Below are 227,695 nucleotides of genomic sequence, written 5' to 3'. Positions count from 1 at the left end.
AAGGGGCTTGGCTGTGTGGGGATGTGTGTGATGGGAGCAGAATGGAGCAGCCATGCAGGCTGTTGGGATGGAGGGGCCACGCCCGCATTTCCATGGGGTCCGTCGCTGTTTGTGCCACTAGACCTGAACCTCTGTCTCTACAGTAGTAACGCATCATTCACGTCCCAGCAGGCCAAGTCCTCAGGAAAATGGGGCCAAAAAGTAGAAAACCATGACCGTAGAAGGTAACGGCACATGACTGAGCTTTCTGGGTGGTGCGTCCTTGTGATAAAAACAGTCCTGAGCTGAACACCAGAATGAAAACGAACCGTCCTCCGTGCTGAAGGCGGAAGAGGTGTGCTTGGCTCTCCGCAGTGCCTGCCTGTTTGGGCGGTGATTACTGCAGGTCACACGTGCTGTACAGGAGGAGGGCAGTGAACTCTGGAGCCAGGCTGGCCGGGTGCAAGTCCCAGCTCCATAGCCAGCTCTGTGATCTGGGACAATTCACCTATGTCCTCTGCCTCTCGGTTTCCTCCTCTGTAAAAGGGGGGTAATAGTCGCATCTATCTGAAAGGGCTATGTGAGAATTAAACGACCTTGTAAATGTAAGGGGCTGAGAACAGTATCTGCTCTTGGTGAGCAGAAGGATGACCAAGGAGGTGACCAGCAAAATACCCCTTTCGAAGCCTCAATACTGTTCCATAGTGAGCAAAGACACAGCTCCTCTATGGACGAAGCCATTAATAGTCGATCCTGGCAGGCAGAGTGCAGATTCCTTCGAATCAGAAATTTGAACTCTGGCCAGCGACTGCTGTACTGATTGAGTAAATCTTAGGATTTGTTGTTAATGGTAAAGTCTACAAAAACAGAAACAGTCTGAAGGAGTTTGAGAGGGTGTGGGCTCAGCTGCAATCTCTCCTCCCAAGGCCGTTGGTTAACATCATCTCCAGCCCTGTGGAAAGACAGCAGCAGTGAAGAAAATGTCGGGCAAACATTTGGTGTGTTTGTACCCTTCTCCCAGAAATCCTAAATGCTTTGCATGTTTCAGCTAATAATTCATTGAAATGGATTATGCTGACCATTTTATAACCTACTTCACTGCTCTCCTGTCTAAATCCATCCCTTTGTGACACATTTTTTACACTTGGCTCATTTTTTCAATTGTGTTTGCTGTCTTACTGCCATGTAAAGGATAAACGTGCATGTCTATGTTGATTGGACTGAGACAGCTAATGCTAAATATGTCTCTGTTCCTTGAGGGTTGACTTGTGATGGTGTCATTTAAGTCTCTTACTTTTTCCCCTTGAGTCAGCAAAATATTCCATGTTACTTTGAGCAAAACTTGCTCACTAGTGTTATGGAGGGTATAAAAGCAAATGGAATAAGTTTCCTGCCTTCAGGAGGATTGAAATCTCAAAGTCGGTATGACAGCATGGATGGGAGTCAGCTCAGTTTGCAGCTTTTAAAACATGTTGGAATCTTTCCTCTGCCACTTTTAATGGTGAGACCCTGAGCAAATCCTTTCCACAAGCATCAGGCTCCCCATCTATGACATGGAAGTAAAAATAGCAATCTTGACAAAATTGTGATGACTACAGACGTGTACCTAACCTCTTATTTACCGCCTCCCGATAGAAGATATTGTAACTCATCCCATTTGAGAGCAGGTGGTGATCACCCCATCCTGTGAGATTCAAGTATAATAATTATCTGGAATCCCCCATCTGCAGGCGAGGAAGACCCAGCAGCCCTCACAATGTCTTCTGGAAACTGGATTTTGTTTGAAGGGTGAACTGACTCCAAGTTTCTTCTGTTTTCACGTATTGTCCTTCCTACGTGTCTCCTGGGGTTTTTCCCTACCTCCCAATCTACATTAACCTGGTAACAGCCAGCTATGTTTTCTAGAATTCCCCTAAATGGACTCATGCCAAATACTGAATACAGTAGATTGGGAGGGTTCATTAAATCACGATAGAGCATCCTAAAGAAGGAAAGTAGACACCTTTGTTCTTAAAGGGTCTTCAGCCATCCCACCCTGGAGAAGGTTGCTGATTGCCTCTTCTCCTCGGGCAGTCTTGTTACTATGCATCACTTTTTTTTTTTTTTTTTTTTTCCTGAGATGAAGTCTCTGTCACTCAGGCTGGAGTGCAGTGTCATCATCTTGTCTCACTGCAACCTCCATCTCCTGGGTTCAAGTGATTCTCCTGCCTCAGCCTTCCGAGTAGCTGGACTACAGGTATGTGCCACCACACCCAGCTAATTTTTGTATTTTTGGTAGAGACAGGGTTTCACAATATTGGTCAGACTGGTCTTGAACTCTCGACTTCGTGATCCATCCACGTTGGCTTCCCAAAGTGCTAGGATTACAGGCGTGAGTCACCGCACCCGGCCTGCATCACTTTTTATGCCTCGTCTTCATCCTTACAGCTTCTCCTTCCTAGGGGCCTCAACTCCCAACCCTGGAGTAAGGGTCACAACTGTCCATCTTCATGCAACACAGCTTAGTTCCCCTTCTTCTCCTCCCCACCATGCCCTATGGGCTGCTTTTCTACAACCAGAATGGAGACCCAGGGAGATCTGCTAAACTAAGACAGTTCTCACCCCTGGGAGAAAAATCTACTTCCCAGTTCTCAGTCCTGCTAAACTATTGTTAAGATAAAGAAGGACCATGATAAATCCTATTGGCTAAGAGAAGAAGATTCTCCAGGTTGCCATAGGACAAGAGAGGAAGTGACAGAATCTGCAGCCATTTGGTCGAATATGTGATATGTGAGTCATTCTGAGGAATACGTTAAAATTCTGTAGTCAGATCTTGGAAAATGATATTGCCAGTAGAGGGAAGAATGTAACAAAAAACCCAGGCAGAAAACAAACAAGTGTGTGTGGAGAAGAACAATAATGTGATGTGAATGAAGGGTTCGGTGTCATGAGTGAGAAATGGCTGACCGAAAGTAGGGAGATGCAGAGAGGAAGATACCACGGGAAGACTGAACATCACATTAAGTGATTTAGGTGATTCTGCCCGCAGTGCAAATATTTTGGGCTCTCAAGTGAAGTCATCAAAAGGTTTACGTCTGTAATGGAGGATTGGTCTAGATAGCCTCTCAGATCCCACTCGGCTTTGAGATCCTTGATTCCGGGTCACACCTGCGGGTCTGGAGGGCAGTTCTTCAGGGTCATGAAGGAAGGATTCCAGGAGGCTGGAACATGAAGGACATTCAGGTGACCACATCAAGAGATCAAGTGGGGTAACAAGAGCCTGAACTAGAAGGAATGCAGTGCAAATATGAAGAAGAGGAAATGGGAAACTGACTAGAAACGATAAGTAGAGAAAAAGGGAAACGTGTGATTCCAAGGTTTAGAACAGTATTTGTAAGTTACAGTCCCACAACTTCTTGCAGAAACAGTATCTAAGAGAGTCATTTTAAAAAGAATAGCAAACTTCCAAGTTCCACGGAAAGACATCAGCATCTCTGTGGAGTGAATTGGGGAAAGAGAATGAAGAAGTCTGTTCAACTTTTAGATATACAAAATGTGAATTGAATTGCATGAGTGACACCAACAATGTGAAGATATTTAACAGGAGCTCTTTTTTCCCTTTTTGGCCTGTAGTAGTTAATCCTTCTATCATCATTATCGTCCTTTCTCTAATTTAATGTCTTTGAACCTTTCTTCAAAAATCCACTATGTATAGGTAACATGTTTGTGAGATTATTACTAGACCCTCTAGGAGGTTTCATTAACCCAGTTTTGATAGTTCAGGTAAGTCCTCCACCATTTTTTTTCCAAGTTGTCTTAGCTCTTTTGGGTTCTTTAAATTTCCAGACACATTTTGGAATCTGCTAGTTCATTTCTACTGAAAAAAAATAAAATAAAATCATGCTGGGATTTTGATTGGAATTGCATTAAACCTCTGCTCCACAAGGGCAGAACTGACATCTTAACAATATTGAGCCTGCTGATCCATGAACACAGTATATCACTTCATTTATTTAGTTCTTTAATTTATCTCAGCATCACTGCCTGCTTTACAGTGCATAGATCTTACACATCTTTTGTCAGATTTAGTCTTAATATTACTTTGTAAATTTCCATTTCCAATTATTTCTTTGCCAGTGTATAAAGAGATAAATACTGCTTATGGAAAGTTTGCAAGATACAAGCTAAACCCAAACTCACTTATTAGTAAGTAATTTATTATTAGTAGTTTTAGTGGCTTTTTGTGATTTCAGGAGATTTTCCACACGGGTGATCACGTCACCTGCAGATACAGATAGTTTTAAATCTTATTTTCTAATAAGGGTGCATTTTATGTGTTTTAACTTGCCTTATTGCACTGACTAGACTCCAAAAAAATGCTGAAAAGCAGTGAGAAAAAAGTCATCAGGTGGGATGGTAAATACAGCCCTTGTTCTTCCATTTTGACCTGAAGCACCCAGTGTGATCATTTTCTCATTTGATTTTTGTGAGGACTTTTTGTTTCCTTTTTTTCCTTTATTTTTTTTTAAAAATACACTTTATCTTTTAGGCAGTTTCACGTTCACAGAAAAATTGAGGGAAAGGTGCAGAGAGACCTTCTATATGCCTTCCCTTCCCCCACGTGCACAGCCTCCCCAACTAACAACACTCCTGCCCAGAAGGAGCATTTGTAATAATTGAAGAACCTACGTTGACATATTGTCACCCAGAGTCCACAGTTTACATGAGGGCTCCGTCTTGGTGCTTGTTCTATGGGTTTGAACAAATATGTCATGACATGTATCCACCATGATAGCATCGTACAGAGCAGTTGCACTAAAATCCTAAAAATCTCCGTGTTTCACCTCCTCATCTCTCCCTCTTCCCAACACCTGGGAAGCACGGACATTTTCACTCCATAGTCTGGCCTTTTTCGGGATGTCCTTTAGTTGGAAGCTTACAGTATTTAGTCTTTTCCGAGGGGCCTCTTTTGTGTAGCCGTGCATGTTTAAAGTTCCTACGTGTCTTTTCATGGCTTGACAGCTCACTTCCCTTCAGTGCTAAAGAATATTCCATTGTTTGGATATATCACAGGTTATTTATCCACTCACCTAGTGAAGAACATTTTGGTTTCTTCGTTGCCTCCAAGTTTGAGCAATTATGAATAAAGCTGGAATAAAATGAGCAATTATGATTAAAGCTTCTATAAATGTCCATGTGCAGGTTTTTCTGTGAACACAAGTTTTCAACTCCTTTGGATAAATACCTAAGAGTGCAATTGCTGGAGCACATGTTAAGAGGATATCTCGTGCCCATCAATGATACACTGGATACACAAAATGTGGCACGTATATACCACGGAATACTATGCAACCATAAAAAAGAATGGGTTCCTGTCCTTTACAGGGACATGGATGAAGCTGGAAGCCATCATTCTCAGCAAACTAAAAGGAACAGAAAACCAAACACCACATGCTCTCACTCATAAGTGGCAGTTGAACAATGAGATCACATGGACACGGGGAGGGGAACGACACACACGGGGGCCTGTTGGGGGGTGGGGGCAAGAGGAGGGAGGGCATTAGGACAAATACTTCATGCATGCAGGGCTTAAAACCTAGATGATGGGTTGACAGGTGCAGCAAACCCCCATGGCACATGTATACCTATGTAACACACCTGCATATGTATCTAAGAACTTAAAGTAAAATGTAAAAATAAAAAATAGGGAGTATAGTTTGGTAAGACAATGTGATAATTTTACAAACACAAAACATGTCATACCCACTTCCCCACCTCCCTCAAGTGCTTTCAACAGCATCCTGTTGCTGTTATTAAGAGAATAAAGCATCTACCATCATCTCCCAGCCCCTGCCTGCCTGCCTTCATTCTTGTCTTGTGCCACTTTCTCCCGTGTTTACTTCCTTGCACGTGCCTGTTTCCTGCTGCAAGAGGCATTCTGCACGCACCCCCATCTCTGTTTAGACCGTGGTGTCCCTACACTCCACCCCCCTCAACAAGCAACCTCTACTTCTCTCCAGACTGCAAGGGGATCATACCTTCCAGAATGCATCGGTTTTCTACCTCTCATCCCAAGATACGCCAGATTCTTTTACAGCATAAATTTAGAGAACCCCGCTTCCCTTTCTTTGGTGCGCTTTCCTCAATTCTTCATCAGAAACCCATTAGACTGATTGTCATATTAGTGCCCATTCTCCCCATCAGGCCGCAAGTTCGTGTGAGCAGGGGCCGCAGTCATGTTGGTGAACCACGGTATTCTCAGTGACTATCCATGTGCTTAGAAAGCATTTGCTGAATGGGTAAATGGGTCTGCAGTTCCAACCAAAGCTAGAAGCTTGACTTTGGAAGAATGAAAGTAGATAACATCTCCAAAGCAGACCCCATAGCATGAAAAAAGAAAGGAAGAACGGAGGCAGAGCTGAAGGATGAATATTGGCACAGGAGTAGGTGAGACTTTGATGTAGTTTGAACTACATCAAAATCTTAAGAGTAGCCATTTCAGGATGACAAGAGAACAATATATTGTTTTTGTTCTTTCTTTTCAACATTTGCAAAGTTTTTTGCCTTGAGTATAGTCACTTTTGCAATCAGAGGTTACAGTGCTTGATGGAATGAGGCCATGAAGCACACACACCACCGAGTTTCACAGAGCAATCTGTGAGGAAGGATGGAGACACAGGAAAGGTTCATTTTAAAGCAATGCAGGTGTTTTCTTTATAAAGGCAAAAGACATTTTTTAAAGTGTTTGCATCATACGCAAGTCTGCTAAATTTGGTCAAGAAACAGAGAAAACAGTAACAGAAGAACACTTTAGCCCACAAGGAGACCAGCACACCCAGCTCGAGACCACTCCAGATGAGGAGTGGAGAGTGGTTTCCTCACAGCTGACCCACAGGATCGGGTAACACAAGCAGAAGGGAAACATGGGGACCACAGAGACATCAGACTGTGGACTTCATAGCAAGAGACAGCAACACAAACTAGCGGAGTAATTAAAAACTATGGTAAAAAGAGGTCCACATTCTATTTTAACCTGAAATCAGTGGCACGGGGACCACCACACCACCCTGCAGTTGCCTCCTCCCTCCCCCACACACAGCAGCCTCCTGGGACAACATCCTACTTCCAACTTGCAGTTGCCTCCCGTCCCACCCCCCCACAGTGGCCCCCTACGACAACATCGTACTTCCACCCTGCAGCTGCCTCCCATCCCCAACACACAGCAGCCTCCTGGGACAACTTCCTACTTGCCGGCCACAGCCTGGAGCCCCCAAAGCATGGAGGGGCTTAGCGAGCCACACAGCATTCCCCCTTCACACCTGGGAAGTCAGCCCCTCACTGAAGTGGGTCCTGTGCCCACCAGCTGTGCACCATCAGAGGTGTGAGGTTCTGGACCTGGTCACCCACTGTGCAGAGAGGCGTGAGGTCATGGACCTAGTCACCCGTTGTGCACGATCAGAGGTGTGCAAGGTTCCAGACCTGGTCACCCACTATGCACAATCAGAGGTGTGAGGTGATGGACCCGGTCACCCGCTGGGTATGAATAGAGGTGTGGGTGGTTAGTGACCTGGTCACCAGCTCTGCACAATCAGAGCCATGCGAAGTTGCAGACCTGGTCACCAGCTGCACCCAATCAGAAGCTTTTGAGGTTAGGGACCTGGTCACCTGCTGTGCACAGAAGTGTGAGGTTATGGACCTCGTCACCCGCTGTGCATGATCAGAGGTGGGCCAGGTTAGGGACCATGTGCGTGGTGATGGACCTGATCAGCAGCCAAGACACCTGCCGTTTCCAGTGTCATCCCGGCTTCTTTCAAAACTGGAAAAGTCTTCAGATATTTCCCAAAAGCTTGTCCATCTTTGAAAACGATATGCGTGTGCACAGGTGATACCGATGACTGAAGATTGAAGGTTAGAGCATTCCAGCCCCATGCCCATGTCCCATCCCATCTGCGAAAACTTGAGCACAAACATCTCCCTCTCTGAAGCTCCCTGAACCCTGTGGCAGGCCTGAGACTCAGGTCCAGTGTCCTGTCAGTTACACTGAACAAAATGTAATTCAACACTGGCCATGGGCCCTGTGCTTTAAAAACCACATATAAATCTCCCAAAGAACTACAATCTATGAAAGCTTTCATGGCTAGTATTTTAGGAAGACTGATCAGTCTTGACCTAAATCAAAGCCGACACTGCCCAAATGCACTCTAACCCCAGCTTCGTGCACAGGCAGCCATCGCCTGGCCGTCAGGGTGACCAGCAGCCTGGGCACAGACAGGACCAGCGCCGGTCCCTCCCTGCACCTTAAGGGGGCTTCTGAGCTGCTGTCCATGATCAGTGATGGTGACGCCCAGAGCAGCTTTCCGGGAAAGCAGTAAACCTTTCAGGTCCTCACCTCACGAGGATGGCCATGTATAAATCAACCGCCTTTGTTACTGCCCTGCCATTCTCAAAGAGGAGATGGGTTAAACTTCTTTATCCACACGCCCAACACAAGGCACACCTGCCCCAGCACGAGGCTCATCTACTTAATCCCGGGAAACTCACACAACCCACAATCAGAGGCCGCGCACAATCCGAGACTGAGCACAATCAGAGACCACACACAATCAGAGGCTGCACAGAGACCACACACAGAGACCCACACAATCAGAGGCCACAAAGAGGCCAGAGGCCACAATCAGAGACTATACACAATCACAGGATGTGCACAATCAGAGGCCATGCACAGTCTCTGCAACCTCATCAGAAACTGTTTCTGACCATTCACCTGAGGCCACCAAGTTTAAATGAGAGGCCCAGGTTTTAAAAGACAGCAGGAGTTCTCTGAAGGCAAACTCCGTGCATTCCACCATCAGCACCATTTGTGCCTGTCACGGTCAGGAAGAACCACAACCACGTCTCGGTGCCCTTGCAGTGCAGGGCGCTGCGTTTCTCCCCCTTTCCAAACCCGCGGCGGCTCCTGGCGACCCAGCGCCTCTGCTCAGCCACACGCCCCCAAGGCCTTCCTCCCTCACCCCACAGGGGAGCTCCCGCAGCCGGGCTATCTGGCTCATCACTCCGATTCAGTCACTTACACCCTCATTCCAGGCTGAAAATCTCTTCTGAAAATATCCAAATCTTACCCACGTCAGGCTCCATCTTTTCCCCAGAGCTCCTCATCCCCTCCAGAGCAGCAGCCCTGGTGCCCGTGCAGCCGGGGCCTGTGGGCAGATCCGTGGGCTCAGAATGCCCAGCCCCTCAGCCCCTCTGTGTGTCCCCTTACTCCCTGCTCCCTGGCGTTAATGCCCTCCGTCTTCGATTTCCTGATAGGCAAAAGGGGGTTAATTCTAAGAGTGCTAACCGAACTGGATCACTTAACACCATGTCGGGCCCAGAATACCCCTTGATCAATGACAGGTATTGCTGCGCTCTTACCATTGCGCTGGGTCCAGGTTTCCTGTGAGCCCTTTAGGCTCTTTGCCGTAAAGGCCACTCAATGGTCCTGTGCAAGCCTGTCTGTGGCAGATGGACAGGTGAGTGGCCGATGCACACGTGTGATGCTGAATGGGATCGTGCAAAGCTGGCCCAGCGTATTGTGGTCAACGTAAGAAAAAAGTCGCCCATGCTTGCTTGCTGCTGCCCTGCGGTGTCCAGAAGGAGCCGCTTAAAGGCAACTGCGCCGCACCTATCTTCTTGGAAGGAGACGGCAAGACCAGACTGGCTGGAGCTGGGAAGTTGTGCGCTACAGATCAGGGCTGCGTAACCCAGGGAAGGCATCACTCGAAACACGTGCTGGAGGGCAGCCAATCCGACCCGACCGTCCACCTCCAGGGTCAGCCATGGGGCTCCACTTGATGTGTCATCCTGATCACCCCTCACAGAGCAAATGAGCCTTTGACTTCAGCCTGTCCTAGGTACAACACTGACTCCCACCTCCCACGTCCTGAACCAGCCTGTTCCGGGGATTGCTGTGGAGGTAGAGGAGCAGGCCCAAGACATCTAGTGGCATTTCCTGGCAAGGACACTCACCATGCTCGACCATAAAACTCGGGTCAACTGGTTTTTCGGAGGGACTGTAATTTACTTGTGGCACGCATGGATACTGATTGACCCAGGGAGGGGCACGGAGGAGGCTGAAGGAAAACCCATGGTGACTGCGCCAGGCATTCCCGCACACACCGACATCTTCAGACTGGGGCGGCGTCCTAGTCTTACAATCAAACCGAAAGCCCAGAGAAACTAGGGACCTTGTCCAAGACCAGCAACAGGTATGTGGGCAGCTGGGATTCAACTAAGTCCTTTCCTGGATCCATCCGCGCTGCTCCCTGCCCCCACTCCCACCACCCCGCCATGGCCCCCGATAGACACAGCAGGTCTGAACATCAGGCACCCCGCACGCAGAGTACGGAGCAGAGCCGGCTTCCGCAGTGGGATCTCACACACATCCCACTCCCCTTCTTGCCGAATGCCTCGGGACTCTGTGCGGTCAAGTCTGCAGATGTGGCCTCACTCTGCGCTAGGAGATCTGGGTGGCCGGCAACGTTTTGCAGAGTGCTCCTCCAGACGGGGCTCGTCGGCTGATCCATGAGACACAGGACACCCGAGAGAAGGGCCGACAAACCCCACAAAGTCGCTCCCAACATGGAGAGGACAGGACCACAGCGGGGCTCTCGCAGTCCACGCTTTGGACAGGTCTTGCTGCAAACTGTGGTGCTCGTCAGGCGCGAGGAAGTTTCCCAGGGCAGGAGCTCTAAGTGACACAGCAAAAGCGACACAGGCGATGCAGCAGGATGTACTTCAGCTCAGGGCTCAGGAACCACGGGGTGCAGCGTGGCCTGCAGCAAACCAGACACATCAGAAGCCAATGTCCCACCTTTTACATTCAGTGACATTGAACGGAGGGAGTTATATGTAGCAATCATCTTCCTGGGGGACCCGTACAGCACGCATGACCACCGACACTGACCACGAGTCCTTCCTAGGTCCTGGGGGCTACCCCACTTTACACGCACGGTTCCATGCACAAATCTACGCGTGGCAGTTGTTAGGCCCAGCTTAGAGATGAGGAAAACGCTGCTGGAAAAGCTAAGTGAGAAAATCAGACTTCAGCACACCTGCCATCTCCAAGACCACTACTACTGTATGTGCTAGGGTCTCAAGGGTTGGGTGTGTGGCATTTTAAGGGACTAATTGTAGGTGGTTTTCTTCTCTCCTACACCTGTTTAGCCTGAACGTGCACGTACATGCTCTGCTGCAGGTGCACTGCCGTATGTAGACCAGCAATGCTCTTTCCTGCCTCGGGTTCTCGTCACTGCCTTCCGGAAAATCTCACCTGCTTTACAGCCAAGCCAGGTAGGCCTGGTCAGCCGCACAGTGAAACTCCTGCAGTGTCAGAGCTAAGTGCTGGCTGAGACTTTAACGGCGAAGACAGTGGAGTAATGGGGATAAACTGAGCAAAACTGTATTGTAACGCAGATGAACGTCTAGAAGCAAAAGAAACTGACACCCCTGAGAGCAGGCGACTGTCTCTTACTATGATGTTAATAGCAGCTTGCTGTTTCCAGTGTCTCCGTGTGCCAGGGTTTCCAGTCAGCGTTTGTGTTTATCTGCTCTTGGGCTACCTGATCAAACCTCTGCAGAGATCAGGGATATCTAAATTGACCCAGTATCTGCAGGCTGGCTGCTCAGAGGCCGTGGTGTGGAACGGCCAGGACATCGCTTAGTCATACGGGGCACAAGCATGTCACTTGCCACTCCTGTCTTTCTGTTTCATCAAACCCTCTTTTCTCCTGAATATTGACCATAGCAAAGTCATTAGCCTTTGAGATGCATTTGAAACATCAACTTGCTTTGTTCAAGAGGTTTAAGACACACGTAAGTCTTTCTTGCCATGCTCAACACACACAGCCGGCCGTTTCTGAAGTCAGTGTTTCTGGAACAAAAGCCTCGGCCTGCCCCAGTGAACATTCACAATGAGCACACTGTCGCAAGGCTGCTTGGCCAACCAGCAGGGGGCAGGAGAGAGCTGCAGGGGCCACGTGGGGTCCCTGCAAAGGCGCCTCACTCCCTCAAATCAAGAGCGGTGCCTCCTGCCAATCCAGCGGCTTCCTCCAAGGGGAAGAGGCCTCTTCAGCTGCTACTGCACTGATTTCAGACGGCTCAGCCAATGGGGCAACAGATTCAACAGAGTTCTATGTTGTTTAAGGAAAACTTCTGTTACCAGGCAACCTTAGTACCATATTCAACGTAAAATAACCAACAACATTGTTTCCAAAACAACATGCTACTAGTGCCTAATCCTTCAATGCTGCTTAAACACGGAAAAGTATGAGGAAAAAAGAGCATGGCACTTACTTCTTAAAAAATAACACCTCTTCCAGGTTATTTTTACCCCTATCATAAAGACTTAGAACTGTGGATTCCCTACAGGAACGTGGAGTGGGGGTGGATCCCCACGCTGACCCAGCCTCACCCCAGGTCAGTCTTCCCCCCCACCACGGGGTTCACACCTCTCCAGGCCCTGTCACCTCATCAAGGAAAGGTGGCGTCTCTGAGCTCTCTTCGCAGGAAGCACCCGAACGGGAGCTAGAGACACAGACACACCCACAACTGCTTTGAAATCCTGAACATATTTAAGGACTTCATTATTAGCTTTTTAAAACTGTAAGAACAAAGTGACCCTGGTTTTAACCTCTCTGCCACAATAACACCATGTCCATCTGTCTTTTACTGTTTGTTCCTTCTCCAGCAGCCGCTGCCTGGCTGGCCGACTGCAGAAGAACAGCCTCTGGTACCCCTGGGAAGCCCTCGGTAAAAGCGTGAACACCACGATCACGTCTCAGGACGCCGCACATGTTAGGGTCGCCCACAGACCGCCATTCCCAGTGCCTAGAAGGCACTGAACAGGCCTCCTGCTCTTTGTAAATGTCAACTTTCCTAAGCTAAGTTGTGTTGAAAATTTTTAACTGCAGTCCACACGTACTTCTTTGTGTCTTGTTTTTATCCTAGAGGAATATTTTTATGGAAAATTAAGCTTGCAAGGTTGAAGGATTTTCTGAAAGTCGACTCCTAATCCTGGAAGAAAAAAAAAAATGGGCCAAATGTGGTGCTCATGCCTGTAATCCCAGCAGTTTCGGAGGTTGAGGCCAGGAGATTGCTTGAGCCCAGGAGCTCGAGACCAGCCTGGAAAATATGGCAAAACCCTGTCTCTACTAAAAATACTACTACTACTACTAATAATAATAATAAATAATAAAGCTGGGCGTGGTGACGTGTGTCCAGTCACAGCTACTCAGGAAGCTGAAGTGGGAGGATCACCTGAGCCCAGGAGGTGAAGGCTGCAGTCAGCCAAGATTTGCATCACTGCACTCCAGCTTGGGCGACAGAGTGAGACACCGTCTCAAAAAAACAAAAAGCAAAAACAACTGTAAAATCATTATAGAAGGGAGCTGGCCAGGCACAGTGGCTCACACCTGTAATCCCAGCAATTTGGGAGGTCGAGGTGGGCAGATCACCTGAGGTCAGGAGTTTGAGACCAGCCTGGACACTATGGCAAAACCCCATCTCTAATAAAAATACAAAAATTAGTGGGGCATGGTGGTGGGTACCTGTAATCCCAACTACTGGGGAGGCTGAGGCAGGAGAATCACTTCAACCCCGGAGGCGGAAGTTGCAGTGGGCCGAGATTGCATCACTGCACTCCAGCCTGGGCAACAAGAGCGAGAGTCCATTTCAAAAAATAAAAATAAAAAGGAAGGGAGCTAATGTTTTTCATTTAAGGGAAGGGAGAAGAACATCCAGTATTTATACCTCTCAAGCACACATCTCCAGTGGTGTCCTAAAGTATTCAAGATACACATTCCTACAAATATAGCTCAAAACTACTCACCAAGTTACATGCTAAAAGCACATGCATTGTAAGAATGCTACATTATATTTTTTGAGCATCTGTATCCAATATTTTAGCATACTGGCAGTTTTCCCTTCAGGTGCTGTATGCCTAAATTATTACATGTTTAGTCATTCATTTTAGAATTTATCACTTGCTTTAGGCAATAAACATAAGCTACTAAATTAATGACTTGGGGGAAAAGTTACTAAGTTAACTTGGAAGTTAAACTTTGCAAACTGAATTTGTTGGACCTCATTCAAGCTAGATGATCAGTTTTTTAAATTGTTTCCTGTGTGTTTCCCTCGAGGATAGAAATAGCTTCACTCTCATCCACTGTGCACACTGCAGCCCGCGCCTCTCGTCCACTGCGCCACACTGCAGCCTGCAATTCACCCTGTGCCAGGCTTTCCACACCGTACCTGAAAGTCACTAAGTATAACCAAGAAGGAAATGAAAAGCAGATAAATGACCTCCACCCCCACATCCAGCATGCAAATGTTAAACATTCATCAAAGTAAAACCAAAAACCCATGTTAGCTCACGATTGTAACTGGTAGAGTTATGTGCATGGCAATTTTAAAAGTCTAGTTAAGTAAAAACCTAATTGAGACTCTCAAGAAAGACATCTGCAAAGATTGACAGTGAGGAGAGGACTTCACTCTGCATCCAGCCTGTTCTGGAAGCCACGGCCAAATGCCAGGTTGTATAGATCCGAAAAGCAGGAAAAAACAAGTGTTGAAAGGTGTACAGTCTCAGCAATGTACAAATTCGATGTAGGATGCTCAGAAACCTTGAATTTCCAATCAGGAAACAGCAACATGAGCAAGTTTCCCAGCAGTGCCCACTTTCTACCTACGGCACGTGTAACAGTTACGCTGGCCACCTCCGGGGGGACAGAGGCTTCCTGGTCACATTCGCTCTGGCAGCCACACAGCTGGCCCTGCCAAACACCTGTCTAATACTGAGGAACCACTCTCTCCCTGGGCTTTGCTCACTCTAGCCAGGAGAGCATATTTACAGAGTACTTTACTGAGTCCTCGTTCAATGCGTCAAGCTTGTTGAAGGCAGGGCAACCCCATTCCTGGCCCAATTAAGTGAACTGAGCAGAGGAAATGCCTCCAGTTGGACGGCACTCAGTCACAACAGCAGTGGCCACTGTTCACAGGGCGCTGGCTTCGTGCCGAGAACAGTTACAAGCGTCTTCTCTCTGTCCGAGGAATGTGCACTGCAACCCTGTGGGGCCGTTTGCAACGTCCACCAGAGTTCTGAGGCAGCCAAGTCCAGGCTGTCCGTGGGCCTTGCCACGTGGCCGTCCACGTCCCCTGCAGATCAGACCTCACTGCAGGGACCACGGGTTCCAGGGCTGCCTTGAGGCACATGCTCCCTTCACCACCTCCTCCTGGCCCCTGACATCAACCCTCACCACTGCTGCCAACACTTGATTTTCTCATGGCTCCTGAGGGGCCTGTTCTGCCCTTCCCTGCTCCCTGCGTCCGGCTTGGAGGGTACCCACATCAACGCCAACGCTCACGTAATCACCAACCTTTCCACGGGGCTTGATGCCTAGGAGTCTCAATATCAGAAAGTCAGATTCCTGTGCTTGTTGGAGAATTTCTTCCCATTGTACAAGTGAAGGAGATAAAATTCTAGGTGCCTGCAATAACCTCATTTCCACAACGAAGCAACTTCAGTAGTAGCACAAAAAAAAAAAAAAAAGCTTTTTTTTTTTTAAACTTCTTTTATACAAGCTAAATACAATTTAGTTTTTACATCCACGTTCTCATCAGCTCCCACCTGGTGAGCAGGCAAATAGTAATTTTCAAAGAAACAAATTGTTGCATAATTTTAACACTTAGCATTATCACTATTAAGCAAGAATTATCCCAAAAATACATGATGATCTTGTTCTCACGTTCAAAAATTGATTGTCACACAGTGAAATAACACTTAATGCAAAGGAAAGTTTCTTTTCAGGTATCTGTTCTGGAAAAGAAAAAAGATTTCTGGCAAAGAGATAAACATTAATTATGTAACAATCCAAAATGCCTCTGGGAAAAATGATGTCATCCAATTAGTTCTTTGAAGTGTTACAAATGCAGCTGAGTTTTAATAGTAATTTCTCCATAATTATCAAAAGAGTCTTTAAAAATCTTAGTGCTGAAATAACTATAAATGGATATAATACGCAAAGCAGAAGAGTTAACATTTGGGGTAGATTTTGGCCCATATTTTTAACATATGCATAGTTATTCACCTAGTTGAAGCTTATCCCTCTCCTCCTAGGCTCTTCAAGACTGATTTTCAAACATAGACTGGCTTTTGGTACATGAAGGCAGCTTTAAAAGATGTCAGGATCAGGCCGGGCACAGTGGCTCAAGCCTGTAATCCCAGTATTTTAGGAGGGCAAGGTGGGCCGATCATTTGAGGCAAGGAGTTCGAGACCAGCCTGACCAATATGGCAAAACCCAGCCTATATTAAACATTTTTGTAATTAGCCAAGCGTGGTGGCACACACCTATAATCCCAGCTACTTGGGAGGCTGAGGCAGGGAGAACTGCTTGAAGCCAGGAGGCGGAGGTTGCAGTGAGCCAAGATCGCACCACTGCACTCCAGCTTGGGCGACAAAGAGAGACGGTCTCAAACTAGAACTTAGCCCTCAGGAAAAGCATTGAGCACCCCCCACCCAAACCAACCCAAGGAATCACATGGCGATGGTTATCATCTGATTTCGACAAATAAAGTTCTGTTCTCCCCTCTGAACACAATGGTAAACACCTGCCATCAGCCCACAGAAACTCCCAGGACCCAGTAACACTGGACTAGCAAGATCAATGGGCCACGTATGCAGGGTTCAGCAGCAGAAAGTCATGGCACCGAGAATGGTGTGTGCTCAAACCAGATTCCTTGCTGTCGGGGTAAAGGGGCTTCCCGGGAAAATCTAGTCCAGTGGGATGGTTTCCACGTCCACCATGAGGAGGAAATGGGGGGTTTCCTGAGGGCACTGACAGGACCTGGGTCTCTGCCCCTTTGTCCTCTGTCCTGTTATGGGATGAGGGTGGGCTGAAGGCAGGTTTCCCCTACATCTTCCGGGAAGGAGAGATGGAGCTGACACGTGGACGACGCTTTTTCCAAAACATTCCCATGTTTATAACCTGTTATCAACCTGTTTTCCCTGGAGATCAGTGAAGCAGCATCATTGACTCTCTTCCATTAGGGACAACCCGGTGTTACGGGAGGCAGGAGACGACATGCGAGCTGGTCTGGGTCAGTCACTTGTGTCTGGTCCCCAGCGTGCTCATCTATCAAATGGGCGGCCCCACAGACCAGTGACTTTGAACCAGAGTTCCATGGAGGTTGCCCAAGGACAGGGAGGGGGAAGAGGGGGAAGAGGGGGAAGAGGAGGGAGGAGGAAAGGGAGGAAGGAAGGAAGAAGGGGAGGAAGGAAGGAAGAAGGGGAGAGGAAGGAAGGAAGAAGGGGAGAGGAAGGAAGGAAGAAGGGGAGAGGAAGGAAGGAAGAAGGGGAGAGGAAGGAAGGAAGAAGGGGAGAGGTAGGAAGGAAGAAGGGGAGAGGAAGGAAGGAAGAAGGGGAGAGGAAGGAAGAAAGAAGGGGAGAGGAAGGAAGGAAGAAGGGAAGGGGAAGGAAGAAGGGGAGGGGGCGGAAGAGGAGTGTGGAGGGAGGAGTGTGGAGGGAGGAGTGTGGAGGGAGGAGTGTGGAGGGAGGAGTGTGGAGGGAGCAGTGTGGAAGGAGGAGCAGAAGGGGGGTTCTCTGAGGAGGAGGGCCAAGTTTTTGAGGTGTCTTGGAGTCAGAGGTGGCAGTGGCTTGGGCTCTAGGCCCTCTGTTGCATAGTTTTAGGCTTTAACTATTTATATTTGTGGACTCTTTAAAAGATTTAATTTGAAGGAAACCGGAGTTGGGGATACCTTGCTTCTAAAACACAATTTCTCAAGCCTGAGACTAAGTGCTAGGCATTGCTCATTCTGTTACAATCATTTCCTCCTATTTAAAATCAGCCACACACCCCCAATCTCCCTTCAGGGCAAACACCTTTTCCGAGGATCTCAAACAGCAGAGCGAGCGGCCCGTGACCCCAGCCGTGGGCACGAGGAGCGAAGAGGAGACGTGTGGAGAGGGCTGCTGATGACATGAGAGGTAGAGGCCCGGCACCTCCCTGCAGGGGTTGTGCTCCTCCAGGCCTAAAGGACATCCTCGCCTCTGGGGTGAACAAGCAGCACAAACTATCAACACTTATTCCAAAAGAACAGGAAGAAAATTCAAACGAAGTTAATACAGTTACCCCAACACAACACTGCAGCAGCCCAGAAACAGGAGGGCCATTGAGCCTGAGGTGGGCGGTTCCAATAGCAGGACAGCGACGTTGGCATTAGGGCTTTTCGGCAAAGAAAAAAAAAAAAAAAAAGACACAAAAGGTAACATGGGCCACCCATTATTTCCTGCCAGTGGAAAGACACCCACAGGCCCCCAGATGCCAACGGCCCCTTGGGAACGAGCTCACGCAGCACTTCAGGTCTTCGCACGAGCAGGCACGTGGTGTCCTCAGTACCCCCGCCTGTGACACACACACCACACTTGACTCCCATACCTGAGGGTCCAGGGGAATGGCGGGAAGTTCTCGGGGGACCGGGCATCCTGTGAGGGCGCTGCATGACTATGTACCTCAGAGGGGTCCCCGGGCAGCTGCTCTCTCTCTCCAAAGGATGAACTGGATCCTGACCACACCCAGATTGTGCTGGCCTCCAAGCCGAGCGCCAACATCTCACATCCAAAGGGATGCACAGATGTCTGCTGCACGTGGAGCCCAAGTCCCTCGCAGAGCTCAGGACGAACCCAGTGTCCAGGCCTGGGGCCATCACCAGCCAGGAGAGGTGTCCGGGGCAATTCCCAGCGATGGCCACAAGAAGAAACAACTCAGGACAAAGCCAGTGTCCAGGCCCAGGGCCGTCACCAGCCAGGAGAGGCGTCCGGGGCATTTCCCAGCGATGGCCATGGGAAGTAACAACTCAGGCCCATCAGGGCTTCCTCACTATGCGGGTGTTAGAAGTAGAGACAGAGGTCCAGGTCTAGTGGCACAAACAGCGACGGATCCATGGAAATGCGGGCGTGGCCCCTCCATCCCAACAGCCTGCATGGCTGCTCCATTCTGCTCCCATCACACACATCCCCACACAGCCAAGCCCCTTCTCCTTTCCCCCACTGGATTCACCAAATCAAACCTCGCTGTCCTTGGCAAATGTACCATTAATTTCCTTTCTGCCCAGTAAAAAAGCACACTTCCAGTTAACATGACACCCCCGCTACGATAGAACAGCCTTAATTCACACATGACGCAGAGGAACAGAGGGAGGAGGGGTCGAGGACCATCCTGGAATCGGCAGCTGTTTTCTGGGGGAAAGCCTCCGTCCCCCCTGAGCCCGACACTTGTGCCACACTATCCCCATGGTGTCTGAAAGCTCCATGAAGACAGGCTCACTCTGACCCCTTCACACCCACAACGCCAAAGAGGAGCAGGTGTTCAGGAAAAGTCTCCTGCTAGTGCTGAAGACAGGAATGATTCCTCGTGGTGCCCAGAATGTCAGGAGAAAAGGCACCATGTGGACACCTTCCAGGTCTGCTCAGTCTCTGCACAATCACAGACTTGAGACCTGGAGGGCAGACACCTGGCACTGCTGACCACCCCAAGGTCATGGCCTCTGCCCCTTCTCTGCTGCCCATCAGTTCCAAGCTTCTGGCAACACCGCCTGCTGCCCCCACTGCCTCATCGACTCTTCGTGAAAAGCAAATGTTGCCAGGATAGCGTATGAGTACATTTGCCAGGAAAGCAGCTCCGATTGACGCTGAAACCCCCTTCTCACACCCCTGGCAGCTCCCTTGCCCCCGATGTGCACATGCTTGCAGCTCTGACCTTGCTCAGTGTCCACACAGGCTCTGTTCACTGGAGAGCCAAAGGCAGACTCAATGTTGAGTCAGAAATACACAAAGAGGGTGAAGATTACAAACTGCCTGCCCCCCAAAACACAGGTTGAAATCCTCACCCTCAATGTGATGCTGTCAGGAGGTCTTTGGGAGGTGATGAGTTCCCGAGGCTGGAGACCCTTGAATGGGATTTGTGCCTCAGAAAGGGGCCCAGCAAATCCCTCACCCTCCCATTGTGTCAGGGCCAGAGAGCAGGTGTGTGCCAACCAGGAAGGAGCCCACACCAGAATCCACCCGTGCGGCACCCTGATCCTGCCTTGCAGCCGCTAGAACTGTGAGAAACAAATTCCTGTTGTTCATAAGCCGCTCAGTCAATGGTGTTTCGTTACAGCAGCCTGAGCTGCCTGAGATGACGATGCTCACCGCCCTACAGAAACGGCTACTCCCCTCTCCCAGAAAGAGGGGTTTAATTAAAATCCCTGTCTCTCCTCGCGGCCACCACAGATCTCACTCCCCCACCCCAAAAGCCAGCAGTTGCTAGGATTAAAGGAAACAGAGGATTGTTTTAGACCAGCCCCTCCATATCGATCTGAAGCCTATAACTTTGCCCACTTCCACGGTGGCCGTGTCACTGCAGTGCCCATGTCAGCTCTGTGTCTGCACTGGGTCCCAGGCTGTGCACAGACTCTTCTAGCTGCCCATCCAGCACAGCCATTTCCCCTTCTGCTTTGGAGGCTGTCCTTCGATATCGAACTCCCACCTTTCTGCAACCCAAGGCCTTCTGATCCAGACATTCGGGGTGAGCTCAGCCATGTACTGGAGTCCTTGACTCAGGTAACCCAGGCCCAAGGCGTTGGCACCCACGATCTACTGGCTGTGGGGTCTGCACAGCCACTAGCTGTCCCAGCCACTCCAGGGCCTGGGAGGGGAGGCAGAGGAACCTGTGAAGCTGCCAACAGCCATACGGGGACAGGGGCCCCTGGGATGAGGAGGATGCCATGGAAGGAAATTCAGAGAAAGAAAGAGCCCCAAGGCTGGACGGGTCATGCCCAAAGCCTACACTGCTGAATTTTCCAGGTTTCTGAACTCAATCGCTGACCCACACAGCACATGTTTCCTGAGTGCTGACCCCGCATGCCATTGGATACGGCAATAAAGTAGGACCCCCACCCACCCCTTCCCCGACACATACACAGGCCTGGGCACCCAGTTGGCACCGTGAGCCAGGGAAGGGGGCCATTTCAGACGGACAGTGGGTGCAGCCTTGCCAAAGCCCAGCAGTCACCTGCACTGCCACAGCCAGGCTGAGTCCAGATCAGCCGCACAGAAACCTGACCCTCTCAAGGGCATGCCTGAGCTCATTAGGGACAGACACCGTCTCCTGCTGATCTCCAACACTTTCTCTGCATGTCTAGTTACAAACGGACGACGCAGTCTCGGAAGCACAGCTGTGACTCTGGAGACAGATCCCAGACCTCCCCCTGCTCCTCTCCGTGGTGCCATTGATGGGGAGGGGCCGGCATGGCCGCATACCCACAGCCACCATGCCACGGAGACACGGGCCTTCGACGGTTACTTCTGCCAAGGAACCCTGCTGCGTCTTGGAGCACACCATGGTGGGCGGGAAGCTCCACCCGGAGAAACAGCGATGCTTCTCCCCAGAGCCAACGGAGGGCACTCCCCGCCCTGCATGCAGCAGATTACTTACATTCTGGAAAACATCTGAGTTAGTGGGGAACAGTAAAATGAAAAGGTCACGCTAGAAAGTTTAGAAGGTTGTGTGGAGTCTCAGGAGGTCCAAAGATTTCTGAACCAAGACTGCTGTGGGCAACGAGCTTACAGGGAAAGTTTCCACACGGGCCTTCAACAAGCAACGCTCAGCAGGGAGGAGCCACGTTCTGGGCAGAACCTCAGAACAAGAACATCGCACACCACAAAGTCACATCAGAGCCAACAGCAACTGAAATACAGCGCTCTCCTAAGATGTGTGCGTCACCTGCAGAAAGTCACCACACATTAAGATGGGGGAAGAAAAGGATAAGGTTAGAAACAAATTTGAAATTATTTCTGCATACATAAAATTTCTACATCCACTGGCTTTCTTTCTGGGAGTAACAACTTTTACATGAGATGCACATCCCCGTTGGAAGGAGTTTGGGTTTTCCGTGGGCAGAGTCAAGGGCTCTCCAAGAAATGTGAACCTTTTCTCACTCACTGAGCCGCGTGCCCTGAGGCCGTCCTGGCCTGTCTGAGCACCTCCCTGGCTCTGCCTCCAGCCAGCTCCTTCCAGCACTCACCCCGCTGCTCCCAGAGCCTGCACTGGCCCAGGATCTCCTCTTCTGCTGCTGTCAATCTTCCACTTTAGGGTAAATAAGTTGGAAACTAGAAAGTTATAAGACCCCTTAGCTTTTTAAAAATTTGTCTTCTCAGAAAACAATACTAATTCTACTTCCATGGTTTAATATGTTGCCCCCATCTGCATGTTCATGGATATGTGTTTTTATATATTTTTAAATCAGTACTTATAAAAGCATGCACTGTTGCTACATTCAGTTCAATTACATTTGATGTAAGAAGTTTTAATTTCAGTGAATTCAGGCACTCAAAATTTAAGCCCTCTGACATCTATTAATCAAATGGGAAAATGACAGGTAGATATTACAAAAATCAAGAGAAGTGTTTAATGTAAATCCTGCACTTTCAAATATTTCCACAAATGTAATGTATACATTAGTACATAACCTTGAGCATTTTCACAACTCTTTGCACTCAAATTCCATTCTTAACTTTTATAGATAAATCGACATCCATATGTGATTTTAAGCAGCTCAAACATCAGCTCTTAAAAACAATCAGAAATGTTGCGGGCAAATCCCACCGAGCAGCAAATAACGGAACTGTACCCAACAACCCAGGTACCTCCCCTGAGGCATCTGGAACTTGAGCATTACAAGCAGCCTTTGGTTTCTGAGGCACCCGAGAGTGGGGACTCCCAACTCCCCAAGTCTAAGAAGGCCTCAGCGTTAAGGAAAACTGGTCAAAAAGTCATCCCTGCCGGCTCCCTGCACCACGGGCTCCTCCCTGCCCGCCCTCAGCCACGTGCTTACAAGATCTCACTTCCTCTCTGTCCCGCAAAGCCTGACTCCTGATTCCAGCCCTGCCGCTTACTGGGATGTGGCCATGGACGTCAACTGCACCTGTAAGGGGAGAAGCTGGTCAGGATACAGGATCCTGGCCATCCTGGCAGTGCTCAAGCTGATACTGTAACTTGGTAGTGAGTTACTTAATGCAAAGGTTTAACTTTGAAAAATTTAGATACGTGTATTCTAAAAGGGAAATTCTGAACGTAGAACACAGGCCACACCCTCACACTGATGTTGTCTGGCCAGCACTTTTTTGTTTGCCTTTTCAATAGACGTTTTTAAAAGCAGTTTTCGGTTCATAGCAAAATCAAGAGGAAAGTACAGAGAGTCCTCACATATCCTTTCCCAGCACAGGCACAGCCTCCATCATTCTCCTGCCCTCACCAGACCAGCATGTCTGTACGACCGACAGACCCGCATCAACACGGCACCACCACCCACAGTCCACAGCTCACACGAGGACTCGGCCTGCTGCTGCTCACTCTGTGGGTTTCACAGACGTGGAACGGCATGGATCCCCCATGAAAGCCCCACCTGGAGTTGCTGCCCCACCCTACACACCCCCTATGCTCCTCCCATTCATCTCTCCCCTCCCCAACCCCTGACAGCCGCTGATTGTTTTAGTTTCCACAGCTTTGCCTTTTCCAGACTGTCCTGTGGTTGGACTCAGACAGCAGGCAGCCTTTCCAGATTGGAGTCTCACTTAGCAACATGCGTTTATGATCCTTCTGTGTCTTTTCATGGCTTAGGGGTCCAGTTCTTTTTAGTGCTGAATAATATCCCAGTATCTGACATACCACAGTTTATCCATTCACCTACTGAAGGGCATCTTGGTTGCTTTCTGGTTTTGGCAATTATAAAGCTGCTGTCAATGTCTGTGTGCACATTTCCGCATGGAAGTAAACTTTCAGCTCCTCCGAGTAAACGTCCAGGACTGTGACTGCTTCTGTGGTCGGAGAGCTTAGTTCCACGGAAAACCGCCATGCTGCCTCCCACAGGAGCTGCCCCACTTCCCCCAGCGATGAGTGAGGGTCCTGATGCCCACACACCCACCAGCACGTGGTGGTGTCGGAGTTCAGGTTTTGGCCAGGCCGATGGGTGCACAGTGACGCCTCGCCCTATGACATAAGACGCGGGCCATCTTTCCACGTGTAGATTTGCCATCTGTGTATCTTCTTTGTTGGGGTATCTGTCCAGGTCTTTGGTCCATTTTTAATCAGGTTGTTCATTTTCTTGTTGAGTTTTGAGAGTTCCTTGCACGGTTTGGATAACAGCCTTTCTCAGATGAGTCTTTTACAGATGCGTTCTCCCCGTCTGTGGCCTCCCCTCTCATGCTCCTGAGACACTGTTTTTTATTTTAAAAAACACTTCAGACAGAAGATGGACCTCCCAGCCCACCACGGTTCTCAGTTTGGCTGTGGTCACCAGCCTCCCAGCCATGGTTCCCACCTTTTCACGATCTGCTGGTCCTATGGGCATCAACCCATACCAAGTCCCTAACATATCTCCAATGATTGCAACGTCAAAGCCGGCAGTTTGCAGGTAGGAAGGAGCTGATGGAGGCCGGAGCAGAATGTGAAGGCCAGCGGATTCATCCCTCGGGGACCGGCAGGCCTCTCAGATATCTCCCTGGGTCACCTCCCAAATGAAGTACCTGCTTTGGCCGCGAGCAGGAAGCAGGACCTGGCCCAGATCTCAGCATATTTGACCTGGCACGGCATTTACAGGTGAGCCTCCATAACCGGAAACTCGACTCTCTGGGGAGAATGCATTTTCATTATCAAGGCTTTTAGGCTTTTAATTAAGAAACCAAAGAGCAGTGACTGGAGTGAGGATGCAGGGACTCTGGGTGACCCACACGCTCGTTTCCACCTGGCACGAAGGACCCTGGAGTGAGGGTGCAGTGCCTGCTCTGAGTCACCAGCACACTCATCATTTCTACATAAAGAACCCTGTGAGCCTGTCCCAGGACTTTTTAGCCTAGACCTAAAAATTCACAGCTCAGGAAACCTTCATCATTTTAGGAACCTGAGGGGTGGGCCAGGGGGATCTCACAGAGTGTGGTGCTGTCTATGGGGTCAGCAAAGTACAGCTGGGGCTTCCCGCAAGCACTTCAGGGAGGCCGTGCACTGGCCCGAGGCTGGTTCCGCCTCCTATCCTCGGTTCACATGCCCAACCGTGAGGGGAGCCCCCCGCTTCAGGAGCGGTCCCTGGCTCCAGGCCCTAACGTCCATGTCCAGGCCCCTGGTAGGGCAGCTTCTACCCCAGGGAGGCTGGGACTGGAGACAGCCTGGAGCTCTAGGCAATCCTGGCAACCACATGTTTCCCGAAGTGGCTGCAGATAAACTCCTGCTTCCAAAACCTGGCACGGGCTGTGTGAGGCCTGGAACGCGGGAGGCGCGTTTCCAGGGTCCCTGCTCACATACAAAAGCAAGGCTAAGAGCAGATAAATTATTTAATTACCCTCTCATGGTTATCAAGTCAAGTCATAGTCTCTTAGACTTATGTGTGACTAGAAGTATACACATTATGGAAGTGTATATAAATGTGAATACAGATATGCTTATTTTCCTTTTATATACCTTACATATATGTGTATACGTGCATATGTATAAAAGATGGAAGAAAAAACCATACTTAAGATTTCAAATCTCAGTCACAAAGATCTCAGAAGCAAATTATTATTCTTTAACAAAGATGTAACATTTTACATTCTTACAAACAAAACGTTCTCTATTAGCATTTTATTTTAAAAACTAAGAATGCATTGCACTCTCTCAGTTTCAATTTTTAACTCAGCTCACAAAGGTCCCTGTACAAAGACCTCAGTGCCACCGCAAGGATGGCGGTGGTCACACCTGTGTCCATTTATCCTCTCTACATCTAGCTCCTCTCCCTGAGGCAACAGCACCTCCGAAGTCACAGCCTGGCCTCCCATCTCTCCCCCGTCCCGGGCTTTTTGGCATGTTGCTCTGCTGCACACACCTCAGCAAATACTGCTGATTAGCCAGAATCGCCCAGAAATCTCTTAACCTTGATTCTGGCTGCTTTTGTAATTTGTAATATCTGTACTTCTGGTGTGATTTGAGAAACAACAAATTTTAAAATTAGAGAAGATGTAGTTTTTATTCTCTCCTTTCTACTTTCAACCTTGAAAATTCAAGTAGCAGCAAGGGTTTGTTGAAAGTAACTTCCACCAAATAGAACCTATTACAAAGGTACTACAGAGTGTCAAATAACCACATAGATGTAAAATAGAGATGCAGACACAGATATAAAATCCAATGGTTAAACCAAATTGAGAAATGCTTGCCAGTTTGATAGGACTTCTAAAACTTGACATAAATGTTGGCTGAGGGATACAAGATGTTATGAGATGAGTGAGATGCTTGGCCTAGAACCACAGGCTCTCTCCTCTTTACAGCAGAAAATCCATAAGGAAGTCAAATCTGAAAGAACCAGGTACCATTGAATAGCATACTCAGCCATCCTTCCCCATTCCTGGGCCCAGCTGCGGTGAGTGCAGCCAGTCGTTCACCAACATCCATCATCCATCCTCCAGGCCATGGCTACACTTTACTCCCAGGCTCCCTGTCATTATGTAGATTAGGTAAATCAGGGACACTCTCACCTTAAGCCTCCCCTGCCAGCATGGCAATCGCCCAGTCCCAACCACAGCAAGGACAGCCATGTCCCTGGGAACGCAGAGCAGGGGTCGGGAAGAAACCTGGATCTCTGAATACCTCATGGAGCAGTCACCAGCCTGGAACATCCTCCCTGATGGCTTTGCAAGAGAGAAGAACTCCTTGGTTCCTCAAGCTACAATACTGCAGAGTCTCAGGTCACAGCATCCTTATCTACCCTCGTCAGGAACCGTTCATGCTCATCAAGACATGAGAACAAAACTGCAGTGGCACAGTCACACTCGACACAGACCACCTGCTGCTCACATTCATCGTATTAACACCAAAAGGCCACCTTGGTGGATATCCTGGATGTGGACACTTGGCGGCTTTTTGCTGGAGACGCGCTTTGTGCATTTATCGCACGACCATCTTGGCCTCAGGAGGGACTGTGCAGATGGCAGCTGTGCACGTCACAGGGAGTCTCACTTGCTGGACTCTCAGCCAGCTCCCACTATCAGTGCCCGCAGAGTCCTCTCCTCCGGGAGCACGTGCTTGGACGCCACAGTGGCCTGTGGATCCACACAACAGCACTGTGTGCCCCAGGAGCTTAGAAAGTACCACTGCATCAATGCCTCCACAGGTGAGGCCGGGGGCAGAAGCCAACCTCAAGCAGTTACGGTCCTCCGTGGGGCTGGCGTCCAGGCAGGAAGGCGGCTCAGCGGCTCTCCTCTCACTGTGAAACTTCCTAGGTCCCCAGATGAACAGAACCCTAAAAAACACGCAACAAACAACGGGAACGAGAACACGACCAGCAGCTTCTGAGATGAGCAAGCTGGGCTGATCATGAGACACCTGACGGGGACGGTGCCAGAGCCCCTCCCGGTAACCTGTGAGGACAGCGCTGCCAGCATCTCCCTAAAACCAGCCCAAGTCAAGTTAGACTTGAGGCTTTCCAGGAGTGGGTAGATCCCTTCAATCCCACAGTCTGAACCTTCCAGGCCGTGTCTCATGGCCCTCATCTCACATATGGGAACGCGGACGCTGCACCATAAACGCAGCCCCAAGCCCTCGTTCCTTCTTCAACACCACACACCAGTACAGTGAACACTTAGGATCTGGGCATTCACGTAAAATACTGCTTAACTAAAACTTCTGATTTAGAATATGTTTAATTCCTACTCACAGAGCTGAAAGTGTATTGTCATAGAAGGCGGTAGCTGTAACTAAGCATGAGAGAAGAAGGGTTCAGAGTGGTGCCAGGTATTAAATATTCCTCTAAATCTATTCACCAGGTTGCCATGCTATTGTCACCTGCTTCATTTTCTGTCCTTAAAAGACATAATAGTTACTTTTCAAAATAGACAACCTGTTTTACTGATGCTTAGCTATAAAGTAGCGAGCTATGTATCCAAAAGGGAGATATGGGAAAACAGAAAATGTCCACAAGCGATCGGGTGGGGAGGGGCGCAGTTGCAGCAGCACCTGGCTCTGTTGCGTTGTGAGCCAGCCACGTGGGCTGGACAGCTCACTTAGCCACTGAAATTATATCATCTAAGATTTTGTTGCAGTTACTTTGACAAATTCTCCCTCCTGCTATGAAGAGTAAGGTTTGAGGGTTTTTTTTTGTGTTTTTTTTTTTTTGACTTGGAGTCTCGCTATGTCACCCAGGCCGGAGTGCAGTATTACAATCATGGCTCATCGCGGCCTTGACCTTCTGGCTCAAGCAATCCTCCCGCCTCAGCCTTCCAAGCAGCTGGGACCCAAAGGCGAGTTTGATTTCTTTGCTAACGAATTCCTAATTCACCTCGCAGTGGGCCTGTCAAGGCCATATGCCCGGACATCCACCTTGCCGACCGTCCATGTGGTCTCTAAGGTGGATGCACTCCGGTTGCCTGGGCTCTGCACGCGATACTGAGTCTCCAAGTCTGCCGCTGTATAAGGGACTGACAGCCCCAAGCGTCTCGACGCGCCACCTTGAGCCGGGCTTTATTCCACAGGGCGACTCTGCTTCCCGTGATGAGATGCAGCACGTGAGCACAGATCAAAGGGTATCAGCAACTAACCCATTCCCCTGGTACTAAGCAGAGGACCAAGAGTTTAGTTCCTTACTTATTTACTACGGGCTTGATTCAAAGCAGCTTTCTGGGATCCTGGGGAGAAACATCTCCAACTGGTGAGAATTCTGGCTTTAGTAACAGAAGAATCACCTAATGCCCATTTTGTAACTGCTGTTCCCATCAGAACTTGAGGCCAAAGCAAAAAATAAAAGGGGGAGGCTAAGATCGTGACACCCCAGTTTGCACAAGGCCAACCAGCCTGCTTGAGGGGGTGAAAGGAGTAGGATTTTTGAACTGCTGAGTTTTAAAAACATGGCTGTAGGCTGGGCGCACTGGCTCACGTCTATAAGCCCAGCACTTTGGGAGGCTGAGGTGGGAGGATTGCTTGAGGCCAGGAGTTCAAGACTGGCTTGAGTAACACAGCAATACCCTATATCTCTTGAAAAAGAAAAAAAAAAGGTTATTAAAATAGTAATAAAAAGTTTAATGCAATAAATTACTATATCAACATGGCACCCCCAGCTGTCAGACGACGTACAATCTCTGTGGCTATGATGAGATCTGGAGAGAAATGTAACTGGCATCATAGGGAAGGTCAACCCCAAAGCCCCACGGCACTACTCCTGTACAGTATGTTAACCAGCATGAAGACTCCTCCACAATCAGAAGCCTGGTTTAGAGGAACGCTGTCCACGGGACCTGGGTGGACTCCAGAGGCTGGCTGACCAGACAACCCCCCCACCGGGACCCTGCCGGCAGCCCCAACTGGACAGAATGACCTCGTGAATGTCCTTTCCCGCCACAAGCTGCAGACCCTGAGCCAGTCCTGGCTGTGACTGAGGCTGCGCATAAACGTCTGCGCTCAACAGCTCACCTTTGTACATGACACGCCCAGTCCACCTCATTTCAAATGTTACGCTCGCCCCAAGGCGAACATGGATGTTACAGGTTAACTCACTGCATGTGTGCTAGACTTTCCCTGTAAGTGTTCAGACATTGCACGAACCGGATGAACAAACCCCACTTTCCCTGTAAACGTTCAGACATTCCTTGAGCCCGATGAACACACACAGCCAACAAACCCCGGAACGTGTAATGCCGCGGCCTCCTCTCCTCCTGAGGGGCGTGTGCTTACAGCTCCCCCAAGACCACATTTCCCAAAGCACAGAGTGTTACTCTGAAAATAAAACCTCCTTTTTCCTTCCTCTGTACATCTCGTGGTCGTGTTAACAACTATTGCTACAAATGCAGAGAAATGGGGTATCATCCGTGCTGGTCACCGAATTCCTAGCACCAAAGCTTCAGGGCCCCCCAGTCTGAAGGAAGCTTCTATCGCCCTAAAGCCAACTCTGGAGACGAAGGCCAAGCTGGGGAAAGGCTGTGTCACCGCAAATCCACACCACGGGGCCCTCTGCAGTTGTGTGTAACGAACTCTTGGCCTGTCCTGGGGTTTGGGGAAATCAGGATGCAAGCAGATACCGTACGCTCTGCCATGGGACTGTGAAGTCTGCGGAACCTCAGAGGAACACGGAGACAAACGGTGGCACGATTCTCACAGGCCGAGCCTCGATGGGCGCCCGTGTCAAGAACACAGACACGCCGGGAGGGGCAGCCGATGCAGGCAACGCCTGCAACTCCAGCAAGCAACAGCGTCTGAGTGTGGGGGTCTCTGGCCAGGCTCCACCACAACTGCCATATTCTGTGACAATATTTTAAAAATAGGTTTTAACTAGTTATAACTCTAACTTGTTTTACACATAAACAGAACACAGGGTACCAACAGGCTCCAAAATACTTTGCCTAGAACCAAGTCTAGAATGCAGATGGATGCTGCTCCGAGTGTGAGGAGTCCCCCTGTAGTGCCATAAATCCTAGATCTAGGTGACTAAGTGCTCTTCCTAAACCAGACGGCACCATGAGGCTCTGAGGGCACCCTCTGTCCCCAGGCCAGTCCATCAGCCCCTGCAGAAGCTTCTAGAGTAAGAGCCTGTGGATTTGTATTGGACGGATGTAAACCAGGCAAAGTCACAGGGGCTCGTCCTGGAAGCCTATCCATTTACCCACTCATGCCGTGGAGAGCCCTGCCCCCAACTCCACACCCGCAATCACGCTCAACCACAAGAACTGGCTTCTAAGCCCTCAAGCTACTCCCTCTCGACCCCGGACAGACGCTTCTCAAACCATGAGACCCAGAGTAGTCTTAACAGGTGGTCCCAGCAGAACTGGCCACTGCATTAATTGATATTTTGTGTGTGGGGGGGTGGTTGTTCTTCCGCCACTCAGGCACAGTGCACCATAAGTACAGTGGTGCTATCATGGTTCACTGCAGCCTCAACCTGCCAGGCTTGGGTCATCCTCCAGGCTTAGCTTCCCGAGTAGCTGGGACCACAGGTGTACATCACCTGTCCTATTTAATTTTTTGTAGAGTCAGGGTCTTGCTATGTTGCCCAGGCTGGTCTGGAATTCCTGGGCTCAAAAGTGAACTGCCCAACTCAGCCTCCCAAGGTGCTGGGATGACAGGTGTGAGCCACTATGCCCAGCCTAGAATTGGTTTTTCTTAAACCTGAGTTTGACACATGAACCCCACTTACATAGATATCAGCACACTCTCACAGCTCGAGAGTTTTCCTGAATCTCGATTCTGTCCGTTCAAGGTCAATATCTAAGAAAGGGTCAGAACTGACCCTCCCTCCGTGAAGCCTAAGAGCAAATGCAGCAGCATCTCAGTGTATGAGGAGACAAAGTAAGAAGGGTGGAAAATACACACTGAAATTCTAGTGCTAGAATCATAATCACCAACACTTTAAGAGGGAATCTGCTTTCCAAAATATGTAGCTGCTGGATTAACTTCAAAGTCACCAGATTCCACAGGCAGTAGCTCACAGGGGCACAGCTTTCTAAGGCCGCACAGCCCGGGACAGCGTAACAGCCTCAGGGCAAAGCAAACTAAACAAAGGCTTGGTTCTCTCAAGGACGAAGGTGCTCAAGTCCTTCCAAATAGATTCTTCTTCTAAGTAAGTTAGATGCCTCCTACAACACTGTTTAGAGTGCCAGTGTATTCAGAAACATGAAGTTGAAAATACATCTCAGGACCCCAAAATCACTAAGGTAAAGGGACGTCAAGGTGAGGAAGAGCTTAGACCAAACCTGCCTCCCATGCTCTTCCTAACAGAGACAGCTACTGGGGGTGGGGGGAAAAGCCACGTACCTCCCTCACAACCGATCCACAAGGAAATTCCTCATGGACAGAGGACAGAACTCAAAGTCACCATCTGCACACGGAGATAAATGCGGATCTGACTGCTTCCTCTGGAAAGATGCACCAGAAATGCATTTGTCTGATCTACCTGTGACCTGGAAATCCCTCCCCGCTTCGAGCCGTCCATCCTTCCTAGACTGAACCAACGTACGTCTCACATGTATTGATGTCTCACGTCTCCCTAAAATGTGTAAGACCAAGTTGTGCCCCAAACACCTTGGACACATGTCCAGGACCTCCTGAGGCTGCCGCAGTGTGTCCTCAACCCCTCCTAAGGCTGTGTCTATAACCTTGGGAAAATGAACTCTCTATGGATCGAGGACTGTCGCAGAGATCCTTCTGGTTTACAGGAAGCATTCTCTCCTGCGAGTATATCAATGAAATCATGTGGAATTACAAAATGCCACTTTAGTAAAAGCCAAAGGAATTAGGGTTCTATGTGCTTCAAAAAAAAAAAAAAGTAACGTTCTATTTGTCAATGGACCATGAAGCCCACACCCCCTTTTGCAGTGAAGATGTCAAATGGGACGAGAGGCCCCTCCTGAGGATGCTACCCTCTGACCCCACTTCCCAGAGTCCAGTTTCCTGCTGCTCAGGGAACAGCAACCCCAGCTTCACGGGGCTCAGGCCTCCAAACCCAACTCCCACCCATGCTGGAGAATCACCCCAGGGACTAGCTAAGTGGCAGGTGCAACTCTCACCTCACCCCCTTAAAGGGGAAAAGGCACCTTCCCGCTCCTCTTCCTGCTGGTGGGAACAGGGGCAGGAGCTGGAGGATCAGGAGTCGGGCGGCAGAACGGAAGCAGCCTGGGTCCCTGCTAGTCAGAGTTGGCAAATGCCAACCATCCCCGACATTCACTTTGCAAATAAATCCTTCTCTTTTGTCAGGTCCCTGGTTATAAGTTTGCACCCATAACTTAAAAAGAAAAAAAAAAACTCAGATAAAAAATCGGTGTTTGGCTGACAATATTTCAATTATCTTGGGGCCTTGGGTCAAATGATGGCAAAACAGGAAACTGAACGCTGTTATTCAGGAAACTACCTTCCAGCGCCGTCTACCCTCCCAGGCTGTCACCTTATGGTTGTTTGTCTGCTAGATGATTAACAAAACTGTTCTGAAAACCTAGGTGTACAGAACAGACAAGAAGTCAGCTTGGGTTGAGGGGAAGCAGGATAAGACCCCCTTCCCCGCAGGATGGTGGAAGAGAAGGAACCTTCAGCACCTGGGTTTTCAGGATGCTGGATCTCTGAGAGCATCTCTCACAGCTCAAGTACAGCCAGACCCTCCTCTGACACAGCCTGTTCAGGCGAAGGTGGGCACCTGCCCTAGAGACCCACAGCCCTGTGCGGGGCTCAGCTGGAGCTGAACTTGCCTCCCTTGGTAAGAGTCAGGGCCAGGGGTGGGGAGAGGAGAGAAGCAGCAGGCCTGAGGGCCACTGTGGAAACTCCATGCCACGGTAACTCTCGTCTGATGTGCTCCGGCCAAAGCCACGCTTCTCGGAGGGAGTTTCCCTTCACACATCCGGAAATCATCAACATCTAGTCTCCCCACAGAACAAATCCTTCCCTAGGAGGCAGACGCTTGGCTGTAACACGGGGTAATGAGGGGCGCGCCTTCGTGCCCACTCTGTAGTGTTTCCTGTTACCTATTTTACCTTAAGCTACAAATGATTCCCGTTTACACGGGACACAGTGACACAGACAGCAAAACACATGAGATTCAGTGTGATCCCACACCCGTCACTGCTGACCTCAAGTGCTTTGTTCGTTTTGCTTCTAGAGTTTGTATTCTCTCCCAGGGTTCCAGGCCTGTGGATTCAACCAACCATAGATCAACATATTTTTTAATGTATTTGTACTAAGCATTCAGACTTTATTATTCATTAAACAACTACTCGCATGGAATGTCCATGGTATAGCTGTTACGAGCAACCCTGACATGACTATCTGCAGGAGGATGTGCATATGTCATATGCAAACACGATGCCATTTTATTGCAGGGACCTCAACGCCCAAAGACCTTGGATTCCATAGGCAGTCCTGCAGCCCACCCCCATGGGCACTGTGGAATGGCTATAATAGAAAATATGGAGGTTTTAAACAGTTATGTACTAAATCTAATCTTTTGTTAAGAAATTAATGTGTATCACTTGTATTATTTGGAAGTCCTTCCTGGCCCAGAGACTTGACATGTTCTTATCTTTTTGTCCACGGATCTAGCCATTCCAGTAAGCTTGTTGAACACAAATCAATTTTACAATTAAATTCTTACAAGAATCACACTCAATCTGTAAGCTGCTTTGGTTTTTAAAGTGAAATAACCAATAGTTTTGCCAACCTGCTATATCATAGAATAACAGGATAAAGCAGCCCCATGGCATGCAAAAACATGGGGTTTCAAAGCTAACCAGTATAAAACACGTTACAAACCCCTAAATATGAAAACGTTTTACACCAAAACAGATATTCCAGAAAAAAACAAGATGTTCAAAAAAGCCCTTTGCAGAAAAGCACTTTCCCCTTCATTTTTCACACGGTTTCCTGAAGCTTGTGTTTGGTGATGACCATGAACCAGAAGTAGCGTCCGCTGCAACTACTGTTACGGCAACACAGAATATTAAGGGGGGGAAAAAAAAAAAAAAAAGGCCGGGCGCGGTGGCTCAAGCCTGTAATCCCAGCACTTTGGGAGGCCAAGACGGGCGGATCACGAGGTCAGGAGATCGAGACCATCCTGGCTAACACGGTGAAACCCCATCTCTACTAAAAAATACAAAAAAAAAACCAAAAAAACCTAACCGGGCGAGGTGGCGGGCGCCTGTAGTCCCAGCTACTTGGGAGGCTGAGGCAGGAGAATGGCGTAAACCCAGGAGGTGGAGCTTGCAGTGAGCTGAGATCCGGCCACTGCACCCCAGCCTGGGCGACAGAGCGAGACTCCCTCTCAAAAAAAAAAAAAAAAAGGACACAGCATATTTCCTATTGATGAGAACAGGTAGAGTGTTATAAAATGAGTGTGTCCTAAAGTCAACAATGTTCAAATTCTAGGTCTCCCACAGACACTAGACGGTAACCGCCAAAGCTTATGTACCTGGCAACGTTCAAGGAGACCAAGTTCAGAGCTGTCACAATGCAGCACCATCCTCACGCGATTATCTCAGGCAGGTTTGAGGGCAAGTGCCCCCGTCACAGTGGGAAAGCTGCCCAGCCCAGCACTTCCTGAGATCACAGACCTTCGCCTTCCCACGTCTTCAATAGCTCCTTTACACCGGGAACCACACAACAAAACCTAAAACACTTCCTCAAATCTCAAGACAGTCTTTAGAGCTCTTTTCCTTGCCCCTTCTCTTACTGAAAAAGCTTATTTTGTAAGCAACCTGTAGTGCTTACCAGAGCTGGGGCGGGAGGAGAGCTAGTGTTTGGTGGACCGAGTTTCAAGCGTGGGGAGACCAGAAAGTTCTGGAGATGGATGGCGGTGATCGCAGCACGACAGTGTGAACACACTTAATGCCACAAAACCATACACTTAAAAATAGAGTGCTGTGTAACTTTACCACAATCAAAAAACTGAGAAAAGTCATCTATAATTACTGTCTCCAATATCTTCCATCCTGTAAGTTACATTTGCTTTCGGCAATCCTCAGAGCAATCATGAAAAACTAATACCCTGTCGTCTCTGAAACGCAAAGTCGTTCAAGGGCTTTGGTTATAGGAAAGTAGCTGGAAAGCAAAGCGTCCGTTAGGCACAGCAGCCGTGATAGGACAAACACACGGTAGGAAGGTGGTGGTCATGCTACACACAGATGGGAAGGGTGTGGGGAGCCACAACACCTGATTCTTGGGAGGCACCTGGGCAGGAGCTGAGAATGTACCAAACACGTTCGATCATGCAACATTCACGGACCCCGAGTCCAGCCACCACCGCTGACATCCACTGTGGCTGGGGTGTCCTCCCAGCCTGTGATGGCTCGCTCCTTCGGTTAACTGCCTTGAATCTACTGGTTCCTCTCCTCATGGGCCTCTTTCCTGTCATCTTCCTGTCATTTTTCTGTCAGCAAACACATTTCCTGTCATTTTCCTGAACTGACATGACATTTCCTGTCATTTTCCTGAACTGACATGACATTTCCTGTCATTTTCCTGAACTGACATGTCATTTCCTGTCATTTTCCTGTCAGCAAGCACATGCGTCCAGCCTGACCTTGCTGATGTGCTCCAGCGGCCCTGGACTCGAGCCGCACTGTTCCATCAGTGTGGCATTCGCGAGTTACCTCCTGGGAAATGCCAGGTGATGGTAACATCAACCAGGAGGCACAGCTGAGAAGCAGAACGCATGGTGCAGTGCCCAGAACGTCACGTCCTTGAACAGACGCTCCGTATCTTCTCCTCTCCTGCCAGAGCTTCACTGTAGGAAGGCGGCCATTCCTCCAGTGCTGCTACTTCCAACACCGGGGAAAGCAAGCTTCAGAAATGAACGGTGTCAAAGAGGGAGGACCCACCAGCAGGGCTATCGGCAGCCAGACAACCGCAGCCCCAGCATTCCCCAGCCACCATGACTGACAGCCCAGGCTCCAGAAATGCACGGCTTCAACCTTAGGAGTAAAAACCCTCCCAATCCAACTATTATTTTCAACAATGGGATTGAGGAACGAGGTGTTCTAACCCTGCCTCTCTCGACAGCACAGATCATCAGATCCCAGTTCTTATAGGATTGGGGAGTGGGGTGGGGTGGGGTGGTTCCTAACCCTGCCCGCCTTCATAGAAAAGAACTTGGATATGATGACCTGTGCTAGATTAGCACTTTGCTTCTGCCACATGCAGTCATCCTCAGCACCAGGAAAAGTCAGAATCGTTGAGTGATGACACCAATACCAACACACGCCGTTCTGCGGCTCTGGTAACTGGCTGCACAGATACAACCCGATAGTGGTGAGGTCTAAAGACATCACCAGTCTTCCCAAGGATTGTGTTCCTGAATATTTTGCGTTTGGAATAACGGTCTTCTTTGCCAGGGCTGAGCCATGCTTCCCTCTCGCCTGTCCTCTGCCTTCACCAGCTTCGTGTGCGCTTCCGGACAAGTGTTTGTGCAGGTGCTATCACTTATTTCCACAGCGAGAATATACAGAGACACCACACAGAAGTGGGCAACCCCGTTAGGAGCTGTGCAGGGAGATCTAACTCATCCCATGTGCCAAATTCCTGTTGCCATGGAAATTAAAACTAACTAAACTAACGTTGCTATGATCTCATCTCTTACTGTACCACTAAAGATCATCCGGGTAAGAGGAATGTGCCTCTGCATAGCATTCAGCTCACATTTACATGTCGGTTTTTCCTGAATATGGTTATGTGAGATAGAAATCAGTAAGATGGGGTGTAACATACAGTATAGGATCGTTGTGTCTCCTAGCCTCAAACACTTCAAGATCCTCAGAAAATGAAGTTTAACTCTGGGGACGTGAGTTACATAGTAACTTGTTTTGGATACTATCATATCAACACCAAATAACTTCTTGAATTCCTTTTTAAATTGAAAAGCAATTTACAAAGCACAAAAGCCCCAATATTAAAGAATACAATTCAGTCTTTTTAGCATATTCTAAAAGCTGCACATCAACCACTAGTATGTAATTCCGGGACTTTTTCACCACAGGCCAAAGAAACCTTGAACCCATTAAGAGTCAGCACCTGGCTCCTTCCTTCTACCAGCCCCTGGCAATCACCAGCCAACTTCCTTTTCTCTGGATTTGCCCATTCTGGACACCTGTTGTGAGGAGAATCGTACAGTGCATGACCTTTGGTGTGACCTTCGGTGCTGACATCTTTCACGTCTAAGGTGAGTGGAATCTCAGTGAGTGACCGGTTGACAGACACCTGGACTGTTTCTACTACTATGAATAATGCTGCTGTGAAGATTCAGGCATGACATACTTTTTGGAAAAATGTTTTCAGTTTTCTTGAGCATATGGCTAGGAGTGAAATTGCTGGGTCGTACGGTGATTTCATGCTTTTCTGAGGAACTGTCAGACTTTTCCAAATCAACTGCACCATTTTACTTCCCCTCCCACTAGCAATATATCAAGATTTCAGTTTTCCCCAATTCACCAACATGTCACTGTCCAATACTGGGGTTTTAACCACCCATCACGGTGGTTGTGAAGTGTTATTTCACGGTGGTTTTGATTTCCATTTCTAAGATGACGAATTCTGCTAAACATCTCATGTGCTTTTTAAGGCATTTATATGTCTTTCTTTGGAGAATGTCTATTCAAATCCTTTGTCCATTTTTAAATTGGATTTTTATTAAGAGTTTTTGAATATATTCTTGATATCAGGTCCTTATCGTGATAATGTATCCTGTTCTGTGGGTTGTCTTTTTACTTTAATAGTATCCTCTGAATTGAACATTTTTAATTTTGATACCGTCTTTTTCCCTTCAGTTGCTTGTTATAGCTCTAGACGTCTCAGCCAAGGAAACATTGCCTAATCCAACCTAACAGTTTCTCCAGGATTCTCCCCTAAAGGTGTTATGAGCTGAACTGTCCCCCTCCCCCAAGATTCCATGTTAAAGTCACAACCCCAGAAACCCAAAATGTCACTGTATTTACATACAGGGCCTTTAACTTGGCAATTTAGGTCCCATAAGATCTTAAAAGTAGGCCCTGATCCAGTATGACTGGTGTTCTTTTAAGAGAATTTAGACACAGTCCTCAGTGCTGCATACACGTAAGAGAAACCTGTGAGGACACAGAGAAGAAGCTGTCTACACAGCATGGGGTGAGGCCCCAGAGAATCCAACCCTGCCCTCACCTTGATCCCAGGCTTCCAGTCTCCAGAAAAAAGGAAATAAGATGCTATTGTCTAAGTCGCACGGTCTGTGGTGTCCGTTATGGTACCCAGCAGACTGACAGAATGGGTCTCAGTCAGCTCCTTACATTGGAACCATGTTGAGCTTTGCATGTAGGGTGAGGAAGGGTCCAGTCCATCCTTTTCTATGTGGATACCCCAGTTGTCCCAGCACCATTGAGTTGTGAAAGGAAAAAAGTAAAGCAACCCTTGCTGTCCTCTCTCCATCAACAGATTAGAAGATACACTGAAGAATCATGGACAATTTTGTCGGTTTAAGCCAGTGGTTTTCAAACTTTTTGGTCTCAGGAACCCTTTGCACTTTATTAAAGAGCACAAAAAAGTTTTCTCATCAGGCCGGGAGTGGTGGCTGCTCATGCCTGTAATCCCAGCACTTTGGGAGGCAGAGACAGGTGGATCACTTGAGGTCAGGAGTTCGAGACCAGCCTGGCCAACATGGTGAAACACCGTCTCTACTAAAATACAAAAATTAGCCTGGCATGGTGCTGAACACCTGTAGTACCAGCTACTAGGGAGGCTGAGGCAGGAGAATCGCTTGAACTCAGGAGGCAGAGGTTGAAGTGAGCTGAGGTCACACCACCGCACTCCGGCCTGCGTGGCAGAGCAAGACTCCGTCTCAAAAAAAAAAAAAAAAGAACATAATTTAGTTTCTTTTACAAGGATAAAGTCATTACATCTTAACACACTCTTAAAGAAGAAACCATTTTCCAAAATAAGCAGCAGCGTGGCAACAGTTTGTGCTACTGTGAAAACACCTAACATCTCTGCACCTCAGACAGCAGGATTCTCATGCCTGCATCTGCGTTCAGTGGGCTGCAGAGCCATGGCTGAAGTTTATGAAGAAAGTCCGACCCCATACTGATATACAATTAGGAAGCAGTATTTTCATTGTGTTTTCAGATCATTTTAGGTATTCTCTGCTGCCAAATGTAACAAGTGGCACTTCCGTACAGGCTGTCTGCAACACAGAGTCTGTGCTCTGGTCGACGGGCCTTTCTGCCCCAATTCCTTCTAAGTCGACTGGTCCGTCTTGCACTTGAATGGCTTTTACCAGCACACGATTTTGTAATCACACATTGGTTAGAAAATACTGGTTCAGAGTTATGAGCGGCTTCCACATTTCATTATATGTCCAAAAAAAAAAAAAAAAAAAACAAAACCCCACATCAGTATCACCATTGATCACATGAGAAAGTGGTGGACACAAGGTTTTTATGTTTTAATATTCGCTGGAAAGCTCAAATGTCTATCATTGGGAAAAATGTAAGGTACTTTCCTTGAGATGAAAGTCATTTTGTTCATTTTTCAGGCCACACCTGCAAATACCTCCATCTGAAGTGGCATCTTTTGTAAGTCATTCTTTATATAAAGGCGGCCGTTAGTGGAACAAGTGGTTCTGCAGGTTCATAGTTCAGAGGCACCAGTGCTCTCCCAAGAGATAACCATAAAATCCGCAGAAGACGCACCTGTGCGCACTTCCTGTTTCTCACTCAGAACATTCCAGAAGGAACCCTGAATCCCAATGCCACAGCGGGACTGAAGTTTGCTCTCACCCACACAATAAACCCAGGGAGCTCCCCCAGCCCCCACCCCGAGGCCACAGCCTTGGTCCTCTATCTGGTCTAGGGGGGCTCCTGCAGCTCCAGCCTAACAGGGAACAGAAGGCACCCACATGTCACAAAGCCCTCCCAAGGCCCGTCGAGCACTTCTGCTTATGTGCCAGCCAAGTGCGTTTGACAATTCTACAGCCAGCTGTACGGCAGGTAGCGAGGTACCCAGCAAATACTCAGGGCTCACGTTACTAAGGAAGGTGCACAGCGAGGTACCCAGCAAGTACTCAAGGCTCACGTTATGGAGGAGGAAACCAGGCAGATAGTGAGGTACCCAGCAGGGTTAACGTTACCCAGGAGGAAAGGAGGGTAGAGACAAGGGGGCTGGAACAGTCTGTCATAACCTTTAGCATTTACAAGGCTCGCTGAAGATTATCTGATTTGATCGTCACAACAGCTCACAAGATAGGCAGAGGCAAGACTATTTTCACTTCATAAAAAGAGATCCCGAGAACTGATGATGACCACGTGCTCTTCCCACAGGCTCCCAGAAATCCTCCTCAAATCATCTCTCAGTTGTATACATGTGATAATATCTCAGTCACGTCCCCTCTCTGCAGGGGAATTTTACTGCCGCCCTGCTGTTCCTTCGCACCCCTGCCCTCTCCTGCATTTCAGCCATGCCCACCATCCATGGGGAGTCTGCACCACCCCACCCCCGCTGCTGCTGATGGCTTGGGTCACGCTTACCTTTCATTTCCACCTACAGGGACCTGTTCTTCCTTCAAATGTAGCTCAAACTCACTCATTGTGTGAAGCCTTTCTGTCATGTGTAAAATCAGTCTGTGGAACGCTTCATTTAGGAGGTGCTTATGTTGCCTCATTGGCTGTGATCAGGACCAAATTCTGAGCAAACCAGGTGGTCCCCTCTCCCCATCTCTGCTCCAGTGCACTTAAAACAAGGATTCCTGGAAGCATCTTTTTAGTCCAATTCATGCATGAGTCTGCCCCACACACTGCAGAAAAGCCCTGGTGGTCGGTGGTCAGGGCTCAGGGCCCCCCAGGTAGGTAAGGAGAGCTTAGTGCCCTCTCTGGAGTTGTCGCTCAGAGACCCACGGCTGGAAGGGAAGAAACTTGCATCCTGTGAAACATCTAGGCCCCGAGACCCACTCAGGAGTGGAAAACGGGGAAGGAGCCTTGAACAGACCCTCGGGAGGGCAGACAGTGGGAGCCACGGAGGCCACCAGGAAGGAGGGAGGCAGGCAGTGAGGCCACAGGTGATGTGGCCGGGAGGGAGGTGTTGTGACCAGAGGTGAGGTGGTGGGCGGATGACACGGCGTGGTGTGGGGAGGAGATGTGGCCAGGGCAATGTGGCCAGGGAAGAAGACACAGCTGGAAGGAAGCGACAAGAGGGGTCTCCAGGCCCCAGACTGTGCCTGATTTATAGATGACATTTTACTTAAGATGTTATATCTAACTTTAAAGAAAAGTAGCAATTTCGACCCTTGTGTACATTTAAAGCACGGTACAAATTGAGCACATTTCCCAAACCAAAGAACAGGGCATTGAAGAAAAAATTCATTTAAGATCAGAAATAAAGAGATCCTACAGCTCTTCCAGTCCAATCCCCACCCTAACGTGAATGGGGGGAAAAGGAAGTAGATTCTAGTCAGTCAGCATTAAAGGCAAAACCGATCCACTTTACTTTCTAGACAGAAAACAAGAAGCTCATCAAGGAATCCCTACAAACAGTAGCTTTAGTAGTTCCCGAAATGCAAAATTCACCTACAAAGTAAATCATCTGCTAAGTGTGTATAGAGTAATTTTTTTCATTATTGCCTTCCTCATCTGCAGGGGCTTTTTTAGACCTTGTTTCCCCTTAATTGCCTCCAACACCCAGGAAATTTAAACCCCACAAGTAAACTGTGTCTCGATTCATGCCCAGCGTCCTTTGGAGCAGACAGTCCGTTGCTCTAAGACGTTCTTGTCACCTAAGCACCGAGTACAGCCTGAGAACGCACAACACGCACTCACACAAACTCAGACAGTCAACAGGTGAGATACGGCACATGAGGAGGAAGACAAGATAAATGAGCTTCACTGACACCCCAGATCCGACAAGAAATGACACACGCAGCCTGCTCTGGTGCAGGTGACTCCTGGAAAACAGCCAAGGACAGCATTTGGAGAAGCAGCACCGCAGGCCAGGAGGGTCTGGGGGCTTAAGAAGGGAGGGGCGCCCCGACCAGGTACTGGGGGATTCAGAAGGGAGGGGCTCCCCGACCAGGTGGCTGGGGGATTCAGAAGGGAGGGGTGCCCCGACCAGGTGCTGGGGCTTCAGAGGGGATTGGTGCCCCGATCACTTCCTGGGGGCTTCAGAGGCAAGGGGTACCCTGACCACGTGCTGGGACTTCAGACGAGAAGGCACCCCGACCGGGTCCTGGGGGCAGCAGGACAAGCCCAGGGTTCCGTCGTCACTTTTCACTCCCTACTCCCGAATCTCGCCCTGAAGTTGCAGCCAGTCCAGGTATTCATTTACCCATAAAATTAAGTATCTGTGAGTAACACAAGTCACTAATCCACACAGATCTGAGTCTACAGATACCTCCCAGAGACGCCACCATCCCTTCTGGTAGAAGAGCAGCCCAGCGGCCCACGCTGCTAGGAAGGGAGACTGTCTCCAGCCTGACGCTGCAGAGTCCTCAACACAAAGTCTACCTTCTGGAACCATGCCGTCTCCTACAGAGGCAACTAGGGGCATGTAGGGTTTTTTAAAATCTTTTTTTTTTCTTAAGACAGAGTCTCCCTCTGTCACCCAGGCTGGAGTGCAGTGGCTCGATCTCGGCTTGCTGCAACCTCTGCCTCTCGAGTTCAAGTGATTCTTCTGCCTCGGCCTCCCGAGTAGCTGGAATTATAGGCGCCTGTCACCGCGCCAGACTATTTTATTTGTATTTTTAAGTACAGATGGGATTTCACCTTGTTGGCCAGGCTGGTCTTGAACACCTGACCTCACATGATCCACCCGCCTCGACCTCCCAAACTGCTGGGAATACACGCATGAGCCACGGTGCCCGGGCCATATAGCTATTTAAATTTGACTAAAATTAAATAAAATTAGAAGTTCTCATTTACACTTCAAGCATTCAGTTACCCACAGGCGGCCACTGACCAGAGGCTGGTAGAGATGTCACACTCCACACTGCAGAAGGATCTAGGGATGAAATGGCTCTAAGATCATCTCAGAATCTTTATGTTGAAGCTACTGAAGTTTTACTCTGATTATTATAGACATCAGCATTCTCCCACTTAAAAATGTCAGTGCTATTGCAATGATCAGATCTGTGACTTCCCATCAGCTCTTCTCTTCCTGGATAGATAACTGTAGAGCATCTGCACTCTGCCTCCACACTAAGGGGTAGTAGAAGGCTCCGTGTAAAATCAGGGGGAGAAAAAAAAATGAATCCCTAGTCCGCCTCCCCCCCTACGATTTTGTGAAACTCCTCTTAATATGCAGAATAACTGCCAGAGTTGCAATAAAGAAGCATCCCTTGACCAGGAAGCAGCAGGGAAGCAAGAGGAGGGAGATGCAAAGACCCTCCGTTCCCTCTGGGACCCCAGGCCCAGCCAGGACTGAGAAGGGCCGCACAGCCCGGCAGACCCGCACACCTGATGCGAACCATACACACGGCTTCCTTGGGCCTCGGTCCCCTGCTCTGCCCTCACTGGCCACTGTGGCTCTGGGTAGAGGCAGCTCCCTGAGCCCCAACACCCACAGCCAGTCCCCTCCTTGCAGGTCTCAGCTGTGCTCTCACTGCCTCCCTGACGCTTCTCATCATCCGCGTACCGTGTCCACTCTACCCCACAGCCCTTGCTACCGCCCACCCCACCACGGAGCCAAGCACACAGCAGGTGCCCAAGACGCCCCAGTGGGCGGGCATGCCAGCGTAGGGCTTGGAGTTCCAAGGGCCTCGCCCCGCATAACACCACAAACGCCACGGAGGCTGTGGAAGGGGTCCAGGTTTCAGGCCTGTACTCAGCTTCTCCTGGCCCCCGAGGCCAAGAACCTAGCAAGGGAGCGCAGCCAGAAGCAGGGTCCCAAACCCCCTTCATGCTCCTCAAGAGGAAGGGGGCTTCGGGGCACAACCCCACGAGCGTCTTCCTCCTGCCAGGCTGCCTTTCACAGCCCCGACACCTTCACAGCAGGGAAACCCACTCCTGTGAGGAGAAAACCACCACGTACAACAGGAGCCACGTCCCCCGCAGCGTCTGCTGAGCCCAATAGCGACAGCAGCAGCCGGGCCCCCACTCAGCACACACCGACTCCGAACCCGCCACGCACACCACAAGGCCGACCATCTTGAAGCTCAGCTTCCACTCGTCAGGGCCCTCTTCCAGGAGAGCTCGGCATGTCTATCTTCCCTGGGATCACAGAAAGGAGTGGGACCCAACCCCGAGTGTGCACAAAGTTAAGCTCCCACTAGCTGTGCAGACAACCTCCCTAGCCCTGGACTGAGAAGGGGCCAAGCGCAAACAGCCATATTTTGCCCGCACAGGTACGGAATTCAGTCAGCTCTCTCAATGAAGTCGTGACAGGTCAACTCCAGGCTCCTCAGTGCTCTGGGGTTCACCTCGGGCCACTGCACCTTTGAAACGTGGCTGTGGACTCCTCTAGGGTGCTCACTTTCACGGCCCATTTCATTCAGACACTGCAGGCCCCTACTGTGATGTCAATACCCAGGACACCCCTGCTGGCATCCTCTGAGATGCTGCTGCAGCTGCTGTGATCTGAGAACAGCCCTGCACAGGCATCAAAGGGAGGACTTCTCAAGTCTCCTCCAGGGGCAGTGACTACAGCTTTGAAAGACGTTGCACTGAATCCTGGGTGAGCCTGGCTTGGTCCGCAATCTAATCCGGGTTGCTGGGGAGACACACTCTGTTGTAATTGACAGAGGCTGTGGGTGGCAGCTCTACCAAGACTGATAATTGCAACTAGTCTGAGATTTACTATCCATACTTTCTATTTGATGTTTCAAAGGAAAGCATCGAGAAGTTCCAGTAGCAAGGAATTTTCTACAATCTATCACATTAAGATACAGCAGAAATGTAGCTAAAATGTTCATAGGGTCTATGCAGAGGAAGAGATGGGTCTATTTCAGGAAAAGTGCTTGCTGGCTTTTTAGAAACATAGTGAAATCCCTGACAAGTAAAAGGTTGTTTATACTTTTTCTTTGGAACAGAGGGAAAGTTCTTTCTTATTATTTGAATACATTAGCTATATTTAAGTGTTCTGGTAGACTGAGTATTAAATATTCAAAAGGAAGTAATTCTGTTCGGTCTATTTCATTCTTTAAATGTAGCTTTCAAAAACTGACAAATACCTGGCCGGGTGCAGTGGCTCACGCCTGTAATCCCAGCACTTTGGGAGGCCGAGGCTGGTGGATCACGAGGTCAGGAGATTGAGACCATCCTGGCTAACACGGTGAAGCCCTGACTCTACTAAAAACGCAAAAAATTAGCCTGGTGTGTTGGCGGACACCTGTGGCCCCAGCTACTCGAGAGACTGAGGCAGGAGAATGGCGTGAACCTGGGAGGTGGAGCTTGCACTGAGCCGAGATCACACCACTGCACTCCAGCCTGGGCGACAGAGCAAGACTCCATCTCAAAAAAGAAAAAATAAATAAAAAGTGGAAAACACCCCATATCTGCCCTGGCTCCGGCTATCTCCATGGAGTGGACAGAGGTTGAGAAAAGCTCACTGTGGAGGCATAGAAGGCCAGGCCAGGCCGGGCCGGGCCGGGCCTTTGCTCAGCAGATGAGTAAGAGGGTCAGCCACCCTAGTGAAGAAGCCCATGTTTGCTATGTTACTGATGATACCCACATAAATTTCTATTTGCCTCCCACACAGACCTGGGATCTATGTTTGAGCAAGCGACTCATACCAACAGTCCCTCCATGCCATCATTTCCCTGACCTCCCCCAGAAAAGCCAGGCCAGGCAGCGTCCCCACACGGGCACTGGGGCCCAGGAAGATCCTGGTCCTGCCCCTCTTCTCTCTCGTCCCTGCAGCACCCTGGCTTGCTGTGGAAGCCCAGCAGTGCTGGCTGAACCCACGTTCACCTGGGGCATTCAGGAGAAGCCTCTGTGCAGAAATCAACTGGGAAGTAGGATTGTGTGTGCTGGCAGGTCACTCGAATGGATTTGCAGAACTCAGTTTTCAACACAGGTGCGCCACCAAGTCCCTCAAGCCCTTTGTGAGCCTAGAGCCACAGAGCCATTTGCAGCATTCTCACAATCTCTAACAACCCTGCACAAAGGCCCTGTTTTTCCAAAGGACCATATAATTTTCCGTGTAGACAAAGTTTGACATAATGAAATAAAGTGAAGTCACCACTTCTATTTTCTATTAATCCATTCATTCAAACAAGTATCTCTTGAGTATGTGCATCGAATACTGTGGAATTAGGATTTAGTCCATGCCTTCAAGAAATATACATCACAGAAGAAAAGGTATAGCTTGTAACTAACAGTGCTGATCAGGCAAGAAATAAACATCATAGAAGGAAAGGTAGAGCTTGTAACTAACATCATAGAAGGAAAGGTGTAGCTTATAACTAACAGTGGTGAACAGGACAGAATTTCACAGGCTCATCAGGAGCCACCGAGGAGGAAGCCATGATTCACATCCACCTGCAGTAGATAAATGTTTCCCGGATAAAGTAACTTTTCTACAGTGATATCTGCTCCTTATTGTTTAATCCTGCTCGATAGGGTATTAAATTACCACTTTATGTGCTGCTTATATAAAATACATCATTGTCAGGGGAGGTTATAAAATAATACTTCACACAAGCTTGGGCTGTGAATGGTGTGAGGCAATGAGACGATGTGTTCTCGTGTTCTCGAGACGCAGAAGGGTCAAGACCCTGCTTCCCTTCTCCTCCCCACCGCCCTGTTCCCAGATGAGGGGTGGAGGCAATGCCGCCGGGCAGTCCTAGAGCTGGCTCCAGGGCCAGGACAGCACGCCCAGACTCTCTGTGCCCCATGTGATAAATACAGACTATGGGGCAATCACCAATTTACCTGGCAGTGGGGAGAGTCCTTCGTCAAAAGCCTGTGCTTCCAGGAGCCAGGACAAAGCAGGAGCCCCTAGGAAAACAGTTCCGGGTGCTCCTGAAACCTGGGCAGAGTCACAGTCTGGCAGGAAGCACCAGTGATGCAGGTGTGCCCAAGACTGGGAGGATGGCCAGATGCCTGGAGACCAGACCGGCCTGCAGGAGATGACCACCTCTCTCTGGTTCATTAGAGACAGACAGTCTGGGCTTCACTTTTGTATGTGGAGTCTCACAGTACAGAAATATCACAAAGGGATTAGACTTCGTATACCCCAATTTTTTTAATTAAAAAAACACAATTATTTCAACTAATTCTAAATCCAACAAAGAAAAATAAATAAGTATATAAACGCATACCTCCAAAATGTAAACCACAATCTCTTTACCCATAGGAGACCCAAAATTTAGTTTACCTTTTCTTCAGTATTATCACTTTTTTTTTAAGCCATTACTGAGGTGTCTCCTCACCGCCCCATGAGGAGGTTCATGGGCTCTTCAGGGCTCTTTGCTGTTTCATCGTTTTTTAGATTTAAGGGCAGGATCATTTTCCCACACTTGCTTGCTTCCCTGATCACCAATTTTTCACAAGGACATCATTGTGCCTCAGAAAACCTAGTAACTGAACTTCATTAAAAGTGAAAACAATAAGGACGTGTTGGCTGCTATGACAGCATCCTCAGTCACCGAATCTCCCTGGGGGACCCGACACACCCCCAATCTCCTTGGAACTCCAGCATGCCGGTATCGCTGTGGCGGACAGGACTGACCTACCCTGGGGGGGCATGAAAGCAGAGAGAAGAGAAAGCAGGTGACTCATTTAGGAAACTTCGGTGATTCTCTCGAGTCACGTTTCTCAAGGTGTCAGGGGAGAGCCACATGCAGGGAACCTCCTTGGCCTGGCAGGTGGCAGACTCCTGGGACCCTCCTCAGACACGTTAATCAGAGAATCTAAAGGCGGGTAGACTCTGAAAAGTATCTGTAAAGGAAGGACTTAGCTCTGCTGTGACCCCACTACACATGGGGTCACGCAGGATGCTGCTTCCGGCGTCCAGTCTCCATTTCACTCTCCTGGGAGGAACACCCGTCAAGTCACAGAGCACGGTCTTCAGCGAACACCTTCCTGCGCGACCTCCACTGTCGCCCAGCCCTGCAGGAGTAGCCGCCGAGTAGGGGAAACAAGTCTTTGCTCCTGACCCGGCCACCTTGACGCTGGGCATAAGACCAGCACTGCTACGTCTCTGGGGAAAGGAGCGGCCCTGGGCAGGAATGCACTTGGCAGCCCCGGGGAGTGGCCAGGTGTGGACGACCAGGCCTCTGCCCGCAGACACGTCAGCACGGCATCCTGGAGCAGAACTTCCAGCCCAGCTGAGCCTACAGATGGCTGCAGCCCTGGACAGCATCTTCACAGTGACCCGGGGGACTGGGCCAGAGCCGCTCAGCAGGGCTGCCCTGAATTTCCAACCTGAAAAAGCTGCACAGTCGTACGTGTATGTTGCCTTAAGCCCCTAGGTTTTGGGGTCACTTGTCACACAGCGACAGACAGTGGATGTGCACGGACTCCCAAGGCCACGATGGCCTCTGCCGGCCTCACCCGGGCTGTCTCATCTGTTCCCGTGACATCACGTTTCTCAGAGCCAAAGGCTGCCAGGGCCCCCTCTTTTCTTCACGACGTCGTTACAAGCTCACGATACAAACTGAAAATACCCAATATGTAAAATACAACGTATGACGCAATACAGGGTGAACGCGCAGGCACATACACAGGAGAAACAGGCGCATGCGCGAAACAGGTGTATGAACACAGGAACAGGTGTACACGCATGAAAGAGGTGAACGTGTGAAGGTGTACACGCGTCAAACACGTGTGCATATACACATGAAAGCACCAGACATGAAGGGCTGTCTTTGGGAGCCTGGTTTTTAGACATCTCCCTCACCCTTTTACATCTGCACGATCACAAACACAGCACACCACAGTACTGAGGGGGAAGCCCCAGCTTCTCATGGGGGCACATGAGGCTTTTTATTTATGCCACAGGTTGCATCACTACATCCTAGAACTGCAAGGCCCCCCACTGCCAGGACTGAGTCAGGTCCACCCTGTGCTCCAAGGACCAGGCCGCCTGCCAGCCCATACGGACCTGCCCCTCAGATGGTGCAGCTGCTTCTAAAACAGAGGCTCAGCCCCACCCAGAGACCTGCAGTACCTGTTATTAAATCAAGACTTGGCTGTGGGTAAACGTGAAGATTTTTATTAAACATGACTCTGGAACATTCAAAGGACCATAACTGAATGCTCCTTTCACAGCCACGGCGTGTCCAGACGCTCATGGAGAAGGCCACGGCGTGGGAACCCACGGAGCCCCGACAAAGCAGACTCGGAGCTGAGTGGCGCAGTTAGCACCGATTTTGTTTGACACTTGCCTTTTATATTCAGATTAAAATAAAAAACAAGACGCAAAAGTAGCTCACATTCTATTTCAATTCTCTATTTTTGTAGTAACTGGGCCCCTTTCCCTCTGCTTTCCCAGCCAAGCGATAAATAGGCCCAGCTGGGATTTGTCAAAGTCTAGACCTCTGTTGTAGAGTAAGTGAGGAGGGTAGGGAGGGGAGCAGGAGTGGTGAGGAGGATTGGGGGACAGGGAGGGACAGAGGAAAGGAGAGAGAGAGAGAAACCCCCGAGGACTGGAGGCAGGAGGGATGCTCCCTGGCAGCCTCAGGTTCCCCATTCCAAGGTAACTGAGCTGGCATCACGCACGCGGTACCGTCATATGACTTGGCTGACACACGCCAGAATGACAACAAAATGCTTGAGGAGAAGACTAAGCACCAGCATCTTCAGATTAAGGTAGTGTCCCGGTTTCACGCTTGCCTTGTATGACATTGTATAAATTGTAAAGATAACACATTTTCTTACCAGCCACGCTGTTCCCCAAATACTAACTATAACAAAGATCAGACAGCATCTGAGTACTGAGCGTGTGTTAAGCCCGGTGAGGTAGGCATCATTTACTTTGCTAGAGAAAGAAACAGGCTCTGAGAGAAACTTCCTGAGGCCAGGCAGCTGTCTCCAAACCCACCTCGTGCCTCCTGACCCTGAAGGTGGAGGACCCAAGTCATTCACGTCAATAATTTACCTACATGCATGTCCGATTGAGATTCAGCCCCCAGATCTAATCATCTCTATGCAGGAATGTGTCAGGAAGGTATACAATTCTATGAGTTCGACCTGGGGGAACAAAGGCAGGCACCCTCGACACAGATGTAGGGCGGAGGTGGGCGCCCAGCGCAGGAGCATGTCCAGCCCTGCCCAGTCACACAGCCACCCTGCCATGCCAGTGCAGGAGCCGCCACCGCGTCTCGGGGAAAAGCAGCTTCTCCTGCACAGGAATCTACCCCTGAAAGTGTGTTCCTGAGAAGGTGTGGACCAACATCTCAGAAATTAGACACCGTGTAACACGCTTATCTATACAGGCTGCCTATGTCAGGGAATCACCAATAATTCCCATCTCGCCATCAATTATTTCTGGTAAATACTGGTTATTCTAAGTTAACTGAGGCAACACAAGAACAATATAATGGAAATGTCAGAGTCAATCAGCTCCACCTGCTGAAGAGCTGGGACTAATGATGAAACCTAAGGAATCCTGGAGAACGCAGCAGGATCCCAGACCCCGCGGACCACCCCAGCCTCCTTCCACAGGAGAGTTAGTCGTGGGGCCAAGGAACGGCTTTCCAAGGAATCTCAGAGGATCTCAAGGTCTTGAAAGTTTAATGGGAATTGAATATTTGCATCTGAGTCACACGAGCACATTAAAAGTAAAATTTCCTCTTTCCACTAGAATTATGAGCTTGCGGCGGCGACACTGGCTGTATCTCATGCTCGTGAGATGTTTGGGCACAGCCGTGCATCTCTGGTGAATCATTTATAATAATATGAAAGAAGTGCTTGGGCCCTCGATCCAGGACCACAGACCCCACCAACGAGGGTCTAAACAGGACAAGCCTCGGCCTGGAGAGGCTGGTGTCCGTGGGGGCTGGGAGGAGCACCAAGGAAACTCAGGGGCAAGCCCCACCCAAGCTCGGCATGTCCTACCCCACGCAGTCGGCATCAGCCACAGGGATCTTTTGTTCTTTTTTGTTCAGGAAGGAACATATTAAAAAGCCCGGGGCCCAGGGCCTGGACTCCTCAAAGCTCTCCACAGAGCCGGGTTAATTGGCACCTTCCGTCATGTTAAAATCAACTATATATGGCTGCTGAGGGCATCTCAGAGCAGGTGCAACGCTGAGCTTTCTTGCTGTCTGGGGAAAGCAGGAATTCCAGGCCTCTGCCTTCCTACCTCCCCAGAGGCTCTAGCCCAGATGAGCTCAACTTCTCCCAGGTGAGGAGCACAGAAAAGCTTCCCACATGCCCCTCAGGTCACACACGAGCGGTGCAGACCCTTGCACCTTGGCACGAGCCCTCCCAGAGGCAGAAGCCCAGCCCTGTGGCCCCGGCCTGGCAGGAGGCAGCTGCTGGGGCCCCTGCTCAGGGTTCAGCACAGCGAGGTCCAGCCACAGCAGGTGAGACATCCACCATCCGGCCATTCATCTTTAACCTAAAACAGACACAGGAATTTGGCAAGGGGTTCCTTCCCCTGACAAACCCATCCTTCCTGTTCTCATCTCTCCCTCCTGCCCCAGTACTGCGCCCAAGGCCACCCAGCACTGCGCCCAAGGCCTGACTCCCAGTTTCACAGGGAATCCAAGACAATTAAGATTTTGAGAAACTGGGAGCTACACAGAAAATGAGGCGGTAAAGCCAGTGTCCACTGATCCTCCCCTCCCCACAGCGGAGAACAGTCCTCGGGATAAAACCCACGGGGCAGGGAAGACGCGATCAAGGTGGGCAGGACAGAGGAGCCACAAAGCAGGTGGTTCGGAGAACAAGGCCACGTGAACACAAAGCTAAAGTGCTCAGCGGCTGGAAGACAAAACACAGGAGACAGAAACACTGACCATTTACAAAGAAAAGAAAAAAAAAGCCTCACTCTTAAGAGTCTATCAAGATTTAAGTTCTCAAGTCACAATGTATCAGCACAGACTTCTCATAATGCCTGAAACTTGGCACAGTAAACACGTGAATCAGTTCTCCCAAGTCCAACGTTTTCTTTGATGAGCCTCTTGAGTCTCAGGCTGGTTTCAAAGTAAGCCCTTCTCTGTTTGTTGATGACTTAATAATTAACATACTTGAAAACACATTGACTTCCAAATTAATCTGCTAATAAAATATTAATTACTACACTGGCTGTCATCCACAGAAAAAAACACAATCACTTTCTGGTTTTAAAAACATTAGAATTCGAAGCCCCTTTGGCCATCTGAACAGCCCCTGCTTTTGACAAGGGCATTCCAAAGGTAATCTGAAAAACTAGTCCAGGCCATGATCGCTGGGGGGTCGGACTTGCCTCATCACCCCACCTCCCTTCTGGAATTAGACAGAACTTAGACGCTTAGTCTGATGGGAAACATTTACAATCTATTCTCTCCAAAGCTACCTGGAGGATTTCCTCCACATGACAAAGCCTTGGTCTCCACAACCCCTTATCTGACAACTCTCTTAACCAACTGTCAATCAGGAAATTTTCGAATCTACCTATGACCTGGACACCCCTGCTTCCAGTTGTCCCACCTTTCCAGACCAAACCCATGTACATCTTACATTTATTTGATTGATTGTCTTATGCCTCCCTAAAAGCTATAAAACCAGGCTGGGCTCTGACCACCTCGGGAATACGTTCTTAGGATCTCCTGAGGGCAGTATCAAGGGCCATGGTAACTCATTTGGCTCAGAATAAATCTCCAAATGCTTCACAGAGTTTGACTCTTTGCTGACACGGTACCTTTCATGGGTATTCATCTGGGGGACTCACAATCAACCGGAGGCATCAGTTGCCCACTGTGCAGAAGTCTCTGCAGGACTGAGCCTCTGGCACGGGGACTCCAACCCCTGAAGCAGCAGCTGTCTCACGTCCCACGGCCTGATAGACCTGCACCTCCCGGGCTTCTCATTTCAGAGTCTCAGCAACAAATCTACCAGACGTGATCAACATCACAGAATATTCCTCGGGGCTTTTGGCTGTTGTCTCTCCCCAAGTTTACTCTAGAACCAGAATGGCAACACTGGGAACAGGATGGTTCTCAGTCACCGACCCTCCTGGTAAATACACTGTCTCCAAGGCCCTTTCCCGCCAGTCACAGCTTCCTTCATGTCAGGCTCGAAGGCCACCTCCCCAAGAAGGAAATCTCTTCAATCCAGCAATCACAGCTCCTGTTCCCATCTAGAGCTTGTCTGCCAGGAAGGGAAGACTCCTCATTCCAGAGACAGCAGGTGCCACAAACTCAGGGTATTAGCCATTGCGAAGGCAAACACTCATGAAATTAATAGACTTTTTCCTCCTTGGATACTGACGTTTTCTCTTCTGGAGGTCAGCCAAGGCCATCTGCACGAGTCACGAGCGTGATGGCTCCAGCCCCTCCTTCAGTGTCAGGAGTGTGGCTCCACTCTGAGACCCTCCTGCATCAGCCAGGCCATGCACCTGTTCCCACGACTGCTGTCAGCGGACTACAGCGATTCTAAGATAGTCAGCAAGCTGACGTTCCGAGGGAAGCATTTTAAAGAAAAATGTGTAAGTTTTATTGCATGAAATCAGCTACATCTTTTGCTACTCCAGAGGCTTGTTTTGCTTTCCTCAAGGTTCTCTACAATGATCCTGACAGTCAAGGTTCCCAGTTACAGGCAGAGGGTTGGGCAGGCCGCGTCTGATGTGTAACACACACAGAGGATCCACGTCAAAGGATTTTCCCTGTTCACCAACATCATCAGGACAAACTTTAAACAGTAATAATCTGCCTGTCTGGAAAACTGAGCTCACTTGAGGACTAATGCAACAAATGTATTTGACAAAGTTGCAGGTGGACGTTTTAGTGAATGAGTCACTATTTCAAGGAGGATAAAGGCTCACTATTCAAAGGCATGTTTTTGTCAAGTTTTCTAATTTCAGCTTCATGCATTTAAATCATGAAGTGAGACTTGTACCTGATACGTTACAGAATCTCTACAAAATAGACAAAATTCCAATTCTGTACCTTCACTCTCATTCTTTTCCATATGTGTACAGATGGTCGTAATTTAAGTTGGCATTCCAACAGGATTTCTAAATTAAACTGTTTTCTACTTTAAACACTACGTGTTAAACATTACACGTGCCATTGTTCAACATTTATAGCAGGGTCTGTATGGCCCATTTTAAAGATTTCTTCCTCACTAAAAACAAGCGTTTAAACAATAAATGGTTTACTCTAAAATATTCTAGAGACAGAGATACATTTGGAGAGTGGACACACTTAACACAGAAGTCCGCAACATCAAACAGGCACAACCAGCAGTGAGGGTGGAAAGGGCGCCATGTGAGTGCCCCTAAAAACACACACAAGCCTGGCTGCTTGAAAGGAATGAATATAGCTCAACACTCCTATGTGAACATTGATGTGTCTACTGCCTTACAGAATCCTCCTAGCTGAGCTGCAGGAATCTTCTTTGGAACCTTTTCTCACCTACACTGCCTACAGGTGCCCACTGGGCTCCCTGGGCAGTATCATGTTTTTGTTTAGAATATCACACTATTTGGAGGCCTGTTTAATCCCAAGTCAGAGCCTTATCATAACTCAGACACCATCCCTCAGGGCTTGTGGGCTAACTTCGGCTAATGCAGGCTGCTCCACAGTGCCCTGCAGATGGGCTTGGTGCATCCACACGATTTTAGGATTTGGGGCTGCCGTTTTCTGCAGTCACAGATGCGGACTTACATATTCATCATGACTGAAGGCAGCACGCATTTTTATGTTCCTTCTGTAATGGTAATAATCATGGCAACATTTCCTCGATCCTTAGAAAAGCCTCCTAACAGCAGTTGCATTCCACCCCCTTCCTTAAAATTAATAGAATTTACCAAACTAGGTGAAATCAGTGTTCATGAGAAAGTGAGAAATCAGTGTTCACACAATGGAATAGTAGCTGGGCATAGAGTGTACGTCAACATCCCAAACTAAGCACCCATCACAGTTATTCCCAACTCGCAGGAAAGCTAGAAAATTTAGAAGGCTTAAAACATAATTATAAATGGAAATAACAAGAAATCAAAGTTTTTGAGGAGCAATTGTTAGCCAAGCAAGGAAAGCCATTAACCAGTGCTGATTACATTGCATTTGATTACAGCAGCCAAAGACGTGTCCAGAGGAAGAGACTTTTAAACATTAGTCTTTCGGTAAGAATGGTTGCTTAACAAGTTCAGACTACTGGGGTACACCAATTATCAATTAAAAAGCAAGGCAAACTAGTGTGAGTCATTTTCCTTAATCCTTAATGCGTCAAAAATTACCACATTGGCCAAGCTGGTCTCCAACTCCTGACCTCAGGGGATCTGCCCGCCCCGGCCTCCCAAAGTGCTGGGATTACAGGCGTGAGCCACCACGCCTGGCTGAGAACTGTTTGACAGAGGCTGAGGGGAGGCTCCTGTCCCTTCCTGGGACATCCACGTCCCACCCAGTTTCCCATATCGACTATGACACTTGAAGCATCACAGCAAGGGCAGCTGCATCCCCGCAGTTCTCTGCACTCATGCCACAGCTGCGTGAGCAGCCGCAGCCCTGGAGCTGCCACTCAGCCTTATCGTGCTGGCACAAGCACATCAGAAACTACCAAGCCCCCAAGAGGGAGGATTGGGGACCCAGGGGAGTGAACCAGGAGGGAGGAATGTGGCCCAGGAGAGTAGGGAGGAGTGGGGGCCCTGGGGAGTGAACTATGAGAGAGGCGTGGGGGCTCAGGGGAGTGAACAAGGAGGGAGGCGTGGGGGCCCAGGGCAGTGAACCAGGAGGGAGGAGGGTAGAGTTCGGCCCAAGGAGTGAACCAGGAGGGAGAAGTGTGGTCCAGGGGAGTGAGTCAGGAGGGAGGAGGGAGGAAAGCGGTCCAGGGAATGAAGCAGAAGGCTCTGGGGGTAGCAAGTTCACACACCACAAATACCTCCCAATCCATCCGCGTGCAGGGAGGGGATGGAAACCACACAGGACCTGCAGCACTTTCTCCTCGCAGATGAGGAGTGAGGATACCGACTCATGCACAAAATCAGAGCTAAATTTCTACCACGGTGGGGAGACGCTTCATAGACCCAAATGGGTACAAAAAGAAACCAATCATACAAGATCAGTGGATGGAATGGGATCAGAAATTTAAGCCTGTAACGAGTTTTCAGAAAAAACTTCACTTTATCTGCAAGATGACTGCAGCTCTGCTTGATCATTTCTGCAAATGTCTAACTCGCGATGAGCCATCTCAGAGCCGTTCAAGAGGAGTAACAAAATCAAAACGCCACGGCATCCTCCGTATTTTAGATAGCCTGCAACAGTATGGAAATGAGCAGCGGTGCCAGAGCTTTCAAGTTTGTTTGAAGTAAATTCCAGCATCAGGGCAGCATCTTCCTGGCTGAAGCAATGAGGTAGGCTCCTGCTCACCGCATGGGAGACCAGCTTTCAGCTAAGCTGCTGTTAAGGGTCTGCAAACCATGATCCCCGACCGAGCCTTGGCCAGGGATTTTTACACGTTGAAGTTTTCACAAAAGAAATATATGCAGAGACTTCTGTGGCCCTCAAAGCATAACACGTTGCCTACTCTGCCCTTTACAGGAGCTTCTAGCTTTGCTGTCAGTTACAAAGTGTTTCTATAAAATAATGTCACTGATTCTCAAGCATGCCAGCAAAAGTCACACTTCTCAACAATCCTCAATGGAGATGCACCATCCTGTGTTTCACACAGATTTTAGATTTTTAAAAGCCAAAATCAGGGAGGTAATTCAGCTAAGTATTATAGTAACACAATTTGAGATACTTAATGATGTGTGACAACAGAATACTTGGCATTCCTGTGAGGCAATAAACTAGCTCAAACACAAAATAACAAATCAAAGCATGTTTTGGCCTCTCAATCAGTGAAATTGGAAATAACATTCAGTTAAATGACACTAAAAAAAAAAAAAAAAAAAAAGCACAAACAAAACAAATACTACTACACCATCACTCCTTAAATTTATTTAACTACTGCTGCCAAATAAAATGGAGAGACTTCTTACTGCAGGGTAATAATCGGCCATTGTCATCATGAAATAGACCGCTGTGCAGGCTCAGGCCCTCCAGCCCACAAAGGCAGGGGGAGGGAGGAGAAACGATGGCCAGAAACAAAGGGACAGGGCAACCATGACCTAGTCAGCAATTGTACCCTCCCACCTTTCTTCTGGACTTACAATTTTGGAGCCATCTGGGTTTACCTTCCTATGTCCATAAGTCAGCCAGTTCTCGAAGCCAGAAATCTACAATGCTTCTGGCAGCCAAGTCCTCTCGGCCTTCCCCCCATGTTTTAGGGCCTCATCAGCTCACCCCTGGATAGTATCAATGGCCTCGGAGCTCCAGTCAACCTTGCACTCCACAGACTCAAGTATGCCAAGAGCCACTCCAGGCTGCCACTGCCATGACCAAAGGCTTTCAGAGACAGTCGCCAGCACTGCACAAATCCATGTGGCTTCACCAGGCGCAAAGCGGCTCCAGCATTCCATCCAGTCTGTCGCTGCTACCATAGCTGTGAGTCTAGGATGTGTCAGGAAGGGAAGGAAGACACCATGTACATCATCTCATTTAAGCTTCAGTGTCACAAGGTGGATTTTGTCGTGCCCGTTTTATGGATCAGGAAAGTTTTAAGGAGGGCAAGCACAGGGCCCTGCTGACACAAGAGCAAGACCCGCAGAGGCCTGGGCATGACCCCCGCCCCACGCTCCCTGGGTCCTGATATCCACTCCTCCCCCGTGGGAGCCTGATCCTGGGTCTGCCTGAATTGCTACCATTCCTAAGACACGACTCACGTCTGCCCACACCTCCTCCTTTATCTGTTTCCCGCAGCCCAGAGGCGTGTGTGCTCTTCCATCCAGACAGACATCACACTTCAGCACCTGCATCTGACATCACTTCAGCCAAAAGCTTCTCTCAAACCTCCCCACACACCTGCCGGTCACACAGGTCTGCACCCATCACCTTTCTCACACGAATTCTCACATATTCCTGTGTAGCACCATCCAACTGATGATAGTCTGAGAGGAGGAAGCTTTGTAGATAAGTCCACGTTCTACTTTGCTCCCAGCCCTCCGTCTTGCGTCTTGCATGAGGCAACCGATTAACAGCAATTTCATTTCAGCACAACATTTCCATTTGAAGAAACGCAGAGCATAGGGCTCTGGTCATAATTAAAAGCTTGTTTCATTTGTCATTTGAAATTCCATGTACTGCTGCAACAGCAGCACCCCCTCCTCGCCAGGCTCTGCCCTAAGGACATCTTTCTTCCAGCGCTCGATTCCCATCAGAACCCTGGCAGTGAGAGCCCCGCAGGTTTCCCAGCGCCTCGGGCTGCGGCTTCCACGCTGGGCCGGCACTGACAGGACCGGAATGGTGCCCCCAACAACTACAGGATCAGAAGCTGGTCGACTGCTCTGTAGGATGGAGACATGTTAGTAATCCCCGACATTTCCACTGACAGGCTGCTCAGGTAAACTGGGAAAAATCCACAAACTAGAAAGAATCCATGGGGAGGAGCACTTCTCTCTCCAACCTGGCAGCAAACGGTGGCTGTGCAGACGATCTCTTCAGGAAAACTATCGACTGTATCTCAGGTCAACAACAGCCCCGCTGAGGGCCAAAAAATCAGCTCCCCCTGGCCCTCACTTCCTAAGGGTCAATCCTCCCAGGCCACCTCTCCTGGAAGATCAGCTCTGACGCACCCACGACGGTCAGGAACCGGCTCTGGGACACATTTCCCAGGCTCCTGCCCACCGCCCTCTCTCTTCTTCCTCCTCCATCTCCCTCTTCACTCCCATCCGCCCTCCCCCTTTCGCTTCCCTTCTCTCCTTTCCTCTCCCTCCCTCATTTCCTTTCAGCCCTCACCTTCCTCACTGCACTTCCCTATGCAACTCAGCGGACGCATTCTCAGGTCAGTAGAGTTTTCTTTCACTCTGTTTTTATTGCAATGATCATTCTTAATGAACAGAAACCTGTTTCGGACCATGTGGATGCCACCTCCTGACCAACTGCTGCCCCGCGGCTCCGTGTCCACTCAGTGACCTCACGTCGCAGGTGCCCAGCAGTATGGCTGTGACCAGGGGTAGCAACATGGGACATGACAGAGGTATCCCAGCCAAGAGGCCCTGCAAAGCCTCCCCAGCAAACCGGAGCAAGGCCCAGGGCGGTAGGCAGAGCGCCGTGCTCACGATGTAGGCAGTTCAGCTTCCGCAAACTGTCCATCGACTGCAAATTACTTTGTTTCCATGGTTACAAAAGAACCATAAGCATTCTGAAATATGTTCTTGGTTTCATGTTTGCGAAATCTAAGCAACATTATAAGAAACATCACTGAATTCTGCCCGAGGCTCTAGGGGTGTTTTCCTCTCTGAAAGGAGCCCCTTCCAGGACTTGGGATTGAGTGACAGCCTTCAAAATCACGGTTATCCTGGTGGTAACAGGGAACTCCTCAGCCCGCCGGGAGCTGGGGCCCTCGACAGCCCCCCCACGGTTCCAGACGCCAGTGTTCTAAGAATCACACATGTGCAGATAGCAAAGCTTGCTGCACACACGCCAGGTGCTAACAAGCCCCAAACATCTCACTCATACTTGCTAACCACATCGCTTCTCTCAGCCTCCACGGCGTTTCACACTCTGCCTTTATATAGAGATGAACCATGCGTCCTGAGCGCTACAAAGATTCAACTCCTTCCGGGCAGAGGGGTGCATCTTTCCATCACGGGGTCCTCACTCCAGCTGGCACAGGATTTGCAGAGTGGGCGAGTCTAATGTTGATGACACTTTCTCAATATTCCCTTCACACCCCTCCAAAAACAAGAGTGCTGCCAGCTTCTTACCGACGTTGTAATGAGCAAAATATTTTTCTCTTATTTGTCACTTTTTAACGTTATACTAGTGAAGAATGTGACTCTGCATGTACACTGTAAGCACCCACACCGTGAACATTCTGCTCTCCTGTGACTGTATTCACAGGTCACAAGGACAAAACTTCTCCATAGTAGCCAGAATATATATATATATGTATATATATATATATTTCATATATAAATATATATATATATATTTTAACATGACTTCCACTCATCTTAAAGTCACAGATGTGGCTTTTCCTTCATAAAAAGATCCAAATGATACACAAGCCAGGTTTAATAAACACATTGGTCCAGGTGGGAAAATGACCCCTCAGTCTCCCTCCCCTCAAAGACCAGGGCAGCCAGGAAACTGCGCTCTCCAGTAAATGACAGCCGGCAGGATTCCCTAAATAAGCAGCCGGAAGATTCCCATCTCACAGAGAGCGCCTTTCAAGACTCAAGATGTCCCCGCTCCCTGAATGTCTTACAAAGAACAGACTACCCAACTGAGGACTGAGGCAGTAAAGAAACATGTTTTCGGCCGGGTGCGGCGGCTCACGCTTGCAATCCCAGCACTTTGGGAGGACGAGGCAGGTGGATCACAAGGTCAGGAGATCGAGACCATTCTGGCTAACACGGTGAAACCCCCTTCTCTACCAAAAATAAAAAAATTAGCCAGGCATGGTAGCGGGCACCTGTAGTCCCACGTACTCGGGAGGCTGAGGCAGGAGAATGGCGTGAAGCTGGGAGGTGGAGTTTGCAGTGAGCCGAGATCGTGCCACTGCACTCCAGCCTGGGCGACAGAGCAAGACTCTGTCTCAAAAAATTAAAATAAATAAAATTTAAAATGTTTTCAGCAAATAGCATCATCGACCCACAAATGAGAGGTACCGTTTTCATTCTAGGAGGGAAACACTACAAAGTACGTACATTTTAGCCCCGTAAGTGAATTCTTTGGGCGTTCCTGTGTCCGCTATCAAATGCAACACATCACCCCAAAAGGCAAAGTTCTATAAGTCACATCCAAAGAGGGGAAAAATCATTCTAAGTTTTAGCAATCCAGTAAGAACCTGATCCAGAGAAGCCTACTTGTTCCAGACTCTAAGCAGCAATATATTGCTACAATGTAATGAAAACAAAGGGATGATTAAGAAAATTTCAATGCTAATAAAAGACAAAAACGTAATTGGATTTATTCTACTCTAGACAGAGCAGCCGGGCAGTTCACCCATACGTTATGAACGTTGCTGTTTATCGGCCAGGGTCCAAACTCTGTCAACAAGGCTTGACAGTAAGGGCGTGATCTCCACTCACTGCAAGGTCCACCTCCCAGGCTCAAGCGACTCTCTTCAGCCTCTGGAGTAGCCAGGACTACAGGTGTGCAGTCATCACGCCCAACTAATTTGTGTGTTTTCAGTAGACACGGGATTTCACCAGGTTGCCCAGGCCGGTTCCCTGGGTCTCAAGCTCCCAGGCTCAAGCAATCCACCCGCCTCGGCCTCCCAAAGGGCTGGGATTACAGACGTGAGCCATCACGCCCGGCCCTTTTTCGTTTTCTTTTCTTTTTAAGTGACTAATGTGCTTCACAGTCTTGTAGGCATTAAAAAAAAAAAAAAAAGAACAAGCAAATTCTGTAAGGGAAAGAAACCATTAACACTTTTTACACTTCTCAAAACTCAAAACTGAAATGCTAAGAATAAATGTATTTTATTCACAGAAGCAGCATTCTTAAAGTTCTGTAAAAGTGATACCATGGACACCACCACATCACAGATGAGCGTGGCAGGACTGCTCAGGTTCAGAACACATTCTCAACAGTCCTCTTGCCCCTTTCCTCAATGGGAACACTTTATTCTATCTTTTATTCAAATTAAGTATCTTGCAAGGGAGTTGAAGAAAACTGCATAGCAGATTTTAAAACTTCAATGCTTTTCTCAATGTTCGCCACATTCTAATGCATTTTACTGACTACACGGCCAATAAGCCTAAAGCTTTTTGCATCGGTAAAGACAATGCTCCTTGTAGCAATAGGCTTTTTCTTTTCTATAGAAAGATCTATAACTTAAGCTAGTAAACTGGGCATTTCACAAAGATTTTGCACAATTCCTAGCACAGATTTTAGCAAAATAAAACCATTATCTTTCCGCAATTAAATAAGCAAGCATAGGAAACTGCAGTTAAAATAACCATTCCATTATTTTATATAAACACAAATGAGAGAGTAGAGTATGCTTTGAAAAACAGTATTTCCATGTGCCAACGATGAAGCAGAAGACAGTTCCTCAGCCTCATATGACATTTGACAACCGAAGTACTCTGGCCCAAGCCCAGCCCGCTTAAATGAAAATGAAGTAAACGTGTGAGTGACCATGGTGGGGCACTCTGATAGCCACAGTCCAGGAAAGAACAGCTAACATCTTTCTTCTTCATGGGAAAACCGAAACATACTCGAGAGACCTTGATTCTTTAAAACACAGTCTGCCCCAGTACTAACCTTAAGCTCCCAACGATCAAGATTGCTATAACCACAGAGGTGTTTTTCCAGGCCCTCGAAAATCACCGACATGGTACATACACAACGTTTTCAAGCACTCAATGCAGCCAATTTGTTAAATGTGCTGTGATACCGGAGGTCTTGTGCAGGACCAGAAGCGTCGCAGCCTGGTTACCTGTCCTGGTGTTCAATGCTTTGCATGTGCAAAACCTGCTGTTACAATTTACTGGGCTTAATGTGATTCCGTTCGTCACAGAAGAGAGCTATGATATTTACTTAATTCCACGCACAAATTCTCAGGTTCACGTTCCACGAGTGACTGCTCTGTCCACGAGACAGCTGAGGGAAGACCCAGGAAAGGCCTGGGAGATGCCAGGTGCTCACAAACTGGTATCCGTCTGCTGGTTCTGGCTTAAAGGAAAACAGACATAGAAGAAACTAAAAGGGCTCACTACACCTAATATCACAATGTTCTCAACTTTACCTTAGCCAAAAATAAAAGCGGAAAAGTAGAACTACTCCAGGGCATGATTCCAGGGCTAATCTGAAACATGAAATATTCAGAAGACAAAGCTCATTGTGAGTGCAAGTAATATACACATAAAACACTGGTTTCACAAAACCCAGTCTTTGCGATTGCTTTAATAAAAAGTAAAATTCTCATGAGGATCGCATACATTAACTGATTTTCAAATGAAGGGACTGGTAAACTTCAGGGCATATGATTTCTGTCACACACAAGGGGAGCAGTGAGAGAGAAGAGCTAGGATCAAGTGTGCTGAAGCTGTCCTAGGACTGAAATTCAGTTTCTGCCAAAACAAAAACACAGGAGGCTGTCAACTTCGATAGCAAGCTCTGCTTGAGAGCGTCAAGATGCTAAAGTTGCAAAGGAGCTTCTCCCTGTATGGGCACGTGTGATCCTTGCGAAAACATAGCTCAGCATTATCAAAAATCAGGAAAGAACACAAGCCTTCCAGACATGAAATCCAAGAGCAGAAGGGAGCAGAGTGCAAGCTTGCTCGGCAGAACTGTTCCCGGACAACAGCACAGACGACGTCACAGGGAGGGCAGGGCAAGCAACAGCAGCTTCCGTCTCGCCGCAAGCAGGGCCTGAGCCAGGGGAGCAGTCTCCTCCAACCTGACAAGGAGGCGCGAGGAGCCACAGAGAAGTCAATTCAGGGCCCTTTTCAGAAAGGGGCAACAATGAGAAAATCTGGTCTCACCCACCCCCCACCTGCCACGGTAACAGCTAAACTCGCACGTGCGTCTGTCACGTTCCCCAACCCCTCTTGCAGGTGCTCTTCCTGCACCCGGGTGCCTGTCTCCGTGCTGCTCCTGAGGCCACACCTGTTGTCATCCAGTAGTGACCGGGATTTCACCTTTGTCCGGGAGAAGCAAACGCAGACTTCACACACTCTTGTACAGGTTTGCTGGCCGAGAATCTAACTGCACTGTCCGATTCCAGATGTGCTGGTACCAAGGAGAACGTTCGATGCCCGGCATTTATAAACGGTATCAGTGGGTTCTCCTGGGACTCCCAGGCGGCCGCATGAGGGATGGAGCTGTTGCCCTGCTACCCCGAGCCAAAGAAAGGCTGAGAGGCACACACCACAGGCCACATCACACTCGAGCACCGACTCTTGACCGTTGCTCATTCGTGTGTTAAGAGTTCAGGGAGCCGGGCGCGGTGGCTCAAGCCTGTAATCCCAGCACTTTGGGAGGCCGAGACGGGTGGATCACGAGGTCAGGAGATCGAGACCATCCTGGCTAACACAGGTGAAACCCCGTCTCTACTAAAAAAATACAAAAAACTAGCCGGGTGAGTTGGCGGGCGCCTGTAGTCCCAGCTACTCGGGAGGCTGAGGCAGGAGAATGGCGTAAACCCGGGAGGCGGAGCTTGCAGTGAGCTGAGATCCGGCCACTGCACTCCAGCCTGGGCGACACAGCGAGACTCCGTCTCAAAAAAAAAAAAAAAAAAGTTCAGGGTACAGGCGACAGACAGGCCTGATCTCAGCCATGGGACAACAGTGACTGCCCACAAGTCCCGTATCTAAGCCCCGACTTGCCCATCCATCCTTCCTTCAGGAACAATGCCCACCTCACAGTGCTGCCATGAACGCTAAGTCAGCACGTACATACACAACCAAATTCATTGCAATTGTGCTTTCTACAACAAGTTAATACAACCAGGCGCTATCATTGAGACTGAATAACCAATATTAGAACAGAAGATCAGGCCAGGGATGGTGGCTCAGACCTGTAATCCTATCACTTTGGGAAGCTGAGGTGGGTGGATCACTTGAGGTCAGGAGTTGCAGACCAGCTTGGTCAACATGACAAAACCCCATCTCTACTAAAAATAAATTATCCAGACATGGTGGCACACACCCTGTAACCCCAGCTACTAGGGAGGCTGAGGCATAAGAATCACTTGAACCTGGGAAATAGAGGTTGCAGTGAACGGACATCATACTACTGTGCTCCACACTTCCAGCCTGGGTGACAGACCAAGATTCTAGTAAAAAAATAAAAGGTCAAGATGAAAACTGATTGCCAAGGTCCATGTTCCATATACTTCAAACATAAAGTTCATTCGCTGGTACTTGATCAAGTTGTTGATTTCTTCATTACAATCTTGTATATCCTTCTAACACGGCTCAAAATGTTTACATTTGAGCACACCTCGAGTATAACAAAAAATAAAGTGCCTATATTTCATAAATGAGCAAGTTCCAGTAAGACTGCATCCTGCTCTAGTTAATCCTTTGACAACGTAAAACTGAGACTTCCTGACACAGCACTGACACATGGTACAAGAATAATGACCTCCAATTAAATCGCTAGATTTACATAAATATAGTTTATCACTAATTCACCAGCGATTAGCAAGATTTTAAAGGAAGAAAAAGTATCGGGACTGTAACTAGGAATAAAGGCAAAAATAAATACGAGAAATTAGTCACGTTTAAATCAATACCCTTTCTGTGGGGCCGTAATAAAGTATACACAACAGGTGTGTAAGCTGTCATGCTAAGCTGTCACCAAGCTCTCTATGAAGGTGGTAAGAGCGTCCCAAGTCACAGAGCCTCATATTCCTATTTAAACGCTACACAGCCAACACCACCCTCGGCACGCAGTGAGAACTCCGAAAGCTCAGAGGAACGCATGATGGGATGAAGGGCCCCAGCCCTGCCATCACCCTGCTGCTTATTAAAAATATAAAACAAAGCCCTGCCTTCAAGGTGCTCAGATCTAACTAGTACAAAGTTTACTTTTGACGAGTTAACTACGAATGATGAAGACTCTCAACAGCTGTGCGAAACGTAAGGCAAACTCATAAGAGGAACTTCGCTGAGACTAAACCCAGAGATGGTTTTTTAACCACAGAAGAGGAAAGAACTGAAGAACCTTACAGAAAGTTGACAGCAATTTCTATTTCTCTATGGTAGAACCTGGAATTTACCTTTGAGACAGACTATCCTTCTGTTCTGAAAAATCAGGTTATTCTTGCAATCCTCCATCAGGAGTGAAATTCCCAAAGGCATGGAAAACCAAGTACTAATTTTAAACCCCCCCCCAAAAAAACTACCTACGATCTTAGATGTGAGATTTAGTATTCTCAAATTTCAAATTTGGAAATATTTTGCACAAAGTCCTTATTTTCCCTGTTTACTTGAAAGCTCTCTCTTCTTTTGTCCTAAACATCTTCTTTCTCATCCTTCCAAACAGTATCTGAAGATGAACTTACATATCATTTTCAATGTTAACAAAGAAGATACTACATTTGTCATGAACTGTTTATATTCACAACTCTAGGAGGGATTTTGCTACATCGTGAGGAATAACACGAGGCAGTAAATACGCCACGAGTAAAGTACAGTAGAAAGTGGACACATTTCCTGATGAGTGCCGATTTCTCATTGAGCTGCTGACAAAGTTATAATACAGAAAGCTAGACAGCTGCTGTGTTAGTTCTACCTCACTTAAGTGACCGAGTCATTGTTGTTTCGGTTCCCTTTCTCGTCTTGGGATGAGACACACCTCACAGAGCTGTTTATGATTTCAGGAACACACACATCAATGAAGTGACTATTCCTAAATCGTTGCAAAGGATATAGCAACCTGCCAAATTTCAACTAGATTGCAACAAACAACTGTTTTCATCCTACACTCTCTGGTGCCAGCGAGATGGTGTGTTCTTGGATCCCTGCGGGAGCCCTATTCCTGGTGCCATAGAGCACACACACATTTACATCCACATAGTGTACGTATATGGTACACTGTAACACGTGTACCTGCATAGAGCGTACACACATCCGAATACGTGGAGTGTACATAAGTGCACTACCTGCGTAGAGTGCACACACATCCAGATCCATGTGGTATCCATGCATAGAGTGTACACACATCCAAATATAGTGTACAAACAAGTTCACTACGTGTGTAAAAGCATAGAGCATACACACATCCATATAGCAAATGTACATAGGTATGCTAACACGTATGCGCATGCATAGCACGTACACCCATCTGTATGCATACAGCGTACACAGGTATACTATAACCTGTATGTACATGCATATGGCATACACATGCACATCCGTATGTACATAGGTATGCTATTTGCTATATGTATACACGTGCGTATAGCATACACTCTTTTTTTTTTTTTTTTTTTTTTTTTTTTTGAGACGGAGTCTCGCTCTGTCACCCAGGCTGGAGTGCGGTGGCCGGATCTCAGCTCACTGCAAGCTCCGCCTCCCGGGTTCACGCCATTCTCCTGCCTCAGCCTCCCGAGTAGCTGGGACTACAGGCGCCCGCCACCTCGCCCGGCTAGTTTTTTGTATTTTTTTAGTAGAGACGGGGTTTCACCGTGTTAGCCAGGATGGTCTCGATCTCCTGACCTCGTGATCCACCCCTCTCGGCCTCCCAAAGTGCTGGGATTACAGGCGTGAGCCACCGCGCCCGTCCAATAGTATACACTCTTATCCAATGTACGTAGGTGCACTACAGCATGCATACACATGCGCAGTGTACACATATGCACATGTATACAACGTACATCAGTACACTAACCTATAAAGCGTATACACATATGCAACAGTGTACATACATATGCAGCATGTATATGTATTAGTGTGTACATATCCAGAAGTTTATTCAGTGTGCATAGTGTACATGCATGCTTGTGTGCACATATGTATATATACTCTGCAGAAATAATGTGCACATACCCACATGATGTACGTACACAGGCATGTATATGGCATTAAATACATGCATGTATGTACACATGCAGAACAGATAGGTGTCCAAGTGCGCATATAACCATAGTGACCATAGATACACATACACATGTACATGCATGCCTACAGCATGCACGTGTGTAGGACACAAATGTAGTGTACATACCTATACATTGTAAATACATGCACAGTGGAAATACACGTAGTATGCGTACACCACATACACACATGTACATTTATAGAGTACACATATACCGAGACCCAGAACGGGTCATGAGTATTAATACTGCAGAAACGCTTCCAGTTCTACCTAAGTGAATTTTTTTTCAAACTATAATAGAACTCATACAAAAAGGGTTTTAAGGAAATGAATAAAGCTAGTGACAAAAATCAGTGGGAAGGGCACAACCACTTTCCCTCAGAGTTCTGGGCCTGACTGTGGAAGTTCAGAGGTTTCCTAATGCAGTACACGTCAGAACTGACTCACGATAAAGCGCTCCTTAAAAATTAAAGATGTGTCCTCATGTTTTGGCCTTTGAGACAAAGCCTCTTAGTTAATCGAGTTCTGACTGAATTTGACTCACAGTACTCTGGCAGATTCTTCATTTTCTGGTGAGACAGACGAATGTCCCAGGGTGAGGGCAATGCCAGCCCTTTCAGGGTCAGCTTTTCGAGGAGCGATGTCTGGCAGAACACAATCCAACACCATAGTAGGATCCCCCACCCAGCCACTTAGACACTTTCGGGGACTTACTCTGCTTGTTTCCCTTTCTTGAATTCAGCTGGGGGGGAAAAAACCCAAAAAAATCAAAACCAAAAACAAACAGCCCATGTGTTTGTGTGTCTGAAAAGTGAATACATCCACATCCAACTTTCTAAATGAGACACGGCAGGTATGATGGTCACTGAACAGTGGCCACTGTTGACAAAATACAAAGTCTTCTGCAAACATGAACGAGTTTCTAGGAATACAAAAGTCAAGGGAATTTACTTCACATATTAAAGCTGTCAAGGGTGCTCACCAAAAATGTACTTAGAGGTTTTCCTTTTAAGTTATTTTTGAAGATTTTTAAGTTGCAATACTTAAAAAGCCTCTGGGAAAAGAAAGGATACAGGTATCTGGAAGATTTATACTAAATGATTTTCATGTCTTTTTGATAAAGTTAAATAAGGTCAGCCTTGAAGTAATGGCTTCCACTACTCTGAGGCTGTGGATGGAATCCACGCCACCAGACAATTGAATAAACAGCAAGGCTGCACACACAGGACACAGGCAGTGAGCCAGCCTGACTAGTTGTCAGCTTCTGGGTCAGTTCTAGCCAGTTCTGCCCAGGCCCCACTGGAGATGAAAACCTGCCCTTTAGAAGCCCTTCAAAGCCCACCTTTCAAAATCTAACCCTCTTCAACTGAGGCCCAAGTCCAAAAATCTACTGACATCTTAGCACCTGTTAGGCCAGCTGTCGCCTAGCCTTTTTGGCACCAGGGATGGGTTTCATGGAAGACAATTTTTCTGGGGGGTGGTTTTAAATTGCAACTGTTCCACCTCAGGTCAGGCATCGGATCCTCATAAGGAGCACCTCCGAGATCCCTCACATGCAGTTTACGATAGGGTCCCAGCGCCTAGGAGAACACACAGGTTATGAGAGTGTCCCAGCGCCTAGGAGAACACACAGCTTAAGATAGGGTCCCAGAACCCAGGAGAACATGCGGCTTACGAGAGGGTCCCCGCGCCTAGGAGAACAGGTATTAAATGAGTTGGCAAAGCCAAAATCCACCGGATCTACCCCTCCAAAACAAACATACACCACTGCCCAATATTGATGTGAGCCAAAAACATGGAAGTCCTGAGGGCCCACACTGACCACAGCCAGATGCCACTTCTGAAAGAACCAAGCACGTGCCTAAAGATCACCCGTGATGACCCAGGAGAGCAGCTTTGAGCAGAGACAAAGGTGAAGGAGAGGCACATGGGCCAGGGTGCTGGGTGTGCCCGTCTTTGTGACCTCACTGAGATTGCTGACCTCTGGCCCTTGGTGTCCGTCCTATGGAGGAGGTAGGCCCCCAAAATCCCTGCCTCCCTTCAGCACTGACTGAGGCGGTCCTGAAGTCTCCCCAGGGCTGAGACTGCTTCTAATTCCTGTTAGCTGCACACCCACATAAAAAACTAAAAACAAAATATCAAGTATGCAGACAGGAAAAGAAAAATATGTGAATCTTCCCTTATTCAACAGGCATTTAAAGAGTAACTGGAAAATTGTGATAGTCTTTAAACAACCACCAGCTATCACGTCGTGTTGAAATGTTTTAGCTAATCAGGAACCTGTGTGTTCAGGAAATCAGTTGACAGGTCCCAAATAACCTCGGAGCTTATGACCTGACCCCCACTCACGCGCATCACCTCTCCAGAGGAACGTGTCCTGGACACCTTTCAAATGGTGAGGAAGAGGAAGAAAGGTAGCTTTCCCTCAACCCCACAAAACAAGCTCGACCCCGAGGAGCCCGGAGAACAGCAACGTTTGTTTAGATGCTTTCCCACTGACCTTGTCAGAGCAAACGTTCCCATCCCACACCGCCCGGTGTTTAACTCTCCCTGGGATACCAGCAGCTGCCAACCCTCAACAAGCTGGAAACAGAGGCCAAGCTGACAGGAGGCCTCTCTCCATTCCCTACTGAATTCGCTCAGGACACGGATGTTCCCAAACACATACGGCCCCGAGTATTCCACACTTGGAGAACATTCAAACAACAGACGCTGCGAAGACGTTCCCCTAAAGAGAAACTCAGTTTCTAACTTCCCTTAGGGAAAAATATGAGACCCAGAACTTTCCAGAAAATCAAGTGTGGGAGGAAGCCACTCACCTCTGGCACTTCTTAAACCTGCCTTCCCGCGGGTGCTCAGGGATGTCCCCGCGACAGCCCCGTCCACCCAGGACGGCAGCAGGTCTCAGGCAGCCAGCACCTGGGCAGCTGGCGAAGCAACCCCAGGGTGAAAACGCCATCCCAGGCATCACTTCCCGGAGCCCCTCAGCAAGAAAAACAGAGGTGGGACAGAACCGAGGGCTGATTCGAGGCTGGGGAGCCACAGACCCGCACAGCTCAATCATCGGACATGCTCTTCTGTGGACAGAGCCCAGGGAGAGGCCAGCAGAGACCCTCGTGCCGGCTCCACGGGCCAGCGTCCTCCAGGGCTGCAAGTTTGTGATCACAGCTTCAGAATTTGGTTCCAGAATCTTCCGGAATCAAACACGCACCAAACTGTAAAGCTGCCAGGACAGCAGGGCCCAGGAGCAGGCTCAGGGGAGGACCACGTAGAAACCCCACACACAGCATACACGTGTGCATGTTTACTCCACACATGCCACCCCTTCACCCAATACTATGCACGCAAACGCATGTATGCACTCCATACACACCCTCAAATACACTCACTAAATATGATGCGCGTACACACTCCACACACACTGACAAATACATGCAACACACATGAACATGCTCACTGCAGCCACACCTGCTAAATACACTCACCACACACGCACAAACGTGACACACCTGCACACTCATTCCAGACATCACACCCCTCACCAAGTACACAGGTACACACACCCCCAAGTCGAGAACCTGCAGACTCCACAAGCTTTGGTTTCCCCCACTGTTTCTCTCATCACATGAGATCCACACACAGGTGTCATTTACTGACATCTAACACCCGGGGAGGCCCTTAGACAGAACTGCAGTCACAATTCGGCTTCATTCAGGCATTCATCACCAGCCTCCTGAAGCCACCTTCTGTCCCCACGGGGAGGGGGGCCGAGACCGGAGACGTCACTGGGCTTACAGATCCCCAGGCTGGCAACCCAACGAAATGAGGAGGGCTTGGCCACGGCCCTGGAGGGAGATGGGTACTGGGCTCAGGTATGCGGAACATGAGTCCTCATTTCCATACCGTGTCACCTACGACTGCGTCAGGTGAAAGCCAGTGGTTTGGCATTCCTGGGATAGACAGTCCTGGAATTACAAGCAAAACTTTTTATTCCTCCCCTCTGAACACATGAGGTCCATGGTCCCCTCACATCTAACACTGGCAATCAGAATCGGTGACTCCTTGTCCACCTGAGGACCACCCAAGAGGATCCACACACCTGCTACAACAGCAGCACAGCACCTGGTCTGCAGGGGAGCAAAACAAATCCCCCCTTTATGAATAACACTGGATTACCCCGACACTGGCAGCCTGCAGTGTGTATATCGTCAAGCCCCCACATCTGCGCCACCTGCAAGAGGAAAACAAGCCCTTAGTCCAGGGCTCTCAGGACAGCCTGTGAGGAGGATGCTGGCACCCTTCTCATCTCCCAGTGGAGAGGAGAGAAGGCCAGGGTCAGGACTGGTGTATCAGGAGGGTTGGGGTTCAAACCCCATCTGCCTCACAGAGCAGCCCTTACCGTTCAAGTGACTTCTATCATCAGCCTTAAAATGTACCACAGTTACCAGCAATTCTGAGTGCTGTTCCTTGGGACGTCATAAGCAAACATTTTGTTAGAAAGATTTTGCCAAATCTGCTTTCAAAATCCTATGCTATGAAATGACTAATGAAAATTTGAGCTATGAAATAAAGCACATAGTTAAATGAATCCCAAAATGACTATCACGAAGGAAGCTTTAACTTGAAGTGAAAAATATCCTCTAAATGACATCAGCCAGAATTATCTTCAATCATTACTGATCCCATAACGCTTCAGGAATTACACAGCATCATCTCAGATATGAGCTTAAAACCATTAGCTGAATGCACATTTCAGCACAACCAAAGTTCTGCTATAATAAGCAGCACAGGTGTCTCTGGAGAGGATTTTAATTGGGACTACAAACGATGTACACGATCGTGGTAAGAGGTTTCATGCTGGCTGTTCTCCAAGGTGCGACACAGAGAAACACCACTAACCTCAAAGACACCTGCTGCTTTGTAATGAGATGAGAGATGATGTGGACAGACTACTGTAAATATTTGAAAAGGAGAAACAATGCAAGGAAAGAATCGTATCAGTTTCCCTTTACATTCTTAGAAAAAAACGATTTTTCTTTTGGGATAATTTAAAAACAAAATGACATTTCTGGATTTTTTTTTTTTTTTTTTTTTTTTTTTTTTTTACTTTTCTTTCTGAGACTGGGTCTCGGCTCTGTTGCCAAGATTGGAGTAGAGTGGAGCAATAGCAGCTCACTGTAGCCTTAAGTGATCTTCCCACCTCAGCCTCCAGAGTAGCAGGCACCACAGGCACGCACCACCACACTCAGCTAACTTTTCTGTTATACAGATGGGGGTCTTACTATGTTGTCCAGGCTGGTCTTGAACCCCTTGGCCTCAAGTGATCCTCCTGCCTTGACCTCCCAAAGATGTAGCCTAAGCGACCATGTCTTATCGGAAAATAGACATTAGAGCAAATGCATTTCTGTAAGATTTTCTACCTCTTTTCACTGGGGAAAAAGGTAACTTGCCTCCAAGGGTCGGAGACAAAGCTGTTACTGCAGACAAGAGCGCTGTGCATCCCGGGAACCGCTACACCACGAGGCATGGCCGTGCACCCTGGATGCAGGAGTAACACACGAGGCTAGCACAGGCAGATGCTGGCCCTCTCCAGAAGTAGGCCTATCCCTTCCTCCTCTCCTCAGCCCCCTCTCCCTTCAGGCCTCAGTGGCTGCTGACAGGAGAGAGGCCACAACTAGAGGAGGCTCTCAACTCCACCAGGGACAGGAGCCCCGGACGCTGGGGACTCTACTGCTGCCCTCTGCGCCCACCTCCTTCTGGTCCAGCCTTCTCAGGAGCCAGGCGTGGCCACTTTGACCCTCTTTCCCTTCTGTGGCTCCTACAAAAACCAGTTCAGCGAGCCCAGGCTGCCTCACACTCCAGGGACACCCGGCACAGGCCCCCTCCATGACCTTATCCAAGCTCCTGGGGCCAGAAGGGTCTTGCAATATTTCACTTTCCAGTTGAGCATCCTCAGCCTGAAATCCAAAGTGCTCCGAAGAGCATTTCCTTCGAGTGTCATGAGGAAGCTCGGAATGTTTCAGGTTTTGGAGCATTTTGGAGTAGGGACTCTCAGCCTTAATTTGAACCTCTTCAAGGAAGCCACATACTGAAGCCCCCGATGTCCACCCTACACAATCCCAGCACACCATCTGAAGTCCTCCGCAACAGATTTTCTTTCTTCAAAAATAACCACAAGTCACAAACTCACACGCAATCACAGAAGGGGGTTGTGGACACCCGCACAGATGATGAAATTTAACTGTCACATTTTCACCTGAATAATTTAAAGTCATTCCTCAAAACACACCTGTTTTACTGATTGCATTTTAAGGTGAACACACACAAATCATTTCAGGGAAACAAACGTCACTTTGGGCTGCGTGTGGTTTCTTGACTCCCATGAATAACTCCGTTCACCCTCACTTCTGGATAAGGAAGACGATGCAAAGAAAACTGTTAAAACAAAGACATGAAAACAAGTTTAAGAAGGGTTTGAAAGGTTCCTCCTGTCCCCCTGGAGGGGAGATGAGGACACTTGGAAAGCTCACGGGGGACAGGAGCACAGCCTCCTCGGTGTGCCATGGACGCCGCCTCGCCAAGGGGAGAGGATGATGCCTGGAAGACTCACAGGGGTGGGAGCACAGCCTCCTCAGTGCTTTCTACACTCAGCAGCTTCAGAAATTCCTGCAGAAGCAGAACACATCATGAGAACTGAGACTGGAACACCCCAAAGAAAGGGGACGAGGGGTCAAAAAAAAGCATTCGATCATTACCAAGGAGCGCGGGCATGAAGCCGCTTCAAAGACCGTGTGAGAAGTCACTCATAGGCGTTTCAGAAAATAAGGGTAGCGCGAGATTGCTGGATCAGCTCAAACAGGCTGCCGTCCCTCAGGCCATGAAGTCCCTGAGATGAGCCTCTCACTGAGCAGAAGTCACTCGCATCTCTGCCAGAGAAAGTACTACAAGCTGACACAAAGCCTCATGAAATCTGGGCTTCAGCCGGTCGACGATAGTGAGTCTGACATGGTACATCCCTCCAGATGGTTAAAGACCCCAGGGGTTCATCGGACAACCTCAAAGGGCTGTGTCTGTCCAGCCCCTTTTCCAAGTTCTGGATGATTTTTCCTAATGTACTATAAGCAGCATGTTCCAGTAGAGACGTCATTAACTGACTCTGGGTCCTCTTAATTTTGAAATTACAAACACACTTGGCCAGGCACGGTGGCTCATGCCTGTGATCTCAGTACTTTGGGAGGCTGAGGCAGCTGGACTCCTTAAGTCCAGGAGTTGTGGAATGACCTGAAACACAGCTGCAAATTCTGGCAGGGCCTCCCCTGGCTTGATTTGTGGTGAGTGCAGGACCGCTCTGAAGGATAGGACCCCAGGCACCTTCCGAGACTAGACCTTACAGTACAACTTCCCTTCGCTGGACGGAACACTGACCTTGGAGCCTGGGACACCCTGGGGCAGTGCCACCACCCTGAGGCCGCCATGGCACAAGCAGGCCCTACTATCATGAAGCCTGGGACACCCTGGGGCAGTACCAACCCGAGGCCACTGTGACACAAGGGGGCCCTGGTGCCACTGAGAGGCTGCACAGCAGGTCCAAGCCCAGGCCAGGAGTGAAGAGGCTCCACATCCTTTCGATCCCTCCAGCTGAGTCCACAGATGTCTTCGAGCAGAAATGCATCACCCTCAATGTCCACGGGTAAGTTTTTTGACACAGAATCTGGAAGAATAAAAGATGGTTCTGGGCTGGTTGGTTGCCGGCTCGGATCTCTCCTCTTTCCACACAAAACCTGGCTCACACCAAGCAGCATCTAAGTCCTGGAAGATCTGCTAAACACAAGTGCAGTTACAAAGCGGAGAAACTGGAGGGGGCTGGGCTGGGCTGTGCTCCAGTGGCACCAGCGTTTCTCAGGAAGACCCCGGGCATTACAGGGTCCAGGGCAAGGGCTTCCTGGGATCCAGGACATGGAACAAGAACCCATTTCCCGGTCCTGTTGAATATGAATCGTCTAAGGGCCGATTCCCTCGGAGGACTGAGCACCGCCCCACAACACCTTGGTATGGGTATGTTATTACATATGTTGGTATGGGTATGTTATTACCCATACCAAGGTAATAACAAGCCCGTTACCAGCAGGAGGCTGGTGATGAAGACATGAGGACCAGATGAGCACGAGGGATCCTGACAGATCATCCCTGGCACCGAGCAAGGGGCGGACAGTACCCACTGTTCCTGATGCATCAGCCCTGGCACTGAGCGAGGGATGGCAGCACGGCCTGTGCCCCTGCAGATGCAGAGGGATGTGAGGGCGGCGCAGGCTGGGCTTGGAGGCTAACTCAACCACCTGCGCTTGCACTTCCGTTCCTCATGGCAGGGAGGTGAGGCACAGGCAGCATTAGGGCTCACCTTGGCCCCGGGCTGCACTTTTTTCTGCTTATGAGTCGTGCTCGCTTTACATGGACAGACATAGCTATAATAATGGTTCCCTGATTATTTCGCTGCCTACATAAAGGGCTTTCAGAATTCACTTCCATCCTTAGGAAAGGCGGCCAACACCAGGCTGTCTCCCTTAAGATGCCACGTCTCATATGGGGAAAAAAAAATCAAGAGAAATCAAATAAAGGCCATAAAATACATCAGTTTCAACACTAAAATTTAATAGTACGCTTTAAATTGAAGATGAGTTAAGTCACATTTCCAAACCTCTGAAAGCACGGTTACTGGGAGGGAATGGTTTGCAACACACATACGCAGCTCTGTAGAAGTGCCCAGGCCGGATGAAGGCTCAAACATCAGTGCGAGGAGAAAGTCTGAACAAACTCTCTCCTGCCCTGCTGCTGTCCTCTTCCAAAACACACTGTTTATCTGTCAGTTTAGAACAAGGCCTAGGGAGGTGGGAGGCAGGCCTGGGAGGGTCACCTAGCATCCAAGCTCCTCACTCACACAACCGCACCAGGCTGAGCTGAGCAGTACACACAAACACGACTAATTCTCCCCAAAAAGACGGAAGGCAGCACACTGCCACGCCAGGCACCCTGCAGACGAGAAGATTGAGGGGAGCCAGAGGTACCATTAATCTTGCTTGCATGGTGGAGGGAGAGGAATAATGCCACTCACTTGAGTGTTGCACAATTCTTTCTAGCACTGAGTGGCAGAAAACAAAAATTATAGATGCTTCCTCAGATAAACGTTTCTGAATAACTGAACATAAATTACGTTCAGGAAATAGCATTATGAATGCCTCAAGTGCTTCTGTTTTCAATAATCCCAGAGTAATTCTATAAACCCGGGAATCAGTCTCACCCAACTCCAGGATCACGGCCCAGGTGACGTGGGCACACACATATCCTGAAGCTCCAATGCTCAACTAAAGTGGCGCGAGTGAAAATGATCCTGGGTATAATTTACACGGACACAGGAAGGTGGCTGAGCCCCAAACCCCGAAACCAGGAAGACCAGTGTCCTTCAGGGGCCTCACCTCTGTCCTTTCGCAGCCTCTGGGAACCACCACTCTGCTCTCTACTGACACAAACGCCCCTCCCAAGGTACAACACCAGGAAGATCATCATTCAAAACTGAGGAACGTGGCAGAACAAAGCTGTCAGGAGATTTTAATCACCAACACCACTTGTTACATGACCCAAAGATGATTAAAATCCCAGGCCCTTCAAGACTGAATGCTATCTATACTTAAATGCATTTCATCACCATATTGGGGGGTTATTCCTTTGTTTTGCTGCAAATATATCCAACTGCTGTAAAAGGAAAAGGCAATTTGTTAACGAAGCTTCTTGGAGTGTCTCAACAGGCCTCGAGGTAGCATAAAAGGCAGGACTTCCTGGCAGAAATGCTCAGCTCTGAGGTCAGGTGGAGTTCTTGAGCACCAACCAAGGCAAAATAAGGTCGAAGACCACACCACACTTTCCTCAATCACATCTTCATTCCACCTTTCCTTCTATTTCTCACGACTTCGCTGGGAGAAATTGTGCTGAAAGAAAATGGAAACACAGACATACACAGGAGACCCTACAGATGCTGAAAATGGGTGCAGCCATCACAGTCCGAATGTCCTTTCAGGGCCATCTGCCCTGGCTGGGATCCAAGTATCCAAGTGCAGGATTGTATGTCAGACCCGTGAAGCCAGGATTACAGCCACTGAATGGCAGTTTTGCATCCCACGGAAACCGGCCTTGCTAGGGGCTTCCTCGGGGACCACCGACCTCACGCCACCACCCGTCAACTACTTCACCTAACCTACATCATGGCAGAGGCCTCTCCAGGCAGACCAGCCCTGCCCAAGTCCTGCTTCATGGCAAACCCTCCAGACAAACGTCCTTGGCCTCCTCCAGGAGGCTGTGCTCGGAAGGTGCCCTCATTCACTTCTGTGGCTCTGAGACATTTAACTAGAGCCCAACACATTTCTTCCTGTTCACATAGTATTGAGTTAACAGATTTTTATGGTAAACTTTCACTGGGAAAAATACCATTTCAGGAGCCCCAGTGACCACAATGAAAATGTTTTTACCTTCCCTTACGTGACATCGGCAACGCCAGGTCCAGGAAACGATCTGGATCTCAGATAATGGCATATCCACTCATAGTAAGTCTTGATCTTGTTTCACAAGCTATCAAATGCTGCCCTGAAGCAGGAAAATCCCCACAACGTGGCAGGGAGGGGCGACCAGCGTGAGTTCTAAGGCCAGACCACCCGGGTCTGCTGACAGCGTGGTGAGGGGCAAACAGTGCAGGGTCTAAGGCCAGACCGCCCGGGTCCCGCTGACAGTGTGGCTTCAGGAGTTTCCTAAACCCTCTGCTCTCCAAGTTTCATGTCAGAAAAATGCAGTGATAACCGTGTCCACCTTGGTTAAATATATATATATACACACACACATATATACACACATACACACACACATATATATACATACATACACACACACACACGCACATATATATACTCCAAAACTACAGCCCTATAAAGGTCATTAATCCTAGTTATCCTCAAGGCATTGAGCGATCAATAATGAGCCATCCCCCTGCTGCTGACCTGCCTCAGCCCCACCCTCTGGAAACCCCGCATCCACACCAGCCACACAGGATGAGGCCGAGGAAGGAGCAGGACTGTGTCTTGGGAACTTAAACTCTGGAAGCTGAGTTAAATCAGTGCCGCACCAATCTTGTCACCAACTGTCTTGTTAAATTGGGAGATTCCATCTCTGGGGATCTTGAAGGAACCTGAGGCTCTACATTGAGTGAGGTGAGCACTCGTGCTGCAATGAGCCGGCAGGGAAAGCAACCGAATCTGGGGTCGTAGCTGCCTGAGGCTTGGGTCCCACCGGGAAAGTGGCACCAGGGCCCTCAGGACAATGGCGGAGGTCCCAGGAGGCAAGTCCTGGCGCAGAGACTCATGGACCCAAAGATTGCTCCAGGGCCAGGAGGAGCTGCTGCGCTGACAGCCATGAGGCAGGCAGCCTTCGAGCTCCTCCAGCTGCCATCCTGCAGGCAGGGAGGACAGTGCCCAGACCACCCCGGGGCTCCCCCAGCCTGCCAGACTAGTACTCTTACTCTGACAAGAGTCCCCATGTTCCAAGCTAGGTTGAAACAGTGCCTCAGGCCTCGGGGCACATGCACCCCCGTGCAGGGCGACTCCTACCCAACACCTGGGGATGGCTATTCCCACACATCCCCAACTCACAGCAAAACTTAAAAATGAAAGTCGGAAGATACAGCCAGGAAACCAATGCTCAAGAAGCAACTCCAGGGTGACTCTTCCTAGAGCTATTGCTACTGAACATCTTTAAAAACATTCCAGGGTGACTTCCTAGAGCAATTGCTGTTGAAAATCTTTAAAATTCTTCATTTCAAAATTAGCTTTTATTACACTGTCTTCCCTATTCTACCAAGACTCTAGAAAACAAAACCATTACAATTTCCAATTCTATCTTATAGCAAGTTAGAAATACACATGCTTCCTCAAAGGATTCTACGTGTTTCCTTGGCAATATCCTTTCCATGCCCCATGCTACTGCCCCCAACAGGGAAGGCTTTTCCAACCCAACCCAACCGCTCTGAGACAGTCCCCTAAAGAATCGTCTACAAACTCTTGAGACAGGCTTGCCCTGACAAATCATCTGCAAACTCCATCTTCCATTAAAAACAGTACCGAAAATGAGCATATTACCACTTTTTAAAAATTACTGTAAAGTGGACAGTGTTCAGTTCTGTGAATTTCGGCACAAATATTCCCATAATCGTCATCACACAAGCAGAACAGTCCAACAGCCCCAAACCCACTCACGGGGCCTCATAAGCATACCCTCCCATTCTCAGCAACCACCCTCTCCGTGTCCTCCCATCCCCCGGGTCTGTCTTTTGCGAGTGTTGTCGCAAAACACTGGCAAAATCACGATTTCCTGGGCATCGTGCTTGGAGGTGCACCTGGGGTGTCCTGTGATCAAGAGCCAGGCCCCGGGGCTGCTGGCTATTTATTATTCCACATATGGCTGTGGCACATTGTAACCTGTTTTGGGCAACTATAGACAGCGCTATTAACATCTGGGCACAGTTTTTCTTAAACATCAGATTCTGTTTCTCTAGGGTAAATACCCAGGATTGGGGTCACTGGGACCCACGTTTGTGTGAGTTCAGTTTTGTAAGAAATCGCCAAGCTGTCTGCACCGTGCTGAACCCCAGCATCGCACAGGAGTCCCGACTGCCGGTCCTCACCAGCACCTGGGGCTGTCGGAAGACCTTAGTCAGGCGCTCCAGCAGGGGTGTGAACAAATTCACTGCAGCTTCGGTGCACATCTCGGTGCAACCAGTCACGCTGAAGGTCATTTCAGATGCTTTCGGGCCATCCTCCCGTCCTTCTCAGCGAAGCATCTGTTCAGGTCCCTTCCGCTTTTAAGTCAGGTGGTTTGTTCTCTGTCATGAGCCGTGGGAGTCCTGTGCATTCTGGATACGAGTCCTTTGCCGGCTGCATGGTTCATAGACATCTTCTCCCCATCTATCGAAAATGTGTCTCTTCAATTCCCTAGGGGTGTCTTTTATATTAGAAGTTTAATTTTGATGAGTCTTACCTACTTTTTTCTTCCTTGATTATGGATCATGGTATGGCTAAGAGCTCTCACCCTAGGTCTCCACAATTTCCCTTTCTTCTGCAGGTTTTGTAGTTTGGTATTTTACATTCAGGGCTATGGTCTACCTTAATTTTCATACAGGAATTTCTCCCTGTTTTCACTCTTTTGCATACGGCTGTCCCATAATTCCAGCACCATTTGTTGTCAAGACTCAAATTCCACTGAACTGCTTTTGTGTCTTTGGATCTGTTCTGGACTCCACTCTGTCAGCTGACCCGTGTGTCCATCCTGAGTATAATTTATGACTTTAGTGGCTGTCTCTGTGAAAAAAAGTAACTCTGTCTGGAAGCAAAAACCACATTAGAAATGCTCTAAATAAGATTCTTCCTGTTGTCAGGAGAGCAAAGCCACTGCCCTAAGCAGAGGTGAGGCCTCAACAGCTCCCAGGCACAACCTTAACACACAATGGGGAAGGGAATTCATTTCAAGGGCCACAACGTGAGACCAGCATAGCCATGAAAACTGCAATAATTTCACAACAGAATGAAATTCATAAAGAACTGCTGAGAAGTGTGTGATAAGTTACATAAATCACTGTTCCTTAAATTCTGATGGTTGACTAGAACAGAAATAGCTTCACGGTGCAGTTCAAACAGAAAAAGGTAGGTAGGGGTGGTTTCCACACCACACAGGGCCTGCAGGAAAGGGACACTCTTCCTCTAAACCGGAGATCTCGGGAGTGATGTGATAAGCCATGGTGAGAGTCACAGAACTGTGCAAGCCGGAGTCGTGGCCTTTGCCCCACCACGGAGCCTGTGTCCATGAACGACAAGGCTCAAATGTCAGGCCGGGGCAACCGAGGCAGTTATCAGGGGACAAGAAAACGAGCGCACGGTGGAGGCAAAGGTCTGAAATCGCGCGGCAACTTCGAGTCAAGTGGGACAAACTGACTCAAAATACAGGTTTCAAAAACCACCACAGAGAGCTGCTCCTCGGCTCTGGAAAGGCTAAGTGACTAATGCCCACACTGAGCATCTGCTCCCAGAGACGACCCTGGTGACCTAAGGCCCAGCTCCTCCGAACCCGCGCCAAACCTCAGTGAGGAACTTTATTGGTATCTTACAGCACATTGACATGTTCCCTTAAAATCTGGTATTTCATCAAAAATGCAGGCTCATCATCAACAATGCATGACTCATACACATTTCGATTAAACAAGATAATTTACACCCTGACTATGCCAGGTAAGAGGTTTACTACAATCTTTAAACAGAGCCAGAGGCTACAGTCTGCTCCTACACAACACCATGTCTCTACAAGTTCGATGGGTTTTTACTTTCCATGTCTTCACTTGCCTAGTGCTAGAAAGCAGATTAAAAACAGAAGGAACCCAGAAACACTATTGAATGAGACTCAAATATCTTGCAGTCATCATCGTGATGAGATGCTTATTAAACAGAAATGTTCTCCCCTGTAGAAAGCAGCACACATCAACACGCACTGATAACTGTCGCCAGCATTCCAGATCATCTTCCCTTCCATGGCCACAGTGCAGGGCAATAGACCACGCACACCTGCAGACCTACGGAAAGCGGGGTGACACGGCCGATTCTTGTAGCGAGCAGGCCAGGGTGCACTCAAAGTGCATCTCTTTCCAGAGGTCTGCCATGGAAAGTTACACATTTATTCCAAGAGTTAATGGCACTGCACCGAACATTTCTGTAAGATTCTCTAAGCAAGCTTTTCCTTCTGCCTAAAATGTCCTGACACAAACTGAAAAAGCTCTTGGAGCTGCCAAAGACTTCAGTATCCCCTTAACTATTGTCATGCACATCCATGTGAAGAGACCACCAAACAGGCTTTGTGAGCGCAACATGGCTGTTCATTTCACCAGGGTGCAGGCGGGCTAAGTCCAAAGAGTCAGCGAAGAGAGGTAAGTGTGGGGCCGTTTTATAGGATTTGGATAGGTAAAGGAATATTACAGTCAAATGGGGGTTGTTCTCTGGCGGGCAGGAGTGGGGGTCACAAGGTGCTCAGTGGGGGAGCTTTTTGAGCCAGGATGAGCCTGGAAAAAGAATTTCACACACACACACACAAATCATCGCTTAAGGCAAGGACTGGCCATTTTCACTTATTTCTGGTAGAATGTTATCAGTTAAGTCCAGGCAGGGCATTTGCACTTTTGTGATTCTTCAGTTACTTCAGGCCATCTGGGCGTATATACGTTCAAGTCACAGGGGATGCGATGGCTTGGCTTGGGCTCAGACGCCTGACAACTATAGTCTTTACTTTTAAGGTGTGGGGTAAGACCATATAATCCCCAACTAGGCTCCTGATGCTGTTTGTGGCATCCAGCAACAGCACGTTCCATTCCTGGATTACATTTGACTCAAGAGTCCACAGTGAGAACGATTTCTGGTGAATGAAACACCAGGCAGGAGGGTGATTCCGCTGGGCAGCTCTTCACACACAACCCAGGAGCTGAGGGGAGAGGAAGAGGCCCACAGGCGTCCACCGTGCTCATGCCCCCTTCGACTGCCCCCCACTCCTAGAGACCCGGACCCAAGGGAAATCTGACCTGAAAATGGGCAAAACCTCACTTTGGCAGGGGGACAGGGACTCGGGGCCACAACTTGACCTCAGAGCAACACAAGTGCAGACACAGCACCCCACGACACCCTCCCCACCCAAATTCAAGGAGGAAAACCAACGCCCCGCCCCCTTGTAGAAACCCCCAGCTGCTGGAGCAGACGCCTGACGGCGTGTGCAACCTCTCCCGTCCCACGTTCTGGGCTCAACACCTGTGCCTCAGCCCTGGCACTGCTCACCACACCCACAGGTGTACCAGGAGGGGCAGGTCCTAAGGTCTCCACTGCACCAAAGCCTGCAAGGCAAAGGGGCAGCTCCCTCCAGCAGGAGTCCAGAAGCACACACTGCACCAGCGTCACAGCGTGAGAATTCTCCCCTCGGTCTCCGAATCTCCAGTCTGTTGCCCGCCAGGTGTTCTGCCAAAGGCGAGTTCCAAGCTGGGCGGCACATTTGGTTCTCACTATTTCCTTTATCAAATCAATACTGCAAACATATCCAATTCATCCTGTCACTAAAAATGAAATAATCCGCTATCTCCATCACAGATGATGCAATCAGGTTTTCATTACTGGGTTTTTGTTTTGTTTTTTGTGTTTTTCTATTTTGAGATGGAGTTTCTGCTCTGTCGCCCAGGGTGGAGTGCAGTGGTGCGATCTCGGCTCACTGCAACCTCTGCCTCCCGGGTACAAGTGATTCTCCTGCCTCAGCCTCCCAAGTAGCTGGGATTACAGGTGCCTGCCACCATGCCCGGCTAATTTTCATCTTTTCAGTACAGATGGGGTTTCACCATGTTGACCAGGCTGGTCTGGAACTCCTAACCTCAGGGGATCCACCTGCCTCCTCCTCTCAAAGTGCTGGAATTACAGGCATAAGCCACCACTCCCGACCATTACTGGTGTAATTTCTAAGCCACTCTCTCACACCCACTCCCTTTTTTTTTTTTTTTTTTTTTTAAAGAACCAGCTTTATGCCTATATTTTTTCCAAGAGAACCAGTTTCCCATTTGAAGTACAAATAAGACACCATGTTTAAAAACCAAAAATGTCCACTTGCACAGAAGTCTCCAAATACCCAGTCGATTTGAGCCTTGAGAATAAGATCCAGCTGTTGGCTGAATACAACTTCCCTTTCCATCTGTATGCCTGTGAGTTAGACACAAGGACGAAGCCACGACCTAGGGACATAAAGGCAGGAACCACCAAGGTAGCCGAGACTCCAAATAAAAGCTGGAAGGACCAACACAAATGCACCACACCCTGCACGCCCTCCTCTCATTCCTTTTCAGAATTTCCAGAGGATGAAACAGGGACCTTCTCAGACATCCCACGGTGCAGGCGGCCAGAGGGGAAGGCGGTGGTAACCTGAATGAGGCGACCGGGAAATCACATTCCACAAACAGAAATTCTCCATGTGCTTTACATCCTCTGTCTCTGAAGAACTATGCCAGGCTAACAGTCGCTAGAAAACCGCATTCAAGTGTCATTTCCCATTTCAAGCAAAGAAAACAGTGGTGGGGCATGAGGGAAAAACATAGCCATGTGTTCTGGGCTATTAAATAAGGTTTTTTCTGTTATAAACGTATAATTTTACATTCTCAGATTTCTGTATAATTGATATGCTTCCTAATTAGCAGACATAGTAATAAAAAGTGAATTCCAAGTGTAGGATTGGAGGAACCGTTCACATGGCTTCAGGTTCTGCTACTGTGTTTCAACTTAAGAAAATGGTTCTGTGTGTTGGTAACAAGGCCTGAGAGTCTGTGTGAGAGTCAGTGTGGCTGTAATCAGGGTTCGTGTTGGTTCCCTAGCAGAGGATGTTACACTGTTACATTATCGTCTACAAAAAAATCCTGAAAAAATGAAGGCTGAATAGACATACACACCCTCCCAAAACAATCCAAATGTCCACCAATATGAAAAACAGATGAATTACGGCTTCCATCGTGGAATATTCCTCAGCAATGAAAACCAACTATAGCCACAGGTGCCAACTAGGATAAAGAAAACCTTTTAAACACGCTTAAAGTGAACTGACTAGGCAGAATTCCTCGATTACAGGCATCTGCTCCAAAAGGGTACTGTTCTGAATCCTCTGATGTAGAATGATAGTTAGCAACCCTGTTTCGGGGCACATCTAGAAAAAAAGCAAAATAATGACTACACAATTTAAAATTCTTTGTCAATTATAACTATTACTATGAAAATTCTAAAAATGTGAAAATCTTCCCAGCTGTTATTGGACAAGATTCAAAATAAATACCCTGGCATTGCTTGCCACACCCACAGGTATGCCAAAATAAATGAAAATATAGCCCAAGTTAGTAGAATCGAAACCTGAAGATGTACGAGCCGTCCCTGCCTCGCTATCTATACATCGTGTAGAAATTTAAGAGCAGGTAGTGACACTGCAATGCAAGGCTCAAACCAACTGGGTATTTGGAAACTTCTATGCAAATTGGCATTTTTGATTTTTAAACACGGTGTTATTTGTACTTCAAACTTTTTGATTCCCTTGGAAAAAATATAGCCATAAACCTGGTCTTAAAAAAAAAAAAATACGGGAGTGGGTATGAGAGAGAGTAGCTTAGAAATTTTAAAAGTATCAGCAGGGAGCAGTGGCTCATGCCTGTCATCCCAGCACTTTCAGAGACAGGCCCAAGGGGCCTTTGAGGACACCGGTCTCCTCTGCTGCCTTCCTGCTGGACTGACCCCCCCATGACATTCACTGGGTTTCCACCCCTGTCTCATTTAACATCCCAAGGGTGGTCTTCATCCTCGTCTGGGGCTCAGCTCTGCCCCAATTTTCTAAATCTCTGCCTTCAGAGCCTGAAAACACCCACGCCCAGGGTCACCCTAAGTCCACGTTTACCCCAGAGAGTCCCAATTTTATGTTTTCCCAGCATCGCCTTAGTGATAATTTATCCTGTAAATTCCAACTGCCTTCACACCTCGCCCTTGCTGTCTCCCAGCAGACCCCACTCAGATGCACATGCCCCAGACCCCACACCCAGGTCTGTGCATGCTGCCCTGCTCTGCCCATGTGGGGACCACCTCTCTTTCTTGAGGAATCAGCTGGCGATCAACTCCTTGTGGAGGGCTGCCCTGACTTCCAACTCTCTCCAGCAAAGGCAGAAGCCATCCTCGGTACTTCCCCAAAACTCAGGCCAAGTATGAAGATGGCGCAGATGCTAGCTGTGCCTGGGATGCCATGGGCAGGGTCCCCAGATGCTCTGCACATGGCCCGGGGCAACGCCTGAACATAGCAAGTGCTGAAGAAACAAAACTGACGTGCGCTGACCTCTGATAGGGCCTCCTTCACCATCCACATCTGTCTCCCCTCTGGACAGTAAAATCCACAAGACACAGAGGGCTTGTCTCACTCATCTTCAAACTCCCAGGGTCACCCTGGCAGGTAAAGGGGACTCAAATGTCTTCTGAAGGAAGCAGCTGGTTAGCTGCCGAGTTAAAGGGCCTCTGAAATTCAGAGCTCTGCATAGGAGTCCAGCACACTTTATTATGAATGACTCCAACCACGGCAGAAGTGGGCGTGGAACCAGTGCTAACCAATTCAGGGTTTGTTCACTGTTTCTCAGTTCATTATCACAACGCATTCTCACAGAGCAGCTGCGCACAGATCCTCAGACATCTACACAGAGTGGGACGATGACGCCAAGTCACGTGAACGTCCTGTTGCAGACTGGGAGACACCGGTCAGACACGGACCCAGGCAGAGCACAGACCTCGCGTTAAATCGGCTCCGTGTAAACAGCACTCCCTGCCAGGCCCTTTCCTATCTGCACAGCTTCTACAAATTCAACTCTCGCACCTGACACCTAAGAATACTGCACACCCCCATGTGAATCCCCTGCTCACCTCCCAAAATGACCCGGCATGGCCGAGTACAAAACCTTTCAACATAAGGGAACTGGAGGGCATGTGGGGCTTTCTCGAGTCCCTGCTGCCTCCTGATGGGAAGACCCAATGCTTCACACCCCTAGTGAAGGGCGGGTCTCTTCGGCCCCCAGACTTTGACCTGGAGCTTAAATCAGTATTAACTAATTTCATTTTCCAGGACCAACTTCAAAGGCCTGCAAAGCCAGAGAAGGGAGAGGAGTTGGAACACGCCCTCCCCTCAGATCTGCCGCAAGCACGCACTTCTCAGATGCGTCCCAAGGTGCACAGCGTGTCCGATGCCTGTTTCACATCCACCGACCTGCAGGTCTTCTATGTGGCATCAGCCTCCTGGGCACTGGGAACAAGAGGTATAATGGCAAGTCCCCTATGCAGCAAAGGTGAGGCAAAGGGACCCAACGCAATGGAACTGACCTTTTTCTGACAGTCTCAAAACAGAAGGAAAATACTGTACAGTCAACTCCCCCTCACGCAGGTTTATTTACCTGTGACTCAGAGGCCATGACAGAGAACTTCAGGTTCTTACCGATTCCTATTTTCCCCATCCAGGAAGCCTTTGTTTTTAATATCGTACGAACTTGCCATTTTGTAGGCCAAAACCAGCAAATATTGGCAGTTTCCTACGGTTCAACTGAATAAAATATCATCATGGCCTTTTGTGAAACCATGAAGAAAAGGTGGATATCTCAATATGTGTTTCCAGACTGGCTTTGTTCCTGAAGCAGTAACTCTGTTCACACAGGATTTTAGACACTGAAGAATAAACATCAATATCCCACCAAGAAAACCAAAGGAATGAAATAATTTTGCGTCCACCTTGGAACCTTTTTAGGACAAGGCAGGACACAAACTTCTAAAAAGCTGCAATTGTCCCTCTGTATACACAGGGACATTGATTCCAGAACACCCCCCGAGTTTACCCAAATCTACGTATCCACAGGACCCCACGGCCACCCTATGGAAGCACATGTAGGAAACGTCGGCCCTCCACAAAGCCAGGTTTTTTCAGTAAGGGTTTGGTTGGAAAAAAAATTAACATAAGTGATCCTTCGAAGCTCAAAACCCACGTTGTTCAGGGTCAGCTGCATTTATTACTTGTGTCATATCTGAGGCCTGAAAGCCATCATTCTCGATACCTTAATGTGACGGTTAACAAACTAACTGTTCTGATTAGAAAGAGGAAAAAGCTTATTTTTAAGCTGACAATGAGAGTTGACGCGGCTACGGTGAACGGAGAACAGACCTAAGCATGCACCAAGGCTGGGGTGACTGCCTGTGCTCAGACCCACCAGGGCCTGTTCTTCCACCTCCCTCTGCTGAAAGGGATAACCTCCTTCTCCCCCACGACTAAAGGGCCTTTTTTAAATACTCACACGAGAAGTGCTATGAAAAGCTGAAAGGTCACAGATAACATTTTTAAAAATAAACATTAACGTAAGCATTTAACAAGCCCATTATGATTTAAAGGAAAAAAAAAAACGGTATTAAGTTCCTGGGTGCAGGGGCTCATGGCCGTAATCCCAGCACTTTGGGTGGCCGAGGTGGGTGCATCACCTGAGATCAAGAGTTTAAGACCAGCCTGGCCAACATGGTGAAACCCTGTCTCTAATGAAAATACGAAAATTAGCCAGGCATGGTGGCAGACGCCTGTAACCCCAGTTACTTGGGAGGCTGAGGGAAGAGAATCACTTGAACCCGGGAGGGAGAGTTTGCAATGAGCCAAGATCATGCCATTGCACTTCAGCCTGGGCGTTGAGTATGAAACTCCGTCCCAAAAAGAAAAAAAAAGTATAAAGTTTTCCTTTCAATGAACCTATCGTTCAGCCACCGAGGTATCCTATAGCTACTTATTCAGCCATGAGATACACCACAGGAGACATAGGCGAACAGGACACAGTTCTTCCCTGAAAGAAGGCTGCACCCTCAACAGAAGGGAGGCACACACTCCAAATGGAATCGGCATAGGGAACAGATGCTGCTGCAGGTGGAACTGGCTGCACAGAGCACCCGCTCAAGTGTCTGAGAAATAAGGAGCGGTTGGTGGCATCACCCTTCCGTACCTGAGCTGGGCGGTGGGGAGCCTGTCGTCACCACCACCACCACCACCACCACCACCTGGGACAAAGGCCCCCAGAACCACACAACGAACTTACAAACTCACCGAGGCGATGACCGAGCAACGTGCGTGGAGTGATGCGAACACGCAGACGTCAGGGCCACGCGCGGCATTGGTTTTATGCATCGACTTGAGCGTGCCCGGGGTGCCCAGATGGCTGGTTCTGCATTATTTCTGTGTGAGATGCATGTTTGCCTCTGGACTGAGTGGAGACCCATCCTCGCCGGTGTGGGGGGCACCACCCTATCCACCCAGGGCCCGAGTAAAACAGCAAGGCGGGGAAAACTGGGTTCACTCCACCTGTCTGGCTGATGGGCCAGTGACATCCGTCTTCTGCAGCCCGTGCTCCTGGGTTTCAGCTCCTCAGACCCGGGTGGGATCTGCACCCTCCGCTTCTCAAGTCTTCAAGCCACACCATCCCAGGACTCTAGCTTGCAGGCTGTGGGTCCTGTGGCTTCCTGGACTCTGTAGCCCCTGCAGCAAGCCTCGCCCTGGAGACACACGCACACCCAGCTGGCTGTCTCTCTGGAGATCCCTGACTAAAAGCCGCCCCTGAAAGTGGTCTTCAGAGTTTCTTTCTAGCCCTAAGATCCCAGCGCCCCTCCTACAATTCTAGGTGGAAAGGTGAACGGAGACCAATGGACAGAGGTGCGTGCGACGACACGCCAGGCAGCAGCACTGGGCAGGAGGGCACTAACGCTCACTGAGCAAAGAATCAATGTTGCTTGCCACAAAAATGAGAGCAGTAAAGATTTCTTCAAACAGAAATGAGTTTGTTTCATGATTTGCTCTTAATACATAAGAAATCATAAAAGTAGGCCTATTAACAATTACATAAGTCTTTAGAGGCCCTTGAACTACTTCTGTCCCTTTGTGTTTTTATACAAAATAAGCCTAAGGTTAAAGAGAATAACGTCACTGGCCACAGCTAGGGCCACATGAGGACACAGCTTATACCCCTGAGGTCCCTGGGTGCCCCGAGTCCTTCCCTTGCTATTTATGGAAATATGGGAGAAACCAGGAGGTCTGAGCGTGGACCTGGCCATGCTCCCGGGGGCCGAGGAAAGCACCCATCTGTCCAGTCTTCCCTCCACCCCGCGGTTCCCTCCTACCCAGACTCTTGGCCTGACGCGACTCATGCACTCAGCAGCGCCATCATTAAACGTTTAGCTTCGCATCACGAGGGCCTCCTCTGGCCTCCTCTGACCACTGCTGAACCTGCAGTCAGCACTAGTCTGCAGGACACGCGTGGACAAAGTTGATGGATCACGGCTTCCAATGAGGAAGGTGCAGGCAAGGAGTCGGAGAGCCGGGGATGGAGCAGCCCTCACCCAGGGAGGCGAAGGCCAGCAGCGGCCACCACCGAGGACCTCCCTTCCCACCCTGAGGGCAGCTGACCCAGGGAGGTGAAGGACGACACCGGCCACCACTGAGGGCCTCAAGGGCTCTCCCCACCCTGAAGGCGGCTGCGATCACATTTTCCCATCGCACCAAGAGACCCCTGTATTGAGCACAAACCTTTCCAACCTTTGAATCAATAAGGAATCACAACACAGACATTCCCTCAATCCAAATGGCCAGCCCACAAAACAGACACGCAATCATACACATTTCCTGTGGGAAAATCAGTCAGTCCCTGGGGCCTCGCGCCAGGGGTAGGGGAGCATCATGGGGAGATGCCCCAGCCCCAGTCTGGCTCTTCTCTCTACAGCTCCTTTTCCCTTCTCTTCCCACCGCCCCTTCCCACCCCTTCCTAGCCTCAGAGGCTCCTTCCTCAAATTCTTTCCCCTTGATGAAGTCATTCATGCCCAAAATACAAGGCAAAGTCATGGGGGCTCAAGAGAAAATCCATACCGTGGCTCGCGTTTTAGATTCTCATAAGTTTGAGAATAACCAAGCAAGAATCTTTGGCATATGAATGTGGTCTGAAGGCATCTGAGCACAATGCCCGGCACTTGCCCGGAGTGGATCATGGGTGTCTCGGACATCTTCACAACTCTACACCAATTATTTTGAAACACACCAGCAGAATAGAACCATGTGAATAGCTGCTTCTCAGTTAAAAGTAGGAAAACACTCCAAAAGCTGCCCTCAAGGAACATCCTTCCCACCAGGAGTTTCCTGCATCGGGCCCTTCAGGCACAGGCAAGGCCCCCGGGCCCAACTCCCTCATCCCTGCGTCATAAAGCAGCAAAGACGATGGGGAATAAAGCAAGTGAAGGAGTCAGTCCCGCACAAAACGGGCTCCAGAAGCCACAGCCACTCTCCCAGTGTGGGAGCCAAGTTCAGAGACCTGGAAACACCAGCGTTCCCAGGGAGGAGGGCAGAACAATGCCATTTCCCCCTAGTTTAGGGAGACACCACCCCACGTCCTCTGGCCTTAATAGAAGAGAGACTTCACATAAATGATTTCAATGACTCCACCACACACAGAAAGTGGGCTAAGGGCTAACACACCCATATAAATGCCTGGCAAAAACACATTAAATGAACACAGAGATAAGCAAGGTTCTCCTGTTATCCACCAAATATTCAGAAACAAATCCAGTAAGCAATCTCTTTGCAATCAAAAGACCAATTCAGAGGTGCAGATTAAAAATAAACATACAACTGAACCCTTAATATACCAAGAACCAAATTCCACGGAAGTGTTATCACATCACCACCTCCCAGCTGAAGGAAGCAGCACTGGCCACTGACCAGCTGTTCACTCGTGGATCAGTGAACGAAAGGCAGTGCTGTCCAGGACAACGATGAGATGTTAACCTGAAAAGGGCAAAATTGCAGAGGCTGGAGGGACCTTCCAGGTAACCCGGCCCCCTCGGTGGACAGAGGACCCCCGTGGGGCCACAGAGCCCAGAGCTCCAGTGTGTTCGGGGCAAGCACTCAACTGCAACCCTGATGATGTCCGAACGCCTTCTGCCCTTCTGTGTCTCTGCCCCACTAACAGGGAATCCGTGAATGCTAAGGAAATGTAACGCATTTTACAATACATGTAGATTTTCAGCAAATTAAAGATAAACAGTGACAAACTTTGAGAATTAACCAAAATATAGTTCAGTGAATGCCCAAACTCAAAGCTAGTCTCCAAGAGGTGATAAGCTGTGTGTGGTGGTTAACGCCTGTAAATCCCAGCAGTTGGGGAGGCTGAGGCAGGAGAATCACTTGAGCCTAGAACGTTGGGGTTGCAGTGAGCTGTCATTGTACTACTGCACCCAGCCTGAGAAACAGAGTGAGACTGTCAAAAACAAACAAACAAAAACAAATTAAAGGAGTTCAAATGAATTCGCCCATACCCTTTAAATTTTCAGTTGGGTACATGGGGTGATCTAGTTCCTTTTTCCCTTGCAATACATGAATAATCTAATAATTAAATATAATCTAACAATTACATGGGAAAATTTAATTATTTTCCCATTTCATTATTCCCTATCTCAAGGAAAAAGTTAAAAGTATTCCCTATTTCAGGGAAAAAGCTAAAAATCATTTTAAACCTTCCTTCCCCAAAACAGTATCCTCAGTCATCTCTATCTGCTTGATCATGCGGAATTCAGCTTCACATGTCTACAATACGGTTTTTGTTAAACAGCGTTTATGTAGACAGGCAAGAGAAAGAAACACTTGGTCTATGTAGAAGCAGCAGAAGACACGTTTTAACAGAAAAGGGAGAAGATACCACCGTGTGAATCTGGAAATTCTGTTCTCATCTTGTCCACACACACAGAAAACACCCAAGCACGTGCCTAGTGTCCAAAAGAAGCATAGAAAGGACAGGGATCCCTCCAGTTGTTTAATGACCAGCCCCACTTGTCACCGCCACATAACAAAATCCGCACGACAACTTCAGCACGTTTCATTCACGATTCCACGGAAATCAGGCTGAAGAACATATAGATGTTTTGCCCACATTTAAAAATCCAAGTGTGGGACTCATAGAAATAAAACACATTATGGGTTCACTTAACTTTTCCAAATTTTTACTTGGAGAAACCTATAAAGTTCTTGTCAGTTACATCCTTAAGTTTTTCCATAATTTTTCAATGCAAAGGTTGGGCAAGACTTGTAAAGAGGTACACACATACGGCCCGGCGCGGTGGCTCACACCTATAATCTCAGCACTTTGGGAGGCCGAGGTGGGCAGATCACGAGGTCAGGAAACCGAGACCATCCTGGCTAACACGGTGAAACCCCGTCTCTACTAAAAATACAAACAATTAGTCAGGCGTGGTGTAGGGTGCCTGTAGTCCCAGCTACTCGGGAGGCTGAGGCTGGAGAATGGCATGAACCCGGGAGGCGGAGCTTGCAGTGAGATCGCACCACGCACTCCAGCCTGGGTGACAGAGGGAAACTGTCTCAAAAACAACAAAGGAGGTACACACATACATGGCACGTTCTTCTCTCAAAGAGAAGGGCCCTTTTTTAAGATTCCAGAAGTAAATGTGGTTGTCACCCTGCTTTTGAGAGGATGGGCTGTGTTTTAAGCATGAACACACTTTCCTCCATGCACCAAGGATGCACCATGGGGGCAGTGCTGCCGCCGCCCCCCCAGTCTCTGCTCAGGGTGGGACTATACACCGTTAACAGGCCAGGTGCTCAGAAGGAGGCTTCCAGGACTTGCTGTAGGCATTCATTAGCAGGGCAGGCAGTGCCTCGTGCTGGTGGGCATCCAGCAGTAAGGGGGTCTTGCACTTCACTCCCTGGGCCCAGCCCCAGACAGAGGGGAAAGAGACACCTGTATCGTAACTCATGTGTATTTATAGACACACAGAGACTCTGCAGTGCAATGTGCAGAACTAGAAGGAATCGTGGAAATAAGAGGGAAGACATTGGGTTACGACTGGCAGAGCCACCTCAAGCCTCAGCACTTCCTGCCAGAGCCCTCACTGACCAGAATCCTCCAGGGTCACTGCCACTGCCTTGCCCCGCTCATGACAGGGCAGACAGTGACAGAACCTCAGAACAACCTCCCACTCCTTCCTCACCAGCCCAGGGGACGAGCTGTTCATGAGTGTCCTAAAGCCTGAATGCGGGAACACAGAGGTGACTGAGCAGAAAGGGGGACAACCACAATGGCTGAGGGTGTGCAGATATTGCGGGGCACCCCAGCAGCCCTTTCCATCTATTTTTTTTTTTTTTTTTTTTGAGACGGAGTCTCGCGCTGTCACCCAGGCTGGAGTGCAGTGGCCGGATCTCAGCTCACTGCAAGCTCCTCCTCTCGGGTTCACGCCATTCTCCTGCCTCAGCCTCCCGAGTAGCTGGGACTACAGGCGTCCGCCTCCTCGCCCGGCTAGTTTTTTGTATTTTTTTTTTTTTTTTTTTTTTTTTTTTTTTTTTTTTTTTTTTAGTAGAGACGGGGTTTCACCATGTTAACCAGGATGGTCTCGATCTCCTGACCTCGTGATCCGCCCGTCTCGGCCTCCCAAAGTGCTGGGATTACAGGCTTGAGCTACCGCGCCCGGCCAGCCCTTTCCATCTTAAAGAGGACGGCCACGGGTGTGCGGATGCTCCCGCGTGACCCAGCCGTCCTTTCCACCTTATAGGGGAATGGCCACGGGTGTGCGGATATTCCCGGGTGCCCCAGAGCCCTTTTCACCTTAAGGAGATTTTCACAGTCTCATATCAGTCTCCAAACTATTCAGTGACGTTGGAGGAGTATCACTGTGGACCAACACTGATTGGCACCAAGTAAGGGCAATTTTATAACCATGTCTCAACCATGAAACAATCAGGTCTTTGGCCATCTGGTCTAAGCTTTTTCTGTAACAAAGTTGGATAATTAAGTTGAACTTCGGTTTTCCAAAGCTTGTTACAGAAACCACATCTTCCTAGGTGTGGCTCTGTGGTGTCACGTGCACACATCAGTAGCCAGGCTTGCCAAGACTCACGGCTCGATACATGTTCACCTGAGAAGGCTGCTCAATCACTGAGGGCTCCGGCGTGCTCTGAAATGAATTTGCCACTTCAGCCTACACTCTACTCCCTTGTTTGTTTAAAGAAACCCAAAAAGCAGAATTTATTTTGGCCAATCGCCTGCTGGCCCAACTGCAGAGGTTTTAATTAGAGTGCTTTCTATGATGCAATGAAAGTAAAGTCGTATAGATCAACTCATTATTACCACTCCAAAGGTTTAGTAAATCTCCAGATACTCAGGCAAACATTTTAAGAAGCTACATTAAGGTTTACAATACTCAAAATTTAAAACTACATCCATGCTTCAAAAAACCATTCCCATTTTAGATGGCCAAATGCATATGAGAAAGAAAGAAACGTGCTGAGCGCATTTTTTGGGTAATCTTATGGAGAAACTGCCACTTTAAAAATGGCTCTAGTTCCTGGCTCCAGATGACTGTGGTGGGTTGCCTCACTCAATTTCAACTCCACCCGAAGCTGGGACACTAGAAATCCATTCCCACACTCCAGGGCACCAGAATTCCCACTTCTGGAAACAGCCTGGAATGCAGACCTGTAGCAGAGAATTCTTTCCTGCCCACCCTAACCGTCCTCTGTGGAAGGCAACAGTCAAAGACAAGTCCACCCGCCTAGGCACAACTGCACCACGAAGAACCATTTCAAGGTGGGAGGTGATAGATTAGTGGGAACAGGCAGTTTAGCTAATCACTTATAAGGCTGAGAAGGGGGGTTTGAAGGCCTGTGTCTGGCCTTGTCCTCGGTAAATGGTCATCCCCAGGCAGCCTAAGCCACATGGGAAGGGGCTTCTTGCAGTAAAAGTGGGGGCGCCGTTGTGGGGAGGGGGAATGTCTTAACCACCACTGTTTTACAGGATCACAGGGCTCAGGCAATGTTCAGTATTATCACACACCAAGGTTTTTACAGTCTGAAGAAAACTACAGTCCTAAGGTATCAGTTCTCAAAGCCTTAAGTTCCTCCTGCTAAGATTCCTAGAGGGTCTCGACTTCTTGCACTGAACCCCAACTTGCACAGGCACCTGCGTCTTCCTCCTGCAGCAAATGCAGATGAGAAGGCTGTGGCTCTGCTGCAGTAATGACGCCATGCAGCCCTAACACCACAGCAGAGCAATGGCTTTGGCCTGAATGTCCCCAAAACCTCATGCTGAAACCATCTCCGAAGGGATACATTAAGAGGTGGGGTCTTTGGGAGGTCCTGCTCTCAGGACTGGGGTTGGTGTCCTTGTTGGGAGGCCTGGAGGAGCCCTCCTGTTCCTCCACCATGTGAGTCCCGACGAGAGGCCTGCTGCCACGCAAGACCCGGTGAGATGCTGCCGTCTGTAAGCCACAGGCCCTGGGACACCAGATGTGCAGGTGCCTTGACCTTGGACTTTCCAGCTTCCAGAGCTGTGAGCAATAAATGTCTCTTTACAAATCACCCAATCGACAGCAGCCCGACAGAGAGACAGTAATGTTACAACTTGAGTCACTTTCTCAGTGGGCCAGAGGCCTCCCCACATGGGCCACCACCGTAACAAGAACTCCCTGGAGGATGCAAAGGGGTTCACAAGGAATTCTACCCAGCACCAGGGTGTCTCTCCTTTCTTGCAGGAAGATAGCTGAGCCATGGCAGGAAACTACAGGGTGGGTGGAGCTGGACAGTAATGTGTCACCTGCTCATCTAAGCCTCAGTCTCCTGCCTCTCATCACGACAGTGGGGGTAACAACCCCCTCACCTGAGCTGTTGGGGGAGGTAAGAGTGCTGGGTGATTAACAATTGTTAGTTCCACAGAAATTAGGCAAAGAATCCATCCCATGTCTTACAAAACCAAACCAGCCCAGGAATTCCACATCACTACTAATTTGCATGGGAAAATGCTGGATTCTCATAAGTTTTGGCATGTCATTTGTATTAATAAAGTTTGCAGAGCTTTCACATACTAAGTATATAAAACAGGAAAATAAATCATGCAATTTGGAGGCTGAAGCAGGAGACTCACTTGAGCACAGGCAGTGGAGGTTGTAGTGAGCCTAGGCCGCGCCACTGTACTCCAGTCTGGGAGACAGAACGAGACTCCATTTCAAAAAAAAAAAAAAGACTTTGCTGCTTCATACTAGTAAAGTGGGCAGATTCTACACGCCAACTCTTATTCAAAGGTCTCCTAACACTGACTCAGGAAATCTGGCCCTAATGTGCTTTGAGTTTTAATCCTAACAGTGTTAAAGACCACTCCCCCAGGAGCTCTGAACAAGTACTCCAGGTATACGCTGAACAAGACCACACACTCTTTGACCGAAATCTAACTTCATAGACCCAAACTACAGAACCACAGAAGACACTGCTTCTGTCCAACTTTGTGTTCTGTCATCGTTTGTGTCCATTATTTCCTACAAACCATCTCATTAGAATTTAGGGCACACAAAAGGCCGATACAACAGGGTTACTTTTCAAAGGTTTGGAGGTGAAGAACAGATACAATGCATTAACTTCCTATTGCTGCTGCAACAAATTACCACAAATGCAAACCTCCTCTCAGCCCTGGAAGTCAGGGGTCCCAGGGCTGAAGTCAAGGGGTCAGTAGCTTGTATTCCTGCCTGGAGTCTCCCAATTCATAGAGGCCACCATGGAGCTTGGCTCACAGCCCCACACCCCTCCTACCACTGCCCCGGCCTCAGCCCTGCACCCCTCAGGCCGCTGCCCCACCCTTGGCCCCATGCCCCTCCGGCCCCATGCTCCACCCTCGCCCTCAGCCCCACAGCCCTCTGGCCTCTATTTCATCCTCAGGTCTCCTCCTCTGAGATGGACGACAGGACCCTAGACGGAGGGATGAACATTCTGAACAGAATCAACGTAACTCAACATTTGAGTCGGAGAGGCCAAGCAATAAGACTTTCAAAAAAGCAACCAGAAAGTATGTACTGTGCCGGTAGTTCACAGCTGAGCGTGGCGTCATGAGTACGAGCGTGCGGCCATGCACACCAGGCCCAAGTTTAAGATAAAATATAAGGAGCTTTCCACTGTAGTATTTAACTAGATCTTATTACAAAATAGCCTCCTGATTGCAGTTTTTATCCAAAAAGTTCTTTGTAATTAAAGAAATTATTTTTCCCCTAAAAGACACTTCTCTATCTATCGTCCCATATAAACTAAAGGGGCATATTAAAGAAAAAAGACAAATGTATGACTTCGGGGGTTTGCCTACGACTTGGATAAGCATGATTTTCTTCTAGCCAAGCAGGGAGCAGCTGGACCAGACTGGAGGGAAGGAAAAACAAATTTCCACTCTGACCTCAGTTGGGCACCAGAGTCTTCCCTGTCAGAATGTGGATGTGGTGCTTCCCACACACCAGCCTCTGACGAAACTCAGCCCAAGGGTATGGCAAAAAGCTGTCTACTTCTGAAAAATCTATAAAGTGCAGACACATCAAAAGCTTCAGAAGACTGTAAAGCGCCAAGGAGACCACTACACCCTTGGAGTTTACAGAAAATGGTCAGCATCACACGTGCCTGAGGTCCAGGGTCAGTTCCCGGCTGCCGCGACACCGTGAACGCAGCCCTGGCTTCCCCTCTGATGCAGAGAGCTGGTCACTCTGCCGGCAGCACTCAGAGCTCAGAACATTCTAGATGAAAGCAACGTGTTCCTTTTAAAATGTGGAACTGGGGCAGCGCAACTGAAGCTCTACGACTATGTCCACTGCTGGGTTTCAGGGTAGCATTAGGAAATTGTGAGAATCCAAATCTCAATTTCATACAGATTCCAGATTCACTGCAGGTTCCAGAATTTCCTGAAACATTCTTCCAATTTATCACTCAGGATTCCCTTGCCAAAGCTAATAAAGTCCACATTCCTTACGGAAAAGCCACCATAAGCACCACCACAAATAAGAGCAACTGACGCCTGCCCTTTGCACCAAACCTATATACTGTTACTCACACAAGACTGTACTGGAGGCAGCTCTTAGCTGAAGCCGAATCCGTGAGACTTCATTATCCCCATTTTGGATCAAGTGTGAAGACTGTCAGCAAACCAGGGCCCCAGTGTGAAGCAGAGAACAGATCCTCTGATGCCTGCCTGAACATTTCATTCCCACCTCTGACTTGCATATTGAACACACTCAGAGCTACTGAGTCACCCACATTTGCAGGTCATTTATCCAGCCACCAGGATAACATAATTATGCGATAAAAATGCCTTCTCAGGGCTTTGTCATACTCAACAAGGAAGCTCAGAAGGCTAGGTAAGCCCAAGAAAGGGGGAAGCGTCCTCCAAACAGACAAAAACCAAGGAAAACCATGCAGAAACTCTTTCAAGAGAGAGCAGAAACAGAGCCCGCTGTAGCCTTTCAGGCCCTGCTGGCCGCAGCCCTGCTTTAGGTGGCACCATTTCAACGGATGCATCCTGCTGGGCCCATTTGAAAGGTCCCGCTTGCGAGACACTCACCCCCACTTCCAGCTCCTGCAAGACCTGCTGCAGCCCCACTCCACCCTGGGGGCCGACTGTGCAAGTCTTCCTGGCGAGACCCCTCAGAGCCTGCACATCATCTGAGACTGGGAAGCACCAAGGATCCCGAAACGCACAAATTCGTTCTCCTCGTGCTGCTTTCTGGGTTCCAAGTTGTCTTAAGAACCAGTCCTGCATAAACCCCGGGCCGGGGAGCCAGCCACAGCCCAGCAGCACCCAGCTCATGTGCTCCACCCACCCCACAGAGGACCACGGAGGCCCCAGCACGCTCTGTCCGCGGGGCAAGACACCAGAAACAGCCACAGTTCAGGGTTCTGCCACCCGCCCCTCTGCCGTAATTACCTGCTGTGATCCGAATTCTCATTGGTTGGAAAGGTGATCCCACAGCTCAGCTGCCCTAATTACCTGCTGTGATCTGAAATTGCATTGGTTGGGAAGGGGATCTCACTGCTCAAGCACTCCCTGCTGCCTCCTTGCAAACAACATAAAAAATCCAAAACCCCTCGTAAAGAACGTTTACTATAACCTCAAAACAAGACCCATCACGAGACCAGGGAAGATACACACGCACATCTGACAGCTGGTGGGCGTCAGTGACCGATGCCAGGGCTTCCGTGTGGCATGTGAAGCGGGAGGCCTGTCACGGTGACTCAGGCTGGGGTCTGAATAGGGGTCTTCCAAGCAACTAGGCAACCAGGACGCACACCCCAAAACCCAAGTCCCCGCACTCATGTACCTGGCAGAAATGCTGCGTGGCCATCGACACCAGTTGTGAACCAAGACCGATCTGTGTCCTGTGGCCCTCACAACGTCCGTACATGCCTGGGTCCAGCACAGGCACGCAGGGCACCCTGCTCGCCTCCAGTGGGGTTCTCTCCTGCCAAGGGGGATGGCCCTGAAGTCCGTTGAGATTTCCAAAGCTCTACAAAGTCGCCCTTCCTCTTGCTTGTTCAGAGGACCTAAAGCCCTGAAGACACCAGTGAGAATTGACCTAGCCTCTTAAGGCAGCTCAAACACCTAAACACAGGAACATTGGACCTCTCTGCCCTCAGGAGCAGCCAATAACCCACTGGGCTAAGCAGAAGGCACAGATGTCACATCCAGAAGCCAGTGGCGCTCACGTTTGCATTCCAGGAGCTGCCCTTGTGAGTCCCTCCAAGGCTTCCAAATCCCACTTGATTGTTTTCATCGTATCTCTACAACATCAGAGACATTATATCTCATGGTATCTATGAGATCCTCTTTACTTTTATGAGCACATATGCTCCCTGACTTACCATGGGATGAAACTGTTCCAATAAACCCAGCGTAAGCTGAAAATATCCTAAATAGAAAGTGCATTTGACATCATAGTTTCAACTTACAACGGGTTCATCCAGAGGCAGCCCATCTCGGGCCGAACACTGCACTGAGTGTGACTAGTTCACACCATCACAAGGTTGAAAAAAAAAATCACAAATGTAACCACTGGGAGCCAGGGACCCTCTGTATTGCGGCTCCTGTCTTCAGAGACAACAGAAACCTCTTCTTAGACAAGAATCACAATTTATAATCCTCAAAATGTGAAACTTAGTTTAACATTCTAGAGGTTCAAACAAAGCCAAAGTAGGCCCACAAGGCCGTTTGTGTCATTCGCTAAGACACACAACTCTGTAATAACCCTCACCACAGCCCCTCAGGGTGGGTCCCAGAGGCGGCTGAGGCTTGTGGCTATGGACACTAACGAAACCAAAATCAGAGTACGCAGGTGCAGTCAAGTCATATGACTTCTCCACTAGCATGTGCACAAATGTTCATCAGCAAATCTCATCTTTGCTTTACCTCCCTCCCATGACCTAAAAAGGAGTCCACCACACACACACCTCACTTCAAAAACATAATTAGTACTTGCATTCAATTCTGAGCATTCGGAATAGACCTAATGGGTGATTAAATCTCTCCTCCAACCCATTGCTTAGTCTTCTTAGAGGATGAAGGATTTTGCATAACACAAGTCAACATATAAAAGATCTGCTATAGAAACAGACTTTCAAGTGGTCCTCATTAGAGTGATTCAACTAATATACAAAGGACCCAACACACAACACAGTGTATATTAGAAGAATGATTAATTTGTTCCCCTAAAAATCCTAATATCTACACAGAAAAAAATACCCTATACACATTTTATCATTCTTTACCAGTATAGTCATACAAAGGAGTATCACAAAAGCAAAAGAACACATTTGGTTTGACTCGCAGTTCTAAGTTTAATATAAAATTGCTAAAACCACCAAGACAAACATGCCTATGAAATATTTAACGATCTTCACCTAAATTCAAGTCACCATTCAACCACCAATACCTCTGCTCTCCTTACGGGAACTTTCCAAAAGTAAATTCTGGAATTAACAGGACAAAATTTTCTGGTGATAGAAATTAGGAAGAAATTGGTTGAAGGCTGTTCCTTGGCTGTCAAACTTTTTCTCAATATTTTGTAAAATAAAAGCGTCAAACAGATCTTTACATTAACTTACAATCTATCAAGCAATACTGGAGCAAGCTTTAAATATTAGCCACATTCTGTCAGGGCTGACTAACATTAAATCAGTATCAGTCTCATGTCTTGCAGCATCCACAGCTCATCTTCTTAAAACCACTTAAGATTTCATAATTAACTCAATTAAACAATGTAAGTCATCTCCTTGATCTTTGACATGAAGGGGTAATTTTCCCCCAAAATAGTACCTCTTTCCTTGACATGATTTAATCTGTGGTTAGAGTATTTAAGAGGATTTCTTTCCTTCTTAGAAAATAAAATATACACGTTTCCAATATAGAAAAACTCTAACTGATAATGCTATAGCTTAACCAGGTCAAAAGCATTTTTTTTTAAGTTAAAAAAAGAACCTAACTGCATCTTTGGACCTTATGTGAGGTAGTGTCCAGGGTCACTGGGACCCCTGCTTGGCCAGTGTAGCTGGGTACCAATTAAAGACAGAAACCCAAGCATTCACTCAAAGCCCCTTCCCAGCTGTTCATCCTAGTGGAAGAAGCCGTGGGTACAAACGAATGCGGCATTTTACGGAGGGCTTTGGGGATAGGCTGCTTGAGAACATCAAAGTGGCTCATGTCCCCTGAGTATAAAGCCAGTGACTGCTCTCAGCTTCAGTGCAGCACCATCCACAGCAGCCAAGTCCGGGATCACCTGAGTGCCCGTCAACAGGGGATGAAGGGAACGTGGCCTGAACATACACAGGAGCAATACTCCACCACACAGCGGAGAGCCCTGTCATCCGCGACAGTATGGATGGAGCTGGAGGACATTACGTCAAACAAACCAGCCAAGCAAAGAAACGGAGCATGTTCTCACTCTTAAGCAGGAGCTGAGAGCAGATCTCATGGAGACCAAGAGTAGGTGGTCAACAGGGCCCAGCAGAGCCCACTCATAAGCAGGATGGGCAGAGGCTAGTAACAGGCACAAATACACAGCCTAATGGGAGCACAAGAACTACTATTGATATATCAGCAGGGGGATGGCAGTGGGTCATCTACTGTGTATTTCAAAACAGCTAGGAGAGAATAACTTGAACATTACCAGCATAAGGAAAAGAAAATATTTAAAGTGAAAGACATCCCAAGTACACAGATTTCATCAATATAGGGATGAATCTAGATATCACATGCACTCTGAAAATATGTACATATATTATGTATCAACAGAAACAAAAACCAATGACAGAACCATTTGCAAAGCATGTGCAGAAGAATGGGAAGCACGACATGGTGTGGCTCTGTGTCCCCACCCAAATCTCATGCTGAACTGTAACCCTGTGTTGGAGGTGGGCCCTGGTGGGAGGTGATTGGCTCATGGGGGTGGTTTCTAATGGTTTAGCACAATCCCCCAAGTGCTGTCCTCATGATCGTTCTCCTGAGATCTGGTTGCTTGGAGGTACATGGCACCTTCCCCTTCACTCTGTCTCCCCTTCCAGCCATATGAAGACATACCTGCCTCCCCTTCACCTTCCACCCTGATTGTAAGTTTCCCCAGATGTAGAAGCCTGTACAACCCACAGAACTGTATGCCGATTAAACCTTTTTTTCCTTATTACCCAGCCTCAGGTAGTTCTTTATATCAGTGGAAGAACAGTATAGTCCTCAGGACCAGCAATGTTTTCCTGCTACCCAGTGGCTAACAAGGTCCCACACCGTAGCTGGTTTTCCAAAGCCTTTGCCAGAATGCTGAGGTTGTTTTGGGGATACTAACTTTCCCCATCTCTGGCAAACCAGATGGGGCATCCTATTTGCCTCTTACCACCTTTCTCAGAGAAACTCCACCTCTCAAACAGCCTCGGCCAGGGGCCTCCTTCAGCAGCAGCAAAGCTGAGTATTCCTTGCACTTCCCTTCTTCTGAACAAGTAAACATCTTAAGCTTGTTTTTCCATCTTCCCAGCTCATTGAAAAAAATATCTTATGCTTTCTATTTTCCTAACACACACACACACACACACACACACACACACACACACGGAAGAGAAGTGCCGTGAGGGCAGGGGCTCTTGTTTTCCCGGATCTGAGCCTGGCCCTCAAACACTAGCCGAATTCATACTAACACGATATCCAGAGGCAGAAATGCAAATATCCCCACGATTTCAAGAACCCTAAGGATCTAACAGGCCAAGTGGCCCATGTAACTATGGTTTTTGCTGGGCCATTCAACTGGTGTCCAAATCCCTGTCCAAGTGAGCTCTTTAATTTCGGGACTTTTCAGACAGTTTTGTTGTTGTTGTTGTTGTTCTATATCTTTTTTATTAAAGCAATCTATTACAGTTACAATCAAGAATATCCCAGGCCGAGTGTGGTGGCTCATGCCTCTAATCCCAGCACTTTGAGAGACCAAGGGGAGCGAATCACCTGAGGTCAGGAGTTCTGGCCAACATGTTGAAACCTCGTCTCTACTAATACAAAAATGAACCAGCCATGGTGGCAGGCACTTATAATCCCAGCTACTCAGGAGGCTGAGGCAGGGGAATGGCGTGAACCAAGAGGTGAGGCTGCAGTGAGCCAAGATCACACTACTGCATTCAAGCCTGGGCAACACAGCAAGACTGTCTCAAAAAATTAAAAATAAACCAATACTCCCAGTTAGTTCTTCACCAATGTCAGATATATCAGTTTAAAGAAAAATATGAAAGCATGTTTTTAAATTTCAGTGTTGAATTTAACCATATCTTTTAAGAAGATATGAAGATAGAAGTTCCCCAAGGATCGGGGAAGAAAAAAGCAGTTAAGAAAATCTTAAAACCTCTGGAGAAAAACAAGTATGGGTTAAGACCTCAAGGCAAAACTTTTTCTTTGCACTTTGATTTCAAAAGAACAGAGAAGCCCAAAATATGAACCCTCCCATCTGCATTTTATATTCCTCTGTGTCCTTTGAAAGGCTGGAGATGGGATCCCAGGTTCCAAAGGGCCTGGCCATGGCTCACATCAGGCGGCATCTTTCACAGCCATTTACTCCTCTGACTGTGCCTAGAGAGCTCTGTGGCCCAATTTACAAAAAAAGGTCCTAATTTACTCACGTTCATCACTTTGAGCAGAGTCTCAAGAAATGAGACAAATATTGACACTCCACAGAAGCAAGTACTCTCTTCCTAAAAGTCAAGTGTCAGGTTCCCATGAGCCAGGCAGCTTGCGTACAGAAAGCACTGGCTGACTTGCTGGTTTAATGTTAAATGCATTTAAAATGTTAAGTGATCAAACCCCCCTCCCAGTGGGTGTGCGCGTTGAGCTGGCTGCAGCAGTGAGGCAGACGACGTTCTTTCCTTTGGTTTTGCTTCAAGCAGAGCACCCCACACCCAGGAAGAGGCCAAAGGACGGCATCGAGGTCTAGGACAGATCTAAGGAGAGCTGCAGGCTGACTGCCTCATCTGCAAATAGTCTCTCATTTCAGAGAAAATCACTGAACAGAGTTCATGACACGTGAATTTTTAAAATTCGTATATCTAATTTCATCCCATTAGAACTTTTGAACCTCCGCCTCCCACCTAGAGAACGTCAGCTCAAGCCGATCACAGCGCAGTGCCATTTTCTATAAATAATGTGCACGCCTGCATCTGAGCTGAGATGTGAATGTCTGGAATGTGCCTGCCAGGCCCAGGAGGAACTGCAGCAAGTGTGGGGACACAAGCCGCTAAGGAATCTCATTTGGAGGGAACTGGAGGCAACTAAAACTAGGTCCACTGGTTTTTCTTGGTAAGGTTTGACCAGGCAAACTGTTATCACTGTTGCTAATTTATGGTAATTGGGATGGGGACTTAACAGTAAGTAATTAGAGCAACTACGGAATTTGCTACTCAATTACAATGGCACAGATTCCTGAGAATGGAAGAACTGCTGCCCAGGAATAGAGTTCAAGAGGTCCTCCCCATGCTCCGAGGAACATGGCATTTCCACGCACCCCTGCTTTGGTCCCTGGCCACCACCATCCTGATCTCGGCCATCTGATGGCATCAGTCCCCAAAGCTGGAAACACCTGACACCTCTTGTCACCCTCCCATCTGCCCTGCCTTCCTCCAGTCCAGGATATTCAGAGATGCCCACATACAGGACCAGGAAATCAAAGTTATCCCAAACCAGTGCGTGCATTCAAAGTCCTCCACGGCAGCACAATTACCAATGGCCAATACTCTCAGAACCTTTCACCTCAAAACGGGAGCACATCTGGATTCAAGCTGACAATGCTGCATTCTCTTTGCCATGTACACATGGAGGCATGTCAGGTTCCACCTAAAGGTATCAGGTTCCACGCTGGTCAGGAGCCCAAACCTAGTCACTCTGCATGATCTCAATTCACCATCCAGAGAAGCCTGCAGTTTTCCTCTGGTGCACGGTGTGGATGGTGGATGCATTTCCCCTGAAGACTCAGAGACAGGAGCCTGGCCAAGGAGGCCAGTCACCCCAGCCCCTGCAAGGCCCGGACGTGACCCTCTGCTGTCTGCACACAGTACCCAAGTCTAGCAGTGCTGGCTCTGTGGTGGGATCCATCTGGGCCTGCAGAGGACCCGGGGCACAGGAACCGTGCAGCCTGGCTGCAGCCAGAGGCCTAAAGGATCCCCACGAGGCTCTCCAGCCTAGGTGCCCTCATCACAGGCAGAGCCATGCAAGAGAGTTGCCTGCTGAACTGGAAATGCCCCAATCTGCTTAGCCAACACAGAAAGATAACAGCCACCTACAGCTGCTGAGCCCTGAAACGTGGCCACTGGGCCTGAAGGGTGGAATCTGGAATTTAATCTATGAAGTTCTTTTCAAATGTGTTTAGCTATGTAATCAAATCTTTATTCTAATTAAACTTAAAGGAGCCTCTGGGCTATGGGCTCCCTTGTCGGGCATCACAGCTCCAGGGAGTAAGAATGGGAGAGAGAGGCCCAGAGCCTCTCTGCATTCTCCACGCTAATTCAACAAGTCATCATAAGGAAAGGCACTCCAGCAGGAGAGGTGTACACGGGAAGAACGGGGTTGGCCCTGACAAGCATGACCCCCATGGCATCACAGCTGCCTCAGGCAACAGGCAAAAGACAATGATGCCCACCTGGACAGGCCACCGGATGTGATGATGCACCCCCAAGCCCTAGTCCCACAGCAGCCAGAGACCACCTGCTGCTCATCCCGGGTGAAACAGGCAGAGCTACCGGAGCCCTCAAAAGCAGGAAGAATTAAGGAGGCAATTCCCACGACACACGTGACACTCCTTGGAGACAGACACAGGCTTCGCTGTGAAAGTGCAGAGGACGGTGGAGTCCCTAGGCGGGCTGCTTCTTCCAATGATCGGGAAGAAACCAGATCCATTTCCTTGTAGGAGAATCATTTGTACCGTGATTAGACAGAAGACAGAAGGTGGCTGATATTATCAAATCATCAAGCACCTCACGGCTGCTTCTCCAAGGAAGGCCTGGAAACTTGCAGCCACCCGCGTAGGGGCCGCAGTGTTTACAATAGAGATACGGGTGACGGAGGTCTGGCTTCCTCAGGGAAGCTACATTTGAACTTTCACCACTGAGGAATCGGTCATTTACAGTCACTCACTCTCAATGCAGAAGAGGGATCAAGACACTGCACCAGACTTCAACACTCAGGGTTAGGGTCAGGGTCAAATTCACAAGTTTTACAAAATGTATTTCCTTGGGATGCCAGAAGAGATGCAGCTTCACACCCCCCCACCTCCATGGTTTGCTTATCCCCTTCACCAGTGGATCTCACCTACAGATGACACATCCACGCCTCATCCATGGCAGCACAGAAAACCACTTGGAAGACAGCCACTCCCACCAAGCTTCCTGACTTTGGTGTTTAAAATCTGCATCTCATACGTGAGATTACACTCCTCCGGACAACGACATTGCGACTGTCATTTCACCCAAAAGGGCTTTAGGAAATGGCACACGGTCCAGATGCCAGAGGTCGCCGGCCGCCTTACTCTAGCCTAATTCCTTTGTGCCTGTATGGAGGCTTCACAGCTACAGCCCATTAATGACCGGATGAGAAGCTCAGGGCATACACGAACTCAGTGCTGAATTTTTTCCATTTATCACCCTTTTGTTTCGTCCAGAAGACAGCTGAGAAATGCGGGGGCAGATCATCTCCTCGAGTGTAATGACTCTAGCCACTTCTCTTCACCCCAGGTCACCACTCAGTCAACACGCTCTTGAGAAACCAAAGCAATTCTGTTCCCTTCACTCCGAGTTCCAAGCACTAAATTCCTCCATTTTATCAATTAGATTATCAAGCAGCCGTTTGTAATCTGGACTGCAATCTGATACGAAATTTAAAGCTAATTTAAATTGCGGTAATAGCTCCTATTCACATTATAGATAAGGCATGAAAGAAAACTTTAATCTGTTCATAGGACCAACTTTGTAAACAAACCAATTATTCAAGCAATGATTGTCTTCAGTTAGATGCAAATTACTTTGCTCATAAAAGATTTTCCAGTAGGAATTTTTAAATCCATGGTCTGTCTTTTCTGAGCCTGTCTCTGCACCTTCCCCTGAGTGCACAGCAGGACTTCTCAGGGCATCCCATCAGCAGACCCACTGAAGAGAATAAGCCCGCAGCCCTCAGCCCCCAGCCCGGGAATCAAGTCCGAGCCCCAGCAGCCCCTCGTCCAGCCGGGGCTTCCTCACCAGCACAGCACCCAGGGGTCTTCCAGGTTTAATGCCACGTGTGCGTGGAAAGTAGAGTGCTAGAAGGAACACAATAGACATTCAACAATGCAAATTACCCCCTGGAACAGCCCAGCAACCCTCTGTACCTTCCCCAAAGTACCCATGCTAGGCAGGCGTAGAGTCTAATGGGGGTGCCTAGGAATCAGCATTTAACACTATTCTGATGAATAAGAGAGTTTGAGAGGTCGGTCAGCGAGAGGCTGTCGTGGCCTCCACTCATTTGCAGGCTCTGAAGAGACACAGATTCAGGTAACAGGCCAGACAGGACAGGACAAGGATGAGGAGGTGGAGGGCAAATTCCATGGACCACCAACCACCCTGCCATCCCCACTGAGACTCCGTGATTTAAAGAGAGGCAAAGCCAGGGAGAAAAGGTGCCCGAACCACACGAGGGACTGAGATTTCACCTAAAGCACGCAGCATGTGGCTGAGGGCCAAGGTTGGGCAAGCCAGGAGCACAGAACGGGGTTCACTGGCCCAGAGGTGTCTCCCACACCCACACCCCGTGCAGACCTCCCAAGCACTGCCTGTGTCTCCTGCCTGGTTTAGTTCCTCCCCGCCTTCTACTGTGTTGGTTTCTCAGCCGCCACCCACCACCACACAACCCTCTCTACAAGCTTGGTGGACTGAAAAGAGCGCGGGCGGGTAAGATCTGGGCTCTGGGGCCAACGTCCTGCCTGAGACATTAGTTCCAACCCACCTAGCTGTGATGTGAGCCCCCGAGATTTCTCAAATGTGAGATGGGAAGGTAACTGAACCCACTCACCAGGACGGCTGTGAAGACTGAGATTACATATAGCCACACCTCGGCATCCACCACACGTGGGACCCCAGTCGTGTTGCCCCTGATGGGAATCCCTCTATCTATGCCCCTTCTGCTACCAGAGCCAACTCCCAGCAGTAGCTGTGGAGGGTGCATCCTCTATTCCCACTCCACTCCCCTCCCATCGCTCCACGCCGTGACCTGCCACGCAGCGGCCACCAGCAAATCCGGCCCCACTGGATAACCGACCACTAGCCCCCCCCTCACTTTGGGGCGTCTTCCACTTGCAGTTCCGAAGCAGGCCGAGAAACCGCCCTCAAGGGCAGTCACCTGTTCCTTATTGCATGTAATGACCTGCCACGCAGGACCACCAGCAAACCCAGCTCCACCATCCAGGCTCCTGTGGATTAACCGAACCCCCACCCCCCAACCTTGGAGCGTCTTCCACTTGCGGTTCTGAAGGGGGCCGAGAAACCGCTCTCAAGGGCACTCACCTGTTTCTTATTGCATGTAATGACCTGCCAAGCAGGGCCACCAGCAAACCCAGCTTCACCGTCCAGGTTCTGGTGGGTAACTGCCCCCGTCTCCCGCTTCCTCCTGGGGTGTCTGGGAGGCTCAGAAACTGCCCTCCACGGGCACTCACCTGTTCCTTATTGCACTAATACCTCATTTACAGAAATCCACTTTGACTTTCCAGCACTGCAGTTGTGACAATTTAGCAATCCTGCTTGCAAGCTACAAGAGCTTGAGGTCACGTCCACCTCACCAGTATCCCAGAGACCCAGCACTATCCCACTGTGCTTAAAATTCCAAAATACTCCTTCAAAATGCTACTGGCATTTGCTTTGCACATAAAATGCTAACAACCTTCAAGTGAAACAAATATCTTCAACAGTTTGGTACAACGACATGTGAGTTACACATCTGCCAAGTTGTAAAGCCTCATGCATTTATAACATTTTAGGTACGGTCAAATGGTTCATTAATATAAATTATGAGAATCTCTAAGAAACAGGTTTTTTCTGGCATTAGATGACCTAAGGAAAACTGGGTTCTGGCTGGCTTGCGGGCCTGTAGAGGCAGACATATCTGCTGACACAACCAAGCTCCTTCCCACTGATGTGGCCTCATCCCAGGCCCCTCACCCGGATGCCTGCAGGCCCCTGGAGGAGCAAGCTGACCTGTCCACATTTCTCAAATGCACAGCTGTTGCTCACACTGCAGATAGAGTTCAAGGCACGAGCAGACCACCATGCTAAAAATACCACGCAGCGTCCACGCCAGGTGACGGTGGTTTTCACTCCATCCCAAAGCCCCAGGTATGAGTTTAAAGCCATGATTACCACATGGATTTTTAGACCCTCAAGACATACTTTGTTTCCTTTTATGCAACAAAGTTAAAAGACTATCACTCAGATATAGGCTCTGAAACTGTGGAATAATTATTTGGGAACAGAGCCTCTGCCAGATCAGGATTAGCACTTGGGACAACACCCCGTGACCTCGGTCCACACAAACCCATCCAGACCAGAAGCCTCCCGCACTGTAATTTCTGTGGATTTCTGTAAACGAGGTATTACTGCAATAAGGAATAGATGAGTGCCCTTGGAGGGCAGTTTCTGAGCCTCCCAACCACACGGCCACGTTCAGGCTGAAGCCGCACCACCTCCAGAAACACTGTCCCTCGCTGAGGTGTGCCTGGCTTCTCCCTTTTTCCAAAACTTAACAAAACCTGAAAAGGACAGGTCTGTGTAGAAAAACACAAACTACTTGCGATTCCTCTTCCCAGTTCAGGCTGTAGGAAGCTCGTCTCGGCCCTCACCGTGTTCTGACTGTGGCTTGGTTCCCATAAGAAATAAAGTCAGAATTCTAGTCCCTGTCTCCTGGGCAGTGTGGCAGGCATACATACCTTCAGTTATATGAGGAAAGGCGTGGCGAGCCCCCTTCCTTCAGTAAAACTGCACAGTTCCCAGAACCCCGATGCCATCCCCCTCACACCACTGTGAACACCTGGACAGAGCACATTTCAATGCGTGCACATTTGTGGGCTAGTTTTCTATTTCTCCACTAAATCACCCCAAATTTAGCGCCCTAAACTCTGACTTATTTTCTCACATTTCTGGAAGCTGGAGTCCAAAACAGGTCCCACCATCTAACGTCGAAGTGGCGGCAGGGCTGGCTCTGGGGAAGCCACCGTCTCCTTGCCTCCCGCAGCCTCTAGAGGCTTCTGCATCCCCTGGTCCATATGGCACCCACTGTCTTCAGGACCCACAGCGGCTCTGACGGCCCCTCAACTGGAAGACGCAGAAATGTCAGGAGCCCGGGAATCTAGTGCTAAGGCCAAGCCTCCCCACCCTCCCAGCTCCTCCCACACTCCCGTGTGAGCTAATATAGATTCCACTTTAACTAGTGTCACCTGTGTGAGGGGTAAGTGCCCAGCTGTGAACTGGTTAACCTCGCCCACACAAACCCCGAGAATAAACTCACAGGCCATGGACCACTCCACAAGCAATAAGTGACCACCTGCTCAGGGACCTCCATGCCCCAGCAGAGCCCTCCGGTACCTCCTTGTGAGCTCAGACTGGCAGCAGGGTTCTGCAGCGCCAGAGGGCCCTGGATAAAAAAGACAGCTCCCATATCGGGAGGCACCGCCCGCGGTTGGGTTCCCAGTACTTTAATAGCCCAGGTGGACAAGCCGGGGCGCATGCAACCCCATCACCAGAATAACGGCTGCACGTGGCGAGTGCACGGGTGGCCACCACTCAGCCCAGCTGGCCGCGCTAAACACATCACCACCGTGACGCCCAATCAGATTGAACTGCTGGAACAGTCCCAGCATCGGCCCCCAAGAACATTCTGGATCACAATTCAGAGTAGTGATTGCGATCAGGGCCACATGTGGCTGAATGTTTTTACAGGAGGACACCACAGCTGGACTGACGCCACAGCTGGATCTGGCTGGACTGAGAGCATTTCCCACTGTACATTCTTACAACACCATTTTATTTGCGCTTTATTAAACTTCTATGGCTTTTTTCTGCTTATCTACTTTATGGGAGTGTTTCTTGTTCTTATGACTGCGGTGATACTTCAAGCTACAACTATCAATGTGTAAATTAGTTTGGAAGTCGCCTTGTCATTAAACATTTCACAAGCAAGCAGTCAGAGGCACCTAACCCGGAGGCCTCTTTTCTTCTCTGAGCCAAACCTACCTTGGACTCAAAGAAAATGGCACATGGAGAGGGGCTGGATCTCCAGCGCCCATTCCTAGGGAGCCTCCTGGGGAGCAGATATGGAGGGAGAAGCCCTGGGTTATGGCACTGTCGTACTAAAGAAAAGTCTATTTGGGTAATGTAAGCACCAGACTTAAGAGATTAAGCAAACCATGAAAAGAAACTACTAACCACAGCTTCTCCAAAACAGAACTAAACTCCCTTTAGTTTGAATTGGAAAAGCAGAAGTGATGATCAGGATACAAAAAAAAAAAAAAAAAAAAAAAGAAATGACACAGTATCTGAACACAGGAGAATAATCAAGGGCCACTGTCTCTTCCTGTGTCAGTGGGAGCCTCGCATCTAAGCTGGATTTAGAAGGTTGCTACTTTGGACTGAAAGGTATCCCCAACTCTAGTTTGTAAGCAAGTGGAGCAGAATGCTTCAATTATTTCAAGGTTTAGCGGTAAAGCTCTTTAACTCTCACAACCATTTTAATTGGTGTGAATTTTAAAGTGACTCAATCTGTTGGCTGGAGTATCTAACGGCTTAACCACGGGGTCACGTTGGAAAATTTTTCCAATTGCTTTTGTTTTTCCTACTGAAGATGCATTTGAACGTTCTTGTAGTTTGCAGTTGGCTGGTTCTGATGTTTGGTCCTGAGGAAGCCCAAGTATCCGTAGAGGAAGAATCTGAAACCTCAAGCCACTCGAGTGCTGTCTGGGCAGATGGAGACCCCAACCCGAGGGCCACTGACGGGCTCAGCATGGGCGCAGGGCCGCCCGATGCAACAGGCCACGTATTTGCCGGTTACAAAACATCATAAGCACACACCCCCAGGTGTGCACACACGCTCTGTACACATCTGTCCCTATCAACACCAGCACACACCCCCAGGTGTGCACACACGCTCTGTACACGCTCACGTCTGTCCATGCCAACGACAGCATACACCCCGAGGTGTGCACACACGCTCTGTACACATCTGTCCCTGCCAATGCCAGCACACATCCCCAAGGTGTGCACACACATTCCATACGCGCTCACATCTGTCCCTGCCAACGCCGGCATACACCGCCAAGGTGTGCACACACGCTCTGTACACACTCACATCCCTCCCTGCCAATATGAGCACACATTCCCAGGGATGCACACAGGCTCTGCACATACTCATGTCTGTCCCTGCAGCCTGAGTCAAACGGTCACAGAGAGGCAGAGGAGGAGGAAGAAGGATGCGATGGGCACTAAGGTCCTGGGCCAGTTCCCCTCCCTACCTCGGGAGAGACCCCTCATGTGATCCTGCCATCACTCACCCTTCCGCCTCCATCCTCCATCCTCCCACAGGGATCAGGAGGATGCCCACTGCACAGAGCTGTGATGAGCATGAACAGAAGATGGCAGGAGCTCACGCCAAGGTGCTGAGCACGGGGCCTACGGAGTGCTTCTTTCTGCTGTGGCTGACATCATCAAACAGAGACTGACACAGCTTCTGCAGAGAATGCCACTTGCTAAGAAACTGAAACGTGTGACCTAGGAGCCTGTGAAGGTCTAAGAACAAACCAACAAACCAAACGGTTTTGTTTGTTTTTCAAACACCATAGCCTGTTTTTTCTTTTTTTTCATGCTCTACCTTGGGTATCATTTAGTTTAATTTCAAAGTAAGTCCAATAATTACACAAAATCACAGGACTGAGCATGGAGCATTGTTTCACTTCATGTCCTCCAGCCTTTAGGACACATTAAGGAAAGACATGATTCCAGGATTCCCATTAGAAAGGCTGCCCTGAGGCACCTGCTGGGGCAGCCAAATTGCAGCTGTTGATGCTGCCCCCAAGCTGCTTGGATGAAGCAGAAGATTCCGGAGGTCTCCTTTCTTCTGCCCCTTGTCCAGGAGAGAAGGTGGGGGGAGAAAGGTGAGAGAAGATAGGAAGAAGGAGGGGGGAAGGAGGGAGAGAGGAGGGGAGAGGGAGGGAGAGAGGAGGGGGGAGGGAGGGAGAGGGAGAGGGAGGGAGGAGGGGCATGTTCCATCCACCAAGGCAGCTACACTGCAGAGAGAATGGAGGGTGTGTTGCCTCTCAGGACAGCAAGTTCAAGCTGTTTATAATTGTTAGCATAAACAGTGACCAGCTGAGGACAGGGCTGTCATTGGAGTTGACGTTTTATTTTCATAGTTGATATTGGGGACCTGGACCTAAAGCAGCGTGCCTTGCCCTTTTGCCAGATGGGCCTATGCTTCTCTATACTTGAGTCTATTTGACTAAATACCCGATATTGACTAGGAATTATGACGTGTAGGATATCCCTTACCACAGTAACATCAAACTCATATTCTAAATGCAATTTATTCAGGGACTGGCTTCTAACTCTGGGTGGGAATGTTAAGCTCAGTCCAGTTCAATTCAGTAAGCATTTATCAAGAAACTCCTAGACCAAGAGCTCTGTTAGACACTGGGTATGGGGGGTGATGGGGATACGAAGATGTGGAATTAGAACTCGAGAAGCTCAAATGTTTCCATTTAATTCCCTAATGCAATTACTAAGCTTCAACCTGATGGCTGTAATGTCTAAATTCACTTTTTCTTTATTCCAGTTCTACATAACAAAGCACAAATAATCACAGAGGAATGATTCTGTGTTGGACTATTCAGTGGACAGAGAAGAGCATTCTGACCAGTGTGAGACACTGTCTCCGTTCCCAGGGAGCCCGTGAGGTGGCTGCACAGAGCACACGCGTGAAGATTCAGGAACACGAGCATCAGGTGATGGGAGGGGCACGGAGGCAGCACCAGAAAGATGCCTGCTGAGGGGCCGCTGCAGCCAGGCCGGCCGGGAAGGTCACGGGAGTGGGCGCAGGCATCTCCCTCCAGCCGCACTTGGTTTTCATGAGGACGCGTGCACGGAAGGGGATGACACCGAAATGCTGTGGCGCTGAGGGGAGGAAGGGAGGGACACAGGGCCGACGGCTGGCCCCCACCCCTTCCGTCCCTGCCCCTATGAACGCTGCCAAAATCAGCCCCAACGGGGAGAAATGAGGTGGGTGAAAGAGGTGGACAGACTTGGCTTCCATGGAATTCACAGATTCCAGTCATTAAAAATCCCTTCTGAGTTTTCACCTGGAAAACTTTGCCAATGTACTTAGGGACAAGAGGCGGAAGATGAAGCCAACACAATTGGGCTCAAACTGCCACCCTTCTCCTTCTCTCTTCATCCACCACCCTCCCTGGGCCCCTGAGTGTGAGAACCAGGAGCTGCACAGCCCAAGGGTGCAGCCCCTGACCAGAGGAGGGAGCCGCACGGCGGGGCCCCCAGCACGTGGATGGCAGGATCTGTGCTGTGTCAGTCCCAGGGCCCCAAGCAGAGAAGGCCTGGGGCTCCCAGCTGAAGTTTTGCTGTCTACTCTCTCACCAAAGTCGAGAAGGACTGAGTGGGACCAACGCTGCACCTGGCGGCTCCTCAGTGGCTGCCGATGTGGTCCTCACGCTGCAGGTGAGACCCTCTAGGGAAGCCCAGACAGTGGCGAGAATCACAGCCAGGAGTGCTCCAGTTGCCCCAAAACTCCAGCATAGCCTGAGGAAGGCAGGGCCCGCTCAGATCCCCGTGCAGGCTTGTGTGGCACACTGGTGAGGCACACAGCACCAGAACATGGCACTTTAAGTGGCTTTGTGGGGTGTAGGAACACAAAGTGTGGTCTGGAGTGGCTCAGAAGTCACTCCCACCAGCCTGTGGGACCCGGACGGCCCCTTTGGACGTGGCTGGAGTCCCTCCAGGGCGGGCTCCAAAGTCCCAAGGATGAGGTGAGCGTCGGTCTTGCTCTGAGGAAGGCCCCTGACAAGCATCCTGAACATGCAGGTACACAGCTGGCTGACTCATCTGAAGGGACCTGCTGAGCTACGAGCTAGGGACAGCTAGAGAAAACTGCGTGAACCTTTGTGACTACTCACAGGTAGGTAGCTACTGCCTGAGACACAAAGGTAAAGAATTAACCTGAAACTGCATCTTATAAAACTTATTTTTAAATGATGGCGCTTAATTGAAAAGACTCCCAAAGAATACTGCATTAGAAAGTGACAGAGTGAAACCGTGAGGCTGACCACAGGAGTCCCTGGAAATTTCACCAAATGTTGTGTCAAAACTGGGAAACAGAAGAACTGCACCTGATGAAACATTCCATTAATCACTCGAGTCCTCCCCACATACGAAGCTATGTAAAAAGTGTTCCCAGAAGGTAAAGTGAGCAGGAGGGCTGTGAACACACAAAGAGAGAGCCACTTCGTCCACGGACCACAACAAAAGAAACGCTAATGAGTGCCGACGACACGCTGGAGTCCAGGGCTCTGGGCGCAGCTGGGACGGGGACACTCAGGGTCCCACTGTCCAGATGGGAAACCAGGGTGGAAACACCAGGGAGCCTGTCCCAGGGTGCAGAGCTAGTGAACAGTGGTTCATACTGCGACAATCCCAGCTGCCAGGCTCTGGGGCTCCTCGGGACAGAATCCTGTTGACTTCACTCTGGGGTGCGAGAGGCGGCAGCATCCCCCAAAGGCACCTGGAGAAGTGGTGTTACCCTCCATCCCCTGTCCCCGGCGTTACCCTCCATGCCCCTGTCCCCGGCCTTACCCTCCGTCCCCCTGTCCCTGGTGTTACCCTACTTCCTCTGTCCCCAGTGTTGCTCACCATCCTCCTCACCTCCAGGCCCCTCTCCCTGTCCTCCCTCGTTTTCCTGTTCAGCCAGAGCACATCACATGTCTCTTCCCTTTTCAAGAGGCTCAGCTGCACCCAGAGGCATTCCAGCCTATTCGGGATGGGGCACACACCCTGGGGAAATGCCAGCACAGGGCCGGAAGGGCCTGAGACCCTCTCACTGTCGCCCAGGAAGGATGGAACAGCCCACGGTCATGCTCATTGTCAGGCAGGATGAAAACTTCTGTGTCCGAAATGTTCTTTTCACTGGAACTGTTCGGACCATTCATGAACGAATCAGTTAAATACCAGCAAGTGCCACTCCCACTTATTCTCTGGCTAGTTTTCCACCCACCAGCAACCACACTCCTAGGAATTATCCCTAACGCAGAATCAGCGCCTTGTGCCTTTAGGAAAACCTCTTTCTCTCCAGCTTTGTCCTCCTTCCACAAAAGGTGCCTCTGACTGCCTCACTCGCTGTACCAGGATTTCACTCGGCTATGGAGGAAAATCTGCGTGGGGCTCAGAGGTGGGTGGTCCCTGCATGGGCAGCAGGTCTGTGACATCCTCCGAGGAGCCTGGCCCAGACCTGCCTCACACGCCAGGACTCTGCCTTCTGGCCCTCGGGCCCCCGAAGCTGCTTTCCCTCCAGGTGTCATGCCCCGGGCAAGAAGGTCGGACAAGGGCCCAGGGCTGCTGTGGGTCAGGAAAGCCTCCTGACACCTCCCACTCCAGGACCCCCCATCAGCATCCCAGCATCTGGACCTGTGTCACCAGCCGCTCCGCCGTACAAGAGAATTGGATTTTCAGCTGGGTGTGCTGCTTCCCTAAACAAAGTAGGGTGTTGTTACTCAGGAAAAAGGAAAAAATTGGCATCTTCTTGGCAACCCCGCGACATCCAGCCACCGGTTCTCACCATCCCAGAGATGTCCATCCAGGGCAGATAGTGTCTTCAACCAAGCGCCACTGACCCAGAAGTGCAGTAATTAGTACACTTTCACCAGAATCACCCACTCCTTCACCTTTACACCCAAGAAAAACATGTTTGCCAGGCAAATTAGATGTCCAGGAGGTGTAAGGAAACCCCAAGCCTGCTTTAAGCCTCAGACTTTTGAGACCGTTGAGGGCTGTGCGCACAAGAGCAAGGCTGCACCCGAAAGCTCTGCTCCTGCCAGACGTCATGGACAGACCACACGGCTCAGCCACATGGACCCTTCCAGGACTTCACGAGAGGGACTTCCGTGGTACATGCAATGATGTGCACTTCGTTCAGCCTCGAACAGACCACGCCCTCGTTACAGGGTCGGTGGTCCACCTCCTGCCATCAGCCCCCCACCTCACCGAGGGTCTGTGTCTGCATCTGAAAGAACTTTGCTGTTTTACCTGGGTACCAAAATGCGGCATCGCGATGTTTAAAGGTCTTTAAATATCAACACTCCGGGTGCAGTCCTTGTCACTTTAATGCGGTCACTCGATGCAGGCCTCACTCACAACTCTGAGGTAGCTCATACCTTCCCTACCTAACCAAGGAAGAAACGAAGGCATGGAAGGTGCAGCTCCTAAGGAGCAGATTAGGATTCAAACCAGTGAACTTCGTCACATGCTGACCTACCTCTCAGGCTGAGATAACGTTGAAAATTAACCAGGTAGAACAGCGTTCCATAAATCAGCTGGAAATGGTCCTTGTGGATGGGCCTGTGGTTACTCCCTGAAGAACAAGACCATTAGCCCAAAAATCCACCTGTGTCACACTCAAATGTTTACATATACAACTATTTTTAAAATAACCCAATCAAGCATGTTCACAGCCATTTAGAGCCATATAGATTGTCTGCTTCGCTGACAATCAACCCAAGACCTCTGTCGGCAAAGGCCACGGTGCCGGGTCCAGAGAAGGCGGGACAGAGACACAAGCAGACACAAGCAGGAACCTTTCCATCCCTGGGAGCCTCGCTCTGATCGGTCCGTGAGGACACGGTACAGACCGTGGGGCACAGGCAGACGGCAGGCCAGGAGAAGGGGCTGCATTGCCGGGAGGCAGTGCTTTGAGCTCTAATGGATGGAACACTGCTAACCAGTGAAGGTGGAGAGAGGGCACACGTCTGAGAGCATGTAGAGGCAGCAAAGCACAGCCAGCCTCGGGGAACCAGAAGCCACAGGGACATCAGGTTGGGTGCTGCTGTCTGCCGGCCACTGGCTGGGGGACTGTACTGGGCCTGGAGGGACATCCCTGACACTCCCCACCAGATGCCAGGGGCACCCCCAGCCCCAGGTGAGAACCACGGATCCCATGGTGAATGAGGCCAGCCTGTGGGAAGTGGGGCTGGGACAGCTCTGTACAGCTTAATAGGAAAGTTGGGTTCTATTTTGTGGGGTTTTGGTCACGCCGATGGCTAGTCATGGCTGTCCGTCAGGAAGTGATTTGAGGATAGACTAGAGAAGGGGCTGCCAAGACCAGCGGAGCATTCGCTGTCTGGGTCCAAGGAAAAGGAAATAAAGGCTGGCGATGTGACAGTGGGGGGGAGCACAGAGCAAAGAAACTGGTGGAAACACAGGGCTGGCCCCGCACAGGGCTTTGAGCAGCTACCCGGGGGTCGTCCTATTAATTCTCCCCATGGCCCCAAGAGGCGGCTGTGAGGATCCATCTCCTGAGGACAGAACTGCTCCAGAGCCACACAGCGAGGATCCACAGAACCAAGATCCGGGCCAGCTCCAAAGCGGGTGAACTTGACCCCTCAGCCATGGTCCTAAGACAGGGATCGGAGCCCCCTGGACACACAGACACAGGAACTGCAGGAAGGGGAAACGGATGCCCCGGACCAGTGGCGGGACCCAGGGTTTCAGCCCTCCAGGGCCACTGGGACCAGCCACTGCACAGGTGGACACATGATGCTTTAACTCGCGCTGGGGGAAGGAGCCCTCACCCTCAGGGTGGAGACCGCAGCTCGATCGGGCCGGCCTCCCTGCTGGACACAGCCTGAGCCACACAGGATGCTGAGGTGCCCCAACGTTGGGGTGCTCAGAGCCACTCAGCTGAGATCGTGGTGCTTTCTGTAACCACCCTCGTTTCTTCACGGTATAGATCTGGACTCCATCCTTTGCAATGTGTGAGGTTCTAGGAAGAGGCTGGCCAGCTGGGGAAGTGTCCTGGGCTCTGTCCCAGTGATGACGAACTTGGCTCCCCACAAGGGCGGCCTGTTCACCACAGTGACCCCCGGGGACCACGCCTGCACCCACCTTGCTGAAGATAATTCACTTCTCATCCGTGAAAGAATAAAGCTAGACTAACTCAATTTCACACTCACTTCCAACTTTAACAACTTGTGTTAGGAAATCAAAGACAAGGACTCTGACCACGTCACAAACCCAGGAAGCAAAATCCGAGACTAACGGAATGATGCCACCTTCGCAGTTCCGAGCTTTACTAGTTGTTTTTCTTTTCTGGTCTGTTTTTCTCTTTTGGTTTAAATAATTAAAGACCCTCGTTGACAAGAAAAAAAATTCTCTATGAAACTAAAAAAAGTGGTTCTAATTAAACATTTAAACATTCTTCCATATGCTTTATAAACAGTTGAAATTACAGCTCTACTTAGTGTTAAGTACTTTAACCAAATGAAAGGTTAATTATACAGACTGGCAATTATAAAAAATAAGGCTACATATTCGTGGCATCATGAATAATTAATAAGAACCGTTTGATTTCATTCAGACCAGGGATTCTGTGCTAATAGGCTCTTAGCTGTCTTGAAATAATGGTGAAATTTTAAAATTACTTTTGTACTTAAACACGTCCCCGAAGTGAAGCACAGCGGTTAACATCCATCATGGTGCCCAGCAGAGCGACCCGCCCTACTATGGCCGACACCCTGATTCCCGAGGGCTGCATCCCGGGGCTGTACTCGTGCAGAGAACGTTCAGGAAACAGACCAGGTGGCAGGAGGGGGTCTTGTCCTCAAGGAACCTCATGAGTCTTGCTAGGGGGACAAACAGCGAGAGAATGAAACCGGCAGCCACGGAATCTGGACAGCGATGCCCAGGCCCCGCCATGCATAACCCCTGGCTGGCACCTCCCTGAGACCCGTCTGGCACAGGCAGCGGCAGGGTCCGGCCCTTGGAGCGCAGGGATGGCAGAGCAGGGCCATCAAAGCGGGTGGCATGCCGACAGCGGCTTCTCCGCAAGAGCTCCTGGCTCTCAGGGAGCTGAGGGCTCCTCAATGGGAAATTCTGGCTGAGCTCCAGGGGAAAGCGGGTGGGAGGCCTGTCTCCTCTGCCCCCATCTCCTCTGCCCCAACCCTGGAAGAGGGTCAGATATCAATGCTAACTCTTGTGCTGACTCAATTAAATCAAACAATTCAGAAAACAAACTTGCTTTAAGTATTAATTTCCTAAAAAGAACTAACATGAATTCAAATAATTCACATAATTAAAATGATTTTAATTGTTAATTTAATTAAAACATCTCCGTTTTCACAGCATCATGTACCTTGGTACTTTCTCCTTATTGCATTTCCCATCTTCCAGGGCAGGTTTCCTTCCACCCAGGGCAGCAGCGACTCTGGTGTCTCGGGTATTCCCAGGCTTCCGTCAGCCCCTGGGGGGCTTACAGTTCTGCAGCGGTCTCCATCCTCATTAATCTGCATAAGAACATCCGTCCGCAGGGATGTCCTGTGGCCCCGTGGCCACATCTGACGTGCAGCTAAACGCTGGGCGTGTCGCCTGGTGACAGCAGATGACACAACGGTGGGCAAGGTAGCACCTCTGGGCGCCGACACTCTCGATGAGTTTTTTACAAGACCATTCTTTAATGGGTGAACCCTGACAGGAAACACTAAAGATTGTTTTTAACTATTTTTATATCGAGACAAATCTTTGTCAAACGTTCACTCAATGCTAAATGTCACTTCTCCAGCCAACCCCTTTAAGAATACCTAAAACTTAAGACTGGAATGACGCTTTCAAACACATACTCTACTCATGCATTCCCGGGAGCAGAGAGCAGCTTAATGTTTTCACGCTACACAGGCATGAAGTTTGGCGAAGGCATTTTCATATTTTTACCTGAGTATTTTAATAAAATCAAAAGATCATTTTCACTCTAATACTCTACTTAGAATCTAATTTTCCATTAAATAAACAGTCAATGTTCAGTAACCCACATGCTGATAAACTTTTGAAAACTTTAGAAAGTATTAAGTATAATCAAAGATTACTTTTAATTTTCGAGCTGGTAAGAGCCTGTGTCAGGGAACAGAGTTGAGATTGAAGAGATAAAAGCACGATGATTTTCTTAAAGAAAAGCGAAATTCGTAAAAGAGACCAGGTGATTATATAAAAAAACACAGAATCCGTTTTCAGAAATGGCAAACATTGACCACAGAACACCAGTGTTGCCCGTGATGAGAGAAACAGTTAAAAGGAAGAATTCACGGTGGCCCAGCATAGATCAGGTGTGGGAGGACAGAGACGTGATGAAATGATCCTCCTTCTAACTTCCCAGAAAGGCACAAATGGCCAGCACTGTAACTGAAGACCACGCAGGCACCAGTGTGAACTCAGACTCCATGGCCAGCACCGTAACTGGAGACCACATGGGCAATGGTGTGAACTCAGACCCCACGGCCCGCACCGTAACTGGAGACCACACGGGCACCAGCGTGAACTTAGACCCGACGGCACGTGCCTGGGCTGCTCCAGCCACCACCAGAACCTGTTCTGCAGCTGAACTGGAAGCTGATTCTGGAAGGAACTGAGGAGCATGAGGACGAGATCCTTCTACCTCAACAGGGATCAATTTTTTAATGATTTCTTTCTTTTAGAAAACTGTTAATAAAATACTTTGTTCTAAAATGACCAGGATTTCAGCAGCCTCTACATTCCTTCATGTCAATCAAAGCTTAGGCACGTGGGTTACTTCACTGTTCATGACACCCTTTTGAAATAAAACCCGGGGCCGCCTGTGTACCCAAGAGCCTGGGCACCGAACATTCAGACAAAACGTCCAGGGCGAGAATGTTCACGTCCCAGCGGTGCGGTAGAGTGGATGGGGGGAGTTCGAGCCACAGGTGGCCACGCCTCCCCTGCCTCCGGCCAGTGCCCACTGCTCACGCACTCCTTCCTCGGCCCATCCTGAGCCACGGGGCCCTCGCGTAACCAAGGCCACTGCGGTACCTCCAGGAACACACTGGTTACAGGTGGACTGCTCTCTACGCAACGTACAAAGATTGTTTTTAAAACTGCTCGTCTCTGGAACTTATCCCAGTAACAGGCTAGATTAAGAAAACTGACTAAAAACAGTAGGAAGAAAAACTCACTCTACCCGTTGAGGCAAGAGAAATGCACACAGCCTCTGAAATAACTGCAGAGGAGTTTTCCTGGGTTAGGTACGCGGTGGGGTGACCCTACCCCATAGTGGGGCGATGGCACATGGTGGGAACCAAGGAACATCTCCGAGTAAATGTAGAAAAATGCACTCAACTCCCAAACAGAGAGAGAAACTGCTTTTTCCCTTAAAAGCTTCTCTCTTTTATTCTCAGAAAGACTCTCTTTGGTGTCTTGACTGCTGAAGGGACAAGCCTGTCATCCCCAGAAAGCAGCCCTGGACAGTCTCCAGATCCTATGGCCCTCAGGCCCACCTTGCCTACTGATGATCCCACATTACGAAACCTAATAATCAGAAAAAGCCTCCCAGTCCGCAGCTCACAAGTGACATTTTATTCAGGGAAATGCTAATAAAAACCTGGGGCTCTGTGTAAACGCTGTCCCCTAGGTACTGAGGCTCCACACAGATGGCACACAGGGAGACAGGCCTCACCCTTTCCTGGTGCCCCATGTCTCTCCTCACATTTTATTAGCTGAGTTTTGTGGCGGTTTGTTACTTTTAACCTGACTGTCCAAGGCAGCTGCACTAAACTAATTGTCCAGGGCAGATCCACTCATAATGACCATCAGCTCAGAGTTGGAAGTAGCACTGGAGAATGAGGTGGTATCAGGGCACTATGCTTCCCTGCCCTCTTTTCCAGGGATGCCAAGTAAGTTTCTGCCATGGCTGATGATGTCAGCACTACACTAACATTAGTTCAACGGCAGGCCACCAATTAATACTTAATGAACAATGCCTTTAAGAGCAAAACCCCATCTCTGCCAAAAATACAAAAAATTAGCTGGACGTGGTGGTGAGCGCCTATAATCTCAGCTACTGGGGGACTGAGGCAGGAGAATTGTTTGAACCCAGGAGGCAGAGTTTGCAGTGAGCCGAGATTGCACCATTGCACTCCAGCCTGGGCAACAAGAGTGAGACTCCATCTCAAAAAAAAAAAAAAAAAAGAAAGAAAAGAAAGAAAGAAAGAAAGAAACGATTCTCATGACCCTGTCAACATCTTCAGTTTTTCCCAAGGATAGTGTAAAATTATCACACACAACGTAAACCCAATTAGATCAACGTTCTCTCCTCACCAATCCATACCTAAATCCATATTTCAAAATGGTCCCCAATTTTTCACAATTTAAGAAGACTGAGAGGAATAACCATGAACAAGCAAGGTTTACACCGACGTCAGTCTTCCCAACTCTCGCTCAGGAGCTCACCCCAAACTCCTCCTGTGGAATCAGCCCGGATAACAGTTCCTGGTGGCCGCACAAGAACAGAGGGTCCCACGAACCCACGACAGACCCCACCATTCAGCCCCAGGCAGAGGAGGGAGGTGGACGGTCACGAAAGACAGAAAAGCAGGGAACTGTGATTCTTCTGAGTTAATGCAGGTGATTGGGCCAAAAAACAAGGCACATCCACCTGTGAATGGGGTGAGCTCCCAGCTGGCTGTGCAGAGGCTGTAGATATGAAGGAACTCACTTCCCTGCACACTGAAGTGCATGAGCATCTCCACATCGACCGCACCTGGGCTCTGCTCGCCCCTCACAAACTAAGATGACAGTGGCTGCTTCTGGACAGAATGTCAAGGACAGATGGACAGACATCCTGGACAGACACTGTACAGAGACCAGGGGCTGGGAAGAGGGAAGCGGCACAGCCTTGGGGCCAGCAGGGGCGAGGCCAGGAAGCCTCGGTGAAGGCCTGCATCTCCTCATCCAACAGAAGCAGGAGGGGCCACCCAGTGAGGGCTGCAGCTGCGGTGAAGTGGCCAGTGGGACATAGCAGGAGGCCGTGGCCAGCCTTACCCCCAGCCCAGGAGGAGGGGCCCAGCTGCGGGCACTGCCCCGGGAGCCAGAATCCTGAGCCCCCAGTGAAGGTGGGAAATTGCCCCTGGGCACTGGGTGCTCAGGCTGGAGGTGGTGAGACCTCGAGGCCCTGCAGTCGGGGAGGTGAGGGCAGAGATGGCCAAACTGCAGCTCAGTGAAGGGCTTTGTCAGGAAAGGCCCTCAGAGGCTGCCTCACCAGCCAGGGGGAGGCTACTTCCAGCCCAGAGGCTCAACAGGGCCCTCGGTGGTGATGCCTAACCTTGTCCTCTGACAGAGGACCATCGAGACAGAGTCACTCAAACCTCTGCCAAGCTCTGCACCCAAATGAAGCTGTTACCACAGACGCTGAGGCAGGTGGTGCTCATCTCAACTCTGTACAAGTGGTTTATTTAGCCAGTTCTCCAAATTCTTAATGACAAACCACACTAAACGTGTGTTTTCAGTATCACCTATGCTCATAGCTATGTGTAAAATAACTATCACAAGGAAAACTAGGTGGTGAACCCAGGAGGAGGAAATCCCCACGACGAGTCGAGAGAACACCAACGGACCGTTGGCTCTTCCCGGCTGAACCCAAGAGCTCTCGGCTGGGCTCACTTCCGTTCTAATTTCCAGATTTATTTTTACTTTCCCACATTTTCATTATGAAAATGTTCAAACATATTTAAAAAGTGGAAGAACAGTACAACGAGTGGTCAAGTTTTCTCCACGTGGAGCTCCAACAACTGCTAACATTTCATTAGATTTGCTTTCTCACTCTCTCTGTAGATCAGACAGAGAGACAGATTTGTTTCTTCTCTGGAGCCACTTGAAGGTGAGAGGCTCCTGCTGCCTCACCGAGTCCTCAGGCACACGTTCCCTAGGAATAAAGGCCCCTCTGCAGCCGCAGTACCATCATCGGCAGACAAGAATGATTTCAGAGCATCGTTGTCCAGGTTATGTTCAGGTAGCACAATCGTTCCGAAAACGTCTTTTCTATCCGGGCCACACACTGTGCTGAGTGACTCTCCTTCCCCGTCTTAGTCAGGGACAGCCTCGCACCCCTTTTATCTGTGATCTTCACTTTTCGAGAAGATCATTGCATTGTCCTGCAGAATATCCCCTACCCCAGAGGCATCTGTTTCTAGGGCCATCATGAAATTCCCTACTATGCACCTCCATTCCCTGTAAACAGGAAGTTTCAGTCTCGAGGCGCGATCACCTTCTGTCAAATGCTTCTCGGCAGCTTCCGGGTGAGGCTGCTGCTTCACGAGGGGCGCGAGCTCCTACTCCTGGTCACTGACGACACGGCCGCGACCAGCACCACACCCCGAATCAGAAACGTCTGGAGGGGCCGCGGGCAGCCGAGACACCAGGAGGTGTGAACGGCACAGGCGTGGGGCAAGAACAAGGTCAAATCATAACGGAACGTCTGATTCCAGACACTTCCACCTGGGTAAGATGGTGACATCTCCCTAGCAAGTATCTGAAGCCAGAAAGCATGACAGAAAATTCACGACCTGCCTTCGTTCACCCAGGCTGCTCTAACAACACACCACAGGCTGGGCAGGGGCTGGCAAATGACACAAGTTCATTTCTCACAGCTCTCAGTCTCAGTCTCAGGCTGGGAAGTCCATAGTCAAGGCCTGACAGGTTTGCCTGGTGAGGGCTTCCTGGTTCATAGACGGCGCTTCTCACTGGGTCTGCACACCATGGAAGGAGCGAGGGAGCTCTCTGTAGTCCCTTTTTTGAGGGCACAAATCCCATTTATGAGACCCTCAAGACCTCCTCACCGCCCAAAGCTCCCCCTCCTAGCACTCTCTCCTCGCGGGTGAGGATTCCAACTTGTGAATCTTGGGGAGACACAAACATTACAAAAGCCCATCATTTAATTTTTTTTTAAGGCATTTTTGCTTCTGCAAAGTCTCAAGATAAAATCAAAAGAAAGAGGTCTGAGTCAATCCACACAGTTCTCCCAAAAAGGGAAGTGATCAATTGCCACCACTTTTTATCCGAGACCTGCTGGGTGCCCCGGTCTGCATGACTGATTCTAAAACGCCATCCTCTCCTCTGCCATTCAGAGGTCAGAGTCAGTCCAGAGCTTAACACCAAGGCAGAGCTGACTGAATGACACCAGCTAATCCAGTAAGACAAGCCAAGACTCCTGCCCAAGGCCTAATCCTTCCCCCAGGGAAACATGGAAGGGCCAGACACCTGGCAGCCCTTCCTTCCTGCTCTAAAGCCCCAGAGACACAGCGCCGGCCAGGTGTGTGCCTGGGGCAATGCACAGTAACGTCAGCTGGGCACCGAGTCTGAGAACATGTTATCAAGTAAAAATGAAAACAAGACTGCTGAGAAAAGTTCATGCTTAATCACCTCTGGGCTAAATTCTAAATACAATGTTATTTCAGAGCTAGGTGGAAGTAATTCCTTAAAAATAGATATGAACAGTGACTAGCAACCAGGGTGATAAGTACTCAATATGTGTTTGATGAATAGATGAATTTTTAAAATTTATGAAAAGAGCACGCTCTATTTAGGAGAATTCTATTTAATTGGATGTCCTAACTAGACAGTGGTTCCTTCGTGCTGACAGCAGAGTTTGTTTCAGTTAACTCAAAAAATGGTAAGTCACTCTAACAGAAAACCAAAAGGCTTTACAGAGAGTCAAATTATGGTGCCAATTCAACCGTGCATGGCAATTTCACCTTAATATTTAAATTCTCGAAGCACCATACTCAGAAAACGAGACATAACATACATAAATGCATCGACTAAAGCACCATCATCTAGAATTTGACAAAGTTTGACTGTGAGTTTCAAGAAAAGGGCTGATGAGGCCAAGAAGTTCCTTCCCCTCTCCCCTTACCTCCCATTTTGGTGACCAACTTAATGCAGAGAAATTCCTGTTTCAGGTTTGCACACATTGGAACAATCCTGGTATCTATTCCCCCAAGACACCAACAGGCTGAAGTCTGCAGGGTGTACATATTGAAAAATCACAGGAGCACTAGAGTGGCGGAAAGAGGTGCCCGTGAAGACGTCATCCTTTCTAAGACAGGGTCTGATTCCGCCTCCGGGCCCTTTTGCAAAAAGCCATTGGTACAAATTCATAGCCACCAGGAGGAAACACGCAAAAGACCCCACTGCCCTCCTGGCTTCCCAGAAGGCCTCAGAAGGATGAGACATGGAGCCTGCGTGCAATCCTGGACCCTCCTCCCTGCATTCAGTTTGACATGTGTCACTTGTTTGACTGACGGAGGTCCCACAATGGGCACAAGGAGACCCGTCAGGTCAAGAGGGTGCTGCCCGGCTCATGGTCCACACATGCGGACCTGTCAGGTCAGGATGCCCGGCTCATGGCCCACACGTGGGGATGCGTCAGGTCGGGAGGGTGCTGCCCGGCTCACGGTCCACACATGGGCATGCGTCAGGTCAGGAGGGTGCTGCGCAGCTCTCAGTATCAGCCACATATGCACATTCTCCACTGAAGCCACTGCATGAAACCACTGCATGAAGCCACGCTGGAAGCACTTTCTGGCAGGTTTAGGAGGCTCGTGTCCAAGGTCATTAAACACATGGCAAGCTCGCCTTGGAGGCATTTTACTTTGCTTATGACAATGAAGCATTCTCATTGCACTGAATAGAGCACGCTTTCTTGTTCAGTGCCTCGTTGAAATAGGCATTTTGTACCTGTCTTACAGATTACATCAAGGCCCTAATACATTTAGACCCTTGTCTCAGGTACACACAAAGCAGCGGCATCTCTAGAACATGTTTTGGACCACGGGAGGAAACCAAATCGCAGCATTATCCATTGATGTTGCTTAAAGTGTATTTCCAAATGTGTCTCCCGAGCCCGGCCTGTGTTCACGGCTTCCGCTGACCACACGCCATCTGCTGGGCACTCTGTGCACTTTCTCTCACACCCGCCACGCCTGTGGTCCTGTGCCTATCCCGCCACACGTCCCCACGTGGCTAAATCTCCCACACTCACCACGCCTGTGGGCCTGTGCCTATCCCTCCAGGCGTCCGCACCTACCACGTGGCTAACGCACACTTCCTACAGGCGGCAAGTGCCTGAACATCCCCACGGCTGGAGGGGCTTTGGGTAGGTTCTACAGAACCCACAGACAGGCATGGCCACCCCGCCCACGGCCACCAGAGGCTTTGCTTTGTCTCTAGAGGTGCCCTTCGATGAGGCGACATGGCAGATGACCCAGTGTTAGGTAATTAAGACTCAGGAAATCACGGCCGTCTTACCTTTAGAACTCACCTCTCTCCCCAGCACTATATCGCGAAGGGTGGGTCGCCAGAGTTGGGGAAGAGATGCCCAAGGCTCCCTCCTGCCCTGACAAGCTGGGACACTGCTCCCCTCTGTTGGTTTCTCACCGCACCTCAATAAACTGAGCTCACAGCAAGAGGCAGGCATGGGCTGAGTAGAAACACACAGCAGACCCCGGGTGGACAGGACGGAGGACGAGGGTGCTCGCGGAGACGAGGGTGTGCCCCAGGAAGAAGGTGCACGTGGGGTAGAGGGTGCGCGCGGGGAAGAGGGTGCACAGGCCCCGAGAACCTGGTGGCAGCAAGGCTGGTCAAGGCTGAACTCCAACAGAGGCAGCAGCAAAGGTGTTGGGAAGTCACAGAGAAAGCACCACCCAGAGGGGCTGCATGAACCAGCAGCGACCCCAACCCAACGTGCTCATCGGACTGGGCACACGCACATGCTGTGGACACGTGTGAATATGTTCCACTTAACGTGATGTTACATAATAATCAACAATGTTAACCCCACGACTTCATTACATGGCATCTGGCACATTGAGACTTTTTATTCTGTCTCTCTTCCTATACAAAGAAGTGGAAAATAGGTCCAAGATCATTCACAACAAATTATTGCTAATTGAAAAAAAAAAAAAAATTCCTACCCTCACCTTGGAGGATCTCAAGGCAACACCTCGTTCTTTGAGGTCATGGTTGGGACCCTCTCCGGACCCCTAGATGGGTCTGAAACTGCAAGGAATCCCCAAATGGGCAGTTTTGGGGCCAGCACAGATGCCAGCCACACATCCAGGCAGGTCTTGGCAGGTTGCTCCGTGACTTCGGCTGGGTCACTAACCTTTTCTTGCACTCAGAACCTGCCAGGAACCAGGGCACTGGCCCGCACGTCTCTGCTCCCAAGGCTACATCCCCTATGTTCCGCTGCACTCTGGGTTCCATGCCTTAGATCCCAGGCACCTTAAAGTTGACGTTTCCCCACCAGCTCTCATGAAGTTGATACTCAGATAACGTCCTTCCTCTCCCACCTGGTCAGTACCCGGGGAGAAAGGAACCCGGGTCTCAGTTTGATTTTCTGCCAGTCCATCGAAAAAACAGCTGGCCAGCAGCACTGGTGCACAGCACTGCCAGGTTACCCGTGACGAAAACAAAGCAAAACGAGATATACTCAAGTCAGCTGCGGCAAGTGCTTCTACATCCCTGCTCCAACAAGGAAAGACAGGAGGCCAGGAGTGTGGCTCACGCCTCTTGTCCTTCCTTGTTGGGTCAGGGGTACAGAAGCATTTTGGGAGACTGAGGCAGGACAAATGCTTGAATTTGAGACCACCCTGGGCAACATAGCAAGACTCGTCTCTACAAAAAAAAAAAAAAATAGCCAGGTATGGTATCGTGCCTGTAGTCCCAGATACTCAGGGGGCTGAGGTGAGACGATCACCTGAGTCCAGGAGGCAGAGGTTGCAGGGAGCCAAGATTGCACCACTGCACTCCAGCCTGGGCATCAGGGTGAGACCCTGTATCAAAATAAAGAAAAACCAAAAAACAAAAAAAAGATAAGAAATACAGGAGACCACTAATAATTCCAAATAGTGCCTGCTAATTTGAAATCTTTTCCAGATATGGTGAAGGAAATCATTTTTCTTCCTACGCCCATTCTAAGGAAACGTTTCTATTTTTCTGCTATACAATTTGGTAACCTGCCATTTCAGATCCTGGCCTCTTTAAGCAGGACTTGCTGGAGTGCCAACAAAGCAGCGCTCTGAAACCTCAGCATCCTCAGCATCACCCTGGAGGGCAGGTGAAGGATGCTGGGCCTCCACCTCCAAAAGTCACACTGGGGTGGGGCAGATCTGGGGTGAGGCAGGGTTTGCATTTCTAGTCTAGGGCCACACCACCCTAAACACGCCCATCTCATCTAACGCATACCAGAGGGAGAAGCCACGTAGGGCAAGTCACAGAGCAAGCGTCCAGGCACCAGGTCACCAGTTTTCTATTTAAATGCAAACCCGTCAAACAGCTTAAGTCAAACAGGTTCACCCTCCTAACACACTGGCCAACACAGCTAGTGATAAATATCACTGCTGTTAGACCTTCTGCTCACTGATGACCAGAGCAATGGCCTGAAACATCAAAGCTGAAGGGTGTGTGCCACGGTCAGGGCTCTGAACACCCCCATCCCAGGCCATCTCACACGGGTGCCTTCACTGGCACCGGGGTCTCACAGACCAGCTCCACGCTCACACTTACTGGGACGCAACCACCCTTTCAGCCCTTCATGCATCTGTACCCTATAGCAGTGTTCAAGGGAGGCTAATTTAAGTAAGAAATGTAATACGGACATCTGTGAACTCTTCCTCCATATCCACTGAGTGGCCGTCCAGAAACAGAAATATTAAAAAGAAAAAGAAGATTTAAGAGTCAAACACAGGGCCGGGTGCAGTGGCCCATGCCTGTAATCTCAGCACTTTGGGAGGCCAAGGCGGGTGGATCACATGGGGCCAACAGTTTAAGACCAGCCGACCAACATGGCAAAATCCTGTCTCTACTAAAAATACAAAAATCAGCCAGGCATGGTGGCACATGCCTGTAATCCCAGCTACTAGGGGGGCTGAGGCAAGAGAATTGTTCGAACTGAAAGGCAGAGGTTGCAGTGAGTGGAGGTTGCAGTGAGCCTAGATCATGACACTGCACTTCAATCTGGATGACAGAGCAAGACTCCATCTCAAAAAAACAAAAACAGGCCAGGCACGGTGGCTCACGCCTGCAATCCCAGCACTTCAGGAGGCCAAGGCGGGTGGATCACAATGTCAGGAGATCGAGACCATCCTGGTTAACACTGTGAAACCTCGTCTCTACTAAAAATACAAAAAATTTAGCAGGGTGTGGTGTGGGCACCTGTAGTCCCAGCTACTCGGGAGGCTGAGGCAGGAGAATGGTGTGAACACGGGAGGTGGAGCTTTCAGTGAGCCTGGATCGCGCCACTGCACTCCAGCCTGAGTGACAGAGAGAGACTCCATCTCAAAAAAAATAACAACAACAACAACAACAACAACAACAACAACACAGAAACTCGTGGAACAAGCCCTTGCCCCACTCCATGTCAGCTGTGCTGTGCCACCCAGGAGCATGCCAAGCTCAAAGAGTCATCCACCTGCCTTGCGTAAACGATGTCACTACTCGAATCACAGAGACTCAGATTCCCTAGCCCTCGCCATGTGCATGTCACTCACAAGCAGGCATGAGGACCCCCGCAATTCACAGGGAATCCCTCTGGCCATCTGATGACCATCCATTCATAAATAAAAAGCATTAATTCCAGCGGGGTTGCAGAGGTGTACACATCAATACTTGTTACTGTTCACAAATGTTCCACTTGAGGATGGAGTGACTTTACAGAATTGGGAAGAACTTCACAGACATACGAGGGGTGCATTTAAGGAAAAAGTGTAAGGAAAAGGTGAGAAAATGGAATACGCTAACCTCTGTCTTTTCATCACCTTCTAAATCTTATGATTCCAGTTCTGTTCATTCTGCAGTGAAAAATAACAAGTGATTCACATTCAGACACAAGGTGGCTTAGGAAACTGTGGCTGTTTTACAAAGATGAAACAATTTAGAAGATCAGGGTTCCTGAACGTACTTACTTAAAGAGAGAAGAGACTGGGAGTTACACATCAACTTACCAAGGCTGTCCCGAAGTCCAGGAGCCCCTTAGGAGAACAGAGAATGTGCAGCCTCCACAGACCAATGCAGGTGGCTGGGCCCAAGAGTGGGGACGGGGAGGCTGCAGGAGGCTTGCAGAGGGAGCTGTACCGCCAGCCACTCGCAGAAATTCCTAATTAAACCCTGACGGCAACTCTGTTTAGTGAATTGTCTCCTGGTCACTAAGAAGAGTGAAGCTGTTGAAAGCCTGCAGCCAACCCTCTGGATAACAGTTGAGATGTATTTTAGAGAAGGAAATGATCCTGTCACAATCCCAGTCCTGCCCACAGCTGCAAGCACGTCCTGGGAGTGCGGCTTCTTGCTCTGTCAGCACTAGAGCCCACCGTGGAGCCACACGGGTTCTGCCCGACGTTCCCACTTGAGGGAGTCTGGGCAGGTGCAGCTGAAACACCCAGGGGGCAACCCCCACCCTCACTTCTCAAAAGTACATGCAGAGGCAGACAGAATGAAACACGGCCCCCAAACCTCAGATGTACAGTTCAGCAACACGGCCCACCATAGAGCCACATGGGCTTTGCCCGACGCCCCCAATTCACAGAGTCTGGGCAGGTCCAGCTGAAACAGCACCTGGGGGGCAACCTCCAACCCCACTTCTCAAAAGTACATGCAGAGGCAGACAGAATAAAACACGACCCTCGAGCCCCAGACATAAAGTTTGGCACGGGCATCTGTGAAACAAGAACAAAAGTCGCATGGGAAAGTGAGCACAAAAATGAAAAAAATAACAGAATTACATACAGTGAAGATGGATGAGATGGGGAGGATTGCGAGGAAGTTGAGAAAGGGACCGAGGACCTGAAGGGGCACATAAGGGCTGGACATTCCCGACAAGGTAACAAACACACCTCTGGATGAGGTGGGACATCATCTTCATTATGGAAATAAAGGGGAAAAGCCTGAAAACATCAGTTTCCTACCAAGAAGCAAAAATCAAACTGGCTTCAGACTTCTCCTCTACAACACTGGGTTCCAAAAGATGAGGATGTGGCATCCGTGGGGTCTTGAGGGAGAGCTGGCACAAACGTCCCAGAGCTGCCGTCTCCAGAAGCAGCTGAAACAGCCTCAGATCCAGCAAACTCTTGTCTTGAAAAATCTATCAGAGTACACCCCCTTATCAAAGGGATGCGTGGCTGCAGGGGTTGTGGTGTAAGGCAATTTAGAAATCTTACTCCGTGCAGACCCTAAACTTGGGAGGCTGCTGGTCACACCCTGGGAGGACCTCAGCCAGCGGGAAGCCCTGTGCCTCCTCTCTGCTCCATCTCTAATGCCAAGAAACATTTTATGCATAAAATTACGTTATTTCCAATTTGTTAAATTGTATCTATTAAGTCCATAAAGAGACCAAGAAAATGTATAAAAACATTGATGACTTCACGGTGGTATTATAATTAAGTTTTAAACAAAACATGTTGTCTAAATTTTCCAGACTGAAAAAATACTCCTTTTAGCAAGAAAGGTGCTTTTAAAGTCACCATAAACAATTATATATCCATCCTACGAACGTGGCCTTAAAATAAAAAGTGAAGAGCAAAAACAGCAGAAGGAAGTGCATGAATATGTTGATAACGTTTATCTCTGAATGGGGGGGGGGCTGTTTTGACTTCCATTTCCTTATGTTTGAAGTGTCACCTCTGTAATGTAATAATAGAGCAAACACCATAGTTGAGGAAACACTGCTGCCCACTAGGACATAAACCAAGTCTCCTCCAAAATGCTGCGACCCCAACCTCTGATTTTATCTTTTAAATCAGCTAGGTTTTCTCCCCTAAAAAGAAGCATATTGTATCATTACTCTTTAAAGTTAGGTGACTTAACAGGCATACAGACTAAAACACCTTCTGGAAAGGTGATGTGTCAAGTTTAACTAAGATTTGTTTTGTTCTGAAAAGAGCAGGGGCACGTTCCCAGGTGAGGGGACTCCAGGAAACACTGGCTGTGTCCGATGGGCCCTCACCTGGAGAAACAAGCGCTCGACGCCTCCACTCTCCACCCGGACTCAGCAGGAAAGGGGTGCAGAGCTGAAGACAGACTCGTCTATAGAAACCCCAAGGGCTGTTTCCGGGAGCTACTCACTGTCCCGTGCCGCTGCACCCTGCTCCCCTGTGCAGGTACCGGAGCTGCTGTCCAGGCTTCCCCAGGCTCTCCACGCCTCCTTCCACCCCACGTCAACCTGCACCACCCAACTCCCCACCGTCTCTTACTGACCACCGGCCTCAACTCCCGCATAGCCTGGAAACTGCAAAGCTGCCTGGCAGCAAGAGGGGACGGGCAGCGAACGCACCAGCCAGGTGGCACCTGCTCCCACCAGACTGCAGGGTCACAGCGCCTGCCTCATGGAGCCGTTGTTATGCACAACTACACTGGGAAATCAATGCAGCTTTAGCTTTCCTTTGGTGCTAAATTAACTTTATAACACTTGGTTATAACATACATTAATTTTTACAGCAATTACTAAAATAACAACTCATAATGCATTCATTTACCATATTCAGAAAAGCAACTGAAAAACCAAACACACAGTAGAATTTTATAGGACTGTAGTAGTTTTTGTTAGGTTGTCAAATTATTTTAAGCTCAAAATTAAAGTAATTAAATCTGTGACTCTCAACTGGGGGAGGTGGGCACACACAGAGAGGGGAACTTAAAATACTTTTTTTCTTCCAAACCTCACACAGACCCACTCGGCTGGTCATTTCCGTTGCTGGAATTATGTCCTGTTCCTTAGGTTAAAAACAACTGCCTTTATGCCTATTAAAAATAATGTTTCTTCCTTTCCTGAGTGATTGTGAAATGAGCCATGGTGGCAAGGTAGGCACGAACAGAGGGAAACTGAGTCCATGTCCACATTTGATGGTGGGCAAGAACAGAAGGAAATTGGGCCCACACCCACATTTGATGGTGGGTGAGAACAGAAGGTAACTAGGTCCACATCTATATTTGATGGTGGGCAAGAACAGAGGGAAACTGAATCCGTGCCCACATTTGATGGTGGGCAAGAACAGAGGGAAAGTGTGTCCAAGTCCACATTTGATGGTTAGCAAGAACAGGGGGAAGCTGGGTCCACGTCCACATTTGATGGTGGGAGAGAACGGGGGAAACAGGGTCCACATCCACGTTTGATGATGGGCGAGAACACGGGGAAACTGGGTCAACGTCCACATTTGATGATGGGCGAGACCAGGGGGAAACTGAGTCCACGTCCACATTTGATGGTGGGAGAGAACAGGGGAAAACTCGGTCCACGTCCACATTTGATGGTGGCTTTTAATGCACTGCAGCCTGTGTCCCCTTGACCTTCACGAATTTTCAGGTAATAAGAAAGCAATTTTTCTTACTGGAAAGGAGAAAACTAAGTGGCTGCAAAGTAATATAATTTCCTTAAAGCAAAACAACAGAGAACCAACTTTGACTTTTTCCACATTACCCAGTAATTCTAAGACTAAGGGTTTTGTCATGTTACAGCAAATGCCGTTCATTAGGGGGAAAATGGAAGTCAGAACAGTGTGTGCTATTCAAATTCTCAATGAATAATTAACTCAAATGCGTTCAGAGTGCTACAAAATGAAATTAATTTGTTTTTAGTTTAACCCCAAATCCCCAATCCCTTGCCAAATGATCCGCTATGTATCCTACATAAAGACAGGGTCTTTCTGGCAGAAAACCATTAAAAGTTTTTATTTGCAGTAAGAGAAGCATGCCTTCTTATCAAACAGGTGCATGGCCCCCTTGCGGGGGGGTCACCCATCACCTGCATCCCCGTGTGTCACGGTGTTGCCGCACACCATTAACGCATCAAAATGGAAAAGGAAATGTAAGCAGTGTTTGCTGTCCAAAGTTCACGTCAACAACTCCTTATTATGAAGGCACTTCTGAGCCTTTCCTCCTGCATCTGGGAGCTGCCAGCAACCCAGTTCCAGGAGAGAAAATAGCTCGACACCTCCTGCAGCCCATGGAGTCCTCTTGTTGGGACAAGGTCCCCCCAGGAGAGAGGAGCCCCCAGCAGGGTCAACACTGGAGGTCCTGGGGGTGGGTGGTGCTGGGGAGGCCATGCGGGGAGGGCTGTTCCCTGTTCCCTTCCCCTCAGGAGACAGCTGGCCCAAGGTGACACAGGACCGGATGGGATTTCAGGGTCAGGGACCACGGAGCCCGGGGCTGTGGACCACACCAGCCCACGGCCACTGTATGCCCCAGACCAACACGAGAAGAGTGCAGACCAACAACATCTTCGTCTACGGTAGGTGTCACGGTTATCGTTCCTAAGAGAGTCCACGGCCACTTCTACCAGGTGCCCTCCATTCTTCCCCTGCCCCAGCTGGTCCCCCTGTGACAGCCGTGTCTCTGAGAACGGGGTGTGGAGCCAGGGGGAAAACACAAAATAAACCACCTGCTACTAGAAACAGCCTCGCTGTCCTCAGGGAGCCGGTCCCGGGGCCAGCCTCGCTGTCCTCAAGGAGTCGATCCCGGGGCCAGCCTCGCTGGACTCAGGGAGTCGGTTCCAGGACCCCATGGACACCAAATCCAGGCACATTCAAGCCCCACAGGTGGACCTGCCGAACCTGCGTGTACAAAGAGTCGGCCCTCCGACACGCGTTTCACATGGCAGGAACGCTGTATTTTCTGCGTGTACAAAGAATCAGCCCGCCAACATGCGTTTCACGTGGCAGAACACTGTATTTTCTCCCTGAGTTTGGTTGAAAAAATCCACCTATAAGTTGACCCGCAAAGCTCAAGCTTGTGTTGGACAAGAGTCAACTGTATGCAATTGACACTGATTCCTACCAACAATATCCAAATCTTATCATGACCAGCTCGATAAAGAGAATGAGCAAAATTTAAAAACTAAAGCAGAGTGTTTTCCTGCGAGTTGGCGCACTGCGTAAGCCCTGTGGGAAAGACAACACTGGCTGCTGACCAAACTCCATCGGCCTCTTCCTCCGTCCTGAGGGCATCTTCCTCCATCCTGACAGCAGCCTGGGCTTACCTCAGTCCCAGGGCGGGGGAGGAGGACGCACTGTGCACCCTCCCAGCTCTCCTCCGCCCCTTCCCTCAGGCTGGCCCAAGAGCAGCCTGGACAGTCAGGTGCTCAGGACACCGAGCTGCCCCTCCTCGGCCCACAGCCTCAGGCCACCTGTCTCATCTGTGACTGAGAAACAGCTGCAGCTGGAGGCGGGAGGCGGGACATGCTGGGATCTACCCATGGCCAGGCCGAGCTGCTCTGATCACTCAAGCTTCACTTTCATCACTTGCTCTACCAAATAAACAAGAATAAAGTACGCCACGTCCTCCTTTGCACACACTCCCAAGCCTCCCATCCCACTTCCCAGCGCTGACCCCATAAGAACACTTTCTGCGCCTTTCCAGGTATTTTCTATCCTCCTCAAGCACAGAGCCACATTCAGAGTGAATTTTTTCTTTTTTTTAACAGAAATGGCACCAGGGCAGATAATGTTTTTTTGTACCATTTCTTTAGTTTCTTGGGCATTTTCCGCACCAGGACAGATGGGCTCTGCTCTCCTTCCTCCCCACCGAAAGCTGCCTCATAGCAGCCACACACAGAGCCGTAAGCCCTCGAAAGACTGTGGGTGTCTCGGGGTGCCCCACGTCCCCAAAGACCAAGGGGTCACAGATCCACACTGTCCAACAACACTTCAGACATGGCCTCGAGCCTGGGAACCCTGCTGGCCAGCCCAGGCCAGCAACAGAATAGAGGTGTGAGAGGTAACATTTGCACTTCTTAAAAAAAAAAAAAAAAAAAAAGGCAGATATTCAGTGCCACATTTAAAATGATCATGGTGGCCAGGCACAGTGGCTCATGTGTGTAATGTAAGCACTTTGGGAGGCCAAGGTTGGCAGATCACTTGAGGTCAGGAGTTCAAGACCAGCCTGGCCAACACGGTGAGACCCCTGTCTCTACTAAAAATACAAAAATTAGCTGGGCATGGTGGCAGGCACATGTAATCCCAGCTACTTGGGAGGCTGAGACACAAGATTCTCTTGAACCCTGGAAGCAGAGGTTACAGTGAACTGAAATTATGCCACTGCAATCCAGCCTGGGTGACAGAGCAAGACTCTGTCTCAAAAATAAAAATAATAAATAATAACAAAAGAAAAAATATATATGCATTCCTAGTCCCTTGGAGCTGCAGCAACAAAGCTGGTGATATATTTTGGGTGTTTCTAATCAATGTTTTCCATGAGCTACACTGCAAGTCTCAACCTTGACCCTGCTACAGTAATCATCTATTACAAATTAAAACAAGAGCCATAACTCTGTCTCCTACTAAAATATTCTAATTGAGACATGTTAACAGAATACATTTCTTTGGGTGAGAAAGTATCCACCAGGGTGGGGAACAGACGGCCCACCGATTGTGCTGTGGCCCTAACCACCAAGGACTCATGGATCATCCACAGCAAGGCTGGTGACTCAAAAAGAACACTAAATTGCTCTTTGACATTAATTCTTAAACCTTGAGAAACCAAAGTTCTCTTTGTAACAGACTTAAAAAAGGATGAAGTCAGAAGTAGCTCAGCAGAGATGCACCAACTCTTACCTGGGAGAGACACTCCTTGCTAATCACGTCTGGATTAACGGATGTGCTAAAAGCATCTCTTCCAACAGAGACACAGACTGCAAACAGGAATGCCATGAACACCTTCCCCAGATAACCCAGTCCTCACCCATCCACCCCTCAGGAGGTCCCCAGACAAGTCCAATAAGGAAATGACCCCACAGCAGATTCAGGTGCAGGCAGTGAGGGTAGTGGCGTCAGGGAATTCCGCCGTAAACCTTGGCAGCACGCAGGGAGGTGTACCTAGCTGGACAGGTGAAGTCAAAAGTGCAGGATGATCTGGCCATTCCAAATATGCAGGGCATTCCAATTTTGTTAAAACGAAACCCAGCCTTTGAAAAGGCCCGGACTTCCCACAATGGGTGGTATTTATAGTGTGGAGGGCACTGTAGAGAAGTTATCAGAGGGTTCATGACGGCAAGATCCACGGAGGCTCTGCCATGTGCCAGGCATGAGACAACTATTTACATAAAACACCTCATTTCACCCTACACAGAGTCCACAGACTGCTCCACAGTCTCCCAGGTAAGAGTTGGTGCATCTCTGCTGAGCTACTTCTGACTTCATCCTTTCTCAACTGCTTCATGTTTCACCCTACACAGAGTCCACAGACTTCTCCACATTTCACCCTACACAGAGTCCACAGACTGCCCCACATTTCACCCTACACAGAGTCCACAGACTGCCCCACATTTCACCCTACACAGAGTCCACAGACTGCCCCACATTTCACCCTACACAGAGTCCACAGACTGCCCCACATTTCACTCTACACAGAGTCCACAGACTGCCCCACATTTCACCCTACACAGAGTCCACAGACTGCTCCACATTTCACCCTACACAGAGTCCACAGACTGCCCCACATTTCACCCTACACAGAGTACAGAGACTGCTTCACAGAATACTACCAAAGGGGACCATCAAATGATCCCCAAGAAGTAATGAGCGCCTTAAAAGTAAGAAAGCCAACCTCCTCCCCCTCTCTTAACTCCCTCTCCTCATTTCCGCAGAACCAAAGAAATATGAAGGGCCAGTGACGCCCCACTGAAGAACGCTCTCCTGGTGGTTACACTCTGTACATAGGGAGCACAACACTGCTCCGTGCTGCATGAGGCTACTATTCTATACTACACTAGTATGATCTGTTTGTTCTATTCTATACTATTCCATTCTCTATAATAGAATACTACAGCTTCATTCCATACTATAAAATACTGTACTATCTGTTCTATTCTATTCTATTCTATTTTCTTCTATACAGAAAGGAGTTAGCCAGCTTGCTTTAGGCAGACAGTAAGGGAAGGGTCCCAGAGAGCCTCCAGTCCATGTTTTGTGCAGATAGGGGGACTTGCACGGGGGGCTCGCCTAAACATGCTCACAGCAGACTAAGGGTCCCCATGCACACGAGGGAATGGGGTGAATATTTGCTCCTTAGACAGCGAGCCCAGCCCCATCAGCTTCTATATAAAAGCCCTTGTAGTCAACTGGGAAGGGGGCGACCAACAATCTGCTCTCAGGACCCCTCTTTTCGCTGAGAGCTTAACTTTTAGCTTAACGAGTTCCACTGCACTCACTCTTCGATGTCCCCGTGCCTGTTTCTTCCTGGTCATGAGACAAGAACCTGGACCCAGCTGAGCTAAAGAGCAAAACTCCTGCATCAGTGCTACAGAACACTATCCTCTCTGTTCTGTGCCATGCGACTCTACTATTCCACACCACACTACGTAATATTAATACTATGCTGTGTGTTCTAATCTAGATTGTATTATGCTATGCAATACTACGTCATTAGTTCAACTGAATACTCTACAATACTATCCCACTTGTTCTATTCTAGACCATGTAATACGATTTTTCCTATTGTATACTATACTACATAATGTTACACTGTTTCTTCTATTCTATGCTACCCTATATAACATTATGCTATTTGTTCTATTCTGCGCTACTCTATATAATTCTATTCTGTTTGTTCCATTCTATACAATACCTTGCATCATTTTACCATGTTCTACGATACAAGAGTAGAGTCAGTTATACTTTCATAATCTCTTTTCCAAGCTCTTACCCAGTAAGAAATGTGATGTTTTACTATGCCTCACATAAATGCACATTTCATGATAATCAATGCCATTTCCTATGGTTGTAGGATTCTGTCTCTATGATTCTACTGATACGGCTTCTTTGGGCTTTTCTTTAAGTCCTTTGCAGTGTCTGGTTTCCTAGTGAAAAGATGACTAAGGTCCCGATAAGATCCTACAAAACCAGCATTCACACAGGCTCACTTGTGTGCACTCTGCTGGACTCCGTGTTGAAGGAGTGACAGGAAGACAGACGGCTGTCGGTGGATGGAAGGCAACAAGCACAGAGTAGATTCCAGAACTGAGACAGGTACCAAGGCTCTGGCACAGCTGAGGGTCAATCCCAATTCTAGCCTCTCACAGAAAGGCAGAGGAGACTTAGCACAAAGAGCACGGAACTTTGCTTTAATAAAGCAAATGCTTACCATCCACTGTGAGGAGCTCAAGGAGAAATGGCAGTAGGCTCTACTAATAACTACTGCTTTAAAAAATGGAAGGGAGAGGGTACATTTTCACATGGGCCATGTGGAAAGTTGGCTGAACCTGCCGCTGGACCTGACACTGGACCTGCCGCTGGACCTCTTCCTGGACCTGATGCTGGACCTACCGCTGGACCTGATGCTGGACCTGACGCTGGACCTGCCCTTGGACCTGCCACTCGGTCTGCTATTGGACTGCTAACAAATGCTGCAGATTTTTATGGAGAGAAAAGTACAATGCGTCTGAGAGCAGCTGTCTCAGCTCTGGGAAGCCGGCACAAAAAGGAAGCAGCAGAGACGCTGGTATCATTCAGTGGGCAGAGTCAATGACCCTCCTCTGAGTCCAGCAAAGCTCAACCTGCATGTCTGCAACTAGAAATACCAATCATAAGCCAGACCTCCTGGCAAATACCATTGACCCGCTAGCTCGAACTTTCATAATGTCTCTCTCCCTGAGAGGACAGCGGAGGATCCCATGCACTGTCTCCAGGAACATGCCCCTCCCAGAGAGGATTCACAAATCAAATGTGCACATGCATGCATGCACAGACACATATCACACACACACATACACATGGACACGCACACCTACATGCAATACATACATTCACACATGCACACACATTCACATAATCACATAATACCACCACATAACACATGCATACACATACACACAACACTCAAACACACACGCACAAACATACAACACTCAAACACACACGCACAAGCATACACACAACACTCAAACACACATGCATATACGTACACATTCTGACACACATACATATGTAAATGCGTAGACGTAACATGCACAAATATACATGTATAACTATATACACATGAGCATCCATTCATGCCTACTTGCACATATGTGCAGTCGTGCCTAAACATGTAACACATGCACACACATACATGCAACACAAATACACATGCACACATATACACATGCATGCACATGTACATTACACGCAAAGGCACACATACATGCACAACACATATACATGCAATATACACTTTCATACACATAAATGCAAACACACATACTTATATACATCCCTCAAAGACCCCATTATTCAATTCTAAACAAAGTGGTTTATCCCCCAAATGTACCTTCCCGTAATTAACAAGCTCTACTGCACATTTCTTGTTTCAAATAATGAGGTCTCACACACAGCACACACACATTTATACTCCAATACGTGTGAACATATAAATAGAAATAGGCACATGGGCACGAAGACCCTCTTCTGTAAAGGTATTCTCAAACTTGAACTGAACGAATTCTGCTAATTATAGTCAGAGTCAGCAAAGATATATATTTGACCTCGGAATGAATATACTCGTTCTTTTCGTTACCCCTGGCAACAGCAAGAATGTAAAACAGAGTTGTGCGATACCATGTCACTTATTCAATCCCACTTCCTGGGATCTGACCCACTTGGAATAGCGTTTCTGTCTGAGTGATTTCCTTCTGACTGAAATCATGAGATAATTCCTTCTCTTCCTGCTTTCTCTTTCCCAGGCCTTTTCACTGCCCTTTCATCATCTCGGAAACTAAATCATACTTGTCAAAATGGAACGCAAAGAAACAGCCTTAGGAGAGAATCCCACAATGGAATGGACCCAAGAGAGGAAAAAATATTCTTTTTGAAAATGTACAAAAGGAAAAGTCAAGAGGCCTGGGTTCCCTCTCATGACAGAAACAGACGTCAGCATAGCAGGTCGCTCAGCACAGTTCAGCTCTGTGTATGAAACAGAGATTCTAGTCCTTGTCCCTGTTTCAAGTTCTGTGTATGAAACAGATTCTAGCCCTTGTCCCTGTTTCATGATGTTGCAGTGAAGGTAACAAAACAGACAAAGGGCACAGGCTGCAGAAAAGGATTTTAAAAGGATGACTTTTAAAATGTGAGCCTGCTTTTCAAGGGCACAATGAGGACATTTTCAAGTATATTAAAGCTGATTTATAAGAGATGGGTATAAAGACTCTACAAGGTCATTAGACTTTAGACTTACAAAGAAAACAAATCACATTCTCCTAGCATCACCAGTCAGGTGTTCCACAAATACTAAGAATAGCCACTGCAACGGGGTCCACTATGAGGGGTCAAAACATAACCCATGAAGCATGGCCGAGAGCTCCTATAACCTGATTTCTAGGAATCTAATTTGAAACATCCTCACAGCTAGCACATCACAAAACTACAGAACTCCAAATGCTGTAACACAAGTGCTAACAACACCTAGCCAAAAATATACGAGGCATTTCAGGCAAAAATCCCAGAATCAGAAGAACACAAGTTTTCTAAGTTCTTCAAAAGCTGGTGCTGGTTGAGGCTCTTCTGCAGACTTCAACAAAAGACACGCTAGAATTAGCCATTGACGGTAACCCTGAGTCAACACGCACAGTGTTCGGAAAAGCACAAGGCCTGCTCCGGCTTGAGACCCTGGGAACTTTCTCTGGACCGCACCGAGTGGACGACTTTGAGAACTCAAAATAACCAACAACCAGTCCATGAACAGGGAAAGAAGACTGCAGCCTCCCTGGGGACCTGGCTCCATGCCTGCCACCTTTCTTCCGGATACCTTTGCCCTTCCTGGCTCCCTCCTCCACCTGGAGATGCTCTGGGTTCAGGCCCCTCTCCAGTTGTGTCTCGGTCCACAGCTGGCTACCTGTGTGAAGCACCAGGCCTTGAAGGACCATCTCCACCTGCTTCCTGCACTCACTTCCTACCCACTTCCACCATGACACCCAGGCTCTGGCTGCTCTCAGGGATCAGGGCCGCCAGGCTCCCCTCACAGGCTCCAACTGGAGTCCTGCCCCCTGGTTTTCAGCAACACTTGGGACTTTCTCCTGGAAACTCTCGGCTCTGGGCTTTCGTGAACTGCGCCATCCAGCTCTTCTCTGGACTCTAAGCAGGGCCTTCTCTGGGTCTTCCAACCCTTCCTCCATTTCCAAATGTGGGCTTTCCTTTGGCCTCCTCTCTCCAGACATGCACGCCTCACACTCTGGCTACTTGACGTGCACTTCTACCTAAGAGGCTCCCAAATGCTCCCTGCTCCAGATTTCCCCCAAGCCTCCTCCTGTATTTCCAAACTTGCAGCTTGCAGTGGTGTCTCTAAGTATCTCTGAGTCAGGTCCACACTTGCTTCTCCTGATTTCCGGCAAAGCGCAACGGCGACCTCGGGGTGCAGACTCGCAGCTTCATCCGCCTTCCTGTACTCCCTCTTCCCCTCCTGACCCAGGCACCGAATTGCTCAGCTCACTGGCTGCCTTCTCTCCTCCTCCGGCCACGGCGAGTGCCCTGCATGAGCCTGCCCTGTCACCCCCCGGCTCCACGGCATGCCGCACATCAGAGACACGATTCTCTCCGAAACCCTCAGTGGTTCCCTAGTATCCCACAGGTAAGGACTTCCACATTCTGGCCCCAATCTAACTTTCTGGCCTCAGATATGCACATGCATATTTTATCTATGCAAAGAGAGTACAGGTCTCACACCCGCTCTCATTCCTGGGCTCCTAGCTCCTCTTAAAGGTGCTGTATGAGGTACCTATGCACTTTCCAAACACTAACTGAATATGCGCTTGGAGAACACTTACTTGATAATTTTGTGGCATTGTCGGATAACGTGGACAAAGTGAGAACTACGCAGGTGTGTGGATGCTGCCTTGCCCAGACCTCACTTACCCAGACACTCCCAGATGCTCAAGGTGACCAGCCCTATTGGTGCACAGGCAGGCACAGGCTGCACCCCCACAGCTGGGCCCCACGAGCTGAACTATAATTACGAAGCTGCTGTTTGCTCCTAAATCTGTTTATGCTGGTGCATTTCTTACACATTACTGAAACCAATAAAGTATGACTCCAAAGAGTCAATAATTGTATGAAAACTAAGTTGGATGCCTTTCAAAGACTTAATATAGGGGAATTTTTTTTTCATTTTAATCTTTTTAAAATTGCTATCAAATTAGGTGTGAGCAAAAAATATATACAATGTTTGAGGAAATAATTTTAACGGTTTCATATCTAACATACCTTGCTTCTCTTGTGTTGCCTATTCTCTTCTAGAAGAATAAAAACTGTGGCAGGCCTGCGATGGCTGTGGTTGAGGAAAGAGGCCACAGCCACAGCCAGCAGAACCATGCTCAGCAGCAGCCTAGCCCCGCGTGGAAGAGGCGTGAACACCCTCGGGAGAGGTGGATGTGCACTAACGGTTCCCAGCTCTGACCTCTTTGATTAACTGAATGCAGTGACTGGTTTTATCTGATCGTCAGACAAAAGGGTGTCTACGTCCAGGAAAGACTCTAAACACTCTGGACGCTGCTGGGGCAGATGGTGACCTTGACCCAGTGATACCACTCTCCAGTGGGCAGCCAACCCAGTCTCCTAATCGTAAAGGACATTCATAGCAACACTACGAAAAAGAAACACTACTGTTCTGACCCAGAAAAGTGAAATGTAAAACATAAAATGCACAGGTTCTAACTAAGAGGCAGACAGACCGGGCACGGTGGCTCACGCCTGTAATCCCAACCCCTTGGAAGGCCAAGGCGGGTGGATCACTTGAGGTCACGAGTTCGAGACCAGCCTGGTCAACATGGTGAAACCCCATCTCTACTAAAAATGCAAAAATTACCCGGATGTGGTGGCGGGCACCTGTAATCCCAGCTACCTAGGAGGCTGAAGCAGGAGAATTGCTTGAACCTGGGAGGTGGAGGTTGCAGTGAGCCAAGATCACACCACCGCACTCTAGCCTGGGCAACTCCTTCTCAAAAAAACATAACGTAAAATAAAATAAAAGGCAGACAAACAAAGGAGATTTCCTCTGATCTTAAAAACAGAAGTATTTGTTTCACAGCGTGGATAATTGAAGATCTGCATAGAAATCACCTAGGGTCCCGCCCTCCCTCACAACAGACTGGGATAGAGGGAAGGAGGGCAGGAGGTGGGCCCCTTGTCCACGAGAGCCTCCTCCCACCCCATCCCCTTCCTCAGGAGGGCGGCCTGCCCAGTGCAGGCTCCCTTCTCCCCAGGTAAGACCCTGGCGTCTCTACAGGAACACCCACCTCCCTTCCCTGCAATCCACTCCAGCTGCTCACGGCCAGTCAAGGGGGGCGCTCTTCAGAGAGGAGCAAACGGTTTGGAGGACAGCCTGAACTCCAACGTCCCAAGCGTGGCTTGCCAGGAAGCACAGAGGAAGGATGCAGGTCCCGAGAAGGAGGAGGCACAGGAGGACGATGAGAGAGAAGAGAGAGAGACAAGAGAGGCAGACTGCCCAGCGGGGGGCTGAGCACAGGACCTGGCTGAGGTCTCCTGGGGAGGGGCAGAGGCAAACAGGCTGCTGCTTCTAGGCTGCTCGGGAAGATACAAGCTCGAAGGGGCTGCAAGGCAGGACTCACTGAGGAGCAGTCATGTGGATGCCCCGCCTCTCACATGGCACACACTGACAACATGCAACTCACATGCAACACAACACAACACGCATGTACAATGTGCTTATACAACACTGACAACACACACTGCACACAAACACACACAACCTATACAACACATACCCAATACATGCAACTCACAACACAATGTGCATTTATAACACACTCATACGACACATAACCAATACATGCAACTCACAACACAACATGTGCGTACAACACACTCATACACACATACAGCACACGTAAGTTACATACAACACAACACGCATGAACAATGCACTCATACAGCACACACAACACACAACTCACATACAACATGCACATGCAACACACTCATACAACACACAACACTCATACAACACACAACACACGTAACTCACAACACAACATGCACACACAACACTCATACAACATACATACAATACATGCAACTCACAACATACACATACAACACACTCATATAGCTCACGTACAACACATGCAACTCACGTTCAACACAACATGCACGTACAACACACTCGTACAACACAACACTCATACAATGTACACACAATACATGCAACTCACAACACAACATACACATACAATACACTCATACAACACATACAACACATGCAACTCACGCACAACACAGCATGCACGTACAACACACTCATACAACATATAACACATACAACATACACACAACACACGCAACTCAACACAAATACATGTACAATTCACTCACAACACACAACACTCATACAACACACAACACATGCAACACATAAACACATGTACAACACACTGATACAACACACAACACTCATACATCACACACAATACATGCAACTCACATACGACATACACATACACACATACAACACACAACACTCATACAACATACAAAGCATGCAACTCACAAATACACGCACAACACACTCATACAACACACAACACTCAAACGTACAATAAGTGCAACTCAACACAATATGCACATACAACACACATACAACCCATGCAACTCACATACAACACAACACACTCATACAACACATTCATACAACACACACTATACAGATTCTAAGTATGAAATAGAAAACAGCACATGCACAGTTTCTAAATTTGATGAAAGCTTTTTTCAAGAAAGTCGTCCAACATCCAAACTGGTACCATGTCCTCATTTTCAGTTGCTGTTCAGATTCAAGCATTTTTATCATCTACTCTATGAATTATAATACAGCATAAACCCATTTTTCATTTTACACCCACTTTGCGGTGTGGTGCTCCAAAACAGGGGCCAGGAGCCTCAGAGTCGTCCCTCGGAACAAAACACAACCGACACTCAGAGGCCAGGAAGGGAACTCGGGGGGTGACACACACTCTCTCATCTGCAGAGCTCTGCTTCAAATACTTTACACGTAACCAGGGCTGGAACGGGTTGGTGAGGGTACAGACATGGCAAACTGAGAAGAAACTGGCAGGTGGAGAAAGATCAGTCAAAATCCAAGGAAAAATGCTGAACATTTTCCACAAATAGTTCACACAACAGATGATACTCAGGCTACTGAAAGTTTATTGAGAGGGGTCTTGCTCCAAAGAAAAAGTTCTCTCCCAAAGTTATCAAAGTTTCACAGCAGGCACCTGCCCCCAACACACCATCTTCCGAGGGCCTAGGAGTCAAAAAGAAGGTAAGACAGTAGTAAGGGTACAGGGGGAGGAGAGCGGGAGGGGACCGAGAACTCGGAACCAAGAGATGGGCGGACACTGAATGCCTGACTCCAAGGTTATCACCTCAGAAAACAAGTCTGTTTAAGTCCGTAGTAACAGTGTTAGTACTTTCACTGAACCTGCACTCAACACTGGAGAACCTCCCTGTGTTATGAAGACGATCTGAAAAATAACATTAATTCACAACGTAGAGTGATGATTCAGCCACAGAAAATAAAACTGACATAATCCACTACAAGTCACACTATGTCTTTCTTTAAGACTGGTTTATGATGCAGAAAAGAGGCAGTTTGAGATCTAAAATACTTAAACTGGCAAACACCTTGTTTCCCTGAATTCTCACAACCGTGGCATCGGCTAGAGTAAGACAGAGTGGTTTTCAGAGCTTCCAGAACAGCAGAACAGATCAATCATAAATATGCAAAAGTGATCTGAAAATAGAATTAATTAATATTCCACGTTTTGGCTTAAACTAGTCATGTGATTTCCAATAAGTGGGAAACATTCACACCAATTTTTATAAGAAAGTTCAATGTGAACACATAGTACAGAACATTGCCTTTGTTTTGGAATTTATTTATTTAATATGACAATTTCATTTGTATTTAGTTATTCCTGATGTTGAATGCTCATCTTTATTAATGATGAGCTACCCATTTTCTGACTGAGGAAACAGAAAATTGTCACTGCCTAACAGCAATACTCAAAACAGCCTGTATGAAAGGAAAAGGTATATCTGTGTGCACACAGATGCATACACATGCATACACGTACCTATACATGTACACACGTGTGTACATATGTGCATACACATACACACATACACGTGTATGCACGTGCACACGTGCATGCACATGTACACGTGTGTGCATGAGCGCACATGCATGCACACACACGCACATACATGCATACACACGCATATGCACATACACGTACACTCATATACACACATACATATACACACGTACACATGCACACACATACATGCATATACACGTGCACATGGACACGTGGACACGCACATACACACGCATACACACATGCACACACATGCATGCGTACATGCATACGTAAGTATCATCTCAGGTACGTGGATTCAAAATTCTGATGCAAACGAATAATTACAAAACAGGGTAGGGTGTCAACAAGTGAGAATTGAGATGAAAGTTCTGATATGTTCCAGAGACAATACGGGAGGTCGTCACATCACATAAATATCTTACCCATTTTAAACGTGACAATTCCTGCCAACATCGGCCTGGATTAAGATGATTTCATTGACATAAGGAACAGAAAATATAATATTTATTCTAATGAGATTCTGTAATCATTACATTATTTTCACAATTATAAGTAATCACTAAATAACTTCCTCCCAAGGGTCTAAAAATAAAAATAAGATAACAAAAGAAGGTCACAGTGCTGACAGCTTTATCATGCAAATCACAACTGTGAAAATTAAGCACGTTTTTGAGACTATGCCCTCCTCAAATATCCTTCCTGGAATTTTGTACCAGTAATGGCTGGTAATTCATTGTTATACCAGCTGGAAAGTATATCATTTGGGGTATGTGAAGTAAACATGTAAAGAGAAATGACCACACACACCTGAAACCAGGCCTCATTTCACAACTGTTTCCTACTTTCGATTTGCTTAGTTTACTTCATGAGGTATCTCGAGGAGAGAAAGCAGAGCTGGGATCTGCCCTGAGGCTGCTTCGGGAAGAGCTGGGTGGGCACCAAGACCCTCAGACCGAGGGCTGAGCTGCGTGGCTATGACCCCATCACTGCAGCTCCCCAAGCGTGTGTCCCTGTGTGTCACGCAAACCCCTGCCACACAGGGGACACACGCCACACGCCTGACACAGGCTCAGCACACAGGGAGCTGCAGGGGCCTTTGAAAACAGTATGCTGAGAATAGATAGGGCTCAAGGACAGTATCTCCAATTGAACTTTTAATGAACTCCCGTAGGCGCCAAGAAGGCGGGCAGATAAGGAAGAGCATAGAAACAAAGAACTGAGTAGAAGGTTACATCTGGGAAAAGAAAGTTTGTTTTGCATTGCATTCTTTCTGCTGACGTGGGGTTTATGGAGTATAAATAAAGTGAGGCGGAGGCTCTGAGCGCGGCCGCCATGTTCTCTGTGTGTCTTTGTCTTTTGTGTGTTCTTTCATTCTCCACCACCCCCGGCACGGACCCCAACAAGTGGCGCAGCGAGCAGGGTCAGCACGGGTGAGTAGGGGAGAACAAGAAGGGGAACCCCCTAGGGGCGGGTAAGGCCCGGATATTGTTAAGGGGAACCTTCTTAAGCTTTCATTATGGGGAATTCCATCTCTCTGGCCTCAGAATATTTACGGCTGTTTCAAGGACTGTTGCTGTCTATAGGAGTAAAAGTGAAAGAAAAAGACTTTGAAGTGATTGTTTGCCCATGTTGAACAACATTGTTACTGGTTTCAGTATCAGACTAAAGTGCAGCTGAATCGCAGAGAATGGTTACAGGTAGTAAAAACTCTGCTTAGAGCTCTCCAGTTAGGGGATATTATGCCTCTAAAATTGTGGACCTTGTGTGACTCTATCACTCAGACATTAGAGTTACTTGAGACTGATTCAGAGTGTGGTAATGCAGCCACAGGAGGAAAGATATCTGAGGATTTGGAAAAAATAAAAATAAAATAAATCTGAAATGGAGCCCATTTGTGCCAGGATAACAGAGGATGGGGGGGATAGCAAAAGGGGGAGAAGAGAAAAAGCCAGCTCTTCCTTCTTCTAAGGGAAATTCTGACATGCAGTGTATTATGGAAATGCTTCAACAAATATTACAGATATATTCTTCTAATTCACCTTTGCGAGCTTTCCCTGTTTCTTTTCATTCTGCCCTGTTAAAAGAGGATTTTCCAGTGCCTCCAACCCCCCAGCTTCCTTATCTTTACCTTTGTTTGGCAAAGTTGAAGCCCTGTTCACATCAGACATACTTTAAATTTATACTAAACACCTGTTTAATATGTTAAAACCAGTGTATATGTATATCTTATTGTTTGTTAAAATATTATGAGTATTTCAATAGTCAATAAATAAACACATTAATATTAACTATTAATATTAATATAGTATTAATAACCCCAGCTAGGAAATTGTTATGTTATAGGGGTGCATAGGTTCCACCAATTTACACTCCAAACAGAAGTTGAATATTCGAGCTGCTTAATACATTAACTACCTCTTGATATTTTCTGTGTTTTTAAATTTTAACCATTGTATTGTGTATGTAATGATTCTCAATTTGGTATTAATATACATATTTCCTAGTGAGTAATGATGTTAGACATATAGGTTTATTGTCATTTCTTTGTTCTGCTACTTTTGGTTGGGTTATTTGCCTTTTCTTATTAATATGTTGAGATTCTTTATATTTGGGGATATGACTATTATTATATATTATATATACTTTTAATTAAAAAAAAAATTTTAAGGAGCTGGATCTGTTTCCAATTATTTGTGCTTCTTTTGCTCCTAATGCTCAGTTTTCAAATGGTGGCAATAATGTCCAATTTAATGCCTTACAAATTAAATTTTTAAAAAGAAATGAAAGCTGCCATTTCTAACTATGGACCTCAATCTCCTTTTATCCTTGGTCTTCTTGATATTTTTCATCAGAAAATTTGATAATTCCTATAGACTGGAAGACTTTGGGGAAGGCTTTTCTTGATCGTTCTCAGTGGTTACAATTGCACAGCTGGTAAATGAACAAGGCACATGTATAGGCTAGAAAAAATGTTATGTGTGATCCCCCTGGACCCACTGAGGAACAACTCACAGGCACGGACCAATATGCTACTCTTAATGCTCAGGCTGGTTTAGATGATGTTGCCTTTACTCAAATCAAGACTTTGTTTTTAAGGGCCTGAAATAAGGTAGAGATAACAGGAAAATGTTCCCTTTCCTCTGTGAAGATTTTACAGGGCACAAATGAACTATATTCAGATTTCGTAGCCCGTCTTCAGGATGCTGTCTTCAAAATTGTGGGTGCTGGCCTTGCTTCAAAAATTGTGTTATAAACATTGTCTTTTAAAAATGCTTATGCTGACTGTTAAAAATTGTTAAAATCGTTAAAGGCCAATGGGGCCAATTTAGATAAATATATTAAAACTTGTGTTAGTGTTGGAGGGGCTATTTATGATGCTCAATTATTTGCTGGAGCTTTGTCTAAAGCCTTAAAAGGAATTAACAGACAAGGTGTTTGTTTGCAGTGTGGTAAACCTAGACATTTCAAAAAAAAGAATGTCATAAAAATTGAACACTTTTATCCCTCAAGGCAGAAAGCTGCCTTCAGAGGTGTACAAATATTGTGGTAAAGGTCGACATTGGACAAATAAATGTCGTTCCAAAACTGATAAAAGTGGAAATTTACTGTCTCCTCTCCTGGGAAACGGGAGCTGGGGCCCACAGGCTTGGGGCCCCAACAATTACAATAGAAGTCTACTACAATATTCAGTGAGCAATGGCCTACAACATTAAGGAATAAATTCAAGTCCTCCTTAAGGATCCCACACCTTACCCCAGTTTCTCAGCTTTATGCGGCAACTAAGCAGAGCGCCGCTGCTGACTTAGCTATTACTCAGCCTTATACTTTGTCTCCTAATAGAGGAGTATATAAATTAGCTATTAGAGTGTGTGGCCCTTTGCCAAAAGGACATGATATTACTAATAAAATGTTTATTTTGGTACAAGTTTCACAATTTATACGCCTAGAGGCAGGGGAACGTATTCTCAATAGAGAGGGTTTCGTAGCACAGAAAAAACTGTTTTTTGGGAAACTTTAGTTTCTAATCAAAAGCCTTTATGTTCATTGCACATTAATGGGATAGTTTTAAAAGAGTTAATTGATACGGGGGTGAATATGTCTATTATTTGTTTAAATTAGTGGCCTATACAATGGGAAAAAAGACAAGTTTCAGTTATACTCACTGGCTTGGGTGCTGCTTCTGTGATTTATCAAGACATAGAACCTTTAACCTGTGTCGGTCCTAAAGGTCAACAAGGTCAAGTGTTTTTTTAATTTTTATATTGTTCCTATCAATATTAATTTTTGGGAACAAGATCTTTCACAACAATTTGCTGCTTTTTTAAACATTCCTCATATTTCCTCAGCTGCCGAAAATAAGATGTTCAAAATGGGCTACAATCCTTTAAACTCATAGCCACCACTCCTATTTAGGTGAAACAGTGACTATTATTTAAAGAAATACTTAGGACTCTAAAAGAGTAAGTCAAAAAACAAATGGCCGAGAGGAATATAAAGCCACGTATTTCTGCATGGAATTCCTGTCTTTGTCTTGTCTTAAAATTATAAATGTTTACATTAAACCTAGGGAAAGTTTACAGCCTGGTCTTCCTAATCCTGCCCTTATCCCACAAAGTTAAAACCAGAGAAAAGCAGCAAGATGCTTTTGTATCATTACAAACTCAGCTTTCTTTCTACTCACTTAATATTGCCACAGAAAAAATTTAACTGGATTTTCTTATCAATATTTAGGTTATACCTTGGGGGCACAAAATATTCGACCCCAAAAAATTCAAATTCGACGTGATCATTTAAAAACATTAAATGATTTTCAAAAGCTTCTAGGAGACATTAATTGGATGCGTCCTGTTTTAGGAATACCAACATATCAGTTATAACATCTTTTTTCTATTCTAGAAGGAGACAGTCACTTGGACAACTCACGGCATTTAACTCCTTTGGCTTTACAGGAACTCCAGCCTGTTGAAGAGCAACTTCAAAAGGCCCTTCCTTTTGTTTATTTCATACTTTACCTTCTCCCACAGGAATGATTCATCAAACTAGTCGACCACTAAAATGGATCTTTTTGTCCAATAAAATATCTAAACGCTTGGCTACTTATATCGATCGTTTAGCTGAACTGATCATCAAAGGACGGCATCACTGTCGACAACTTTGGGGAGGAGATCCTTCCTTAATTATCTCTCAATTCACTCATAGTCAGATCACTTATCTTCTTGCAACTTCTGATTCTTGGCAAGAAGCTTCATCAATCTTGAGTTACAGTTTATCCTTATCCCTCGGTGCAATAGGGAGAATTGTTTGCTATTCTCATGGTCTTACTTGATTTCCCTACTACTGGTTGTAACATTGTTAGTGATTCTCAATACGCCGTTTATGTTACTTCTTATATTTCTCAGGCCACTTTACCTCTTTGTACTACTTCTTCTCTTCAGAAATTCTTTTCTTTGTTATCCTTTACTTTGAGCCAACGTCGAGCTCCTTTATTCATCACTCATCTTCGTTCTCATTCTCAACTTTCTGGACCATTAGTTCATGGTAATACTCAGATTGATTTGCTTTTAATCGGCCACCTACATGCTGCAGAACAAAAATATACTCTACATCACACTAATAGTTCTGGCCTTCAACGATGGTTTCATTTAACTCATAAACAAGCTCGTTCTCTTATTCGAGCTTGTCCTTCCTGTGCTCCTTTGAGCATTCCATCCTTCCATCCTGGGGTTAATCCACGAGGTGTCCCTTCTTTTAGACGATTAAAGTATGTTCATCATACCATTGATACCTTTTCTCATTTCTGTTATTACTCATCTCTTAGCTTATTTCGCCATCATGGGCATTCCTCATACTTAAAACTAATAATGCCCCTGCCTATGTCTCTCGTAAATTACAAGTTTTCTTACAGCAATACAATATTCAACATATCACCGGTATCCTGGGCAACAGTCAAGGTCAAGCCATCATTGAGCGCACAAATTTAACTTTAAAAACTTAACTATTAAAACAAAACAAAAAGGGGGAAATGAGCCCCCCAGAAACCAGATTTTGAAACCAGATTTTGAAGGTTCTTTTTACCTTAATTTTTTTGAATCAATGGAGACAATTGCAAGACTCTGCTGTCGTAACCCATCTTTCCTCAACTCCCTCGGTGATAGTCCCTGCTGACAGTTTAAAGGTTTGGTATCCTAATGAAGAAGGTAAGCATGTTCAAGGGCAAGTTCTAAAACAGGGACGGGGCTATGCTCTTGTCCTTACAGGGAGTGGACCTGAGTGGTTTCCTACAAGATGATTGAAACCCTGTTGAAAAGAAAACTGGATTCAGCATGCATTTCTTCCTTTGTTAGATGTGCCTCGGCGGGAGACTTATTTCTCTTAGTGAGGCTTTGTATGAATATTGGACTTATATTCCCTTTCCACCCTTGTATCAGGGAGTCGCCTGAGAGGAGGCGGAAATTAAGGTTTTCACCAATAACATTACTTGGATGCCATCCCCCATATGGACAAGGACAACATAGAACGTTAAACAGCAATTATAATCAGCACATACCAATTTGGAGTGGAAGGACTTCCAATATGTATGGGAAATAGTCCTCATTGTCTCCGAAAATTGCATGAAGCTTGGGCTGTTCGTTATAGTCATGTGGCTGCTAATACTGTTATTATTGTAGCTAGAAGTTTTTAATATAATCATACTGTATATAGTAATGAAACTATTCCTAGTTCTTTACTTTTTGGTCCTATTCTAGAGGTTTCTCCTAATATTGAGGTGCTGGAGTGACAATAATGTCGGGGAACTAAACCCCGGATTTTATTAGAATACAACGGGATGCAAATAACTGATTGAAGTGTGCACGGTGATTTTCAAACAAAATTTAGTCACATACCTTTGAAATGACACTGGGTAAATAAAAGTATTGCTGCTAACAGTAATGAAACCTTGGTATGGCGTGAAGGAGGCCTGAAGTACAGAGTTATTTTTGGAAGTTGTTAGTTGCAGGCGATGCCATTAGCACTTTTGTGGGGAATATGCCCCTTTATCTTTCTAACCCGAATAACTCCTTTCATATTCAGTTATATCGGAATACCTCCTGATATATTATTGCTTGTGTCCGTAAGCCCCACCTATTATTAGCAGGAAATTTGACATGGGATAATCTTACGGGGACTGTTAATTGTACAGATATGTGTACATTTTTGTCTTGCCTCAATCATTCCTGGTGGCACAATTTTACTGAGGATATTTATATCCTCAGGGCTCGTAAGGAAATTTGGCTACCTGTTAACCTTACGCGACCATGGGGGGCATCACCTCTTGAGACTTATATTTGGACTTCTCTCCAGTGAACCCTCCGTGCCCTTGGACTTATAATTGCCTCGGTGATGAGCCTTGTCGCCATCGTCTCCACTGCAGCCATAGCAGGATTCGCTCTTCGTCAAAGCATACAAAATGCTGAATTTATGCAGCAATGGCACGAACAATCTCACCGGTTATGGCTTCAACAACGAAACATTGATTCTCAACTTGCTGAAAGATTGGACAACATGGAGCAAGCATTGACATGGCTTGGAGATCAGCTCACTGTACTCAGTACTCGGATGACATTACAATGTGATTGGAACTCCACTCAATTTTGTGTAACGCCTGTGCCTTTTAACATCTCTCAAAATTGGACTGTAATCCGAAAATTATTAGTAGGCCATAAAAATATTAGTTTGGACATCCAGGAGCTCACTCAGAACATTTCCGAAGCATTTCGACAACAATTACATGTGTTGTCCGGAACTGTAACCCTTCAGGAGCTGGGTCAGCGCCTTGCTTTAACCCATGGACCCAGATGAAGATATGGACTTCTACAATCTCTGGAAGTATATTGCTTTGGGCACTTGGATTGGGTCTACTTCTTTTGGTGATTCGATGCTCCCTCCATCGCCTCCAAAAACAAAAGAAAACACAAGAACAAATATGGGCTACCTTTTTAGGATTGAGGCAAAACAAAAAAAAAAGGGGGGGAAATGCAGGGGCCTTTGAAAACAGTATGCTGAGAATAGATAGGGCTCAAGGACAGTATCTCCAATTGAACTTTTAATGAACTCCCGTAGGCGCCAAGAAGGCGGGCAGATAAGAAAGAGCATAGAAACAAAGAACTGAGTAGAAGGTTACATCTGGGAAAAGAAAGTTTGTTTTGCATTGCATTCTTTCTGCTGACGTGGGGTTTATGGAGTATAAATAAAGTGAGGCGGAGGCTCTGAGCGCGGCCGCCATGTTCTCTGTGTGTCTTTGTCTTTTGTGTGTTCTTTCATTCTCCACCACCCCCGGCACGGACCCCAACAGGGAGCGATCAGTAAGTGGTGACTAGAGAGAAGTGACGGCCTTCAGCGTGGACGGAGAAAACAGGCCACAGACTCACAGAGGAAACGCCACAGATCCACAGACGGAGAAAACACCACAGATGCACGGACAGAGGAAACACCACAGACGCACGGAGGGAAGAAAAGCGCCACAGACGCATGAAGGGAGGAAAAGTGCCACAGACGCAGGGACGAAAGAAATGCCACTGACGCACGGATGGAAGAAACACCACAGACGCATGGATGGAGGAAACGTGCCACAGAGGCACACACGGAGAAAACAGGCCACAGATGCACGAACGGAGGAAACGCCACACATGCACGGACAGAGGAAACAGGGCAGAGACGCCCACACACCAGTGTGGAACGTCGGACAGGAACGTCCTGGCCATGCACTGTCCACTCCCCCTAGAGACTTCCCACCCCAGAGCACTCAGGATGGCTGTGGAGCGCCTGCCACGCACCCCAGAGGCGAAGCTGGGGAGCCAGAGATGAGCAGGTTCACGTCCATCAAATGCAGCTGCAATCCCTGTAATAACTGCAGGTCACTATTAAACAGAAGGGCACCTCACTTGGAATAAAAGCACTCTGCATAAAAGAACTAAAGATTGGCTGGAGACAGCTTAGAAACCGTCACCATTATTCTTGTTAGTGACAGTGAAGCTTCAAGAGTGGTCATTTTTCCTGTAGAAATCCCACAGAGGTGATTCCTGGAACTCATTTAGAATATTTCTTTCTCAGAAACCACACAACCAAGAACTTAATAGTGCCGTCTCTTGACCAGAAAGATTCAGATTTCTGATGAAACTAAACCCTGTCCAGCCTCCTGATTCTAGAAGATGCTATACAGAAAAGCTAACTCAAAGGGGTCTCATTTCTTTTGTCGTCCATGACACATATAAAAAAAAATTTTAAATATACAAAAAATGTAGGAATTGTACAGTGAATACCCATGTGTCTACCCCCTGGATCACAGATTAGATTTAAATGTAAAGTTCTAAAGGTTCCCAGCTAAGGAAACGTGCAGTGTAAGCCTCTACCTGGTTAGAACCAAGGGGAATGGAATGAGCTTTCCCCAGCCTTCCTGCTCAGCTGGGAGGAGCTGCCACAGCTCAGCCACCCCACCCCAGAGCACCCAGGATGGCTGTGGAGTTCCTGCCACCCACCCCAGACGTGAGGCTGGATAACCAATCGCGGTGTTAAGAATGAACCAGCCTTTAGAGGCCATGTGGTCTATACTTGAATAGAAAATGTTCCAGGAAACTAAAGATTCCAATGCATGCACTGAATTCCTAACCATTTGAAACCCAGGCTCCTCATCTATATACAAAGAACAACACTCTCTCCTGGGAAAGCATTTCAGAAGCACGAAAAAGGATCCACATGAGAGCAGCTGAAAACTACAAGGCATCATGCAATTATAAACCTTTTTCTATATCTTTGTTTCAAGGAATGTCAGCATTCTAAATATTGCAGTTCATCCCACATCACCTTTCAGGAGCAAATCATAACGATCAAAACTATCAGCAGAATCACTACCAGCTCAGTCACCACGTGCTTCTTCTTCCCGCATGACAATTCCTGCAGAACGATGGGACCATCCCAGAATGGCTCCCTGCCATCATGTGCCCATTCTCCTTCCCCAGGGAGCTATTCCTGTACTCATGGGGCATGGGAAACCTGTATAACGTCACCAGAAAGTCCTTGTTTGACTTACACACTTCCCAGAAGGACTGATTTTATCCAGACTCCTAACTGTGTCAAACACTAAACCTGAAAAATCATCAAGAAACCAAAGAAATGTAAGGCCAGGTCCTGCCCCAGGTGCATGGCTACTAGGGGAGAAATAGAAAATGAGACATGAAAGGAAAGTTTTAAGATATTCAGACCATCACTGGATGATTCCAGGAACCCATTACAGATCATTGCTGTTCCTAATAACAGGAAAGAAATTCTAAAATCCCAACAGGCATGGTGAGTCCCTCACTTGCATGAAGTGAAAATAATAATCCATCACTCTCTTCAAAAGGACAAAAGAAAAACTCTACTTCCTCTTCATATTAATTTGTGTAAAGCAACTTAAGTGAGAAAATCTTAATGTCTGGACTGTGATATCAATAGCAAAATAATCCCAAGATTCCCAATTAAAAGATACAGATGGGCTGAATGAATTTAAAACAAGAAAAACTGACTATATGCTGCCTACAAAAAACTCAGTTCAGCCGCAAAGACACACATAGACTAAATGTGAAGGGATGGAAAAACACATTCCACATTAATGGAAATCAAAAGTGAGCAAGAGTAGCCATATTTATTTCAGATCAATCACAATTTAAGTCAAAAACTGTAAAAAGGAGACAAAAAGGTAATTATATAATAAAGAGATCAAAATAGCAAAAGGATATAACAATTACGAGTATATGTGCACCCAACAACAAAACATTCAGATATATAAAGCAAATATTAGTAGATCTAAATAGAAAGAGAGGTCTGGCGCAGTGCCTCATGCCTACAATCCCAGCATTTTGGGAGGGATGTGGAGGCAGGTGGATCACCTGAGGTCAGGAGTTTAATACCAGTCTGGCCAACATGGTGAAACCTTCTCTCTACTAATACAAAAAATTAGCCCAGCATGGTGGCACATGCCTGTAATCCCAGCTACTTGGGAGGCTGAGGCAGGAGAATCACTTGAACTCAGGAGGTGGAGGTTGCAATGAGTTGAGATTGCACCTCTGCACTCCAGCCTAGGCAACAACAGCAAAACTCTGTCTCAAATAAATTTATATATACATAAATATACACACACACACACACATATATATACGTGTGCGTATATATATATATCTATCTATATATATATATATATATATGGAGAGAGAGAGAGACAGAGAGAGACAGGGAGACACCAACACAACAATAGTAGGAGCTTCAAAATCCCACTGTCAGCACTGGAGGTCATCTAGACAAAAAATAACAACAAAACATCAAATTTAAAGTCCAGTGTAGACCAAATGGACCTATCAGACATTTACAGAACATTTCATCCAACAGATACATAATGCACATTCTTCTCCTCAGCACATGGAACATTCTCTAGAATCCACCACATGTTAGGCTACAAAAGAATTCTCAATACATTTTTTCTAAAATTGAAATAACATCTAGGATACTCTCAGACTCTAACAGAATAAAGCTATAAATCAACAACAAGGAACAGACACTTCTCAAAAGAAGACATTTATGCAGCCAATAGAGACATGAAAAAATGCTCATAATATAGAATGAGACCACCACTTCTCCTGTTGTCTTTCCCAACTTTTCCCGTCTCCCCTTTTCCCTAGTTTATAAGACAGGAGAAGGGGGAGAAAACAAAAAGTTGGAAGGAAACAGAAGTAAGATAAATAGCTAGACGACCTTGGCACCACCACCTGGCCCTGGTGGTTAAAATAATAATAATAATATTAACCCCTGACCCAAACTACTAGTGTTATCTGTAAATTCCAGACATTGTCTGAGAAAGCACTGTAAAACGTTTTGTTCTGTTAGCTGATGCATGTAGCCTCCCATCATGTTTTGTCTGCGGCTAGTCCTGCTACAATAATCACTCGCCATCAGAGAAATGCAAATCAAAACCACAATGAGATACCATCTCACACCAGTTAGAATGGCGATCATTAAAAAGTCAGGAAACAACAAGTGCTGGAGAGGATGTGGAGAAATAGGAACACTTTTACACTGTTGGTGGGACTGTACACTAGTTCAACCATCGTGGAAAACAGTGTGGTCATTCCTCAAGGATCTAGTACTAGAAATACCATTTGACTCAGCCATCCCAATACTGGGTACATACCCAAAGGATTATAAATCATGCTGCTATAAAGACACATGTACATGTATGTTTATTGCGGCACTATTCACAACAGCAAAGACTTGGAACTAATCCAAATGTCCATCAATGACAGACTGGATTAAGAAAATGTGGCACATATACACCATGGTATACTATGCAGCCATAAAAAAGGATGAGTTCATGTCCTTTGTAGGGACATGGATGGAGCTGGAAACCATCATTCTCAGCAAACTATTGCAAGGACAGAAAACTAAACACCGCATGTTCTCACTCATAGGTGGGAAATGAACAGTGAGATCACTTGGACACAGGAAAGGAAACATCACACACTGGAGCCTGTTGTGGGGAGGGGGGAGGCGGGAGGAGGGAGGGATAGCATTAGGAGATATACCTAATGTAAATGATGAGTTAATGGGTGCAGCATACCAACTTGGCACGTGAATACACATGTAATAAACCTGCACATTGTGCACATGTACTCTAGAACAAAAAGTTTAATTAAAAAAAAAATCAACAACAAGGAGAACTTTCAAAACTGTATAAATACATAGAAATTACACAATATGCCCTTGAATAGCCAATGGGTCAATGAAGAAATGAAGAAGGAAATTTAAAAATTTCTTGAAATAAATGAAAACAGAAACACAACATATCAAAGTTTATGGTATACAGCAAAAGCAGTATTAAGAGGAAAGTTTATAACAATGAACTCCTACATTTAAAAAACAGATTTAAAATAAACAACCTAACAACGAACTGCAATGAGCTAGAAGAGCAAGAACAAATCAAATCCAAAAGTGGTAGAAGAAAAGAAATAACAAAGATCAAAGAGGAACTAAATAAACTTGAAACTAACAAATATAAAAATGAAGAAAAAAATATTGGTTTTTTGAAAAGATAAATAAAATAGACAAACCATTAGCTACACTAAGCAAACAAAAAGAAATCCCAAAGAAATAAAATTAGAAACAGAAAAGGAGAATGATAGTTGATACTACAGAAATACAAGGGATCATTACAGACTATTTTGAACAATTGTATGTCAACAGATTGGAAAATCTAGAAGAAATGGATAAATTCCCGGACACGTACAACCTACCAAGATGGAACCAAGAAGAAACGGAAATCCTGAAGAGACCAATAATGAGTAACACGTATGACTAAGTAATAATAAAAAGTCTCCCAACAAAGAAAACCCCAGAACTAGGTGACTTCGCAGCTGAACTCTACACATTTTTATTTCAATTCTTCTCAAACTATCCCAAAAGTATTGAAGAGGAGGGAATTCTGCCAAGTTCATTCTTCAAGACCAGCATTACCCTGATACCAAAATAAGGCAAGGACACAATAAAAAGAGAAAACTATAGGTCAATATTCCTGATGAACACAGATGCAAAAATCCTCAACAAAATACTAACAAACTGAATCCAACAGCAAATCAAAAAGATTATACACCATGATCAAGTGGGATTTATCCCACGATGCAAGGATTGCTCATCAAACACAAATCAATAATCATGCTACATCACATCAACAGAATTAAGGACAAAAACCATAATATCATTTCGATAGATACAGAAAAAGCATTTGATAAAATTCAACGCTGCTTCATGATAGAAAGTCTCAACAAACGAGGCACTGAAGGAAACATACCTCAACACAATAAAGGCCATATGTGACAAACCCACAGCTAACATAATGGGGAATGGGGAAACACTAAGAGCTTTTTCTCTGAGATCTGTAAAAGACAAGGACGCCCACTTGTGCCACTCCTATTCAACACAGCACTGAACGTCCTAGTCAAGAGCAGTCAGGCAAGAGAAAGAAATCAAGGGCACCCAAAGTGGAAAGGAGGCACTCTAATTATCTGTTTTCAGACAATGTGCTCTTATATATTAAAAAAAAAAAAAAGACTCCAGCAAAAATCTCTTTGAACTGATAAACAAATTCAGTAAAGTTACAGAATACAAAATCAACATATAAATATCAGTAGCATTTCTATAGACCAACAATGAGCCAGTGAAAAAAGAAATCAAGAAAGCAATCCCATTTAACTACAAAAATATAAAATAAAAATAAAAATACCTCAGAAGAAATCTAACCCAGAAGGTTAAAGATCTCTATGAGGAAAACGATATTCTACCCTCGGAAGGTAGAACAGTGGCTTCTAGAGACAGGAAAGGGCGGCGGGAAGGCAGAAAGGGAGAGGTTGTCTAATGGATACAAAATTACATCTAGATAGTAAAAATAAGGGTTAGTGTGCTATAGCCTTGTAGGGTGACTATAGTTTACAATTTATTGTATATTTTCAAGCAGCTAGAAGAGAGGATTTTAAATATTCCCAGCATTAAGAAATGACAAATGTTTGAGATGATGGACATGCTAATTACCCTGAGTTGCTAATTACACACGAAAAACATGTATTGAAATATCATACTGTATCCCATGGATATGTACTATAATGTGTCCATTAAAAATAATAATTGTTAAAAACCCAAGGGTCATTTCTCATGTGTCCTTTGTCAGTGTTGTGGTCCATTGGTGGAGACCTAGCCATTTGCAAGTAAGACTATAGTCACTTGAGCTGAAAGCAAATGAATCGTCACAAAAATTACCACTGGCACCGAGTCTTCTTTCCAGAATTTCCTGCCCACAGCACTGCCACAGTCACTGTGGGCAGGAAAGACACACTAGCACCCAAGTTTCAACCCCAGTAAAGTTGATGCTTTTATTTCTCTGGTTTGGAATAGGTGTGTGTTCATAATTTACGTTTACTCCAACTGTCCCCTTGCTTAAATAGCTTCTTAAGGATAACTTCCTCTTACTAAATCCCAACAGCTTCTGAGCATCCATTATATTCTCCAAAGTAAATAAAAAGAGAAAACGTGTTGAAACCCTGATAATGTTCACTTAAGAATCCAGCATGATGTACAGCTTGAAATGGCTACTCCACCTTGTTCCTTTACATGACTTTTAAAGTAGCCCCAGTTATTATACATAATTGAAGTCATAATTTCTGCAATACCATTAGGTCCACGAACGGTGGGGCCAGGGGACTTCAAAGTCTGTCTCCGATTTTTTTTTTTTTTAAAAAGGAAAGCTCATGAGAGTAGGTAATGAAAATAAATATTCACACAACTCGGAACAGGGGATGGTGAAACATAAAGCTCCAGCCTGGCACAGGTGTCCAGCCAGTGAGGGTGGGGACACAGACTCATACGGTCCCCACAATCCCTCAGAAATGCCACAGACAGGTGGGTGGCCTGAGACAGAGCCAGGCTCCGAATTCCGGGAGCTGTCTGGCTCATGTGCACCTCATGTGGTCCACACTGCACGAGGATGCCCAACGTCACCAGTCCCGGTGCAGAACACAAGAATGCCCCATGGCATGAGCCCCCGCTGCACAGCATAGCCCGAAGGTGCCAGCTCAGACTCCTACACACGCTGGTCACCAAGGCACTGCCCTCCAGGAAGGAGGACCCCAGAGGTCGTGGCAGGGTGAGGTTCTGCTCTTCATCATCCGCGAGCAGAGGGGAAAGTCCCAGCAGACATTTGGGGAGCCTCTACACGTGGTTCTGGGACTCTGAGTGGAGGTTCAAAGATGTCCCCAGGTACGCCAGACTCAAACCTAAAAAAGACCCATTCTTCCAGATATGCCCAGACTGGAACCTATATAGGCCATCCTTCCTAGCTTTTCTCTGGAAAAGCAGGCTTAAAAGAGTATCGACTAAAAGGGGCCACCAGGAAGACAGAAGTCCTATCTTTAAAAAAAGATTTTTTTTTTTTTTTAAAAGAGGTACTGAGGCTCTGACCCATCTGAGCACAGAGTACATGCTCGGCAGCCTCTGTCAGAGCAGAGCAAGTACACACATGCTCTCCATGCCCTGTGCTCCCAGCACCCGTGCTCCCCGCACCCATGCTTCACACGCCCGTGCTCCCCACACCCGTTCTCCCCGCACCCGTCCTCTCCACGCCCATGCTCCCTACACCTATCTGTGCTCCCCATGCCTATGCTCCCTGCAGCCGTGCTCCCCGCACTGTGCTCCCTGCGCCCATGTCTGCTCCTCGAGCTCTCTTCCACTGGTTTCCTCTGTACATCCCTCTTGATAGTCACTGTCACCTCGAATCACCTGGCTAAATGGAGGTAAAGCAAAAGTCTAGAGTAGCACATTGGAGGACAGAGTGGAAGTGGCTATTTACCAAGCAGGGCTATGAGATGAGCGCATCTGATCCCCATTAATCCTGACGGTCAGTTGATTAGCCCTGTTCAACAGCTGGGGACACTGAGGTGTGGAAGGACGGGCTTGCTTACCCCAGACGATGCTGACAGTGTGGGCCCAGCCCAGTCCCACAGCCACCAGGAGGAGGCTCCTCACTGGGCAGGCGCGGAGGTGCAGCCCAGAGAACGCTTGGGACCCTGGCACAGACTCCTCAGGAAGGAAACAGAAAGGCCCACAGAGACTCAAGCAGCACAGAAGAAGGTCACCCACAAGTTAAAAATAGATGTTTGTGCTTTACCGTCCCAGAGTGCTAAAAATCCAACCCACTCACACGCACAGCCTGACGTGAGCCTGGCCTCCTGCAGCACTGGGCTAAGCGAGAGACGTACCTGCCTCTCTCCCGACAATAGCAGACTTGGCAGCTATTCTTCAATGTACTTGACACGCTTCCGTGAGGGATTAAGCGACACTCTGTCGACACTGGCTAAGTTTAATCCTGACACAGCCAACCATCTAGATCTGCAGTGAACAAACAACTTACTTTGGATGATTCTGCCACTAACAAAGACCCTGAATCTCCCACCAAAGCTTAGTGACACGACTTACCTTTCTGTTTTCATTTCAGTTACACTGGCCCACATGATCTAATTTACCTGCTGATAATGCCTTGGAAAGACCACCAGGGGGCCCCACACCATTTTCAGCTTTAGAGGGATGTGAATTTCCCTTTGATGAGAAAGGTGATGGGGAAATAAAACAAGGATCCAAAACAGATGCCTGTGTGTTTCCTGGGAGTGATAAAGTCAGGAACTGCCTCTGTGTGTCAGGCGAGGGAGTAACAGAGACAATGGCACCAACTCCTGAGACAGAGGACCTGATGCATGGTGCAGCTACCGCCTGTGGCCAAGGAAATTCCAGGGAATGTAGACCCCAGTTGTATGGTACAGCCACCATGTGCGACCACAGAAATTCCAGGAATGCAGACCCTCAGTCACATGGTACAGCCACTATCTGCAGCCACAGAAATTCCAGAGAACGCAGACCCTCAGACACATGGTACAGCCACTATCTATGGCCATGGAAATTCCAAGGAATGCAGACCCTCAGTCACATGGTACAGCCACCATATATGGCCACGGAAATTCCGAGGAATGCATACCCCAGTCGCATGGTGCAGCCACAGCCTGCAGCCACAGAAATTCTGGAGAACGCAGACCCCAGTCGCATGGTACAGCCACTACCTATGGCCATGGAAATTCCAGAGAACAGAGACCCTCATTCCCATGGTACAGCCACCACCTATGGCCACGGAAATTCAGGGGAACGCAGACCCTCAGTCACATGGTACAGCTACCACCTGTAGTCACAGAAATCCTGGGGAACACAGACTCCAGTCGCATGGTGCAGCTACCACCTATGGTCACAGAAATCCTGGGGAACACAGACTCCAGTCGCATGGTGCAGCCACCACCTGCAGTCACGGAAATTCCAGGGAATGCAGACCCCAGTCACATGGTACAGCCACCATCTATGGCCACGGAAATTCCAGGGAACATAGACACCAGTCGCATGGTGCAGCCACCACCTGTGGCCATGGAAATTCTGGGGAATGCAGGCCCCAGTCTCTAAAGTATGAACTTCACTGCAGTGAATGTGGAAGAGTTACTCTCTGTGCAGAGCTCAGTATCCAGAAGGGGAGATGGCCCCAGGAATGCCTTCCTCCTCTTCAGAGCTCAGGGCCTAGGGCTGACACCCTTGGGAGGGGTCCTTGTTCAGCAATTGTGCCTGGAGAGGGTCCCCCAACACTCACCGTGCACCTCCTAGGAGCGGAGGCTACAACAGGGAGCCAGAGACCAAGCTCTGCTCAGACAACAGTGAGCTGATGGCCTTCCACTCTAAGTTCAATAGGGACCCAGGGACCAAGCTCTGCTCAGACAACAGTGAGTTGATGGCCTTCCACTCTAAGTTCAACAGGGACCCAGGGACCAAGCTCTGCTCAGACAATAGTGAGCAGATGGCCTTCCACTCTAAGTTCAACAGGGACCCAGGGACAAAGTTCTGCTGAGACAACAGTGAACTGATGGCCTTCCACTCTAAGTTCCAACTGCATGGAATGTGTATTCCATGAATGCTTGTTAAATGAATGATTCATATAAGGTCATCTGCGCTGACCTTTGCTGGTCTGCTGACTGTGAGCTTCAGAGCATAGGCCTCATTCCTGGAGCAGCCAGCTCTTCCCAGAGCGACGGCCACTGCAGGGCAAAGCCCAGAGCTTGTCCTGCAGCAACACACTCAGGACCCTGCGCTGGGCACGCTGGGGGCCTCTCCAGCAGAAGATCCCCAGCCCTGACCTTGCAATACCAGTGAACCCCAGGGGAGTCCCAAGTGCTCAAAATCATGTAAATGTCCATTGTGATTTAACATATCAATTTTAGAAGAAAGGGCATATTGCCACCTCCCTCCTCAAATTAGGGACTATAAATCGATCCATCACCCTAACTGAGACTCTGCCTTAAATTCTGCTAAAACTACCATCCAAACACTCAAATTTACATTAGCGTTAAGGGAAAAAAAAAAACTAAAACAAACACCTGTAAGAAACGGTCAAGTAACCTGTGATACATCAACCCAAAGATTAAACATGAAAACAATGAAGTAGCAAGATATTAAAAGAATATAAACTCTATGTACATCATGGCCCAAGGTTCTAAAATTACACAGAGACAAAGACTGGAATGGAAGGGGGATATGTTTACAGATACATTTTTTATTTTTTAATTTTTAATATTACTTCTCTAATGTATGATTTGACTAACCAGATAATTCAGCAAAAAATAAAAAAATTAATTGTGCCTATAGATAAATATGTAAAGAATCCTTTTCTCTGATGCCGATGGAATTAGTTTGGGTCTGACCCACAGTCTTCAACCTTTTAATTAAGACACAAAAATCATCTTTCAAGCTGTTAGGAAAAAAAGAAGAAAAAGATTGAAAACCAGGAGCCCAGAAGAAAAGGACTCGCTATGTATCACAGCGTCTCTCCACGCCTCTCCACCCCGGACAGTGCTCCCTCTTTCCCCATTTTCATACCTACTGCACAAAACACTTAGTAAAGAACTATCTCAATTCATGAGTCACACAGCACAAAGGGCCAGTGTCGCTGCCAAACATACCCTGCAGCCCCAAAACGAAGAGGCAACTGGTTCCTTCCTTCCTCAGTGAAGGAAGAATGAGAGGCTGCTGGTTGTCATTTTAAATCTCACACCTCAATGTCTTAGCACTTTCCTGCTTTGTTGGTTTCCAGGGCTTATTAAAATTAACCACCCCACCCCCCCCCCCCCCGCGGATATTGAAGAAAGAAAGCAGGACGGTTGTGCAGGCTTCCAAGAGGCAGAGCCCTGCTTCCGCGGCCACCTCTGTCTTTCTACCCACAGCAGCCGGGTTTACCAATTAGTCTCCCTTAAAGAGCAGTTTATGCTCATCGCGAACAAATGGATGCAAATGCTTCTTTTGAGATGCAGCAAGTTTTGGGCCCTCAGCAGAAAGAAAGAAGAAAGAAAGGAAAGAAAGAAAGAAAGAAAGAAAGAAAGAAAGAAAGAAAGAAAGAAAGAAAGAAAGAAAGAAAGAAAGAAAGAAAGAAAGAAAGAAAGAAAGAAAAGAAAAGAAAGAGAGAGAGAGAGAAAGAAAGAGAGAGAAAGAAAGAAAGAAAGAAAAAAGAAAAGAAAGAAAGAAAGAAAGAAAGAAAGGAAGAAAGAAAGAAAGAAAGAAAGAAAGAAAGAAAGAAAGAAAGAAAAGAAAGAGAGAGAGAGAGAAAGAAAGAGAGAGAAAGAAAGAAAGAAAGAAAAAAGAAAAGAAAAGAAAAGAAAGAAAGAAAGAAAGAAAGAAAGAAAGAAAGAAAGAAAGAAAGAAAGAAAGAAAGAAAGAAAGAGAAAAAACAGGGCACTGGCACAACAGTCATAACCTCTGTGTGGCACACACACAGAAGGAAAGTTAAAGCCCTGGAGGCGGAGGCGTTCGGAAAGGGAAGGTGGAAGTAGGAAGGACGCCCACGGGATAGAGTGGTCAGAAACAGACCACCTCACCAAAGGGCGCCTTAGACGTTCCAGAGGACAAAATGCCCCTCTTTCCAGGGTAAACACCCATTTGCCAAACTCAGCCAGTGACGGTAAGCAGGAGTTTGCTTTTTTTTTTAAGGCGTCTGAGTAACGATGACAAGAGCAAGAAATGAGCTTAATAATGGGACTGACAGGGCCCTGGGCTGGTGACTCTGCTGATGTGCACAGCATCAAAACCCAGGTTCCTCAATGCGCTCCCTCTGCAGTTCAGGACAGCACTACAACTCACCCCATCAATCACTGCTTAAAAAATCAGTTCTAAAAAAAGACGACCCATTTGAAAGCAGCCGGAGGAGGAAGACAGAGAGTGTCTCACAGAATCCAACCGCTTGTAGCCTCGGAACCATAACAAGAATATGAAACTAGCGGGTCCAGTGTGAGGCAGAACAGAGACGCCGTCACGGCTCTCAGGAGGCTGAGCAGGAAGCGCATGGCTCAGGCCCTGCAACGCCCTAAGGGCGCCTGGAGCAGCCCACAGGCCTGTGTCCTTCGTGTGGGTTCACCTTCCTAGTTTCCTGGGTAAATTCAATGTACAGCATTTATTCGCCAAGAAAAGAACATTCAAATCAAACTACTGTCATAACTCTGAAGGGCTCTTAACACTCCAGTCCACACGTTCAAAAGCCCACAAATATCAGTGCTGCCACTGTGCAGGTAACAATGTTTTGGATGCATCATGCACGTAACCAGTAACGACGTTTTCATGTTTTCCGTAGCCATCTCATTCAGGATACTAAAATGATCTGTGACGACTTGATACTTAGTTATCTGTGATTTTCAGATAGATTTAACAAGGCTACCTGGCCAAGAAGGCCTCACCCTCCTGAACCTGGGCACCGGTGCCCCTACGTGCACCCGGGGCCTGGGGAGCGCAGTCTCCACCACCTCTCGCTCTTCAATGTTAAATGTCCTCCCGGAGCGCCTGCGTCGTGGGCCCAGGCTCGGCCCCTCCTGGAGAGCCCTTTCCACATTACAGGACAGGGGAAGCCCAGAGCCCGCGCTGCAGCGCCACTGACGTCCCGGAGTCCCCGATTCCTGCTCCTTCCCTTCCGCGGAGGCTGGCGGGGAGGGCCTGGGACCCATTTTAGTTTTCGGTTTTGTCACGAGCCGGAAGGCGACAGCACATGCGAGCGCAGGAAACCCTTTTTTAAAATCTTCCAACGGAAACGCGAGGGGCTGCCTGACTGCCTCGGAGACGCTAGGCGGGAACCCAGAGCACCCCTGCCGTTTCCCGCATTGCAGCAGCCGGGACCCCGCCCACGCCGCGGGGGGCCCGAGGCGACAGGAGGCCCGCCGAGATCCGGCCGTTTCTTCCTCCACAAGCTGGGGGGTGGCGTGGGGCGGAGTTGGGGGGCGGGGGCAACTTAAGAAGTGATCGCGCTGTACCCAGGATTCGGAGGGGAAGCCCGGCCCCATCCTACAGCTCAGAGGCAGAACGACCCCGGAAGGTGCTCCAGGCGACCCCCTCTACCAGGCTCAATTTAAAACATAAACCGGAGAGGGTGGAAAGCTCACTATTTTCCGAATGGAGGTTCCTATCGCCATGTTCCTTCCTCCTCCGCCCCACCCGGCATGGACCCCGGGGCTGCCTTGCCGGCTCCCGCCGCCCCGCAGGTACCCCTGCCGCTCCCGGGCACGGGCTTCTCCCCAGTTCTTCCCATCGCTTCCCCGCTCTTCTCCCCAGTTCTTCCCATCGCTTCCCCACCTTTCCCCGGGTCCTCCCATCGCTTCCCCCTCTTCTGCCCGGTTCCCCCATCCCCTTCGCCCTGTTCTCCCCTTCTCCCTCTTCTCCCCTTCTCCGTCCGTCCCTCCCTCGCCGCCCGGAGGGGGGCGCGCACCTTGAGCATGTCCCCCGCTGGTCACCACGCCGATGGCCTTGCCGGCCCCGGAGAAGTGCTCCAGGAACTTCCGCAAGGAGCCCTTGGGGGCCCGGGAGTCTTCCGCGTCCAAGGCGAGGAGGCCGAGGGCAGCCGCTAGTCCGGGTGCGCAGCAGGCAATGGAGACCCTGCCCGCGTGCGCCCGACTCGGAAACGCTGCCCCGCCCGCGCCCCCGCCCGGCCCTAGCGTCAAAGGGCCTTGACGGGCGGGGCCCAAGCGCACAGGAGGGGCTGCGGGGGTGGGGCGCGGCTAGGGGCAGGGGCAGGGGCAGGGAAAGGGGCAGAGAAAGGGGCAGGGGCTGGCCGGGGCCGGGTGTGGGCGGGAGGACCTACGCGGGGGTCGTCGTAGGTGGCTGCCGCGCTAGCGGTGGGTGAGGTCGCGGAGGCGGGGGTAACACCACAAGTGGGCGGAGTCCCTGGGGGTGGGGCCGCGTTGCCGGTGCGCTACCCTTGCGGGTGGGTTGGAGGACTCTGGTTGGGGCCTTTAGAGATGCCCGGAGCGCCACAGGTGGGGGCAGGGGCAGCGACCGGGGGAGGGGAGACCGCAAGGGGGCGGGGTCACATCGTTCGCTGGGCGGGTCAAGGCAGGGCGGAATAGAACGCCGGGAGCATCTCCCGGGGCGGGAGGGGGGGGGCAAGGGAGACCGTGAGTGGGCGCGAACGCCGGGGCCGGTGGAAACCCCGCACTTGCGGGGAGCGCCGATGGCGGGGCGGGGTGGAATTGGGGCGCGGAGACCCCACCTGGACGCGGAGGCTCGCGGCAGGCCCGGTAGATCCGGCTGTTGTCAGCGCCGAGCCCGGCCGCGCGCACAGCTTCTTGGTGGCGGCAGGATTCCTCCTGGGGCTGCGCTAGGAGCCTCTGCGCGCGGCTTCCTCGATCCCCGCCCCCACGTTTTCTCTGCAGCCTGAGGTCGGGAAGGACGCACGGAGAGTGGATCCTCCAGGTGGTGGGAAAAGCTGAGCGCGGCGAGCTTAGCTATGACGAAGCTGCGATTTCCCGGGTCCACGGGGTCTGTGGCGCTCCCGGGCCCCCAGCTCGTCCCGTAGGGAGAAGAATCCTTGGGGTGGGGGAGAGTATCGGGGCGCTACACTCAGAGACGCATGGGCGCGCGAAAGTCAGAGTGGGATAGGAGGAGGCGCAACGGGACTGACCTGGCGGGGAGGCGGGACGACCCTTCCTCCCTATGGACAGGCGCGCTGCTGTACGCTGTGCCGACCTCGGCTGACTTCACCGGCCAACTCCACGTGCTGAAATACGCACATCCAAAGCGCTGTGCCAGTTGCCCATCCACAGCTTAACAGCCTGGTGCCAGTTACCTGCGATGGGACAGGGAGCAGCCCCTACAAAAGCACGGGCTTATGGGATCCCGGTTCCTTCAGTGCTCACCCCACGAAGAAGGGCTCCCAAACGGCCCCACTCGAGGGCTTTCCGGAGGATGGTCCTGCGCAGTGGGTGTTTGTTGAACAGATAGGAAACAACAAAAGAGACTAAGAAGAGGTTTGTTCTATGAACCCGGGAAAGTGAAGCAATCGCAAAGGAGAGTCTCACCAAAGGGCAATCCTGGGGAAAAGATGGAGAGGCATGGATTTTTCTTGGATGTGTGCCTCATCCTGGGGCTCATCCCGCTGAGCATCAAATATTCATTGCAAAAGAGGAAAAAAAATATATGCTGCAGACAATGCTGGATAGTCTAATCTCTCCCTTGGCCAGAATTAACGGCGAAATTCCTAACCCCTCGTGGTCCTCAGAATCACCTGTCCTATGCACACCCCCATTAAACCACTGAAGTCCAGTTTCTGGGAGCTCAGCCAGGAAATGTGTAGTTTTAAACAAACCACCTAGGTTATCCTGATGAATGCAAAGTCAGAGAGCGCTGCTCTCATGCAGTGAACCTGAGCATTATTCTATTAATTAAAAGGGAGAGGCGAATCCTGGCTGTCTTAAGGTGGCAGTTGAGTGGCCTTTGCCTTCTGGCGGGCAGAAGAGGAGACCGAGGCTCTAAGCACCTGCACCCACAGCTGGGCTCAGGATCTGTGCTGGAGAATAGAAGGGCTAATTTAATTATTCATGCCTTTTTAGAGCATGTTACATGTGGAGAAGGTGGGCCACACTGAATTTTATTTTAGCCAAATACCCGTTATCTCCTTATACAATTGATATTTTTATATTGAACATTAGGGGATTGGTCATTTGTCATCAAATTGTCTGTAATACAGAAAATGATAGATACAACCTAACAGTTCAAACATGGTGAGTTAAATAAATGATGGTAAAAATATGCGCTGCAATAATATTTAGTTGCTGTTACCGCTACAAAGATATGTGTCTACTGACATGGAAATATGTTCAGGACATACAAATAAGTGAAAAGGCAGGCCTAGACGCAGTGCGAGCCTGTGTGTGAGTGCGTGCGTGTGTGTGTGTGTGTGTGTGTGAGTCTGCATACATCTGTAAATGTTTCTGAGCATTTTATTTCCTTTCTTTTGCATAGTATAGGCAATGCCATTTTTCTCTGCGATGAACAGGTATTGTTTAGGGAATAGAAATAGCTAATGAAAAACAATAAAATTTAGAGTGTCAAGACCCCCAAGGTTACGGATTATGTTCAAAAGTTTGTCTGTGTATAAGGGCTGGGGTCAGGGTGGTCACTGACGGTCCTCACACATCTGTTCTTATGAGTTTGGCCCCTTGCTCAGTCAGTCAGGGAATTAACATATATTAATATATACCTGTAAGATGGAAAAGAATAGCTATGGCTTTTTTTTTTTTTTGAAAGTCATGTATTTCAATGTTGCTACAACTAGAGGTTTTTAATTTTTTTTTTTAACTTTGGCCTTAGCAATGAATCTTCTAATTCAAGAGGAAGATATTACATGCCGTGCTGACCGTACAGCTTCCACCCAGTAGGACCTGAGGTGTGTGCTTGTTCTTTATTGTCCCTTGACAGATTACTCCAAAGGCCCACACCAGCACACACTTATACCCCAGGAATGATTACTCCTTGGGCCAGGAGTTCAGGCAGGCTTCACTGGGCCCTCTGCCCCAGGGGCTCTCCAGGGCTGCAGCAGGTGTCTGCCTAGGGCTGCTGTGTCTTCTGAAGGCTCAGGCTCATCAGGGGAGGAGCTGCTTCCGTGCTCACTTCTGTGTTGCTGGCAGGATTCTGTTGCTTGCAGGCTGTTGGACTGAAGGCCCCAGTCTCTCTGTGGCATCAGCTTCAGGTTGCCCTCTGCCCTGGGCGGGTGACTGGCTTTGCCAGAACTAGCACCTACCAAGAGCCAGGGGGAGAGTTCCAGTGGACAGAACCTCAGCTCCTCCCAATCCAATCTCAGGAGAGACCACCATCTCTTTTGCCTGGTTCTATTCATCAGAAGTGAGCCGCTGAGTCCAGCCCTCTTCTAGGGTCTGGCTGTGAACACTAGAGACAGCGGCCAAGGGGAGCCACTTGGGAGGGTGGTGCTGCCTGGGACCTGCCTAGGACAAGGTGAAGGAGAACATGCATAGGGACAGCTGCCCTTCCCACTTCCCCTCAGTGGTGAGCGCAGGAGTTGCCGATGTGCCCTAAAGGAGTTCTGGCATCCCAGGAGGGAAGCAGCTCCCAGCCATGAGGACACCATGACCCAGTGCCCCAGCATGTGGGGCTGCACATCCCAGGGCTACCTGAGCTGCAGTCTCTTCCCCTTCTCTGCTGTCTCGGCCTGTGCATGGAGTGGGCATCTCAAATCTGCAGGGGCCAAACTGAGCTCAGGCCTCTGCACCCCCCACACAACCCCCCATCGCTCAGTCTTCCTTACCTCAGCTCCTGGTGACTCCATCCTCCCAGGGGCTCAGGCTGAAGCCTTGCAGTGCTCTTCCACCCTGGCATCTAAGTCCCTCAGGAAAGTCCCCATTGGCTCTTCATTGCATCTGGAGCCACTAGGGCCAGGCCACCACCTTTGACCTGGACCGGAACAGGCTCCCTCCTCATCCCCTGCTCTGCCCCAACCTCCACCCCACCTCCATGTCTCGGGTGTCCTCAGCTTCAAAGTCAGGGTGCACCTATCAGGATGTAATTCAGGCATCTTCTCTGCTGACTCGGAGTCACAGACCCCACACAAGCCACACTGGCCTGTCCTCTGGTCCTTTCAGATCCTGGTGCTGCCCAGAGGCCCATGCAGGCACCCGACAACCTCAGGCCTAGCCTGCTCTTTCCTCAACCCAGGCCCTCCTCTCCCTACCGACTCTGCCCACTTTCCACAGGTCTGTCCTGCAAGGTCTCCTGCACGGTGAGGCCTCCCCAGATCACCCTCTTAGAAATTTTGGGCTCCACGCACACTCCTGTTCCCTCCCTGCTGCTCTTAAAACATCCTCGTCAGTGTCACACATGGGGCATTTCACCTATCTGCTGGGCTTCTCGAAAGGTCCCCTGGCTGAACTCTGAATGCCGTGGATTCAGAGATCTTTGACTATTCCCTGCTGCAGTCCCAGGGCAACAGCAGAGCCCAGGACAGAGTGAACCTGTCATGGGTGCTGCTGAATGAATGAATGAAGGAGGGAGGGAGGGAGTGAGTGAGTGAGTGAGTGAGTGAGTGAGTGAAGGAGTAAATGAGTGAGTAAATGAGTGAATGGGTGAGTGAGTGTCAGTCAGTGAATGAGTGAGTGAGTGGATGAGGGAAGGAGAAATGAGTGAGTGAGTGGGTAAATGACTGAATGAGTGACCGTGAGTGAGTGAATGAATTGCCAAGGGAGTCAATGAGTGAATGAGTGAGTGAGTGAATGGGTGAGTGAATAAGTGAGTAAGTGAATGAATGAGCGTCTTAGTGAATGAGTGAGTGAATAAGCAAGTGAATAAGTGAGTGAATGAGTGAGTGACCGAGGGAATAAATGAGTGATGAGTGAGTGAGTGAGTGAATGAATGAGTGAGTGAGTGAATGAATGAGTGACTTAGTGAATGGGTGAGTGGGTGAATGAGTGAGTGAACAGATGAGTGGGTGAGTGAGTGAATGGGTGAGGGAAAGAGTGAGTGAATGAGTCAGTGAGCGAACAAGTGAATGAGGGAGTGAAGAATTGAGTGAGTGAATGAACAAGTGAGTGAGTGAATGAGTCAATAAATGAGTGAGTGTGTGAGTAAAGGATGAGTGAATGAGTGAGTGAAGAGGTGAATGAGTGAGTGAATGAGTGAATGATTTGAGTGAGTGAATGATTGAGTGAATGAATGAGGAAATGAGTGAGTGAGTGAATAAGTGAGTGAATGAGTGAGTGAATGAGTGAATGGGTGAGTGAGTGAAAGGGTGAGTTAGGGAATGACTGAGTGAGTGAATGAGGGAATGAATGAGTGAATGAATGGGTGAGTGAATGAGTGAGTGAGTGAGTGAATGGGTCAGTGAATGAGTGAGTGAATGAGTAAATGAATGAGCAAGTGAGTAAAAGGGTGAGTGAATGAGTGAGTGAGCGAGTGAAGGAGTGAATGAGTGAATGAGTGAGTGAGTGAATGAGTTAACGAGTGAATGAATGAGTGAGTGAATGAGTGAGTGGGTCACTCAGAGGAGATGAGGACAGGAGTTGCCCTCTGACTGCTACAGTAGACAGGAGCTGAAGGAGTCTGAAGGGTGGGATGTGCTCACACGGTACACACACCCTGCTCCACACATCCCCAGAGAAACCCAGTCTCACCAGAGTGGTCGCTTGAGAATTATTAGTAACAACCTTTTTCCCAATATTTCATATATGCAGGATGATTTCTTACTTTCCTTGAAAATGCCAATCGTTTTTTGGACTTGGAATTCTCCACTGCTGGTCCACGCCACTGTATTCTCCCATAGGGGTATCCCCCGAGTTGGAGAAAGAGTCATTCCCAGGAATGGATAAAAGCCAGAAGGGCATCATCAGGTGGGGCACCTTCTCCTATCATCCTCCCCTTCCTGTCTGGGTTACCCTGAGTGACTTGGTTTGGAGGTCTACAAAATGCGGACATATCAAATTTAGATAAAAGCCTAAGCAGTTTAAGAGGTTGCAGTGCTAGCAGGAAGGTCTTTGGCTCCCGGCACCCTCCTCCTGTCCAGTCTCTGCTGGACCCAGGACTCTGACTCCACCTTCGGCCTTGGGGGTTTCCTCCCTTCCTTCCCAGCCACTGAGCCGGCTTGGGCTAATCTGCAACCGCAGAGGTGCAGCCCTCCTCCTTTCCTCCTGCCTCTTCCTCTCTTCTCACTTTCCTTCTGCTTCTTTCAGGACTTTGGAAAGTCCAAGAATAAGCAAAACTGTAGACCAGAAAACGCTGCCTTGAGCCCATTCCCCTCCCAGCAGCTTCCCTTCAGACTCCTTGATCTTGAAAACTTATTTTGCCTCGTATCTAGATGCTAAACTTTATATAGAAAACAGGTGGGGTTGGTTTCTTGGCCGGGTACAGTGACTCACACCTATAACCCCAGTGCTTTAGAGGCCAAGGGGGAACGATTGCTTGAGGTCACATGTTTGAGACTAGCCTGGGCAACACAGGGAGACCTCGTCTCTACAAAAATTCAAAAAAAAAAAAAAATTACCTGGAGCGATGGCACATCTGTAGTCCCAGGTACTTGGGAGGTCGAGGCAGGAGGATCACTAGAACTCAGGAGTTTGAGATAACAGTGAGCTATGATTATATCACTGCACTCCAGCTTGAGTAAGAGAATGAGACACTATCTCCTAAAAAAATAAAAATAAAAAGTGCTGGAGTCCAAGCCCACAGCCAATTGCGACATGTAGATCTTTCATTTTTATAATCCGCCTCTCTTGTCTAAGTGCCAAATGACACTTTCATTGTGTGCAACTACTTCCACTTTTGACTGGCTTCTCTTTCCTTATGTATTAAGAATCAGGTTGCATAGAGTTCTGAGAAAATAAACTAATAAATCAGCTGCGTGCCATGGCTCATGTCTATAATCTCAGCACTTTAGGAGGCTGACACAAGGATTGCTTGAGACCAGGAGTTTGAGACCCGCTTTGGCCACATAACGAGATCCTGTCTCTACAAAAAATAAAAAAATAAAAATAAAACGTTAGCAGGACATGGTGGCACACCTGCAGTCCCAGCTACTCAGGTGGTGGAGGCCTGAGGATTGGCTCGAGCCTGGGAGGTTGAGACTGCAGTGAGCCGTGATCATACCACTACACTTTGGCCTGAGTGACACAGTGAGACTCTATTTCTAAATAATATAATATAATATAATATAATATAATATAATATAATATAATATAATATAAAAACAGATGGAAGCTTCCCAAGACTTTGATGCAGAAACAGGTCGCCCTGAACCAATTACAATTAATGTCCAAAAACCGGAAAGAAATGAAAGAAAGAAGTTGGATTATTTCTGTAAAGTATGAGGCCACTACAAGTTTTACTTTCTCTAGGACATTTTCTCAGTGGTGTCAACTGAAGTCCACTTCACAGAATGACTTCATCTCCTGAGCACGTTGGAGAACGATGATTAAAGAGACTTCCTGGCACTCCCGATATTTTTAGTGTCACATGGAAGCAGCAAGAGTCATATGTGTGAAATAGGTGGTATTAAAGCGGAAGACATTGGTTTGTTCTTTCATGAACATCATCGGAACATTTCTCTAACGACTAGCGTTATGTCAGAAAATGGGGAGAGAGAGATGGTTGTTTATTGGCAAATAAGTTACATAAATTTCCCAGTTAGAAAAATAATCATGATTTTAGCCTTGTCAGATGAAGTCAGATATGCCCTATGCTTCAGTTATGGAATGCTACCTCTGTATATTGATTGACCAGTATCTTCCACAGACCTGTGATCTGTCACTGTGTATAAGCTTGAATTCATAACTACCAGTCCTTGAAGCTCCCTTGCCTCCTGCGCTGAACTGAAGTGGCTCCCAACTGAGGCATTCAAGGGAAAACTCACTGAAATATTTGAAACCACCGCCATGAACAAGAATGCTCTTCCTGTATGCTAGGATGTACACCCAGAGCGTTATCTCATTAGTTGTATATGCCAGCATCCCGCAGGATCTTTTACCTTTTTTGGGTGTCAACTTCGAGATTCTGATGTAAGCTGCAGACCTCTTCCTCTTCCAGGCGGGCTGGAGGAGAAGGCTGGGCTGGAGAGGAAGGCTGGGCTGGAGGAAAAGAGCGGGCAGGAGGGAAGGGTGGGCTGGAGGGGAAGGGTGGGCTGGAGGAAAATGGTGGGCAGGAGGGGAGAGAGGGAACCTGTGGTCTTCCTCAGGTTGCAAGAGAAAGAGAGCAGATGGGGAAGGATCAGTTACGTCTTCATCTCACATGCGGTAAATCAGTCCTCTACATAAGCCTTTATATAAGATAAGGTGAACATAGACCAGCTTCCTGTGGAGATGTAGCTATCTGTAACTATCTGCTTAGGAACAAAAGGAAAGGCAGTTTCTTGCATGATTCAGCTTCCAACTTAATGATTTTTTTCCGTTTTGGCTGTGAGTTGGGGTCCCAAGGCTTTATTTTTCCCTGTACACTATATTGTATGTGAAAATTGTTGTTTGGGACCTAAAGTTGTTTACTTACTCCACCTGCATCCGTTAGCTCCATTTCCATTTGGAGTGGCTTCTGGAAGGCTGGAATTGAAATCCACCAGTGCCCATTTCAAGGTATTCCCAACATTGCCTGGGAAAAAGGAGCCCGGATACGCTTCCCTGTGGATGCAGGTCAGTCATCATAACGCACAGAAACAGCGTTGACCTCAGCCTGGAGCCATCGTCCTGAAAGGGGATTCTTCTCAGCTCGGGCCCGAGACTGATCCCTGAGAAGCGGCCGCTCCATCCCTGAACCCTTCCTGCTTGTGTCTCCTTACTTCCTAGTGATCACGGCATTCAGGCTCAGAATGCCACAGGCCTATCCCACTGGAAGCTGCCGAGGTGCCTCCTGCCACTCAGGACGCCCGGCACAGCAGCAGGATCAAGGGACCAGCAGGGAAGAGGCTGCAGTGATTTGGGGGAACAGCCCGAAAATCACCTGGAGCCTGGTGGCAGGTGGTCCCACCTCCTCCCCAATATTAGGTCCCAGAGAAAATGACAATATGAGCAGCTCACGTCACCATTATTAGCAGAGTCTTTTTATTCTTTCCTTAATTTTTTGCCATTAAATGGAGCTCTATAGGCCCATTTCCTTTTTTCTTTTTTTTTTTTTTTTTTTTTTTAGACCGAGTCTTGTTCTGTTGCCCAGGCTGGAGTGCAGTGAAGCGATATCGGCTCACTACAAGCTCGGCCTCCCGGGTTCACGCCATTCTCCTGCCTCAGCCTCCCGAGTAGCTGGGACTACAGGGCCCCATCACCATGTATGGCTAATTTTTTGTATTTTTAGTAGAGACGGTGTTTCACTGTGTTAGCCAGGATGGTCTCGATCTCCTGACCTCGTGATCCACCTGCCTCAGACTCCCAAAGTGCTGGGATTACAGGCATGAGCCACCCCGCCAGGCCTATAGGCCCATTTTCTGCTTTTAATGCCACCAATACATGAAATTCCAGAGCTGCTTCTGTGAAACATACTTTCATTTTCATTATTTTATTATTCATTACATTAATTCTAGTATTTTATTCTCTTTGTTTTTTTAAGAAGAACTTCAGCGAGAGAGGGGCTATCCCTGCTGCCTTGTGGCTGCAGAAGGAGAGAGAAGGAGCCTCTCCTAAAAAGGGTTTCATGAAAGCCCTGAGGCGAGATACTCACTTCAGAGGGTTCAGGACAAGGACACTCACTTTGTTCTGTGCGGTGTGGAGACACGGGTGAGCGTTCCTCAGTGACACCAACTGGTTCCCTCTTGTCCTCAGCTGCCAGTGCCCTGGGACATGTCATTTGGACAAAACCATTTTCCATGTCCTGCCATCCATTCCACGGAGGCAGGAGAAAAGGGTCTGGAGGCAGGAACATAAGGCCGATTCACCTTGACTTCCGAGAACGAAATCAAATGGAAACTCTTGCGGTATGACAAGAAATATCCTCTCCATTTACACAGGGCTTACACCGAGTACATGACTTTGTAATTTTACTTCATCCTCTTCATTTACGTAGGGTACACACCAAGTAACCAATGGAAACCTCGAGAGGGGATTTAAGCCCTAGAAACTTCAGTAACGGGCCCCCTGTGCTCAGGCGCTCTCACCCTGTGGAGCGTGCTTTCATTTTCCGTAAATGTCTGCTTTGCTGCTTCATTCTTTCCTTGCTCCATTTTTGCATTGCGTCCAATTCTTGGTTCAAGGCACCAACAACCTGGACACTTTCAACCAGTAACATTATCTTAATATCTTGTTTTAAAACTGAATTCTGTTTTTCATCTGTTCACCTAGTTTTTAGAAAATAACAATGAAATACCAATTGGAACTTACCACAGCTTAATAGGAGGGTCACTATGAGCTATACAACAGGTTTGATGTTTAAAAGTTTGCAACAATTTTTATTGCTCTTTCATTTACAAAGTACAGTAAACATTTAGTTTTTTATGTTTAATTATGAAATATATGACACCTAAGAGTCTATAAAATTTGGCTGGGCACGGTGGCTCATGTCTGTAAGCCCAGCACTTTCGGAGGCTGAGGCGGGTGGATCATTTGAGGTCAGGTGTTTAAGACCAGCCTGGCCAATGTGGTGAAACCCGTCTCTACTAAAAAAATACAAAAAGTTAGCTGAGCATCATGGCAGGCACCTGTGATCCCAGCTACTCGGGAGTCTGAGGTGGGAGAGTTGTTTGAACCCAGGAGATAGAAGTTGCAGCGAGCCGAGATCGTGCCATTACACTCTAGCCTGGGCTACATGAGCAAAACTCCGCCTCAAAAGCAAACAAACAAACAAAACTGAATGCATAATCTGATAGATTAATAATTGCGCTGTTGTCATCATGCATTAGCATCGAGTGTCTTGAAAGGCTACAATGCGCCCTTCTTTCATCACCTGGGTCTCCCTTCTTCACCCAGACATAGGACTAATGTGTTAATGTTTGTCTTGCTTTTCATAAGTTATATCATTTCTCTGTATATTATTCAGCCATGTCATATGTTATAGTTTGTGAACTGTATGTGGAATAGCAGTGTATTTTTCAGTAATTTCCTTTGTTCACTGTAATTTTTCATTGCTGATGCTTCTAACGGCAGTTCATTTTCACAGCTGTATCATATTCCACAATGTGACTATGCCAGCTTTTTTCCTTGATAGAGATGTATTTGGGTGGCTTTCAAGTGTTTTCTATGTCTACAATCACTGCCTAAATATTCTTGCCCCGTATGTGTCTCTTGGAGAAGGCAGTGCAAAGGCATTTCTGGGGCAGACATGCCTGAGAAGGCAAGTGTGAGGCCACAGAGGGGCGTGTCTAGCTTTTTATGAAATACAGTCTCTTAACGGGAGCAACAGCAGTGGATACTTTGCCAGCAGTTGATCTTTTCCACATTTTGGATTTTTGTGGCTCTGCTCAATTTGTTTCTTGAATTATTGGATGTATCCACAGTACTTTGTTTACTTATGTTTTGTAACTTTTTGCACGGGGACTTATCTTTCTTGGAATTTTAAGTGGGGAGATATTTTGAGGACAGGGTTGCATTGTTTCAGCAAAGATGTTCACTCACATGGGGTAGAGGTGAAGTTAGCAGCCGCCTGGTGCCACGTCGATTTGACCCATGCTCTCGAGGTCTTCCAGCATGAACTCCTGGAGGACTGTTTCTCATCGGTTCTCAGGGTCAGTGGTTTTCCCTCCACCCAGCACCAATGCAGGGACAGCTGCTCTCCTTGCTGCTCCTGCTCTGAGGTGGGCTTTTATTTTAAGTCTAAGATGTCAGATTTCTGACCTCATTTTGGAGAGACATCCGGTTTTGTTTCTGATGCCCCATCCTCTGTGCAACTGTCTAAACAGAAAAATAAATTCCACTTTGGTTCCCGCCAATTCCTTATCGACTGCTGTGGATTCCATCCTTCAATGCCAGCCCAGTAATGCACTTACAAAGATGCATTTTTGTAGGTTTTACCCAACATCTCAGTTGTTTTCGTTGGGAAAGCTATTTAGTGTCCCTTATGTTGAAAGTTGGAAGCGCCTGGCAGCACTATAGGTGAGAGAGCTGCTCTTCCCCCTTTTCATCATCTTCACGCTGGGTCCAGGCCTTCTTCACTCTGTGATTAAGATGCCACAATGGGCCGGGCATGGTGGCTCATGCCTGTAATCTTAGCACTTTAGGAGGCCAAGGTGGGTGAATCACCCGAGGCCAGGGGTTCAAGACCAACCTTGCCAACATGGTGAAACTCCGTCTCTACTAAGAGTACCAAAAATTAGCCCGGCATGGTGGTGGGTGCCTGTAATCCCAGCTACTCTGGAAGCTGAGGCGGGAGAATCACTTGAACCCAGGAAGTGGTGGTTGCAGTGAGCTGAGATCGCGCCATTGCACTCCAGCCTGGGCAACAGAGTGAGACTCCATCTCAAAATAAATAAATAAATAAACAAAAAAATAAATAGCTGCTATGGCCTCTGAGCTGCTTGCTCTGCCTCTGGCATCCATTCTCATGCCCCACATTAGCAGAGATGCACTCACACCCAGTGGGAAGGCAGGGCGACTGAAGGACTGTTATTATTAACAAGAAAGATAAAATAATTCTGAGGATAATGTATAATTCTGTTTCCTAGAAATATAAAAATGCTCTGATAAATTATTAGAATTAACAAAATTCAGTTTAGCACTCATGTTCCAAATGATCACCAACTTTAATATGTCAACAGTAGCAAGACTAAATAATAAGAGGGAGTGAGGGGGTTCACTCACAAGGGCCAGGCCTCTGCAGAGAGGGCAAGAAGGTCGACTCACTCTGCAGCTTCCTGGCCCATCATCATTTTCCGTGGGGAGAGGCTTATGGGGCCTGGCCCTCCCTCTCCTGCCTGGGGCCTCCAGCCTAGTCTCAGTGCTGAGCAAGGAATAAGCCCCATTTAGCTCATTTCCTCACTTGACCTTCTTCTGGACTGAAACGCATTTGCTTTCCGAGTGCTCATCAGGGAGCCGCACATAGAAGCCCTTGTTTTCTCCCCACTGCTGACTGATTCTGGGTTCGAAGATGCCCCCATTCCCCTGACTCCTTGGACACTGCATCTTTGGCTTTCACTCCAAGATTTTGACCTCAGTTAAGGGTTCAGAAACTCTCTTTTTAAACTTTATTCTCAGATTGGTTTTCTAAAAGTCAGGCCAAAAAAAAAAAAAAAAAAAAAAAAAAGACACGTAAAGTGGGCGAGTCAAGTGTGAGTGTAAAGTTCCGAGGATGAAGCCGAGCATACACGAACCTCTGTGAGGGCGGCGTCTGTGCTCAGGAGTCATGTTCATCCCAGAGCTTCCCAGGACACAGACCTAAACAAAAGAAAAAAAAGGAGGATAACAGAAGTAAATGCTAAGATTCAACATAAAATCCCATTTTTTTGGTGAATGCATTTTCCCCTTAATTTCTAGGCATTTGGCATCATGGAAATAGAACAGCAGCATCTTCTACCTGCATGGCCGAGCTTTTTCAGGTGGGCAGAATAAACCAGGACAGTATACAGATCAGAGGGCAGGTTGGCAGGTGTGGATGGCCACAGAGGATGTGGGATGATCCTAAGGGGCCTTTCTACCATGATGTGTATGGGATGCAGGGAGGAGACAGAGAAGCAGGCAGGGAGAAAGGGGGCAGGGGAGAGTGGGAGAGAGAGAGAGAGTGAGAAAGGGGGAGATAGAGAGGGAGAAAGGGAGGGAGGGAGAGACAGAGAGAGGGAGAGAGAGAGAAAGGGATGGATAGAGGGATGGAGGGAAGGACATAGAGAGGGAGAAAGAGAGAGAGGGAGAGAGAGAGGGAGAGAGGACCAATTCACCACTTTTGTCCAAAAAACCAGGCCAAATGTCTGGAGCCCAAGCATACCTTCTCTAAAGGGTTTTGGAGCATATTGTTTTTAATTCCCTTATTCCTGCAGCTCTGCTAGAATATGACCATCTTCTGACTGATCTATTCTTTTCTTTCTTTTTTTCTTTAATTAAATACACTCCTATAATTTGAGCTTGTTTTCCTATCTTGTAAGCTATATCCTGGCAACATTCCAAGAATGAGTCTAATTTTATTGTTTTATTTATTTATTTAAACATTTTTCTTCTTCTTTAAGAATGATTCTAGAAGTGGAATTTCTTGCCCATGGATGCAATTGTGAGGACATTTGTAAAGCTCTTGTCCACTGCCAGTCCGGAAGACTGGTCCCGAGAAGGCTCCTTGAGAAAGAGGGGGTCTGCTGCACAGCTCCCGGTAGGCACCTGTGCCACTGATCTGGGTTGGCAGGATGCCAAGCTCCACAGGTAGCCTCACAGCGTGGGACGTGGGTGTCCTAGAACAGCCCTGAGGTCCTATTTTGCCCCTCCTGCCATTGTTCCTTCTTCCCTGATGTCATTCTGCTTCTAGGAGGACTTCCTTTAGGTTCCTGTGACCTGGCCTTCTGTTTGATTCATACTGAGCTGTCTTAGTTCATTCAGGCTGCTATGACAAAGTGCCATAGACTGGGACGCTTATTTTAATTATTTATTATTTATTTATTTATTTATTTATTTATTTTGAAATGGAGCCTTGCTCTGTTGCTCAGGCTGGAGAGCAGTGGTGCGATCTTGGTTCACTGCAAGCTCCACCTCCCGAGTTCAAGTGATTTTCCTGCCTCAGCCTCCTGAGTAGCTGGGACTACAGGTGCCCACCACCATACCTGGCATTTTCTTTTTTTTTTTTTTTTTTTTTAGTAGAGATTTGGTTTCATCATGTTGGCCAGGATGGTCTCGATTTTTTGACCTCTTGATCCACTTGGCTTAGCCTTCCAAAGTGCTGTGATTACAGGCGTGAGCCACTGTGCCTGACCTAGACTGAGTGATTTATGAACAACGGATACTAATTTCTCACAGTCTGGAGGCTGAGAGTCCAAGGTCAATGGAGTGGCAGACTTAGTGTCTGGTGAGGGCTGCTTTCTGCTTCATCAAAGGAACCATCTCACACCACCCTCCCACGGTTCAGGAGCAAGTCAGCTTTCCATGGTCCCTTTTACTAATCTCATTCTGGCTCCCAGAAGCCAGGGGGGCGGGCCAGGGGTGGCTGCCAAGGGCTAGAACGCGGGGGGTGCCTCACCCGCCGGTGATAGCGCTCCCAGAAGTAAGGGGGGCGGGCCGGAAGTGGCGGCGGGGAGCCCGATCGGGGGGCATGAATGCAACCCCAGCGATGGGGCTCCCAGAAGCCACGGCGGCGAGCCGGGGGTGGCGGCTGGGAGCCCGATCGCGGGGGGTGCCTGCACCCCTGGCGATGGGACTCCCAGAAGCCAGGGGGGGCCGGACGGGGTGGGAGCGGGGAACCTCATCTGGATATTTGGAAGAGTATCACAAGGGGTTGTACAGTGTCTGTGATACTGAGAGTAATATCAGTCTCTCGGTGTTGGAATATTGAGAAGGATGAAACAGGGTGGATGTCCACCCTGTGCCACATTGCGAGTAATATCAGCCTGTCCCCTCCATGGACATTAGGAACCACATCCCAGACTGGGTGTATGCCTCCAGCTGTACAGAGTGCAATATCATCCTTTCCCTTCCAGGACAGTAATAACAATATCACCGGGCAGGAGCACACAACCTGTGAATCATTATCATCCTCTCCCCTTCTGTATACTAGGAACAATATCTCAGAAGAGCTGTACCCTCTGTGCCATATTGGGATTAATAGCAGGCACCCCCCGCTATCGGGCTCTCAACCACCACCCCCGGCCCGCCCCCCTGGCTTCTGGGAGCCTTGTGGACCCCCAGCCTCTTTCTCATATTCTGAGTAATATCATCTCACCATCGGAAAATTTTCAACTCCTTCTCAGACGATGGTACACCCCCAGTGTGCACACCCTCAGAGGGAGTAACCCCCTCTGTATTAGGAGTCACATCAGCCTCTTCCTCCCTGAATATTCAGAACAGTATCCCACCGTTGTTTCTACTTCCAGTGAAACTGATTGTCATATCCTCCTCTCCCAAGCAGAAGTTGGAAACTCTGTCACGGGGGGTGTACACCGTTGTGATATAGAAATTAACATCGTCCTCTCCCGGGTTTACATCAGGAGCAAGTCTATTAATCATTAATATTAATAATTATATTAATATTAATAATAATTATTGATATTAATGATCACAATAAAGAGAGTAAAAATGAATACTGGTTTAAAAGGTTAACCATTTGTAATCATAATTATTAGTAATATCACTATTAATAATAATATTATGATATTAGCAATTAATGTGACTTAAATCAATACCCAGTGATGCTGGGAATACAATAATGATTAGTATTAGGAACTAATAATATTATTTGATGACATTAATATTAATAATTAATTGAAAGCAGGCATAATCATGTATTGAAAATCATTATCCATAATTAATAATGGTATCTTATGAATTTTTAGTATCATTGATAATGATTAAAATCGATCATTGATGATTAATAATCATATTATTATTCCTCATTCCACAGGAAGTGTAAACCTACTTGTGATGCTGTTCTTAATAACCAGGGTCGGAAAGCAGGACTTTAGTTTTAATATCGCAGTAGGTGTACACTCAGCACGTGACACTGATCCTAATATGAACGGGGGTAGAGGATCACATGACTCCAATTATAGCAATGGATGGATAGCTACGCGGTAATATTGCTCCTAATATTCCCGGAAGAAGCCTTTGCTATTAGTCCGAATATGGCACTGAGGGGACAGTTTCTCTGAGATATAGTTCCTAGTATACGGAGTTGGAGAGGATGATAATAATTCACAGGATGTGTGCTCCCGCCCAGTGATATTGTAATTACTATCCTGGGAGGGAGAGGATGATATTGCACTCTGTACAGCAGGAGGCGTACACCCAGTCTGGGATATTGTTCTTAATATCCATGGAGGGGACAGGCTGATATTACTCGCAATGTGGCACAGGGTGGACATTCACCCTGTTTCATCCTGCTCAATATTCCAAGGCCGAGAGACAGATATTAATCTCAGTATCACAGACACTGGACAACCACTTGTGATACTCTTCCAAATATCCAGATCAGGTTGCCAGGAGCAACCCCCGGACGGCCCCCCTGACTTCTGGGAGCCCCATCGCGGGGGGGTCAGGCACCCCCCGCGATCGGGCTCCCAGCCGCCACCCCGGCCCGCCCCCCCGGCTTCCGGGAGCCCCATCGCCGGGGGTGCAGGCATCCCCCGCGAACGGGCTCCCAGCCGCCGCCCCCGACCCGCCCCCCCGGCTTCTGGGAGCCCCATCGCTGGGGGTGCAGGCAGACCCCGCGAACGGGCTCCCAGCCGCCGCACCCGGCCCGCCCCCCTGGCTTCTGGGAGCCCCATCGCCGGGGGTGCAGGCACCCCCGCGATCGGGCTCCCAGCCGCCGCCCCCGGCCCGCCCCCCTGGCTTCTGGGAGCCCCATCGCCGGGGGTGCAGGCACCCCCCGCGATTGGGCTCCCAGCCGCCACCCCCGGCCCGCCCCCCTGGCTTCTGGGAGCCTTGTGGACCCCCAGCCTCTTTCTCATATTCTGAGTAATATCATCTCCCCATCGGAAAATTTTCAACCCCTTCTCAGACGATTGTACACCCCCAGTGTGCACACCCGCAGAGGGAGTTACCCCCTCTTTATTAGGAGTCACATCAGCCTCTTCCTCCCTGAATATTCAGAACAGTATCCCACCGTTGTTTCTACTTCCAGTGAAACTGATTGTCATATCCTCCTCTCCCAAGCAGAAGTTGGAAACTCTGTCACGGGGGGTGTACACCGTTGTGATATAGAAATTAACATCGTCCTCTCCCGGGTTTACATCAGGAGCAAGTCTATTAATCATTAATATTAATAATTATATTAATATTAATAATAATTATTGATATTAATGATCACAATAAAGAGAGTAAAAATGAATACTGGTTTAAAAGGTTAACCATTTGTATTCATAATTATTAGTAATATCACTATTAATAATAATATTATGATATTAGCAATTAATGTGACTTAAATCAATACCCAGTGATGTTGGGAATACAATAATGATTAGTATTAGGAACTAATAATATTATTTGATGGCATTAATATTAATAATTAATTGAAAGCAGGCATAATCATGTATTGAAAATCATTATCCATAATTAATAATGGTATCTTATGAATTTTTAGTATCATTGATAATTATTAAAATCGATCATTGATGATTAATAATCATATTATTATTCCTCATTCCACAGGAAGTGTAAACCTCCTTGTGATGCTGTTCTTAATAACCAGGGTCGGAAAGCAGGACTTTAGTTTTAATATCGCAGTAGGTGTACACTCAGCACGTGACACTGATCCTAATATGAACGGGGGTAGAGTATCACATGACTCCAATTATAGCAATGGATGGATAGCTACGTGGTAATATTGCTCCTAATATTCCCGGAAGAAGCCTTTGCTATTTGTCCGAATATGGCACTGAGGGGACAGTTTCTCTGAGATATAGTTCCTAGTATACGGAGTTGGAGAGGATGATAATAATTCACAGGATGTGTGCTCCCGCCCAGTGATATTGTAATTACTATCCTGGGAGGGAGAGGATGATATTGCACTCTGTACAGCAGGAGGCGTACACCCAGTCTGGGATATTGTTCTTAATATCCATGGAGGGGACAGGCTGATATTACTCGCAATGTGGCACAGGGTGGACATTCACCCTGTTTCATCCTGCTCAATATTCCAAGGCCGAGAGACAGATATTAATCTCAGTATCACAGACACTGGACAACCACTTGTGATACTCTTCCAAATATCCAGATCAGGTTGCCAGGAGTCACCCCCGGACGGCCCCCCTGACTTCTGGGAGCCCCATCGCGAGGGGGTCAGGCACCCCCCGCGATCGGGCTCCCAGCCGCCAACCCAGGCCGGCCCCCCTGGCTTCTGGGAGCCCCATCGCCGGGGGGTCAGGCACGCCCCCCGATCGGGCTCCCAGCCGCCACCCCCGGCCCGCCCCCCTGGCATCTGGGAGCCCCATCGCCGGGGGGTCAGGCACCCCCCGCGATCGGGCTCCCAGCCGCCACCCCCGGCCCGCCCCCCTGGCTTCTGGGAGCCCCCTCGCCGGGGGTGCAGGCACCCCCCGCGATCGGTCTCCCAGCCGCCACCCCCGGCCCGCCCCCCTGGCTTCTGGGAGCCTTCTGGACCCCCAGCCTCTTTCTCATATTCTGAGTAATATCGTCTCCCCATCGGAAAATTTTCAACCCCTTCTCAGACGATTGTACACCCCCAGTGTGCACACCCTCAGAGGGAGTAACCCCCTCTTTATTAGGAGTCACATCAGCCTCTTCCTCCCTGAATATTCAGAACAGTATCCCACCGTTGTTTCTACTTCCAGTGAAACTGATTGTCATATCCTCCTCTCCCAAGCAGAAGTTGGAAACTCTGTCACGGGGGGTGTACACCGTTGTGATATAGAAATTAACATCGTCCTCTCCCGGGTTTACATCAGGAGCAAGTCTATTAATCATTAATATTAATAATTATATTAATATTAATAATAATTATTGATATTAATGATCACAATAAAGAGAGTAAAAATGAATACTGGTTTAAAAGGTTAACCATTTGTATTCATAATTATTAGTAATATCACTATTAATAATAATATTATGATATTAGCAATTAATGTGACTTAAATCAATACCCAGTGATGCTGGGAATACAATAATGATTAGTATTAGGAACTAATAATATTATTTGATGGCATTAATATTAATAATTAATTGAAAGCAGGCATAATCATGTATTGAAAATCATTATCCATAATTAATAATGGTATCTTATGAATTTTTAGTATCATTGATAATTATTAAAATCGATCATTGATGATTAATAATCATATTATTATTCCTCATTCCACAGGAAGTGTAAACCTACTTGTGATGCTGTTCTTAATAACCAGGGTCGGAAAGCAGGACTTTAGTTTTAATATCGCAGTAGGTGTACACTCAGCACGTGACACTGATCCTAATATGAACGGGGGTAGAGTATCACATGACTCCAATTATAGCAATGGATGGATAGCTACGTGGTAATATTGCTCCTAATATTCCCGGAAGAAGCCTTTGCTATTTGTCCGAATATGGCACTGAGGGGACAGTTTCTCTGAGATATAGTTCCTAGTATACGGAGTTGGAGAGGATGATAATAATTCACAGGATGTGTGCTCCCGCCCAGTGATATTGTAATTACTATCCTGGGAGGGAGAGGATGATATTGCACTCTGTACAGCAGGAGGCGTACACCCAGTCTGGGATATTGTTCTTAATATCCATGGAGGGGACAGGCTGATATTACTCGCAATGTGGCACAGGGTGGACATTCACCCTGTTTCATCCTGCTCAATATTCCAAGGCCGAGAGACAGATATTAATCTCAGTATCACAGACACTGGACAACCACTTGTGATACTCTTCCAAATATCCAGATCAGGTTGCCAGGAGTCACCCCCGGACGGCCCCCCTGACTTCTGGGAGCCCCATCGCGAGGGGGTCAGGCACCCCCCGCGATCGGGCTCCCAGCCGCCAACCCAGGCCGGCCCCCCTGGCTTCTGGGAGCCCCATCGCCGGGGGGTCAGGCACGCCCCCCGATCGGGCTCCCAGCCGCCACCCCCGGCCCGCCCCCCTGGCATCTGGGAGCCCCATCGCCGGGGGGTCAGGCACCCCCCGCGATCGGGCTCCCAGCCGCCACCCCCGGCCCGCCCCCCTGGCTTCTGGGAGCCCCCTCGCCGGGGGGTCAGGCACGCCCCCCGATCGGGCTCCCAGCCGCCACCCCCGGCCCGCCCCCCTGGCTTCTGGGAGCCCCCTCGCCGGGGGTGCAGGCACGCCCCCCGATCGGGCTCCCAGCCGCCACCCCCGGCCCGCCCCCCTGGCTTCTGGGAGCCCCCTCGCCGGGGGTGCAGGCACCCCCCGCGATCGGGCTCCCAGCCGCCACCCCCGGCCCGCCCCCCTGGCTTCTGGGAGCCCCCTCGCCGGGGGTGCAGGCACCCCCCGCGATCGGGCTCCCAGTCGCCACCCCCGGCCCGCCCCCCTGGCTTCTGGGAGCCCCCTCGCCGGGGGTGCAGGCACCCCCCGCGATCGGGCTCCCAGCCGCCACCCCCGGCCCGCCCCCCTGGCTTCTGGGAGCCCCCTCGCCGGGGGTGCAGGCACCCCCCGCGATCGGGCTCCCAGCCGCCACCCCCGGCCCGCCCCCCTGGCTTCTGGGAGCCTTCTGGACCCCCAGCCTCTTTCTCATATTCTGAGTAATATCGTCTCCCCATCGGAAAATTTTCAACCCCTTCTCAGACGATTGTACACCCCCAGTGTGCACACCCTCAGAGGGAGTAACCCCCTCTTTATTAGGAGTCACATCAGCCTCTTCCTCCCTGAATATTCAGAACAGTATCCCACCGTTGTTTCTACTTCCAGTGAAACTGATTGTCATATCCTCCTCTCCCAAGCAGAAGTTGGAAACTCTGTCACGGGGGGTGTACACCGTTGTGATATAGAAATTAACATCGTCCTCTCCCGGGTTTACATCAGGAGCAAGTCTATTAATCATTAATATTAATAATTATATTAATATTAATAATAATTATTGATATTAATGATCACAATAAAGAGAGTAAAAATGAATACTGGTTTAAAAGGTTAACCATTTGTATTCATAATTATTAGTAATATCACTATTAATAATAATATTATGATATTAGCAATTAATGTGACTTAAATCAATACCCAGTGATGCTGGGAATACAATAATGATTAGTATTAGGAACTAATAATATTACTTGATGGCATTAATATTAATAATTAATTGAAAGCAGGCATAATCATGTATTGAAAATCATTATCCATAATTAATAATGGTATCTTATGAATTTTTAGTATCATTGATAATTATTAAAATCGATCATTGATGATTAATAATCATATTATTATTCCTCATTCCACAGGAAGTGTAAACCTACTTGTGATGCTGTTCTTAATAACCAGGGTCGGAAAGCAGGACTTTAGTTTTAATATCGCAGTAGGTGTACACTCAGCACGTGACACTGATCCTAATATGAACGGGGGTAGAGTATCACATGACTCCAATTATAGCAATGGATGGATAGCTACGTGGTAATATTGCTCCTAATATTCCCGGAAGAAGCCTTTGCTATTTGTCCGAATATGGCACTGAGGGGACAGTTTCTCTGAGATATAGTTCCTAGTATACGGAGTTGGAGAGGATGATAATAATTCACAGGATGTGTGCTCCCGCCCAGTGATATTGTAATTACTATCCTGGGAGGGAGAGGATGATATTGCACTCTGTACAGCAGGAGGCGTACACCCAGTCTGGGATATTGTTCTTAATATCCATGGAGGGGACAGGCTGATATTACTCGCAATGTGGCACAGGGCGGACATTCACCCTGTTTCATCCTGCTCAATATTCCAAGGCCGAGAGACAGATATTAATCTCAGTATCACAGACACTGGACAACCACTTGTGATACTCTTCCAAATATCCAGATCAGGTTGCCAGGAGTCACCCCCGGACGGCCCCCCTGACTTCTGGGAGCCCCATCGCGAGGGGGTCAGGCACCCCCCGCGATCGGGCTCCCAGCCGCCAACCCAGGCCGGCCCCCCTGGCTTCTGGGAGCCCCATCGCCGGGGGGTCAGGCACGCCCCCCGATCGGGCTCCCAGCCGCCACCCCCGGCCCGCCACCCTGGCATCTGGGAGCCCCATCGCCGGGGGGTCAGGCACCCCCCGCGATCGGGCTCCCAGCCGCCACCCCCGGCCCGCCCCCCTGGCTTCTGGGAGCCCCCTCGCCGGGGGTGCAGGCACCCCCTGCGATCGGGCTCCCAGCCGCCACCCCCGGCCCGCCCCCCTGGCTTCTGGGAGCCTTCTGGACCCCCAGCCTCTTTCTCATATTCTGAGTAATATCGTCTCCCCATCGGAAAATTTTCAACCCCTTCTCAGACGATTGTACACCCCCAGTGTGCACACCCTCAGAGGGAGTAACCCCCTCTTTATTAGGAGTCACATCAGCCTCTTCCTCCCTGAATATTCAGAACAGTATCCCACCGTTGTTTCTACTTCCAGTGAAACTGATTGTCATATCCTCCTCTCCCAAGCAGAAGTTGGAAACTCTGTCACGGGGGGTGTACACCGTTGTGATATAGAAATTAACATCGTCCTCTCCCGGGTTTACATCAGGAGCAAGTCTATTAATCATTAATATTAATAATTATATTAATATTAATAATAATTATTGATATTAATGATCACAATAAAGAGAGTAAAAATGAATACTGGTTTAAAAGGTTAACCATTTGTATTCATAATTATTAGTAATATCACTATTAATAATAATATTATGATATTAGCAATTAATGTGACTTAAATCAATACCCAGTGATGCTGGGAATACAATAATGATTAGTATTAGGAACTAATAATATTATTTGATGGCATTAATATTAATAATTAATTGAAAGCAGGCATAATCATGTATTGAAAATCATTATCCATAATTAATAATGGTATCTTATGAATTTTTAGTATCATTGATAATTATTAAAATCGATCATTGATGATTAATAATCATATTATTATTCCTCATTCCACAGGAAGTGTAAACCTCCTTGTGATGCTGTTCTTAATAACCAGGGTCGGAAAGCAGGACTTTAGTTTTAATATCGCAGTAGGTGTACACTCAGCACGTGACACTGATCCTAATATGAACGGGGGTAGAGTATCACATGACTCCAATTATAGCAATGGATGGATAGCTACGTGGTAATATTGCTCCTAATATTCCCGGAAGAAGCCTTTGCTATTTGTCCGAATATGGCACTGAGGGGACAGTTTCTCTGAGATATAGTTCCTAGTATACGGAGTTGGAGAGGATGATAATAATTCACAGGATGTGTGCTCCCGCCCAGTGATATTGTAATTACTATCCTGGGAGGGAGAGGATGATATTGCACTCTGTACAGCAGGAGGCGTACACCCAGTCTGGGATATTGTTCTTAATATCCATGGAGGGGACAGGCTGATATTACTCGCAATGTGGCACAGGGTGGACATTCACCCTGTTTCATCCTGCTCAATATTCCAAGGCCGAGAGACAGATATTAATCTCAGTATCACAGACACTGGACAACCACTTGTGATACTCTTCCAAATATCCAGATCAGGTTGCCAGGAGTCACCCCCGGACGGCCCCCCTGACTTCTGGGAGCCCCATCGCGAGGGGGTCAGGCACCCCCCGCGATCAGGCTCCCAGCCGCCAACCCAGGCCGGCCCCCCTGGCTTCTGGGAGCCCCATCGCCGGGGGGTCAGGCACGCCCCCCGATCGGGCTCCCAGCCGCCACCCCCGGCCCGCCCCCCTGGCATCTGGGAGCCCCATCGCCGGGGGGTCAGGCACCCCCCGTGATCGGGCTCCCAGCCGCCACCCCCGGCCCGCCCCCCTGGCTTCTGGGAGCCCCCTCGCCGGGGGGTCAGGCACGCCCCCCGATCGGGCTCCCAGCCGCCACCCCCGGCCCGCCCCCCTGGCTTCTGGGAGCCCCCTCGCCGGGGGTGCAGGCACCCCCCGCGATCGGGCTCCCAGCCGCCACCCCCGGCCCGCCCCCCTGGCTTCTGGGAGCCCCCTCGCCGGGGGTGCAGGCACCCCCCGCGATCGGGCTCCCAGCCGCCACCCCCGGCCCGCCCCCCTGGCTTCTGGGAGCCCCCTCGCCGGGGGTGCAGGCACCCCCCGCGATCGGGCTCCCAGCCGCCACCCCCGGCCCGCCCCCCTGGCTTCTGGGAGCCCCCTCGCCGGGGGTGCAGGCACCCCCCGCGATCGGGCTCCCAGCCGCCACCCCCGGCCCGCCCCCCTGGCTTCTGGGAGCCCCCTCGCCGGGGGTGCAGGCACCCCCCGCGATCGGGCTCCCAGCCGCCACCCCCGGCCCGCCCCCCTGGCTTCTGGGAGCCCCCTCGCCGGGGGTGCAGGCACCCCCCGCGATCGGGCTCCCAGCCGCCACCCCCGGCCCGACCCCCTGGCTTCTGGGAGCCCCCTCGCCGGGGGTGCAGGCACCCCCCGCGATCGGGCTCCCAGCCGCCACCCCCGGCCCGCCCCCCTGGCTTCTGGGAGCCCCCTCGCCGGGGGTGCAGGCACCCCCCGCGATCGGGCTCCCAGCCGCCACCCCCGGCCCGCCCCCCTGGCTTCTGGGAGCCCCCTCGCCGGGGGTGCAGGCACCCCCCGCGATCGGGCTCCCAGCCGCCACCCCCGGCCCGCCCCCCTGGCTTCTGGGAGCCCCCTCGCCGGGGGTGCAGGCACCCCCCGCGATCGGGCTCCCAGCCGCCACCCCCGGCCCGCCCCCCTGGCTTCTGGGAGCCCCCTCGCCGGGGGTGCAGGCACCCCCCGCGATCGGGCTCCCAGCCGCCACCCCCGGCCCGCCCCCCTGGCTTCTGGGAGCCTTCTGGACCCCCAGCCTCTTTCTCATATTCTGAGTAATATCGTCTCCCCATCGGAAAATTTTCAACCCCTTCTCAGACGATTGTACACCCCCAGTGTGCACACCCTCAGAGGGAGTAACCCCCTCTTTATTAGGAGTCACATCAGCCTCTTCCTCCCTGAATATTCAGAACAGTATCCCACCGTTGTTTCTACTTCCAGTGAAACTGATTGTCATATCCTCCTCTCCCAAGCAGAAGTTGGAAACTCTGTCACGGGGGGTGTACACCGTTGTGATATAGAAATTAACATCGTCCTCTCCCGGGTTTACATCAGGAGCAAGTCTATTAATCATTAATATTAATAATTATATTAATATTAATAATAATTATTGATATTAATGATCACAATAAAGAGAGTAAAAATGAATACTGGTTTAAAAGGTTAACCATTTGTATTCATAATTATTAGTAATATCACTATTAATAATAATATTATGATATTAGCAATTAATGTGACTTAAATCAATACCCAGTGATGCTGGGAATACAATAATGATTAGTATTAGGAACTAATAATATTATTTGATGGCATTAATATTAATAATTAATTGAAAGCAGGCATAATCATGTATTGAAAATCATTATCCATAATTAATAATGGTATCTTATGAATTTTTAGTATCATTGATAATTATTAAAATCGATCATTGATGATTAATAATCCTATTATTATTCCTCATTCCACAGGAAGTGTAAACCTCCTTGTGATGCTGTTCTTAATAACCAGGGTCGGAAAGCAGGACTTTAGTTTTAATATCGCAGTAGGTGTACACTCAGCACGTGACACTGATCCTAATATGAACGGGGGTAGAGTATCACATGACTCCAATTATAGCAATGGATGGATAGCTACGTGGTAATATTGCTCCTAATATTCCCGGAAGAAGCCTTTGCTATTTGTCCGAATATGGCACTGAGGGGACAGTTTCTCTGAGATATAGTTCCTAGTATACGGAGTTGGAGAGGATGATAATAATTCACAGGATGTGTGCTCCCGCCCAGTGATATTGTAATTACTATCCTGGGAGGGAGAGGATGATATTGCACTCTGTACAGCAGGAGGCGCACACCCAGTCTGGGATATTGTTCTTAATATCCATGGAGGGGACAGGCTGATATTACTCGCAATGTGGCACAGGGTGGACATTCACCCTGTTTCATCCTACTCAATATTCCAAGGCCGAGAGACAGATATTAATCTCAGTATCACAGACACTGGACAACCACTTGTGATACTCTTCCAAATATCCAGATCAGGTTGCCAGGAGTCACCCCCGGACGGCCCCCCTGACTTCTGGGAGCCCCATCGCGAGGGGGTCAGGCACCCCCCGCGATCGGGCTCCCAGCCGCCAACCCAGGCCGGCCCCCCTGGCTTCTGGGAGCCCCATCGCCGGGGGGTCAGGCACGCCCCCCGATCGGGCTCCCAGCCGCCACCCCCGGCCCGCCCCCCTGGCATCTGGGAGCCCCATCGCCGGGGGGTCAGGCACCCCCCGCGATCGGGCTCCCAGCCGCCACCCCCGGCCCGCCCCCCTGGCTTCTGGGAGCCCCCTCACCGGGGGTGCAGGCACGCCCCCCGATCGGGCTCCCAGCCGCCACCCCCGGCCCGCCCCCCTGGCTTCTGGGAGCCCCCTCGCCGTGGGTGCAGGCAACCCCCCGCGATCGGGCTCCCAGCCGCCACCCCCGGCCCGCCCCCCTGGCTTCTGGGAGCCCCCTCGCCGTGGGTGCAGGCAACCCCCCGCGATCGGGCTCCCAGCCGCCACCCCCGGCCCGCCCCCCTGGCTTCTGGGAGCCCCCTCGCCGTGGGTGCAGGCAACCCCCCGCGATCGGGCTCCCAGCCGCCACCCCCGGCCCGCCCCCCTGGCTTCTGGGAGCCCCCTCGCCGGGGGTGCAGGCACCCCCGGCGATCGGGCTCCCAGCCGCCACCCCCGGCCCGCCCCCCTGGCTTCTGGGAGCCCCCTCGCCGGGGGTGCAGGCACCCCCGGCGATCGGGCTCCCAGCCGCCACCCCCGGCCCGCCCCCCTGGCTTCTGGGAGCCCCCTCGCCGGGGGTGCAGGCACCCCCGGCGATCGGGCTCCCAGCCGCCACCCCCGGCCCGCCCCCCTGGCTTCTGGGAGCCCCCTCGCCGGGGGTGCAGGCACCCCCGGCGATCGGGCTCCCAGCCGCCACCCCCGGCCCGCCCCCCTGGCTTCTGGGAGCCCCCTCGCCGGGGGTGCAGGCACCCCCGGCGATCGGGCTCCCAGCCGCCACCCCCGGCCCGCCCCCCTGGCTTCTGGGAGCCCCCTCGCCGGGGGTGCAGGCACCCCCGGCGATCGGGCTCCCAGCCGCCACCCCCGGCCCGCCCCCCTGGCTTCTGGGAGCCCCCTCGCCGGGGGTGCAGGCACCCCCGGCGATCGGGCTCCCAGCCGCCACCCCCGGCCCGCCCCCCTGGCTTCTGGGAGCCCCCTCGCCGGGGGTGCAGGCACCCCCGGCGATCGGGCTCCCAGCCGCCACCCCCGGCCCGCCCCCCTGGCTTCTGGGAGCCCCCTCGCCGGGGGTGCAGGCACCCCCGGCGATCGGGCTCCCAGCCGCCACCCCCGGCCCGCCCCCCTGGCTTCTGGGAGCCCCCTCGCCGGGGGTGCAGGCACCCCCGGCGATCGGGCTCCCAGCCGCCACCCCCGGCCCGCCCCCCTGGCTTCTGGGAGCCCCCTCGCCGGGGGTGCAGGCACCCCCGGCGATCGGGCTCCCAGCCGCCACCCCCGGCCCGCCCCCCTGGCTTCTGGGAGCCCCCTCGCCGGGGGTGCAGGCACCCCCGGCGATCGGGCTCCCAGCCGCCACCCCCGGCCCGCCCCCCTGGCTTCTGGGAGCCCCCTCGCCGGGGGTGCAGGCACCCCCGGCGATCGGGCTCCCAGCCGCCACCCCCGGCCCGCCCCCCTGGCTTCTGGGAGCCCCCTCGCCGGGGGTGCAGGCACCCCCGGCGATCGGGCTCCCAGCCGCCACCCCCGGCCCGCCCCCCTGGCTTCTGGGAGCCCCCTCGCCGGGGGTGCAGGCACCCCCGGCGATCGGGCTCCCAGCCGCCACCCCCGGCCCGCCCCCCTGGCTTCTGGGAGCCCCCTCGCCGGGGGTGCAGGCACCCCCGGCGATCGGGCTCCCAGCCGCCACCCCCGGCCCGCCCCCCTGGCTTCTGGGAGCCCCCTCGCCGGGGGTGCAGGCACCCCCGGCGATCGGGCTCCCAGCCGCCACCCCCGGCCCGCCCCCCTGGCTTCTGGGAGCCCCCTCGCCGGGGGTGCAGGCACCCCCGGCGATCGGGCTCCCAGCCGCCACCCCCGGCCCGCCCCCCTGGCTTCTGGGAGCCCCCTCGCCGGGGGTGCAGGCACCCCCGGCGATCGGGCTCCCAGCCGCCACCCCCGGCCCGCCCCCCTGGCTTCTGGGAGCCCCCTCGCCGGGGGTGCAGGCACCCCCGGCGATCGGGCTCCCAGCCGCCACCCCCGGCCCGCCCCCCTGGCTTCTGGGAGCCCCCTCGCCGGGGGTGCAGGCACCCCCGGCGATCGGGCTCCCAGCCGCCACCCCCGGCCCGCCCCCCTGGCTTCTGGGAGCCCCCTCGCCGGGGGTGCAGGCACCCCCGGCGATCGGGCTCCCAGCCGCCACCCCCGGCCCGCCCCCCTGGCTTCTGGGAGCCCCCTCGCCGGGGGTGCAGGCACCCCCGGCGATCGGGCTCCCAGCCGCCACCCCCGGCCCGCCCCCCTGGCTTCTGGGAGCCCCCTCGCCGGGGGTGCAGGCACCCCCGGCGATCGGGCTCCCAGCCGCCACCCCCGGCCCGCCCCCCTGGCTTCTGGGAGCCCCCTCGCCGGGGGTGCAGGCACCCCCGGCGATCGGGCTCCCAGCCGCCACCCCCGGCCCGCCCCCCTGGCTTCTGGGAGCCCCCTCGCCGGGGGTGCAGGCACCCCCGGCGATCGGGCTCCCAGCCGCCACCCCCGGCCCGCCCCCCTGGCTTCTGGGAGCCCCCTCGCCGGGGGTGCAGGCACCCCCGGCGATCGGGCTCCCAGCCGCCACCCCCGGCCCGCCCCCCTGGCTTCTGGGAGCCCCCTCGCCGGGGGTGCAGGCACCCCCGGCGATCGGGCTCCCAGCCGCCACCCCCGGCCCGCCCCCCTGGCTTCTGGGAGCCCCCTCGCCGGGGGTGCAGGCACCCCCGGCGATCGGGCTCCCAGCCGCCACCCCCGGCCCGCCCCCCTGGCTTCTGGGAGCCCCCTCGCCGGGGGTGCAGGCACCCCCGGCGATCGGGCTCCCAGCCGCCACCCCCGGCCCGCCCCCCTGGCTTCTGGGAGCCCCCTCGCCGGGGGTGCAGGCACCCCCGGCGATCGGGCTCCCAGCCGCCACCCCCGGCCCGCCCCCCTGGCTTCTGGGAGCCCCCTCGCCGGGGGTGCAGGCACCCCCGGCGATCGGGCTCCCAGCCGCCACCCCCGGCCCGCCCCCCTGGCTTCTGGGAGCCCCCTCGCCGGGGGTGCAGGCACCCCCGGCGATCGGGCTCCCAGCCGCCACCCCCGGCCCGCCCCCCTGGCTTCTGGGAGCCCCCTCGCCGGGGGTGCAGGCACCCCCGGCGATCGGGCTCCCAGCCGCCACCCCCGGCCCGCCCCCCTGGCTTCTGGGAGCCCCCTCGCCGGGGGTGCAGGCACCCCCGGCGATCGGGCTCCCAGCCGCCACCCCCGGCCCGCCCCCCTGGCTTCTGGGAGCCCCCTCGCCGGGGGTGCAGGCACCCCCGGCGATCGGGCTCCCAGCCGCCACCCCCGGCCCGCCCCCCTGGCTTCTGGGAGCCCCCTCGCCGGGGGTGCAGGCACCCCCGGCGATCGGGCTCCCAGCCGCCACCCCCGGCCCGCCCCCCTGGCTTCTGGGAGCCCCCTCGCCGGGGGTGCAGGCACCCCCGGCGATCGGGCTCCCAGCCGCCACCCCCGGCCCGCCCCCCTGGCTTCTGGGAGCCCCCTCGCCGGGGGTGCAGGCACCCCCGGCGATCGGGCTCCCAGCCGCCACCCCCGGCCCGCCCCCCTGGCTTCTGGGAGCCCCCTCGCCGGGGGTGCAGGCACCCCCGGCGATCGGGCTCCCAGCCGCCACCCCCGGCCCGCCCCCCTGGCTTCTGGGAGCCCCCTCGCCGGGGGTGCAGGCACCCCCGGCGATCGGGCTCCCAGCCGCCACCCCCGGCCCGCCCCCCTGGCTTCTGGGAGCCCCCTCGCCGGGGGTGCAGGCACCCCCGGCGATCGGGCTCCCAGCCGCCACCCCCGGCCCGCCCCCCTGGCTTCTGGGAGCCCCCTCGCCGGGGGTGCAGGCACCCCCGGCGATCGGGCTCCCAGCCGCCACCCCCGGCCCGCCCCCCTGGCTTCTGGGAGCCCCCTCGCCGGGGGTGCAGGCACCCCCGGCGATCGGGCTCCCAGCCGCCACCCCCGGCCCGCCCCCCTGGCTTCTGGGAGCCCCCTCGCCGGGGGTGCAGGCACCCCCGGCGATCGGGCTCCCAGCCGCCACCCCCGGCCCGCCCCCCTGGCTTCTGGGAGCCCCCTCGCCGGGGGTGCAGGCACCCCCGGCGATCGGGCTCCCAGCCGCCACCCCCGGCCCGCCCCCCTGGCTTCTGGGAGCCCCCTCGCCGGGGGTGCAGGCACCCCCGGCGATCGGGCTCCCAGCCGCCACCCCCGGCCCGCCCCCCTGGCTTCTGGGAGCCCCCTCGCCGGGGGTGCAGGCACCCCCGGCGATCGGGCTCCCAGCCGCCACCCCCGGCCCGCCCCCCTGGCTTCTGGGAGCCCCCTCGCCGGGGGTGCAGGCACCCCCGGCGATCGGGCTCCCAGCCGCCACCCCCGGCCCGCCCCCCTGGCTTCTGGGAGCCCCCTCGCCGCGGGTGCAGGCACCCCCGGCGATCGGGCTCCCAGCCGCCACCCCCGGCCCGCCCCCCTGGCTTCTGGGAGCCCCCTCGCCGCGGGTGCAGGCACCCCCGGCGATCGGGCTCCCAGCCGCCACCCCCGGCCCGCCCCCCTGGCTTCTGGGAGCCCCCTCGCCGGGGGTGCAGGCACCCCCCGCGATCGGGCTCCCAGCCGCCACCCCCGGCCCGCCCCCCTGGCTTCTGGGAGCCCCCTCGCCGGGGGTGCAGGCACCCCCCGCGATCGGGCTCCCAGCCGCCACCCCCGGCCCGCCCCCCTGGCTTCTGGGAGCCTTCTGGACCCCCAGCCTCTTTCTCATATTCTGAGTAATATCGTCTCCCCATCGGAAAATTTTCAACCCCTTCTCAGACGATTGTACACCCCCAGTGTGCACACCCTCAGAGGGAGTAACCCCCTCTTTATTAGGAGTCACATCAGCCTCTTCCTCCCTGAATATTCAGAACAGTATCCCACCGTTGTTTCTACTTCCAGTGAAACTGATTGTCATATCCTCCTCTCCCAAGCAGAAGTTGGAAACTCTGTCACGGGGGGTGTACACCGTTGTGATATAGAAATTAACATCGTCCTCTCCCGGGTTTACATCAGGAGCAAGTCTATTAATCATTAATATTAATAATTATATTAATATTAATAATAATTATTGATATTAATGATCACAATAAAGAGAGTAAAAATGAATACTGGTTTAAAAGGTTAACCATTTGTATTCATAATTATTAGTAATATCACTATTAATAATAATATTATGATATTAGCAATTAATGTGACTTAAATCAATACCCGGTGATGCTGGGAATACAATAATGATTAGTATTAGGAACTAATAATATTATTTGATGGCATTAATATTAATAATTAATTGAAAGCAGGCATAATCATGTATTGAAAATCATTATCCATAATTAATAATGGTATCTTATGAATTTTTAGTATCATTGATAATTATTAAAATCGATCATTGATGATTAATAATCATATTATTATTCCTCATTCCACAGGAAGTGTAAACCTCCTTGTGATGCTGTTCTTAATAACCAGGGTCGGAAAGCAGGACTTTAGTTTTAATATCGCAGTAGGTGTACACTCAGCACGTGACACTGATCCTAATATGAACGGGGGTAGAGTATCACATGACTCCAATTATAGCAATGGATGGATAGCTACGTGGTAATATTGCTCCTAATATTCCCGGAAGAAGCCTTTGCTATTTGTCCGAATATGGCACTGAGGGGACAGTTTCTCTGAGATATAGTTCCTAGTATACGGAGTTGGAGAGGATGATAATAATTCACAGGATGTGTGCTCCCGCCCAGTGATATTGTAATTACTATCCTGGGAGGGAGAGGATGATATTGCACTCTGTACAGCAGGAGGCGTACACCCAGTCTGGGATATTGTTCTTAATATCCATGGAGGGGACAGGCTGATATTACTCGCAATGTGGCACAGGGTGGACATTCACCCTGTTTCATCCTGCTCAATATTCCAAGGCCGAGAGACAGATATTAATCTCAGTATCACAGACACTGGACAACCACTTGTGATACTCTTCCAAATATCCAGATCAGGTTGCCAGGAGTCACCCCCGGACGGCCCCCCTGACTTCTGGGAGCCCCATCGCGAGGGGGTCAGGCACCCCCCGCGATCGGGCTCCCAGCCACCAACCCAGGCCGGCCCCCCTGGCTTCTGGGAGCCCCATCGCCGGGGGGTCAGGCACGCCCCCCGATCGGGCTCCCAGCCGCCACCCCCGGCCCGCCCCCCTGGCATCTGGGAGCCCCCTCGCCGGGGGGTCAGGCACCCCCCGCGATCGGGCTCCCAGCCGCCACCCCCGGCCCGCCCCCCTGGCTTCTGGGAGCCCCCTCGCCGGGGGTGCAGGCACCCCCCGCGATCGGGCTCCCAGCCGCCACCCCCGGCCCGCCCCCCTGGCTTCTGGGAGCCCCCTCGCCGGGGGTGCAGGCACCCCCCGCGATCGGGCTCCCAGCCGCCACCCCCGGCCCGCCCCCCTGGCTTCTGGGAGCCCCCTCGCCGGGGGTGCAGGCACCCCCCGCGATCGGGCTCCCAGCCGCCACCCCCGGCCCGCCCCCCTGGCTTCTGGGAGCCCCCTCGCCGGGGGTGCAGGCACCCCCCGCGATCGGGCTCCCAGCCGCCACCCCCGGCCCGCCCCCCTGGCTTCTGGGAGCCCCCTCGCCGGGGGTGCAGGCACCCCCCGCGATCGGGCTCCCAGCCGCCACCCCCGGCCCGCCCCCCTGGCTTCTGGGAGCCCCCTCGCCGGGGGTGCAGGCACCCCCCGCGATCGGGCTCCCAGCCGCCACCCCCGGCCCGCCCCCCTGGCTTCTGGGAGCCCCCTCGCCGGGGGTGCAGGCACCCCCCGCGATCGGGCTCCCAGCCGCCACCCCCGGCCCGCCCCCCTGGCTTCTGGGAGCCCCCTCGCCGGGGGTGCAGGCACCCCCCGCGATCGGGCTCCCAGCCGCCACCCCCGGCCCGCCCCCCTGGCTTCTGGGAGCCCCCTCGCCGGGGGTGCAGGCACCCCCCGCGATCGGGCTCCCAGCCGCCACCCCCGGCCCGCCCCCCTGGCTTCTGGGAGCCCCCTCGCCGGGGGTGCAGGCACCCCCCGCGATCGGGCTCCCAGCCGCCACCCCCGGCCCGCCCCCCTGGCTTCTGGGAGCCCCCTCGCCGGGGGTGCAGGCACCCCCCGCGATCGGGCTCCCAGCCGCCACCCCCGGCCCGCCCCCCTGGCTTCTGGGAGCCCCCTCGCCGGGGGTGCAGGCACCCCCCGCGATCGGGCTCCCAGCCGCCACCCCCGGCCCGCCCCCCTGGCTTCTGGGAGCCCCCTCGCCGGGGGTGCAGGCACCCCCCGCGATCGGGCTCCCAGCCGCCACCCCCGGCCCGCCCCCCTGGCTTCTGGGAGCCCCCTCGCCGGGGGTGCAGGCACCCCCCGCGATCGGGCTCCCAGCCGCCACCCCCGGCCCGCCCCCCTGGCTTCTGGGAGCCCCCTCGCCGGGGGTGCAGGCACCCCCCGCGATCGGGCTCCCAGCCGCCACCCCCGGCCCGCCCCCCTGGCTTCTGGGAGCCCCCTCGCCGGGGGTGCAGGCACCCCCCGCGATCGGGCTCCCAGCCGCCACCCCCGGCCCGCCCCCCTGGCTTCTGGGAGCCCCCTCGCCGGGGGTGCAGGCACCCCCCGCGATCGGGCTCCCAGCCGCCACCCCCGGCCCGCCCCCCTGGCTTCTGGGAGCCCCCTCGCCGGGGGTGCAGGCACCCCCCGCGATCGGGCTCCCAGCCGCCACCCCCGGCCCGCCCCCCTGGCTTCTGGGAGCCCCCTCGCCGGGGGTGCAGGCACCCCCCGCGATCGGGCTCCCAGCCGCCACCCCCGGCCCGCCCCCCTGGCTTCTGGGAGCCCCCTCGCCGGGGGTGCAGGCACCCCCCGCGATCGGGCTCCCAGCCGCCACCCCCGGCCCGCCCCCCTGGCTTCTGGGAGCCCCCTCGCCGGGGGTGCAGGCACCCCCCGCGATCGGGCTCCCAGCCGCCACCCCCGGCCCGCCCCCCTGGCTTCTGGGAGCCCCCTCGCCGGGGGTGCAGGCACCCCCCGCGATCGGGCTCCCAGCCGCCACCCCCGGCCCGCCCCCCTGGCTTCTGGGAGCCCCCTCGCCGGGGGTGCAGGCACCCCCCGCGATCGGGCTCCCAGCCGCCACCCCCGGCCCGCCCCCCTGGCTTCTGGGAGCCCCCTCGCCGGGGGTGCAGGCACCCCCCGCGATCGGGCTCCCAGCCGCCACCCCCGGCCCGCCCCCCTGGCTTCTGGGAGCCTTCTGGACCCCCAGCCTCTTTCTCATATTCTGAGTAATATCGTCTCCCCATCGGAAAATTTTCAACCCCTTCTCAGACGATTGTACACCCCCAGTGTGCACACCCTCAGAGGGAGTAACCCCCTCTTTATTAGGAGTCACATCAGCCTCTTCCTCCCTGAATATTCAGAACAGTATCCCACCGTTGTTTCTACTTCCAGTGAAACTGATTGTCATATCCTCCTCTCCCAAGCAGAAGTTGGAAACTCTGTCACGGGGGGTGTACACCGTTGTGATATAGAAATTAACATCGTCCTCTCCCGGGTTTACATCAGGAGCAAGTCTATTAATCATTAATATTAATAATTATATTAATATTAATAATAATTATTGATATTAATGATCACAATAAAGAGAGTAAAAATGAATACTGGTTTAAAAGGTTAACCATTTGTATTCATAATTATTAGTAATATCACTATTAATAATAATATTATGATATTAGCAATTAATGTGACTTAAATCAATACCCGGTGATGCTGGGAATACAATAATGATTAGTATTAGGAACTAATAATATTATTTGATGGCATTAATATTAATAATTAATTGAAAGCAGGCATAATCATGTATTGAAAATCATTATCCATAATTAATAATGGTATCTTATGAATTTTTAGTATCATTGATAATTATTAAAATCGATCATTGATGATTAATAATCATATTATTATTCCTCATTCCACAGGAAGTGTAAACCTCCTTGTGATGCTGTTCTTAATAACCAGGGTCGGAAAGCAGGACTTTAGTTTTAATATCGCAGTAGGTGTACACTCAGCACGTGACACTGATCCTAATATGAACGGGGGTAGAGTATCACATGACTCCAATTATAGCAATGGATGGATAGCTACGTGGTAATATTGCTCCTAATATTCCCGGAAGAAGCCTTTGCTATTTGTCCGAATATGGCACTGAGGGGACAGTTTCTCTGAGATATAGTTCCTAGTATACGGAGTTGGAGAGGATGATAATAATTCACAGGATGTGTGCTCCCGCCCAGTGATATTGTAATTACTATCCTGGGAGGGAGAGGATGATATTGCACTCTGTACAGCAGGAGGCGTACACCCAGTCTGGGATATTGTTCTTAATATCCATGGAGGGGACAGGCTGATATTACTCGCAATGTGGCACAGGGTGGACATTCACCCTGTTTCATCCTGCTCAATATTCCAAGGCCGAGAGACAGATATTAATCTCAGTATCACAGACACTGGACAACCACTTGTGATACTCTTCCAAATATCCAGATCAGGTTGCCAGGAGTCACCCCCGGACGGCCCCCCTGACTTCTGGGAGCCCCATCGCGAGGGGGTCAGGCACCCCCCGCGATCGGGCTCCCAGCCACCAACCCAGGCCGGCCCCCCTGGCTTCTGGGAGCCCCCTCGCCGGGGGGTCAGGCACGCCCCCCGATCGGGCTCCCAGCCGCCACCCCCGGCCCGCCCCCCTGGCATCTGGGAGCCCCCTCGCCGGGGGGTCAGGCACCCCCCGCGATCGGGCTCCCAGCCGCCACCCCCGGCCCGCCCCCCTGGCTTCTGGGAGCCCCCTCGCCGGGGGTGCAGGCACCCCCCGCGATCGGGCTCCCAGCCGCCACCCCCGGCCCGCCCCCCTGGCTTCTGGGAGCCCCCTCGCCGGGGGTGCAGGCACCCCCCGCGATCGGGCTCCCAGCCGCCACCCCCGGCCCGCCCCCCTGGCTTCTGGGAGCCCCCTCGCCGGGGGTGCAGGCACCCCCCGCGATCGGGCTCCCAGCCGCCACCCCCGGCCCGCCCCCCTGGCTTCTGGGAGCCCCCTCGCCGGGGGTGCAGGCACCCCCCGCGATCGGGCTCCCAGCCGCCACCCCCGGCCCGCCCCCCTGGCTTCTGGGAGCCCCCTCGCCGGGGGTGCAGGCACCCCCCGCGATCGGGCTCCCAGCCGCCACCCCCGGCCCGCCCCCCTGGCTTCTGGGAGCCCCCTCGCCGGGGGTGCAGGCACCCCCCGCGATCGGGCTCCCAGCCGCCACCCCCGGCCCGCCCCCCTGGCTTCTGGGAGCCCCCTCGCCGGGGGTGCAGGCACCCCCCGCGATCGGGCTCCCAGCCGCCACCCCCGGCCCGCCCCCCTGGCTTCTGGGAGCCCCCTCGCCGGGGGTGCAGGCACCCCCCGCGATCGGGCTCCCAGCCGCCACCCCCGGCCCGCCCCCCTGGCTTCTGGGAGCCCCCTCGCCGGGGGTGCAGGCACCCCCCGCGATCGGGCTCCCAGCCGCCACCCCCGGCCCGCCCCCCTGGCTTCTGGGAGCCCCCTCGCCGGGGGTGCAGGCACCCCCCGCGATCGGGCTCCCAGCCGCCACCCCCGGCCCGCCCCCCTGGCTTCTGGGAGCCCCCTCGCCGGGGGTGCAGGCACCCCCCGCGATCGGGCTCCCAGCCGCCACCCCCGGCCCGCCCCCCTGGCTTCTGGGAGCCCCCTCGCCGGGGGTGCAGGCACCCCCCGCGATCGGGCTCCCAGCCGCCACCCCCGGCCCGCCCCCCTGGCTTCTGGGAGCCCCCTCGCCGGGGGTGCAGGCACCCCCCGCGATCGGGCTCCCAGCCGCCACCCCCGGCCCGCCCCCCTGGCTTCTGGGAGCCCCCTCGCCGGGGGTGCAGGCACCCCCCGCGATCGGGCTCCCAGCCGCCACCCCCGGCCCGCCCCCCTGGCTTCTGGGAGCCCCCTCGCCGGGGGTGCAGGCACCCCCCGCGATCGGGCTCCCAGCCGCCACCCCCGGCCCGCCCCCCTGGCTTCTGGGAGCCCCCTCGCCGGGGGTGCAGGCACCCCCCGCGATCGGGCTCCCAGCCGCCACCCCCGGCCCGCCCCCCTGGCTTCTGGGAGCCCCCTCGCCGGGGGTGCAGGCACCCCCCGCGATCGGGCTCCCAGCCGCCACCCCCGGCCCGCCCCCCTGGCTTCTGGGAGCCCCCTCGCCGGGGGTGCAGGCACCCCCCGCGATCGGGCTCCCAGCCGCCACCCCCGGCCCGCCCCCCTGGCTTCTGGGAGCCCCCTCGCCGGGGGTGCAGGCACCCCCCGCGATCGGGCTCCCAGCCGCCACCCCCGGCCCGCCCCCCTGGCTTCTGGGAGCCCCCTCGCCGGGGGTGCAGGCACCCCCCGCGATCGGGCTCCCAGCCGCCACCCCCGGCCCGCCCCCCTGGCTTCTGGGAGCCCCCTCGCCGGGGGTGCAGGCACCCCCCGCGATCGGGCTCCCAGCCGCCACCCCCGGCCCGCCCCCCTGGCTTCTGGGAGCCCCCTCGCCGGGGGTGCAGGCACCCCCCGCGATCGGGCTCCCAGCCGCCACCCCCGGCCCGCCCCCCTGGCTTCTGGGAGCCCCCTCGCCGGGGGTGCAGGCACCCCCCGCGATCGGGCTCCCAGCCGCCACCCCCGGCCCGCCCCCCTGGCTTCTGGGAGCCCCCTCGCCGGGGGTGCAGGCACCCCCCGCGATCGGGCTCCCAGCCGCCACCCCCGGCCCGCCCCCCTGGCTTCTGGGAGCCCCCTCGCCGGGGGTGCAGGCACCCCCCGCGATCGGGCTCCCAGCCGCCACCCCCGGCCCGCCCCCCTGGCTTCTGGGAGCCCCCTCGCCGGGGGTGCAGGCACCCCCCGCGATCGGGCTCCCAGCCGCCACCCCCGGCCCGCCCCCCTGGCTTCTGGGAGCCCCCTCGCCGGGGGTGCAGGCACCCCCCGCGATCGGGCTCCCAGCCGCCACCCCCGGCCCGCCCCCCTGGCTTCTGGGAGCCCCCTCGCCGGGGGTGCAGGCACCCCCCGCGATCGGGCTCCCAGCCGCCACCCCCGGCCCGCCCCCCTGGCTTCTGGGAGCCCCCTCGCCGGGGGTGCAGGCACCCCCCGCGATCGGGCTCCCAGCCGCCACCCCCGGCCCGCCCCCCTGGCTTCTGGGAGCCCCCTCGCCGGGGGTGCAGGCACCCCCCGCGATCGGGCTCCCAGCCGCCACCCCCGGCCCGCCCCCCTGGCTTCTGGGAGCCCCCTCGCCGGGGGTGCAGGCACCCCCCGCGATCGGGCTCCCAGCCGCCACCCCCGGCCCGCCCCCCTGGCTTCTGGGAGCCCCCTCGCCGGGCGTGCAGGCACCCCCCGCGATCGGGCTCCCAGCCGCCACCCCCGGCCCGCCCCCCTGGCTTCTGGGAGCCCCCTCGCCGGGGGTGCAGGCACCCCCCGCGATCGGGCTCCCAGCCGCCACCCCCGGCCCGCCCCCCTGGCTTCTGGGAGCCCCCTCGCCGGGCGTGCAGGCACCCCCCGCGATCGGGCTCCCAGCCGCCACCCCCGGCCCGCCCCCCTGGCTTCTGGGAGCCCCCTCGCCGGGCGTGCAGGCACCCCCCGCGATCGGGCTCCCAGCCGCCACCCCCGGCCCGCCCCCCTGGCTTCTGGGAGCCTTCTGGACCCCCAGCCTCTTTCTCATATTCTGAGTAATATCGTCTCCCCATCGGAAAATTTTCAACCCCTTCTCAGACGATTGTACACCCCCAGTGTGCACACCCTCAGAGGGAGTAACCCCCTCTTTATTAGGAGTCACATCAGCCTCTTCCTCCCTGAATATTCAGAACAGTATCCCACCGTTGTTTCTACTTCCAGTGAAACTGATTGTCATATCCTCCTCTCCCAAGCAGAAGTTGGAAACTCTGTCACGGGGGGTGTACACCGTTGTGATATAGAAATTAACATCGTCCTCTCCCGGGTTTACATCAGGAGCAAGTCTATTAATCATTAATATTAATAATTATATTAATATTAATAATAATTATTGATATTAATGATCACAATAAAGAGAGTAAAAATGAATACTGGTTTAAAAGGTTAACCATTTGTATTCATAATTATTAGTAATATCACTATTAATAATAATATTATGATATTAGCAATTAATGTGACTTAAATCAATACCCAGTGATGCTGGGAATACAATAATGATTAGTATTAGGAACTAATAATATTATTTGATGGCATTATTATTAATAATTAATTGAAAGCAGGCATAATCATGTATTGAAAATCATTATCCATAATTAATAATGGTATCTTATGAATTTTTAGTATCATTGATAATTATTAAAATCGATCATTGATGATTAATAATCATATTATTATTCCTCATTCCACAGGAAGTGTAAACCTCCTTGTGATGCTGTTCTTAATAACCAGGGTCGGAAAGCAGGACTTTAGTTTTAATATCGCAGTAGGTGTACACTCAGCACGTGACACTGATCCTAATATGAACGGGGGTAGAGTATCACATGACTCCAATTATAGCAATGGATGGATAGCTACGTGGTAATATTGCTCCTAATATTCCCGGAAGAAGCCTTTGCTATTTGTCCGAATATGGCACTGAGGGGACAGTTTCTCTGAGATATAGTTCCTAGTATACGGAGTTGGAGAGGATGATAATAATTCACAGGATGTGTGCTCCCGCCCAGTGATATTGTAATTACTATCCTGGGAGGGAGAGGATGATATTGCACTCTGTACAGCAGGAGGCGTACACCCAGTCTGGGATATTGTTCTTAATATCCATGGAGGGGACAGGCTGATATTACTCGCAATGTGGCACAGGGTGGACATTCACCCTGTTTCATCCTGCTCAATATTCCAAGGCCGAGAGACAGATATTAATCTCAGTATCACAGACACTGGACAACCACTTGTGATACTCTTCCAAATATCCAGATCAGGTTTCCAGGAGTCACCCCCGGACGGCCCCCCTGACTGCTGGGAGCCCCATCGCGAGGGGGTCAGGCACCCCCCGCGATCGGGCTCCCAGCCGCCAACCCAGGCCGGCCCCCCTGGCTTCTGGGAGCCCCATCGCCGGGGGGTCAGGCACGCCCCCCGATCGGGCTCCCAGCCGCCACCCCCGGCCCGCCCCCCTGGCATCTGGGAGCCCCATCGCCGGGGGGTCAGGCACCCCCCGCGATCGGGCTCCCAGCCGCCACCCCCGGCCCGCCCCCCTGGCTTCTGGGAGCCCCCTCGCCGGGGGGTCAGGCACGCCCCCCGATCGGGCTCCCAGCCGCCACCCCCGGCCCGCCCCCCTGGCTTCTGGGAGCCCCCTCGCCGGGGGTGCAGGCACCCCCCGCGATCGGGCTCCCAGCCGCCACCCCCGGCCCGCCCCCCTGGCTTCTGGGAGCCCCCTCGCCGGGGGTGCAGGCACCCCCCGCGATCGGGCTCCCAGCCGCCACCCCCGGCCCGCCCCCCTGGCTTCTGGGAGCCCCCTCGCCGGGGGTGCAGGCACCCCCCGCGATCGGGCTCCCAGCCGCCACCCCCGGCCCGCCCCCCTGGCTTCTGGGAGCCCCCTCGCCGGGGGTGCAGGCACCCCCCGCGATCGGGCTCCCAGCCGCCACCCCCGGCCCGCCCCCCTGGCTTCTGGGAGCCCCCTCGCCGGGGGTGCAGGCACCCCCCGCGATCGGGCTCCCAGCCGCCACCCCCGGCCCGCCCCCCTGGCTTCTGGGAGCCCCCTCGCCGGGGGTGCAGGCACCCCCCGCGATCGGGCTCCCAGCCGCCACCCCCGGCCCGCCCCCCTGGCTTCTGGGAGCCCCCTCGCCGGGGGTGCAGGCACCCCCCGCGATCGGGCTCCCAGCCGCCACCCCCGGCCCGCCCCCCTGGCTTCTGGGAGCCCCCTCGCCGGGGGTGCAGGCACCCCCCGCGATCGGGCTCCCAGCCGCCACCCCCGGCCCGCCCCCCTGGCTTCTGGGAGCCCCCTCGCCGGGGGTGCAGGCACCCCCCGCGATCGGGCTCCCAGCCGCCACCCCCGGCCCGCCCCCCTGGCTTCTGGGAGCCCCCTCGCCGGGGGTGCAGGCACCCCCCGCGATCGGGCTCCCAGCCGCCACCCCCGGCCCGCCCCCCTGGCTTCTGGGAGCCCCCTCGCCGGGGGTGCAGGCACCCCCCGCGATCGGGCTCCCAGCCGCCACCCCCGGCCCGCCCCCCTGGCTTCTGGGAGCCCCCTCGCCGGGGGTGCAGGCACCCCCCGCGATCGGGCTCCCAGCCGCCACCCCCGGCCCGCCCCCCTGGCTTCTGGGAGCCCCCTCGCCGGGGGTGCAGGCACCCCCCGCGATCGGGCTCCCAGCCGCCACCCCCGGCCCGCCCCCCTGGCTTCTGGGAGCCCCCTCGCCGGGGGTGCAGGCACCCCCCGCGATCGGGCTCCCAGCCGCCACCCCCGGCCCGCCCCCCTGGCTTCTGGGAGCCCCCTCGCCGGGGGTGCAGGCACCCCCCGCGATCGGGCTCCCAGCCGCCACCCCCGGCCCGCCCCCCTGGCTTCTGGGAGCCCCCTCGCCGGGGGTGCAGGCACCCCCCGCGATCGGGCTCCCAGCCGCCACCCCCGGCCCGCCCCCCTGGCTTCTGGGAGCCCCCTCGCCGGGGGTGCAGGCACCCCCCGCGATCGGGCTCCCAGCCGCCACCCCCGGCCCGCCCCCCTGGCTTCTGGGAGCCCCCTCGCCGGGGGTGCAGGCACCCCCCGCGATCGGGCTCCCAGCCGCCACCCCCGGCCCGCCCCCCTGGCTTCTGGGAGCCTTCTGGACCCCCAGCCTCTTTCTCATATTCTGAGTAATATCGTCTCCCCATCGGAAAATTTTCAACCCCTTCTCAGACGATTGTACACCCCCAGTGTGCACACCCTCAGAGGGAGTAACCCCCTCTTTATTAGGAGTCACATCAGCCTCTTCCTCCCTGAATATTCAGAACAGTATCCCACCGTTGTTTCTACTTCCAGTGAAACTGATTGTCATATCCTCCTCTCCCAAGCAGAAGTTGGAAACTCTGTCACGGGGGGTGTACACCGTTGTGATATAGAAATTAACATCGTCCTCTCCCGGGTTTACATCAGGAGCAAGTCTATTAATCATTAATATTAATAATTATATTAATATTAATAATAATTATTGATATTAATGATCACAATAAAGAGAGTAAAAATGAATACTGGTTTAAAAGGTTAACCATTTGTATTCATAATTATTAGTAATATCACTATTAATAATAATATTATGATATTAGCAATTAATGTGACTTAAATCAATACCCGGTGATGCTGGGAATACAATAATGATTAGTATTAGGAACTAATAATATTATTTGATGGCATTATTATTAATAATTAATTGAAAGCAGGCATAATCATGTATTGAAAATCATTATCCATAATTAATAATGGTATCTTATGAATTTTTAGTATCATTGATAATTATTAAAATCGATCATTGATGATTAATAATCATATTATTATTCCTCATTCCACAGGAAGTGTAAACCTCCTTGTGATGCTGTTCTTAATAACCAGGGTCGGAAAGCAGGACTTTAGTTTTAATATCGCAGTAGGTGTACACTCAGCACGTGACACTGATCCTAATATGAACGGGGGTAGAGTATCACATGACTCCAATTATAGCAATGGATGGATAGCTACGTGGTAATATTGCTCCTAATATTCCCGGAAGAAGCCTTTGCTATTTGTCCGAATATGGCACTGAGGGGACAGTTTCTCTGAGATATAGTTCCTAGTATACGGAGTTGGAGAGGATGATAATAATTCACAGGATGTGTGCTCCCGCCCAGTGATATTGTAATTACTATCCTGGGAGGGAGAGGATGATATTGCACTCTGTACAGCAGGAGGCGTACACCCAGTCTGGGATATTGTTCTTAATATCCATGGAGGGGACAGGCTGATATTACTCGCAATGTGGCACAGGGTGGACATTCACCCTGTTTCATCCTGCTCAATATTCCAAGGCCGAGAGACAGATATTAATCTCAGTATCACAGACACTGGACAACCACTTGTGATACTCTTCCAAATATCCAGATCAGGTTTCCAGGAGTCACCCCCGGACGGCCCCCCTGACTGCTGGGAGCCCCATCGCGAGGGGGTCAGGCACCCCCCGCGATCGGGCTCCCAGCCGCCAACCCAGGCCGGCCCCCCTGGCTTCTGGGAGCCCCATCGCCGGGGGGTCAGGCACGCCCCCCGATCGGGCTCCCAGCCGCCACCCCCGGCCCGCCCCCCTGGCATCTGGGAGCCCCATCGCCGGGGGGTCAGGCACCCCCCGCGATCGGGCTCCCAGCCGCCACCCCCGGCCCGCCCCCCTGGCTTCTGGGAGCCCCCTCGCCGGGGGGTCAGGCACGCCCCCCGATCGGGCTCCCAGCCGCCACCCCCGGCCCGCCCCCCTGGCTTCTGGGAGCCCCCTCGCCGGGGGTGCAGGCACCCCCCGCGATCGGGCTCCCAGCCGCCACCCCCGGCCCGCCCCCCTGGCTTCTGGGAGCCCCCTCGCCGGGGGTGCAGGCACCCCCCGCGATCGGGCTCCCAGCCGCCACCCCCGGCCCGCCCCCCTGGCTTCTGGGAGCACCCTCGCCGGGGGTGCAGGCACCCCCCGCGATCGGGCTCCCAGCCGCCACCCCCGGCCCGCCCCCCTGGCTTCTGGGAGCCCCCTCGCCGGGGGTGCAGGCACCCCCCGCGATCGGGCTCCCAGCCGCCACCCCCGGCCCGCCCCCCTGGCTTCTGGGAGCCCCCTCGCCGGGGGTGCAGGCACCCCCCGCGATCGGGCTCCCAGCCGCCACCCCCGGCCCGCCCCCCTGGCTTCTGGGAGCCCCCTCGCCGGGGGTGCAGGCACCCCCCGCGATCGGGCTCCCAGCCGCCACCCCCGGCCCGCCCCCCTGGCTTCTGGGAGCCCCCTCGCCGGGGGTGCAGGCACCCCCCGCGATCGGGCTCCCAGCCGCCACCCCCGGCCCGCCCCCCTGGCTTCTGGGAGCCCCCTCGCCGGGGGTGCAGGCACCCCCCGCGATCGGGCTCCCAGCCGCCACCCCCGGCCCGCCCCCCTGGCTTCTGGGAGCCCCCTCGCCGGGGGTGCAGGCACCCCCCGCGATCGGGCTCCCAGCCGCCACCCCCGGCCCGCCCCCCTGGCTTCTGGGAGCCCCCTCGCCGGGGGTGCAGGCACCCCCCGCGATCGGGCTCCCAGCCGCCACCCCCGGCCCGCCCCCCTGGCTTCTGGGAGCCCCCTCGCCGGGGGTGCAGGCACCCCCCGCGATCGGGCTCCCAGCCGCCACCCCCGGCCCGCCCCCCTGGCTTCTGGGAGCCCCCTCGCCGGGGGTGCAGGCACCCCCCGCGATCGGGCTCCCAGCCGCCACCCCCGGCCCGCCCCCCTGGCTTCTGGGAGCCTTCTGGACCCCCAGCCTCTTTCTCATATTCTGAGTAATATCGTCTCCCCATCGGAAAATTTTCAACCCCTTCTCAGACGATTGTACACCCCCAGTGTGCACACCCTCAGAGGGAGTAACCCCCTCTTTATTAGGAGTCACATCAGCCTCTTCCTCCCTGAATATTCAGAACAGTATCCCACCGTTGTTTCTACTTCCAGTGAAACTGATTGTCATATCCTCCTCTCCCAAGCAGAAGTTGGAAACTCTGTCACGGGGGGTGTACACCGTTGTGATATAGAAATTAACATCGTCCTCTCCCGGGTTTACATCAGGAGCAAGTCTATTAATCATTAATATTAATAATTATATTAATATTAATAATAATTATTGATATTAATGATCACAATAAAGAGAGTAAAAATGAATACTGGTTTAAAAGGTTAACCATTTGTATTCATAATTATTAGTAATATCACTATTAATAATAATATTATGATATTAGCAATTAATGTGACTTAAATCAATACCCGGTGATGCTGGGAATACAATAATGATTAGTATTAGGAACTAATAATATTATTTGATGGCATTAATATTAATAATTAATTGAAAGCAGGCATAATCATGTATTGAAAATCATTATCCATAATTAATAATGGTATCTTATGAATTTTTAGTATCATTGATAATTATTAAAATCGATCATTGATGATTAATAATCATATTATTATTCCTCATTCCACAGGAAGTGTAAACCTACTTGTGATGCTGTTCTTAATAACCAGGGTCGGAAAGCAGGACTTTAGTTTTAATATCGCAGTAGGTGTACACTCAGCACGTGACACTGATCCTAATATGAACGGGGGTAGAGTATCACATGACTCCAATTATAGCAATGGATGGATAGCTACGTGGTAATATTGCTCCTAATATTCCCGGAAGAAGCCTTTGCTATTTGTCCGAATATGGCACTGAGGGGACAGTTTCTCTGAGATATAGTTCCTAGTATACGGAGTTGGAGAGGATGATAATAATTCACAGGATGTGTGCTCCCGCCCAGTGATATTGTAATTACTATCCTGGGAGGGAGAGGATGATATTGCACTCTGTACAGCAGGAGGCGTACACCCAGTCTGGGATATTGTTCTTAATATCCATGGAGGGGACAGGCTGATATTACTCGCAATGTGGCACAGGGTGGACATTCACCCTGTTTCATCCTGCTCAATATTCCAAGGCCGAGAGACAGATATTAATCTCAGTATCACAGACACTGGACAACCACTTGTGATACTCTTCCAAATATCCAGATCAGGTTGCCAGGAGTCACCCCCGGACGGCCCCCCTGACTTCTGGGAGCCCCATCGCGAGGGGGTCAGGCACCCCCCGCGATCGGGCTCCCAGCCGCCAACCCAGGCCGGCCCCCCTGGCTTCTGGGAGCCCCATCGCCGGGGGGTCAGGCACGCCCCACGATCGGGCTCCCAGCCGCCACCCCCGGCCCGCCCCCCTGGCATCTGGGAGCCCCATCGCCGGGGGGTCAGGCACCCCCCGCGATCGGGCTCCCAGCCGCCACCCCCGGCCCGCCCCCCTGGCTTCTGGGAGCCCCCTCGCCGGGGGTGCAGGCACCCCCCGCGATCGGGCTCCCAGCCGCCACCCCCGGCCCGCCCCCCTGGCTTCTGGGAGCCCCCTCGCCGGGGGTGCAGGCACCCCCCGCGATCGGGCTCCCAGCCGCCACCCCCGGCCCGCCCCCCTGGCTTCTGGGAGCCCCCTCGCCGGGGGTGCAGGCACCCCCCGCGATCGGGCTCCCAGCCGCCACCCCCGGCCCGCCCCCCTGGCTTCTGGGAGCCCCCTCGCCGGGGGTGCAGGCACCCCCCGCGATCGGGCTCCCAGCCGCCACCCCCGGCCCGCCCCCCTGGCTTCTGGGAGCCCCCTCGCCGGGGGTGCAGGCACCCCCCGCGATCGGGCTCCCAGCCGCCACCCCCGGCCCGCCCCCCTGGCTTCTGGGAGCCCCCTCGCCGGGGGTGCAGGCACCCCCCGCGATCGGGCTCCCAGCCGCCACCCCCGGCCCGCCCCCCTGGCTTCTGGGAGCCCCCTCGCCGGGGGTGCAGGCACCCCCCGCGATCGGGCTCACAGCCGCCACCCCCGGCCCGCCCCCCTGGCTTCTGGGAGCCTTCTGGACCCCCAGCCTCTTTCTCATATTCTGAGTAATATCGTCTCCCCATCGGAAAATTTTCAACCCCTTCTCAGACGATTGTACACCCCCAGTGTGCACACCCTCAGAGGGAGTAACCCCCTCTTTATTAGGAGTCACATCAGCCTCTTCCTCCCTGAATATTCAGAACAGTATCCCACCGTTGTTTCTACTTCCAGTGAAACTGATTGTCATATCCTCCTCTCCCAAGCAGAAGTTGGAAACTCTGTCACGGGGGGTGTACACCGTTGTGATATAGAAATTAACATCGTCCTCTCCCGGGTTTACATCAGGAGCAAGTCTATTAATCATTAATATTAATAATTATATTAATATTAATAATAATTATTGATATTAATGATCACAATAAAGAGAGTAAAAATGAATACTGGTTTAAAAGGTTAACCATTTGTATTCATAATTATTAGTAATATCACTATTAATAATAATATTATGATATTAGCAATTAATGTGACTTAAATCAATACCCGGTGATGCTGGGAATACAATAATGATTAGTATTAGGAACTAATAATATTATTTGATGGCATTAATATTAATAATTAATTGAAAGCAGGCATAATCATGTATTGAAAATCATTATCCATAATTAATAATGGTATCTTATGAATTTTTAGTATCATTGATAATTATTAAAATCGATCATTGATGATTAATAATCATATTATTATTCCTCATTCCACAGGAAGTGTAAACCTCCTTGTGATGCTGTTCTTAATAACCAGGGTCGGAAAGCAGGACTTTAGTTTTAATATCGCAGTAGGTGTACACTCAGCACGTGACACTGATCCTAATATGAACGGGGGTAGAGTATCACATGACTCCAATTATAGCAATGGATGGATAGCTACGTGGTAATATTGCTCCTAATATTCCCGGAAGAAGCCTTTGCTATTTGTCCGAATATGGCACTGAGGGGACAGTTTCTCTGAGATATAGTTCCTAGTATACGGAGTTGGAGAGGATGATAATAATTCACAGGATGTGTGCTCCCGCCCAGTGATATTGTAATTACTATCCTGGGAGGGAGAGGATGATATTGCACTCTGTACAGCAGGAGGCGTACACCCAGTCTGGGATATTGTTCTTAATATCCATGGAGGGGACAGGCTGATATTACTCGCAATGTGGCACAGGGTGGACATTCACCCTGTTTCATCCTGCTCAATATTCCAAGGCCGAGAGACAGATATTAATCTCAGTATCACAGACACTGGACAACCACTTGTGATACTCTTCCAAATATCCAGATCAGGTTGCCAGGAGTCACCCCCGGACGGCCCCCCTGACTTCTGGGAGCCCCATCGCGAGGGGGTCAGGCACCCACCCCCCGCGATCGGGCTCCCAGCCGCCACCCCCGGCCCGCCCCCCTGGCTTCTGGGAGCCCCCTCGCCGGGGGTGCAGGCACCCCCCGCGATCGGGCTCCCAGCCGCCACCCCCGGCCCGCCCCCCTGGCTTCTGGGAGCCCCCTCGCCGGGGGTGCAGGCACCCCCCGCGATCGGGCTCCCAGCCGCCACCCCCGGCCCGCCCCCCTGGCTTCTGGGAGCCCCCTCGCCGGGGGTGCAGGCACCCCCCGCGATCGGGCTCCCAGCCGCCACCCCCGGCCCGCCCCCCTGGCTTCTGGGAGCCCCCTCGCCGGGGGTGCAGGCACCCCCCGCGATCGGGCTCCCAGCCGCCACCCCCGGCCCGCCCCCCTGGCTTCTGGGAGCCCCCTCGCCGGGGGTGCAGGCACCCCCCGCGATCGGGCTCCCAGCCGCCACCCCCGGCCCGCCCCCCTGGCTTCTGGGAGCCCCCTCGCCGGGGGTGCAGGCACCCCCCGCGATCGGGCTCCCAGCCGCCACCCCCGGCCCGCCCCCCTGGCTTCTGGGAGCCCCCTCGCCGGGGGTGCAGGCACCCCCCGCGATCGGGCTCCCAGCCGCCACCCCCGGCCCGCCCCCCTGGCTTCTGGGAGCCCCCTCGCCGGGGGTGCAGGCACCCCCCGCGATCGGGCTCCCAGCCGCCACCCCCGGCCCGCCCCCCTGGCTTCTGGGAGCCCCCTCGCCGGGGGTGCAGGCACCCCCCGCGATCGGGCTCCCAGCCGCCACCCCCGGCCCGCCCCCTGGCTTCTGGGAGCCCCCTCGCCGCGGGTGCAGGCACCCCCCGCGATCGGGCTCCCAGCCGCCACCCCCGGCCCGCCCCCCTGGCTTCTGGGAGCCCCCTCGCCGGGGGTGCAGGCACCCCCCGCGATCGGGCTCCCAGCCGCCACCCCCGGCCCGCCCCCCTGGCTTCTGGGAGCCCCCTCGCCGGGGGTGCAGGCACCCCCCGCGATCGGGCTCCCAGCCGCCACCCCCGGCCCGCCCCCCTGGCTTCTGGGAGCCCCCTCGCCGGGGGTGCAGGCACCCCCCGCGATCGGGCTCCCAGCCGCCACCCCCGGCCCGCCCCCCTGGCTTCTGGGAGCCCCCTCGCCGGGGGTGCAGGCACCCCCCGCGATCGGGCTCCCAGCCGCCACCCCCGGCCCGCCCCCCTGGCTTCTGGGAGCCCCCTCGCCGGGGGTGCAGGCACCCCCCGCGATCGGGCTCCCAGCCGCCACCCCCGGCCCGCCCCCCTGGCTTCTGGGAGCCTTCTGGACCCCCAGCCTCTTTCTCATATTCTGAGTAATATCGTCTCCCCATCGGAAAATTTTCAACCCCTTCTCAGACGATTGTACACCCCCAGTGTGCACACCCTCAGAGGGAGTAACCCCCTCTTTATTAGGAGTCACATCAGCCTCTTCCTCCCTGAATATTCAGAACAGTATCCCACCGTTGTTTCTACTTCCAGTGAAACTGATTGTCATATCCTCCTCTCCCAAGCAGAAGTTGGAAACTCTGTCACGGGGGGTGTACACCGTTGTGATATAGAAATTAACATCGTCCTCTCCCGGGTTTACATCAGGAGCAAGTCTATTAATCATTAATATTAATAATTATATTAATATTAATAATAATTATTGATATTAATGATCACAATAAAGAGAGTAAAAATGAATACTGGTTTAAAAGGTTAACCATTTGTATTCATAATTATTAGTAATATCACTATTAATAATAATATTATGATATTAGCAATTAATGTGACTTAAATCAATACCCGGTGATGCTGGGAATACAATAATGATTAGTATTAGGAACTAATAATATTATTTGATGGCATTAATATTAATAATTAATTGAAAGCAGGCATAATCATGTATTGAAAATCATTATCCATAATTAATAATGGTATCTTATGAATTTTTAGTATCATTGATAATTATTAAAATCGATCATTGATGATTAATAATCATATTATTATTCCTCATTCCACAGGAAGTGTAAACCTACTTGTGATGCTGTTCTTAATAACCAGGGTCGGAAAGCAGGACTTTAGTTTTAATATCGCAGTAGGTGTACACTCAGCACGTGACACTGATCCTAATATGAACGGGGGTAGAGTATCACATGACTCCAATTATAGCAATGGATGGATAGCTACGTGGTAATATTGCTCCTAATATTCCCGGAAGAAGCCTTTGCTATTTGTCCGAATATGGCACTGAGGGGACAGTTTCTCTGAGATATAGTTCCTAGCATACGGAGTTGGAGAGGATGATAATAATTCACAGGATGTGTGCTCCCGCCCAGTGATATTGTAATTACTATCCTGGGAGGGAGAGGATGATATTGCACTCTGTACAGCAGGAGGCGTACACCCAGTCTGGGATATTGTTCTTAATATCCATGGAGGGGACAGGCTGATATTACTCGCAATGTGGCACAGGGTGGACATTCACCCTGTTTCATCCTGCTCAATATTCCAAGGCCGAGAGACAGATATTAATCTCAGTATCACAGACACTGGACAACCACTTGTGATACTCTTCCAAATATCCAGATCAGGTTGCCAGGAGTCACCCCCGGACGGCCCCCCTGACTTCTGGGAGCCCCATCGCGAGGGGGTCAGGCACCCCCCACGATCGGGCTCCCAGCCGCCAACCCAGGCCGTCCCCCCTGGCTTCTGGGAGCCCCATCGCCGGGGGGTCAGGCACGCCCCCCGATCGGGCTCCCAGCCGCCACCCCCGGCCCGCCCCCCTGGCATCTGGGAGCCCCCTCGCCGGGGGGTCAGGCACCCCCCGCGATCGGGCTCCCAGCCGCCACCCCCGGCCCGCCCCCCTGGCTTCTGGGAGCCCCCTCGCCGGGGGTGCAGGCACCCCCCGCGATCGGGCTCCCAGCCGCCACCCCCGGCCCGCCGCCCTGGCTTCTGGGAGCCCCCTCGCCGGGGGTGCAGGCACCCCCCGCGATCGGGCTCCCAGCCGCCACCCCCGGCCCGCCGCCCTGGCTTCTGGGAGCCCCCTCGCCGGGGGTGCAGGCACCCCCCGCGATCGGGCTCCCAGCCGCCACCCCCGGCCCGCCCCCCTGGCTTCTGGGAGCCCCCTCGCCGGGGGTGCAGGCACCCCCCGCGATCGGGCTCCCAGCCGCCACCCCCGGCCCGCCCCCCTGGCTTCTGGGAGCCCCCTCGCCGGGGGTGCAGGCACCCCCCGCGATCGGGCTCCCAGCCGCCACCCCCGGCCCGCCCCCCTGGCTTCTGGGAGCCCCCTCGCCGGGGGTGCAGGCACCCCCCGCGATCGGGCTCCCAGCCGCCACCCCCGGCCCGCCCCCCTGGCTTCTGGGAGCCCCCTCGCCGGGGGTGCAGGCACCCCCCGCGATCGGGCTCCCAGCCGCCACCCCCGGCCCGCCCCCCTGGCTTCTGGGAGCCCCCTCGCCGGGGGTGCAGGCACCCCCCGCGATCGGGCTCCCAGCCGCCACCCCCGGCCCGCCCCCCTGGCTTCTGGGAGCCCCCTCGCCGGGGGTGCAGGCACCCCCCGCGATCGGGCTCCCAGCCGCCACCCCCGGCCCGCCCCCCTGGCTTCTGGGAGCCCCCTCGCCGGGGGTGCAGGCACCCCCCGCGATCGGGCTCCCAGCCGCCACCCCCGGCCCGCCCCCCTGGCTTCTGGGAGCCCCCTCGCCGGGGGTGCAGGCACCCCCCGCGATCGGGCTCCCAGCCGCCACCCCCGGCCCGCCCCCCTGGCTTCTGGGAGCCCCCTCGCCGGGGGTGCAGGCACCCCCCGCGATCGGGCTCCCAGCCGCCACCCCCGGCCCGCCCCCCTGGCTTCTGGGAGCCCCCTCGCCGGGGGTGCAGGCACCCCCCGCGATCGGGCTCCCAGCCGCCACCCCCGGCCCGCCCCCCTGGCTTCTGGGAGCCCCCTCGCCGGGGGTGCAGGCACCCCCCGCGATCGGGCTCCCAGCCGCCACCCCCGGCCCGCCCCCCTGGCTTCTGGGAGCCCCCTCGCCGGGGGTGCAGGCACCCCCCGCGATCGGGCTCCCAGCCGCCACCCCCGGCCCGCCCCCCTGGCTTCTGGGAGCCCCCTCGCCGGGGGTGCAGGCACCCCCCGCGATCGGGCTCCCAGCCGCCACCCCCGGCCCGCCCCCCTGGCTTCTGGGAGCCCCCTCGCCGGGGGTGCAGGCACCCCCCGCGATCGGGCTCCCAGCCGCCACCCCCGGCCCGCCCCCCTGGCTTCTGGGAGCCCCCTCGCCGGGGGTGCAGGCACCCCCCGCGATCGGGCTCCCAGCCGCCACCCCCGGCCCGCCCCCCTGGCTTCTGGGAGCCCCCTCGCCGGGGGTGCAGGCACCCCCCGCGATCGGGCTCCCAGCCGCCACCCCCGGCCCGCCCCCCTGGCTTCTGGGAGCCCCCTCGCCGGGGGTGCAGGCACCCCCCGCGATCGGGCTCCCAGCCGCCACCCCCGGCCCGCCCCCCTGGCTTCTGGGAGCCCCCTCGCCGGGGGTGCAGGCACCCCCCGCGATCGGGCTCCCAGCCGCCACCCCCGGCCCGCCCCCCTGGCTTCTGGGAGCCCCCTCGCCGGGGGTGCAGGCACCCCCCGCGATCGGGCTCCCAGCCGCCACCCCCGGCCCGCCCCCCTGGCTTCTGGGAGCCCCCTCGCCGGGGGTGCAGGCACCCCCCGCGATCGGGCTCCCAGCCGCCACCCCCGGCCCGCCCCCCTGGCTTCTGGGAGCCCCCTCGCCGGGGGTGCAGGCACCCCCCGCGATCGGGCTCCCAGCCGCCACCCCCGGCCCGCCCCCCTGGCTTCTGGGAGCCCCCTCGCCGGGGGTGCAGGCACCCCCCGCGATCGGGCTCCCAGCCGCCACCCCCGGCCCGCCCCCCTGGCTTCTGGGAGCCCCCTCGCCGGGGGTGCAGGCACCCCCCGCGATCGGGCTCCCAGCCGCCACCCCCGGCCCGCCCCCCTGGCTTCTGGGAGCCCCCTCGCCGGGGGTGCAGGCACCCCCCGCGATCGGGCTCCCAGCCGCCACCCCCGGCCCGCCCCCCTGGCTTCTGGGAGCCCCCTCGCCGGGGGTGCAGGCACCCCCCGCGATCGGGCTCCCAGCCGCC

At 50.6% G+C, this 227,695-nt stretch overlaps 2 long non-coding RNA genes across 8 annotated transcripts; one reads left to right on the top strand and one right to left on the bottom strand.

Moving 5' to 3' along the window:
* Positions 1–4,439: 4,439 nt before the first annotated feature.
* On the bottom strand, positions 4,440–174,591 carry LOC144334920 (uncharacterized). Of its 7 annotated transcripts, XR_013405180.1 has the most exons (8): positions 112,284–112,483; positions 89,882–90,327; positions 75,680–75,860; positions 74,905–75,075; positions 74,760–74,815; positions 74,439–74,584; positions 9,370–10,769; positions 4,440–5,107 (listed from the first exon to the last, which is right to left on the bottom strand). It is a non-coding gene; the product is annotated as an uncharacterized LOC144334920 (long non-coding RNA). The 7 variants fall into 7 exon arrangements; XR_013405185.1 differs by lacking the exons at positions 4,440–5,107; positions 9,370–10,769; positions 89,882–90,327 and adding an exon at positions 63,481–64,333 and having other exon boundaries at positions 112,284–112,540; XR_013405184.1 differs by lacking the exons at positions 4,440–5,107; positions 9,370–10,769; positions 89,882–90,327 and adding an exon at positions 72,123–72,380 and having other exon boundaries at positions 112,284–112,540.
* On the top strand, positions 152,611–159,582 carry LOC144334923 (uncharacterized). The gene is made up of 2 exons (XR_013405195.1): positions 152,611–152,743; positions 157,208–159,582. It is a non-coding gene; the product is annotated as an uncharacterized LOC144334923 (long non-coding RNA).
* Positions 174,592–227,695: the final 53,104 nt, after the last annotated feature.

Source organism: Macaca mulatta, chromosome 15 (genome assembly GCF_049350105.2).
Source record: "Macaca mulatta isolate MMU2019108-1 chromosome 15, T2T-MMU8v2.0, whole genome shotgun sequence".
In the NCBI taxonomy this organism is placed as follows: domain Eukaryota; kingdom Metazoa; phylum Chordata; class Mammalia; order Primates; family Cercopithecidae; genus Macaca; species Macaca mulatta.
The sequence above is the reverse complement of the archived record's forward strand: the minus strand, read 5'-3'. Positions and strand labels throughout refer to the sequence as shown.